General features: G+C 46.9%; 7 protein-coding genes across 14 annotated transcripts; 3 read left to right on the top strand and 4 right to left on the bottom strand.

Moving 5' to 3' along the window:
- Window positions 1-7,587: 7,587 nt before the first annotated feature.
- OR1K1 (olfactory receptor family 1 subfamily K member 1) lies at window positions 7,588-16,004 on the bottom strand (the record flags this gene model as incomplete). The annotated part of the gene is given in 4 exon segments (XM_079926578.1): window positions 7,588-7,851; window positions 7,855-8,459; window positions 15,027-15,341; window positions 15,344-16,004. Coding segments are annotated over 4 exon segments (1,845 nt in total).
- Window positions 16,005-65,635: 49,631 nt separating this feature from the next.
- Window positions 65,636-86,785, bottom strand: PTGS1 (prostaglandin-endoperoxide synthase 1). The gene is made up of 11 exons (XM_079927534.1): window positions 86,748-86,785; window positions 86,566-86,655; window positions 80,007-80,123; window positions 79,436-79,576; window positions 78,964-79,107; window positions 77,438-77,619; window positions 77,243-77,326; window positions 75,248-75,494; window positions 72,880-73,166; window positions 68,129-68,276; window positions 65,636-66,637 (listed from the first exon to the last, which is right to left on the bottom strand). The coding sequence occupies exons 1-11, from the start codon at window positions 86,752-86,754 to the stop codon at window positions 66,282-66,284; spliced, it is 1,803 nt and encodes a 600-aa protein (XP_079783660.1). The 5' UTR covers window positions 86,755-86,785; the 3' UTR covers window positions 65,636-66,281.
- A 36,691-nt stretch (window positions 86,786-123,476) lies between these two features.
- MRRF (mitochondrial ribosome recycling factor) lies at window positions 123,477-179,850 on the bottom strand. 4 transcript variants are annotated; one of them, XM_079927110.1, is made up of 8 exons: window positions 179,683-179,715; window positions 177,228-177,353; window positions 174,711-174,922; window positions 167,753-167,908; window positions 163,440-163,558; window positions 156,213-156,304; window positions 133,981-134,140; window positions 123,482-124,660 (listed from the first exon to the last, which is right to left on the bottom strand). In XM_079927110.1, the coding sequence occupies exons 3-8, from the start codon at window positions 174,892-174,894 to the stop codon at window positions 124,583-124,585; spliced, it is 789 nt and encodes a 262-aa protein (XP_079783236.1). In that variant the 5' UTR covers window positions 174,895-174,922; window positions 177,228-177,353; window positions 179,683-179,715; the 3' UTR covers window positions 123,482-124,582. The 4 variants fall into 4 exon arrangements, with proteins under 4 accessions (XP_079783238.1, XP_079783236.1, XP_079783237.1 ...); XM_079927111.1 differs by lacking the exon at window positions 177,228-177,353 and having other exon boundaries at window positions 179,683-179,850; XM_079927109.1 differs by lacking the exon at window positions 179,683-179,715 and having other exon boundaries at window positions 177,228-178,997.
- On the top strand, window positions 179,784-201,542 carry RBM18 (RNA binding motif protein 18). 2 transcript variants are annotated; one of them, XM_079927114.1, is made up of 6 exons: window positions 179,784-179,905; window positions 182,589-182,717; window positions 189,762-189,888; window positions 193,213-193,299; window positions 194,992-195,077; window positions 199,220-201,542. In XM_079927114.1, exons 2-6 carry the CDS (start codon window positions 182,605-182,607, stop codon window positions 199,377-199,379), a joined length of 573 nt encoding a protein of 190 aa, XP_079783240.1. In that variant the 5' UTR covers window positions 179,784-179,905; window positions 182,589-182,604; the 3' UTR covers window positions 199,380-201,542. The 2 variants fall into 2 exon arrangements, with proteins under 2 accessions (XP_079783240.1, XP_079783241.1); XM_079927115.1 differs by having other exon boundaries at window positions 179,790-179,905; window positions 189,715-189,888.
- Window positions 201,543-211,755: 10,213 nt separating this feature from the next.
- On the top strand, window positions 211,756-234,989 carry LHX6 (LIM homeobox 6; the record flags this gene model as incomplete). Of its 4 annotated transcripts, XM_079926741.1 has the most annotated exons (10): window positions 211,756-211,856; window positions 213,006-213,077; window positions 213,469-213,651; window positions 214,007-214,128; window positions 223,022-223,242; window positions 225,404-225,504; window positions 225,721-225,816; window positions 226,034-226,208; window positions 229,995-230,098; window positions 234,292-234,989. In XM_079926741.1, the coding sequence occupies 10 exons, from the start codon at window positions 211,773-211,775 to the stop codon at window positions 234,310-234,312; spliced, it is 1,179 nt and encodes a 392-aa protein (XP_079782867.1). The 4 variants fall into 4 exon arrangements, with proteins under 4 accessions (XP_079782867.1, XP_079782868.1, XP_079782866.1 ...); XM_079926742.1 differs by lacking the exon at window positions 229,995-230,098; XM_079926740.1 differs by lacking the exon at window positions 234,292-234,989 and having other exon boundaries at window positions 229,995-230,248.
- Window positions 234,990-238,618: 3,629 nt separating this feature from the next.
- On the bottom strand, window positions 238,619-272,115 carry MORN5 (MORN repeat containing 5; the record flags this gene model as incomplete). The annotated part of the gene is made up of 5 exons (XM_079926739.1): window positions 238,619-238,983; window positions 262,436-262,567; window positions 266,520-266,718; window positions 268,255-268,402; window positions 272,069-272,115. 5 exons carry the CDS (start codon window positions 272,113-272,115, stop codon window positions 238,904-238,906), a joined length of 606 nt encoding a protein of 201 aa, XP_079782865.1. The 3' UTR covers window positions 238,619-238,903.
- A 193-nt stretch (window positions 272,116-272,308) lies between these two features.
- NDUFA8 (NADH:ubiquinone oxidoreductase subunit A8) lies at window positions 272,309-286,922 on the top strand. The gene is made up of 4 exons (XM_079927280.1): window positions 272,309-272,460; window positions 278,403-278,566; window positions 282,548-282,713; window positions 286,611-286,922. Exons 1-4 carry the CDS (start codon window positions 272,410-272,412, stop codon window positions 286,746-286,748), a joined length of 519 nt encoding a protein of 172 aa, XP_079783406.1. The 5' UTR covers window positions 272,309-272,409; the 3' UTR covers window positions 286,749-286,922.
- Window positions 286,923-288,358: the final 1,436 nt, after the last annotated feature.

The raw sequence follows: 288,358 nt of genomic DNA, 5'->3' as shown, positions 1-288,358 counted from the left end.
GCTGGTTATAACCGATATGACCACATGGTGGCAGCAGAGGAGAGGGAACGAATTTCTCGTGTGTGTGCTGTTAAATCAGCAGAGCCACAGACTTTGGGACCTGTGGGTGATGCCTAGCACCACATACGAATCATTTTATTTACTTATTTTCTTTCTTTCTTTTTGCGGGCTGCTCCCCGGGCCTGCGGGATCTGAGTTCCCCGACCAGGGACTGAACTTGGCCGTGGCAGTGAAAGCCCAGAATCCTAACCACTAGGCCACCAGGAACTCCCCGAATCATTTTAGAGAATTTGTTTTTAGGAAAGAGACCCAGAAAGTACCACATTCACATGCTTTCTTAATGAGTAATGAAAAAAAAAAATGTAGTTTCATGAATAAACATACATACACTTAACTTTCATATTATGCTCAGTTAAGGCTGAGGGAAAGTCCGGCCAGGAAGAGAAGAGGAAAGCAGTGGACACCCACCAGTCCCGAGTCCCAAGGACCTCAGGTCAGAGCACAGCGTTTGTGTCCAAATCCCAATCCCGATGTCTTCGTGTCTCTGTCTCCTCTGCTTGTGGTGATGTGAGTGACCAACATGTAGTTTGACTTACTTTGTGCCAGGTCATTGTTCTAAGCACTTGGTATGTATTTTCTTAGATAATTCTTGTAACAACCCCTGAGAGATATTATTACCCTCATTTTATAGTTAAGCAATTTGCCCAAGGTCAATCGTCTAGTAAACAGTAAAGTCAGGACTTAAACCCGGAACCTGGAGCTCAGGAGTCAGGATCTTAGTACTGTTTGGCAGCCTCTCCTATGAACAGGCTTTAATAATGTTCACCCAGAAAGACTTCTGGAAAGAGATGAGGGGTGCCTGTCCAATGGTTGGTGTTATGGACTGAATCGTGTCCACCCTAAATCCCTAACCACCCCCCAAATGTGACCGTAGTTGGAGACAGGGCGTTTCAGGAGGTAATTAAGGTAGAATGAGGTCGTAAGGCTGAGGCCCTAATCTGATACGACGGGTGTCCTTATAGGAAGAGGCAAAGGCACCAGAGCAGGAAGAGAGCTCTTCTCACCAGAAGCCAAACCTGATGGCACCTTGATCTTAGATTTCCAGCCTCCGCAACAGTGAGAAATAAATGTCTACTATTTAAGCCACCCACTCTATGGTATATTGTTATAGTAGCCAAAGCTGACTAAGACACTGAATCCCGGTAATTTCTACAAAGTCAATAGAGAAGAGAGAAATACGATACCTCAAACTTATTTTAAAGGAGAGTTGGCAAGTGTATGGCTGTTAGCAGAACAGATACCATCTTGGGCACTTACAGTTTCTCCTGTCCTTCCGCCGACCCTACCCAGGGCTCTACTGTGCAGTGAATCACTTCTCTGTCGTCAAGGGCTTTGGTTGTAATAGATATTGTTTAATACTCATTAGGACCAGGTAGCCTCTACGCTCTGTTAGTCCCCAAACAATGACGAAAAGCTTCCCTGATGTGTTCCCAGCACCCATGTAGCTAGTTACTCATTTATAAATCTTAACTTAGGAATACACATCCTGTTTCCAAGCACCTACTCCCATGCCCTGGGTTAACTATAAATTGTCCTAAAGGCCCTTTGGTGGTGCTGGGTTCAGCCTCCAATGCTTCTGGATCATTTTCTGCCCGATCCCACCCTGTGAGTAAGTTGCCCTACAATAAACTGTGTTGATTATTTGGAACTGCCTTCCTCGTTTTTCGGTCTCAAGATGCCTTCTCAGTTTGGTGGGTACTTTTCGTTCCCTCTGCGTCCTCCAACAGTAAGAATCACAGAAACCTCTTCTCTCCAGTGTTCATCATAACTGTCCATGTTTTCCAGAGTTGTATATTTCCTACAGCCTTCATGTCACCTCTGAACACTTCCCAACCTGTTCAGACTTTTTAAAAGCAGGGATGCCACATCCCTTTTGGCAATCTCAAGTTTTACATGATTTAGGTCAGTGATTCTATTGGTGTGCCCCGCAGACCACCTGCATCAAAATCACCTAGTGTGTTTATTCAAAACTCAGTCCCATCCCTGGTGGCGCAGTCGTTAAGAATCTGCCTGCCAGTGCAGGGGACAGGAGTTTGAGCCCTGGTCGGGGAAGATCCCACATGCCGCGGAACAAGTAAGCCCGCGAGCCACAACTACTGAGCCCGTGTGCCACAACTACTGAAGCCTGAGCACCTAGGGCCCATGCTCCGCAACAAGAGAAGCCACCGCAATGAGAAGCCTGAGCACCGCAACGAAGAGTAGCCCACGCTCACTGCAATGAGAGAAAGCCTGCGCACAGCAAAGAAGACCCAACGCGGCCAAACAAAAACAAAAACAAAAACGCAGTCCCAGCCCTCACCCAGGCCCTACTGATTCAGAAAGTTTGGGGGTGGAGAGTAGAATGTGCATTTTAATAAGCGTGCCATGTGAGTCTGATGCGTGGTCAGCAGATTTGGATAAGAAGCGGGTGAGGGGAGGGCTTTTATCGTTTCAGCCCAGAGACAGATCTGTGCTCAAATAATGATTCTACCACTTTCTAGTTTGGAGCCTTGGGCAAGTTACCTCCCTGAGCTGCAATTTCCTCATCTGTAAAGTGAGCATAATAATGTGTGCTGCACAGATTTTTATGAGTATCAAATGATACGATGAGTGCAAAGCCACCAGCACCAAATCTGGTCTATATTTAGTAAATTTCCTATCTTGTCATTGTGGTTTCTGAGGTCTGTGGTCACTTGATTTCATGATATGTGTGGTGATGGTCTTGGTCGTGGGTTCACCAACTCTCAGTTGTTCTGTGTTTCCTAGAGAGAGGAAGGGGTGGGATGGTGGTGTCTGTCTATGTGTGGGGTCTGGCTACTTGCCAAATAGGCTGACTTGATCAGTTGTGCTCATTTTATCCTTCCAGCCTTTGCTAATTTCCATTTCCCTTCCCAGCAGGGAAGAGCTGAAAATGTTCCAGGGTAGGTTGAATCTGAGCGTGGGAGTGATTACAAAGTCCCCCCAAGAAGGCAACCAAGAGATGACCCTGACTCTCTAAGGAGAAAAAATTGATCTCCTTATGAGATCTGAAAGGGGGAAGAATGGCTCTACTTCCAGGAGCACCTCCTCAAATGGAAAGACATGACTAATTCCCTCAAAGAATCCCCGGTAGATTGGCAGAGCCTTGAGGGCAGAAACATGCTCAAAACAAGAATGTAAATCCCCAAAAGCAAAGAGAGAAAGCACGTGTGCATTGGCAGCTCAGTCCTCAGGGCATTGAAGGGGCCGGGGTGCGCTCCACTGGAGACAGAGGCAGGTATCAGAAACGGTTATGGGAGCTTCATCGCTTGCTGTTACTGTGTAACACGTCACTCCCAAAACTCAGTGGCTTAATATTTTCACTCCAGTGTCAATGGGATAGCCTGGGCTTGTTCTTGTGTTTGCAGGTCAGCTGGGGGCTCTGTTCTGCGCTGGTCTTGCCTGGGTCACCTTGACTGGAGCTGCTCTGCTCTGTGTGTGTTTTATTCTCTGCTAGGGACCAGTGGGCTAGCTGAGCATGTCCTTCTCATGACAAAGAGAGAAACACAAGAGAACAAGCCGAATACCTTAGCTTCTTTTAATGCCTGTGTCATGCCTCCTAATATCTTATTGGCCAAAGCAAGGTGGATGGCTGAGCCCAGAGCCAGAGATGGAAGGCAAGGTTATGTGGCCAAGGATGCGGGGATGGGTGAACTGGAGCTATTCATGTCAGCTCTCAGAATCCTCAACTCTCCCTTCAATGACTCCCCGTCTCCAGTCATTGCTCCCTCTTTGATGCTTCTATAATCTGCATTGCAGTTATGTATGTGAGGGCAAGGACTGTCTATAGCCCTAATGCCCAGTATGTAATCATAACAGAGAGAGAGGGAGAGAGAGAGCAAAAAGGGAAGGAAGTAGGAACACAAGTAACAAAAAAGAGAAAACAGGGAAGGCACATCAGGGTAAAGGGAGCAGAGGAAACAGGACAAAAGAGACATGAAAAGGGTAAGTTAGGGATGCACCCCTGGTTCAGAGTGAGCTAAATTGCTTGCTGATAAACAGCTTCTTGGAATATTGATCCGTTCCTAGCATTGTAAAGCAGTCATTTTCACAATGAGAAAGAGTCTTTGTGTTTTAATTTTCACGTCTGATGGCTGCATTTTCCCTGTGGCAGCCCTTGCATGAAAGAAGACTTGGGTTATAGAAATTTTTTTGGTCCCCTTAGGAGTAATCAATTTACCATTTATTATCAGAGCCTCTTTCACTACTAAGATCTCTCCAATTGCTGTACCTCTGGAACGAAGGCTGAAACTTTATAATGCAGAAAGATTGCATTAGGAACGAGGCTGGAAAGGCAGACTCAGATTCTTTTCTTGAAGTGTAATTGTTTATTTTTTCTGGATGACGTGGTTCCTAGTGCCACATATTATCAGAATAAACCGAAGGGTTGGTGATATCAGTGCTGGGAGGATAGCCTAGGTTGATTCTGAAATGGTGAGAAGTCATTTCAGGACAACGTCAGGGAATGTGGTGGGTGAAGAGAAGCAGATTTCCTTGTGCAGCTCAAAGTCCTTCTGAAGAGGGACTGCAGATTCCCTGGAGCTGAAGCAACCTCCCTGGGATAAGTGTCATCTCTTCCAAGGGAACCGCTTGGAAGTGAGTCCATCATTTGCATACCTTTGCTTAAGGTGTTAAAAATTATTCATGTGAAAAAGATGCAGGCATAATTCTTCAGTGGATTTATGAACTCTTTAGTGGTTTTTCTTGACTGGGGATGGGTGAAGGATTCCTCTTCTTGTCTCCAGGTCAGTATAATTTTTTAGGGCTTCCTGAGGTAAAACAAGAGGCCAGATCCAGGTGGGGGTGGGATGGGAATGGGGCCCAGGGACGCATAGGCCTGGTGACTGAGGCTATCTATGTGCTCACCATTCCCCTCTCTTGCCTGTCTTACTGGGGGTCTGGAACTGATCAGGCATCATCTAGCCCGGCACCTGGCACATAGGAGATGGTCAATAACTATTTATTAACTTGAATTGAGTGACGGTTTGTGGTGTGGTAGAGAGAGCATGATACTGAGAGTCAGGAGAACTGGGACTTAAATTGCCTGGTGGAGCAAACCAGGACAAGCCTCCTTTCTTCTCCGAGCCTCAGTTTCCCTACATTCAAAGTGGGGATTTCTCCCTGGGCCATCGTGAGACCTGAGAGCACTTGTGATACTGGTCACAGTCATCCCATAGAAGGCACTGACCATGCTTGGGTGGAGACCGCGTGCCTTGGTCAGAGGCCAAGGGCAGAGGCCAGGCTGTGCTACAGCGTGGGTGGTGGGGACCACCCCCCTGCAGAGCTGTGGCCTCTTTGGGGGGCTGACATCTGAGTAGGATGACCAAGTCAAGGCTGGCAGCCCAGAAGAAAGAAGCATCGACCGTCCCCTGAGCCCCAGAGGACCCCTTTCCCCTTACACACAAATATCACCTGGAAGGAGAACAGAGGACAGACAAGGTGACAGCGTAGCACATGCATATTCTGTGTCCAGGTTCTAGAGACACAGAGAGAACTCAGGCAAGGTCCCTGATGGCCAGGAGATGACCCACATTACGCCATAGGGCGGGGCTGATGGTACAGGTGTTGAATGGGTGATAAGCGCCACGACCAGTGTGTTTGTGAAGCTTTAGAGAGGCGGAGGGAGGAAGCAGTGGCGGGACTATTGATAGAGCAGTGAGGATCTGGCATCAACCTGGGCCTGCGGGTGCGGGTGGAAGGAAGGTGGACCGGGAAGCAATGGTCTCATGTTATTGCAGGACCAAGCGATAGGGTGCTGGCGGGCCAAGCCATTGACTCTGTGTGACCCGGGCAGGTCCCTTAACCACTCTGGGTCTCATTTTCCCAATTTATCAAGTGAAGGGATTGTCTTAGATCAGGGGCCCCTCAGGGCACTGAGGAAGAGCATCAGGGAGGCTGAGAAGATGGGCTCCAGGCCTCTGACCCTTGTTCCATCTACACTGTACAGCTTTTCCCCCTTCATTTTGGATAGTATGTTTCTGGGTAAGATTTCATTGAAGAAAAGAGTTGTGGTTTTCTGTTTTGTTTTGCTTTCTAAAGCCACTGGTCTAAAGACCTTTAAGTTTCCTTTCAGGCGTAAACAGCATAGGATAGCAGTTCCAGGGCCAGGTGGTGGCAGGCTCGTTAGTGGGAGCTGGGAGGGACAGCTAACCCAGCCCTAGGACCTCTGCAGCCGCCCTCCTCTCTAGAAAGGGGGGTGGGGAGGGGAGGCAGGTGGGGTGCCGGAGTGGGTACAGATTTCTGGGAAAGACGGACAGAAAAGCTCCCTGCTTCGTAAACCTGTTTGGTAAAAATTTGGGCTCACTGTGAGGGCCTTTCAGACCCCAAAACGGGTCCTCACACCAGACAGTACACCTGCCCTGGTCTGGGGTTTCTTCCTGCAAGTTCTTCCACCGAGGCTCCCAAAGCCGGGGCCTGAGTTCTATGGGGCCCTGGGAAAATGCAGCTGAGGGGCGTGAGGAGCAGACGAGCTCGCTCGGGCTCTGCTACTGACTAACTCAGCACCTGCGAGCCTCCGTTTCCTCACTCGTAAAGTGGCAATAAAAGTACCCGCGCTTATCGTGGGTAAAAATAAGTGAAGTGCAGGGACTTCCCTGGCGGTCCAGTGGTTAAGACTCCACGCTTCCAATGCGGGGGGTGTGGGTTCGATCCCTGGTCAGGGAACTAAGATCTCACATGCCACGTGGCCAAAAAATAAAAATTAAAAAAAGAAAGTGAAGTGCAGACATACTATAAAAACGTAAAAAATTACCTCTTCCATCTGCTCCTGATACCTGTGCCCCATCCCTTCTCTACCTTGCTTAATTTAATTCAATTTATTGATTTACGGTTCATGCCTAAAGCATACCGCTAGCACAGAATGCCGGAGGTAGCTGAACAGGCAGCATCATAGCAAACAAGTACAAGGACAAAGGGTTAGACAAATGGACAGCTTCTAAGTACTCATGAACATAAAAAATACAGTCATTATTCATCTCAGATTCCCAGAGTGCCTCCTATGTGCCCAACTGGGTTCACTAGGTGAGGTCAACCCCTGACACATGGGTATGTGAATTTTTGTCTCTGTCTCAGACAGTTGAGAAGAAGTCAGTGTTTTGAGAAAACATGGTGATGTGATGGAAAACAAAGTGCCAATTCCCCAGAGCAAGACCTGGGTGGCGTAGCCTCCCATACAGCTTTAAGCCCTATACAGCAGAAGATGGTAGCCTGCTCGGCAAATGCCTGGGAGTGACTGTTAGAAGAGGGCGTGATGTGGCCGAAAGGGCCCAGGTTTTGCCACCTAAAAATGGTGTAAACTTAGGAAGGTCAAATCTAACTTTGAGCCCCAGTTTCCTTATCTATGAAACCGGGTCATAAAATCTGCTTGCCTGGTCGTTGTAGAATAAAACCAGATCGGGCAAGGACCTGCTTCACGGTAGCCCTCGGAAAGGGGTCTCCATTATTACGGTTTTGGAAAAAGCCCAGAGCGGATGATTGCATTCATGAGTGTCGCTGTGGGAGGTGCAGTCTGTCCTTGGTGGAGTCCAGGCCTCAGGAGTCACCAGCTGAGATCCTTTGCCGAGTGAAAAGGGCTCTGAGCAGCCCCTGCACATCGCGATTCCGGAGGCTGTAGATGACAGGGTTCAGCATAGGCATGACGACAGTGTACGTGACGCTGGCCACTCGGCCCCACTTGGCCTCATACCGGGACATGGGCTGGAAGTAGACTGCAGTGACTGTCCCGTAGAAGAGGCCCACCATGGCCAGATGGGAGCCACAGGTGGACAGCTGGAGCACCGCAGCTGCGATGGCCCCCTAGGAGGCGAAGATGAGTAGGAAGGGAGTGACTACCACCGCGGCACCCTCGGTGAAGATGACGAGCTGGATGTGGCGGGTGTCAGAGCACGAGAGCCTTAAGAGAGGCTGGTGGTCACAGAAGAAGTGGGGCGCTTGGTGGGAGGCACAGAAGGACAGGTGGGCCATAAGCAGGATATGCAGGAGGGAGTGGACATGGGACACGAGCCACGCAGTCCCCACCAACGCTGTGCACACAGCCCGGGACATCCTCGTGGCAGAGCGGAGGGGGTGCCGGATGGCCACGTAGCGGTCATAAGCCATGGCAGCCAGGAGGCAGCTGTCAGTTACACCCAGGGCAAAGAAGAAGTACATTTGGGTCAGGCAGCCAGCCAGGGAGATGGAGCGGTCATGGGCCATCAGGTTGGCCAACATCTTGGGTACAGTGATGGAGGTAAAGCAGAGGTCTTCAAAGGACAGCTGGGCCGGCAGGAAGTACATGGGTGCATGAAGGGCTGGACTGGCTCGGATGACGGCCACAATGAGTCCATTACCCAGGATGCCCGCCACATACAGGACCAAAAATAGGACAAAGAGAGGCCGCTGCTGTCCAGGATTTGTTGTTAGTCCTAGTAGGGTGAATGGGGTTCCTTCTGAAGTCTCATTGGCAGCATCCACGGCTGGGCTGCTTCTTTGTCTGGGACCCCAGGGGTTCCATTCTACTGCTGGGTCATCTCCCCAGTGTCAAAGGAAAAGGGTGAAGGGCCACTAAGTTGCTCAAGGCTTTCTGGCCATGAGGGAAATCATGGGTTTGGAGTCAGACAGCCGTGTTGCTACACACAGGTGTGGACCATGTGCAAATCATTTTTCCCCCCTGAATCTTCTTCCTTTCCAGGCCTTAGGTTCCCCATCAGTAAAGTAAGGGAGCTGAACCAGAGGACCTTGAAGGCTGCTTCCAACTTGGATACTTTGTGATTTGAAGCAAAAACAGAACAAAAACATTGCCCAGGATGTGGACCAGAGAAGGAAGGAAACACAAAAGAAAAGATCAAACAGAGAGAGGATCAAAATCAGGGAGAGATTTGACCAATGGGCATTTATTTCAGAGAAGTCAGAGTGGAAAAGAAAACCCAGATGGAAGCAAGGAACTTATCAAAGAAATAAAAATTCCAAACATTAAGGGCACACATATATTGACATCGATGTAAACCTACAGCACCCAAATGCAAACATGATGTTTTAGAACACTGAGGGACAAAAGAAGAACCCATCACTCCCAGGGATGTGAGGATCTGATGATGTTCAGATACCCAGACTGCCATCCAATATGTCATCAACAGTAGATGATGGGACGCAGTTGGGCAATATCATCAAATTCTGAAGAAAAACACCGATTTTGAACCTAGAATTCTATCCTAAACCAAAATATTAATCAAGTATGAGAAAGGAATAAAGAAATTTTCAGACTTGCAAAAACAAAAACAAAAAAAGAGCCAAAGAACCTGGATGACTCCCTGTATCCCTGGAAAACTCTTCCCATGAAATCAAACACTTACAGCATCAAACAGATGCACACCCTTTATGGGAAACTCATGCAGACAGATGGATACACCTGCCAGATGCAGAGACTTGACTCTTAAGGACAGAGGCAACTTGTTTCAATGCCTCCATTTTTTCCTGTCTGAATCTCACTGCAGAAATCTTGGGTGATTATCCAAGAGGGGGGTCTTAAAAGGAGAGGGATTTTAGGATAGGTTTCCTGAAGGCTATGCTGAAGCCATCTCTGCAGGAGAATGATCTCTTAATTTCTTTTCACATCCTTCTCTCTATTAAAATAAAATAAAGACCCTTCCTACCCTATTGTCTTCCTTTTCCTCCTCCATTGTGTAAGAAGAATTTCTGGCTTTGGATCCCTGGAGAACATTTTTTTCTCAAATTTACAATCATGTCCCACTGTCCAGGAAGGTACGAGGATCAGGGCGAGAGGGTGAGAGGGAGTGGGAAAGCTTGCTTACGAATTGGCTTTTTCAGAAACTGGACCTACTCTGACCCGTGTTTAAATTGGCCTCAATAAACATACAGATACACGGAGCTGTTTGCAGAAATTCAACTGTAATCACAAATACACCGGTGCAGACATGCAGGCATGTGCAGCCTCCAGCTGTGCTCTGCAAATACACAGGCACGATCGATCACACACAGAAATGTGGACACTGACATCTGAGTAAGCAGACAAGTGTAACCACAAGACCCGCAGACCCAGACCATCCTACACATAAACAGAGGGTCCAAAGCAATCACAAAATAGCACTGAGGCCAGAGGGTGACGCTCACTTACAGACTCCTGTTCACGGGGGCACCTGGCACCGTGCACAGCTACTGGGACATGCACGTTCATGCTTCCTCTGAGCAGGTAGTCTGTCAGCTCTCTACCAGTGCCCGTCCACCCCATCCCGGCCCACCCTGTCACACCCCGTCACACAATCACATCTTCCGGCACAGCCCCAGGGGTCCACGGCCTCTCGACTTCACACACATGGCTACACTCACATAGGCTCGTGCTGGGTCACAGCAGAGATGTACCACCCTAGAGGAGCACGTCCACATACACACCACCTCCTCCTCCCCCAGTGATGCTATCGGACAGTGATGGGGACGCACAGTCTCAGCCTCACACAAACAGCACCCGCTCTCACACTCACATGTACAGCTCATGCCCACAGCCACGTTCAAGAGGACAGATTCGTACACTCTCCAGCCTGGCCACTTGCCGCAAGTGTTCCTTCTGGCTTCTCCACATCACAGGAGGGAGCAGCAGCGAGGACCAAGTGTAGCCCGTCACTGAAGGGTCTGGGGAGGGAGCTATTGGCCACACTTATGGGGTTTGGGGCCTTGGGAGTACCTTAGCTTCTCCCAGAGACAGCACCCCTTCCCCTGGCCGTCATTCCTGGGGTGGGAGGCAGCTTGGCTCTGGGGTTTGTTATTCTTTCTCTCTAGAGCCCAGTTTGATGGGGGTAGGGGTGGTTGGTACCACCTTCAACTCGGGGGGCCTCAGGAGCCCCGTGCATCGTGAAACTGCTGCTCCCCGGTCCCTGTCTTGTGGAGGCCAGAGCTGCCTCCTGAACCCCAAGTCCGGGGTTTACAGCAGTGGCTTCTGGAGCCAACTGTCTTGTCCCCTCAACTTTTGCTGAGGCTTCTTGTAGGAGGTGTAAGAGTGTGGGAAGGATTGTGCCTCTGAGGACTGTGCAATAATATGCCTGAGTGACTGTGGGGTGTGTGTGTGTGTGTGTGTGTGTGAGATTGTATGCCTGGGTGTGAAATGATCATGTCTCTGTCAAACAAAATGTGTCTATGAGCTTGAGTGTGTGTCTGAATGTGCAGCTGTGCCTCTGTCTGTGTGGGCGGCAGGGACAACCTGAGAGCGTTTCTTTGTGCATGAAGGTTTCCGATAGGGGACTGGGTCTGTGTTGCAGGGGCTATGTGTTCCCGTGTGTGTTTGTAGCATTCCAGGTGGGAATGGCTTTGCATGACTCAGCGTCAGAACAACATGAAGGGTGATTTTGAACGTATGAACTTTCAATGATTCCCTGCTGCCTACTGAATAAAGTCCCAATTCCCCTACCTGATATCCAGCCCGTAGGGTGTCCTTCCCATCCCCAGATCTTCAATCTTCAAACTTCTCTCCACTTCTTTCCCAACACATCTATCTCTAGCCAGTTAAGTTGGTCTCCTTAGAGCCTTTTGTGCACATCGAGCTCATTGTACCTCTGTACCGTTGTGTGTGCTTGTTTTTCCCCCACCGAAAACCCCTTTCTTTCAATTCCCACCCATGCTGCAGGGTCCAACTGATTTTGAGCAATAAGTACCCCAGTCTTCCCCATCCCAAACCTGCTTTTGTCCTAATTGCTTGTCTTAGTAGATGGTGTTGAAGGAGGTTTAAAAAGGGAAATATTTGATCAGAATTGGGGAGCTTTCCTGGGCCTCTTGCTTTGGGAACGAGGATCTGACTGTTTCTCTTCCTTTATCCTCCAGGTTGGGCTCTGTTATTGTCTTCCAGTGCCTCCCCTTCCCTCTTGTTTATTTTCTTATCTATCAAGTAGGTCCAGCATAGCAGCCTGAAACTTCACGTTTCCTCTGATGAATGTGTAGGATTTATGTGATTATTGTATCTGACTGCTCCATAGATGCTAAACATGTGGAAGGACCCATGTACACCCTGTGGGGCCAAGATGATGGAAGGGGCCGTGTGCCTCTGGAAACTTTCCCTTGATTGTGGTGAGAATTGTATGTCATAAGAGCCCAAGAATTCATAACAAGAAGAAAAGACCACAGAGGAGGTCTCTGAGTATAAACATCATTGAATTGGGGGCAAAACTTCCATTCTCAGTCCCCTAGTTGCCAACTCTTCTGATAACGTCTCCAACCACTGTCATGGCATATGAGTTGTCATGGTGATAGGAGGAAAGAACTGGGAAAGGATTATAAAAACTCGGGATGGGGACTTCCCTGGTGGCGCAGTGGTTGAGAATCTGCCTGCGCATGCAGGGGACACCGATTCGAGTCCTGCTCCGGGAAGATCCCACATGCCGCAGAGCAACAAAGCCTGTGCATCACAACTACTGAGCCTGCGAACCACAACTACTGAAGCCCACGAGCCTAGAGCCCTGTCCGGCAACAAGAAGCCACTGCAATGAGAAGCCCACGCACCGCAACGAAGAGTAGCCCCCACTGGCTGCAACTAGAGAAAGCCCGTGCGCAGCAACGAAGACCCATTGCAGCCGAAAATAAATAAATAAATAAATTTATAAAAACAAAACCAAAAACTTGTGGTGGGAGAAGGGGTTTTAATTCGTTTAAGCCTTTGGCAAAACGTTTCGAGTTTGGGGTATTGTACGCTCTGCTCTCAACGTGCAGGCTCATCAGGTAATAGGGTGACCAACATCCTGGTTTGCCCAGGACGGAGGAGGTTTTCTGGACATGGGAGTTAGAGTTTTAAAAACTAGGACAGTTCTGGGCACACCAGGACAAGTTGGTGACCCTGTCAAGAAACGTAAAAATTCTCTAAGAATTGAGGAGATAGTATAGTCCACATCCCTCTCTCCATTAGTCTGGGACCTCCAAGAAGACTGTAGTTACTAAGGAGGGACCCAGTTCTGGTAACAAGGAGCATCACCTCCCTGGAGAGCCGGGATGAACCTTCAGTTTTCCTGCAGTCTAAATACCCAGCAGCTGATTTCTCCTTGAAAGGAAGTTGGAGTGGTGAGGCCAGCCCCTGGCTGGGGCCCAAGGAACAGACTCCATGGGGAACCTATTAGGGGGTGACAATGAAGCACTGTTTGAGTCCCATACCTTGCCACCCCAGGCCTCATCGCAGCCATAATTAGGAGGAGCTGGAAAGGGGATGAGACAGGAGCTGACATCTACTCTGACCATGCTCCACCTCTCCTTGGAAGCACCTATCATAACTCCTGGGGTCCACTCCTGCCCTGCTCTTGCATGAAGGGGCTTCATGGGCAGAATGCAGTGCCTTGGGCCTTGCCCATGTGCACCTGAGTCAGGGAGACAAGGAAAATCTGTCAAAATTGTAAACTCTGGGTATACAAAAATCCCAAGAGTACTGGATCTGAAGGGTCCAGCATGACCTGGAGCACTGTGGTTGCCTTTGCCCTAGAGGTTTATGGAATTTCCTCTCCAGACCCCAACTCTGCCTCTGGATGTTGTAATCTTAACACAAAGCAGTCCACACTACCTGACCACGTGCTAATCTGAGCAGACTCATAACCCTCAATGAAACTTAAATCCACCAATACTTAGCTCCTACTCTTAAGCTTTAAGAAACATCAACCATTATCCATAACCCTAAATACGTCTTAAAGTGACCCCACACATGTTGATTTGATACTCAAAATACTCTTCTTATGCCTTACTTTCATCTAGTTCTGAACCTAGGCTAACTGTAATAATAACTAGACTGTGACGTAAGCGTATCACAAATGTTGTCCACATACCAACTTAATTTAAATCGAACAGAGCTCTAACATGAGCTAAACTCTAACTCAAATTTAATCTAGCAATAAAAAAAGAAACCTGAATTCTCATCTTAAGTAGTCCTGCCCTTTAACACTAACTATAAAATATTTCTAACATTTCTTTTTTTTATATTGAAGTACAGTTGATTTACAATGTTGTGTTAGTTTCAGGTGTACAGCAAAGTGATTCAGTTACACACACATTCTTTTTCAGATTCTTTCCCCTTATAGCTTATTACAAAATATTGAGTACAGTTCTCTGTGCTATATAGTAGGTCCTTGCTGGCTATCTGTTTTATATATAGTAGTGTGTACATGTTATTTCTAATATTTCTAATAAGAGCTCAAATTTATCCAAACCCTGACTCCTAAATTTATCCCAAATCCACTATTAATTAGAATCAATCCAAATTGTAAAATTTACATAATTTTAATCCAATCCTAAAATTTGTCCATTTGTAACCTAACCCTGGCTTTACCCTAACTCTAACCCTAGTCTTAGCCATAACATGAACGCTAACCATATTCTAACCATAACCATAGTCCTGATCCTTCCCTATTCTCTATCACAGCCCTGAGATAAATTAATCTTGGTCAAATTCTAACCCAACTATAGGATTTTAGGAACGAGCTCATGTATGTGCTGGTGCTGCTTGGCCATTGCCCTGAGAGACGGAATATGCAGGCTAATAGGGAAAGATATTTGCCTCACCAGATTCCATCCCATTCTTTGGCATGAGTGGGTACTGAAGATGTTCTCTTGGGGTCGAGGTGAGCAGAAGCAGACTTACTGGTCATGAAGGACCTCAGAAGAGCAAGAAACACTTGCAGCCAATATGGCTCCTATCTGGTGTTTCTGGGAATCATCCTCTCAGAAGTTCAAGTGGCAAATAAACTTAGTTACTGCACCTGGTGACATGCAGGAACTTCCATGTTTTGAACATCGAGGAACCTAAGGCATCTCTACAGCAGATTAACTTGATCTTGATTCTGGCGCTGGGGCTAGATTACTCCAGGTTCCTGTCTCCTGTCTGTAAGCTTCAGTTTCTCCCCTTTTCTCCCCCTCAAACAATGACAAGAGACACCCAGCCAGAGGAACCTCCACCTTTACCCACAGTGACCGGGCCCGGGAAGAGCTCTCCTCATCTCTTCAGAGTCAGTCCTAACCAGCCTCTCGGACCTCGCACTCGTGCGCCGGCCTCGGACAGCAGCAGTGCTTCCAGTTCCTTCCGAGCACCTCCCTGACCTCTTTGTTGCGGAGGCTGTAGGTGAGCGGGTTGAGAGCTGGGATGACAAGGGTGTAGAACACAGGTGCCATCTTGTCAGTGTCCGGGGTGTAGCTGGAGCTGGGGCACAGGTTCATGAAAATGATCGTCCCGTAAAGCACGGCCACGGCCGTGAGGTGGGAGCCACAGGTAGAGGCTGCTCGCCACCGGCCCTTGGCCGAGTGCATGCCGATCATGGCTCTGGCAATGAACCCGAGGACACGGCGAAAGCCAACACGGTGGCTGTCTGGATGAAGCCACAGACGACGAAGAGGAGAAGTTCACTGAGACTGGTGTCGTTGCAGGAGATGGCCAGCAGTGGAGGGATATCGCAGAGGAAGCTGTTCACCTCCCGAGAGCCGCAGCAGCTCAGGTGGCAGGTGAAGGTCGTGTGGACCACGGCACTCACTGCCCCACCCAGGCCTGATGCTGCCAGAAAGACCAGACACAGACGCCGCGACACGGCAGTGGCGTAGAGAAGAGGGTTTCCGACGGCCACATCGCGGTCATAGGCCATGGATGGCAGCAGGCAACACTTGGCATCCGCCAGCCCTGTAAACAAAAACATCTGGAGGGCACAGGCTGCGTAAGGGATGGAGATGCAGGGCAACAGCTGGCCTACGAGCATCTTGGCTCCGATGGCTGAGGAATAGCAGGCATCCAGCAGGGAGAGGTTGGCCAGGAAGAAGTACATGGGTGTGTGGAGCTGGGCGACCACGTAGACTAGCAGCACCATGCCCACATTTCCCAGCAGGCTCACCAGGTAGACGGGCAGGAAGATCAGGATGAGGGCCAGGTGCAGGTCCCAGCGATCTGTGATGCCCAGGAGGATGAACTCCGTAGGGGCACCCCTGGCCCAAGTGAAGTTCTCTGGCATCATCCTGCAGGACAGAGTCTGGGGAGAGACAAAGCAGGAGGGAGGTGAGGGAAAGGTTAGGACCATCACCTGTGAGAAAGCGCTTTGTACTGGGAGACAGGTAGACTTGGGTGTGAGTCCTAACTGTGTAACAAAATAGCGGTGTGACCTTGGACAAGCCATATCACCTCTCAAAACCTGTGTTTTCAGTGCTGAGAGGTCACTATCATTTAACCTTCATGAGAGGGGGAATCTTGCCTGTCTTATTCAATTTTGAATCCACAGTTCTGAGAATATTGCCTGGCACTTAGTAATTGCTCAGTAAATACGGGCATACCTCATTTTATTGCACTTGGCTTTATCATGCTTCACAGATGGTGTTTTGTTTCTTGCTTATGTTTTTGTTTTTTACAAATTGAAGGTTTTGGCACCATTTTTCTGACAGCATTTGTTCACTTCATGTCTCTGTGTCACATTTCAGCAATAATCACCGTATTTCAAACTTTTTCATCATTATTGTATTTGTTATGGTGATCTGTGGTCAGTGATCTTTGATGTTACTATTATGATTCACTGAAGGCTTAGATGATGATTAGCATTTTTAGCAATAAAGTGTTTTAAAATTAAGGTACGTACACTGCTTTTTTTTAGACATATTGCTATTGCACACTTAATAGACTACAGTATAGTGTAAACATAACTTTTATATGTACTGGGAAACCAAAACATTGGTGTGACTTGCTTTGCAATATTGGCTACATTGCATTTGTCTGGAACTGAGCCCACAATATCTCCAAAGTCTACATGAATTTGTTAAATGCATGAATGATGAATAGGATAATAGTTGGTGTCTGGACAAGGATTGAAAACTCCATGACTCTATATGCATTCGCCTCTCCAGTTTCCCTAGGAGGAAAAGAAGCAATGAAATGGCCAGTCTCCTGATTCAAAGGGTAACTATTCGCTGTGGGTCTTGAGGTTTGCTGGGAGGACATCTTTCCCCTAGAGTAAGACCTGGGAAGGGAGAGTGCAGCAGTGGTTGGCCTCTGGGGGAGACGGCAAGAAGTAGAAAGAACAGAAGATTTGAATATATTCCAGGGTTGGACTCTTCACCTCCCCAAGTCTCAATTTTCTCATCTGTGTAGGGAGAAAGAAAAAGCTTCAAGGATTCAATGAGATAATGCATATAAAACATCTCACACAGAGCCTGGCACACAGCAGGCGTTTAATGAAGGATCAGTTAACTGAGTTGAGCTAGATGCCTTGCCTCGATACTAGAAGGAAGCAACTTTAAGGCAACCAGAAGTAGTGTAATTTCCAGAAAATATAACATTGTTTACACCCCTGTGCCTTTTCACTTGTTCCCTCTGCCTAGAACTCATTTCCTCTTTTTGTGTTTGACAAAAACTATCTTGGATGTAAAGCCTTCCCCCGTGACTCAGAGGAAAATAAACTTCTCACTACTTTGTGCTGGCTGCACTGGAGCTTACATCCATCACAGTGTTTCATTATTCTTTTGCACATTTTTTTTTAAGTCTTCATTGAATTTGTTACAATATTGCTTCTGTTTTAAGTTTTGGTTTTTTGGCCGCAAGGCATGTGAGAGCCTAGCTCCCGACCAGGGATCGAACCCACACCCCCTGCATTGGAAGGTGAAGTCTTAACCACTGGACTGCCAGAGAAGTCTCAACTGCACATATTTTTTTATGTGTCCGTCTCTCCTGTGGGCTTTGAGCTCCTTGATTCAATATTCATTCAACAAATGTTTATTGAGTCCTACTATGTGCTAACTATGGCCCTGTGATTCATTTTTGTACCTCCAGGGTCTGGTATGTAATCAGTGCTCAATAAATATTAGTCGAATGTATAAAACAGTGAAAAGAATATGAACATTAACAGCATGCAGACCTGGTTTTAAGTCTGGGTTCCACCACTTTCTGCTGTGTAACTTCAGGCAAGTCACTTCACCTCTCTCAGACTGTTTTCTCATTCTAAGGTAGATGTAATATCTCTGTTGGAGGGTTCTAAGAGGCAATAAATGTGCAGCACCTAGAACTGAGCAAATGCTCTTTCTCCTTCCTTTAAGAGAAGTTTAGATGTTTGGGACCTTCCTGTGGCTGGTGAGGATGATGAAGGTCTTTGTAAAGTGCAATTTGGATGAAAAAAATTTTGATTATATCATATGTTGGTGAGGTTCTGCTGGTGGAAATGTAAATTGAAAATTTGGAGGACAATTTGGCAGTTAACTACAAATGTATATACCCTAGTGTCTTAGTCTGCTTGGGCTGCTACAACAAAGCACCATAGACTGGGTTGCTTAAACAACAGATATTTATTTCTTGCAGTTCTGGAGGCTGGGAAGTCCAAGATCAGGGTGCCAGCATGGTTGGATTCTGGTGACGGCCTACTTTTAGACTTGCTGATGGATGCCTTCTTGCTTTATCCTTATGTGGTGGAGAGAGATAGAGTGCAAGTGGTCTAGTCTCTTATTATAAGGGCACTAATTCCATCATGAGGACCCCACCCTTAGGACTTTATCTAAACCTAATTACCTCCCAAAGGCCCCACTTCCAAATACCATTACATTCGGGATTAGGGCTTCAACATATAAGTTTTGGAGGGACACAAACATTCAGTCCATAACACCTAGTAATTCTACTTCTTGGTGTTTTGAAAACTCTCACACATGTACACAAGGAGACATGCACAAACGTGCATGCTCTCCTGGACTGTTTGTAATGGCCCAACATTAGCCAATGTCAATAGGCTCGTGGGAGTTAAACAGGAATAGATTTAACTTATATGTATCAATGTGGAGAAATCTTAAAACCACACTGAGATAAAAACATAATTTGTGGAAAAATGTACAGATTGAAGAAAAAGCACAAAACAATAATATATGTCTTAATGTATATGTATACAAAATGCACTGATGGTTGCTCCAACCAGAGATAGGATCCTAGCTAAAGGGTCCCAGGACATCTCAAAGGTTTCATCTTCTTTGCCTCATCTCTATATCCAGAGCTGATCCTCCTTATCTTTTAAGACTCAGCTCAGGGATCATTACTTTTTCCCAGGAAGCTTTATCTGAACATCCAACCACCCAACCTCTCACTTCTGGAACCCCACTTACTGGGATCTCTATGTTATAGCTCTACTCCATCATTTTATAATTACCTAAGTGATGTTCTCCCTCACCTAAATGAGCATTTGAGACCATGCCTAAGTCTTCCCTTTATCCTTAGGGATACAGAATTTTAGGGATCTTCCCCTCTTCCTTGGTGGGATCACACTAGTGGAGGTTAGACAGCCTCCAGGAGTAGAAAACTGTGGGGTCCCAGCCCCACCCAACTGTATGGTCTCCATGAATGAAGTCAGCTTGCCAGCTGAAGTTCTGCATCCAGAACGCAGTTGGTGGCAAACCCCTTGTGTATTTCTGTCTGTCCACGTGGAAAGCAAACACCACTCACCTTCACAAAGTGAGGAGCAGAGCTGCTTCGAGTGCCTTTCCATTTCTTCACCTGTAAAATGGGGGTAATGAAACTTCAAGGCTTTTAAATTGCTTTGTAATTTGGGGGTGCAAGGATCCCAAAATTTCAGTTAAGCTGTTACTACGGAGCGTGTGTGTGTGTGTGTGCGCGCGTGCGCACGTGTGCGTGCGCATGTGCACAAAACATAGAGTGAATTCTCCACTAACTTCTCTCTGTCGCCTTGCTGCCCATGAGGAGTAATCCTGACATTCAGGGAATTAATTTTTTTCTTTGAAGTTAAGAAAATGGAGTTCCAAAGAAGGAAAGAGACAAGATACACAGCTCTTAAGGTACAGAGTTGAGGCTTGAACTCAGATCTGGCTCCAAATCCAATTTTCTTTGTCTCTAGACAGAGGTCCTAAATAGTTCTCTTAACAGATTACCAAGCTGGTTGTCACTGTCTTGCTCAGTCCTCTCATCTTTAGATTAAGCAGATTGGACCAGATCAGGGGTTCCCAGTCTACTCTGCGGACTCTGTCATTAGAATTACTGGTGGAACCTAGGGGCAAGATGGGAATAAAGACACAGACCTACTAGAGAATGGACTTGAGGATATGGGGAGAGGGAAGGGTAAGCTGGGACAAAGTGAGAGAGTGGCATGGACATATATACACTACCAAACGTAAAATAGATAGCCAGTGGGAAGCAGCCGCATAGCACAGGGAGATCAGCTTGGTGCTTTGTGACCACCTAGAGGGGTGGGATAGGGAGGGTGGGAGGGAGACGCAAGAGGGAGGAGATATGGGAACATATGTATATGTATAACTAATTCACTTTGTTATAAAGCAGAAACTAACACACCATTGTAAAGCAATTATACCCCAATAAAGATGTTAAAAAAAAAAAGAATTACTGGTGGAACTTTGTGAAAAAACAGATGGCTATACCCAGTGCCCAGAAATTCTGATTGATTTCATCTAGAGCAGGGCTCAGAAATCTGTACTTGTAGAAAGCATTCCAGGACTTCCCTGGTGGCTCAGTGGTAGAGAGTCTGCCTGCCAATGCAGGGGATACGGGTTCGTGCCCTGGTCTGGGAAGATCCCACATGCCGCGGAGCAGCTGGGCCCGTGAGCCATGGCTGCTGACCCTGCGCGTCCGCAGCCTGTGCTCCGCAACAGGAGAGGCCACAGCAGTGAGAGGCCCGCGAACAGCAAAAAAAAAAAAAAAAAAAGCGTTCCAGGTGATTCTGATATGTGACTTGATTTGGGACCATGAGCATCAGAGCTTCTCCATCTTGAGTGTGCATAGGAATCAGGTAGGGATCTTGTTAAATGCAGGCTCTGCCTCAGAAGGACTGGGGAGGGGCCTGAGATTCTGCATTTTTAACAAGCTCCCAGGTGACGCTGGTGCTGCTGGTTTGGGCACCATGCTTTGAGTAGCAAGAGCCTAGGTCATATTGGACAGCATTCCCAGCTCTGACATCTTAAGATTCTAGCTTTCTAGAGGGCTCTCTCAGCCTCCTCCTGCTTGCTCCTTTCTCTCTGCTCAACTCTTTGCTTTGACTCATCCTCTCTCTCCAGGCCCCACTATACTCATGAACACGTTTAACTTTGGTGAGACTGGACTCTCGACATTTTTCAAGATGTGGCTTCCCCATTTCCTCACAAGCCCCAGCTCTTAGTGTGTTCCTCCTCAGCACACCAACATTTGACACGTCTCGGTCCAGACACCAGCTGCTGCCACCGTGTTGGTGTGTGGTTGTTGGGCTGGTAGGACATACCTAGAAGGTGGGGGTGGGTGGAGAGTTCTTCCGATGGGGCAGCTTCAGTCCAGCCTTTGGGTGACACTGGCAGGTGGAGGGGTCGCAGGGACACGCCCCACCCCAGACGTAGGAACAGGGGGACTTCTGCTCTTCTTTAGCCCTGGGGGAATGGCCTCTTTCTGGTCTCCTGCTGACTCCTCTTTCCCCCTCTGCTGTCCTGGACTCCATGGAGACTCCCTCCCCACGTCCTTTGGGGACTCCATGGCAGCTGGTGGCAGGGGAATGCCAGGGATGACTCACTCTTTGGCGCCCGGGGAAGCTGGAAAAGTTTGGCTGAGTGGGTCCTCAGACTCTGTGTGGGGAAGGCAATCATGCTGCTCGTTTAGAGGAGTCCCTTTGGCTCACTTTCCTCCACCCATTCTTTGGGATTCAAGATTTTTATTATGCTTTCTGATCTTCTACACAAACACAAACTCTTCTTGTGGTTCTCCTAACATTTCACATTATTCCTCTTGCCTGGAATGTCCAGCCCCTTTCTTGTCTCTCTGGAAAACTCTTCCTTTTTTGTTATAGAACCAGTTCAAATATCACCTTCTGCAGGAATCCTTCCTGCCTGTGGGCTGGAGCCATTCTTTCCCTCCGTGCGTCTGGGAGATGCGTATACATGAACACGAATCCAAGACAGACAAGGAAACAAATGCTTGTGTCTGAGGCTGCGCCAGACTGGAAGCAACCTGAGGCCAGGACCGGGCATGAAGTCATCACTCAGGAAATAAGATCAGAACTCTTGGGGGTGGACCCAGGTTCTGGTGATTGAGAACCACTCCTTAAGACATGGGAAGGGGGCTGAGCCTGAAGGTAGGGCCGAGTAGCTCAGCCTGTGGAGAGTAGACGGCTATGGGGTGGGAGCAACCTGGAATCTCCTTGTTTCTAGGGTGTGTCTTAGAGCTAACCTGTCATTCATGTTAGCAGAGTGTTCATTAGTTCACATGACTAATATGTATTGCAGTTTACTATGTTCTCAGCTTAAGTTTAAGGTCTTAATGATGAACCAAATAGCCATAGTCCCTTTTTTCCCTGGAGCTTGCAAGGAGTTAGAACTAACGAAATCAAAACACAGGGGAAAGTGTTTCAGGTGGGAGCGATGGCACGTGAAGAGGCCTGGAGGTGGGAATGCAAATGGCACATTTGAAGAAGTGTAAGAAGGCCAGTGGGCTTGAGCCCAGAGAACGATGGAGAGAGAGTTGGGACTGAGCCTAGAGCTGTAGTAGAGGCCAAATTGTGGAGCTTTTCAGACCATGCTAAATATTTGGTTTTCTGTTTGTTTTTGTTTTTAATCCTAAAAGCAATGACCTTACCACGGATCAACATGCTATGCTGCTGAGAACACCAAGTCCTATCACTCCTGGGAAAGGCATCATCTACTGGAATTTATAATGGGACATCCTACCAGGATGGGCGAGTTACTTTCACCCCTGGGTGAGGGGAAACTACTCAGTTTCCACTGGGATCCCACTGTCCTACTGCAAACTGGCCCTGTGGAAACACTATGCCTGGAATGGAACATGCACCATTTAAAGAAGGGAGAAGGGAGAAGTTGTGGGTCATTACCTGGTATATTCCTCCCCAGTCATCGCCTCATGCCTGACAGTGCTGCCTCCCCCTGCTAACATGTATGGTTAACAACTAGGTCAGATTCCTGAAGCTGCAGCCACATTGACATCTAAGGATCAGGTCACAAGTGTAATCCTTATAGAAAGGGAAAGCCTTCCCATACAAGTCCTACTAAAAATATGTCTTTTGGGCCTTAGACTTGTGCTGCTCTTGCAGTATCTGGTCATGAGATGAGCACCTGATGGAAATACCTTTCTACAGTGGGCCCATTTGTATGCCCAGCAAAGGAGTCAATCCAACTGTTGGGTATGTGGGCAGCTGCCCCTCTCTAGCTCGTCAGGATGGCCATGGTGGGTATCACCACTCTAGGAAGGGGACTGGAAGGCCCTAAAGCACTCCACTGAGAAACAATAAGGTGGAACTAGTATTTTTTTTTTATGTATTTATTTATTTTTGGCTGCGTTGGGTCTTCGTTGCTGTGCGTGGGCTTTCTCTAATTGCAACGAGCGGGGGTTACTCTTTCCTTGCGGTGTGCAGGCTTCTTCTTGCAGTGGCTTCTCTTGTTGCGGAGCACGGGCTCTAGGCGCGTGGGCTTCAGTAGTTGCGGCACGCGGGCTTATTTGCTCCGCGGCATGTGGGATCTTCCCAGACCAGGGCTCGAACCCGTGTCCCCTGCCTTGGCAGGAGGATTCTTAACCACTGCGCCACCAGGGGAGCCCAGGACTAGTATTCTTAATCCATCTGATATTACCAATACTGATCCAGAAACCTGGCCTGTGGCACACACAATCAAAACAGTGGGCATGGATGTTCCTTTTCTGTCAATCAAACTACACAGACAGCCCGTCAACTACAGACTAGAAGGGTCCTAAAAACACCAGCATGGGTGGCTATGCTCAGATTTGGGAGGGGCTCATGTGGCTTATCCCGGGTTATGAACATTCGAGCACCTTGCACTCCTATGTTGGGAACAGAAAAATCCCTCTAAACGGAACCAACCAAACTGCACCAGAACCATGTAGTCATTCTGTCCCATTAAAGGATAGTGATTTCTTAGGCACTGACTGGCTACACCACCCAGGTGCATAGAAGCCCTTACTAAATTCACCCAACAAGCCTTAATTGATAGCTGGCAAAACCTGTCTCTACTGAACCATGAATGTCTCTAATGAGAAAAGCTGTCGTCTAAAATAGGATGGCCTGGACGTTATTACTGCCTTGCAAGGAGACATCTGTGGCATTATTCAAAAATCTTGTGGGTGTTCATACCTGACGAATGTACTAATGTATCATTTTATTAAACCACATGAGGGCACAAGTGACTGCCCTGAGTGATCTGACTCCCCAGCCTCGGGAACTTAATAAATCAGTGAATCAGTGGCTCGGATCATGGGGCTTTTGGTGGAAAAATTTGTTACTTATTTTGGGAATCATTATCCTAAACTGTGTTTTCTCTTGCATGTGCCTATACTATTGCTGTGATATCTGCCTCCAAAGCAGCCAGACAGCCACCAAACGAGCCACCTCCACGCCAGTGAAACCCCTTGCTGAACCCTTGCAAATGGTTCAAGGTATTTAGCTAATGCTCAAAAAACCTGAAAAGCAGGGTGAGGGTGTGTGATCAGCTCGTGGACATTCTTCTGATTGGTTGGTGGTGAGGTCATCGGGAGGCAACATCATCAACCTTCTGGTTCCAACCCGTCTGGGGTCTACGTGCTTGTGGGCAGCATGCAGTTAACTTCTTCCACCTGGCGGGGGTTTCAGTATCTGCAAAACAGCTCAAAGGACGTGGCTCAGAATGTTATCTATAGCCCTTGAGGAGGAAGTAAAGGTCCGTGACTCTGTTTAATGGCTAAATTATTATTATTTTGTCTGGCTTGACTGTTTCATTTCTGCATTTTCTCACTTCTCTTACGAAATTTATTCTTTGGAACTCGAGGAAGGCCTGGGAGGCTAAAGTTTTTCTACAAACAAGAGGTAAGCCGAGGACGTGGCAGGGCGGGGATCTGTCCCAGGAGGTCCTGTTCAGTTACATTGGGGGAGGTCACGGAGAGGACTTGGCTTCTGATTGACCTGTGAGTCGGACCTGGCTGATTGGAGGCATCTCACCCCTCCCTCTGTCCTTGAAATATACACTCTGCCCACGGGATGGAGCGGAGCGGTGCCCACGTGGGAGCCATTTTCAAGAGAACATTGAGAGAACAGTGTGCTGTTGGGACCATCTGAATGGCATGGGTGTCTGAGCCCACTGAAGGCCTCTGTATAAGCTTTTAAGATCCTGACTGGTGCGGGGTGGAGATCTACTTGTGACCACCAGGACGAGCCGTACAAGTAATTCCCCTGCTTATTCAGGGGATTCCTGCCCCTCTCCTCTGTGGCAGCTGAACTATGCTTTCTATAAGCAAGGGGTGAGGGGTGGCGGGGGTAGGGGGGGGCTTGTGTGTGGGTGACCTTCCTATTCCCCTTTATCTTTCACAATCATCTCCCCTAATATATTTTTTCTGCTATCTAATTATGTTTTGGTATTTGTTTATCGTAGACCCTGAACTGATGCTATAGTTAACAGAAAATGTTAAACATGTATTTTCAGATTGTTTCTGTTCTTTGGTTATTATGAATAATGCTACTATGAACGTTCATGTACAGGCTTTTGTGTGGACATATGTTTTCTTAGTTATATACCTAGGAATGGAATTGCTGGGTCATATGGTAACTCTGTGTTTAAGTTTTTGAGAAACTGCCAACATTTTCCAAAGTGGCTGCATTATTTTCCAATCTTACTGCCAGCGCAGCAGGGTTCACCCTTCTCTCATGCCTTTCCAACATTTTGATATTGTCCATTAAAAAAAAGATTTAACCATCCTAGTGGAAGTGAAGTGGTATCTCCTTGTGGTTTTGATTTGCACTTCTCTGACATGTAATGATGCTGAATATTTTTCATGTGCTAATTGGCCGTTTGTATCATTTATTTGGAGAAGTGTCTATTTAAATCCTTTGTGCATTTTAAAATTGGGTTATTAGTCTTCTTATTGTTGAATTGTAAGAGTCCTTTATATATTCTTATACAAATATCTTATCAGTATGTGATTTGCATATATTTTCTACCTTTCAGTGGTCTGTCTATTCATTCTCCTGATGGTATCTTTTGAAGTACAAACCCTGGTGATTTTGATAAAGTTCCATTTATCCTTTTTTTTTTTCTACTGCTTATGTTTTTGGTGTCACACCTAAGAAACCATTGCCTAATCTAAGGTCACAAAGATTCATTCCCGCACTTTCTTCTAAACATTCTGTAGTTTTAGCTCTTACATTGAGTTATTTTTTGTATGTGTGAGGTAAAGGTTCAGCTTCATTCTTTTGCATTTGGGTGTCCAGTTGACCCAGAACTATTTGTTGAAAACACTATTCTTTCCACATTGAATTGTACTGGCAGCCTTACTGAAAATAACTTGCCCATAAATGTGAAGGTTTATTTGTTGACCCTCAATTGTATTCCTTCGATCTATATGTCTAACCTTATGCTAGAATGGCATTGTCCTTTTCTTAATTGAAGTATAGTTGCTGTACAATATTATATGTTACAGGTGTACACTATAGTGATTCACAATTTTTAAAGGTTATACTCCATTTATAGTTATAAAATATTAGCTATATTCCCCATGTTGTACAACATATCCTTGTAGCTTATTTTATACCTAATAATGTGTACCTCTTGATCCCCTACCCTTATCTTGCCCCTCTCCCCTTCCCCCCTTCCCTTTCCCCACTGGTAACCACTAATTTGTTCTTTATATCTGTGAGTCTGCTTCTATCTTTCTTTCTTCCTTTCTTTTATTTATTTATTTAGACTGCATTGGGTCTTCGTTGCTGCGTGCAAGCTTTCTCTAGTTGAGGTGAGCGGGAGCTGTTCTTTGTTGTGGTGCCTGAGCTTCTCACTGCGGTGACTTCTCTTGTTGTGGAGCGCAGGGTCTAGGCAAGCGGGCTTCAGTAGTTGTGGCTCACGGGCTTATTTGCTCCATGGCATGTGGGATCTTCCTGGACCAGGGATCGAACCCGTGTCCCCTGCATTGACAGGCGGATTCTTAACCACTGCGCCACCAGGGAAGTCCCTGCTTCTTTTTGTTATATTCACTAGTTTGTTGTATTTTTTAGATTCCACATATAAGTGATATCATACGATATTTGTCTTTCTCTGTCTGACTTATTTCACTTAGCATAAGGCCCTCCAAGTCCAACCATGTTGCTGCAAATGGAAAAATTTCATTCTTTTTAATGGCTGCGTAGTAGTCCATTGTGTGTGTGTGTGTGTGTGTGTGTGTGTGTGTGTATACCACATCTTTATCCATTCATCTGTTGATGGACACTTAGGTTGCTTCCATATCTTGGCAATTGTAAATAATGCTGCTATGAACATTAGGGTGCATGTATCTTTTCAAATTAGTGGTTTTGGGTTTTTTTGTATATATACCCAGAAGTGGAATTGCTGGGTCATATGGTAGTTCTATTTTCAGTTTTTTGAGGAACCTCCATACTGTTTTCCATAGTGGCTGCACCAATTTACATTCCCACCAACAGTGTAGGAGGTTCCCTTTTCTCCACATCCTCACCAACATTTGTTATTTGTGTTCTTTTTGATGACAGCCATTCTGACAGGTGTGAGGTGAGATCTCATTGTGATTTTGATTTGTATTCCCTGATGATTAGTGATGTTGAGCATCTTTTCATATGAAGTACAGCATTGTCTTAATTACTGCAGTTTTGTTGTGAGTTTTATTTATTTAATTTATTTTTGGCTGCATCACATCTTAGTTGCAGCACGTGGGATCTTCGTTGAGGCATGCAGGATCTTTCATTGCGGTGCGTGGGCTCTTCGTTGTGGTGTGTGGGCTTCTCTGTAGTTGTGGCGTATGGGTTTTTCTCTTCTCTAGTTGTGGGGCGCAGGCTCCAGGGCGTGTGGGCTCTGTAGTTGTGGCGCATGGGTTCCAGAGCTTGTTGTAAGTTTAGAAATCAGGAAGTGTGAGTCTTCTGACTTTGCTCTTCTTTTTCAAGAATATATTGGTTATTCTGGTTCCCTTGCATTTCCATGTGAATTTTAGGATCAGCTTATCATTTTCTGCAAAATAGATAGCTGAAATTTTGATAGGGAGTGCACTGAATTCAGTTTATTATTTCTAATATGGGTTTTTTTGGTTGATTTTTTAGGAGTTCAAAAGTATACAGCATCTGTCATTTGCAAGTAGAGGTAGTTTTATTTCTGTCTTTACAGTCTGGTTGTCTTCTATTTTTCTTTTCTTACTTAATCGTGCTGGCTGGAACCTCTAGTACAATGTTGAATAGAAGTGGCAAGAGTATCCATCTTTGCGTCGTTCTTGATCTTAGAAGGGTAGGAATAGGAAGACTAGATAAAGGGATAGTGACACTCACAAGAAAAACTGATAATGTCCAGGTGATTAGAGTGGACTGGTGTGAGAGGATACTTTTTGCAGATGACATGAGCCTTACCCTGGGTGGGCCTGGAGTAGAGGAACGTGCCACATAGGGGAAAATAATACTAAAAGGAAAGGCCCTGAGGGAAAATATGTATGGTATATATCAGTGAGTGAGGGCTCAGACATAGTCAGCATCCTATTTTTTAATAATTATGGGACAGGAAATGGAGAGGAACCTCTTGGAGAGGGTGAGAGATGTGAGGGAGAGAGCCGCTTCAATATTTAATATCATTCTAAAGTAATAAATTGTTTCAGTAAAAAAATAACACACTGCATACTAAAAGCCACTGAATTATAGACTTTAAAAATGAATTTTATGGTATATGAACTATATCTCAATAATACTGTTATTAAAAAATAACATATACTGAAAAAAAACCAATTTATTATTCACATGAACTCCACATAGAGAAGCATTTTCCAATTATAACAGTGGCTGAAGAGTCACAAGGAGGATTTTTTTCTTTTTTTTTTGTGCCATGCCTCAGGGCTTGCAGGATCTTATTTCCCCGACCAGGGATTGAACCTGAGCCCTCAGCAGTGAAAGTGCCGAGTCCTAACCACTGGGCCGCCAGGGAAGTCCCAGGATTTTTTTTTATTGGTTTCATATATGTAAATTGAAAACCCATTTATGTCCAAAAAAATCAATAAGAAAACTGAAGGACGAATATGTGATTGAGGAAAGTTTGCACTGTGAGTAGGCAAATGTAAAGTTTAAATGTTTAATATGAAAAGGACTTACAGAAAGAGAAAAATAAATACTGTATGCTAACACATATATATGGAATCTAAAAAAAAAAAAAAAGGTTCTGAAGAACCTAGGGGCAGGACAGAAATAAAGATGCAGAGGTAGAGAATGGACTTGAGGACACGGGGAGGGGGAAGGGTAAGCTGGGACGAAGTGAGAGAGTGACATGGACATATATACACTACCAAATGTAAAATAGACAGCTAGTGGGAAGCAGCCGCATAGCACAGGGAGATCAGCTCGGTGCTTTGTGACCACCTAGAGGGGTGGGATGGGGAGGGTGAGAGGGAGGGAGATGCAAGAGGGAAGAGATATGGGGATATATGAATATGTATAGCTGATTCACTTTGTTATAAAGTAGAAACTAACACATCATTGTAAAGCAATTATACTCCAATAAAGATGTTAAAAAACAAAACAGGGCTTCCCTGGTGGAGCAGTGGTTGAGAGTTCGCCTGCCGATGCAGGGGACATGGGTTCGTGCCCTGGTCCGGGAAGATCCCACGTGCCGCGGAGTGGATGGGTCCTTGAGCCATGGCCACTCGGCCTGCGCGTCCGGAGCCTGTGCTCCGCAACGGGAGAGGCCACAACCGGTGAGAGACCCGCGTACCGCAAAACAAAAACAAAAATTATGTATTCATTGATTTCCCAGCTCTTGAAGAGGTCAGAATACTATCATATATTTTGATGTTTTTTGATATAATAATCTAAAATAGCTAGTCACTGCACATATTTTAATTGTCTGAAAGCCATTTAAATTTCCTTTATTGTAGATTGTCTGCTTATATCCTTTGCCCTTGTTTTATTAGATTGTAAATCTTGTACTCAGTACTTTATATATTAAAATATGCCTTTTATTTGCCATATGCATTGCAAATATTTTCCTCAGTTTATTTTTTCTCATTTATTAAAGGTATATGTTTTTTGCCATATGGGAACATTAAATTTTTATGTAATGAACATGAAGTTTATTTTTAAATTTGTTTCTGAATTCTTCTTTTGCTTATAACTTTTTCTCTGTGATTCGGGTGCTTATATACGCACCAAAACTTATTTAAGGTGACTTATGTTTTATTTTAATGCTGTTATGATTTCACATTTTTTAAAATAAATTTATTATTTTTTTATTTATTTATTTTTGGCTGCATTGGGTCTTCGTTGCTGCTCTAGTTGCAGTGAGCGGGGGCTACTCTTTGTTGCGGTGTGCGGGCTTCTCATTGTGGTGGCTTCTCTTGTTGTGGAGCACGGGCTCTAGGCACGTGGGCTTCAGTAGTTGTGGCACGTGGGCTCAGTAGTTGTGGCGTACGGGTTTAGTTGCACGGGCATTCCGCGGCATGTGGGATCTTCCCAGACCAGGGCTTGAACCTGTGTCCCCTGCATTGGGAGGCGGACTCTTAACCACTACGCCACCAAGGAAGCCCCCACATTTTTTTATATGTTAATCTTTTTTTTTTTTTTTTCAGTACGCAGGCCTCTCACTGTTGTGGCCTCTCCCGTTGCGGAGTACAGGCTCCGGACGCGCAGGCTCAGCAGCCATGGCTCACGGGCCCAGCCGCTCCGCGGCATGTGGGATCTTCCCAGACCGGGGCACGAACCCATGTCCCCTGCATCAGCAGGCGGACTCTCAACCACTGCGCCACCAGGGAAGCCCTATATGTTAATCTTTTATCTCTTCAAAATTGATTTTGGTTTCAGGAGTGAGGTTGAGATTTAAATGTATTTATTGAGTTATGAAAACACCATTCCTTGTATAATTCATCTTTTCCTAATTGATTTGAAGTGCACCTTGATTATATGCTGAATTCTCACATTCATTTGTGACTATATTTAGACTTTCTATTTTTTGCCCTCTTATATCTCTCTATTCATTACCCAGTACCAAACTCTTAACTAATAAATGTGGTATTTTTGTTTTTGGCTGTTCACAAACATTTCAGTTCCCTCTCTTTCCGGGCACATGGCAGGATTGTACTTGTCCATTCCTTTGAAATTAGATGTGGCCATGAGACTTACTTTAGCAATGAAGTTAAAGTGGAAATTATGTGTTTCGCTTATAGGTGGGAGTTTAAGATCTAGGATGCAATTTGCCATACTCCTTCTTTCCTGTCCTTGTAACAAGCAACACTCTGCATGGAGGCATTGTCAGCCTGTACTTCCAATCAAGGCTGATGCAAAGCAGAGTCCCTTTATCAAACTTCAGGGAATTTACAGAGTCACTGGAAAACAAACTCTATAGTTTTAATTCATTTCTACTTTGGGTCTGTTTGTTAATGCAGAATGATCTAGTCTATCTCTTTTTTTTTTTTAACATCTTTATTGGAGTATAATTGCTTTACAATGGTTTGTTAGTTGCTGCTGTATAACAAAGTGAATCAGCTATACATATACATATATCCCCATATCTCCTCCTTCTTGACTGTCCCTCCCACCCTCCCTATCCCATCCCTCTAGGTGGTCACAAAGCACCAAGCTGATCTTTATTGATGTAGAATTTGTGTCTAGAATGGGAGTAGTACACATAACCAAAACCTAAAAAGTAAGGTTTAGGGGCAGGGTAGGGGCTGTAGGGAAGTTGTTATTGGAGATTGGAAATATGTCAATACAGATTATAGTGGAATATTTGGCAAAACTTTTGCCATTGACAACTTGAGAAGCAGATCATATTACTAATGAATTTGGAGCTCTAGAAGAAAAACTCAGGCATCTGAAGGTTACTAGCATATGTTGGTGGATATCGGCTGCTTTTGAAAAGGTATTATAAGAAAGAGTTGAAGTCAGAAAAGATTTGGCCAATTTGTAAATAGGTCTGGAAAGGGATAGAAATAATGGATGAATAAAGAGGCTTGATAGGGATGGATGAGGCAAATGCTTTCAACCTCAAACAGTGAAACATATAACTAAGGAAGTGTTGGTGAAACAAAGGCCAATTAACATTCATATATGTGGGAAAGTTAAATTACAGGTGTACCAATTACTGAACCCTCTGAATTGATTAAGGTGTCATCGAGTAAAAATTCTGTGAGGTATCTGATAAATTCCTACAATGGACTAGATGGCTCAAAGGAAATAGAATAAGAATAGATTCTCCCAGGCCCTGAACCAAGATGGCAGAGTAGACGGATGTGCTCTCACTCCCTCCTGTGAGAACACCAGAATCACAACTAGCTACTGGACAATCATCAACAGGAAGACACTGAAACTCACCAAAAAAGATACCACACATCCAAAGACAAAGGAGAAGCCACAATGAGATGGTAGGAGGGGGCGCAATCACAGTAAAATCAAATCCCATAACTGCTGGGTGGGTGACTCACAGACTGGAGAACACTTATACCACAGAAGTCCACCCACTGGAGTGAAGGTTCTGAGCCCCACATCAGGCTTCCCAACCTGGGGGTCCGGCAACGGGAGGAGGAATTCCAAGAGAATCAGACTTTGAAGCCTAGTGGGATTTGATTGCAGGACTTCGACAGGACTGGGGGGAACAGAGACTGCACTCTTGGAGGGTACACACAAAGTAGCGTGCACATCAGGACCCGGGGGAAGGAGCAGTGACCCCAGGGGAGACTGAACCAGACCTACCTGCTAGTATTGGAGGGTCTCCTGCAGAGGTGGGGGGTGGCTGTGACATACCGTGGGGACAAGGACACTGGCAGCAGAAGTTCTGGGAAGTACTCCTTGGCGTGAGCCCTCCCAGAGTCTGCAATTAGCCTCACCAAAGATCTCAGCTAGGCTCTAGTGTTAGGTTGCCTCAGGCCAAACAACCATCAGGGAGGGAACCCAGCCCCACCCATCAGCACTCAACCAGATTAAAGTTTTACTGAGCTCTGCCCACCAGAGCAACAGTCAGCTCTACCCACCACCAGTCCCTCCCATCAGGAAACTTGCACAAGCCTCTTAGATAGCCTCATCCACCAGAGGGCAGACAGCAGAAGCAAGAAGAACTACAATCCTGCAGCCTGTGGAACAAAAACCACATTGACAGAAAGTTAGACAGATGAAGGAACAAGATAAAACCCCAGAAAAACAACTAAATGAAGTGGAGATGGTCAACCTTCCAGAAAAAGAATTCAGAAGAATGATAGTGAAGGTGATGCAGGACCTCGGAAAAAGAATGGAGGCAAAGATAGAGAAGATGCAAGAAATGTTTAACAAAGACCTAGAAGAATTAAAGAACAAACAAACAGAGATGAACAATACAATAACTAAAATGAAAAATACACTAGAAGGAATTGAGAGCAGAATAACTGAGGCAGAAGAACAGGTAAGTGACCTGGAAGACAGAATGGTGGAATTCACTGCTGCGGGACAGAATAAAGGAAAAAAAATGAAAAGAAATGAAGACAGCTTAAGAGACCTCTGGGGCAACATTAAACGCAACAACATTAGCATTATAGGGGTCCCAGAAGGAGAAGAGAGGGAGAGAAAGGACCAGAGAAAATATCTGAAGAGATTATAGTCGAAAACTTCCCTAACATGGGAAAGGAAATAACCACCAAAGTCCAGGAAGCGCAGAGAGTCCCATACAGGATAAACCCAAGGAGAAACACGCCAAGACACATAGTAATCAAATTGGCAAAAATTAAAGACAAAGAAAAATTATTGAAAACAGCAAAGGAAAAACGACAAATAACATACAAGGGAACTCCCATAAGGTTAACAGCTGATTTCTCAGCAGAAACTCTACAGGCCAGAAGGGAGTGGCATGATATACTTAAAGTGATGAAAGGGAAGAACCTACAACCAAGACTACTCTACACAGCAAGAATCTCATTCAGATTCAATGGAGAAACCAAAAGCTTTACAGACAAGCAAAAGCCAAGAGAATTCAGCACCACAAAACCAGCTCTACAACAAATGCTAAAGGAACTTCTCTAAGTGGGAAACACAAGAGAAGAAAAGGACCTACAAAAAAAAAAAAAAACCAAAGCAATTAAGAAAATGGCAATAGGAACATACATATCGATAATTACCTTAAAGGTGAATGGATTAAATGCTCCAACCAAAAGGCATGGGCTTGCTGAATGGATACAAAAACAAGATACATCTATATGCTGTCTACAAGAGACCCACTTCAGACCTAGGGACACATACAGACTGAAAGTGAGGGGATGGAAAAAGATATTCCATGCAAATGGAAATCAAAAGAAAGCTGGAGTAGCAATACTCATATCAGATAAAATAGATTTCTTTAAAATAAAGAATGTTACAAGAGACAAGGAAGGAAACTACATAATAATCAAGGGATCAATCCAAGAAGAAGATATAACAATTATAAATATATATGCACCAAACCTAGGAGCACCCCAATACATAAGGCAACTGCTAACAGCTATAAAAGAAGAAATCAACAGTAACACAATAATAGTGGGAGACTTTAACACCTCACTTACATCAATGGACAGATCATCCAAACAGAAAATTAATAAGGAAATACAAACTTTAAATGACACAATAGACCAGATAGATTTAATTGATATTTATAGGACATTCTATCCAAAAACAGCAGATTACAGTTTCTTCTCAAGTGCACAGGGAACATTCTCCAGGATAGATCACATCTTGGGTCACAAATAAACCCTCAGTAAATTTCAGAAAATTGAAATCATATCAAGCACCTTTTCTGACCACCACGCTATGAGATTAGAAATGAATTACAGGGAAAAAAATGTAAAAAACACAAACACATGGAAGCTAAACAATACGTTATTAAGTAGCCAAGAGATCACTGAAGAAATAAAAGAGGAAATCAAAAAATACCTAGAGACAAATGACAATGAAAACACGATGATCCAAAACCTATGGGATGCAGCAAAAGCCGTTCTAAGAGGGAAGTTTATAGATATACAAGCCTACCTCAGGAAACAAGAAAAATCTCAAATAAACAATCTAACCTTACACCTAAAGGAACTAGAGAAAGAAGAACAAACAAAACCCAAAGTTAGCAGAAGGAAAGAAATAAAGATCAGAGCAGAAATAAATGAAATAGAAGCAAAGAAAACAATAGCAAAGATCAATAAAACTAAAAGCTGGTTCTCTGAGAATATAAACAAAAGTGATAACCGTTAGCCAGACTCATCAAGAAAAAGAGGGAGAGGACTCAAATCAATAAAATTAGAAATGAAAAAGGAAAAGTTACAACAGACACCGCAGAAATACAAAGCATCCTAAGAGACTGCTACAAGCAACTCTATGCCAATAAAATGGACAACCTGGAAGAAATGGACAAATTCTTAGAAAGGTATAACCTTCCAAGACTGAACCAGGAAGAAATAGAAAATATGAACAGACCAATCACAAGTAATGAAATTGAAACTGTGATTAAAAATCTTCCAACAAACAAAAGTCCAGGACCAGATGGATTCACAGGTGAATTCTATCAAACATTTAGGGAAGAGCTAACACCCATCCTTCTCAAACTCTTCCAAAAAATTGCAGAGGAAGGAACACTCCCAAACTCATTCTATGAGACCACCATCACCTTGATACCAAAACCAGACAAAGATACTACAAAAAAAGAAAATTATAGACCCATATGACTGATGAATATAGATGCAAAAATCCTCAACAAAGTACTAGCAAACAGAATCCAACAACGCATTCAAAGGATCATACACCATGATCAAGTGGGAGTTATGCCAGGGATGCAAGGATTCTTAAATATATGGAAATCAATCAATGTGATTCATCATATTAACAAATTGAAGAATAAAAACTATATGATCATCTCAGTAGATGCAGAAAAAGCTTTTAACAAAATTCAACACCCATTTATTATTTAAAAAACTCTCCAGAAAGTGGGCATCGAGGGAACCTACCTCAACATAATAAAGGCCATATACGACAAACCCACAGCAAGCATCATTCTCAATGGTGAAAAACTGAAAACATTTCCTCTAAAATCAGGAACAAGACAAGGATGTCCACTCTCACCACTATTATTCAACATAGTTTTGGAAGTCCTAGCCACGGCAATCAGACAAGAAAAAGAAATAAAAGGAATACAAATTGGAAAAGGAGAAGTAAAATTGTCAATGTTTGCAGATGACATGATACTATACATAGAGAATCCTAAAGATGCCACCAGAAAACTACTAGAGCTAATCAATGAATTTGGTAAAGTTGCAGGATACAAAATTAATGCACAGAAATCTCTTGCATTGCTATACAATAATGATGAAAAATCTGAAAGAGAAATTAAGGAAACACTCCCATTTACCACTGCAACAAAAAGAATAAAATATCTAGGAATAAACCTACCTAAGGAGAGAAAAGGCATGCATGTTTTGCACAGCAAAGGAAACCATAAACAAGACGAAAAGACAACCCTCAGAATGGGAGAAACTATTTGCAAATGAAGCAACAGACAAAGGATTAATCTCCAAAATATATAAACAGCTCATGCAGCTCAATATTAAAAAAACAAACAACCCAATGCAAAAATGTGCAGAAGAAAGACGTAAATAGGCGTTTCTCCAAAGAAGACATACAGATGGCCAAGAAGCACATGAAAAGCTGCTCAACATCACTAATGATTAGAGAAATGCAAATCAAAACTACAATGAGGTACCACCTTACACCAGTTAGAATGGCCATCATCAGAAAATCTACAAACAACAAATGCTGGAGAGGGTGTGGAGAAAAGGGAACCCTCTTGCACTGTTGGTGGGAATGTAAATTGATACAGCCACTATGGAGACCAGTATGGAGGGTCCTTAAAAAACTAAAAATAGAATTACCATATGATCCAGCAATCCCACTACTGGGCATATACCCTGAGAAAACCATAATTCAAAAAGAGTCATGTACCAAAATGTTCATTGCAGCTCTATTTACAATAGCCAGGACATGGAAGCAACCTAAGTGTCCATCAACAGATGAATGGATAAAGAAGATGTGGCACATATATACAATGGAATATTACTCAGCCATAAAAAGAAATGAAATTGAGCTATTTATAATGAGGTGGATAGACCTAGAGTCTGTCATACAGAGTGAAGTAAGTCAGAAAGAGAAAGACAAATACCGTATGCTAACACATATATATGGAATTTAAGAAAAAACAATGTCATGAAGAACCTAGGGGTAAGACAGGAATAAAGACACAGACCTACTAGAGAATGGGTTTGAGGATATGGGGAGGGGGAAGGGTGAGCTGTGACAAAGTGAGAGAGTGGCATGGAAATATATACACTACCAAACGTAAAATAGATAGCTAGTGGGAAGCAGCCGCATAGCACAGGGAGATCTCGGTGCTTTGTGACCGCCTGGAGGAGTGGGATAGGGAGGGTGGGAGGGAGGGAGACGCAAGAGGGAAGAGATATGGGAACATATGTATATGTATAACTGATTCACTTTGTTATAAAGCAGAAACTAACACACCATTGTAAAGCAATTATACCCCAATAAAGATGTTAAAAAATTTTTTTTTGATTGGAGTGTGGTTAATTTACAGTGTTGTGTTAGTTTCAGGTGTACAACAAAGTGAGTCAGTTATACATATACATATATCCACTCTTTTTTTTGTTTTTTTAGATTCTTTTCCCATATAGGCCATTACAGAGTATTGAGTAGAGTTCCCTGTGCTGTACAGCAGGTTCTTATTCATGATCTATTTTACATACAGTAGTGTGTATATGTCAATACTTTGGGATTGGGCATCAAAATGATTTTGAGCTGAATGCATTTAGTTTCTGAAATCCCATATCTGCCTAAAAGCAGAGCCTCCCCAAAGATCTCAAAAGTCACTAAATCTTCTGCAAAGCAACTGTAATCTTCTCATCACACCCAAACAGACTTTGTCAGAAGACTGACATATCCCCCATTTGTTCTTCGAAGGTCCCTTTGATCTTTCCAAGATGTCATTTGTTTTTCTATAAATGCCCTTTCTCCCCTTCCCCTTCCCCTAGTGAATTAGGTCTATAGACCCCAAATTCCAACCATCCCTTTGAGGTATTCATCTCTGAGTTCTCCCTTGTGTATGCTCAATGCACATGTAAATGAATTTGTTTTTCTCTTGTTAAAAAAAAAAACTGGGGCTTCCCTGGTGGCAGTGGTTGGGAGTCCGCCTGCCAATGCAGGGGACGTGGGTTCGTGCCCCAGTCTGGGAGGATCCTGCATGCCGCGGAGCGGCTGGGCCCGTGGGCCATGGCCGCTGAGCCTGCACGTCCGGAGCCTGTGCAGCGGGAGAGGCCACAGCAGTGAGAGGCCCACGTACCGAAGGAAAAAAAAAAAAAAAAATGAACTCATAACAAATCAAAGTTCTTATAATTGTTTCCATTTTTCTTTAAATTGGAATGTACAAACTAGGAAAGACCTTTTCTTGCTAATAAGCTAATACTTTCAGAAGAGTAAAAGTTGTGAATTAATTTCTGTCACACTAAATTGTTTTCTTCATGCTGTATCAAAGTTTCAATGACTTAAAAAAAGTTGACACTAAGGACTTATTTTATAAAATATGTTTCAGTTCGAAGAGTTTAGTCTTTAAACGTAAATTGTTCAATAGACATATTAAAGATGTTGGGCAATTATTTCATGCTTGCTTTGGGACAAGCCATTTTGATGGTATGTAGAACTCCTTAACAACATCAAAATTGGGTGATCTCATTTTTATGTTATTTTGTTGCAATTGCCATGGTAAATAAATATACGAGTACAAGCTCTGGAATTTCATGAATTAGGCTTCTAAAAAGAGGCCTCCAGAGTCCATTACATTACTTGCTGCCAAAGATCAAACATAGGCCTGAGTCCCTGCCTCCCATGATTTAATCAGCTGATCACTGTGTTTGTTCTGTCTCACTTACATGAATAGGATTAAAGCACCATAAAATTTTGTGAAAGCATATTTTATTATTATAAAATATAATAACACGTTGATCCCTATTTTTTTATGGATTATGGGTGTTTAATTATCCTAGTGATAAGATTGGAGAATGGGTTAGCTAATTGATTGTGAAAACAAAGGAAATAATGAGGAAAAAAAAACCCTTAATCCCATCAGTATTTACTCTTGGTAAACACTCGATTGGAGAATGATATGCAAGCTAGGACATTTCATTGGGTAAGGAATTAGGCTGAATGAGAGAAGGATTGTCACTCGTTGGCCATTTATCCAGCCACTCTTTCTTGAGTGCTTGCTTTGTGCCAGACACCATGCTAGGCACTGGATACAGAGGTTAATTAACCACAGCCTCTTCCCTCCAGGAGCACATAGTCAAATAGAGGAATTGAGCTTTTCAAAGTGCATCCTACCAACATCTGAAAAACCTGAATTCACTTTGGTTGTGTAATACCCACAGTGATTGTAGCAGTAATGGTGGCAGCAACAAGAACAATTATTATTTGAGCCTTTTACTACATGGCATCCCTATAAGCATGTAATACTTAGCCAGTGTTGTAGACACATTTCAAATAAGAACACTAATTAAAAGACATATGATGTTGTTTAAATGAAACTAAATCATTTAGTGGTGGCATTAATATTGGGGATTTTAAATTCAAGTCCACCTCTGAATCTTTGTTAAATTAAGACTGTGGAGAACCTCAGTGATCTACTTTTGAAATATTTCAACAGGAATAGCAATTCCTGTGTGCTTTTTCCTACGTATAAGGCCTGTTTTAAGCATGTTACAAATCTCATTTATAGGTATGAACTGTTATTACCCCCATTTACCAATGAGAAAACTGAGGTGCATATAGGTTAAGATTTTTGCCCAAGATCACATAGTTGGTGAGTGGTGGAGGTGGGGTTATAACTTCCCAGTCTATTAGCCTAAACACTAAGCTATTCTGCTTTTCAAAGTACTAACCCCAAAGTGCTATTGTGAGCAGAGAATGAACAAAGCATGTAATACTTAGCATGGTGTCTGTCACACAGTCAACACACAACATATATTAACTAGTATTTTGTCATCACTACCCTCGCATATACCTCAGAGCCATTTCCGTCCTGGAGAAATGTGTCCCCTTTTCATCTTGGTCAATGAGCAACGTCATCAACCAGCTCTTCTCCAGTCACTATAATCAGAACTTTATATATAACATACTAATCCTTAAAGCAATCATTTATTTAAAAATTTGGTGTTATTAGCACTTTATACATAAACAGACTAGAAAAAAATAGACTAGAGCTCAGAGATGTTAAATGCCAAATTCACAGAATTTGTAAGTGGTAGATCTCAGCATTATATTTACTTTTATTTGGCTCCAGAGCTATATGTTGGGCCATGAGATCATGCTTATTATTCCACAGGAAGAAAATAAAGTGATGACCGAGTGAATGATGTGGGTAATGAGACAGAAGTGTCTGCCATTTGTGAGGTCTGGGCATTGATGAAGTAGTCTCCCATCCTGTCAGTATCAGTGACATGAAGTTGTTGCCAGGGACTTGAGGTGCATTTAAACTTCCCTTGAGAGTATGTCCATACTTTCTTGCCCCTGCAATGGCAGGCATTGTACCTGACTTCCCCCATGTGGCTCTAAAGGAAAGATCTCAGGGACCCCACAATCTCTAAATCTCACCTCGACTCCCTAGTCCTGACTTCCAGCCCCATGCACTGATTTGTCCTTCAGCACCATGGCCAGATCCCTGAAATCTGACAGAAGGCTGGAGTCACAAAGTCCAGGGTCAGAGAAGTCCTTTCTTGCCAGGTGAGTGTGTGGGTAGGGAAACTAGACTTCATTCTACATCTTGTTTCCCCCTGACCAATTTTTATCTTTCTTGATCAATAACCTGTCTCTCACTCTGGATCCATCCTGTTTAACATCATCCTTTCTCCTTTAGGTCCTCACAGCCATTCCCCTCTCTTTCCTCACCCTAACCATCTCTCTCACCAGCCCTCCTTTCTGTTCCTACTCTGATGTTCCATTTTTCACACCTGACCAGTTATTTTTCATTTACACCATATCATGACCCCCCATTCTGCTCTCCTTCTTCCCTTTCCCTTTTTTTTTTTTTTTTTTTTTTTTGCAGTACGCGGGCCTCTCACTGTTGTGGCCTCTCCCGTTGCAGAGCACAGGCTCCGGGTGCGCAGGCTCGGCGGCCATGGCTCACGGGCCCAGCCTCTCCGCGGCATGTGGGATCTTCCCGGACCGGGGCACGAACCCGTGTCCCCTGCATCGGCAGGCGGACTCTCAACCACTGGGCCACCAGGGAAGCCCCCCTTCTTCCCTTTCTACATTCCCACCGTTCTCCTAGTCATCATTCACATGCCTTCCTCCTTTCTCCCCCAAATCTTTATTTCTGCTCATTATCTCTGCCCCAGTCATTAAGTTTTCCATCTTCAATTATGCTCCTCTTCTCATTTCAAAAGTTCTTCCTCTTATTTCCTTATTTTCTTTCCATTCATCCATTCACTCTGTACTCTCTTTCCATCCTACATTTCCATTCTCTCATTCCCACCACTTTGCATTCTTTCTTTGTTTTCCCTTCCCATTTATTCTTTTCTCCACTGTGTCTTCATTTCTATGTCTCTGCTCAGTGTTCCATTCAATCATCTCTTCATGGAAACCTCACAATTATTTTTAGAAATATGGAACGTCCAGAATGAAAGTTTAGAAGAAACTCCCATTTGAGAGTAAATTCTGCTTTCCAGTAATTGTTTTCTGAATTTTTGTCACATACATGCAGCTTATAATCAACATACACACATATGCACACACACGCACACACACATGCACACACAGGCACACAGACAGTGTGGCACACAGACACATTCACTTCATTCAGAATGCCAGCTGTTCTCTAAGTAAAACAGAGGGCAGTTTTGGTATCAACTAGAAGAGTTTTTACGTGTTACACCCTGCTGTGGTTTTGTTATCACCTGGAAATCTCTTCATGACCTCAGCCCATCCTTGACCTCACCTAAGGCTGAGATGGGACCTGCGCCAAATAAGTTCCACCAGCCCCTTTGCTTATATTTGTTGCATCACTTATCATGCTGCTTTTCATCCAATGTTGATCTTCCTTTCTTTCCATACTGTGGTTTCTTCATGGTCTGTGTAGTGTGTCTTAATGTCCCATTATAGAAAAGAAATATTTGTAGAACAGATAAATCAATCAATAAGTGGACAATAAATAAACGATCTACTGGATCATGTGATTACCTTCTGCCCTTGATCTAGCCAAAATTATTTCCTGGGAACCATAGGCAGATTCAGGTATTCAGATAAATTTTTTAAAACCTAACCCTTCTCTTCTCTCTCCTCTCATATATTTCCAGAGGCACAGATTACAGTTGCCCATCACTATTCAAAGTAACAGTTGTGCTTTGTGAGAAAAGTAGTCTTTGCAGTTGCTTTTATAAATTATCAAAAATCTCCATTGTGACTGATTTGTAGTAATTAGATCTACATTTTCTTCCCTGCTCCATACTCCACCGCCTTTCCTGCTTTTCTGTTGATGGTCCTTGTGTCTCTTTTTCTCTTCCAATCCTCATTATTCTTTCTGGGTCCTTCGTCTATATTATTAACCCTCCCTATATACTCTGCTTCACTATGTACTTCATTTTTTACCAGAACTATAGCATGGATCCTTCAGCCCTTTATTGTAGCAGTCAGCAAGGTTTGGAGATATGGATTTATGAATAATCAGTATTAAGTTGGTCAGTGAGGCTCTAGAACTAAATAGGTTTTTCAGGTTTGCTCTTGGGGACCTTGCATGGTGAAGGAGAAGGGAGAAGAAGAGAAAAACTGTAGATAGAAAAGAGCTAACCACTGAGAGAAGGAAGAAGAAATTCATAATTTTGCAGCATTAAGGAGATTAGAAAAAAAACAAATGTCAAGAATGTGGGGGATAGTGGTTAATAAAGCCGTCACTAGAGAAGGAAAATTAAGAAGGGTTGAGAGAAAGTCATAACGATGTCCAAGTCTCTGTGTTAGAATTCTAGCTCTGCCATTGACTAGCTGCGCAGTATTAAAGCAAGTTTCTTAATTTCTCTGTGCCTCAGTTTCCTCATCTGTAAAATGAGAATAAAATAGTATTTAATAAAATACAGGTTTAATAAAATCACGCATGCAGAGTGCTTTGTACTGTGTTTGGCATATAGCAAGGGCTCCGAAAATGTTACTTATTACTACTACTATTGTTAAAACTACCAACATTGTTACATACCACTGCAAATGGTGAAGACTGTTCGTTGGTAACCTTGGAAGCAAAACTCTGAATTGATTATTTTATAAGTAAACTATATTTAATTATACCAAGTGTATGAAGTGGAGCAAATAGTTCATAGAGTATAAGATATGAATTATATTTTTTAAAACACTAATTGGCATTTTATTGTATTCTTCTAACAACTCTGCAAAAGTAGTTTCTAAGTCTATTCTGTGGTGGAGGAATCTGAGGCTCAGACAAGTCAAGACACTTGCCCATGTAAAAGAGTTAGTAACTTGGAGCACAGAAATATAAACTTATGTCCATACTCTGTGTAGCAGACATAAGTAGACAACCCAAAGACACATCACAGAGAGTGGATAAATACATTGTGGTGTATCCACACAAAAGGCTATTATATAGCAATGAAAAATAAATGAACAACAGCTATCACCAATAGTATCAGTGAATCTAAGTAATATAATATTGAGGCATAAAATCAGGTCACCACAAATTACTTAAAATTTGTTATCCTTAAAAAAAAAAATTTGTTATCCTTTTATAAATTTCGTGTCATCTTCAACTTAATATTCTTCTTGGAATACCAATAGCAGATACATATCAAATATTAATATATATTAACAAAGGAAAGAGAATGACTACCCCGAGATTCAGAAGGTTGGTTACCTTAGGCAAGGAGTGACGGGGAGAGGTGAAGGAGAATGTTCGTAGAAGTAGATATGAATTATAATCAAAGTTCTAGTTTCTGTGTTGAACAGTAAGTTAATGGTTGTTTATAATCATATTCAAAGCCAAGGGAGCAAGCAAGAAGGTGATGCTCAGACCAACGAAGAAAATGTAGCGTAAACCAAGGATTATGATTAATCCGGTCCCGGGCTCCTGAGGCTGGAGGAATACAGGCAATTATGGATCCTCCACCTTTGTCTTTTACAGTCTTGCTGAAGATTTCTCCCTCCTATTCCAGAGTCCTGTCTAAAATATTTTTCTGGCTCTAGATCTCTAGAATCAGCCCCCAAAGAAAGAGCTTCCATCAGAAACTCACTATAGAACTTACTAGAGTGAGAGAGAAATAGGAACAGTAATTAGAAACATGGGATATACCTGAGATTAGGGAAAAACAATTTAGGGAAACTTCTTGGTTCTTTGGTTTCTTGTAGGTCTGACAGTTATAGTGCACATGTATTGTGACATCTTTCTTTTTTCCATAAGGTTTTGGAAAATTGTTTTGAAGCTAAATCTCTGGTTCTCCCTGTTCTAAGGTAAATGTGACCTAATTTTGGATTCTCCATGATATAATGGCTTGAACGTCCTGATGCTGAGTGTGTGATTGAATTAACTATTTGAGCTAGAAAGGTGTGCTTAGCCTTATGAAAGAATAAAGAAAATATAAGAAAATGCTCTTATATTTCAGTAGTTACCCTTGCCTTTACTGTTTATGTTTTTAATAGGAAATTTTCATAATGTAGATGTAGAGACCAAGACAATGAAACACATATATGTAATAGTCAACTTTAACAAAACTTAACATTTGCCCTTTTTGTTTCAATTCTTATTTTGGAAAAATAAACTGCTACTCATACAATTAAAATCCAAACTACTTCTCTAGCCTATTCTTTATCCTTCCTCCTTCCCCAAAGAAGGTACCCACTGTCCTAAATAAAGTAGTCCTAATATATATTATATCTGCTTTACAAAAATCATACAGTATTTTCATGTCTTAAAATTTCATCTGTCGTACTTTTCTAACATCCTGAACCGGCAGTTTTCAGTTAACATGATGTCTTGAAGACTTAAGCTTATTGATGCATGGGGTTCTGCTTTCAACTACTTTGTAATATGAGTATATCACAAGTTAAAATTTCTGTATATAGTTATGGTACAATATTTAAGTGAATAATACATCCTCATTCGCCAAGAATGCCATCTCAATTCTAAAAATTGTCAGTTTGCTTTGGGGCTGTCACTTTCTGTATTCCACAGGTCCATTTAGCCACATGTTAGGCCACAAAGTGAGTCTCAGAAAGCTTCAGAGAACTGATCTCATAGAGGTGTAATTATCTGGCCACAATGTTATTACCTTAGAAATCAATAATGAAAAAATAGTTTAAGAAACAAGTTTGGAAACTAAAATGCAACTAAAAACATTATTTAAGGCCTTAATGAACATTTGAGGAGGGTCCAGGTGCAGTTCTCGCCAGTGCATGGAGAACAGTTTGAGAAGGCTGTATTTCCAGAATTTGTTGGAATAAGATGCATGGGTTTTTCCTTGGGCTAACTGGATCCAAGGAGGATGCATGAGCTGTGTCATCTTGAAAGGCACCCCACCCGAGAAGTCTTCTTGTTAGGGTGAGGCAATCTTAGAAGACGAAGTCTAGAGGGGTACAGTCAGATGCCTGTCCTGAAGGAGGGATCTAAGTGATCAGCCAGTGTTTGAATTAGTCTTGTCTGGGAATCTGGGAAGAATGCGGCGATCATCACCTGTGGGCTCATGTGATGCTCCGAGGGAAAGATGCTGTATTTGCAATCTGTACCAATGGTACCACTCAATGAGACCTTACCTTTCCTTTCCTTTTTGCTTTGACACTGCAGTAGCCAGAGACAACTTAGAGGTAGGATGGATAAGATGCTGCAGTAATGAAGTCAGCCACATCCCTCCTTCCCTAATACAGGTTTATAAATAAGAGTATTCGTCTTGGGAAAGGAAGAAAAGTTTAAATTACTTGAGATGTAAAGTTTTGATATTCAATTGAATTGGGGTTTTTAGGACTTAATACAGATTTTTCAAAGCAGTGACATGAAAAAAGTTGCTTCCTGCTTTGCTTCCACAAGGTTCAGTTTCTTCCAAAATCACTGTTTTGGCAGGAGATTTTTCTCCTTAAATCTTCACTACCTTTTGAGGTAGATACCATTTTATTACTATTTGACAGATGAGAAAACATAACGTGTCTAATATCACATAGCTAATAAGTGGCAGAAATGGAGTTACATTCCATGTAAGTCTGACCCCAAAAGCTTTGCTATTAACTTAAAGGCCTATTGCCCTTTAATAGAAAATCTGTTTCATTTATTTAACAAATAGTATCTACTCACTAATTGCCAGGCTCTATGCTAGGTATAAAGAAGCCAATGATTAGTATATGTATATATGTGTATATATGTACATACGTGTGTATGGATGTATACATCTGTGTGTGTATACACGTAAACATACAGATTCAAGTGTCCTAACAGTCTACTTTGGGAGACAGGTAAAAACAGCAGTTACAAAGTGAATTGAAGAGTGAAAAGTTGTCTCGTGATAAACTGTGCAGGGATTCAATGAAAACTTGAAACGGAAATGAAACTTGACTGAGCCCTCAAGATGAGTAGCCTTTCACCAGTTAGCTTGTGGGGTTGAATTTGGGCCCTGAGGTGATGAGATGACATTCCATGGAAGAGAGAATTGCCTATGTCAAAACGTTTTTATTTTTGGGTAGTTTAAAGGGCTATAAAATTTGGGTTCAGTATTTTCTCTCAGCACTTAGAAGATATTTTCTTCTTTTCTAGAGTCTTTTGTTGCTGAGAAATCTTCTGTCAGAGAGCCTAATTATCTTTCCTTTGTTCGTAATCTTTCCTTTCTCTCTGGTTGATTTTTTTTTTTTTTTTTTTTTACGGTACGCGGGCCTCTCACCGCTGCGGCCTCTCCCGCTGCGGAGCACAGGCTCCTGACGCGCAGGCTCAGCGGCTATGGCTCACAGGCCCAGCCGCTCCGCGGCACGTGGGATCCTCCCGGATCGGGGCACGAACCCGCGTCCCTTGCATCGGCAGGCGGACCCTCAACCACTGCACCACCAGGGAAGCCCTGAGTGGTGACTTTTGATTCCCTTAATATCCTTCTGATTTCAATGAAATTTCTGTGATGAACTGGCTTTTTGAAAGTCACTGCAATGATTTAGAAAAAGAGAGAAGCAGAGAGACAGAGACAGTGACAAGATGAGACTCTTATAAAACTGAAACTTCCACCAAACGAGGAATATGTCTGGTCCAACAGTTATGCGGGGATCATGCCTCTTCCTTCTTCCATATCTTTGACAGCAGAATGTTCCGGGCTCTGTAGTGAATAAAAGCCCAAGGCTTAGCCCTGCTTAGCCAAGTGACCTAGTAGCTCAGCACACAACTGCCCCGATGATCAGGCCAGTGTGCACGGGGCTGAGTTTTCTCTGGGTCTCTACCCTGGTCATCTGGTATGTGTGCCTCACAGGCACTGGCTCCTCTTGTCCCCTCGCTTAGCTTCAATTCCCCTTAGGGATTCCCCGGTTGTCACCATTCAGATCTGTCTGCTTCCCAGGGAAAGATTTATTGTATGTACTTAGAACTATTCTCGGTAGCTTTTGAGGAGAGAGTTAAAACTCATATGTGAACATTGAAGGCAGATATAACTAGGAGCTTCCAGAACCAGACAGAGACATATTGGGCTGCTCTGGGAAGTAAAGTGTCATCCTGTGCTCCAGACAAGGACTTTATTCCGTTACTTTTGTTTCATCCTTTATTCTCTATTATTCACTCCCTGATTTTAGACTTTATTTTATATATTAATATTTTATCATTTACTATTCTCCTACATTATTTCTGGAGGTGTTACTCAGTAGGTCTTATGTGAGGCCGGTGAATCTGCATTTTAATAAGCACCCCCTAGAGAAAACCAACCTGGTCTTTATGTAAGAAGCTGCATGATTGAAAATTTCTGATCACTCCTTATGTCCCATTGTTTGTATTTCTTGGATTCATGCCTATAGTAATACTATATGAGCTGTATAAAGCTATCTGTATACAGACACTCACTGATTGCAGCATTGTTTGTAATAGTAAAAAATTAGAAAAATTAGAAACAATCTAAATGTCCATCAATAGGGAATTAGATAAATAATGGTGCAATTTTTCCATAGAAAGAAATAACATGTAATAGTTACAAATAATGAGGTATATCTCTATATCTCTATCACTGACCTGAAAAGCCATTATGAATAAAGGGCAAAATGTTTAGGAGTAAGCCTGTTAAGGTAAACATATATATATATATGAATGTGTATATAGACAAGTATATATGTTTGTGAATCTGGTGAGATTACATACCCAGAAAGAAAACCTCCCATTTAAAATAGTTAATTCTAGGAAAGAACAATGGACTGGAGAAGAAGGAAATAATGTGTGCTTTTCAGTTTGTGCATATTTGTAATATCTGAATTTTTAAAAAGGGGACATACATTTTTGTATTATTAAAACACTAATCACTAAGAAAAGTGTAATAAAATCTATTGCTCTGGTGGTCATCAAAACTCACCATCACTGAGTTTTGTTTAAACGGCAATAATATCATGTCATGATAAGAAAGAGGTGATATAAAGGAGGTCAGATCAGCAAAGGGACCCTCCATTGAACTTCCTCATTCTCGTTTTGGAGAGAAACTAGATAAAGAGGAAACACTTCCTGCATGAAGCAATCTCACCTCTACATAACGTAGAGTTGTCCTTTATCACTATCAACACTTTGGCTTGTTAGCCCACCCTATGGGTGGAGAAACTGTGTCCCCAGAGAGGTTAAGTAACTTGGCCTCAACCACTTCCCTGGTGAAGACAGGACCCCGTACCTAGAAAGTGGGCCAGAGACCATGTTCTCAGCCTCTGCAACAGGCAAGGCATAACCTCGCTTCAGTGAGAGGCCAAGATGCCTGGGTTCCAGTCTTGGCTCAAACAATAAAAATGCCATGATAATAAGGTCCTTCCACCCACCAGGCCTCAATTTCCCCCTCCTTTAAGATGAGGGAATTCGACTACATGATCTCTAAGGGTTTCTTCAGCTCAGAGCCCCTCTGTGTCTGTTTTAAAGTTGAAGCAATGAGAAATCAAAAAGCGCCTTCCAGGAGAGAAGGCTCGTGCTCTTCCTGCGTGGACTCTGCCCCACGCACACGTGGTGAATGACATGGGATGCTGCTCTTAAGACAGCGCCTTGATGTCCACTGCAATTCTTCCTTACATCTGTTCAAAATCATCCAGGCATTCTTCCCTTTTTCAAATATTTATCAGGGGACTTTTCTGTTCCAGGCATCGCGCCAGGTTGGGTGGTGTAGGAAAGATCCAGACGCAGTCCACATCCTTGCACAGCTCAAGTGGGGAAGACAGCCTTGCAAGTACTGAGATTCAGTTCTGTGTTATGTGTGCCAAAGGGGTGCCTGATCCGGAACTGGTGGAGAAAGGACAGGCCAGGCTTCTGAAAGGATGGCGTGTCTATTCTGAGTGACCGCCAACCACCAGAGCTAACAAACGGGGGAATGAGCATTTCAAACAGATGAAACAGTAAGTCCCCAAGGCAAGAAGAAGGAAGAAATGCTGGCATGAAAGAGAACAGGGAGGGAAGCAGGAGATGAGATGCACAGCCCAGCAGGAGCCAAGCCATAGGATGCTCAGTAAGCTTAGGAAGGAGTTGCCCTTTAGTTGGTGGGTAATGGGGAGGCTTATGCAGCAGAAAGTGACTGTTAATGGGTTGAACTGTGTCCCCCCAAAAAAAGATATATTGGAGCCCTTGTCCCCAGGCCTCAGAATGTGACCTTATTCGGAGATAGGGTCTTTACAGAGGTAATCAAGTTAAAATGAGGTCGTCAGGGTGGGTTCTAATCCAACATGACTGGCATCCTCATTAAAAGGGGAAATTTGGACACAAACACACGTGCAAAATGGAAGAGGATGGGAAGGGACACAGGGAAAAGACCACCATCTACAAGCCAAGTAGAGAGGCATGGAGCAGACCCTTCCCTCACAGCCCTCAGAAGGAACTAACCCTGCCGACACTTGGATCGCTGACTTCTAGCCTCCAGAACCGGGAGAAAATAAACTTCCATTGTTTATGCCACTCAAGGCGTGGTACTTTGTTACAGTAGCCCCAGCAAACTAATATAGCGACTTATCTAAATTTGCATTTTAGAATAATTGATCTGCTTACAGTGTTGAGAAGAAATTGAAAGGGGACAAGAATGGCTGCAAAGGAGGCTATCTTGGAGGCAGGAGATGATAAAGGTCTCCGTCTGGGCAGTGACGGCAGAGACCCAGAGACGCTGACAGGCAGCATCCCCAGGATGTGATCATAGGTTGCGTGTGGGAAACGAGAGAAAATGAGGAATCAAGGGCAGTGTCTGGTCCAGGTTTGTAGCTCAGGTAAACACGTGGCCAGAGCCAAGTCTAGTCAACCACCCCATCAAGAATCACAGGCACAAGTTCTACACAGACAGGCAACTTGGGGATACATATCATTGTCACCTCCATCATCTTAACACCCAGTTCTGACTTTTATCTTGAGGTACCCCCAGCCTCATCAATGCCAGGAATGACTTCATTTCCTCCACAAACATTTCTCTTTTTTTTTGGCTGCGTTGGGGTCTTCGTTGCTGCACGTGCGCTTTCTCTAGCTGCGGCGAGCGGGGGCTACTCTTTATCGTGGTGCGCGGGCTTCTCACTGCGGTGGCTTCTCTTGTTGCGGAGCACGGCCTCTAGGCGCGCGGGCCGCAGTAGGTGTGGCACGTGGGCTCAGTAGTTGTGGCTCGAGAGCTCTGGAGCTCAGGCTCAGTAGCTGTGGCGCACGGTCTTAGTTGCTCCGCGGCATGTGGGATCTTCCCGGACCAGGGCTCGAACCCGTGTTCCCTGTAGGGGCAGGCGGATTCTTAACCACTGCGCCACCACAGAAGTCCCCACAAACATTTCTTGACCACTCACGATGTGCCAGACACCGCACTAAGCTCTGGGGATAGAATGGTGAGGGAAAGGAAACAGCTTCCTGTGTATTAGGTCAAGAAGAAGGCAAACATCAATCACATTAATAGATGAATAATTACAGACTGTGGTAAGTGCCATAGAGGAAGGGAAAGGAATGCCATGGGAGCATAAAACAGGGTGTATTGGCTGAGCTGCTATCCAAAGGAAGATAGAGAGGAAAAGCGTGCTGGGCAAGGACCATAAAAGGCCAATGTAGGAAGGATCTTAACACATTTGAGGAATAGGATGAAGCCCTTGGGGAAAAGAGGCGTGAGATGAGGCTGGAGGGGAATAGGAACGCAATACATGTTAAATGAAGGGAGGCTTTGTGCTGGATTGAGTAGCCTCTCCCCCAAATTTATATTCACCCAAAACTTCAGAATATGACCTAATTTGACAGTAGGGTCTTTGTAATCGAGTTAAGATGAGGTTATACTGGAGTCAGGCACCCCAAGGCTGGTACCTTTCTAAAAAGAGAGAAATTTGGACACAGACACAGAGAGGAGAAGGCTGTGTGAAGACACGGAGGAAAGATGGCCCTATGAAGACAGAGACAGAGACTGACATGATGCATCTTCAAGCCAAGGAGCACCAAGGATTGCCCGCAACCGCCAGAAGCGAGGCAAGAGATCTGGAGCAAAAGCTCCCTCAGAGTCTCCAGAAGGAACCAACCCTGCCAACAACTCGATTTTGAATTTCTATCCTCCAGAACTGTGAGAAAATGCATTTTTATTGTTTTAAGCCACCGGTTTGTGGCACTTTGTTACATCAGCCCTAGGAGACAAACACAGACTTTAACCTAAAAAGTTAGGTGATCAAATTTTTATTGTTAAAAGATCATTGTGGCTGCAGGGCAGAGAATGATGGTGGAGGGGAGTGTGTCAAGAGGGGACATAGGAACCATGTATATCATTTTGATGACACGGCAATAATCTAGGTGGGAAATGATGGCTTTCAACAGAGTGCTGGCGGGGGAGAGGAAAAGAATTTCAAGATTCAAGAGATATTTAGGAGGAAAACCCATGGAGATCCTTGAAGACACAAAGCCCACATGATGGGTACTATATAGAATGGAAAATCTATATAAAATGGGAAAATCATTGATTCCAGCAACACCTACCCACCATGCTTCTAGCTTTAGCCACCTCTGTTTTCATAGCCAAAGTCCTTTCCCTTCTCTGCATTGAGTCTAGCTCCGCCTCTCCCTCCCCTGCTGCTAGTTTCTTCTTTATCAAACATTTCCCAGTCATCCTGCTGACGTATTGTGTTTGTGGTTTACAAACTGGTTTCACACCCATGTTCCTTGCTTTTCTCTTGAGAGCAGGTTTTGTTTTGTCTTACGGATGTGGAAAGTGAAACTCAGAGCTGTGAAGGGATTTTGCCAAAGACACGTTGTGAACAGTTAGTGGAGCCAAGATTTGAACCCACATCTTCTGTCTCTATATCCTGAATATTTCCCTCTGCCCTGCCACAGATACACAGCTCCACAGATACACATCTTCCAGTCCACGCAAGGCTTGAGAGAGGTCCTATGTCTAGCGCTTCTGGTAAGAGACTACATGTAACATTGATTTTGCAAGCCTGTCATCACTGGAATAAAGATGTTACGGTGGAAAATTCCACAGTGAAAAACAACACCCCTGCACATTTCTTTCTGGCATAAACTTTTGAAGCTTTACGAAAGCATTTTGTGTTTCAAACCATCCTGATTGGGATCCAGGCTCTGGCCCTTCTGGGCTGCGTGATCTTGACGAAAGCACTTAACACATCTAACTTCAATTTCCTTTTTTTTTTTTAAACTGGGAATACTGTTTTATTAAGTTAGTTAGTGAAGGCCTATCCAATAACAGCATTTAATCAAATTATAAACAAAAGAAAGCTAACGTTGCAATAGTCATTTCACTCAAGATATTATATATGGCAACATAATAGGAGTAAAGAATAATTTCACAAAAAGGTAAAAGGAGCAATCTAAAAATAAGATACAACCATGAACTATCAGCAGAGATCCTGCTATGGAAGTTGCATGATTAAGAATGTGACATTCCTGGGCTTCCCTGGTGGCGCAATGGTTGAGAGTCCGCCTGCTGATGCAGGGGACGCAGGTTCGTGCCCCAGTCCGGGAGGATCCCACATGCCGCGGAGCGGCTGGGCCCGTGAGCCATGGCCGCTGAGCCTGCGCGTCCGGAGCCTGTGCTCCGCAACGGGAGAGGCCGCAACAGTGAGAGGCCCACGTACCGCAAAAAAAAAAAAAAAAAAAGGTAAAAGACTAAATGCCATCACTCTAAGATGGGAACAAGGGAAGGATGCCATCATTTGCCAACTCTACTAAATATTGTACTAGAAGTTCTAGTAAATATTGTACTAGAACTTCTAGTTCTAGTAAACTTCTAGAACTAGAAATTCTAGGAGTAAAAGGCAAATATATTGAAAAGGAAGAAGTAAAATTGTTTCTCTGTGAGGATAACACTATTAGCTACATGGAAAGGCCTAAGGAATCTGCAAAAATATCTCCTAAAACCAATATGTGAATTTAGCAAGATTATAGGATCCAAAAATCAATTGTATTGCTATATACTAGGAAAAAAAAATCAAGCCATACCTTTTCATTCTCTTAATGGTGTCGTCTGACAGACAGAAATTCTGAATTTTAATGCAGTCCAATTCATCAATCCTTGTTTTGTGGTTAATGTTTTTTTAAATCTTTATTTATTTATTTATTTATTTTTTATACAGCAGGTTCTTATTACTTATCTATTTTATACATATTAGTGTATACATGTCAATCCCAATCTCCCAATTCATCCCACCACCATCACCCCCACTGCCCGGCTTTCCCCCTTTGGTGTCCATACGTCTGTTCTCTACATCTGTGTCTCTATTTCTGCCATGCAAACCGGTTCATCTGTACCATTTTTCTAGATTCCCCATATATGCGTTAACATACAATATTTGTTTTTCTCTTTCTGACTTACTTCACTCTGTATGACAGTCTCTAGGTCCATCCACGTCTCTACAAATGACCCAATTTCATTCCTTTATATGGCTGAGTAATATTCCATTGTATATGTGTATTGTGGTTAATGTTTTTGATATACAAATATTTGATATTTGTATTTATATTTAAGATAGCTTTTCTAATTCAAAGCTGTATTGATTTACCTGTCCTGGTTAGATCTACAATCTACCTGGGTTTATTGTTTGTATGTGGTGTAAGGTAGGGGAAAAGTTTCATTTTTTCCATATGAATATACAATTGTATATTTGCCCCAGTATCACTTATAAAAAATACTGTCTTCTTACCACTACTCTGTAGTATCACCTTTATGAATAAAACATATATGCATAGGAAAAAAATCCAAGCCAAATTAAAAAAACAATTCTATTTACTAGAACATCCAAAACCTTGAAATACTTCTGAATGAATTTAACAAAATCATGCAAGACCTGCACACTGAAAACTACAAAACAGTGAGAGAGAAATTAAAGAAGATCAAAATAAATGAAGAGTTCCAGCAAGATCCTGAATTGCAAGGCTCAACACTAAGATGTCAGTTCTTCCCAACTTGATCTGTAGATTCAACACCGTCCCTGTCAAACGCCTAGCAGGTGTTTTTATAGACGTGGACAAGGTGATTCTAAGATTCGGATGGAAATGGAAGGGACCTAGAAAAAGCAAAAAATAATCTTAAAAAGAAAAACAAAGTTGGAGAATTTGCACTAAACAATTTCAAGACTTATTAAAAGCTACAAGCCAGTGTGGTCTTGTCATAAGGTTAAATAAATCAGTGAAACATAGCAGAGTCCAGAAATAGACCCACACACATGCAGTGGCTTAACTAGTGCAATTCAGTAGGGGAAAGAACAGTTTATTCAACAAATGTTGCTGGAGCAACCATATGTCTAAATGCAAAAAATAAACCTTGACCCTCACATGATACACAAAAATTAGTTAAAATGGAATTTCGACAAAATCTATAAGGCTTCTAGAAAAAAAATTGGAGAATATCTTTGTGACTTTGCAGTAAGCAAAATTTCTTGGCTAGGAAAAAAATAAACACTAACCATAAGGGGAAAAAATGGTAAGTTGGATTTTATCCAAATGTTTTAAAATATGTGCTTCAAAATTATATTAAGAAAATGAAAAGGCAAACCACAGATGAGGGGAAAATATTTGCAACACCTATAGCTTGTCATTAGAAGACAAACAACCTAATAAAAAGTGGGTAAAAGATTTGGCCAGATGCATCGTAAAAGAAGATATGCAAATGACCAACCATCCTCAACATCATTAGTCATCAGGAAAATGAAAATTAAAACCACAGTTTTAATTAATACCCACCAGGAGATTGGCTAGAATTTATTTTATTTATTTATTCATTTTTACTTTTGGCTGCACTGGGTGTTCATTGTTGCGCACGGGTGTTCTCTAGTTGTGGTGAGTGGGAGCTACTCTTCGTTGAGGTTTGCAGGCTTTTCATTGCGGTGGCTTCTCTTATGGTGCAGCACAGGCTCTAGAGTGCACAGGCTTCATCAGCTGTGGCTAGTGGGCTCAGTAGTCGTGGCACATGGGCTTAATTGCTCCGTGGCATGTGGGATCTTCTCGAACCCGTGTCCCCTGCACTGGCAGGTGAATTCCTAACAACTGCACCACCAGTGAAGTCCCCAGAATGGCTGGAATTAAGATGACTTATAATAACCAAGTGTTGCCAGAAATGTACAGCCACGAGAGCTCTCATACTTTGCTGATGGGAGTGCAACAAAGTACAACCACTTTGGAAAACTATTTAGCCGTTTCTTATAAAGGTGAACATGTATTTATCATATGATTCAGAAATTCTATTCCAAATATTTATCTAAAAGGAATGAAGCCATATATCCACAAATGACTTGTATCAAATGTTCATAATAGTTGTGTTCATAATAGCCCAAACTAAAAACAATCTGAATGTTCATCAACAAATAAAAGGATAAACAAACTGCTGTGTATTTACATAGTGGAATGCTACCCAGGATTTTAAAAGAACAAGCTACTGATAAACACAACAACATGGGGACTCTTACAAGACATTACACTGAGCAAAGAAAACAAGAAACAAAAGAGTACATATAATATGATGCCATTCATATGAAGTTCAGAAAAATGGGCAAAGGACATGAATAGACATTTTTCCAAAGAAGGCATACAGATGGCCAACAGGCATATGAAAAGATCGCTCAACATCACTAATCAGCAGGGAAGTGCAAATCAAAACCACAAAGAGATATCACCTCATGCCTGTCAGAATACCTATGATCAAAAAGATAAACAAGTATCATCAAGGATGTGGAGAAAAGGGACCCCTCTGCCTGGCTGAATGATAAGGATGGTCAGATTCAGACCAGTGGGAAGAATGTTACCCGACAATGTTGATGCAGGATTATCCAGAGAGGCCCACAAACCAGGGTAGTCAGTAAACCCGTGGGCAAGTGCCTGACTTGAAGGGCTTATGGAATTTTAGTTGCGACTTAGAAAAAATAATGTATTGTCCAAAATGCTAAAATAAAATGATAAAATTGAAATTATAAATGCTTAAATGTCTATAAAATGTAATATGTTAACCAGTCAATTAAAACCCATATATGAAAACTATACTTATGTAAATTATATTAGATGTGGTATATGAATGCATTTTAATATGTTTGGTAGGATATAGGTGTGAGTATCCAAAAAGTATCTGCCTTAACAGCACAGAGGCCAGGAAAATGTTGATTACATGTCAATTATAACTTTTTTTTAAATCTAATAAAGACCCCCCATTCTTTCTGTGCACGAGGAGACTGCAATTTCTTCTTCCATTTCCGGAACCACAGGAGAAGTCAATCTACGTTGTCCTGGGAACCAGGAGCCCAAGCTCTTGAAGAGAGATTCCTAAGTGACCAACAGACAAGAACTAGGGATCAGGCACTTGTTAGAGCCTTTCCCTTCATGGAACCCCTCAGCCTGGGGCACATTTGGAGTCCCTCCATTTCTTCTTATTCTGCTGCCTTGTGCGCTGTCCCAAGATTTGCAAAGGCAGCCAATAATGTCTTGGGTCACATTATCTGGGATCTTGCCACCTTATCTGCTTCCCTTGCCACCGAGCAACCCAGATCCTGGAAAATTCCTAAAGCATAAGTCATTTATTTGAACATGTGCTTACTGCATTTTTTGTGACCGCTGACCTTCAGAATGCAAAGAATATGGGTTTAGGCGTCACTCAACCCTATGCCACGTTCGTCAGAGGAAAGGCCTCAGACCTTGGTCATCAGTTAGCAGGGGTTGGACACAGCACTTGGCTGTGGGTTCTGGTCCTGGTTCTGCCATTCACAGGCTTTATGACCTCACAGAAATCTCTTCTTTCTGAGCCTCCATCATTTCATCTGGAAACGCAAGGAAGAACCCCAATTTCACAGAGCTGCTTTCATGATAATTAATAAGATATTGTGTATGATGGGATTAGCACAATGCCAGGCATGTAGTGAGTGCACAAAACACTGTCAAACAGGGAGCAGATTTGCAAGGCAGAAATAGAGACACAGATGTAGAGAACAAACGTACGGACACCAAGGAGGGAAAGCGGAGGGGGTGGGGGTGGGATGAATTGGGAGATTGGGATTGACATGTATACACTAATATGTATGAAATAGATAACTAATAAAAACCTGCTGTATTAAAAAAAACAAAACAAAACAGGAAGCTGATTAACATTTGTCAGGGCGGGGTGGGGCTGAAGAGTAGGGAATGGAGAGTGACTACTTAATGGGTACAGGGTTTCCTTTGGAAAGATGAAAATGTTCTGGAGGTAAATATTGCACAACATTGTGAACGTGCTAAATGCCACTCAGTAGTACAATTTGAAACGGTTAAAGTGCTCAGCTTAATGTTTAAAAAAAAAACCACTGCCCGACACCCCCCCCACCCCGACACCCTTCTCCACCTCATAGAGTGAGTGGGGAGGAAGTAGAAACCAGGATCTGTCCTGAGTCCCTCCTACAGAGGCAAGAACTGAGCACCAAGGCAAGAGCAGGCACTTGGGTATCCCTGTAGTGGGGGGAGGGAGGAGGGAGGGGTTGGAGCTTCACCCAATGTGGCCAGAGGTGGGGAGGAGGGAAGTCAGCAGCAGATGGGAGATACGTGGGCACAGCTTTTCAGACTTCAGGGAACCAGTTTTCAGTGAATATTATCATGGTGTGCAGAGGGCAAGTTACAGATCAGAAAGGAGATAGCAATCCTGGGAAATGTGAGTCACGGGGAGAAGAAAGAAAACGTCACTCATCTAAAGAGGAAATGAATGACCAAGAGGCAGCCGATAGGGTGCACAGGTCTCCATCCAAGGCTTATTAACAGAATCATCTGGAAGTATATTACCATCACCAACGCCCACCACATCACAGCACCCTCCACCCTCCATCCCCCCCACCTTCCCTGCTGGGATCCTGGTTATGGAGGTCTTGAGCCTTGGGGCATGTGATGGAAATTGACCACACGTTGGAATTTCACTGTTGCCTCCCATGACTTTCTAGCTGTACCACTCTGGACAAGTAACCTGATTTTTCTGCATCTTAGTTTCCTTGTTGATGAAACAGGAAAATCTACGCATAGGCTGTTGGTAAGAGTTCATGAAATAGGTAAAGTACATGCCACAGAGTCGGCTCTTAATCAATACTTATTTATTCCCTTTCCCCTTCTCTAATGGTGCAAGTCACACTCATGAATCCATTCTCTCTTTCCATCAGGCCATAAAGCAAAAGAAGGAACAGCAGGGGATTTTAAATAGAGAACAGGAACCATTTCCTGTAATGTATGTGTTTAAAAAATGACATTTTTTAAAGAGAGCCCTTGTGTAAGGGTTAAAATCAGCCCTAGAGGCAGCTTTATTCACAGTAGTCAAAAAAAAAAGAAGAAAAAAGAAAAGAAACAACCCAAATGTCCACGGACAATTGACTACATAAGTCAAGTGGGGTATACATTAAGTATTTACACAGAAATAAAGAATGTAAAACAGCTGATACACACAGCAACATGGATGTCAGCAGACATGGTGAACAAAAAAGCCAGACACAAAAAAGTACATTCTGTATCACAGCAGTATTCTGTATACTGTGTGCCATATCTCTGCTCTTCTGTACTTCCATAATTTCACTTGTTAAGTTCTTTGCTTGCAGTTATATTGAGATGCTGCCAGGTCAACAGTTGTGCCATTGTGATGCTCTTTGCAGAGTTCTAGGGCTAGGGCCCTCAGGGGCAAAACAGAACTAAAAACTCAGCTCCACCGAGGTGGACTGTCCCTGCTTCCCAGCCCTTTTGAACACCCTTCCCATGCGTGTATAGAGAATATCCCACACATTATGGGTCCCTCCTCCCCAAGGTACAAGCCAGAAAGCTTACTTACCCACCCTCTCTTGGAGCTGGAGTGCAGGTGTGTGAGCTAGGCTCTATGCATCAGACATGGAATAAAAGTGACTTCAGGACTTCCCTGGTGGCGCAGTGGTTCAGAGTCCACCTGCCAATGCAGGGGACACGGGTTCGAGCCCTGGTCTGGGAAGATCCCACATGCCGCGGAGCAACTAAGCCCGTGTACCACAACTACTGAGCCTGCGCTCTAGAGCCTGCGAGCCACAACTACTGAAGTCCGCGCGCCTAGAGCCCGTGCTCTGCAACAAGAGAAGCCACCGCAATGAGCAGCCCGAGCACCACAGAGAAGAGTAGCCTCTGTTCGCCGCAACTAGAGAAAGCCCGCATGCAGCAATGAAGACCCAATGCAGCCAAAAATAAATTAAAAAAAAAAAAGTGACTTCAATTTCTAAGTAGAGAAAACTGGGCAAGCAGGCACTATGCAGAATGAATCCATTTTCTGGCAAGCGTGGCTGTAGAAGCTGCCGGCTTTCAGGGGCAGCAGTGATGGGGTTTTGTTAGCCGAGGTGCAATCTGAGACGCCTGTGTCTGATGGCTGCAGCAGAGACACCTCAGTGGAGCAATAGCTGCTGTTCCTGGGCGTGAAGCCTCTGAGCCTGATTCTCTGGTCCAGCCAGTGTTTCCATGAGCTACACAATGTCCTTTAATAAATTCCTTCTTGCTGAAATGGGCTAGAGGAACCTATTCTGTTTCTCTGGAGAACCCTGACTGATACAGTGGGTGATCCACTCAGGGCTCTTAGCACAACAGGACATGTGTTTATGGACACACATATGTATAGGGGGAGCTAGATATAGATAAAGATATAAATAGCCTTAGTTTTAGGTGTTCGCTCCCACGATTGTCAGGGTTGGAGAGTGTGAAATTAATAGGGCTGGCCGGCAGGCTGGAAACTCAGGTAGGCGTTGATACTGTAGTCTTGAAGTAGAACTTAGGAGTTTGGGATTAACTGATACACACTACTATATATAAAACAGATAAACAACTAGGGCCTACTGTATAGCACAGGGAGCTATATTCAATATCTTGTAATAACCTATAATGGAAAAGAATCTGAAAAAGAATATATATATGTATGTATATATATAACTGAATCACTTTGCTGTACACCTGAAACTAACATAACATTGCAAGTCAACTATACTACAATGTTTAAGATTAAAAAAAAAAATTTCTTCTTCTCTCGGAAACCTCAGTCTTTGTTCTTAAGGGCTTTCAACTGATTAGATGAGGCACAGCCACATTATCAAGGGTTATCTCCTTTTCTAAAAGTCAACTGACTGCAGTGTTAACCATGTTTGCAAAATACCTTCACAGCCACACCCAGATTAGTGTTTGATTAAATAACTGTAGCCCAGCCAAGCTGACCCAGAAAATGAACCGTCACACCCACCAAATTCCAGAAATGAGCATTAAGATGCTTCACTCTGAAGAAGCCTTCATGGCACATGTGACATAGTTTCTACGTACGAAAGTTTCACACACAGTTGTCCATACAAAACAAAGTCCACCTAATCTAGGAACCTGCATTCAAGAGGAGACTATCTCTAGAATCCATCCCATCCCCCCATCCCCACAGCCCTTCACCTGGCACCCAGCTGCTATCCTCTCTCTCCTGGACCACAGCCACAGCCTCATCACTGTTCTGCCACCCTCCAGATCTTCCTGCTCTACTCTGTCATCCACCCTACCCGAGGGTACTCTTTCTAAATCTCTAAACTGATTGTGTCTCTGCTGATTCAAATTCCTTCCAGAGCCATCCTACTGCGTCTGTCACCCCAGGTCAGCTGCTGTTAAGGTTTGGTGGCAAGCAGCAGACCCCCAAATCTGATCAATTTAAGTGACAGGGGAATTCATGGAGCATCCCTCCAGGATGGAAGTAAGGGTTAAAGTCTTGATTAAGAAGGTCAGGAATCCAGGTTTCCCTGGTGATCTTGGAAGCTAGAACTAATGGACAGTGTTTTCAGAGCCCAGCAGTGGGGATAAATCAGAGTCAGTCATCTCAACCTCCATGCAACTCTACTCGGGGAGCAGTGTATAAGAAGAGGGTGTTTAACCATATTAACAAATTGAAGGAGAAAAACCATATGATCATCTCAATAGATGCAGAGAAAGCTTTTGACAAAATTCAACATCCATTTATGATAAAAACCCTCCAGAAAGTAGGCATAGAGGTAACTTTCCTCAACATAATAAAGGCCATATATGACAAACCCACAGCCAACATCGTCCTCAACGGTGAAAAACTGAAACCATTTCCACTAAGATCAGGAACAAGACAAGGTTGCCCACTCTCACCACTACTACTCAACATAGTTTTGGAAGTTTTAGCCACAGCAATCAGAGAAGAAAAAGAAATAAAAGGAATCCAAATCAGAAAAGAAGAAGTAAAACTGTCACTGTTCGCAGATGACATGATACCATACATAGAGAATCCTAAAGATGCCACCAGAAAACTACTAGAGCTAATCAATGAATGTGGTAAAGTAGCAGGATGCAAAATTAATGCACAGAAATCTCTGGCATTCCTATACACTAATGATGAAAAATCTGAAAGTGAAATTAAGAAAACACTCCCATTTACCATTGCAACAAAAAGAATAAAATACCTAAGAATAAACCTACCTAGGGAGACAAAAGACCTGTATGCAGAAAACTATAAGACACTGATGGAAGAAATTAAAGATCATACCAACAGATGGAGAGATATACCATTGGATTGGAAGAATCAACATTGTTAAAGTGACTCTACTACCCAAAGCAATCTACAGATTCAGTGCAATCCCTATCAAACTACCACTGGCATTTTTCACAGAATTAGAACAAAAAATTTCACAATTTGTATAGAAAGGCAGAAGACCCCGAATAGCCAAAGCAATCTTGAGAAAGAAAAACGGAGCTAGAGGAATCAGACTCCCTGACTTCTGACTATACTACAAAGCTATAGTAATCAAGACAGTATGGTACTGGCACAAAAACAGAACTATAGATCAATGGAACAGGATAGAAAGCCCAGAGATAAACCCATGCACATATGGTCACCTTATCTTTGATAAAGGAGGCAAGAATATACAATGGAGGAAAGACAGCCTCTTCAATAAGTCGTTCTGGGAAAACTGGACAGCTACATGTAAAAGAATGAAATTAGAACACTCCCTAACACCATACACAAAAATAAACTCAAAATGGATTAAAGACCTAAATGTAAGGTCAGACACTATAAAACTCCTAGAGGAAAACATAGGCAGAACACTCTATGACATAAATCACAGCAAGATCCTTTTTGACCCACCTCCTAGAGAAATGGAAATAAAAACAAAAATAAACAAATGGGACCTAATGAAACTTAAAAGCTTTTGCACAGCAAAGGAAACGATAAACAAGACGAAAAGACAACCCTCAGAATGGGAGAAAATATTAGCAAGTGAAGCAATTGACAAAGGGTTAATCTCCAAAATTTGCAAGCAGCTCATGCAGCTCAATATCAAGAAAACAAACAACCCAATCCAAAAATGGGCAGAAGACCTAAACAGACATTTCTCCAAAGAACATATACAGATTGCCAACACACACATGAAAAGCTGCTCAACATCACTAATTATTAGAGAAATGCAAATCAAAACTACAGTGAGGTATCACCTCACACCAGTTAGAATGGGCATCATCAGAAAATCTACAAACAACAAATGCTGGAGAGGGTGTGGAGTAAAGGGAACCCTCTTGCACTGTTGGTGGGAATGTAAATTGATACAGCCACTATGGAGAACAGTATGGAGGTTTCTTAGAAAACCAAAAATAGAATTAGCATAAGATCCAGCAATCCCACTACTGGGCATATACCCAGAGAAAACCATAATTCAAAACGAGTCATGTACCACAATGTTCATTGCAGCTCTGTTTACAATAGCTAGGACATGGAAGCAACCTAAGTGTCCATCAACAGATGAATGGATAAAGAAGATGTGGCACATATATACAATGGAATATTACTCAGCCATAAAAAGAAACCTAGAGTCTGTCATACAGAGTGAAGTAAGTCAGAAAGAGAAAAACAAATACTGTATGCTAACACATATATATGGAATCTAAAAAAAAAAAAAAGTGGTCATGAAGAACCTAGGGGCAAGACGAGAATAAAGATGCAGACCACTAGAGAATGGACTTGAGGACACAGGGAGGGGGAAGGGTGAGCTGGGACAAAGTGAGAGAGTGGCATGGACATATATACGCTACCAAACATAAAACAGATAGGTAGTGGGAAGCATTCGCATAGTACAGGGATCAGCTCGGTGCTTGGTGACCACCTAGAGGGGTGGGATAGGGAGGGTCGGAGGGAGGGAGATGCAAGAGGGAAGAGATATGGGGATATATGTATATGTATAACTGATTCACTTTGTTAGACAGCAGAAACTAACACACCATTATAAAGCAATTATACTCCAATAAAGTTGTCCAAAAAAAAAAAAAAAAAAGAAGAGGGTGTTTAATTGGCCAGGATTGATTCACAGGCCCACCTTTTGGCCAGGAAAGGGCCGCTGATGGAACCACTAAGACTAAAATTAACAAGAGAGGGAAGGATTCTCAGCAAAGTCGGCATATTAGCAGAAGAGAGGAAATAGAGACTGGTCCAGCAAGGACAAGACACAGCCACGCCATACCCACTTCTGTCACTGGAAGGATCCCTCCACATCAGCACAGTTAGGGGAGCAAGAAGGGATTGCATTCTCTGAATTCAACAGGGCCAGGAAGGAATGATGGAAGTAGTCCCCAGCCAACTAAGGAGAAACAAGGGCTTTCTGGACCATAAGACAGTAGACACAGCCAGGGACCCTCAGCCTGGACCCCAAGTTCCCCCGCTGTTTCTGTGCCATGGTTCTTCACAAGGAACTCTAAGCCTAGAGTCACTTAAGGAACTCTTTATGGGAGCATAAAGAACCTTTCCCAATCTCTTACCTTATCCCTCTGTCCTCTCCTCTCTCGTAACTGGCTATTGGGATCTGTGTGGCTGAGCAAAGTGTTTCAGGGCTCTGCAGTCAAGCAGGGGAGGACAGAGCAGCATGAATTAGAAGGGAGATCACACTTACCTGAGTTTCTCTCCTTTCATTGTTTTCTTCTTTATTGTCTGCTCTACCCCTACTGGAATGTGAGCTCCATGTGAGCAGAAGCCCATCTGTCTTTTTTGAGTTCGAACTCTATTGAAGATTTTTTTTTTATTGAGGTATAGTTGATTTACAATATTCGTTTCGGGTGTACAACATACTGATTCATAATTTTATAGATTATACTATATTTGAAGTTATTATAAAATATTGGCTACATTCCCCATGCTGTACAGTGTATGAAATAAACTACAACGATCTGTTGTGCAGCCTTATCGGTCTTGATCGCTCCCTGCTGTAGCCCCAAGCATATGACAGTAACTGGCATGTAGTAGGCAGCTAGGAATATAAATATTTGTGACTGAACAAATAGCCTGCAAGGAAGGCGGAGGCTACAGCCCACCTCCGCCTTTGACCCTGAGCCGGACAAGCAAGATTAGGCCTGGAAGTGAGTGAAACCAGGAAGCAAGAGGATGCTGGATGGAGGAAAGAGCACAGCTCTAGATTCAGCCAGACCTGGGTCCTAACCTGGCTCTGGCACGTGTGGAGCACGTCACTTAACCGCCCCAAGTCTCGGTATCCTTGGTTTTGAAACGTGGATTTACCACCTATTTCACACTGTTGGGTTGAAAATAAATGAGAATGAAATGTGTAAAATTGGCACAGAGTAAATGCTCTCCGCCCCAGATGCCTTTCATCTCTGTTGTATGCTCAGTAAGGGAGGAAGTTGTTTTAATCAGATGGTGGGAACTGAACACTACATTTCCTGGGGCTGGGGAGTTGTGCATTTTAGGAGAGCAGCCTGGAAAAAGCAATTCCTAACCCACAGGATCGGCGGTGGGGAGGGGGGAATGAAACATCAGCGGTGAAAGATCTAGACCATGACAGGCCCAGGGATCCCAGTGGAAAGTCTCCTGCTGCAAACCTCCAGCACATCTAGCCTGTGGCTAGGAGAAAGGTCACTTCCGTGTTACCTCTGCTTCTGGGGATGGTATCAAAAGCATAGCAGGCAATTTGGAAAAAGAACTTTATTCACTTCATGAAAAACAGCTGCCGTGAGTCAAGATCTGGACAAAGACAGAGCTCTGGTGGCTTCCAGTCAATGGCCTGGAAAAAGCCACCTGTTCTCTCTATAGCCTCGGACCAGGGTCTCAGTTGGGGTCCCAAGCAGAACACCCCACCTCCTTGCCTCCTCTGTGCAGACACAGATTCAGGCAATGCATTCTCATTAGACATTAGATTCCCCTGCTCTGTGGATGTCTCACTGAACAGGAAAATGAATCATCAATGCTCCAGACATTCAGGACAGGACAGATCTATAGCACACCAGCTACTGTTCTGGATCAGCAACCAGGAACACCACATTCTGAATAACCAATCAGAAAGTCAACACTCCGGAGGACCACCCAGAATTCTAGAATGCAAAATAAGAACCCCTTAACTTTCTAGATGATTCCATCAGAAGTCCCATATTTTAGAATGCCTGTATTCTGGATCAGCCAGAAATCTGACATTCTAGGTGATCAACCGGAAACCAGTGTTCTGGCATTCCGAAGGAGAACCACTCCTCACTTTCTAGATGGCTCACCAGGAATTCAGCATTCTAGATCGACAAACAAAACCACAGTGTTCCAGATCGTGGTGAGAGACCCAGAGTTCTAAACGTCCACCCTGATGCTCTCAACACCAAATCAGAAACCCAACATTGAAGATCATCAACCCTGGCCTCAGCATTCTGGAATGATGAGCAGTAAGCTCTACCCTCCAGAATGCTGCTGCCTTGGCCCCTCAGAGCTCTGTGGATGGCCGCCCCACTCCAGGCCCATCCTCCTGGCGGGGGTCCGGCACGTGGAAGGAGACGTAGGGACAAGTCTTGGTGTTGAGGCAAACCAGCTTCCTCAGCGTGGCCGTCTTGACAAGGTTGAAACCCATCTCACCGCCAAATGTGCTCGATTTCCAGTACTCTGGAGAACAGATAGGATTCCCTAAGAGGCCCTTAAGGGAAAAAGGAGCCCCAATTTCTATCATACTCTCCCCAAAGATGGAGTTTGGAGAGCACTTCTCAAGAAGCAGCCCTGGGTAGAGCTCCAAGGCATCGATGTCCCCATACAGCTCCTCCAAGTCAGCTGCCATCTCCTTCTCTCCTACAAGGGGGAGAAGCCAAAGTCAGAATCATGATGCCACCCATTACGGTTCATCTGGGCAGGGAACCTTCTAGGTCCACCTTTTTCTGGGGAGGAGAATGGACTTCAGAAGAGCACCTTGAGCAGATGAGCACATGCCCTAAGATCTGGCCCGGCTCACCGACCCTGCTCCAGGGCTGCATCTAGGGAAGGAATTTGCTACTGCAGATGGAGTCAAGGGCCTGGATCTGCCACCAAACAGCGTGTGACCTTGGGCAACTCACCCCACTTCTCTGTGCCCTAATTACCTGATCATTACACCAGGCAGAAGCTACCTATCTTGTTTCCTTCACAGGCAGGTTTCAAGGGGCCTTATCCTGGCCCAAGACCCTGCGCTCTACTGGAGCTCAGAGATGCAATGTCACTTGTCCAAGATCACAGAGAGACTTAGCGACAATGTTCTTCCTGTCTCTCTGGACTGTCATGGGAGACAGACATGGAGTGTCCCTACCTGTCTCCTCAAGTCCACCCTCCACAGGGTACCAGTACACAGTCAGATGTCATGTCACACTCTGGTCAAAACCTTTCAGTGGCACCCCCATTGTCTGGGACAGGGGTCCCCAAACTTGGCTGCCCAACAACTGGGGATCTTGAACAACAAATATATATATATATGACATATAGACATATATGTTACATATATTTATTATATATATATTATACAATTTGTGTTTTTTATATATATATACCCTTACATATACATACATATGTATACACATACATATATGTATATATATATATACATATATATATATATGTATATATATATATATATATACATACATACAGATTCTTGGGTACCTCCTACGTCTACTGAATCAGAATCTCTGGAAGAGCCATCTCAGATTTGGTATTTTTAATTAGTTTTCTAAGTGATTCTCAGGTAGCTGCCCATAAATGGGACTTAGGAACCACTAGACAGAATAAAACCCAAAATCTTAGCGTAGAATCCAAGATTCCACACAATCTGAGCCAGCCTCCTATCACTAACCTCCACCCAGCCACACCTAGGACTGTTCTCCTGAATAGGCTCACTTCTTTTTTTTTTAGGCTCGTTCTTTTTAACCCCTGTGCCTTTGCACTTTCTGTTCCTCCACCTAGAATGTTCTTCCCTCTATCCCTCACCTGGAAAATCCCTTTTTTTTTCTTTTTTGGCTGTGCCACGTCTGTGCCCCCTGCAGTGGAAGTGCAGAGTCTTAACCACTGGACCGCCAGGGAAGTCACGGAAAATCCCTTTTTATCCTTCAAACCCAGCTGAGAAGCCACCTTCCCTCCCCAAGCAGAGTCATCTGCCATCCCTCGCCACCCCTGGCACCGTGCTCCCACACCCCTCAAATCCCACAGTCACAGTGCTGGCCATACGGATCACCCCGTTCTGTTTCCTCAACGTCTCCTTCACTTCAGCTCAAGCCCCTCGAGGGCAGGAGCCGTGGCCGGGAAACAGCTGCTCACCTGTGAGCTCCTGGAAAGAGGTGTAGGGCTTCATGCCAAACCTCTTGCGGTACTCATTGAAGGGCTGCAGCCGCAACTCTCTCGATTCCTTGATGACTTCCACAGCCACGTATAGGACATGGTGGTCTGTGTTCCTACCCCCGCCGATCTGCCAAGAGATAAACGCAGCTGTGGTCTGAGAGCCAGGCCACATTGTCCTGGAGAAGGAATTCAGGTCAGGAGTCCTTTCTGAGCAGAAAGGATGGCTCAGCCTAGCGGCCACCAGACTGGCAACCCAGTCCCTGAGCCTCAGGGACCCCTCTGAGGCTCAGCTTCCTCATCTTTAGAGTGTGGAGTGGGCCAGGAGGACTTCTCTAGTCGCTCACCAGACACACTGTTCCCCAGCCCTTTGAATTTAGGTGAGAACCCACAACATTCTGTTAAGGAAGGTTCTGGAACTATTAGGTTCAGCAACTAGGACTCTGCAGAGGAGATGGCCAGCACAGCCACAGTCCAGAACTCAAGCAGAGGGGACTGGCATTTCAGATCTGGAAATAAAAGGCAGAAAGGTTTCTGAGCTTTCAAGTGATGGAGACAGACGGATGGACAAATGTTAGTTTGAGGGGCCAAAACTTTATGGCTTTCCTAGGATATTTTTTAAACTCTACCTGGCAGAACTGACATGTGTCTGTCACTCTCCAAATCAGTTTTTATCATAGAACAAAGACGTTTAATCTTTTAATGGATTCTGCTAAGGAACCTATTTCTATTGCTTTCCATTCTCTATATCACAGAATTGAGATTAAATAAAATTTACTGAGCATCTAGTATGAAAAAGTGAATCCCAGGGACTTCCCTGGTGGCACAGTGGTTAAGAATCCGCCTGCCAATGCAGGGCACGTGGGTTCGAGCCCTGGTCCGGGAAGATCCCACATGCCGCGGAGCAGCTAAACCCTTGCGCCACAACTACTGAGCCTGCGCTTTAGAGCCCGCAAGCCACAACTGCTGAGCCCACGTGCCACAGCTACTGAAGCCTATGTGCCTAGAGCCCGTGCTGCACAACAAGAGAAGCCACCGCAAAAAGAAGCCTGCGCACCACAACGAAGAGTAGCCCCCACTCGTCTCAACTAGATAAAGCCCGCGTGCAGCAACAAAGACCCAACACAGCCAAAAGTAAGTAAATAAACAAATTAAAAAAAAAAATTGAACCCCTAGTAACCGGCCACCACTAGAAAAGAGAAACTGAGCTAGAAGGTAGGAACACAGAGTATCAAGTCACTCCATTCAGACCAGATAAAGCTACACACAGAGACAGGTGATTATATCTGTTTCTCTTTCTTTCTGCCAAGCCTCCTGGGAGAGGAATTGTTGTGAGCTAGCAGGGAGGGAACTAAAATCTTGCTATGAAAAGTGTAATATATAAACACATTTAGTTTAACTAAACTTGTAGTTTTACTTTAAGACCAAGGCGGTGGCGTAATATATCCTGTGAAGGGAGGGAAATAGGGTTCAAAGCCCAAGTAACCTGGTGAGATGAAGGCTCCAGAGGGAATTCCCTGGTAGCCCAGTGGTTAGGACTCTGAGCCTTCACTGCCAAGGGCACGGGTTCAATCCCTGGTCGGGGAACTAAGATCTCACAAGCCACACAGCACAGCCAAAAAAAAAAATAAGGCTCCAGAAAAAAAAAATCGGATTCATAACTGTTAAGGAGCATAGGTCTACTACTATACAGCACAGGGAACTCTGCTCAATAGTATGTAACAACCTGAATGGGAAAAACATTTGAAAAAGAATAGATACATGTATATGTATAACTGAATCACTGTGCTGTACCCCTGAAACTATCACAACATTGTCAATCGTCTCTACTCCAATATAAAATAAAAAGTTTAAAAAGATATTCTTAATGCAAAAGAATTGTCAAAAAAAAAAAAAAGGAGCATACATCTAAAGAAAGATCTATTGCTCAGGGTGAACTGCTAATGCTAATGCTAAAGAAAGAGTTCTGTTTGGGCAGAACAAGGACAATTGGGTGAGAAAGAGGAAAAGCATAGTTGGGTGAAGTTGTACACCCCGGGGCAAAGCCAGAGGGGGCTGGTGCCAATCTCAGCTGAACCATTTACAAGCTGTGGGGCCATTGTGGATTGACTTGCCTGTATCCGTGTTGGAGTCCTAACCCCCAGCACCTGTGAATGTGACCTTATTTGCAAATACATGTAATCAAGGTCATACTCCACTAGGGTGGCCCCAGATCCAATGACTGGCGTCCTGATAAGGAGGAAAGAGAGACACAGGGAGAGCACCATGCTGGAGTGATGCTTCTGCAAGCCAAGGTACCCCAGGGACTGTCAGCCATCACCAGAGATGAGAGAAAGGGAGGGAACAGATTCTCCCCTGGAGCCTTCAGCAAGAGGACGGCCCTGCCGACACCTTGCTTTTGGACTTCTAGCCTCCAGAACTGTGCAACAATAAATTTCTGATTGGTATTAATACCATCTGGGGGAGTTAACTACAAGGGCTTTCTAGAGAAATGTTTGAGGATCGATCTTTTTCACGGCCTAGATGTTAGTAATGTGTAGTAAACGTTTAATGGGTGCTTGGACAGATCAATGAATAAATGAATAAAAGGTGATACTTCTCAGGTGTAAGGTGGGAATATTTCTTTCCTTTTCTGGATGTTTCTTTGTCTATGGAGGAAACCCCAGTAGCCTAACACTCTTAGCATCTTTTGCCAACCTCTCCCCCTCCCTCCTTATTAGAAGACGAGGAGTAACTTAGTATTATCGGTGAGTTTGAGCACAGTAACTAGGCATGCGTTGTTCAAGCTGTCCTCTCTACCGCTCTTGAATTCAGTTGACACCAGGGAGTATGTTTTCTCTCATACTCCTTGTTCTGGGGGGACGGGAGGATGTTGGGAGAGACCTTCCTTGTTTCCATGCTTCCACATCTTGGTAGCCGAGTTTGTCTATTTGGGGGTTTATTATTAAAAAGCCTGCTTTAGGTTTTCTAGAATCAGCTTTATCAGTAATAGAGGTGATATTTTGAACTTCCAAAAAAAGAAAAAAGAAAAAGAATAAATGTCTGCTGCTGAAAACCCCCTGGTTTGTGTTCCTTTTGCAGCCCTAGGAAACAAATACAGGGACTGTAGGCAAACGACTTATGCTAATCCTCTGTTTCTTCATACGCAGCAATGAGGAAGGTAGAAGCATCAGTCTGATATGCTTGTGAAATAAGCACGTGGTGAAATAACCGAGATAAAGATACAAAGCAGTTATCACTGGTCACACGGTAACCCCGAGATGGAACCAGGGTGGGGATTATCAGGGGAGGCCCTGTCTTATCACTTCTCACACGCTCTTTGATATCCTGAGAATCCACACACTTCTGTGACCCTTCTGCCTGGTACCGGGAAATACCAGGGCTTTTCACACACGTCACCAGGGACATTGCTTGAAAATTCTTTGGAAACCATGAAGCCCCGCACACGAGTTATTGTCTCTGTTCATGTCTGTGTCCCCACGAAGAACAGAGGCCGTAAACCAGCCAGCAGCTGCCCGTTGGCGGCAGCATATGCTAAGTGCAATCAAATTACCAGGGGGAAACCTAAATCCATATGGTGCCACAACTTCATGGTAGGGCTGAGGGGAGCTAGGGAAGGAGATGGGAGCCTCCAAACATGGGGAAGGGAAGATTTCGGAGGAAATTAGTTAGAAATTCCAGAGGGAAAGGCTGTATTATTTTGCTAGGGCTGCCATACCAAAGTGCCTAGGTGGCTTAAACAGCAGAAATTTATTTCCTCACAGTTTTGAAGGCTGGAAGTCCAAGATCAAGGAGTGGGCAGGGTTGGTTTCATTCTGAGGCCTCTCTCCCTGGCTTAGAGATGGCCAACTTTCCCCTATGTTTTTCCTCTATGCACATCTGTATCCTAATCTCTTCTTCTTATAAGGACGCCAGTCATAGTAGGGCTCACCCAATGACCCCATTTACCTTAATGAACTCTTTAAAGACCCTAGCTCCAAATACAGTCACATTCTGAGGTATTGGAGGTTAGGACTTCAACATGGGAATTTGGGGCAGGGGGCAATTCAGCCCATAACAGAGGCCTCTAATGTAATAAAGACCTACTATGTGCAGGCACTTTTGCATATATTGCCATACCCTGAATGTCTTCCTGGTCCTCAGATTGCCATGCCCTCTGACCTCTGGGCCCTTGCCATGCCCTCTGACCTCTGGGCCCTTGCCATGCTGTCCCCTCCATCTGGAACACAGAGACCCCGGGCCACGGACGCTACCTCTTGCCCTGGGAGACCCCTATCCATTGTTGGGATCTCTGCTCAAACATCACTTCCTTATCCACAATCCGCAACTCTGGGCCAGAAGCCCTTCTCTGAGTTCCCAGAGCATGGTGGGCTTTCTATATTGTGGTTCTTAACATGCTCTTATAATTCTGAAAACATCAGAAAAGCCCTTGGTACAGTGCCTAACATGTAGTAAGTGCTCAAACGATGTTAGCTGTCACACGACTGTCGTTCCTTTCTCGGGTGTACGCACCAAAAATACAAGGACCCAAGAATCACATTGACCCGGTTCACCTCTGTATCCCCAGCATCTGCAGTAACGCCTGGTATCATTGAATGAACGAAAGAACAACAGAATGAATGAAGGAATGATCACCAACTCTCGGTAGGGGTGACACTCTCCCCCTTTCACAGAAAACTGGGGTTTGGATCCCAGAGCCCAGCGGCCCTCCCCAGCGCTCCTCTGAGGCTCACCTGGCCCGCGGGCTGGCGAGAGAAGGCGTCCACCAGGGCCTCGACCCCGTAGTCCACCAGCATGGAGGTGTTGAACAGGAACTGCTCATAGCTGTAGTTCTGGGGGCCCACCCGGAAGGAGTCGGGCATGAGCGGGTGCCAGTGGTAGAGGTGATTGAACTCCATGGCAATTCGGTTACGGTACTGGAACTGGGTGCCTAACAGCAGCTCTGGGTCAAACTTGAGCTGCAGGAAGTAGCCACTCAGCTGCTGCACGTACTCCTCGATCACAATCTTGATGGTCTCGCCTGGGACGAAGGATGGGGAATGAGGTCAACAGAGCACAGGGACTTAGCCACCAGGCTTGGGAAGTGGGCCAGTTCATGCAAAGGGCTTGCTTTGGCCTCTTTATCATTGTAATGGTTGTTTGATTTTATTTGGCCACTTTCACTTTGCCTGTTTGTCACGGGGCGTGAAAATGGAACTTTCTGTCTCAGGCCGCATTGATGTCCCAAGACAGGAGCCACCTGCTAGTCCCATGTTCCCTGGGGAGGTCACAGGCCGGGCTGAGCAGGACACGCAAAGGAAGTATCTGAGGATGGGTTTTCTGACCCTCTGGTGGCCACCTTCCCACAGCCCATTAAAAGAGGCTGGAGACACCACAAAAGGTGGGCACGTAGAGATGAACTTAGTGAGGGAATCTCAGCCTGCCTAAGATGATGGGGGTGAGGGGAGCTCCCAAGAGACCATTCTAAGAGCTGCAGCAGCAAACAAGGGACACTGGAGACATCAGTGAATCTTGTCCCACATATAACCCTCCTGTCTTCCTATGTGTCAAATTCCTCTGCCCCCTCAGGAACAAGCTGCAGAGCAAAGAGCCAGGGAAGACACGAAAGGAACATCCATAACACAGTGAAAGCTGGCCAGCGAGATAGCAGAAGAAACCGGTATTTTGGCCAACTAACCACTAGACAAATTGACTTGTAGCAAATTGACCTGGAGCCACTGGAACTGCAATCAGCAGACCTGGGTTTAAATCTTGGCTTCACCCTTTCTAGCCACCCAAGCTGGGGCTGTGCTACTTACTCTCTCTGAAGCTCACTCTCCTTATCTGTAAAATGTGTACTAGAATCATACCAGTATAACAGTATTCACAGGGTTCCTGAGAGGAGCAGACAATGAATGCATCTGAACCGCTTGGTACAGGGCCTGGCATAACATGGAGGGTCAATACGTGTAGAAGTGGGAACACTACGTGGAGGTGTGAGGGGAGAATCCCCTCCCCATACGCACACGTCACAAGAGAGTAGATTAAGGCTCACACCCCGTCCCCACTCAGGAAAGCACTCCCCTCAAGATGTGGTGGAAGCAGCATAAACTCTGGTGGCAGCCAGACCTGGTTCAAGTCTCTCTGCACTGAATGGCCTTGGAGAATTCACTTACCCTCTCTGCCTCTTAATCTTCACAACAAAGGGTAATCCTATCTGGGTCATAAGGCTGTCGGGGAGGGTTGAATGAAGCACTGGAGGTGCAGGGCCCTAGGAGTCCCGCCTCTGGCCACAGCTTCATCACCAGTCAGTATGCTGGGCAGCCTGCAGACACAGACTTGCCCTCTCTGATCAAATTCTCTATAATACTGGGACTTCTCCATTGTAAAGCAATTATACTCCAATAAAGATGTTAAGAAAAAAAAAAAAAATACTGGGACTTCTGAACCAGCCCCTTCTTGTTCTTTAGGCCGTTCCTAACCCCAGTGCATGGCTCTTCCGGGCACCAATGAATCAGGCAATATAATTGGGAACAGTCACGCCCAGTGACGCTGAGGCGGGGGCAGAGGCTCACTGGTGACACAGAGTGAATATGGTCTGGACAGGGGTGTCGGGGGCCAAGCTCCCAGGCCAAAAACCATCTGACATTTTAGGCTGCAGGCTCACCCCTGTAGGGGACACAAAAATATCTTGTCCCTGAGGCACCCAGAAGCTACCAACCTCCAGGAAGGCAGATGCATGCAGGGCAGGAAACGTAAGGATTCCCGAAGCCCAGGCAAGCTGGGGTATTTGCTGAGGATGCCTCTGAGTGCTCCTGGGATGATGGGGAAACTGAGATTTGGGGTGGCTAATCAGATTTGCTGCTAGTCACCCAGCTACTAATCAGCTACCGCAGCCCTCCGTTTTCTGAAGGCCTACTATGTGCTAAGTACTTTCCCATTCATCATCTCAACAAATCCTTACCACTGTCATTATTCCCAATGTATAGATTTGGAAAGTGAGGCTCACACAGGGGAAGGACCCTGTTCAGAATTCGAATCTCTCTGTCCCCAAACCCTCCACTCCGCTTCTCAGGACAGAGGGCGTGACCTTCCAGGACAAGGCTGGCTTGGAGTCCTCACCGATGAGGATGAGGCGGGCCGTCTGGAAGAGCTGCTCATCGCCCCAGGTGGGGTGCTCAGCCTTCAGCAGGTCACACACTCGGTTGTGCTCACGCAACCAGAGCGTGGCGTAGAGCATGAGCCCCGGAAGCAGCCCAAACACCTCCTGGCCCACTGCCATCTGGCTCTGGGGCGGGATGCCCCGGGGGTAGTGCATCAGCACGGGCGCCTCTTCCACCGATGGCGGGTACATCTCTCCGTCCAGCACCTGCAGGATGGGGCCACCTGGTAACCTGGGGAGGGGCCGGGTGCCTGCAGCTGCGCAGCTGACAGCCTTCCACTCCTACTGACAGCTGCCCGTAACGCGCAGGGTGGCCGCCCGGCCTCCCTGACCAAGGCCTGTGGATTCTACCTCCTAAAGTGAGTCCCTTTCTCTCTCCCCTCTGCCGCCACCCTCTTCCAACCCACCCTCATCTTCCACCCTGACTCCCCTCGTAAGTAACTCCATCCCCCCAGACAGTCCGTTCTCGGCTCTGCAGCCAGAGCAATCCTTTAAAACACCCAAATCGAGCATCACACCCTGGCTTAAAACCCTTCCAAGTCCTCTCTCTGCTCTTGGCAGAAATCAGAAATCCTTAACGCGACCCTCGCTCATCGGGAATCACTCAGGTGTCCAGCAGCATCTCCCTCATTTTCCTTCCTTGAATTCACTCAAGCTGACTTGCCCTCTCCAGCCTTGATGCCTGATACCCTGGCCTGTCCTGTGCCCTTCTTGGCCTCCCTAACTTCTCATCATCATTCATGCAACTCTTGGTTTATTCGTACTTCCTAAGGAAGCCTTCCCCATCCTCTGCACACTCTCGTGGCTTCTCCCTGGTGGCAGCTATCACAAGTGTAATTAATTATATGGCAGTGTTGTCATTCACTCAATAAATGTCCACCGAGGACCTACCATATGCTAGATACTGTTCTTAGCCCAAAAGATTCAGCAATGAACTTTCTGTCTTGGTTTTTGTTTGTTTAGATTTGCATGGTCCAGTATGGTAGCCACTAGCTACGTGCAGCTACTAAGCTCTAGAAACGTGGTCGGTGTGAATGAGGAACTGGATTTTTAATTTGATTTTCTTTAGATTTAAATTTTAAAACAGATACCTCAGCTATTGGGAAGTCGTTATGCTTAGAACAACTTGGGCATGTGAATCTACTTTCTCAACTGTAAATTTTATGAAATCTACACGCAGATCAGAATCTCCAACGAAAATCTGGCATCCAAATTGAGATGTGCTGTAAGTGTAAGATACAGGTCAGATTCTGAAGATTTAGCACAAACAGTGAGATAGTTTATGGACAATTTTTGTGTTGATTACATGTTGAAATGATAAGATTCTGGATATATTGGGTTAAGTTAAAAATATATTATTAAAATCAATGTTGCCTGTTGCTTTTTACCTTTTTTAATGTGGCCACTAGAAAAATCCAGATAACTTAGATGTGGCTCACAGCAATGAAATAGGGCAAATGATACCTATTTCATGCAGCGGATATGAGAAGTGCATGAGATAATTACCTATGTGGCTCTAGCAACACTGAACAGTGCGAGTTCAGACGAAAAGTCCTCATGGAACTAGCACCCTACTGTTTGTGTCTGTGGTCCCTGAGGAGCTCGAGGGTAGGGCCCATAACTATCACGGCCACTGCTCCCCTGTGCCAGGCACATCATAGTGCCCAATGAATATTGTAGAATAATTAAATGAATAAATGCAGGCTGGAAATGGTCATCTCCTGTGGAGCCCCAGAACCCACCTCCCAGGAGAACATGAGAGGCTACGTCTGCTCCTTGTCTGCATCTCTCGCCTGGCACCCTTTCCCAGGGTTTGCTGTCTCTCCTCCGACCACACACCTCCAACTTCTGCAGCTGGCCATCTCAGGACACCCTGGAGGCCCCCACCAACAGCTTCTGCCAGGGAAGACTGTGGAAGGTTCTTCCCAACGCCCCATCCCAAGACCCAGTGCTACCTGGTACTTGAGTTTCCCATCCTTAAAGAGCCGCAGGTGATACTGACGTTCCAGATTGTCTCCATAAATGTGGCCAAGGTCGACCTGAAGACAGAGAGAGGGTCCACTCAGACCTCTGGGTCCTGCCCCACCTGTAACAGCCTCCATGTGCCAAGTGCAGCCCAGAGAAGTCCCGAGCCCCTCCCAGGTACTCACCCCATGGCCCAAAGCCTTGGTGAAGCCAGGACCCATCTTGCCAGAAGTTTTGAAGAACTGATGTGTGAAGTGTTGCGCAAAGAAGGCAAACATGAGGTTGCTGCCTTGGGGGTCAGGGATGAACTTCCTCCTAAGCAGGAAGTGACGGCTCAGGAGCTCGGCATCGGGCAACTGCTTCTTCCCTGGTTGGGGAGGTGGGAAAGAGCAGTAGCTGCTTCCGGTCTCGATCTTCCTGCCTCAGGGCCTTCCAGGCTCGCCAGACCGAACTGGTCCACGCAGGAAGCCCAGAGTGGCCTCCGCAGGACCACCTCCCTCCCACTTGATGGCCCCTTGCACCTTCTCTACCAAAAGACTCTAGAAGCATTTATGGGTGAAATGGCATGATATCTGGAATCTGTTTTTAAAAACTCCATAAAAAGTAAGGTGAGAGGGGATAGATGAAATAACATTGGCAAATTGCGGACAAATCTTGAAACCCAGAGATGGATACAGAGGACTTTCTTATACTTTTCTCTCAACTTTTGTGTGTGTTTGCTACTTTGTACAAGTTAACCCTCCTCCCCCTAAAAAAGAAAGAGAAAACACACAAACAGAAGACCTTGGACTCCCCAGCCGTGGAGCAAGGTAGCCTGTGTCTGAAATGGGTTACACCATTTACTAACTGTGTGAACATGGAGAAGTCATCCCATCTTTCTGACCCTCAATTTCTTCTTCTATAATAGAGGGCAAATGACATCTATTTTATGCAGTGGATTTGAGGAGTGCCGATGTAACCGGCAGAAAACTGGTGAGATGGAATCTTTTAAACCAAGGGTCAGCGAACTTTTTCTGTACAAGTCCAGATAGTCAATATCTTAGGCTCTGCCAACATGTGGTCTCTGTCGCATCGGCTCAGCTTGGCTGATACGGCAGGAAAGCAGCCACAGGTGATACCTAAGGAATGTGACTGTATTGTCCTTTGTGTACTTGAAACTGAATTGATGGCTCTAAACTGAGTAAACCCCCCTGTCTGAAGACAATCACAGGAGCGGATAAGGAAGAAGGTCTTGGGAAGAAGACCCCTGCCAACGAGACCAAGTGGGGGTCTTGAACAACTAAAGAAAAAATTTGACTTTATGTGTAAACTGCGCCGATGAAGCGCATAAGACTGTTTACATTAGTAAAGACCCGAACTCAGAGTTAGCAGCCAGTAAAGAGCTCACTATTCTTTCCTTCCTCCATTTCAACTTTAAAGTCACCCCCATCCCAGCAGGATCCCACCCGTCTAGTAGACAAGGTTCAGGCAAAGAGGCACCCTGGAAATATGGAAGCACTAGTCTGACTCTGCCGCTGACCTCAGGCAAGAACCCTCCACAACCTCTTCCTGTCCTCATCCCTGGTTCTGGATATGCATATGTCTTGCCTTGGTCCACCCATCTGTGAAATGGGTCAGTAACTGCTCTTCTGCTTGTTTTTTCCCAAACAGAAGAACTAAGCATTTCCTGTGACACAGCCCAGGCCCAGCCCCCTCACCCCATCGCCATTACCTTTGGTCCCCATGGGCGTGGGACAGTCTTGGGGCACAGAGGGCAGAACACGCGTGTAGTAGCTCACGTTGGAGAAGGATTCCCAGCTGATGTAGTCATGTGCTGCATTGTAGGTGGGGGGGCTGGGGATGAGGTTGGAACGCGCTGCAGAGGGCGAAAATAATAGTGACAAGGGGTTCCTGCCCCCAGTTACACACCCCCTTCCCCGCCTCTTCTTGGGTTGCTCTATTTTTGGTCCCCCCATGCGGCCAAAATCTTACTTCCCCGACCAGGGATTGAACCCGCACCTCAGCGGTGAAAGCACGGAGTTCTACCCACTGGACGGCCAGGGAATTCCTTGGGTTGTTCTTTTTTTATTTGGCACCCTAGAAGCCCCCCGCCCCCAACCCCTGCCCTTATCATATGCCAAGAATTCCAGGAAGTGGCAGGATTTCTTGCTCCCCTAGATTAGGAGGGCCCCGCCCCCACCCACCTATGAGTATCAGACGCATGAGCATGTCCCGGATGTAGGTGGCATTGACAAACTCCCAGAACCAGCGGCCATGCGTCAGCAGGAAGTGGAGGAAAGAGGGGCTGGGCCGCAAAGTAGTCCGGAGCCAGGTCCATAGCTCAGCTGTGAGGGCAGTGGGAGCCGTTCAGTCAGGCCCTCCTGGCAGGACCAGAAGCAGCCAGAGGAAGATGGGAACGGGGGACGAGGGCCAGGATGGAACAGGGTAGAACCTCTGGGGCAGGGGTAAGGATGGAACCTTGGGAGTGATGGCACGTGACAGAACCAGAACCAGACCTGAGGACAGGAGACAGGACCAGGGACTGAGGTCAGTAAGGCCGGAGCTGGGCAGTGAAAACTCACTACAGAGCCCGGAAGCGGGGAGTGGGTTGTGCCAGGAGTGAGGGCTTGGGCTGGAGCCAGGTCAGGGGCAGTGTCAGAGGTCAAAGGCAGGCAAGAAAAGAGAACAGGGCCACGGCCGGAGGCGAGGGTAGGAAATGGGGGTCTTGGAGGACGAGCCCAGGGGAGAAGGATTGGGGCTGGAGGCCCAGCTCACGGATGGTGCAGTTGGGGCCGGAATAGCCCGTGCGGGTGCAGTCGCACTGGTAGCGGTCAAAGCCGAAGCGGACACAGATACCCTGGTGCTGGCACGGATAGTAACAACAGGGGTTCACTGCGGGGAGAGACAGAGATCAGAGACCACTCCAGGGCGACCGCTCGTTGGGACCAGAGGCATGGAGTCCAGTCACAGCTCTCTCCTAACTTACTGGACTCCTGTGTTCCCCAAGGGTCCTCTCTGTCCCCACAGCTATGAACAGAAAGCCCCTGGCCCTTCCGTTTCCAGACCTTGCTCTGGGTTTCCAGTCTTCCCCACATCAGGCCACCAGGGGGAGTCCCCCCCTCCCTCCCTGCTGTCACCAAAGTGGGGCAGGAGAAGAGTCCAGGCCCCAGGCTGTGACATCAAAGGCTAGGAAACAGCTGATAAGACACTGCAGCCACCGGCTTTTCTAGAGCATTCACTTTCTGCCAAGTCAGAGCTCAGCACCAAGGGCAGAGTTTGTGGGGTTCAGTAAAGGGAAAAGGATAGGGGTTCTCAGACCAACCCCCAACCTCTGGGCATCAGGACCTTCCATTCCTTTATTTTTGCAGAAGGGAAGGAAGAGCAGGTATCACAACGTCCAGTTATAGGCAGATGGGGTGGGGTGACTGAGGCCCAATAAGGGGAAACCCAGATGGGTCACCCAGCAAGTGGCACCAGACCAACTGCCCATCCCTTCACTTCCACCCCACCCCCAGACACTCAGCCGTCAAGTCCAAGGAAAGACGTTTCCCAGAACCCAGAAGACAGAGAATGGGTTTGAGGGGAGTCTCAGCTCCCATCCTGACAGACCCAGCCCCAGCTCACATCAGGGTAGAGTATGGGCTCTAGGATCTTGAGGGAGGTCAGGCACCACGAGAACAGGAGAGATGTGGCCGGAAAACTCCCTGCAGAGGGTGAGTGGAGCTCTAGCATCACCCCCACCAACCCCCTGGAGAACCCCCCCCTGCAGGAAGTCCCTCCTTGTGTCTAACCCAGATCTCCCCAACCACAGCTTCAATGATTCTCCAACAGCAAGGTCAGAGTCTCCTTGGAGCTCCCTCTGCTCGTTCACAGCTCAGCGAGGGACACCGAGGCTTGGGAAGAGGTGGCGACTTGGCCAAGACCAAGGAACAGAGCCAGGCCTCCTGCAGACCCAGGGCGCCTGGCTCCCGGCAGCAGCTCCTTCCCTGGCCTTCCACAGAAACACCAGGTCCCTCCTGCAAACACACTTCCTTAACTGGGCTCAGAGCCAACGTTACAGGGAACTCTGATTCTTTGTGCATCTGATTATAGGAGGTCGAGAGGATAGCAACGGGAGGTGGGAGGCTGAGACGCCGCCGCAGGCTGACCACCTGCCATGGTTACAGGGCAGGACCCTCTGGTTTAGGGCCCCTCACATCGCAGAATCATGCAAACAGTCTTGCTTAGGCCCTGGCAACTCCCCACAGCCCCACAATAGCACCTCTGGGACCCTTGCAGGGTATAAAAAGAAGGAACCCACAGGAAGAAGTCTGAACAATAAGGCCTTATCAGACCAACGCAGGTGGACCGGCAGGTGGGGCCCAGGGCAGGGGCCTGGCAGGGGCCACAGGCCCAGAAACGCCAGGGAGCTCAGGCTCAGCCGTGCAGCGGGTTCAGGGACCTGGGATCTCATCGATCCCTCCTGCTCAGGACACTCTGCTGTTCTGCCCAGGAGCTCCCGCGGTGCCACACTGCCCAGCTCCCGACCCTGGCGCACCAGGCCCTCTGTCACAAACGGGTCGCCCTACCACTCAGCGGGCACAGGGGCTGAGGCGCGGCCCTTCTCTGGGCTGTCTCCCCATCCCTCCCCCAGCAGGGATCCCAAAAGGAACTCAGTTTGTGCTGTGGCAGCAGATCCCGCGACCCCAAAGCCGAAAGCTCTGCTCTGCTCCTTCCTTGACCCAGGCTGCGGCTCTGCCCTAGTAAATTTCCTCCGGATCTACCTGACCCTGCCCACTGCGCATGCACCAGAAAGCTGCCCCCTAAGTGTCCACACTCCGCCGCGCTCTCTCGCCCCTGCTCCACATTCCAGCTCGACCTGCTCTGCTCCACCACGAGCCTCCAAGGAAAAGGGCTTTCCCTGACTTTCTCCTCCCTCACAGAGGCCGTGCACACAGCTGGGGCTCAACCCATGTCCTGGAGAGATCCAGCCACCCAGGGAATCCAGATGCGGTGGCCAGAGCTTCAATGTTTGCGGAATTTAAACTGCAGCGAGGAGACCAGCCAGCCCAGGCTTGGCCAGAGGGACTCCCTGATCTCCCCAGCACCCCCACAGCTGGCTCTGAAGTCTGGCTTGAGGGCTTCAGCAGGCAGCAGAACTGTGTCCCCAGACGCAGAAGTTCCTGCCCGCATCCCTCTCCGTCTCCTGTCAGGAGAGTCTGTGTGCCGGGCGCGGGCAGAGGTCCCTCCCTCCCAGACCTGCTGCCCAACTTTCCCTCCCTCCTCTTCCGCGATCTTTCCATAAACACCGGCGGCCCCACGGCAGGGAAAGTTCTTCCCAGCAAGGATAGCAGCTGCCGCTGGCGGCCCCATGATGTCAGGATGGGCAGAGAGGAGACTAGGCGCTGCTTCCCCCGCTTCCCCGGGGAGGGGAGCCTAACCACAGCTGGACGGTCACGATGTGCCGGGAAGCCAGGGCTCTGGCTGACCCTCCAACCTTGCATATCTACCTCGTTTATCTGCTCAGCACTCCCTGGTGGGTGGGTGAGACTCCCCCTACCCCTGCCACCCCCACCCCCGCCCCAACCCTGCCACAGATGAGGAGGCGCGCCCAGGCCCCACTGCTTCAAAGCTGCAGAGCCAAGATGAACTCCCTTCTCTTCTCTGCCCTTCCTCCTCCTGGAGGTGCCCAGGCCTGGATTTGGGGAAGGGATGCAGAGGGAGAGTCACTTTGTCCCACAGGCTGGGGATGACCCCAGGTGAGATAGGTTTGTCACCTTTCCTTCAAGGTGGACCTGAAACCAGGACCCCAGAGGGAGCGCCATCCCCTACCTCGACCAGAGCTCTGGGAACTATTCACAAAGGAAGGCCTTCCTTCAGTCTAACTTAAATCCCACATGCTTTCATGTGCCCAGCGGAGGACACCCGGTATAATAAAACATCAAGAAAGAGAACTAGGGAGATGCAGACACAGAGTCTAAAGTGCCTGGAGTTCCCACACCCAGCACAGGGCGAGGCACCAAGTCGGTGCTGGGTGAAGCTTTATGGGAGAGTGACTACTCTTTATTGGCTGTGTGTCCTTGGGCAAGTACCCTGTACCCTTTGGGCCTTATTTTTCAGCGTTTTCCAGGAAGGGGAGGGAACAGACAGGCTCTAAGGAAAAACCTCCCTCTCTGCCTCCCCTTCTCTTCTCAACTCTGGGCGAAGCCAATCTATCTCCAAATATCTGGGTTATTTGCATCAATAGGATTCCCTAGCCCCATCAGCAGAGAACCCTGCAGCTTGCTCTCACTGCGTCTTCAAGCCAGCCCAGAGGTGGGGTTGACCAGCAAGCCCACACTGCACACATTCCCACCGATGAGGAACTGTTTAGGACTTCCCGGCTCCAGAACTTTCTGAGGACCTGGCAAGGAAATGTCCCCCAGCCCAGGAGTCAGGGCTCCAGGCACAGTGAGGGAACACCAAGTCGTCAGGACTTGGAAGCACCAGGCAGCAAGAGGGCCCATTAAAGAAGGAGGCTGGACTGAAATTCCCTAAGAATAATATTTAGAGAAGCTCCAGGAGCTTGGCAGCCAAAGAGAAAAAAAAAAAAAAGGGGGCCCTCACCAGCCAGACCTGGGCCCCAGGCCCTACACCCTACCAGGTCAGCGGCCAGCCGCCAGGCACCACCGCAGCGGGCCCCGATGGCTGGAAGAGGAAGTCCTCTCCCAGCCCACAGACTCCTCTGGTGCTGCAGATAGAAGGCTGCAGTCAGCAGGAAGGTTTGGCACAGGCGGGGTTCCTGCCCCACGTTCCAGGGTTAGCTGGCCTCAGGCCCCTCTGCCTGGCATGGAGCTCCGGTTGCCAGGTCATGCCCTATCCCTAGCCAAAGAGAGAGCACTAAGCCCAGTCCAGGAACTGGAGGGGATGAACTTGAGCATTAAGGAAGCCCTGGCACATCCCTGTCCTCCAAGCCGGACTCCACCTCGTCCGTCACAACAGAGGCAGAAGCAACATTCCCTCCCGCCACCTGCCCCCACGTAAGCTTGCAGCCCTTGTCTCCTGGGGGAATCAGCCTTTGCTGCTGCTCTGGGGACAAAACACAGGCTTTGGCTTTCCAGGGCAGACGTCTCCCCTGAATATCCAGGCATCTTGGACCTCAGTTCACCCAGAGGCGTGGAAATGGGAAGGCAGCCCAAACCTTCTGCCCCAAAACCCAACTGCTCCTCCGCTCTTTCCCTGACCCTTGCAGCGGCCTCCTTAACGGTTCCCCAGCCTCCAGCCTCACCTCCAAGTCATCCGCCCAATCTCACTCTTCTGTTCCCAGTTACCCTGAGGCCCCAGTCCCTCTCCTCATTCTGCATCTAAAGGCCCGTGTCCACCAGCAGCTGCCTCTGTCCTACTGCTCCCTGTGCGCCCTTCCACTCCCACAGTTCAGACCTTTAGGCTTCAGCTCATGCCCTTGCTTCTGCCAGGAAGACCCCTTCCAGAGTTTCATAGTAAAACCTCACAGGATTTCCACCAACTCACCACCTCCTTCGGGGTCCCGGTCAAACGTCACCACCTCCAAGAAGCCTCCCGAAATTCTTCACATGTAAGGGACGAGAGATAACTGCCCCCCACCCCCGAGCCCCACACACCCCTGTGCTTCCCTCAGTCATGGCCCTGACCCCCTTGGATGACAGTCTGTGGGCATTTCTATCTCCTCCACCAGACTGCGAGCTCCTCCCAGCTCTGTCTCCAGGCTGCAGCCAAAGACTGGCATAAAGCAACCCCCTGGGGATGTTTGTGGAGTGAAGAAAACAATTCTGTTTAAACACAATATAAAGATAAGTAGAAAAGGCTAAAAGCAAAATGGCACAGACCATGGCTCACTAAGTACTGGTAAACAGACACAGGAGGACAGGCAGGGTGAGCCCTGGGTACCCTGGGGGCCTGGATGGGGCTTCAGAGGAAGTGCTGGGCTGATCCAGGGGCTAACAAAAGGGGCCACTGGGTCAGCCTAGTCAGCCTCGGCTCTGCTACTGGGGTGTCAGACAAATGGGCTCACCCCTCTGGGCCTCAGAGTTCCTTTCTGTAGAATGGGACTAACATCTCCCTGGCAGGGCTGTTGTGAGCACCAACAACAGAGGTGCCCACAGCCTGGTTTTGTAAACTGTAAAGTGCTGGCCACGTGGGTCTTCCTCCTCTTCTTCCCACAAACTAGACCTTTGCTCGTGCCCAGCATCCTCCATCCTTTCCTTGACTCCCCAAATGCCATCCTCTCAAACCCTCTCCTCCAGGAAACCTGGTCTGATTACCAGTTCACACAGGTACCCTTTCTCTCTCCTCTGAGCATCACAACAGAAGGCTCAGATCCCCTCCCCACCATCCTCTGTTGACCCCATTTTGCAGATGGGAAATGGAGACACAGAGCTCACACAGCTATGTGATGAAGGAAGCTCTGTCCAGACCCTGCACAGACACACACACACACACGCGCACACACACACAAGCAGTAAGCTGGGGGAGGGAGGCCGTCTGAAGGAGGAACTGCAGTCCTTCACCTGGAACCTGGTACATGCATGGTGGAGGGGGAGGAAGGTGTGAATTTTACAGGACCTGACTTTCCCCATCTTCTTTGGGGTGATGAAACCAGGGTCCATTGGCAGGGGGTGAGAAGGGCAGGGAGGACTCTGAGGAAAGACCCTGAAAAATGCCTGGAGTCAGGTAGATCCAGCTTCCAGCCCTGAGCCCACCACGCACTGTGTGAGCTTGAGAGGGTTATAGCCCCCACCTGAGCCTCAGTTAACTCATCCGCCCAGTGGGGACCTCACAGGTGAGGATTTAAACCTCAGGGGAAGCAACCCAGCCCCGTAAGTGTATTTCCACCTCCACTCTCTCCGGAATGGCTGGTGTACCCCGGGTTCTCACCGAGGGAGATCTTCTCCACCGGGGCTGGGAATCCGGAAGGGTACCAGAAAGTTAGAGGCTGGAGAAAGAGAACCCGCCAGCCCGCCTTCCCCTGGAGCCTGCCGCTTCCTCCGAAAGTGGCCCGCAGGGGAAACAGCGGGATTGTTGGGGATGAGCTTGGACCGCTGGGGGCCCAGAACAGGTGAGGGCCTGGAGAGAGGCTGTCCCTTTTCCCAAAGCCGGCCCGAGATCCCAGTCTGCCCTTTCCCCCCGAAAAGAACCCAGTGGCGTCCTAGCCAAAGCCACACCCCCCGGGGGTCTGCAGAGAGCCCCCATCCCACCGACAGACTCAGCCCCCTCCCCACTCCCAGGCACCGCGAGTCGAAAAGGGGAAGCTGGGCCGGCCGGAGGGAAGAGGCGGGTGGGGGCCAGGCCAGGGACGCAGGACCTGGGGCTCTTCGGGGGCAGGAAAGGGGCCACCTACCCGGCGCGGGTGCCCCGGGGGTCGCAGGCAGGACGGGGGATGGCGGCAGCAGCAGCAGAAGCAGCGGGAACCGAAGCGAGACACTCCGCCCTGCAGAGGGAGAGAGATGAAGGGCTGAGCCTGGCATTCAAGGCTCCACCAGGAGGCAAAGGGGATTCTGGGGCCACCAGGGCCGGACTTACGGCTCATGGTGACGGCGGTTGATGGATGCGGGATGCGGACTGCCTGCTCCTTGGGTGCGTCTCTAACTGTGCCCTGGAGCTCTGGCCCGCCTGGCCCGCCCCTCCCCACCCATTCCCTGGCTCCACCTCTCTAGCCAGCTGTCACCTCGGCCTCCGCCCACTTACTTCCTCTGCTCCCGCTCCAGCCAAGCTATTTTATTAATTATTCTATGACGGACACTAAGGTGGTTTTTCACCCGAGATCCGTGAGACACTGGAGCCTTTAAAACCCAGTAGCACCAGAAGTGTGTCCATTTGGTTGATAAGAAACTGAGGCCCGGATATGGTGTGCCATGCTGAGGGCCCCCAGGGCTTCAGGGCAGAACGGCTGGTATCTCAGCCTAGAAACGTCCGCTCAGAACCACATAGCCTCCCCCCACCCCCACCGCTACCCCCAAGCGGAAGGAGGATGGAAAAGGAGCAGTCCAGGCGGGCCTGCACACAGTCTCCGGGGTGGGAAACCCACTACCCTCAGATCCAACAGGGAGGATGGGCTTCCGCCAAGGGCTGGGCTCTGCCCTCTAAGGTCCCGCGTCTCTGCCAGAGTCTCTACTGCCAGAATGAAGAGCACAGACTCCAAGTCCAGGAGACCTAATTCAAATCCAGCCTCTACAGCTTACTAGCTGTGTCTCCTTGGACCTGGTACTTAACCTCTCTGGTTCTCAGTATTCTCTTCTATAAGGCGTGGATGCTAATAAGACCCATCCCAGAGAACTGTTGTAAGATTCCGTAAGGTAATGCCCACAAACTCCCTGAGGCGGTGCCTAGCACAGAGTAGGTGATCTGTCATCAGGAGGCATTCTTTTCAAAGATCTCCTGACTCAGGTTCCAGGGTGGCCAGGGTGGAAGCTCCAGCTGGACTCACATCTATCTGCCTACTTTCTAGAATCCCAGCACTCAGCTCCTCTTTTTTTGTAGCTGGGGAAACTGATCTTCGAAGGGGGATGCGCCCTGGGTCACACAGGGTCTCCTGGTCCCCACATCCACAGATTTTCTCCCTCAGTTTCCCCCCCACACCCAGCCATCCTGTGGGCCCCAGAGAGTGGAAGGGCAGGCAGGAGGACTCAGAGGTCCGTATGTGGGCTCCCAGACATTCCTGGGTACAGAATGGGAACCGTGTGAGTTGGGAGAAGTGAGGCCTACTGGGGATCCCCTCCTACGGACCCACCCTAGCTGTTCACATGCTCCACTGGGACAAAAGCCAGCTGCCCCAAGGAGACAGAGCAAGCCAGGGCAGATGCGGGCGGGAGTGTAGCAAGTGGAGGGCCTGGGGCCCTGGGGTGCTGGGGAAGTCTGACCCACCACCCAGATCCAGAGCCCCTGGTGACTACCCAGGCAGGGCGAGGAGACATAAGGCATGGATATCAGCCAGAGGGATGGGGGCAGGGTGAGATTCGGGGGTCCAGTTACCCAGACTAAAGGGGGATTTCTGGTGATGAAAAAAGAAGAGTTTGGATGAGGCCCCATCTTCACTCCCAGGTCCTCCCTCCCTTCAGACCCTGAGCCCAGGCATTTCCCAGACCTGTACCTCCTGCTGACTGCTCACTCCCAAGCCACTCTCCTGAACTCAACAGCACCTGTGTGGCCCTGGCACTGAGAAAAAGAGCCTGCAAGTCAGAAGGACCAAGTTCAAGTCTCTCCCGCGGTTTGACCTCAGACAAGTGTCTGCACCTCTCTGAACTTCTGCTTTCCCATTTGAACAATGTAAAGATCAAATCAGATGGTTTCTGAGAACAGGCATGGAGGGATTGAGCCCTCACTGTGGCCAGGCTCTGTGACCAGTGCTGGAGATCTCGCAAAGGATGCAGTGAAGGAGAGGCCAGAGGCAAGATGGTAGACAGGGTGCCTGTGCAGCCCCCCAGGGACAGGACCGCACCAAGAGGGGGCATGGGGGAGGGGAAGACAAGAGAAATGGTGGCAAGAGCCTGGTGACCGATTGGCACTAGAGCTTCAGGGAAAAAGAGGTGTTCAGGAGGGCACCTAGGTTCCTGGCTTGATGCTGGTAATAATATGCAGGGAGGGAACGAGGGATGGGGCGCAGGCTGGGGTAGGCGGCATTCGAATTTGGACTCACGGGCTTCCCTCGTGGCGCAGTGGTTGAGAGTCCGCCTGCCGATGCAGGGGACACGGGTTCGTGCCCCGGTTCGGGAAGATCCCACATGCCGCGGAGCAGCTGGGCCCGCGAGCCATGGCCGCTGAGCCTGCGCGTCCGGAGCCTGTGCTTCGCAACAGGAGAGGCCACAACAGTGACAGGCCTGTGTACCGCAAAAAAAAAAAAAAAATTTGGACTCACTGTGTTTGGTCTCTCTCAGTGGCAGGGTCTGTATGCAGCTAGATACACAGAGAGGGGTCCAGGCCAGCCCTTGCCCCAGCCCTGGGAAAGGCCATAGCATAGGGTCACTTTCCCTGTCCGTTTACTCCAAAGCCTGTAGCTTCCATATCCAGGGAGTTTTCCTAACCCTCAGAATGGTGAACGTCGTCCATTCATTGCTCAAGGCCCGGCTCTGTGTCCCCAGGGAAGCATCCTCTGGCACACCTCTTCCTCTTTCTGTCCTCTGAGGAAACTCCTATGTCACCCCTGGTCACAGCGGGCAGCATGCTGGATTGTGTGGTCCCTCTCTCCCTAATTAGGCTGCAAGCATCTTGGTTAGTCACATATCCCCAGGGCAGAGTGCAAGGTCTGGCATATAGAAGGCACCCAGCAAATGCTGGTTCATTGAATAAAGAAGTGAACGAGTACCTGTATGAGTGACTGAATTCGTGAAAAAATATAGACCTTCTATGAGTGAGTAAGGGTCCAGGGCCAGCCTCATCAAGGTGACTGCCACCCCCATCCATCTGCTGTGACAACTACAAAAAGTGTCAGTACTCTGCCTCAGTTTCCCTGACCTTCCCAGCTGGGCCCTTGGCCAGCACCCTCAACACCCTCACAGGCCCAGCTCCACCCCAGGCCCTGAGCCCCTCCCAGCTAAGGTGGCCAGGACCCCCTTCCCTACACCCTGCTCCCCCCACCCAATCCCCCTGACATGGGGTGGGGTTTCCCTCTGCACACCCCCCCACCCTGGGCTCCACCCCAATCACATGCTCTCCTGGCAACTCTACTCAGGGAGTTGGATTTTAAAGCTCCTGGAACGCTCTCACCCCTGCTGTGTCCCACCCACTATTTGGAAATCTGGAGATGACTCTTACCTGAATCACTCGGGGGCCCAGCCCCACCCAGCCCCACCTCCGGAGGCAGCTTCACAGCCAGACAGGAAAGCTCTGGAATCAGCCCAACATCTCTTCAAATTCCCCTCCCCATTTCTGACCAGTTTTCAGTGTGACCTTAGGTAGCCAACTGCCCTTCTTGGGTCAGTTTCCCCATCTGTAAAATGGAGTTCATAATTCCATTCTCGTAAGAGTTACTGTGAGGACAAAATAAGATTACGTGCATGACTCTGAGCAAGATTATAGGCATGACCAACCTCCAGTAGGAACTCAATGTTAATTCTTTATCTGCTCTCCCTAACATTCCCTATCTGAGCAGGAGGGTTTCATGCAAAGTTCACGTCCTCTTCTTTACCTCCTCAGTGCCAGGCTGAGGTTGGGCATTGGTGGTAATAATAATGATGGTTAATATTTCGAGTACCTACTGCGGGCCAGGCAGCGTGCTGTGTATTTCACGTGCACTATCACATGTAATTTTCTCAACAGCCCTACACAGTATTATCACCTCCATTTTACAGAGAAAGAAACTGAGGCCCAGAGAGCTGACATGACTTATCCAAGGTTGCACAACTAGTAAGGGATAGGTTTCAAGGCCCAGTCCCTTTATTCTGAAATACCAGGTACCACATAACCTAAGCCCCAGCAGAGCTAGCCAGTGTTTGGAGTTAGTTAAGAAGAAATGGGACTTCCCTGGTGGCGCGGTGGTTAAGAATCCGCCTGCTAATGCAGGGGACACGGGTTTCAGCCCTGGTCCGGGAAGATCCCACATGCCGCGGAGCAACTAAGCCCGTGCACCACAACTACTGAGCCTGCACTCTAGAGCCCGCGAGCCACAACTACCGAGCCCGCACGCCTAGAGCCGGTGTTCAGCCACAAGAGAAGCCACCGCAGTGAGAAGCCTGCGCACCCCAACGAAGAGTAGCCCCCACTCGCCGCAACTAGAGGAAGCCCGTGCGCAGCAATGAAGACCCAATGCAGCCAAAATAAATAATTTTTTTTTAAAAAAGGAGGAAACAGAAATGCACTGTTGGGGGTGGCGGTGTGGGGCGTTGGATGGGACAGAGATGGGGGAGGCTAGGGGGTCCAATTTAAGCAGCATAATTCAGCTGAGAAGCTAAGCACCTAGAATCACAAAATGTTTTCACATCTCACATTGAAATCCTCACAACAGCTCCAAAAGGAAAGTATTAAGCATTATCCCCATTACGCAAAAGAGGAAACTGAGACACAAAGATTTCCCTAGACTGTGCGGTGAAGAGCACATGCTAAGGGGTTTTGGTGCAACGTCTCCTTTATAACTTATAACAGCTCCATGAGATAGATTCTCTTCTTGTCTCCGTTTTTGTAAACAGGAAAACTGACCGCTAAAGGCCACGGGCTAGCAGATGGCAGAGCTGGAATCAGAGCTCTGGTCTGTTTGATGTCAAGTCTACAGCGTAACTCCCTGCTGCACTCCATCCCTGGCTCTCTTGGATCCCAAGCCATCTGAGTAATCTTTGAGGATCAGACATCAGCTCCTGGGATCTGGGGGCCCAGACGCCTGTGACTGAAGAGCTGGAGGAGCTGGGGAAGAACCACTGTCTTGTGAAGGGACGATAAATGCCCCGGGGGTTGCTGGGGCGAGAAAATATCAGTCCCTGCGTCCCCCTCCTCCTCCACCACAGTTGAAGGGGAGCTGTTTCCATGGTCCTCCTTTGGTAGTGGCATACTCTCCTAGCTCTGCTGAGAACCATCAATAGCTCCCACGGTCCCCAGCCCTTAGCCTGGCCTTCACGTCTCCTCTTTCCCTGAGCAGCAGGACGTCATAGAAAGAGCCCTGGAATGGAGGCCCCGAAGGTGTGGTCCTTGGGCAAGTCACTCTTCTCCCTCCTGGACCTCAGTTTCCCAACTTACTAAATAAGCCTGTTGAATTAGGGGTGCTGAAGGAGGGGAACAGGGGTCTCGGAGTCAGGAGGCACTGGATTTGGAGCCCAGCTTCCATATTCAATATTGCGGCCAGTCATAGTCATCTCTGAGGTTCAGTTTCCTCATCTGGAAATGAGGACCATAATAATATCTATTCCCTGGGACCATTGTGAAGATAAAACCACTCAACTCACTCTCTGGCACTTGGGAGATACTTGGTAAACGATGCTTACTGGTGGAATTATTATTAGTAGTAGTATTAAATAATTAATATTAATTAATAATTAATTTGATTCAGTCAGTGTGGTCCTAGATGTGAAAAAAACTTGTTCTGGACACCAAAAAGAAGTTAAGAGAGAATGGTTGCAGGCAGGTGCTAGCTTAGCGTACTAGGAATGCATTTGCCTACCCATAGCAAAGTCCCAAATATGGCAGCTTAAACAAAAAAAAAAAAAAAGGAAGAGGATTCCTGTTCTGGAATGACAGGCCAGAGGTAAACCGCCCAGGCCCTTTGGCTGCTGGAGAATGCCGTCAGGAGGCCAGGCTCTTTCCATCTTTCTGTTCACTCTCAGAATGCGTTGTGTCCGCCAGCCTGTGTTCCAGGCAGGAATGGATAGAAAGGGCAGAGGCAGCCCCAGCTGAGTTCCAACCGCATCTCTTTCACCAGAACTGTGTCATGTGACCTCGCCTGCCCGCAAAGGAGATTGGGAAATTGAGTTTTGGAGATTAAGCAGGGAGGGATAGGGAGTTGTGAATGGAGATGGGGCCAGCTGTGTCTGCCGGACTCAGAAGAGTCTCTTTCTGGTGTGGGCTGTGGTTTCTGATGTGTGGCTTCTCCAGAGAACCCAAGAACAGGTATGTGCCGCTGACTCCAGAGGTGAGCAGACCTTGCTTGGCCCAGAAGAGGGTCTGAGAATTGCAGAACCACAGCAGGTCAGAGACAGGCACTCCCTGAGACAAGGTCCAACCCAGCACCACTCAGTGTCAGACTCGGAGGGTCAGAGCAAGGCAGGGGCTTGCCCAAACCGGCCAGGCTCTTTCCTCTGTGTCCTGTGGCCTCTCATGACCAACCTTGGAACAATTCACCCATGAAACAGTGGTGCCCCAACGCAAGGACATCTCATCCTCTGAAGCTCTGCGCCCAATGAACTGAAAACGCAGGGGGCAAGAATTCCCACTTCCAACCAACTCTTCAGTTCTCAGGCAAGAGCCTTAGAAGTCCATTTTCTGGAGCCTTTCGGATAGAACTGGACTGGCTCATCACTCACGTGGAACGTGTGCTCCTGCTTTAGCACCTCAGGAATAACTTACCATCATTCAGCCATACACAGCTTAGAAAAACATTTTCACTTACATCATCTTCTCTTTTGAGCCACACAGAAACCTTCTGATGTAGGTGTTTTAGCCCCTGAATAAGCCAGGGTTGGCTCTATGACAACCTGACAACAAAATCGATTCCAACTGCTTTTGGCAAAAGAAGGAGAAGAGTCGGCTCCCAAGCTGAAAAAGTGGGGACAGGTATGGCTGCATCCAGGTGTCAGGCTCCCCCCCTCTCTGTCTCGGTCTGTCTCTGTCTGTGTGACTCTCTGTCTCTCTCTCCTTGATCTTTTTTTCCCTTCTTATTGGCTTCACTCTCAGGCAGGTGCTCCCCACGCACTTGGGCAGCTCCAAACTTACACGGTCCTAACACTCTGATCCCATATGAAGAGGATCTCTTTCCTGGACACTTCTGATTGCTTCGGCTTAGCTCACGTGCCCATCCCTGAACCAAAGGCTGTGAGCAGGAGGACGGAATATCCTGATTCTAACTGGCCAGTCCTAGACCATGCGCCCACATGAACTGAGAATGAGAGAGGGATGTTCCCCCAACAGCAAACTGGATACAAAAGAAGAGGGAAGGGATGCAGGCCAGGCAGAGGCAACTGACGTCCACCAGCATTCCGCTTCCCCATGTGACAAACGAGGAAGCCAAGGCTCAGAGAGGTAAATGACTTTTGCCTGAAACCTCAGGGCTGGTAGGAAGGGAGGCTCTCTTGCCTTTGGCCGTGAGCCTGGATGGAGAGAAGAGGGAAGGGCTATGGGGGTGAGAGGTCCCCTGCCTTTCCGGAGCCTGGCAGGCTTCAGAGCCGCCCGGAGAGGGAGGGAGAAGGGTTTGGAGGGATGCTGGAATCCAAAGCTGCTTCTCCCCCTACTTCCTGGTGTTTGCTTGAGCAGGAAAGGATGTTCATGTTTGTTGAACAACCAAGGCTTGCCAGATACCTCCGGGCACTTCGCAGACCACGTTTTTCAGAGTTGAGGCTCGCAGAGGTGAAGCGCCTTGTCCAAGTCACAAAGTCTTGGAATGTCAGGGCTGGGACTCAGTCCAGGTCTGGAATGACTCCAAAGCCAGTACTGCTTTCTTGAGTGTTTCTCAACAGGGCACTATTGACATTTTGTGTAAGATTTCCCCACACAGGGCAGGAAGTTTAGCCGGCTAATGGTAAGCTCAGTCACGGCATCAACCAAAAATTGCTCCATGCATTTCTAACCTCTTGCGCTCCCTCTAGGAGGCTGCATCTGCCTCTGGATGAGAACCAGAACACCACGCTGACCGAGCCTGGCGCTCTTCTGTGGACTCAGGGCCTGACACAGAGAAAGCACTTAATAAGTGTTTGATGAATGAACAAATGAAACATTCTGGAGTCAAAGAGGACTAGGTACGAATCCCAGCTCTACCACTTACTAGCTGTATGGTGTCGAGCAAGTCACTTAACCCTTCTGTGCCTCAGTTTCCACATCTGTAAGATGGGGAGAACACCAGCACCATCTTCATAGGGTTGTTATAAGGATTCAACAAGTGAATTCTTATAAAATGCTTAGGACATTGCCCGAGGCTTAATGAGCTCTATATCACTGTTTCTTAAATAAATGAGCTAATAAATGAATGAATGAATGAATGACTATCTCTTATACACACACACACCCAATCAGGAGTATACAGTCTGCAAATACTTTCATATTTGTTATCTCATTTGACTGTCTCCCTTACTCTATAAAGGAAGGTTATGCACATTCTACAGATGCGGAAACTCACTTAAGAGGTGAGGCAACTTGGCTAGGGTCTTCCAGTTGTTCAGCTGTCGCTCCAGAATTTCAAACTCTGGCTTCTCTGTATTTTCCACCCCCTGCAAATACACACTTTTAAGCCATGAGTGAACGCGTGAAGGCTCTCAGAGGGCCTGGACAGGCAGGGGCCGACCTGCCCCGGAAGCTGTGAAGAACCACTTTCTCGTCTATCCAACCTGGGGCTCTCTCATGGGGCTGCCCATGCTCTGTGTGTGTGTGGGGGGGGGGGTGTGTGTGACTCACCAAGGGGTTGGGGAGCGAGGAGACCCAGCCATGCAGCCAGGACTGCAGGACCACAAGAAAGAATTGGGTGGTGAGTGAGGACTGGCCAACTGCCTGCCCACAGCCTCCCACTCTCTGAGGAGAGGAACACTGGCTCTGAGGACACCCCAGAAGCCCCAAATCTAAACCCTCAGGACAGGAACTGGGTGTCTCCCAGGGTATCTAGCACCCAGCACACAGGAGTGACCTCACTGCTCTGTGATTCCTTTCAAATTCACTCCATCCATCCTACAGACACTCATGAGATGGCATCTTGGCCAACCTCCAGATGGGCTGCTGGAGACTTCTGCTCTCAAGGAGGTCTCAGATAATGGGGTGAGCCTCAGAGGAACAGAAGACAGAGAATGGGGTACTGCTGGGGATACACACACACACACACTTGGGCACATACATATATGCAATGAGATTCCGTTCTTTCCATGCCAAGATTCAAGTCACAACTTCAGTGAGCTTCCATAGCAGTGGAAGCATAGAGCGGTAGAAAGCTGGAGAAACACTGGGATGGACCACATCTCAGCTACTTCCCTTCACCAGGCCTCTCCTTGTTGGTATCTCACTTCACCTTTCTTCCCTGGCAGCAAAACTTACATTATGCTGGATCTGGAATCCTCCTTACTCCTGTCCACTTGGAACCTTTAACTTTCTTATCCAGACCAACCCAACCTAATTCAGCTCGACCCACCTCAACTCTCCTAAATTCAACTCAACACAGCTCAACTTATTTCCACCCAATCCACCCAAATCCAACCCAACCCAATTCAACCAAACTCCACTCCACTCCACTCAGCCCAAACCAACCCATCTCAACACAACCCAACTCGGTTTAACTCTACTAAATTCAATTCAAGGAACATCAGCTCAGCTCAGGTCCACTCAGCCAAACCCAAATCCAGCTCTATTCAATCCAACCAAACTAAATTTTATTCAACCCAACCCACCCCAGCGTGACATAACACAACTCTACTCCACCCAAACCCAACTCAACACACTCAACCCAACTCAACACACTCAACCCAACTCAACACACTCAACCCAACTCAACACACTCAACCCAACTCAACACAACTCAACTCAACTTCCCTACCCAGCTCGATTCTTCTCCTTTTGCATCTCCTCTTTCTGTCTGACACTAAATACTTGTTTCCCAATCCTCCCCCATTGGCAGATTCCCTATCCTTCCCTAAATAGTGAGACACTGAATTAATACCTGATCTAAAAGAAGATGGGAAAAGTTTCCTTTGGACTATCTACCTCCTTGCTTTTCTCCCTGTGCTAACCACATCCCCCTACAGATAATAACCTTCATTTCTGACTCCCCACCACTTACCCCTCCCCTTTCATGAAACCCTGAGGCCATGAATCCTCAGAGACCTCAAGCCTGTGTGGGCTCTCAGCCCTGCACACCCTGCCCCCAGGGAGGTGAGGACATTTAGATTGGGCAGCAGGGAGGGTCCCGGCCCCAGAAGAAATTTGATGGGCAGAAGAGGGACCACCAGACCTGGGCACCTTGCAGGCAAAAGTAGGATCTGGCTTGACCCCCAGGGAGCAGAGGCTCTGTCATTGGCTTTCTGCCCCATCCACCGAGCGCTCTTTCCACTCCTTTATGGCCCTGCCTTCCTTTTCCTGCCTTATCGCTCAGTCTTCGTCTCTGTATCTCTGTCTCTCTCTGTCATTATCTCTCTGTGTGGGTGGCCCTGTCTCATCATCTCTATCTTGGACACTCTCTTCCTCTTTTACCATCTTGTGTTGCTAGCCTTCCTCTTGCTGACTCTCCTGTCTCTGTTTGTATTTCTGGTACAATCTGCTTTATGTACTAAGCTGTAGCTGGGGCGTTGTTTCTCCCTCCATCCCCTCTGCCTCTTCCCGAACCATAGTCACCCCAGGCTGCCTGGGAACCACTCAGGCTGCTGAGTCGGGCCTGAAGCTTCTCATGCATGAGCTAAAACTTCTTTCCTCAGAAGGAAAGAAATCAGAACCACACACCCCAGAGTTGGAAGGGAATTTAGGCCAATCTTCCCATTTTATGGATGGGGAAACTGAGCCCCGGAGGCTGCAGGGGGCTTGCTCAAGATCATTCAGAGTTAGCGGAGTGAGAGTGAGGCCCTCCTGAGCTGGAGACCCCAGACTCTGAACCTAGAGGAGGAAGGTGGGGGACCAGACTGGCTGGGAGGTGGGTGGGAGGACAGTACCACCTACCCCAGAAGCCATCTCCAAGACCAAGAGAATTATGTACCTTCCCACAGCATCTCAGAACAGTGTCTCCCTGTCTGTCAGTCTGTCTGTCTCTCTCTTAGTAAAGTGTATTCCCTGGGGGGGGGGGGGTAGGGAGGGCTAGAAAGGAGACAAGAGGCAACCGGGTTGCCCCTCTAGTGAGGGTCATTCACCACTGACCCCGACCTTTCCCACCTCTTGAGGTCGGGATCCAACATGGCACAAAAGCACAATTCTGAGAGCACAACGGGGAAGGCTTCATGGGCCCAGGGGAGAGGAGGAAGCCAGGCTTTGGCCTCCTGCAAGACAGCCACAGCCTGTGAGGGTCAGGGCTGGGGTTTTAGCCAGACTGAATCCAGAATCCAGCCATTAGGCCCTTGGCCACAGGCTCCCAGCCCAGCCAGGCACAGCCCCCCAAGACCGTCCTGGTCTCCGTCAGGGTGAGCCTACAGGCCCAGCGCCAGGACTGCATTCCTCTCTGGCCGCGCCCCCCATCAGCCTCCTGGTCAGTCCAGGCTCCAGCAGGAAGCAAGCGAGGCCCAGCCAGGCAGACGGCCCTGCTCCAGCCCAGAAGCGAGGCCCCAGTTCTCTCCTCCTCAGCCATGGCTGGCTGTACCTCTAACTGCTCTGAGATGCTCCCTTAGCAGCTCAGAGTTCCTGGGCAGGCACTGGCCAGTCTTCCTCAGAATTCTAGGTTGTCTGAAAATAGAAAGGAGAAGAGAAGTCTGTGGTCTGTGTGGGCAGAGAGAAGCTGAGAAGGGGAGGCGTGGGGGAGGAATGAGTTTCTAGGCACATGGACAGACACCACCAGGACTGGCTCTGACCTGACCTCCAGTACCCTCCACCCTCCTCCCTGAAGCCTCCACTTCCTGCCTCTCTGTAGAAAGGGCCCAACCCTCCACTGAACAGATCAGGAGACTGCGGCCCAGAGGGGGAAGCAGTTTGCCCGAAGACACGTGGCAGAGAAGCGGCCAGAACCCGGGGCTCCTGGTCCTTAGACCCAGCTCCTTCCCCAGCAGGCTCTCGGGGTGGAGTTCGTTATGGGTTCCTAGCTCACCCCATCCGCACAAGAGGCCAAATTCAGGCAGGTCAGTCCCCACGTGAATTGCCCCAACCCCAGGAGTGCCCTGGTGCTCAGAACCCCGAGCTCGGGCACCTCCTGAACTTGCGTTGGTGTCAGAAGTGAGGCAGTTTGTGTGCAGACTGTGACCTCTGACCTTGTAGTTGGCCCCAACTTACTGCAGCTTCATTCACTGACTCCTCACGATAACCCTCTGAGGTAGGGACCGTCACCATCAAGGCTGTTTTACAGATTGGGAAACTGAGTTAAGTCATCTGACAAAGGTTGCACCATTGGAAAATGAGAGGTAGGTGAGATTTGAGAGCGGGCAGCCAGGCCCAACTGGGAGAGCCAGAGGGGCACCAGAGGGGGGCTGACAGGAGACAGTTCCCTGAGAGGGTTCCCCGGTAAAGAGGCTGAACTTTGTCCTGGGGTCAACGGGGAACCATTGCTGGCTTTAAGCAGGGAGCGACGTGTGTAGCTGTGGGTTTTGGCAGGGTCCCTCTGGACGCAGCGTGGAGAGTGGATGCAGACAGGTCCGACTGAGAGAAGAAAACATACGTGAGGCCACTGCAACAGACCAGGTGAGGAAGATGGTGGCTGGACCTGAGCCGTGGGCCTGGGAATGGAGAGCAATGGACATGTTCCGGATCTACCTAGAAGGTAGACTTGACAGGATTTGGGGACAGACTGAATTTAGGGCGTAATAGAGCAGGGAGAGCTGAGGGTAACTCCCAGGCTTCTGGATTAGACAATTAGGGTGCTAAGTCCCCGAGACAGGGGAGAACAGAGGAAGAACAGATCTGGGGTGGGCCATACCACTACTAATGGTCCTAGAGTCCTGAAGGGGTTGATGACCCAGAACAGGGCCGTCCCTTCCCCATAACACGGGGTCCCTTGTCTGGACCAGGACTGCGGCTAGCTCCAGAGCCAAAGGGACACCCGCCCCTACCCCAGAGTTGCCACCAGGTGGTAGCAGAGGCCGCCTTTTTCTGGGAAGGCTGTGTAGCAGAGGAAAAAGGGAACTTCTCTGCTGGGGATGCAGACCCACTGGCAAGACCTGGCAAAATGGGCCAGGGGCCTCATCCAGGGGGTTCTGAACCCAAGTTCCTGCAGGTACAGCATCAATAGAGCCCTGATCTAGGAGGCAGGAATCCTGGGTTCTAATATTGCCTGTGACCCACACCTGCCCCTCTCTAAGGCTCAGGTTTCTTGCCTGTAAAGAGCGCAAGCCCTTCAAGGGATCCAGAAGCTGGCAGAGGGACTTCTAACTCCTCCTCTGGCTTCTAACCCTAATAGCTATGGCTTCCAAACATATCTGTAGAGGCAACATCTTCTCTTTACAAACAAAATCCTAAGCGTTCCTCATCCACCCCATGTACAAAACAGAGAACAGATTTATACAGACCTACTATAGTTGGAGTAGAGGTTGGGGACCCTCCCAAGCCACACAGAGGATAGTCCAGGCCCCCCAACCTGGCATTCGAGGCCCTTCACTCCCTCTCTCTCCAGTGCCTTCTTTCACTCCCCTCCCCTCCCCCATTCTGTGTGATCCTACTGTGTGGAGGATCAAGGTTAGCTATGTAATTTGCAGGGCCCAGTGCAAAATGAAATAGTGGGCCCTTTGTTCAAAAATTTTCTAAAATTTCACAACACTTAGAGTAGAGCATTAAACCAAGCACAGGTCACACATCCATGGAGCCACTTGTGAAGTTTGTGTGTGATGCGAGGGGTCTGAACTCCAGCCAGCCTGTGCCCAAATGCGGGGCTCTGTCTGCCAAGAAGACAGTCACCTTTTCCTTCACTCAAGGGCACTTTCTGTTGTCCAGCTGGGGTCCAGCAAGGCTGCGTGCGCCCAGGAGGGCGTGTCTTTTCCAAGGTCACATGAAGGTATCGTATTGGTCGGCAGACACCCTGCCCAAATCCTCTAAGGTGTCACGGCCCTGGCACGTGAAATGGGCTCCCAGACTGCTTGTTGAATGAGGGAAGGGGACCAGAAGTTGGACACAAGACACTGGAGAGCAGAGGTGAGTACAAATCCGGGCACCAACTGTGGCCCATTCATGTCTGATGAATGGATAAATAAATGACTAAGTGAACGCTGAAGACTGGACAGACATCTAAGTAACAGCATTGTGGAATTATGAAGCTAAAAGAGACTGAGAAATCATTGGATCTGGGGTTTTCAAACTACAGGGTTCTTCAAAGCTGTAGGGAACTGCAAAGTTGTGTTGGGGACAACAGGAGGGCACATGACAAAAGCCAGGAACACAGGGATCAGGTCCCCTTCCTGCCTTTCACCCTTTTATGTCTCACATTCTGGGCTCCTATGTAAGCTTTTGTTTGAAGAAGAATCCTGCTGGCTCAGGAAAGGCAAGAGACTTGCCCCATGTCACACAGCAGAGGCTGGGGAGGGGAGAGCAAAGAAGAGGGATCAGAGATGTGAGGTCAGAGGTCAGCTGGGAGCTCCCAGATGGGAGGTAGAGGCAGTCAGTGCAGGCAGGAGAGTGAGCATCAGAAGCTGGAGTTTTGTACCAGAGAAGTGAGATTAAGACACAGACAAACCAGCTCAGAGCAGAGATTCAAGGTCAAGTTCCAAGCTCAGAGGCCAACGGCAGGGGTTCAATTCATTGCTTTTATTTACTAAGCGCCTGCTATGTCCCAGGCAGAGTTCTCGGCCCCAGGATGCCACAGTGAACCAGAGAAAGTCCCTGCCTTCACCGGGCTCACATTCTGGTGGGGGGGAGGCGGGGGAGGAAACAAACATTATTATAAGAAAACCTATGACCCCACCAGCTAGAGATAAGTGATATGAAGAAAATTCAACGGAGTGACAGGGGGAGACTTCCAGTAAGTGGGCTAGTTCATATAGGGTGGTCAGGGAGGGCCTCCTTGAGGAGGTGACATTTGAGCTGAGCTCTGAATGAGATGGGGCCTGTCGGTGCTCCTGCTTGGGGTGAGGGGGTGGAGTTGTGGAGTTGCTGGCCTGGAGAGCCTGCAGATCCACACTTGCAAGTTGGGCCGGCTGGGCAGGAAGTCTGGCCCCCTGTAACCGTATCCCCAGGAAGGAGGAAGCCAGGAAGGCGCTTTCAGCAGTCGTATTCATCAAGGCCGGCTGCACTAACCCCCAGGCAGCACCAGAGGCTCCTCGGGGCCTCTATCCACCTTCAGCCGCCTGGGGAGGAGGCAGTGAGGGAGGGAGGGCGGCCTAGAGTGGGTCCTGGACTCTCTTCCAGACAATAAATGCTTCCAGGTTCCTGGGGAGCATTCCGTGGGTCACAGCCGCATCTGATCTCAATTACCCCCGGTGTAGGATTCCCGGGCTGGGCGGGGGCAGGGGTGGAGGGAAGGCCGTTTCTTCATAATCAGAATCTCCTGGCCCAGAGGGTGAAGGCACCCCAGGACAGGTTTCCAAAATTTCAGGACTCAGGGAGAGGGTTCTCCTCAGAAAGAGAGGTCTGGCTGTGAGTGAAAGGCCTCTGCATCATAGCCATTTTGCTGTGTGACCCGGTGCAAGTCACTTAACCTCTCTGGGCCCTTGTTGAAATGAAGATTTCACCTTTTCCTTCAAAGAGGCAAGAGGACTATCCAGGCCTGGAGGGTAAAACTCGGTGCTGTGGGCTGCGGTGGGCTGGGCTGGAACGGGGTGGGGTTGCTAATCCCTTACTTTTTCTGCCCTGATTAGATCTTAGCCCCTCCGCAAATACATCCCCACCCAAGAGTATGGTGCCAGAGTTGTAGGGATTAACATCTCCTAAAACAGACCAGGGACAAGCCCCTCTCCCCCTCCCCCAACCTGCTTGTGCAAGACACTTCACCTCTCTGCGCTGAGGTTTACTTCTGCCCACCTCCAGAGGGGATGGGAGGATCAAATGAGTAGCAAGGGGAGAGCCGCTTTGAAAAGACACACACCAGTAACTCTGTTCATTTCATCAATCTTACAATCAACGACAATCACAAAAACGGCCGTACTGGTAAGCACTAGGAGAAAGACCCTTTATTTGTAAAAAGGCTGCTGGATACTGTCTCTGTAATGATCCTGAGCGAGTCTTTCCCCTCCAGGCCTCAGTTTCCCCATCAGTAACAGAGCCTGCAACCCAAGTTCCATCCTGAAGAGGGTCTTTTCGGGCCTTTGTCATGGGCAGCGCCTTTTGCACAAATGGGTGTTGCTCAAGCTACACTGGTGGGTGTTCTTTAGCAGGTAAAACATTCCCCGTGCAGCCCGGATTTCACCGCGTACCTTTTCTTCTCGAGGGACTGCGGCACAGGGCTCGGTTTTTAGTGGGACAAGCAAACTGGAGGGGTAGCGGGCGGGATGCAGGGAGCGCCTGGGGTGTTCACGGAGGTGGGCTTCCAGGGGCTTGTTTTCATTCGCACGGGAGGAAACGCAGGCTCGGGAGGCGGCGGCGAGCCGGGATTCGAACCCGGGGTTGGCGGGCCGCAGGGGTGGGGCGCGTTCCCCGGAGCGGATGCCGGGGTCAGCGGAGCTCGGGGCCGCGCTTCCTCCGGCCGCCCGGACCGCTGGCCGGCCGGCTGCTCGGCGGGCGCTGCTTTCTCCTTTTATGTCCGCGCAGGGCCGGGAACTCCCTGCCCAGGGCCGCGGCCCGCGAACAATGCGCCGCTTCCTGCCGCCCGGCCCGCCGCGGCCCCGCGCCCGCTCCCCGCCCCGCGACCGCCGGGAAGTGGGCCGGAGCCCCGCCGGCCGCGCCGGTACGGCGGGTCGCGCCCCGGGATACGGCGGGGGCCGGGGAGGGGCCGTGGGCAGGGGCGGAGGCGGCCCGGCGCTGGCCCAGCGGCAGCTGGTGGGTGTCTGCCCCTTCCAAGCGCGCAGAGCACGAGGCTCCCGTGGGTCCGCAAAGGTACCCGGCCGTGCTGTGCACTCCATCCTGCACAGGCCCCCACGGAGCTGCGCCGCGGGTCTCCAACGCCCGCGGGTCTCCAGCCCGCCTGGCCCTGTGCTAGGCGCCGGGATTCAGCAGTGAGCAAAACCCAGAGAAGCCCTCGGCCTCCTGCAGCTAAGGCTTCAGCGAGGGAAAAAGCAGTGAACATCACACATCACTGAACCATATTGTGTATTTAAAAGTGAGACTTTTTTGGAGAAAATAAAGAAGGGACTGGCATGGGAAATAGGGTCTGTTTTAAATAGGATGGTTATAGAGACGACATTTGAGCAAAGATGCACAGAACATGAATCACAAACAAATGTATACCTCTCACAAGGATATGCAGTATACCCCCAAGTCTGTGCGTTACACACACACGCACTGTTTACATCGATGAGCCTATATATAGCCCATGTGTAAGCACTTCACATACATGTGCACGTACAAGATCACATTGTGTCTATACAGTATGAATGTCTCCTACATGTGTATCTGTATGGATCACCTCCCTGCACACACAAATGTGCTGTGCTGTGTGCACATGTCCACACCTACCACCATGCCTGGCCCCAAATAACCATCATTACACCATTCTACATATATTCTTCAACCCCCAAATAGAGGGTCCGGTGTTCATGTACAGGCTCATATACATCACACACCTCAAGTATGTAATTTTTCTAATTTCATAAGCCACTTGTCAATATCATAAGTCATAACACATTTATTTATGTCGTGTTCATTATGTAAAATATATCACATAAGCATATACCCGAGTACATGTATCATAAACCTTGCGTAAACGGATGCCTATACTATCCCCTGTCACAAACACACCTATACAAGTCTCTCCCACACAAATATACTGTACGCACATTTCCCATATATTGCCTTGTACCTGTTTATACATCCAATACACATGTACCATGTGCAAATAATAGTAATAATATTTACAGGATACTTACTGTGTGCCAGATACAGTGCTAGGTGCTTTACTCGGATTATCTTAGGACAACCGTACGAAATAGGTACTATCTGTTTAACCCAGCAGTTAAAAGCTCACACTGCAGTCAGATTGCCTGGGTTTGAATCCTGGCTTCACCATTATTTAACCTCTGAGAGCTTCAGTTTCCCCATCTGTAAAATGGGGGCACTAGTAGTACTTACGTTTAGGGTTATTGTGAAACGTCAGTAAGGTAATAATGCATGAAAATAACAGTACCGTACCAGGCACATAGTAAGTGCTCAGTGAAAGTTTGCTGTGTTTATTGTTATTATCCATTTTACAGATGAGAAAAGTCAGGCTCAGAGAGGTTCAGCGAATTGACTGAGATCACACAACCTGTAAGTGGAGGAGGCAGGCCTGGAGCACAGGTCTGTGTGGCCACACAGTTCAAGTTCAGGCCCTCGAAGCATTCCACCACTCCTGCCCCCATATCACACAATGGGGACAAGTAACGCACACAGCAGGCACACACACCATTCAGACTCCATCTGCTCCTACTTTTAACACATGCATCACACATCGCCCATGTACCTATCACACAGATGTGAATCCATTCAGCATTTATATCATCAACACCTATCTACCCAGCCAGGCGCCCAGCTAGGTGCTAAGCGTCCAGCAATCAGCAAGGCAAATTTGATCCCTGCTCTTGTGGCACTTATAGACCAGCACATACAACTGTGAACGCACACCACATATAACCTGTGTAGCCACAGCCCTGCTATGTGCACATGTCCACACGGGTACCCTGTACATACAGCCCACGTTCCTGAGTCACCCACACACGTCGGTGCTGGATCAGCTGCACGTAATCCACACAGACACAGGCATCATTTACACAGAACCAGGATATCCACACGACCTGTTCCCTATGCACTTCCTGCGCATGTGTCATTCACACATGGCCAGTGTACACACCCTCCTTAACCTGTGTCCAGGTATTACACACACCCAGCACGTGCCACTCAGGTACCTGTTCCTCTTTCTGCCCCGCACAGGCAGCTTGGGAGACCCAGGCCAGCCTAAGGTCTCTAAGTGGGTCTGGAGGGGTGGAGGCCAGAGATGCAGGGCCTGGACCCCCATCGCAGAGGAGAAAAGGTGGCCCCTGGCTTCACGGCTGGTGGCCAGGAAATTATAGTCGACACCAAACCAAAGCGGCCCCTTCTCGGGCCAGGTAATCAGGCCTTTCCCGGATTCGGCCTGACAGCTTAAATGTTCTAATTCCGCTGCCAGGGGCCCAGCTCCCCACTCCGTCCACGGCTCGGGCCTCGGCCCTCCACCATAATTGGACCCATGTTTTCATTACCCTGAGATTAGACAGGTCCCCTCCGGGGCCTGGGGGGACGCCTGCAGCTGCACGGGAACCATCCCCTGCACGAACGCATTTACCTGATTATGGAGTTTATTTTACAGCAATTGTCCAGAGTGCTGGAGGCCCCTTCCCCCCCGCCCCCTGCTCCCTGGGCTCCAGAGGCCTCTACCAACCCCGGACAAGTGGTTTCTGCCTAATGTACTGAAGCCGCCTCCCCGCCAGCCCTTCGATCCTGGGGGCCCTGCTGGCCCCCAGCATGGATTGGGTCCCTTTTAAAAAAATCATTTAAGAAACCTGGATGGGTGGGGGAAGGGAAGAACAGTCCAAGAATCTTCTCCTGGGGTACGTATGGGGGTGGGATCCTCCCTCCAGAGCTGTGTCTCATTCATTCATTCAGCAAGCACGTATTCAGTCCCCGAGTTAGTGGCAATGCCATTGATGGGTGAGGCGGTTCATTCATTCACACAAACTGGATGCCAGAGAAGAATGTGCACAGGGCCACTGCTTTCCCAGAGATCACAGCCAGCGGAGGGGACCGGCAGTTCTCCTGTCATGTGCCTTCTGCTTAGGTGAGGCTGCAAGACTTATAGGATGAAACAATTAAGAAAGGGTGTTCGGAAGGGGGGCATTTCAGGCAGAAGGTACAGCAAGTGCAACAGCCTGCAGAGAGGGAGAGCCCGGTGTGTACGAGGAACTGTAAAAAGCTGATGAAGCTACAGTTCAGGGTATGCGGGGTCTGCCCTGAGGCTGGAGTTAGGGCTCCAGTCACAGAGGGCCTCCCTCGAAATTGCTTGCCCTTTACCCTGAGGACATGGGAGCCATGGGAGGGTTTGGAGCAGGGGAGGGACCCACTGTACAGCACGTGTGAGTGCTCATGTGTGCCAGGCGTGGTTCTGAACACCTTGTGTGTAGTAACTGATCTTATCCACACGTCAGCCCCGTGACGCAAATACTCCAGGCCCACAATCCCTTCTCCACAAGGTTGACATCCTACAACCTTCAGTGATCAAAAGATTTTACATAGGTTTGGTGACCTGAACTAAGGAGAAACTATTTTGGTCTTAATTTCACTACCTGGTATGAATATTCACACATTTTGTTGAAAAAAAAAATGTGAATAAACTTCATTATAAGAAATGCCCCAGACCCCATGGGGAGGTTGTACGGTATATGGGGTATGTTCTGTAATAGACTTTACAATCAGAAAAGCTTTGAAACCCTCCAACTTCACAGGTTTTAGATAAGGGCTTCTGGGCTTCTGGTATAATCTTTATTTTACAGATGAGGAAACTACAGAACTAGGTTAGAGCACCTAGCAAGAGCACCTAGCAAGAAAGAGGCGGGCAGTCTGGCTTCAGAGTCTGACCACAGCAGCACACACCCTGTCTTTTGGCTTTTGATGCTCTGAATTGGGGGTCTGGGGCTGCTCTAGGGGTTGGGGGCCCTGGGGAGGGCGTCAGGAGCTCACATGGCTCAGCACTTCCTCTAAACCTGGCCCTGGGCTAGCTATGCCCGTGTCTATGACCTGCAGCTGCACCCAGCTTGCGGGCACAGTTAGTCCCATTTCACAGGTGGAGAAAGTAAGGATCAGAAAGGGGAGGCAGCTCGGCCGAGGCCCTGCAACAAGAGGGTAGCAGAGCCGGGAGTGGGGCTCGGGTCTGGAGTAGTCAGAAACCTGCCCTTCCCACTCTCTTGGGACTAGCAAGAGGAGGCTCCGGCCGGGCCAGGGGGGACCAAGGACACGGACTCCAGTAGAAAGCAGATCCGGGTCAAGAGCCCCCCGCTGTCCGGTAGCAGAGCCCCTGTGCTCTAGTGTCACCCCTGTGTCAGCACGCCCACACCCCCAGCAGGGCCGCCTCAGCCTCACTTCTGGCCCATGACTCTTGCCTCCGTGCTCAGCTCCCTCCAGGAAGTCTTCCCTGATTCACTGGCACCAAGCATCTATTTTCTGGATATCTGGGCCCTCCGATTATGCCTTCTTTACTCTCCTTCACTAACCAAACATGTTTTTAAGCCTTTTTATTCACCTGGCCTCACCAGGCGAGAGATTGTGGGGGGCAGTCCTTCCTTTGGAAGGGGCCTAGGGACCAGCTTCGGAGGCAGACTAAGCCACATTTCAAATCCTGGCGGGGACTTGATAACAGCCACTATGGAGAACCGTATGGAGGTTCCTTAAAAAACTAAAAATAGAACTACCATACGACCCAGCAATCCCACTACGGGGCATATACCCTGAGAAAACCATAATTCAAGAAGAGTCATGTACCACAATGTTCATTGCAGCTCTATTTACAATAGCCAGGACATGGAAGCAACCTAAGTGCCCATCATCAGATGAATGGATAAAGAAGACATGGCATATATACACAATGGAATATTACTCAGCCATAAAAAGAAACGAAATTGAGTTATTTGTAGAGAGGTGGATGGACCTAGAGACTGTCATACAGAGTGAAGTAAGTCAGAAAGAGAAAAACAAATATCGTATATTAACGCATATATGTGGAAACTTAAAATGGTACAGATGAACCGGTTTGCAGGGCAGAAATTGGGACACAGAAGTAGAGAAAAAACGTATGGACACCAAGGGGGGAAAGCGGCGGCGGGGGCGGGGGTGATGAATTGGGAGGTTGCGATTGACATGTATATACTGATGTGTATAAAATGGATGACTAATAAGAAAATAAATAAACATTAAAAAAAAAAAAAGAAAGTTAGGCCTTCAACATATGAATTTTCAGGGCACCCAGTTCAGTTCATAGCAAGGAGGATTGAAAAAAAAAAATCCTGGCAGGGACAATTATTAGCTGTGTGACCCAGGAAAGTCACTTCTCCAGGTCTCAATTTCCTCATCTGTAAAGTGGGAATAATAATGGCATCTCCTTCACAGGGGTGTTGTGAAGATTAAATGCGCTAATGCTTGTAAATGCTTCAGCGCAGGGCCTCTACTCCTGACGGCTGCTGCTACGGTTACTCTTAGCTGCCTGGTGCATCACTGACTCTCAGCAAGTTCCTTATCCTCTGACCATTCCCATCCCTGCTGCCTGACACTTCCCTTGGGGATTTTGGACTTTGCATCCGTACTGAGCACTCATGGCTCCCTGGTCCCTCTCCAAGACCTCTTACCTCCATGCCCTTGCCTGTGCCATTCCTGACACCTGGCATTCCCTCCGCACACCCCACTTATACAGGTCTCAGTTCTACTATTCACTTGTTATTTACACATTCGTTTTTCCACAACAAATGCTTAACACTTGTCTACTTTGTGCCCAGCTCTGGACCAGGTACTTTCACATAAATTATCAGTCCTCATGACAGCCTTGCAAGGGAAGGAGTGTTATCTGCATTTTACGGAGGAAGACACTGGACTCAGAGAGGTTAAGTCGCTTGCCTGAGACAACCCATCTGGCAAGCGGCAGAGCTGGGATTCGGCACCGACCTGCCAGCCTCTGGAGCCCAGCCTTTTACTCTCTGCCCTGCATGTACCGAGGCACAGAGTCAGAAAGCAGGTCCATCAGAGGAAAGCGCTCCTCTGTGCCTGGGTGAGACAGAGGTGAGCAGGAAAAGGTAGCGAGGTGGGTGCACACCGGATTTCCACTGGGTTGGTGGACCAGGTGCATTCTGCCAGGAGGACCTGGAGGGAAGATGGGTAGTCATGGAGCTTCCACCAGAGACGGCAGCTGAAAGCTGGGGGCCTGGATGGGACGACCCCCACCTGACTGCGCAATCAATGGGAGCCCTCTTCAACACTGCCACGCCCACCTCCCAGCCCCCTCTCCCAGGCTGGCATGAGAACAGCTCTGTGATGAAAGAGAGATGGCTGCTTTCCTGCTGTCCTTGCCTGGGAGAGAAAATGAATGGCCCAGTGCTGGCCACTGCAGGAAGGCCCCAAAGAGTTCAGAAACCCACCCCCTCCCCCAGGCTCCTCCTTCCAGGGACCACAGATCTAAGGGGGACAGCCCAGGGGGTCTCAGATCTTCCAACCCCAGACAGAGGCCAGCTCTGGTCACACAGCAGCTGAGAGCAAGGAGCAGATGTGGCCTGGCGAAGGGACCTGGCAGTCAGATGTAGAGAGATGGGAAGAGGGATGGGGGCAGAGAGAGAAAGGGGAGGAAGGGACATAGAGACAGACTCAAGGATGAAGACAGAGAGAGACAGGGAAAAAAATGCACACAGAGATGCAAACAGAAAGAAGAGCCTGGGGAGACTGAAAAGCAGCAGACGGCGGACACACAGGCAGTGAGGGGTGGATGCATTCAGCTGGGGAAGAGGGGCCCTTCGTGACTGTGCACAGAAGGACAGAATGGCAAGGGAACGGTCCTCAGGGGCAGCCAGGGGGAGCCGGGAAGCAGCCTCAGACCGTGTCAGGAGGCTCTGGCTTCATGCTGTGTGGCTCTTTGCCTGACCTTCCCCTCTCTGGACCTCAGTGGACTCACCAGCAATATGGGAGCACTACAGGGCTCCCCTGCTTCTGTTCAGACTCCTGGATCTCTCTAACCCCACTCTGGGGAGCGGAGGGCAGTGATAGGCAAGGGCCTGAGCCTGGGGCTGTGGTAGCACAGATGTGTCCCATCCATGCCCACGGGTGTGGCTCTGGCTCTATCTACTTCAAGGTTCCATCATGTCCATGATGAAGACTGAAGCTTGGGTCACATCCCTGATGGGATGGGAACCCGACCACTTGTGTATCCACATGCCTCTCTCTGGGTCCCTGATCCTACACTGTCTGTGCCATGTCTGTGTACATGGGAGCTTTGAAAAAAGAACCTACCTGAAGGAAGTGAGGTTTGAGATGCACAGACCCTTGTCCTGGCCGACCCTCAGGCCCGAACATCCTTTTCCCTTCCTGGTTCTCCCCTACCCCCAGCCCGCTCCCTGAGAGGTGCACAGCTGTTGGCCCTGGGTCCCCTGACCACACACAGAGCTTAATCCCCATGTTACCCTCCAGCCTCATGCCTGGTGTTGAGTCGAGGCCTGGACTGTGAACCCTGACAGCCACCAGGAGCATCTGGAGGACAGACCTGGTAGGAGGCTGGAGGCTACCTCCTGGGAGGAGACGCTGCAGGAGTTGAGAAGCCCAGCCCTAGAAAAGGTGACTCAGCAGAGCACAGTCCGCACTGTAGACCTCAGGGGGTGTCACGGATCAGAGGGAGGAGGGAGCAGAGGTGGGCTGTGGGCCCAGGGTACGGGGTCAGGTTCACCTGGTCAGCAAGGAGCTGAGAAAGCTGGACCAGGCTCGCTGCAGGCAGGGAGCTCCTCAGCCCCAGGGGAGAGCAAGCACAGGCTGCCAGACGCGTCCACAGGATTCCATCACCAGACAAGGGAGACTGGGAGCCTGCCCAAGCCCAATTCTGAGACTATCCTGCCCCTTCACCCAAAAGAGAAGGAGAGAAATCACGGAAGTGAGGCAAGGGCAGCTGCCCCAGGCTCCCAAGTTTCCTGTGTGCCTTTTTTAGACTTTTGCTGATCGCCCACAGGGCAATAGCTCGAGCCCTCCAGGAGAAGTGATGATGATGATGATGATACGACTACTACTACTACTACTACTACTACCAGCAAAAGCAGCAGCCTTCCTCGGGTCAGAGCTAACATTCAGCTGGAATGCACTGTTAAGGTCCTGCCAGTTGTAAAAATATTGAAACATGTCCTCACCAGTTGTCAAGTAGACACCGCCCCAAGCATCCTGAGGGCACGCCTCCCCGTCCAGACGCCGGGCCTGAAGCTCCACATTCCATTCTTTGCCCGGCTGTGAGCATCCCCGTGCCTCAGTTTACCTGCAGGAACATCATCCGAAGGGGGTGCCCCGCCTTGGCCGCGGCGGCATCCCCTCCCCCCAGGCCCCTTTCCCGAACCTGAGCCATCCCGGCTCCCTCCCGGGCTGGTGTGAGTGCCCGCCTCCTGCAGGCCCCTCTCCACGGCTGCAAACCCAGCTCATTTGCATGTGGATCGTGCCTGCCACCATGGGTGCTGGGGTCAATTGAAACTCAAGAAAAGAGAAGAAATTTATGCAAAACTGTTGATTGCATTTGTATGTAATGAAATCATCCAATATTCATCTGACTATAGAATCTAATCTGAGAAGAGAACTGAAGGACATGAGTGTCACTGCAAAACCGTAATGAGCCACTGTAGTGATTAAAAAAGCTCTTGAGCCTTCTGAAAATCCAGGCAGAAATAGCGTCTAATCAACTCTGAATATAGGAGGCGAGATTGGGCTGCCGCGTTGCGCACGGCCCGCCGCGGGGCTGGCGTGCGCGGTAAACCCTGGCGGCCGCGGTCTGTGGGTGTCAATCGCCCGGCCACAATCAGCCGAGTCCTTGGTGCACAAAGCAATCGCCACCTCTCGCCACGCAGAAGGAGCCCAATCATGGCTGTTGTGAAGAGCAGCTCTGGGCTTCCACACCTGCCTCAAAACCTTGGCCAAAGTCCTCTTCTGGGTTCCTTTTGCTTCTGCCCTTGGGAGGCAGGGAGGGTTTGGGGATCTGGGACTGTCATGCCTGGACACACCTAGGGCCCAGCCTGCCCAAGGGAGGCAGAGGCTCTGTGTTTCTCAGGAGCCCTGGCTCATCACTGAAATGTCACCTCCTCCATGCAGCATTCCCTGACTACCCCATCGAAACTGGCAACCTCCCACCAAACCTACACGCTGAGTGCTTTTCCCTTACCCCTGCTTTATTCCCCTTCATAGCACTTATGCCTGGCCTTGTGTTACTTCTTTATCTCTCTAATGTCTGCCTTTTCCAAGTAGACTGTAAGCTCCATGAGGGCAGGGACTTTGTGGTGGTTTATTCACCACTGTGGGGTGTGGAGAACCATGCTTGACACGTAGTAGATGCTCAATAAATATTTGTTGAATGAATAAATCAGTTTCAACAAAGAGCCAAACCTACTTTTTCAATCATTCATCAAATACTTATTGAGGACACAGCGTGTGCCAGGCTTTGTTCTGGCACTAAGCCCATGCAGGTGAATAAGACAGACCCTGCCCACTTGGAGCTCACAGTCTGGGCAGAATACAGGCATTGAAGATGTTATATATAATCAAATGGGATGGTGCAGTGCTGGGGACAGATGACTGGCTGTGGGGAACCGCCAACGGAGGGTATGAATCCCATCTGGGGAGGTCAGGGAAGGCTGTCTGGAAGCGGTGACTTTAGGTTGAGAGCTAAAGGATGTATAGGAGTGAGCCAGGTGGGGCAGGGTCTGGAGTGCCCCAGGCAGGGGGAATGGCGTGTCCCTGAAGCGACAGGCACGTGTGGGCACCTGAGAGAAGTCACAGCCAGAGCCAGCTGGAGCCAGAGGAAGGGAGAGCCTGCTGTGAGGTGGGATTGGAAAGACGGTCCAAGTCAAACCTTGCAGTTAAGACCTGGGGGTGAGAATCTGGGGCTTTTGTCTGGAGGGTATAGGGAGCTGTGAAGGGGAGCAGCACGATTTGCATTTTGAACAGTTCACCATATGGACAACAGGTCGGAGGGGCCTCCACCGTAATGAAGGAACGAAGGAGGTGATTCAGTTATCCAGGCGATGGGGAGCTATCCAGCTCTTGAGCAGGGCATGGCAAAGGCTGGTTTAAGATGATTAATCTGACAGAGGAAGGAAAACCAGGTGGGAGGCAGAAATCAGCCTGGCAGCCGTTCATTCATTCATTCATTCAGCATTTAACAGATATCTCGGTGTGGACGATGCTCTCCTCCACATTCTAGTTTATACTTTCCAATCTGCTCCGGGTTTGGCTACCAAGGTGCCGATTATTAAAATGGGCTTTAAAGTTGGGGTCAATATGTTCGAGAACCCAAGGGACTCCGTGGGTCAGGAGGCTGGTTTCTTTGGCCTGGACTTCCTGACATCAAAGAGGCCCTGTGGTCACTTGCCTTCCTTCGGCCTTAAATTCCTTATCACGACAAAGAGGGAATCAAACAAGATGATCTCCAAGGTCCCTCCCTCCTCCCCAAACCCTACAGTTTTATGTCCCATGAAGGCATAATGACACTGCCAAGCCCAGTGGATTAAAAATCCTGCCATAGGGCTTCCCTGGTGGCGCAGTGATTGAGAATCTGCCTGCCAATGCAGGGGACACGGGTTCGAGCCCTGGTCTGGGAAGATCCCACGTGCCGCGGAGCAACTAGGCCTGTGAGCCACAACTACTGAGCCTGCGCATCTGGAGCCTGTGCTCTGCAACAAGAGAGGCCACGACAGTGAGAAGCCCGCGCACCGCGATGAAGAGTGGCCCCTGCTCGCTGCAACTAGAGAAAGACCTCGCACAGAAACGAAGACCCAACACATCCAAAAATCAATCAATCAATAAATAAATTAAAAAGAAATCCTGCTATATGGTAGACTCCACTGGGCAGCCTGGGGCAGGTGGGCAGGTAAGCGGTCGGGAAATCTGGGATCAAGTCCCAGCTCTGGCACTCACTTATGCTGTTAATGCACGAGTTCTTCCCTCTCTGGGCCTCAGTATCCCCTTTTGTACAATGAGGGAGCTGCCTAGAAGTAAGGAGCCCCGCCACCCAGACCTGAGACTGGAGTCCCAGCTCTAACCCTTACTGCCATCCTGTGACCTTGAGCAAGTCAGCCTTTCTAAGGTCTCTCCTGTAAAACAGGGGTTACTGTGAGAATTAAATTAGATAATGTAGCTCGGAATAGAGGAATCGCTCAGTAAACGGCGCTGCTGTGATGGATGGGCCCATGTCTGCCCGGGTGGGTGGGCCAGGACTGGGCCTTCCTGCCGCCTCCACAATGGCTCCATTTTACCAGCAACTGGGATTCACTGGGTTGAATTCGGGGGCTTAGTGGGTAGATTTGGGTAGAAGGAGCCAAATGCCTTTATGTCCCACTGGGGATGCAGGGGGGACTCTGCTGGGACTCTAGCTTGAGGCTCTGTTAGCAATGGCGCCACAGTCAGCTGACCAGGGTGGGAAGATTTTCTGGTCACAGTAAACGAGACCTCCTCCTTCCTCCGGGAACATTTTTGAACGGCAGCTGCTCTCCTCCCTAGATCCCCACTCTGGAAGCCATGTTTTGACTTTCAGGACCCCCCCCCCCACCAACACCAATTGTGCGTTGGGTCTAAGATGTGAGCAGAGCTTGGTGGGCTGCCTCCTATAGCGGTGGGAGGGAGAATGAGGTTCAGTCTCACAGGCATCCCTGGGCACTACCTCTGCGCCAGCCTTGTGCTGACGGGAGCCCGGTGCAGAAGACAGTCCATGGGAAACACAGTCACAAAGGGAAACACAAGAGGGAAAGTGCTGTGAGCCTTGAGAGTTTGGCACCGGGGCAAAGGGAGACCACATCTGATTGGGAGGTGAGTTCCTGGAAGGCTTCCTGTAGGAGGTGTCTGTAGGATGGCCAGGATGTCTCTGTCTCTATCAAAAAAATTTTTTTAAGTATAGAAAAAAAAAAAAGACAGAAAAGAAGGTAACAACCACTTCTATTTTCACAACCCCAAGTTACCACACTGTCAAGTTTTCAGCTATATTTATATATGTGAGATGACATTAGGTATCCTTTAAGTCATCCCCCCACCGCCCAGTAGCAATCTACCATTATGAATTTGGAAAGTATCCCTTCACAACCCTCCCTTTAAAAAGACAATTTTATACTGCAAAATAAAGACAGGCATAGTTTAAAAAAGAACTGCTTTGTGTTCCAGTCATTCTAATTTACATAAGTGGTGTCACACTTTTTATATGACTCCGTTTGCTTTCTCCGCTGCCCCTTAGAATATGTTTCGGGAGCCCTGTTCTTATTGAAACATACGGCCCTGACTCATCATTGCATTGGAGGATGCACCGCATTTACTTATCCCTGGAATGGGTAGGGTTTCCACGGATGCAGATAATCAAGGGATAACACTCGAGGTAGACGGAGCAACAGCAGCAAAAGCATGGGATAGGGAGGCTGGGGCCCATCTGGGGGCTGGCAGGGGTCCAGGGTGCGGGAGCACAGGGCCCTTGAGGGGGGAGCTGGGGGAGGTCCCATGCCTCAGGCCAGGAATCTGCAGTTGGCATGCTGGACATCTGGGATTGTGGGGACAGGCCCCCCCTTAGAACCACCCGCACGGCCTTCACAATAATTCCACTTATCCACTCTCCAAGTCCTCCCTGGGGAGGCCTCTGTTACTCTTTCCATTAATTGTCTCATTAATGACCCACTGAAGTCAAGTACCCATTGTTCTCCCGGGCCTGGGGCAGCCTCCCTGGCTTTCTCCCCCGGGGGATTCGTAAACGTCTTTCCTTCCCCTGCTTTCTTTTGGCAGGCGCCCTTATCTGGTCCCTGCAGCCCCGGCCCGGCTGGTGCTGCCTCTTCCTCCACCCACACCCTGCGCTGCAAACCCGGGAGCCCCGCACGGCAAAGCCGCCCGCCTGGCTCACTCTCTCCCGCTCTCTGTCTCTGCCTGCCTTGCTTAGCCCGCGTCTAGGTGTGTGTCTCTTTCCATTTTTCTTTTCTTTCTTTCCTTTTTATTTTTTTAAACCATCTCTCTGTGTTTCTCTCCCTGGCTTTCTGTCGCCTTCTCTCTTTGTGTGTACTCCTCTAGCTCCCTCTGTGTCTCTGTCTCTGCTTATCCAGTGTCTCTCTTTAGGAATACTTGTTAATGGTCTCATTGTTACCATCTGTTGCTGTTTCTGTCAGTCTCTACCTGCTGATCCCTGTGCTTGTACACGTGCAGGGGTGCATGCGGGCGGGCGTGTGTCTTTGTCTCTCTCTGATTCTGCCCCTCTCCCTCCCTCCCTCTAGCCCTGCGTGCATCTCTCTGTCTCTCCCTGTCTGTCTCTGTCTCCCTCTCTCCTCTCTCTGACTCACCTCTCCCTGCTCATCCGTCCTCCCTGGAGGGTCTCTGAACCCTGCTGATTGACTATTGTCCTGTTCCAACCCCTGCCTCACCGCCACTGCTTGCTCACCCACTGGGTCCCTGACACCCACAAAGGCCAAACCGCCTCCCTCCCTCGCTTCTCTCCGAGGTTACAGCTCTGGCTTCCCTGGGATGACAGCCTCGGGGGTGTCAGCTCTAGGAGTAGGCGGGAGGTCCCACAGCTCCCAGATTTTGGGATTCATGCATCTGTACAGTTAAAAAAAAAAAAATGGAGGGGACCAACAGAAGGTGACCAACTGTTGAGTTTTCTAAGTGAGGATTTTTTTTTTCTTAGTATTACCAACTTCTTACCATTCCATTACAGAAAGAATATTTTAACACCAAAAACAAAAGTAGGAAGAGCAAGATGTAAAAATACAGAATAGGGGCTTCCCTGGTGGCGCAGTGGTTGGGAGTCCGCCTGCCGATGCGGGGGACGCGGGTTCATGCCCCGGTCCGGGAGGATCCCACATGCCGCGGAGCGGCTGGGCCCGTGAGCCATGGCCGCTGGGCCTGCGCGTCCGGGGCCTGTGCTCCGCAGCGGAAGAGGCCGCAGCGGTGAGAGGCCCGCATACGGCCCGCGTACCACAAAAAAATAAAATAAAGAATACAGAATAGTCCTTTAAGTTTAATAAATTTAACTTTATGGAAACATTTGCTACATTGCCTTTGTCTTACTTATTTTGCCTCAAATGGGTGTAAATGTTGTCAGGGAGCAGCAGCGGTTCTCTGGCTGAGGTGGAAACCACTGATCTTGTCCAAGCCCTTCCTTGCTACCCATAGGGAAGTGGCAGGACCTTTACTGATGGTGGAAAGGGCAAAACTGGGACAGCCCACGAGCTCTCACTGGCCACTTCAGCACCTCACAAGGTCCTTTCTAGCTCCTCTGGTCTCTTACTTAAAATAATGTATGGAGGTGGGCAGACACCAGACTCCCTGTGTTCTAAGTCTTCCTCTGGTCTGTGTGTCTTTGAACAAGTAACTTAACCTCTCTGTGCTTCATGTTTCCTCATTTCTAAAATGAGCAAACTAATAATCTCTAGAGTTGCCTAATACATAGCAAAAGCCCAGGACTTGTTATTCTTAAGAGCAAAGAGGGGGTGATTTCAGCTGATCCCGAGGGCAGCCTGGGATTAGGGAAGGAAACGTCTCCCCCTTTCTTCAGAGATCCCATCTAACATGCTCATGCATCGCAAGCCCAGAAGCCAACACTCTTGTCACCGAAGCTGACACTCCCAGTAGGAGCACAGGCGAGCCCGCTCAGGTGGCGTTCGTGGCCACAGGCGCCAGCAAGGGTAGCCTGGGTGGGAGAGGAGTATGGTGGGTGCCGGGGATCCTGGACGCTTGGGAGGAAGCTGTTAGGAGATGCCCAGAAACTCCCGAGGCGAGGCTGGAGGTCTCAGCAAGCAGGTGAGAGTAATTATAGAGAAACTTTGGGTTACTGATACAAACTGACTTCATTTGTATTCAAGGCCTGGCAGGCGCATTACAATCGGACAAACATTTCCTTAACACCTGCTCTGCGCCCAGCACTGTGCTAGTCAAGGGGACCGAAGGTTAAAAATCAGGGGGCTTCCTTTCAGGGGACTTACACAAGGCTCACCTAGTGCCAGTGGTGCTCTGCCTCAGAGGCAGGGCCAGAGACCCCAGCAACACCCGCTTGGGACACGTGCCACATCTGTTCCCGGGGTCGCACCACTCAAGGGTGGTTCACACCACTCAAGGGTGCACCCAGAAAGGAAAGCAGAGCACTTTGCAGCCAGAACTGACAGGACCTGGTGACTTACTGGATGAGGGGGTGAGGGAGGGGGAGCACAGGTGGCTCCTGATGTCCCGGCTCGGCACCTGGGTGGAGGTGATGCCATTCCGAGGAAACGCAGGACAGGGAGCAAGCCTGGGGGGCACGTGCAATCCAAGCAGGGCCGGCGGAGTTCGGGTGCATGAGGCCCATCCAAGTGGAGATGCTCAATATGCATACGCAGGTGGCAGGATGAGGAGGAATCGTTACAGAAATGGATAGGTTGGTGCAAGGAAGGATGCGGGACCAAGGCCTTTAAAGGTTAGAGAGAAATTTTGCCTACTGGGTTGCGCAGGGATTTAAAGGAGCACACACCAGGCAAAGAAAAGAGCCCAAGAAAAGACATGGAGGTGAAAGAAAGCAGCACAAAATGTTAGAAAAGCTAATAATTCCATTCAGCGTAGGCACTAGCTGTATTAATAGAGTAGTCGTGGGAGGTGTATCACAGCTAAAGAGAGAGACTGCAGAAGTTACTGAATGCCAGGGAGAAGAGTTTGGACATAATTCAGCAGGCAATGGGGAGCCATGGAAGGTTCTGGGGTAAAAGAGTGACATCATAAAGGCTATGTTTCAGGTTGATCTAACCTAACAGCACAGGATGGATTAAAACAGAGACTAGGGACTTCCCTGGTGGCACAGTGGTTAAAGAATCCGCCTGCCAATGCAGGGGACACCCGCTGGAGCCCTTGTTCGGGAAGATCCCACATGCCGCGGAGCAACTAAGCCCGTGTGCCACAACTACTGAGCCTGCGCTCTAGAGCCCGCAAGCCACCAACTACTGTGCCCGCGTGCCACAACTACTGAAGCCCACGCACCTAGAGGCCGTGCTTCACAACAAGAGAGGCCACCGCAATGAGAAGCCTGCACACCGCAATGAAGAGCAGCTCCCATTCGCCACAATTAGAGAAAGACTGCGAGCAGAAACAAAGACCCAACGCAGCCAAAAATAAATTAAAAATAAAAACCAAAAAACAGAGATCAGAAGAAAGGAATATAAGAGACAAGGATCATCACTCATTTATTCATTCAACAAAAAGTAACTTCCTCTCTGCAGAACAACCCTTCTCAACCTAATGCTAATATGTATAAAATAGATAACTAATATAGGAACCTGCTGTATATATATTAAAAAAACTAAATTAAATTTTAAAAAAAAGCAAAAACCCCCCACCAAGTCACCTAGTGTTAATATTGCACAGAAAGAAAGAGTAAATGGGTTCTACTAAACATATCAGTATTATCAATAAATATAAACGGGTTGAAGTCACCTATTGAAAGGAGTCTCATATATACAGACAATAGAACATTTTTCAGCATTAAAAAGTAAGGATAGGGGTTTCCCTGGTGGCGCAGTGGTTGAGAGTCCGCCTGCCGATGCAGGGGACACGGGTTCGTGCCCCGGTCCGGGAAGATCCCACATGCCACGGAGCAGCTGGGCCCGTGAGCCATGGCCGCTGAGCCTGCGCGTCCGGAGCCTGTGCTCCGCAATGGGAGAGGCTGCAATAGTGAGAGGCCCGCGTACCACCAAAAAAAAAAAAAAAAAAAAAGTAAAAAAAAAAAAGGAAGTATATTCTGACACACGCTACAACATTATGCTAAGTGAAATATGCCAGTCACAACAAGACAAATACTGTGTGATTCCATTTATCTGAGGTACTTAGAGCAGTTAAATGCATAGAGCCAGAAGGTAGAATGGTGGTTGCCAGGGGCTGGGGGAGGAATGCGAGTTGTTTAATGGGTTCAGAGCTTCAGTTCTACAAGGTGAAAAGAGTTCTGGAAATTGGCTGCACAACAATGTGAATGTACTTAACACTCTTAACTGTATACTTTAAAACGGTTAACATTGGCAAATTTTATGTAATGTGTATTTTACAACAATTAAAAATAAAGATAAAAATAAGAAAGGAGTTTTAGAATGGTTCATAGAACAAAACCCAACTCTACAAAAGAAATACACCTGAAATACTGATTCAAAAAGGCTAAAAAGAAAGGAATGGGAAAGATACACCAAGCAAACTTAAACAAAAGGAAAGCAAGGGCTGTGATCTTGATATATGACAAAACAGAACTCAGACTCCTGGCACTGAATGGGGCGAAGAAGATAAGAGTCAGACTATCTCTGCAGCACCACAACACACCAGCGCTTTCACAGAGCAGAAATTACAGGAAATGCAAGAAGAAATAGAGATGCTCGTTAGCAGAAGGCTAAAACATACCACTTTCAGCCCAAGTCTCATCCGGGGTCAAAAAATCAGTAAAAATACAGAAAATCCGAACAACATAATCTATAAAATACATTTCCTGTAGATGTAACAAAACTTGTACTCCCCCACCAAAATAGAGAATACACCTTTTCATACACATCATGAAAACTGACGATTATTAGAGCAAAAGAAATTGCAAAGCTTCGTCCAATGGTTTCTATGGGATAAAGGATGTAGAAGAACTTTGAAAATGAAAAAGCACCTAGCCAACATTAGTTACTGAGGCTGTCAATACTATTATTGTTGTTATTATCATTATTCACTGCTGGGTGATCTTTCCGCTCTCTCCCTGGTTCTATGACACGTTCTAGAGGAGTCTGTCAAACAGGGGAGGTATAAATATGTAATCTTTACTGGCTCCATAAGCGCTACCATTTCTTCATTGTTTACTATGTGCCAGCCACTGTACTGTTTTACATGCAGTCCTTTACTAGAAAGAGCTGTCTGTTTTATCAAAGCGAGCTTTCTGCTTCTCTTATATCACCTTCAGGGCCCACAAGTGTGCTGGGTGCGTTCTGAGTAGGCGCTCAGTGAAGAGTTACAAACGGAAGCACCCTGATCAAGGAGCCCACTTTGAAGTCAGATCTGAGTCTCAAACTTCACTTTGGCACTTACTACCTGTGTGACTTGGGCAAGTTAAATACCCTTTCTGAACCTCAGTTTTCCAATACGTAAACACAGATAGGAGTAATACCTACACCAACTAGGATTGTTCGGAAGTTTAAATGTAGTAATTGCATGTAAAGTGTTCAGCATGGTACCTGGTCCACAGAGACACTTAATATACATTAGTCTGCGGCTGACGAGAATCTACCAAAGAGATAAAGAGCAGAACTTACCAAAGAGATAAACTTAGACTAGGGGTTCTTTTTTCTCAAAAAAAAAAAAAATTTTTTTTTTTTTAAGTAGAAACATCTTCCAGTGCATGTGAAATGATTTTTTAAAATATCATATGAGTGATAGTAAAATAAGTTACAGTACATTCTTATTGTGGAATACCGTAGGAATACTGTATTACAATGAAATAGGATGAATTTTATCTACTTGTTCACACATGGCTATGAGATGGCCATGATATGCTGGGAAAAAAACCAGCAAGCTTCAAAACAGGAACAGAATAGTTCCCATCCTTGTTTTTTAAAAATTATACATGCATAGAGAAAGGTCTGGAAGCATATACATCTAATTGTTAAAGGGAGTACGATTCAGGACTTGTGATAAGTGTCTCTTTTAACTTCTCACATACCTTTCTTTTGTAATTTTAACACACACACACGTAGAAGAAAGAAGAAAAAAATAAACAGAAAAAAAAAGTTCTCAAATTCCCTTTGGCCTGTATTTTTCGTGGGACTTTGAAAGCCGTTGAACTGAATAGAGGAGGTGGTTAATTCTTCTGGCAAGTGTGAGAATTTCCATACCCAGCTTTTCTTTTTGAAAGAGAGAGACTGAAGGAGGGAGAATGAATTGCTCCAGCATTACTCATTCCTCAGCACATCCAAACAGGTAGTCTCACTCTTGTCCCTGCCACCACTGCAGGCCTGACACACAGAGTAGCAGAGAAACTCTCTGATAAATGTCAACTGAAATAGAGCAATCAGCTGAAAGCCATTTGCTGAGCTGTCTGACTGCCCTGGGCTCCAGGTTTTCCTTTATTCATTTATCATGATATACGGCTTTGGCCAACATACACACAGGAGAGAAATTGTTGACATGTGGAACCCAAGTACAGAAAATCTTTCATTCCCGCCTCCTCCCACACCCCTACCCCCCCTCCCCGGTCTGTTCACCAAATAAGTTTTTGTTTATTTAAAGACTACAGAGGATTTGGCTGTTAAGAACCAAATGCCTTTGGAGTGGAGTTACAACATAATTTATCATTTCCTCTGTTTATTAAAAAATCCTGCATCTTTGAGAAGCACATTTGCAGTGATTGGGGGATTTCGGCCACTCACAAAAGACTGCTGCAAAGCCCCTGCCATGTGGCTTACTCCAAAAAAGGCTCCTTGATTGCTATTTCTATCCCTGTCCCTCCCCCAGCTGACTTCCGATCGTGTGATGGCTGCTCAGGGCTGGTGAATGGGGTTGGACTGAGGACAGGTAAGCGGGGCAGGAGATTATGGTTCGCTTCTTTCATCTTTGACTTAATTCTGACCTTGAATCCCGCTGGCTGTCCTGCAGCTGCTCTGCCAGTACAAGCAGAGGGAGAAGTGCAACCCTATTACCTCTCGCACAGGACAGAGTCTGAGAGGAGTCAAACAGCAATTGGATGCTGCTTCGAAGGGAGGCAGCCAGGCCCTGCTGCTGCAGCCAGAGTGGGTTCCTTTCTAAAGGCAGACATCTGGCAGAACTGGAATAAACTTCCCACCTTCCACCCAAGACATCATAGACAGCAGCTCAGGCCCGTGACCATGCACCTCTCAAAGACAGGGGTCACATCTCACCCATCTTTGTATTCCCAGCACAGAGCACAGTACCCGGCACAAAGTTGGTGCTCACCGTTTGGGACAGCAGCAGGACGAAGTGGGAGGAGCACAATTGAGATCAGGCCTCAGTGTGACTCCCAGGTCTGCCAGTTGCTAGCTGTGTGACCCCAAGCAAAAAATCTTAACCTCTCTGAGCTCTCCCCTCTCTGTAGAATGAGACTGACAATGAATAATGAAACCCTCTAACACTTGGGGCAAGTTATCTAATATTGTCAAGTCTTAGTTTTCCTATTTGTAAAATGGAGATAATACGCATCTTGTGAGTTTACTGTGAAGATTAAAAATATTACCTAGAACTGTATCTAGCTCATGATGGCTATATTATGAATGCATGAATGAACAAAAGAACAAAGGGAAAAAAATTACTGGGGGGAAAACCTAACTTAACCTAGTACCCAAAGATGAGCCACAATAAACCACTTGTCCATCAATAACAGGTAGGCTCTGGGGACAGGGATCTCATTACCAAGTAAATGTTGAGGACAAAGGAAAGAGTAGAAAATGACAGAATAACTCTGTTAAGACCAGAAAGAAAGGAAAAAGCCAGCATTTGTTGAGTAGCTACTACGTGCAATTCATTCACAGTACATTTGAATGCCTACTATGTTCCAGGCATTATGCTAACTTCTAAGGAAACTAAAAATATACAGACTAATTACCAAAAAGAACAACTAAGGTTCAGATAAAAGCAGTGGACAGTGCTAGAAGAGCCAATAACAGGCGTCCTAGGTTGGGGGAATAAACGAAGACTTCCTCAAGGAAGTGCTATCCAAGCTGAGAGCCAGGGATGAACAGGACCAGCCACGTGAGGAGTGGGAGAATGGTCCAGGCAGAGAAAAGAGCACGTGTGATGACTCGGAGGCAAAAGCGCTGCTCTGGATGCTTACACATAGGTACTCAGAGATCATTAATTCAGACTGAGTCCATCCTTTCCTTTGCGGTTGTTATTCTTTCCAATCAATTTATTTAGATTTTATTGTTTGGTTAGAAAATGGGCCTCTAGCAAAGGTATCCAGGCACAGGTGAAGGCCCACATTGGCCCAAGCAGAGTTCAAAGGTGGGGACAGGGCCTGACTAATTGTTTGAAAAGGAGGCTACCAAGGTGAGGCGCAGGCAGTGCCAAGCCTGCCAATGGTCCTGACAGCTCGGTGATGACACAGTCAAGGCAAATGGCCCGAGGAAAGGCCCTCTGTCAGCAACAGAGACTCTCTGAGGGCCACCCAGGCCAGAAGGTCCAGAGCAGATGGGGTGGACAGGGGACAGGAGGAAGGGAATCAACAGTGTCCCACTGGAAGGCTGGGCCTTCCAAGGACTGACAAGTGCGTGGGGACAGCCTTCCGTGTGGATGGGGTAGAGAGGTGCCAATTTGCCACCCATGGGACCTACTAGAAACTGGGCTTGGGAGCACTGCTGGCCCCTGGGGGATTTTCATCCAAGGAGTTCTCTGGTTTTCACTGCCAGATGTCTGTCCAGCTCTGCAACTGTGTCGTCGGCCATTTGGCTGATCTGCAGAAACACAAAATGAGACAACCTGATAACTGGGGCTGAGAAGGGGAGGGGAAGAAATATTCCAGAACTATGAAAGGTTATCTGGGAAATAATAATGGTGACAAAAGCTCACATGAATTGCATCCCAGCCAGGCACTCTACTAGAGGACTTTGTATACGTACTCTTAGTGACTCCTAACGGCAAGAAATGGATACCATGAGATGGTATTATCATTCCCATTTCACAGAGGAGGAAACTGAGGCAGTTAAAATCACTTGTTCAGGATACACAGCTAGAACGCAGCAATGACAGACTTTAATCCCAGGTAGTCTGACTGCACAGCCCCAAATAGTTAACTACTATTACAGAGTACAGAGAAGCCAGTCTTATCTGTCCCTTAATGAACATCTAGAATTTCCTACACCTCAGACACTCTGCTATATAAAGCCCTCATACCAATTAATAAGGAGAATATTAAGATCCCAAGAGACAAGCAGAAAAAAAGTACTGAAAAAAGCTGAAGTACCTCTGGTTAACAAACATGGAAAATTCAATAGACACTGAAGAAGTGCAAATTAAAACAAGACATAATTTAGTTACCATAGTTAACAAAATTTGATGTTGTGGTTTTTAATTATAATATTCAATGCCAGAGCTATGGTGAAATGGATAAACTCACATATCACTGATAGGAATTCAAATTGATGCAAATGTTCTTATTACCATTTTTTAACCCCAAACTCTCTCAACTGGGAAATTACCACACAAATGGAATCTGAGAAAATGTTCTTAAGTTCTATATGCAAAGATATATACCAAAGCTTATAATCATAAATCAGAAAATTTAAAATGACAGCACATGTAATTGAATACATACAGCTGTTAAAAAGGGTTAAGACTGTCTATTTCTCATGGAGAGGGTATAAATATAAATAACATTCCAGTATATAGCTCTGAAATGTCTGTTTTATAACAAGCCTGGATTGCTTTTGTAATCAGAGAAAAAGAAATAATGTTTCAAGATATTATTTATAATATCATGGAAACATGCTCATGTTACCCTTGAATTAAAGAAAAAGCAGAATACAAAATGGGTATATACGTAGTAGAAATGATCTCAAATATGTTAAAAATACACGTATTTTTTAAACTAAAAGAAAATGTGTCAAAATGTTAATAGTGATTATCTTCTAGTGATGGGAAGACAGGAAATGGATTATTCATGTCGGTATCTGTCACATTTAGCATAAAACTTAGTACATAGCAAGTGCTCAGGAAGTATTTGCTAAATGAATCATTATTCGTTTTCTGTGCTTTTCTATATTCTCCACATTTTCTGCAATAAACATATACTCCCTCAAAGAATGAAAAACAAAACACAGTACAGAATTTAGTGAGTGTTGCAGCCTCCCTCTCATGTCTAAAGGGACCTCAGGCAGGAAGCCTCAGGCAGGAAGCTTTGAAGGGGGCTGCGTGGTGCCCAGGATCTGTGTGCTCAGCCGCACAGCGGCTGTGTGACATCTTTATTTGCAGACCACAGGCCCTGGCCAGGAACTGGGAAATAAATGCACTGGAAAGGATTTAGAGCAATTGGTTCCAGGCAGGGAGACAGCCAGGTTCTCGCCATAGCAGCAGCTGCACATTTTGGAGTGGGGAGAACAAGGCTTTCCACTGGGGCTGTCGGGCACTCCGGAACAGGACCAGCTTGAAACAGCCGCTTGGGCCTCCTCACTCAGCCGACACAAACCCTTGGCAGGCTTCTTGTGCCCCCACCCTGAGCAGCCACCTTGCATGGGGTGTGGCGTGGTGCCCAGCAGCACTTCAGCACCTGCAGGGTGGCAGCCTGGGATGGCCAGGAACGAGGGCTGCAAGCCTCCTCTGGAAAAATGGTGTTTGGGGCCAGAGACTGGGACTGGGGGGAGGAAGAGTACCTACAGGAACAATCTGATAACATGCGTCATGGGTTAAATTCTCAGTGGGGTGACAATGTGCAAGTTCCCACTTTGAGTCTCAGTTTCCTCATCTCTCAAATGGGGATGCTACTCCCTTCCTCAGAAAGTAACTGTGAGGGTTAAACAAAATCATGAATATACAAGTACGTTTATCTGGTTATTTGCTATGCAAATGTTGCTTGTGTTACTCTGATTTTTACTATCACTTTCTGACTTCTTTTCAAATTAATCAATTGATGAAAATATTTACTAACTCTCTGCCATATTATAGGCACAAAGTGCCCTTGGGACAGTCCACCTGCAAGTTCATTTTTCCATCTTAAAATAACGATGATTAACAACAACAAGGATACCAACAACAGCATCTATTTACTAGGAGCCCAACACTGGGCTAAAAACTTTACATGCATTATTTCACATAATCCTCAAAATGTATGAAATACTATTATTATCTCCCTTTAATATACTGTGAATATTAATGATTTCACCTGACAGTTGCACAGTAGTTCACACTATGCAGAAATGTTTTGTCCTCTGTTACTTCATTCAAATCCAACAATGTTACATACCTATACTATAAGGCAGGTGGGGCAGGTATTATCCCCATTTTACAGAGGAGTAGACGAAGGCATAAGATGTTAACTAACCTGCCCAAGATCACATAAAAAGTCAGTGGTATGACTGAGCCAAGAACTCACCTACCCCTGATTGCCAGTTTAATGCTGCTACTCCCTTTGGGGAGCCCACAGAACCTGGCCTAGTCCTTCCTCATTCAAGGGCGGCTGTGCTAGACTCATTAAAGCAGTTAATCCCGTTCCCATATTCAAAGCCATAAGGTTGAGAGAGAGAGGAGCAGGATGGCAAAGCGGGCAATTACTGAAGACCGGCAACCATACTGGCTACTTTAAAGTGTGTTGCGTCATTTGGTCCTCTTACCAATCCTGTGAGATAGGCATTACTTCTCCCACTTTACAGATGAGGAAACGGGCCCAGAAAGGTGAAGCCGTTTGCTGACCTTAACAGCTGAGAAGTGAAAGAGCTAGAATTCGAATCCAGCCTAGTCTGACTTCAGAGCAAGAGCCCTTTCCATTACAACATGCTGCCTCATAAAGATGATAATGTCATCATCAACATCATCGTCACTGTCATGGTCATGATCATCATCATCATCACGTTGGCTCCTTATATGTTCAGGAAAATGAAAGGCAGAGACAGAAAAGGGAGACGGGTGAGAGCACACAGTACACCCCTGGGGCAGGCCTGGGTAGCAAAGCTCAGAACGCCCACAGTGCCGGTGGGTGCTGCTCCCACCCACTGCCTCACTCAGTCCAGCCTTCCTGCCTGCCTGCCGGCATAGTCTGCTAGGAGCCCTTCAGCCCCACTAGCACCCAGCTTCACTTCAGAGCGGCTCTGTTTCTCAGAAAAAAGCGGCAGTGAAAGGATCTTGGCCAGATTTACTGGTGGTTTCTGCCAAGTGCTTTAATGTTCAGCAGACCCATTTAGAGCAAACTAAAGTGAAGGTGAAACAGCAGGCTGACAGATGTCAGAGTCCCAAGTGGGAAGACCCTGGTCCTTCTTCAGCAGAGCTGGCCTGGGCTGGGGGTTGGGAAGGTTGTAGAGGAGAGGTGGGGATCAGACGTGACTGCAGGAATAGGACCTACAACTGAATCCTTTTATTCTTATATACCAAAAGATGAAACACTTTTATAATACAGTTTTAAAAAATCTGACTCAAAAGAATTTTGGAAATTAAAAAAAAAAGAAAATTTCACAAAGAATAAAATTATAATTGTTCATAATCCAAATGACCACCATTAACATTTTAAAGTAAATAAGCTGCCAACTTTTTCACATACATGATACTTTTTCATTATAAAAATGGATGATAGTGTAACCTACCTTAAAAAAAATACATTCCAAAAGCATTTACTGCACCTGTAAAGTATAACTGTCTATATAGAGAGATTCCAGTGAATGGATGTAAAACAAGCTATTTTCCTACTATCAGAAATTTAGACAGTTTCCAGTTTTCTATTATACATAATACATCAATGGACACTGCTGTAGATAAGATTCTTGATAACTTATTTTATTTTATTTTTTATTTTTTTGCGGCACGCGGGCCTCTCACTGTTGTGGCCTCTCCCGTTGCGGAGCACAGGCTCCGGACGCGCAGGCTCAGCAGCCATGGCTCACGGGCCCAGCCGCTCCGCAGCATGTGGGATCTTCCCAGACTGGGGCACAAACCCGTGTCCCCTGCATCGGCAGGCAGACTCTCAACCACTGCGCCACCAGGGAAGCCCTTGATAACTTATTTTAAATACATCCCTAAGTCAATGAATCAGAAATTGTATGGGTTTTGGTATACACTACATTATCCTCTAGAAAGGTTTATGGATTTATAGAAAGAATAAATATTTTCTGCGGAGTGTGGAAGTAAAAACAATACTTCTAAGATGAGCAACATTTTAAGTTCACATTAAAAATTCTAGGTTCAAATGTTAGGGATTAGAAAGGCAAAAAATTTTTAAAATGTACGTATTCTAAACACCCTGCAAGTGATTTAGACAGCACGTATCAAGAACCTTAAAAATACGCATCCCCTTTATGCCGTAATTCCACACACGAGACTCTACCCTAGGGAAGTCATTTCAGCAAAGATTTATCTATAAAAATATTCACTGCAACCTTATTTATAACAAAAAATGTTTAAGCAAACTAAATGTTCAACAAGAGGGCTTATGAAAGTGAATTATGGTATAACCACAAGAGGGACTATTTTGCAACCATCAGAATGAGGCTGTTTACAAAGACTTCTATTGCTAATAGTCAATGCTCAACAGAAAACAAAAAGCTGGATACAAAACTGTACGCAAACTATAAGTTTTCAATCACGTTAAAAACTATGTAGTTAAAAAAGGGGAAGGGGGAAGGAGAAACATCCCCAAATGTGGGACTATGGGGTGAATTTTTCTCCATTTTTAAGAACGGTCTTCTGAATTCTCTACATTTTCTACAATGAGCCTACACGGCTCAGAAACAAAGTAAACAAATACATTTTAAAAAACTTTTTGATAAAGCAACAATCAGCAACAATCAGCCCCTGCCTTGCTTATTTAAAAAAAATAAATTAAAAAAACAAAAAAAATCACACCCAAAACTCCAGATCGGTGCCTTCTGTTGGGGAAAAAGAACAAAATGAAGTGTGCAAAAAGACAATTAATATTTACTTTACTCAAGCTTTTCTGTAAGAAGTTAAACAAAATGATCCTCATTTGAAGGCATTACAGAAATGTTAACATTGTTTCACATATCCCTTCAGTGTGGGATGAAGAAAACACTTATCTGAATGAAAGAATAAGAATGACCATCATTACAGTGGCTTTACTCAGATATGTGGAGGAAAAAATCCATAAAGGTTAGGCACAAAACAGTAATAGTATATCCTCCCTCCCTCCCTCCCTCCTTCCTTCCTTCCTTCCTTCCTTCCTTCCTTCCTTCCTTCCTTCCTTCCTCCCTCCCTCCCTCCCTCCCTGCCTCCCTCCCTCCCTCCCTCCCTCTTCCCTTCCTTTCATAGCCACACTACATGGCTTGCAGGATCTTAGTTCCTCGCCCAGGGATCGAACCCGGAACCTATAAGTGAAAGTGTTGAGTCCTAACCACGGACCCCCAGGAAGTCCCAACTGAGTATTTTCTCGTGCAAACTTTTAACCATATGACAGTAAATAAAGTTATTAAGAACAATGGTAAGAACTAACAGTTAAGTGATAATATCTTAAATAATAAAGATTATTGCACTGGATATATCATGTCATATATATAGTATGATCCTTTTTCTTGTAATATTACATATGTGTTTACAGAGATAACTTGAAGGCCTGTAAGAAAATGTTAACAAGGGTAATCTCTGGGTGATGAGATTCCAATTACTTTCTTCTTAATTTTTTTTTTTTTTTTGTGGCCTCTCCCATTGTGGAGAACAGGCTCCGGACGCGCAGGCCCAGCGGCCATGGCTCACGGACCTAGCTGCTCCGCGGCATGTGGGATCTTCCCGGACCAGGGCACGAACCTGCGTCCCCTGCATCGACAGGCGGACTCTCAACCACTGCGCCTCCAGGGAAGCCCTTAATTTTTTAATATACACTAAACATCTATTAGTTTAGTATAAGAAAAAAACTAATAAAGTTGTTTTCATTTTGGAAAATAATAATAATCAACAGTAATAAGCACGGAATAAAAAATCTAATCTGAAGAGGAAGGTGAAAAGGCAGGTGCTAATGAGTGAAGGCTTTGGGCGAGATCTTTGTCAAGTAGGTTTTATCAAGAGTGCTGGTATAGGGGCTTCCCTAGTGGCGCAGTGGTTAGAAATCCGCCTGTCAATGCAGGGGACACGGGTTTGAGCCCTGGTCCGGGAGGATCCCACAGGCCGCAGAACAACTGAGCCCGTGCGCCACAACTACTGCGCCTGTGCTCTGGGACCCACGAGCCACAACTACTGAAGCCCGCGTGCCTAGAGCCCGTTCTCCACAACTGGAGAGGCCACCCAATGAGAGGCCTGCGCATCGCAATGAACAGGAGCCCCCGCTCGCCGCAGGAAAAGAAAAGCCCGCGCGCAGCAGCGAAGACCCAACGCAGCCAAAAATAAAAATAAATAAATTTAAAGAGAAAAAAAAGAGTGCTGGTGTAAAAAAATAATAAAACTAAAAACCCAAAAAACAAAATCAGTGAACAAATCAAACAAAACAACAACAAGCACACAAATAAAGAGAATGGATTTAGTAGTAACCAGAGGGAAGCGGGGTGGGAGGAGGACAAAATGGGTAAAGAAGGTCAACTGTATGGTGATGGGTGGAAACTAAACTTTTGGTGGTGACCACACTGTAGTGTGTACAGAAGTCGAAATATAATGTTGTATACATGAAACATATAGTATTATAAATCAATGTTACCTCAATAATTTTTTTAAAAGTACAAGAAGACAGATTACAAAAAAAAGAAAAAGGAGGTTGCTGGATATCTGATCATTCTTTCTTTTTTCAAGGAGCGTGGGCTCTGGTCCCTGAGGCAGATGCCCAGACTTGCTGAGTGAGGAGTGCCTGACAGGCCCCAGAGGTCCACAGGCTCACCACCAGGAAGCAACACAAAGGCCAAGTGTCAACTGCAGCGACGGAATCCCCTGGGAGACAGACAAGGAGCTGCCCCAGCTAGACTCTTCCAAGGCCTGGGCAGTGCTCAGAAAAGGCCGGGCTAGTCTCTGAACCTCTGTGAGCTAATGCAGGCAAAGAGGAGGGAACAAAGAGGTCAGGAAGGGTGCTCCGAGGGGCTGGTGTCACCTACTCTAATGGTGCATCTAGCATCCCAGGGCAACCCTTCAAGGGAGGAATTACGAATCCCTTTGTACAGAGGAAGCAGACTCCAAGGAGTCAAGTAACTTCTCCAAGGTTATAAGACATCAAGTGCGGAACCACCTCTTTCTAACACTGGTGCCGTTACAGGGGTATGCTGCAATGCTTCCAGGTCGCTACCTTTCCTGTCTGCTTTCGCATATCTGGGAGTTCTTTAAAAATGCACATTCCTAGGCAGACCTACTGAATCAGAAAATGCAGGAGCGGGCCGGGCATCCACCTAAAATTCTCCCCTGGGTGACTGCTGGGCCTGGTCGACGACTAGCATTCTAAGTGCGAGTCTAAGAGAAGGGAGTAGTTAGCCAGTTTATGGCCTCTTCCTGATGAGCCCCTAACGGCTCTCCTAGCCTCCCGCATCTTCCCTTTTTACTCCCCATCCTGCCCACATTCCTGTTCAATCTTCCTAAGATAATGCTTTTATTGTGGACGAGGAGGCTTTGGGAAAGCCCTTTATATTATGCTAAACATTAAAAATTCTATCTCCTCAAGACTGGTAAATTCATCTTCCCATCTTAATTCCACTGGTACCACTCAAGTTCAGGCCACCATCATTTCCTGGTTGGATTTCTGCAACAGCCTCCGGGCCTCCGTTCTTGCCCTTTACCATCCGTTTTCCACCCAGCCACCGACCGCAGTCATCTTTTGAACACAAGTGTGAGGCCCCACTGTCTGAAAAAATAATCGTTCAAGGGAGCTCCTGTTTCAGAATTACCTGGGGAGCATTTTAAAATGCATACCCCTAGGCCCCACCCCAGACTCACTGACTCAGTCTCTGGGAGTGGAGGGGGAGGGGAGGGGAGGATATACATATTTTTATTAGCTCCTCAAGTGACTGGAATGCTGTGATGATAGATTAGATTAGATTATTGTTCAACAAGTATTCACTCCTTCCCCTAGACCTCCATGAACATATATACTTCCCTGCCCCAGTGGTGCTGGGCTTGGCCCGTAAGATCTGCTTGGCCTGTGGGTTGTGACAAGAGCAGGTGCTTAAAATGTACTTGAGGAGCTGGGCTCTTGGCATCTGCCGTTGCCATGAAAAGTTGCCCTGGGAAGCTTGCTGACTCCAGAAGATTGGAGAGGTGGACAGCAGACTTGAGCCCCACCCAAGATCTGAAGGCAAGTACACTGAGCCCAGCCTAGAACAGCTACATCCCAGCTGACCCACGTAAACAAGAATAAGAAATAATGCTTGATATATAAGTCACTGAGTTTTGAGGTACTTTGCTACATGGCATTCTTGTGGCCACGGATGACTGATAAAGACGCAGAGCCAATGTGGGAACCTCTGGACGTGTTAAAGTTCAGACTCCTCACTCTGGTATACAAGACCTGCTATGAATTGGCCACTGTGTCTTCTCTGTCCATTCCCAGTGTCATCCCAGGTCCAAGCCTCGGTTATCTAACTGAATGGTGTTCTTTTCCAACACCATACCTTTACATATGCTGCTCGACATTTCCTCCTCGCCTCTCACTATTTCACTCCAGTAGCTCCTTTAAGCCCTGTTGAAGTGCCACTGCTCAGCACACTAAGAACAGTGCCAAGTCCCCAGTTCTCCACACCCACACAGCCAAGCATAGACAGGAGAGCATCGGAGTAGAGCCTCTGAGATCAGTCTGCTGGCTTTGGATCCCACTGCTGCCAGTTACCAGCAGTGTGACCTTGGGCAAGTTATCTACCTTCTGTGGACCTCAGTTTCCTCACCACCCACCTCACAGCTTTGTAGTGATGAGGATAAATGAAGTGCTGTAAAGCATTCAGCTCAGAGCCTGGAACACAGTGGAAGGTCAGCAGCTACCTCTCCTCCTCCTTATTCCCAGGGTCCAGTGAAGGGCCAGGTCCAGAACAGAGACTCAGCCAACACCGATCACATCAGTGAAAGAACTAGGAGTATTCCATTTTCATTCTCCTCACTTCAGGCATGAACACGCGATCTTCTGGGTCAGATACATAAGCACTACATCTGTTGGCAACAGTACCTGTTTCTCTATGAGCCTAATGGTGTCCTCCGAGGCCTTATCCTTCGATTTCTTCAGCTTATTCATTGCGTTGGTACGAACCTTCCGTAAAGAGTCTTTGGCCTTGTTGGTGTTCTGTTTAGCCAGTTTCACCAGCATTTCCCTGTGCTCCCTGGTTACTCTGATAAAAGACGAAAGAACATTCAACAAGATCATCCCACACGTTAACAGCCAGCCAAGAATTCAACATCATTTTGCCCACTAGCTCAGCAGTTTGTAACTTTACTCTCTGCCGGTGGAGGGTCTTTCACGTTCCTGACACACGCCCATGGGGATGCTCAAGGTCAAGGAGAGTTCCTGGTGAGATAGCTGAGAACAGCCAGTAAGAAGAGTGTTGCTTAAACGCATGAGCCAGGGAGTCTAGGCAGGCCTGAAGTCAAATCTTGGCCATGCCCCTTACCAGATGCATAGCTGACTTCCCCTCCTCAGAGTTCCCGTCTGTACAATGGGGATAGTCAGTACCTGACTTAAATGGGTGGTGTGAAGATTGATTATGCGATGATGCGTGTATATTGCTTAGCGCTGACCTTGGCACATTTTAAGTGCTCAATAAAAGGAAGCAACTATTAGCTATAATCCCACCCCTTTGTCTCCAGCTAAAGAAAGCAGTGCTAATGGATGATGAAGCTACAGAAATAGCACCATCTCTATACCTCTAAATCACCCAAAACAAATAAGCAGCAACCTTCAGAATCTTAACTATTATTATAGCAAATTACTTGTGAATCACCTCAACACTGACCCAGACACAACATGTGAGAACCACTGCACCAGTTAACTTCCTTAAAGTACCCATGAGAGTGTCTGGCACATTAAAAATGCTTAATGTCAGTTATTTTTACTGTTAATATCCTCATCATAATAACAATAAGTACACTGAAGGGCTATTATAAACACCTGCGACAGGCACTTTATAAGTTTTTGTAAGTTGACCCTTACAACAACTGTATGAAGCAGTTATTATTCCTATTTCACATTTAATCATCACAACAAGCCAGCAAAGTAGTCTAGCATGTTCGTCCTGCCTTCATTTCTTGGTCGTGTACGCACTGAGTGCCTACTACCTGTCAGAGTTCTGGTTGCACAGAGTGTGCTACGATGAAGGTGACAGACCTCTGTCCTGTTCTGAGGGAGCTTAGCTAGGGAGAGAGCTAAGTAAACAGACCTTTACAATAGAGCGTGTCTGAGTTTGGGGAGGGGTCAGTTTGGGGAGGGAAGACTTTCCTGAGGAAATAATATCTAAGCATGGTAGTCATTAGGTTTGTTCACTAATATTCTGGTTTTTATTCCTTCCAGTGGGAATGCACTTCCCCATCCCCTCTGAAGTTCGGTGTGGCTGTGCAACTTGCTCTGGCCAGTGAGATGTGAGCAGAATGGGTGTCGCCTCAGGGCAGAAGGTTTATAAGCCAGCGTGCACTGCACCACATTTGTTTCTGTTGGCCGCAGTGCAAGTTGGGAGGGAGCTTCCATCAGCTTAGGCCCCAGAGAGGCTATGATGAACAGTGCCCCATGCATCATGAGCAAGAAATAAATTTCTGTTGTTTTAGCCATGGAGATTTGGGGGTTGCTTGTTACTAGAGCACTGCCCATCCTATCCTGACTAATATACCACAAGGATCTAAAGAATGAGGGCAAAGTTGCCAATACAGGTAGGGATCTCCAGGAGGAAGAAAGAGCATCGTACAAAGGCTTTAAGTTACAACGAGATCATGTTCATGTGAGGAACTGACTGGAGCACAGATAACAGAGAAGGGAGTAACAAGAAAAGAGGCTGGAGAGCTGTATCACAGAGGGTCCTGTAAGATCATGAACTCCATTTCATGGATGAAGAAAATAAGGTCCAAAGAAGTTTGGTTATCTTACACAAAGTCAAACCTAGGCTGGCCTGTCTCAAAAGCCAATGCTCTTAGTATGAAAAAATTCCTCTGCCTCCTGGGTCCTGAATTGCAGATCACTGGCATGTGGTTCTTGATCCTCAAATCTACGTGGTTTCGGTTTAGTAAGGATCATCCCAAGTTCTGGGCATATGTTCCGTGCGAAACAGCGGCAAACAGGTGTTAAAGATTTAGTGGCATTTACCTGGTATTTTTTTCCTGATAGGATGAGAAAAAAAATTAAAGAATTTTGGGAAAGAATAAGCTCTGAGGACAAAGTGGACGACTATGTGATAAATAAATCCTTCTGGATCCAGCTATTTGAATTCTCAGAATTCTCAAATTCTTAGAAACATTCTCAAAATAAAAATAATCCTGATGACTACCATTACGGAGCCCCTCAATGCCAGATGAGTACTTTACCTCGCTGAACCTCACAACTTATCAAACTAGATTCTAAAACCCCCATTTTCCAATGAGGAAATTGAGGTACACAGATGGGCTTGAGTGACAGAACTGGGATTCAAATCCAGAATTTTGTAGCCTGTATTCTTCCCACTACTCCATGCTGCCTACCCCTTGCAATCTATTTCAAATAAATTATGTGCTGCTGCCGCCGTAACTTCTGCTTCCAGGCACAAAGCTTTTTTCAAAGTCAGTAATATGAATCTTGGGACTGAAAAGGACAAAACCACCATGTCAGGAGTTTAGGGATTTGGATCAGATCTTGTTACTTTTATGGTTTTTAATTCATTGAACAAAAATCATGCTGACATGTTTAGGTCTCTTTTTTGTTCTGCCAAAGCATATGTCAGTATAAGGAAGGAACAGGAAAATTAAAACTTGATCCACTGATTCAAAAAACTTAATCCTGCTGAAATACTAGGAGGGGCAGAAAATAAATGCATCTAAGTCTGTAAGAAACCTTTTAACTTCTCTACAGAGAAGTATTTCAATCTTATATTTCATATGTAACTTGAAATAGGTAGCCTGCTTTTTAGGCAATCTTTAATAAAATAAAAAAATTATCTAACCAACTTCTTTTTCACTACATTGTTATATTTAACATGGAGGAAAAAAAAATCACACATTTAAAAATACATAAACTGGGACTCAAAAAACCCTTAAGAATAAATGGCTATATAAAGAAAACAAATTCATAATATATGTAATTTGGCCTTAATAAAGTGTATTTTTTATATCTATTAATGTAAATGTGACCTTACTACACTATTAACACCAGTTTCCATATATAATAGTATTCAGTTATTGACACTGACAAAAATATTTCAGTTTCAGGATGCAAATACAGAGGTAATATTCTAAGGAAATGGAGAGGGGAGTGCAGTGGCGGGGGGCGGGGGCGGGGTGGGGGGAGGAGGGGGAGGGGACACCAGGCACAGGAAGGGCTGAGAAGAAGAGAGGCGTCTCTGCATGGTGGTTCCGGGTGTTGAGCTGAACGTATCCAAATTACAAGATCAGAAGCAGTCAGGATGATGGAAAGGCACTGGTTCTGAAGTCAAGACAGACATTTTATTCCTGTATCTATCACTCAGAAGCTGACTATCCTTGGGCAAGCTAATTAATCTCTCTCAGCCCCAGTTTCTTCATCTCTAAAATGAAGATAATAGAAACACCTTACAGGGTGATTGGGAGATGCACACACAACATTATATAAAGTACCAACAATAAAGATAGCAGCATATAGTAGCCTTGAATAAATCTGATCGTGTTTATGAATGTTTTAATCAAACACACTTAATTACTTCCTCATGAAACAACGAAGGCACATCTGTTTTAGAAAAGAAACATACTATATTATGGAAATATTTTAATTCCTTTCCAAACCAGTGATTAATACATCTGATCGTCTCCATCTCGCATTCACAGGGTTCTGTGAGTACAGGCTAGCTGTATTCCAGGCTCTGGTCTCAGCCGGTTGGTTCTGAGCACCGGCTCTGCACTTGGCATGCATTCACTCATCAAGCACTGGCTGAGGCCCCGGGGTTCCCTGCCAGATCCCGGGCTGGGCTGAGGAGCACCAGAGACGAGGCGGGCCTGGTCCAACTTCTCCAGAGGCTCAGTCCAGCAGGGTAGACAAACTTGTCAACCTCTACTTTGGAAGAGCACGACTGCTGCTAGGACGGATGGACAGGCCTTCTGCAGGAGGAGCATGCAGAGAGTACAGCTCATTCTGTCTCAAGGTTTGGCAAATGCCCCAGAGACGCACAGTAACTCATCAGCTGCAGAAGAAAGGAAAGGGCACTCCAGGCAGAAGCACAGTGGGAGATGTAACAGCAGGAAGGCATGAGCCTGAAAGAGGTGCATCAGGGTCAAATTTGTTCTGTGGACCTGGAGTTTTCAAATTCTTCTTTAGCCACAAAACCCTGGCTTCAAAGAAAAGCAAGGCAGAGGCCCCATTTATAAAATGGATAAAAAGCTCTTTCCGTTAATGAGGGGAAGGGCACTAGGGGAGGGGATGGTACTCCATCCTACCCTGATGCCCCTCCACTTCTGCACCTGCCACTTACTGGCTCAGTGACCTTAAGCAAGCAATTTAAACTCTCTGCACCTTGGTCCTTTCATCTGGAAATAGAAACTGAAAATAAACAAACAAAACCCCCAGCATCCACCTTTCAGAGACCTTGTGAGGATTAGGTGAGATGATATATGGAAAGTACACAGTACAAAGCCTGATAGAAACAATCAGAAAACGTAAGCTGCCTTTGCTGCTATTGTTGTTTATGTTTTGGCAACTATGAGGCATCTTCAAATAATGAACAGTTTATTCATGGAAGTTTTTATCAACAGAGAGATGACAGGGCAAACAATCTGTGCTCCAGCAAGATGACTTTCTGAGATCTGACTAGTAATTTAACATCTTGTGCACATTTAAAAATCCAAATGTTCCCAGCATATAGCCATGAATTTTTCTCTTTCTGGTATTCATTCATTCGCTTAGTTTGTCGTTTCCTTCAGCAGCTATTTACTGGGCACCTACTGCATTCCAGCCACTATGTCAGAGTGAGTTTACAGTCTGGCATGGAAGGCAGTCATAAAACACATGCACAATTAATCAATAAGTTACAGTGGTAAGAAGCATAATAAAGACATGTTGAGCTCTATGAAAATAAGCAGGGGAAAGGAAGCTGAGCAAGCTCTCCTGTGGGACTCCAGAAGAAAGTGTGAATATATTTAAGTTAAGGGATATTCAGGTTAAGATGAAGAGGAGTGGAGAAGCTAGGGAAGATCATTCCCACTAGAAGGAATGGCCCGTGTAAAACAAAGGCCTTTTTCCAGGTAAAGTTCTGGGGGAACTGAAGAAAGGCAGTGTGGCTGCAGCACAGAAAGCTGAGAAAGACTGTGCCCAGTGAGGAGGCCGGCAGGGCTGGCAAGGGCGAGACTAGTACGCAGGCCCTTCAATGCCGTATTCAGGCTTAGCAGATCCACTGATGGATGAATGGACACATAAATGGGGTAGGTACACACAGTGGACTACGATTCCGCCTAAAAAGGCAGGAAGTTCCGGTACACGCTACATCACGGATAGACCTTGAAAAGATTATGCTAAGTGAAATAAGCTAGAATCAAAAGGACAAATATTATAGGATTCTGCTTATATGACGTACCTGGTATAGTCAAATTCATGGAGACAGAAAGTAAAACAGCGATTATCCCGGACCTGGGGGATCAGGGAATGGAAAGTTGTTGTTTAATGGCTACAGAGTTACTGTTTTGCAAGACGAAAAGAGTTCTGGAGATTGGCTGCACAACAATGTGAATGTACTTAATACCACTGAACCGTACATTTAAAAATAACTGAGGGTGCAGTTATTCCCTGGTGGCGCAGTGGTTGAGAGTCCACCTGCCGATGCAGGGGACGCGGGTTTGTGCCCCGGTCCGGGAGGATCCCACATGCCACGGAGCGGCTGGGCCCGAGAGCCACGGCCGCTGAGCCTGCGTGTCCGGAGCCTGTGCTCCGCAACGGGAGAGGCCACAACAGTGAGAGGCCCGCGTACTGAAAACAAAAACAAAAACAAAATAACTGAAATGGTAGATTTTTAATGTATATCTCACCACAATAAAAAGAAAAGAAGGAGAGAAAAAGACTTAGTAGATTGTTTCTAAGAACAACATGGAATATCACAGACGTCTGAGTGAGGCAGAGGAAACATGATCAGACTTGTATTTTGTGCAGAAACCAATGTACAAACCAGATCTAAGGATATGGCGAAAGTCTGCCCAGAAGCCTCTAGGCCCGCGGATGGGGAGCTCAGGGCCTAGCCTGTAGTGGCTTCTCGGCTGGATGATGAAGACAGTAGCCTTTTCCGCCAGGGTCAGAGAGCCTCCCCGCATAAGGCAGGGGTTTTGGCTGAGCTGGGAGGGTCATACTTTGTTTGTACAAACTCCATCAGGCGAGTCTTCCAGTAACATCCTGGATGGGGGCTTCCTGAAAAATTCCTTGAGCATGTTCCCATGAACAATAAGCCGAGGGGCATGCCCCTCTGGTAACTCACGAAGCAGAGAGTCCCCCCAACTGAAATGATACTTCCTATGGTTTCAACGAGAACGGGACATGTGCAAAGCCATTCATCAGGTGTCCATCAGAGGAAGCTACGCTCAGCGTGGCAACTGCAGTAAAAACCAGTTACTGGGCTGGCCAAAAAGTTTGGTTGGGTTTTCGTTAACATCTTACAGAAAAACCCAAACGAACTTTTTGGCCTGCCCAGTATAATATGTCAGACTTCAAAAGGATCTTTGGTCACTTAAAGGGGACTTAAAAAGGTAGAAAGGACACATGTTAGAGCCAGGAAGACCTAAGCTGGCATCTCTGCTCTGCCACTTGTTAGCTTCAGACCCGTGAACGCGCTGTTCAACTTCTTCTGACTCAGTCTCCTCGTGTGTAAAATAGAAGAATATTACCAAGAGGGCGGAAGCAAGGATTCAATGAAATGACGGTGGCAAGGGCTCGGCACATGGCCAGTGTGTATGCACTGCAGCAGCCCAATACGGGGTGGCCGCTTTCCTTACTACAGAATCTCCAAGGCTGGGGGACGACAGGATGCGAGCGTTCGGGGAGAAGGCAGTCAAAACGGATTCAGTCACTAGGAACTTAGGCTACTGAGTGGCTGGTGGGCAGCGAGGGGCAGAACGGGAAGAGCGAGGGCGGGCATGGGGGCCACGGGAGGCAGGAGGCTGAGGGAGAAGGGTGCCCCACTTCCAGGGAACAAACAGCCTGTGGAAGCGCATCTCTGACAGCTCCACCAAGAGAAAGCCTGCTGCCCGCCTCCGCCATGGGCTGCTGGGAGACTCCCCGCCAACAGCGCATCGCCTGCAATCAGCAGCAGGCACATGCCCTGCTTTATTGTTTGCTGGTGGGCGCTGCCCAATGCCTTGGGGCCGCTGGCCCCGAAGGAAATGTTTTTGTTTGTGTAGCCCAGCCAGACTTCCTATGCTCCTAGGGACACAATTCTCCCTCCCCTCTTTCCTCACCAGCCCCCGTCCCCACCCTACCCCACCCCCCCAGCTCACCAGCCTGTCTTACATGTCTCATAAAGACACGAGATGTCCTTCTAGCCCAAAGGAAATCACACACACACTTTGGAAGGACTTCTACCATCAGCAGTACCTTCGGTTTTCTCTGGGGACACAAGTGGGCACCTGCTTTCAAAGGCCTGTCCTGTGAATGAGGCCTGGCTAAACCAGACATGCCATCCTGAAATACAGCCCAGCGTGATGGAAAGAGAGACGAGGTTGAGGTCAGGGGTCACAGCTCCACATTCCCAGCTGGGTGACCTTGATGAAGTCACTCACGTTCTCCTTCCCTGTCACCACAGAAGGCTGGAAACCCAAGTCCAGGGATATGTGGAGGTAACTCTTACCTCAGCTCTCGTGTACAGGACAAAGAGCACAGGTTTGGCGGTCAAGGTAGACTTGACTTCCACTCCCAGCTCTGCACTTACAGGCTGGGTAACTGTGGACAATTACTTTTTCCTCCCTAGATCACAAAGAAGGGTGTTTACTGAAGTGTTTAGGAGAACAGTCTCTGAAGCTAGACTGCCAGGGTTTGAGGCCCAGATCTATCATTGCTTAGACGTATGGCCCTGGGCAAGTACTTTTGCCTCTATGCCTCAGTGTTCCCATCTGTCAAATGTGTATAATACCACTAAGTTAATGGGATTGTTGTAAGGATTAAAAGAGTTACTAAATGTGCCAGTCATGGTGACCTGCTCAAGAAACACTATCTGTTATTGTGTGCTCACCTGTAAATGGGGGCGGGGGGAGTAATAAAAATGTTACCTTTCTTCTTCCACAGTTAGTGTTAACAGCAAATGACAGATGATGGTTAAAGAATTCTGCATGTGTAGGTACTGACTATTTTAAAAGCTGTCAATCAGATCAGTAATAAAAATAATAGTGAAGTCTCCCACTAGAGAAAGAGAGCAGAGCAGAGTGGCTACAGGCCCAGGCTCTGAGAAAGACGCCTGTCCTTCCCCTTACTAACTGTGTAACACTGGGCACAAAGAACTCCCCTCCCCTGTGACTCAGCGTCTTCATCTGTAAATAGGGGTAATGACATACCTACCTCAAAAGATTGTTATGAATATAGCAGTTAGTATACAAATAGCACCTGGAGCAGCAGCGGGCACACTGACTGCATTACTGTCCTCACTACGCGCTAGCTCCTGTTTCAGGGTCTAGGGATACGGCAATGAACCAAACTGACGACGCTCCACCTACTCACATTCTTTTTTGTTGTTTCACAAACACACACTGTATTTTATTTTAACAAGAGATAAATAAACTGGCCTAGTCACGTTCTAGTGAAGGAGAGAAAGAGTACACGTAAGTCTATAAACCGACACATAAGTGCTATGAAGAAAATAAAGCAAGATAGGGAGAGAAGGAGGAAACATTATGATCGCAGCAAGGACCCACGGATAACTGCCTAGTCCTCTAGCCCCAGTGCCATCTGCTCCCCTTCAATCAGAATAACAATGACTAACATTTGCAGAGCTGTTCCCACATGCCAAGCTCTGAGATGACGCACACTTTGTGCATTAGCTGAGTGAACCTTCACATCATTCCTATGACATTAGTGGTCTTATTACCTGGTGTTTGCAGATTAGGAAAGGGAGGCTCAGACAGATCAAGTGATCTGCCCAAGGCCACACAAGTTCCTGGTAGACCTGGGATCTGAGCCCAGTGCAGCCTGATTCGTGAATTCCAGGTCTCCCTGCTGATGCTAGACAAATCTACGCAGCTAATCTTACTAGCTGCAGTGGCGTGGAGAGCACTGCTCGTTCTCTAAGGCCTGCTTACACACACAGTTCACTGCTACTCCGCCGGCTCCCCTACAAGTCTAAGCACAGCGGGGAGAAAGGAGAGAGCGAGTCCCTACAGGTGGGCAGTAGAACAGTGAGCTGATCTCCAGCGGCCAACTGCCAGGTTCTGTAAGTAGGTGCAGGACACAAAGGGTGACAACAGAAGAGGGGTGGGGGGAGGAGGAGTCTGTCCTCTTGGGCGCAGCTTCTGCACAGGTGTTGATGGCAACTTTCTCCGCAGCCCACGCTCCGCTCTTGCTTCCTGATTGCACTTTCTTGTGTGTTTCAAACAGAACATCTGTGCAGGGAGGGGGCCCCCATTCCACACACTTGGGACCTGAATAGTAGGAAGCTCTCCTAAAAAGCCACAGGCTGGGTGAAGAGAAAGCAGCCATCCTAAAACTGCAGGGAGGCTTGCCAGGCTTGGAAGTCGAGAGAAACAACGTACCGTGCTGGAAGTCCTCCAGCAGAATGAATGAATGAACGGCCCTGGAAAGCAGCGATGGCGAACAGGCAGCGGGCATGAAAAGGGCTGGAAAAGCAGCTACAGTTGCTCAAATGCAGCTGGTGGCTGCCCCAGCCCAAATGAGGTCATTAGGCGGTCTCCTCTGATTTTTTTTTCTTTCACCATCACTAAAGGTTTATATGTATGCGACTTATGGAAGAAAAGGGTACTATCGATATTTCCTAGAATGTGCACCTTATACACACCATCCCTGGTACGAGATCCACAAAGCAATACAGCAGCTAGACAAAGAGGCCACCGAGCTAGAAGGAGGGAGGCTCCAGGTCAGCAGCCTGTAAAGCAGTGTGATAGTGTGGCAGGAACATGGCTTTGGAAACAGATTCAATTTGAATAATGACTCCTCTGCTTACTAATCTGTGACTCTGAACAAAGTACTTAACTTTCTGAACCCCAGTTTCCTCATCTGTATTATACCCATCTCAAAACGGTACTTCTCTGCAGGCACAAAAACAATGAGATCGCCATGAAAAGATGTACAGAAGGTTCTGTTAAGGCAAAAAAGGCAAGTTGTGGCACTGCAGATACATAATCCCGTTTATGTAAACTAAATATGTAGGGGTGTGTGTGTGTGTGTGTGTGTGTGTGTGTGTGTGGTGTGTGTGTATGTGTGTGTATGCATCTTTTCAAATCTGGAAGGATATATATTAAACTTACCAACAGTTACTTCTGGGAAGAATATTTGGGGAACAATAAAATAACTTTTTATTTTTCTGTAGGATTTGAATTTTTGCAATAAATGTGTATTATTTTTATAATTAAAGAGATGAAAATCATATATCTGATAAGAGTCTAGTATCCAGAACATATAAAGATCTCCTACACCTCGACAACAAAAGTACAAACAACCCAATTTAAAAACTGCGTGAAGGACTTGAATAGATATTTTTCTAAAGATGTACAAGTGGCAAAACAAGCACATGAAAAGATACTCAACATCATTAACATTAGGGAAATGCAAGTCAAAACTACAATGAGATACCACTTCATACCCACTAGCATGGTAATAATAATAACAATAACAGTAACAACAATAAGTACTGGCAAGGAGATGGGGAAATTAGAATCCTTAAATATTACTGGTAGGAATGTAAAATGTGTGGTCCCTGCGAAAGAGTTTGGCAGATCCTCAGAAAGTCAGACTTATCACATGACCCAGCAATTCCACTTGTATGTCTATACCCAAGAGAACCGAAAGCATGTTCACAGCAGCATTATACGTAATAGCCAAAAAGTGGAAACAACTCAAATATTCGTCAGCTTATGAAAGGATAAAGAAAATGTGGCATATCCACACAATGCAATATTATGTGGCAATAAAAAAGAGTGAAGCACTGACACATGCTACAACATGGATGATCCTTGAAAATACTAGGCTCAGTGAAAAAAGCCAGTCACAAAAGACCACATACTGTGTGATCCCATTCATGTGAAGTGTTAATAGGGAAATCTATAGAGGCAGAAAGCAGACTAGTAGCTGCCTCGAGCAATCCCTAGGAGGGTGATTTGGGGTGAAGTGCGGAGTGACTGCTAGTAGGTTCAGGATGTCTTTGTGGGGTGATGAAAAATGTCCTAAAACTGAACGTGGTGATGGTTGCACAACTCTGAATATACTAAAAACCTTTGTACTATACACTTTAAATGGGTGAATTATATCTCAATAAAGCTACTGAAAGATGCCATATGCCCATCTGGTTCTCGTCATTGAACAGTACTTGTCTCCTAGGTGGAAAGCTTGATGGCAGGCAGCATGCCTCGATCTTCTCACCTGTGGGATGGCGTGACTGCTTCCCCATAACAGTTAACAATCACCATGCAGAAGAGGTCATGCGAACACTCAGCAACAACAGTTAACTTGATAAGGAAGACTTTAAAAATAACACTATTTCTCATTCAGTGAATTTCTTTCCTTTCTTCACTGGTATCAGACCTGCATCACGGTCTAAAGGCTCTCCTTGTCTACTGCCGCTCCCTCTCTCCCTTATCCTCCACAAGAGTTTCTCCCAATAACTTTTCAGAAAAGCAAATATTGCTACTACCGCATTTTACAGATGAGGAAACCGAGACTCAGAGCGTTGAAGTAACTAGCCTAAGGTCACACAACTCATTTCTCTGGTTCTCTTATTCAAGTTGTTCTGACTGTAAGCCTAGCTCCTCCAGGTGTCAATTCCAGCTCTCCCTGGCTGCACAGCAGCTACCCCTCCCTGTTTAAGTCAGCCTGGGGACCCTACACCCTGCCGTATCAGCTGCTCGCCCTAGAAAAACCTGGTCGTCATCCATGAGAGACCATACATCAGCCTGTGCTATGAAAATACACCTGTGAAAGAGAATCCAGCCTAGGAGACCCACAACCCAGGGCTTTTAACTGTAATCTGGTGAAACTGCCTGGTCCGATCCCAAGGAGAATTCTCCTCCATGCTGTCACCTTGGAACAAAGTCTGAGGGCAGGAGCCTGGCCTAGGCATAAGGTCTATGATCACTAACAACGCCTGAAGGAAAAGTGGGAGCCAATGATGGCAATTATCCCACAATTGTGAGGCCTTGGGGAGCAGTTCAGTGTCAAGCTGAACTGCTGACACTGGGCTGAGGGTGAGAAGAGCCACGGTCCCTTGGCCTTTCCAGAAATACTACGCAAATCTCACACCACAGGCAGGACTAGTCAGCGGATTTGCTTCTTTGGGATATACCTTCCAGGAGGTCTTGGTCACCACAATTCATATTCAAAGAACAAACCAAGTACTCATTAACAAACAAACTACAGCGTTCCTGAGCAACTTAAATTCCAAGATAATTACAACATAATGACTCAAGTCCTCCCACCCCTAAAAATGGAGGAAAAGACAGGAAAAAAAAAATGAACATGGGGCTGGGGGAGGGGGCTAGTGAGGAAAAGAGGGAAAGAGAGTGTTAAGGACTGAAAGAGCAGTCAGCAAACAGAAAGAAAATATCGTTGGTTTTACTCCCAAATAATCAGAAAAAGAATGTTTCCAAGAACTCCTTAACCAGGAGAATTAGATAATAACAAATACTGTAAGAAAAAGGAATTAAAGTTTATGACACACCAGGCCTCACACTAGGAGTATCACATATAATATCCCATTATTCTTCAAAAAAATCATAGAAATAACGCCCATTTTACAGATAAGGAGGCTGAAGCTTCCAGAAGTTAATGACTTGCCCAAGGTCACTACAGTGAGCACATTCCCCAGGCCACTGTCAGCCAATGGCCACCCGTGGCACAGGGACTCCTTTGACGGGCAATCTTCGCTCAGGAACGCACCATCAGCCCGGCTGACCTTCTCAGAAATGCACTGCAGTGTGAGGTGTCTTCTACCCAGTCCTCCTCTTTTCCTTTCTTCACCAGTGGCAGACCTGCACCCTGTCTCTTTCACAGGCCTTTCTGCCCATAAATCTCTTGCACATCTAATTCTGTCCTGGCATCTGTTTTCAGAGGACCCAAGCTGATATACCCAGAGAATGAGATAACAGGGATTTGAACCTAGGTCTGTCTAACCCCAAAGCCTTTGTGCTTTCCTTTATACCCAGAGATTAACTGATAAATAAATCATGTTGCTAAATCCAATGATCAATTCTTAGACCTTCTCCTCCTTGACCGATCAGCGATATCTGGTGTAGCTGATGAGTCCTTCCCCTTTAAAACAATTCCTTTGTTTCCAGGACGCCACACTCTCCTAGTTCTCTGGCCACTTACGCTCAGTCTCTCTTGCTGGTTCCTCCTTATCACCCTAACCCATAAACCTTGATGTGGACTGTCCAAGGCTCAGTTCCCAAACCCTTCTCTTCATTATCGGTATTTACTCTCTAAAATAATCTCATCTAATTTCATGGCTTCTTCTACATGTTCATGCTTCCCAGATTTCTCTCTTGAGCCCACACCTGTCACCAGAACTCTAAACTTACATACCTAGCAGCCTACTTGACCTCTCCACTTGGATATCTAGTAGAATCTCAGAATAAATATGGACAAAACCTGCTCTTCCCTCACACCCAGCCTGTCCTCCCACATCTGCCCTAGCTCAGTAAATGGCAACGCCATCCTTCCAGTTGCTCAGGCCAAAAAACCTTGAAGTCATCTTTGAGTTCCTTCTTCCTAAATTTACAACCAATCTGTCAGCAAATCCTGGCAGCTTTTCCTTTAAAATGTATCCAGAATCTTGACCACTTCTAACCAACACCATTACCACACTAGTCCAGGCACCATACCTAGATTACTACAATAGCTCCTAACCAGTCCCTGCTTTCACCCTCGCCTTCCTACAGTATAATTCTCAAAATAGAAGGCAGAATGACTCTTTCAAAACCTAAATCAGATCATATCCCTCCCTAGCTCAAAATCCTCCAGTGACTTCACATTTCACTCCAAGTAGAAGCCAAAATCCTTATGAGGGTCTATTAGGACTATGATGGTTAATTTTATATGTCACAAGTGTGCCCAGATATTTGATAAAACATTATTCTGGGTGCTTCTATGAGGGTGTTTTTGGATGAGTTGAACATTTAAATCAATAGACTGAGTAAAGCAGACTGCCCTCCCTGATATAGGTGGGCCTCATTCAATCGGTTGAAGGCCTGCATTAAAACAAAAATTATAGGGAATTCCCCTGAATAAGAAGGAATTCCTCCTGCCTGACTGCCTTCAAGCTGGAACAATGGTTTTTCCCTGCTTTCGACTCAAACTGAAACATCGGCACTTCCTGGGTCTCAAGCCTCCTGGCCTTTGGACTGGAACTACACCATCGGTTCTCCTGGTTCTCAGGCACTTCAGGCTCAGATCAGACCCACACCATCAGCTCTCCTGAGTCCCCAGTTTGTCTCCCAAGACGGCAGATCTTGGGACTTGTCAGCCTCCATATTCACATGAGCCAATTCTTTGTAATAAGTCTCTTTACACACACACACACACACACACACACACACACACACACACCCCTACATACATCTATCTACATATATGTATGTATACACGTGTGTGGGTGTATGGAGAGATATATACCCTGTTGGTTCTTTTTCTCTGGAGAACACTGACTAATAGAAAGACTTTACATGGTATTGGCCTCTCCATTTCACTCTGGCCTCATCTCCTATTTCTCTCCCCTCCCTTGTTCTGCTACAGACACATGAGTGCTCTCACTATTCCCTGAACACCCTAGGTGGACTCTCACCTCAGGGCTTCTGCACTTGCTGCTTCCTCTGCCTTAGTGCTGAATACAAGCCTAGTCTGCTCTCTCATGTCCTCAGTTCTCTGCTCAGTTATCACCTTCCCCCGAAGCCTGCCATGAACACACTACTTAAAACTACACCAACTCACTAGCCCCATCTATGACATCCTTTATTTTTTTTCACTGCCTTATTTTTCTCCACATAGAGAAAAATATGGCCAGCTGACACACACACTGCCTGTGTGTGTTACTGTCCATTTCCCCAGTAGAAGTTCCACAAAGGCAGAGGCTTTGTCTAGCTTATTCACTGCTGTGTCCTCCATGTCTAGAACTATGCCTGACACATAGTAGGTGCTAATAAATATCTGCTGAATAAATTTACAAATACCCTAGAAGTTTCACATTTCAGCATAAAAACTTTATATTCTCATAAACGCAGTTAGGTGGTCACCTGGGGCCAGAGGACTTGCAAAGGGTCATGGGGAACTTTCAGGACGACCGAACTGGTCTATAACGTGACTGAGATGGTGGTTACAGTCAAGATATATATTTGACCTATATTTGTCAAAATTCATCATCATGTACACTTGAAATGGGTTCATTTTTTGTATGTAAGTTACACCTCAATAAAGTTAAAAAAAAATACTTTATATTCCAGAGTGCTTCTCACACCAGAAAGTGGCCCATAAACTTACTTCAGGTTATGCATCCTGATTTGAGCTTTGGCCATTTATGCTCCACACGCTTTGGGTTGGTATATAATTAAATTTTAAAATACCAATTACTGCCCCTTATTACAAAAAGAAAAAGTGCTCTCAGAGGTCCATAGACGTTAAGAATAGACTTTGATGTCAAGCAGACCCATATTTAAATCCTGCACAACTCTATCGTTATTAGCTTAATGAACCTGAACAAGTTATTTAACCTCTCTCAGGCTTACTTAGCTCATGTATAAAAAATAGGGAATAACAGAATGACTTAAATAATATAGCATAAGGCCTAGAATATAGTTTGCACTCAGTAAGTAGTCACTTTGCTTAATATTATTATTGCCATGCAGTGAGCCAGGAAGGCCCTTCAAATATCAATGGGGTTTCGTAAGAGAGTGACGTCAAGTTTGGCTCTGAGGACCACTGGAGGGGTCACTCGGGTGTGTTGCGGATGGTTGTCTGGCCCTGAAGTGTCCATGTCTCCAAGAAGCTCAGCAATATGCAGCACACTGGTGCAAACAAGCACTGAGACAATCAAGGAACAAAAGCTACACCAAGGCCCCCCACATTCCATTCACTTCTTCCCCAGTTACAGTCCCGCCTCTACCACTTCCCACTCCCAGCAGAAGAACAGGAAGATCCTTAGGAGATCATTATGACACTGTTAGTAAAAGAGAAAAAATTTTAAATGACCAAGATATTCAACAATTGAGAACGATTTAATGTTATATGTAACACGCAAGCACTACGTATCCCTTAAAAAGAGTAAGGAAGAACTCTCCTCAGAGAGAGCAATGACACATTAAGTTAAAAAAAAGGAACTGCAGGGACTTCCCTGGTGGCACTGTGGTTAAGAATCTGCCTGCCAATGCAGGGGACACGGGTTCGAGCCCTGGTCCGGGAAGACCCCACATGCCGTGGAGCAACTAAGCCCGTGCGCCACAACTACTGAGCCTGCGCTCTAGAGCCCGCGAGCCACAACTACTGAGCCCACGTGCCGCAACTACTGAAGCCCAGGCGCTTAGAGCCCATGCTCTGCAACAAGAGAAGCCACTGCAATGAGAAGCCCATGCACCACAACGAAGAGTAACCCCCGTTCACTGTAACTAGAAGAAAGCCTGCGTGCAGCAACGAAGACCCAACACAGCCAAAAATAAATAAATAAATAAGTTTTTAAAAAAAGGAAAGAAAAGCAACTGCATAAGAGTGCGTGTAATATAATCCCATACCATTATAAGAAAGATGGAGAAGGAGATTTACACGTCTGAAGTTGAACAGAAAAAAAATCTGGAAAATCACGGTGCTAAAAGTAGTGCCCTATGGAGAACAGGATGGAGGTACTTGTTTATTTAATCCTACTTAAAGCAAAACCAACGCAGACACTGACAAGAAATAATGAAAGAGGAGGACAATCCAGGAAGGATGTAGCTTCGTGGGGGGAATGAGTCAATCTTAAGCACTTTCATTTCTTCGGTGAAATCATGATTCCTCACAGCTTTCTTTAAAGCCAGACATGAACTCAGTGTTCTCAAACCAAAGCACCCTCATTCTACTTCGTGTGGTTTTCTCATCAATATTTGGTAAAACAGTTAAGTAAGGGAGTATTTGTTTGTTTGTTTGGGGCACAATGAAGATGTGAATGGGGTGGGGCCTCTGATCAAAATAAACTGCTCAAAACGTTTCAGGGTCCCTGATTAAGAAGTGGAAGACTGATACACCAGAAAAAGCTGCTATCCGGAGAAAAGAACAGGGAAAAAGGCAGTAAATAAGACCTGAGTTCCGTCGTGCTTCTGCCCCTTGGTAGCCCTATGACAGCGGGCACTGACTCCTGGGAGCTTCAGGTCTTCCGTTAGGCAAGTGGGCACAAGAGCAGTCTCCCAACTTCAGAGCGGTGGTGTGAGAATTCAGGGAGAAACCCTCAAGCATTCAGCACAGTACCTCCAGGCATTACACCTGTAGTGCAGGTGGTTTATAAATAGGACCCAGAACTTGATTACATAAATAAGAAAGAAAAATAGAAGAAACTATTTCAGTGAATCTTGATTAACAGGAATGTTCAAAGAATCCGTCCAGTTGACGGACGGCTCTAAACGGAAGAACACTGGCCAGAGAAGAAAACAAAAGCTATACACAGTGTCACTGCGGACGAATGTAACCCAGAGCCTGTAAGGTCCAATGTCATTTTACTGAGGACAGCCAGGAGAAAAACGTGCACACAGCCACACACACAGCTGGATTCGCAGAGGCTCTGAAAAGAAGGCTTGGTGATAGGCACCACCCAGGCTCCGAGTTTGACCTGTTATGGCTTTAGGATTTATTCTCCGCCTACCTCCCAAAATGATCAGAGGCAGATTATAGGAAGAGTCACGTACTCAGTAGACTCATTTAAATAAGAATATAAGAATCAGAGGAGTGTGATGAGGGTGAGGTACCAGGTGAGATCTGTTGCAACTGAAAATACAACTTAGCTCTGGGCAGCATCCAGAGTGAAGGCAAAAAAGCAAACTTGCAGACTATCCTCAGGCAGAGGAAGAATCACAATCAACCAGGGAAGGTAAATTTTTTTTTTTTTAAGATGTTGGGGGTAGGAGTTTATTAATTAATTTATTTATTTTTGCTGTGTTGGGTCTTCGTTTCTGTGCGAGGGCTTTCTCTAGTTGTAGCAAGCGGGGGCCACTCTTCATCGCGGTGCGCGGGCCTCTCACTATCTCGGCCTCTCTTGTTGCGGAGCACAGGCTCCAGACGCGCAGGCTCAGTAGTTGTGGCTCACGGGCCCAGTTGCTCCGCGGCATGTGGGATCCTCCCAGACCAGGGCTCGAACCCATGTCCCCTGCATTAGCAGGCAGATTCTCAACCACTGCGCCACCAGGGAAGCCCAGGAAAGGTAAATTTTTATAGAACTAAACTTGAAATTTTAGCATCAGAAACTGATCATGGGAATTTATGCTTCTGATTCCCTCCCACCTCCCAAACTCCCACCATAAGCTTTAGTGTGTTATTTTCCTCCTTGCAGCTTTGCCAATTACCAGCTGTGTGACCTGGAGCCAATGCCTCACCTCTTGGAATCTCAGTTTCCCCATCCTTTGAAGGGAGGGATGCGCCTATCTATTTATGAAAAGGAACGAAGGAACATTCGCTAGCATTAACTGGGTGCTTGCTAAACATCAAAAGCTTTGTGCACATTATCTCACTGAAATCTCCCAATAACTATATAAGGCCAGTCCCATAAATATTTTACAGAAGAGCTCTCTGAGATTCAGAGAGGTAGAGACAGTTGCCATTGTCACACAGCTAAAAAGCAGAAGAGTCAGAGCTCAGTTTCATGCTTTTGTGATACAAGGCACAAATTTAACCGTTAGACTTTTCCACTTTTCCTGTATATGTCAAGCACCTAACAGTTCCTGGCACGTAGTAGGTACTCAACATATCAGTCCCCGTTCTCACTCCTTCCTTTTCTCCTAAAGTAAAATTATGTATATATGGAAAAATTTATGTCTACTGAAATAATATTAGTATCTTACATTTATATAGCTTCTTTCCTCTAAGGAGATCACGCTACTTAATCTATTTTCTCTGCTAATCTCACCAAAGCTCTAGCTATCATTATGTGTTATTTCATTTATTTTACAAATAAGGAGCTAGAAGGCAGCAAGCTGTTGGGGTGACGTGCCCAGAGTCAGATGGAAGTTACTGCCAAAACCAAATAAAAACCTTGGTCCCCTTTACATCTAAATCAGCCTTTATCCTCTCACATGACACAGCCTCCATAATAAAGAACAGATCATTCATTTTTTATCTGGAAAACTACCAAACGTATAATTCAGTGAGGGGCCTCATGACCTTACCACCTTGTCAAAGGAAAGAAAGTATATAAAAAATGAGGTTTGCAGGAGCAGACGGTTTTGGTCCGTCAACTTTCTCTTGGATTACGCCCATTAACCAACATAAAATAATGCAAAATATAATGTAACAGATCCCCGTGTCTTTGGAAATTCAAGTTAAACGCACTGATCTTTCAAACTTATATACAATGCACAAGGGCAATCATTAACTCGTGTGGGGCTGCAGAGGTGCACATTATATCAACGAGCTCTTTGAAAGAAACACATGATCTACAATGGGCCACTCTAAGAAGAATCCAAGTCAGCAACGAGCATTTAGTGGCATAAATTCACAGCATCACGGCATTCTGGAGCTCCAGAAGGGACCTGGCAGACCACTGAGAACAACCCCTCCATCCTGTGCATCAGGAACCCAAGGCTCAGGGAGGTTAAGTGGCTTTTCCAAGATTTCACAGACAGGAGAGCAAGAAGGAAAAGATAAAGCTGCTGACTACTAGCCATTCCACTTGCAAGTCTTGCTTCTGATGTCCATGAGTACACTTGGCACTTTCCAGAATTACCCATCTATATAGAGAGTGCAGGAGAAAGAGCCTGGACTTGGTAACAGAAAAACTCAGGATTCAAATCCTGACTGCTACTAACTGGCCACGTGATCTTCAGCAAGTCTCTTAACTTCTCTGAATTTCAATATTTTCATCTATAAACTGTGGGTAAGAGTAAACTCCACAAGTAAGCTGCCAGTAATATAAACAAGGGGCCCGGCACAGCCTTGAATTCCACAAAGGCAAACATCAGGTCCACGTACGTCCCCAGCGCCCAGCACAGAGGCTGGAACATTACACATCTGTAGAAAATTTGCCAAGCAAATCAATGAACTAACCAAGCAAACAGGTACTGGACTTGAACTCAGGTTTATTTGCTTCTTAAACACTAGGTTATATTGCTCCCAATTAACATGATTTCAAAGCAGAGTGTTGATTCTGACTTACAGAGTACCGAGTACACAATGGAATAAGGAGGCCATTTTCTGGCCATAAAGCAAGAAACAAGTTCAGTGGGAAAGTTCCTGGACTCTCAGTGTTGGTACTAATTCTTGTTGCTAGCATGGGTACATCATGAGGCGTTAGAATCAACTAAACCGGGGTTTAGGTCTCAGCTTCAGCATAAGCTGTGTGACCTCAGAGATATTACTTTACCTCTCTGAGCCTAAATTTCCACACCTGGGGAAAAACCTACTTCACAGAGATTGCGTGACAAATGAGGCAATCTATATAAAGGAATACAGGATGAAGTGTGGCACACAATGACTCAACAAGTGTCACACTCCACTTCTCTTCTAGTTATTTGGAAGCTTCATTCATTCATTTCACTTAGGTCTCTGCTCCAACGTCACTTCCTTCCTGAACCTTCCTGCCTACAATAAAACCCCCAACTCTCTCTATCCCCTTAGCCTGCTGATTTTTCTTCATAGTCCTTATCATCACCTGACATTACATTACATATTTATTTGTTTTTCTTTTTGCTGTGCCTACTCGACAATAAAGAAAGCCCTGGGAGGATGGGGACTTCTTGTTGTTTGTTTACTGCACTATCTCAACAACTAGGAAAGGGCCTGGCATGTAGTTAGTGCTTAATAAATATTTGTTGAGTGACTGAATGAATGAATTCAACACTTATTTGGGACTTGCTAGATGTGAGGCACTGTGTAGGAACAGGGGTTTGGAAACAACTAAGAAATGAAATTACAGAAGGAGAAACTGATTCTGCCTGCTATGGAATCTGAGAAGATTTATATCTCACCTGGACTACTGCAGTGGCCTCCCGACTGTGCGCCCTGCGTCTGCCCTGTCTCCCTACATTCCACTTGTTAATTGGCAGCCAGAGAGACCTCCGAAAAGTCAACATCAGATCATATCACTCCTCTGCTTAAGTGCTTCCAATGGCTTCCCACTACAATGAGAGCACAGCCCACACCCCTCACCACGGCCTGTAACGCCTGAAGCACCTCCTCTCACCAGCCCATCACCCCCAGCCCCACTCTTTCCCTCCCTCACTGAGTTTCAGACACAAGGGCTTTCTCTTCATCAAATATACTAAGGTCTTATCATTTCTTTTTAAATTCAAAAATAAACATACATTTTATGCATTTGAAACTCTAAGTTCTATATATTTACGTAATTAACAATATTCTGTTCTTACGCCTAAAATTCTTCAACAAGTGAGGATTAATGGGAAAACGACTCTTCAAGGAACTTGGGTTAGAGATTACAAGTGTCGGGAATCTTTCGGACTCAGGGCCTTTGGGCTATCTGTTCACTCTGCCTGGAAAGCTCTTCCCCTAGGCTGGCTCTTCCTCATTATTCAACTGTCAGTAAAAATGTGACTTCCCTTAGAGTCCTCCCCAGCTAAAGCTGTCCCTGCCACCATCACTCTCATCAGGGCACCCTCTACTGGATCACATTGCCTTTTCTTTCCTCACAGCATTTCATTATTTGGAATGAGTTTCTCTATGTGTCCTATCTTCCCAATCAGAATGTAAAATACATGAGGACAAGAACTTTGTCAGATTCACTGCCGCATCTGAATAAGTAAACCGGATCTCAAAAGATGCTGGAGTCTGCCAAGATGAGACGTACAGGTGAAGTACCCTATCGGTCTAACAGGATCATGGCGTGTTGGTTTCCTTCCAAAGACAACTGCCCCATTACGTCAAAATATGTGAATTTCAGCCAGACGTACTTGGGAATGGGTACCCGAATTAGCGTCTCTTCCACTTCTGGGTTCAGATTCATTCCACTTTCTCTTATAGCCTTGATAGCTGCAGCTGTACACTGAAAACCAGATCAAAAGGTAAACAGAATTAGTAAATAATTATTACCAGATGCAAGCCCTCCATCGATAACTGGCAACCCATCTTGGCAGAACATGGAAACATTTAGTTCTGTTACCAGTAAGATCAGGAAGTTACATTGGTGTAGAGTGCTTTGATCAAGCTGAATAGCAAACTATGTCCACTCCTGGTACTAGTGTACTGCGGGAGGGAAAAAGCAAAGAGAAAGAAAAAAGAAAAAGAAAACAGCTCTGCTTCTTTGAAAAGATTTCAATGGTTTGAGGCAACACAAATCAAAACCACAATAAATCCTCAAGGGAGGAGGGCTGATCTGTGCAAAGACTGGTGTAAAGGCAGCTGAAAGATTTTATACATTAAAAATTCCAGTTGACATTTTACACTCAAAATATACCAGTGCCGATTTGAAATGAGTAAATAAATTTAACTCATTCGCATCTATGCTCACACCAACCTCACTCATGTTTTGGCATGAGCAATGAATCTCTGCTGGTGTGTGCACCAAGAAAGGTAGCGTGAAAGATCTCAGCTCAAATCCCAGCTCTGCTAACCATGTGACCCTGGGCAACAAGCCTGACTCCTCTGAGCCTCCATGCTGTAATCTGAGACCCTGCGGTACTGTACCTCAAAGAGGATTAAATGAGGTAACATGAGCCACGCATCTTGTTCTGTGCCTGGGTGCCTGTAACACCCAGGTAAGGGGCGCTATTATATAAACGTATTCAATAAATGAAGAACGCACAAAACCCCCAAATAACGACGAGCTGATATCATCACTTAGCTGATGCACTGCTGTCTTTTTTTTTTTTTTTTTTTTTGTGACTGCACCACGAGGCATGCGGGATGCAGGATCTCACTTCTCCGAACAGGGATCAAACCCATGCCCCCTGCAGTGGAAGCGCAGAGTCTTAACCATCGCACCGCCAGGGAAGTCCCTCTTTTCTTTTTCTTTTTTTTTTTAAATTTATTTTATTGAAGTATAGTTGTTTTACAATGTTGTGTTAACTTCTGCTGTACAGCGAAGTGATTCAGTCATACATTTTCATATTCTTTTCCATTATGGCTTATTTCAGAATACTGAATATTATTCCCTGATGCACTGCTGTCCTGACATCCTCCAGGGTCTCTTCTGACACAGCCTTGCTCTCTAACGTGCCAGGTGGCACACTGGTACGCTGATTTCCCCAAGTGCCTCATCTCACCTCAAGCAACATTATAACCACACCTGGCTTGCAATCCTAAAGCATAAAAGAAAGCAGTGTGGAAGACAGATAATTTCACTGGCATGACAATGTGGAATTCATGAAAACAAGGCCTCTGACATTTTCAAAAGAATTTTAGGTTTGACCAGAGCCAATCCACATTGCTTGGATTCACAGAGCCAATTCCCGGCCTTGAGCTCCTCCCTAGACTTTCTGGTTTAAATAAATGGGGTGTGTTGCACACCTATTTTACTTTCCCAGGTTTTGTTTTGTTTTTTAAGGGAGTGCCTAAAAACCTCATCCCTTTCATTTTTGAATGACCTGAATTCTACAGGGACATGACACGTTATCATAAGGTCAAAAAGACAAACCCGCATTCCACATGCAGACAGATCATCCCCTCGGGCTACAGAATTTAACAGTGTGTCCACTGCTTAAAACTGTAAATTCTTAAAATGTACCTCTGACCATAGACTACTGGAGCTGGAAGGGACCTTGGACATAACCGGGTACAGTCCCTTCCTTACGAATGCAGAGACCTGCTGGTAAAGGTCACATCCCTCATACAGAGATACAGTCCCTGAAAACCAAGAGCAAGGGAGTGAAGACCTCGCTCATCATGCTGCCAGTGACCACTCCATCCAGTGATGTTACTTTGTCTCCGTTACCTTCCAGATCCCCTAGCTCAACGTATTCAGTAATTGTGGCACAGGGAATTTGATTTTTTTCTAATAGCCAAAAAGAATTTGGAACTAGGTCTGGTGTATAAAGGGGATGGCCAAGGTAAATAAAAGAGCTGGATGAAGAAATGAAATTTTCCTCTGCAAGAAAACTGCCATCGTCCATATAAAATGAAACACAGATTTCTAAAGTTCCCAATAAAAGGAGAATGACCACTTGGAAGGAGCGGCCTGATTTCCAGTCTCCTAACCTTCCTTTTCTGAAGCTTCTCACTGACTGACTGATAACTCAGCTGGATCATCCCACCACCACCACCCTCCTCTCACACTCTGACCCAAGTGTTGCCACACAGCCTTCCCAGGCAAGCAAGGGAGTACCCACTGCTGCTTCCAAGCTGGGCAGGAACTATGTCTCAGTATTTACATAGTCCCAGTCCAAGGCTCAGGGCCTAGTGCGTGCTAAGTGCTCAGTAAAAGCTTGTTGAGTAAGTATGTTATGCACTGACTCAGACCTGCTAGAAAAACTCATCTCCTTACTTTTACTTCATGTTTATAACCCCCCCACACACAAAAAAACCCTTATTTTATACTATTTTATACATGTTCTGTGTCCTTTCACATGCAGAAAAAATGTGAACCAAGAGGGGTTTCATTTGCAAAGGTATCTACTAAAAGAGGTAGTTCTAAAATACTCTAAACATGTATATTTTAGTTTGATATGGAAGGATACAGAAACTTAGGGAATTATAGTCATTTTCCCAACATGACTTCTGAACTACTCGTGGTTCAGACAAAAAGGCACCTATTTCTATCGCATTTCCCTCTCCTAGCTTTTACCCCCTCTTTGAAGGGATGCCCACCAGTAGGCTGCTCTCCAGTGATAACACTGACTCACTGGTTGCAGCTGCTTGGAGTACTGGGTCGAGAAAGATCACAGACCCCACCTGGGGTCAGGCAGGCAAGCGTGCTGCAATCAATTAGCAATGTCTGCTATTACTGTTCTTAAACTAATAAATCTAACTCATTCGCGTCTATGTGCGTGTCTACGCTACAGGACAAAAGATGATGAAACTTTTGTAGACAGGTGAACAAATCCTTGACAATCTGGGTTCCAGTCAACAGCTGACTTGCAGGGACTAAAAAATATTTGTGGAATTAACGAATGGATGGTGAAAGGAGCACAGCCTTTAGAGTCCAACAGACCCATGCTCAAATCTTGGCTTTACCACAGCAGCGTGAACCTGCAGAAGAGATTCTACTTCTCTGAGCCTCAGTTCCCTCATTTATAAAATGCAATAAACTTTAATTTTAAAAAGTATCCGTAAAAGCTTTTGCACAGCAAAGGAAACCATAAACAAGATGGAAAGACAACCCTCAGAATGGGAGAAAATATTTGCAAATGAAGCAACTGACAAAGGATTAATCTCCAAAATTTACAAGCAGCTCATGCAGCTCAATATCAAAAAAACAAACAACCCAATCCAAAAATGGCAGAAGACCTAAATAGACATTTCTCCAAAGAAAATATACAGATTGCCAACAAACACATGAAAGAATGCTCAACATCATTAATCATTAGAGAAATGCAAATCAAAACTACAATGAGATATCATCTCACACCAGTCAGCATGGCCATCCTCAAAAAATCTACAAACAATAAATGCTGGAGAGGGTGTGGAGAAAAGGGAACCCTCTTGCACTGTTGGTGGGAATGTAAATTGATACAGACGCTATGGAGAACAGTAAGGAGGTTCCTTAAAAAACTAAAAATAGAATTACCATATGATCCAGCAATCCCACTACTGGGCATATACCCTGAGAAAACCATAATTCAAAAAGAGTCATGTACCACAATGTTAACTGCAGTTCTATTTACAACAGCCAGGACATGGAAGCAACTTAAGTGTCCATCAACAGATGAATGGATAAAGAAGATGTGGCACATATATACAATGGAATATTACTCAGCCATAAAAGGAAACGAAATTGAGTTATTTGTAGTGAGGTGGATGGACCTAGAGGCTGTCATACAGAGTGAAGTAAGTCAGAAAGAGAAAAACAAATACCGTATGCTAACACATATATACGGAATCTAAAAAAAAAAAAAAAAAAATGGTCATGAAGAACCTAGGGGCAGGACAGGAATAAAGACGCAGACCTACTAGAGAATGGACCTGAGGACACAGGAAAGGGGAAGGGGAAGCTGGGACAAAGTGAGAGAGTGGCATGGACATATATACACTACCAAATGTAAAATAGACAGCTAGTGGGAAGCAGCTGCATAGCACAGGGAGATCAGCTCGGTGCTTGGTGACCACCTAGAGGGGTGGGATAGGGAGGGTGGGAGGGAGGGAGACGCAAGAGGGAAGAGATATGGGGATATATGTATAAGTATAGCTGATTCACTTTGTTATAAAGCAGAAACTAACACACCATTGTAAAGCAATTATACTCCAGTAAAGATGTAAAAAAATTAATTAATTAAATAAATAAAAACACTTTTTAATGATAAAGATAATAATAAAATAAAGAGTATCCGTGTTGATCACATGAAGCAAAACATGAGAAAGCAGTGCCTGGTCACACCGTAGACGCTCACCACACACTTGCTTTCTTACTGCCACAAGAGCAATAATGGAGCCTGCAGAATTTTTTTTTCATTTGCCTTGTTCAAATCATGCTGTGGTTTTTTTACTCCCTTCTTTTTTTCCAATCATTAACTCTAGCTGCAGGCAAGTTTATGGAAGGCAGCAACTGCATCATTTATCAAGCAGGACACATGCTTAACAAATGCAACGCAGTTTTCTGTCCTTGATGTATCTGAAAAGATTCTGCATGTAAATCTGCATCATGTCTCTAGGGCATGACACAGAAATGCTCAGGTTTGAAAAGAAAGCCAACCGCATATAAAACAGAAAGGAATTATATAAACACAGTGAGGATTAGCTCAGCATTTTGAAGCTATAAACCTGGGTACTGCATGGACAGCTTCTAAACTGGAGGAAGGAAATGTTTAGTTAGAGCTATTTGTTTAATATATACACCAGATGAGATAAAGGAATTCAAAAGACAATGTAACTCACACTTCCTCACTCTGTCCTTGTAAAGAACCTCTCTAGTGAGATGACTGTAAATGTTTTTTTTTCAAAACCCACAGAATTTCAACTTGGAGAAATGGCAAAGATGCTTTGCTTGAAAAATGAAGATATACTCCAACTTCCTAAGAAAAAATTAAGCTGTTAATACCTCCTCCTGCCTCATAAGATGCTCTGGTGGCCAATCAGGTGCTTCTTCTGTGAATGCCATTTGCTATTTAATAACAGAAGTGGCTGGCTCTGAAAAGCAATCTGCCTGATGAGGTCTTCAAACTGTGTAATTAGGAGGCTATTCCCTAAATTGGCCCGCAGTGCCTGTGGGATTAGATGAACAAGGCAGAGAGGCCTCAGTGGTTCAGAGGGGCCAGAAAGGCAAAGAGCTGACAGTTCCCTTTTTGTCCATTACTCTGTTCCTCGGTAACACCAGGAATGAGTGTCTCCCTTCCATCAACCTAATGACAAGTATTCAACCGTTTGAGGAAAATTTACTGAGTGCATCCATGTGTCAGGCACAGTGTTAGGCGTAAGTCAGAGCAAGTTAGATATGATTCCTACATTCCAAGCTTACAATCTAGTGAAAGTGAGCTGGAAAATTAAGATGTAAAAAACTGTATAACTATTGATAATGACAAGTACAATGAAGAAAAAGAACTGGGCTGTATAAAAGTGGTAAATGTGGAGGAATAATTGGGATTGGGTAGATTAGGGAAGACTTCCCTGAGAAAGTAATATGTAAGCTCTGATCCAAAACATGAGTAGCAATTAGCCAGACAAGAGTGTCCCGAGCAAAGGAAAGAGCATATGCAAAGGCCCTGAGGACGCAAAGGGTTTGAGGAGTTGAAAGGCTAGTGCGGCTAGAGCCGTGTGCAAGGGTGACAGCGGCACAAGACTGGAGAATCTGCAGAGACAGGCAGGGGCCATTTCATGCAAAGCCTTCTAGGCCACAGTCATCTTTTATTTAAAGATTACTTGAAGCCACTGATAAACTCGGTGCCTGGGAATGACATAATCCAACAGACATCTTTACAAGTTCGCTCAGGCTGCAGTATAGAGAATAGATTGGTGGAGGAGTGAGTAATACCCCTCACAAATGTGCCTAGCACATCAGCTACAAGAGCCCTCCGATTTGAAACAGCCTGCTCATAGCAAGGGCTTTCTCTTACTCATATCTCTAGCCCAGTTTGTCAAATCCAGCAGCTTCAACTTTGGTCTCTGTCTTTGGGCTAGAACTACTGAAACAGACCATCGGAATAGGGAGAGACTTCAGATTCCTTTACCTCATATTAACCGGTGAGGAAATGGGAGACCCAGAAAGTGACACAACCTACACAAGGTCAAACAGCCAGCTGGCGGGACAGGTGGGACCAGATTCCAGGTCCTCAAGGATTCCCAACCCAGGTCAATTCTTACTGGACCAATAAGGAAAAACCCATTTACCTTCCTCAACCAGACTTAAAATCATAGCCTCCAGGTTGCAATGATCTAATGCAACCCACCTTCCAGCCTTGGAAGCACTGTGCTCTGTGCAATATTCTGCAATGGTCAGTCCAGTTTGAAAGGAATGTGAATTCCTGGAAGGTCTGCTCCAAATACTAATGCAAAAGTCACAGACTGGTGGCCCACAGAGCAAACGTGGCCCATTAGGTTTTGTCATAGTCTTAAAACAAAACACACAAAAAAGGGCATTAGTTATCAACATTTAACAAAGATCTTACATAAAAATTGGGGTTACTGGCTTCTTCTGTAAACAAACACCTTAACGCCTGGTAATATCTAATGACCAGGCCTGCATTTCTGCCCGGGAAGGATCAGCAATAGCTGGGCAAAGGCTGCTCCCTTCAGACAGGGCACGGGAGCTAGTTTACCCCGGCCCTTCCATCACTGCACTGCCACTACCGTTTGTCTTAGATGAGGCCCGTGTCAGTATTCAAATTACTTGCCTGGACTCTATAGTGTTTGAGTTAAACAGAAAAGGAATTTACAAACAGGAAGAGAGCTTTTCTTATCCTGAAATTCCCATTATTATGCCTTCTCTCTTGGTTCATCCCAAACTAGAGGGAACACGTTCTCCTGACTCGACTCAGCCTCCTGCATTCCAAAAGAGACCATGGAGAGGGACCCCTTTAGCAAGGCCACCTTACCTCTGGGAAGCTGGCCATATTCACCAAAATCAGCTGTGGCGACTTCATGGAGATCTGGCCAATCTGGTTTAGAGCAAGTTTCCCATCAGCAGTTACCACAGTGATATGATCAAGGGATCCTAAAAGAAAAATGAAATAAAGGGTCTTCGAATTCAGAAGGACTTTAGTAGCCCCACATCTAAGTCTCTATCAATTCAGATTCAACTAATGTTTAGGGATCCCTTACTAATGTGGCAAAGATGGTTCAAGGGGCTTCCACAGGAGCCGTGGTGCCACGTGATGGAAAGAGCTTTGAAATGTTGACAAAACTAGGTTGCAACTGCTTACCAGCACCAGGGTAGCCAACAGTCCTGGTCTGCCTGGCCCTGAGCGGTTTCCTGTGACACATGACTTTGAGAGCTGAGACTGGAAAGAGCTGGTCACCCCTCCAGCAACACTGCCATTTACTAACATGAAACCTCAGGCAAGTTAGTCATGTTCTCGGTACCTCGGTTTCCAACTCAATTAAAAAATACAGGATTAAAGTGAGGATTATAACTAAATATAAACAAGCAAGTACACCACAGGCACCAAAAAATAAACATAAAAATAGTTAACCACTTATTAGGCCTTTTAGTTTTCACAACTAGTCTGTAACACTATCACTGTCTCCACTTGACACCAGAGAAAGAGACTTGGGGAGGTTAAATGGGCCAAATCACAGAGCTAACGAAAGGAAAAGGAGGAAGAGCCAAGCTCCAACCCAGGTGTGCTTACTTCCAATTCTAATCAAGGCTCTTTCCCTTATCAGTGGAATTCAAATTTGGTTGTGCGTCAGGAGCTTTTTCACGTAGATTCCTCGGCCCCACCCCCAGACAGCCTGATTCTGCAGGGGCTTGGGAGCCTGTGATTTTGGGGGAGCTTGTAGTTTTTCTAAGATCACCACATGATTCTGACATGCAGCCAGGTTTGGAACTGCTCCCTGATACCACCTTGATTTTGGCACTTAGATTCCCTTTAGGAAGAAAAACAAACAAAAAACATAAAACAAACAAAAAAACCCCACCAACTATTACCACTTCACTGTTATCCTGGATCTGATCTTTGTCTCTATCTGAATTATGGAAAACCCTGGGCAAAATTTTCTTGTCAAGAAGGCAAGTATATAGTTACAGATGGAAAAGGGGTGTTATTCAAACTCCCTGATTTCCTATGCAAATGAAAACTAAAAGGAAACATTACCATTCACTTTAAGAACCACTCACAGATGGCTCATTCTGATACACAAAGAGTAAAGGGTCGGGGGCTGGAGGTCAGTATTTTAAACAAATTGGGAGTTGTCCCAGCAAATTGTTGTTAGAATAATGCAGTACCATACCATGGCCCAAAGATCTGATTTGAAGCACAGTATTCAATTCACCATCACAAGATAGAAGGCTGTTGACACCACTGGCTTCAATCTGGAAAAGTCCATGATTCTGAAAACCAGTGACCTGGGTTCAAATACCAACCCTGCCACTTCCTGACTGTGTGACCTTAGGAAGGTCCCTTCAACCTTTTGGGCGTCTGTTTCCTGATTTCTAAATGGGGCATTAAAATCATACTTCTCTCACAGAGTTGTTATGAGGGTTAAATGAAAGAGTTTATGGAAAGCACTTATAATTGTGTCCTGGCATATGTAAGTGCCCAATAAATGCTATTATTATTACTTTTCAACTTTCTCCTATATTTTAACCAAACTAACCTACTTACAATTTCTCTAATACAGCCTGTTCTCTCTTGCCTCAGGATCCTTCTACTGAGGATGCCCTTCTCTGCTCAGCTAACTCCTGCTCACTCCTTAACACTCAGCTATGATTGTATCTAATCTCAGAAATCCTGTCTGACCTCCTAGGCTGGATTACAAAGCCTTTATGGGCTCCCGAGGATCCTATGCACACTTCTACAATAATGGCAACCAATATTTACTGAACACTTCCCATGGCAAGACATAGTGCTAAATGCTTTCTGTAATTTATTTGCTTTCATTATCACAATAACCCTATGAGACAGTGCCACCATTTTACAGATGTGGAAACTGAGGCACAGAGTATAACTTGTCCAAGGTCACAAGAGCTCTTAACAATGGAGCTGAATTCAAACCCAGGTCTGATCAACTCCAAAGCCATGGTCTTCACCACTCTGCTTTGCTATATGGTTTTACACATGTTGGTTTACTTGTCTATCCCTTCAGATTAGGATCTAGGCTCTTGGAAGGTGGGGACAATGTCTTTTCTCTCTGTATCTACAGCACCTATTAATCAGCACAGAATAAGTGCTCAATAATGCTTTGATGAATAAATGAATGTACGGATGGATGGATGAATGAATGAGAGGACAAGAATGAACAAAGAAATAAATCTGTATTCTAGACAACTTTTTTTTTTTTTTTTTTTTGGCGGTACGTGGGCCTCTCACTGTTGTGGCCTCTCCCGTTGCGGAGCACAGGCTCCAGACACGCAGGCTCAGCAGCCATGGCTCACGGGCCCAGCCGCTCCGCGGCATGTGGGATCTTCCCGGACCGGGGCACAAACCCGTGTCCCCTGCATCGGCAGGCGGACTCTCAACCACTGCACCACCAGGGAGGGCCTAGACAACTATTAAAAGCAATCAACTATCTTGGAGACAGAAACTGCTGGTAGATGGACGTGTAAGAGGAAAAGTGCCTGCTGGTTCAGATAGTAATGAAAGATGGTATGGAAGAATCTGGCAAAAAAATAAAATAAAATAAAAGACTGGCTAAGTCTTTAGCCAGTCTATTTAGCCTGTTTCACCCAAGTCTCTTCATGGCCCAAATTTCTACACAGAACATTGCACAGACATAACCCTGAAGAGAAAGAAGCAAAGAGGAAATACCAATGGGAGGCCTTCTGAAAACGGATCTTAATTCAGCCTTCCTGATTTGCCATAAGATCCTTTGCCACAGAAGTCCCAACATGGGCTTTTCAGTACGCAGTTGTGGTGGTTCCCATTCCCTAAATCCGTATCGACATAATGCATCAAATCCTTTTCCCTCAATCTGTCCCCAGCGAGAATCTCCCTCAGCCTCATTCCTGCCCCTCATTTTCGCAGAGGTTAACATTTAACAAATTACACTCCCAACCTCTTTCCAGGCCCATCATCTTTTTAAGTTCAACAAGAGTGGAGCTTGCTGGCTAATTTTAAGTATCACATTTCTCCCTGAGCTCCTCTCAAACTGCTCTCTGGTTTCGGCTGCAGAATGTTAACAGGCCAGAAAGCACAGGGGAGACAAAGCACTTTATCAGCTTCATACCTAAAATAATAAGCAAGTTTAAAATAAACAGTTGGGAGAGATTGAATGGCACGCTCTACTGTCAGCAAAGGCAGAAATGCCCCAGTCCAGGGCTGACAAATGACGGAATGGTCTTCTGGTTTCACACTGGATCTCGTCTCTGAACTCTGTATGTTTCTGCTGGTGTTTATAAATGAAGCCGTATACTTTTCACTTGGTTTTCTTAAGAACAAGTTCATGAAATACTTTCTAGTTTCCTTGTGAACTACCCCAAGCAAGATGTGAGTGGGAGCAGTGCAAGCTCCCACAGATACTTTCCGAGGGGGTCCCGGGCTTGACTCTAGGATGATGACAATTTCCAAAAGGCCAATTTAACAGCAATTGGATTTTTCCTGCCTGCCTGCACCATTAGCTGACAACTCACTTCTTCCATCACATCTGCAAACAGTTCTCCTAGACAGTTCTGACATTTCCCACTTAGGAAAGCCACTTTCAGGAAGTTATTAACCCAAACGGAATCTTCCTGGTCAAGCTCAGGGGTACAGAAATGCCTCAGGTGGGCAGGTCTGCAGCCAGTTGGTTCCCAGTAAGCGATAAGAACGGCCAAATAGAACAAATTGGAAAAATCAGACCAAAGATGTCAGTTACTATGAAACTAAATACCTACAAGTGTAGAGAGTACAGCAATAATAAAATTTCCATTTTTTGAGAGTATTATTCCATGAGAGCAAAGACCATACCTATTTTGTTCACTTTATACCAGCACAACGCCTAGTTCATAGCAGGCAAGTATTTGCTAAATGGATAAATGTAGTGTTAACATGTGCTGGGCACTGTGCTAGAACGATTGCACATGTTACCTCATTTATTTACCCATCCCAAAGCTAGAAGGTAGGAATTAGACAAGGAAACTGAAAACCAGAGAAGTAACTGCCCATGGTCACCCATTAGTAAGTGATAAAGCTAGGACTAAAACCCAGCTCTGCCAAAGCGATGTTTTTGCCACTACGCCCCTCTCCAAAACACAGGTTCAGTCACTAACCTGGTGAGGTCCTTATATTGACAGTCTTATTGAAATTATCCTTGAGCGCTTCTATCACCGACTTCATTTCTTCATCCACCTCTTCCAAGCTGATTATATCCTCAACCAAGGCAGTGTTAAGATTCATTCTGGTTTGGGACTGTCCTTTCCCTTTGGCTAGAAAGTCAACATTCAATGAATAAAAAAAAACAGCAGCATAAACAGAGACAATAAACAATGAGTTAAGAAGTACCTACTATGTGCAGGGAAAAAAGCCAAGTGCTAGAAAATTACAGAACATTGTCACTAAGTGTAGGCCCTAAAAAAGAGCCTACACTTACTGTCAACCTGGGACCCAGCATCACACAAAGCACTTTCTCAGATATTAGTGAAGGCACAGGTTTTATAATGAGACACCCAGGTGAAAATATGCGCTATAATGCATACGACCTTTATGACCTTGAGCAAGTTACTCTACTTCTCTGATATCAGGTTCCTTTCCTATGAAACAGGAATAATATCTATACTGCCAGGTTGCTGCAAGGACACAAATTAAGTAATTCAAATACCTAAAAGAGCACTATCCACATGGCAGACACTCCATAAGTGAATGAATTCCTTATTTTTCAGAAAAATAACCAGAAGGTGAGAAAGGTAGAGTGACTTTGCCTAATGTCACAAGGTCATGAAATAGTAAAGACAAGGTTTGGTCCCAGATGTGCCTAATTTTAAACCCATGAAATTTCCATTAAATTGTCTTCATAAAATGTAATTGGAGATACATAAAATATATTAATTCATTTAAAAATGAATCCTAAGACAAGGATATGCAAAGTATCTGATGGCTGGTACAGACAAAAAAAACAACAGTAGCTTAGCAACATTAAACACCGCCGGTAGTAGTGACAATGGCTTATATTTTAGAAAGCAACAATACTGAGAACTGAATAAAATTCTAATTTATATCTAAACCATCATAGCGATTTTTCATATGCACCTATAATGTGTATATGCATACATAGATCACTCCCGTGAGTATCACAAATAGTCTTGCATTTCTTTAAGGAGGGTGTGGGAAGGAGAAAAAGAATAAAAATATTTAAATAATATTATCCTACACTAGTTTATTTATTAAGAATTCAACAAATACTGATTGAGATCATTCACAACAAATTTTATTGAACATCTACAGTGAGCTAGATCCTGAGCTATTTATATACCATATTACAATTTGCAATGCAATTTCAAGTACATTCTTCTTTTAGATATTCAAAGCAGCTCTCTGATTTAGGAAGAACAGAGATTATTATTGTCCCCGTTTTACAGATGAGAAATTTGAGGCACAAGCCATTTAAATGTTTTGCCCAAAGTAACCAACCAGTTAGCAGCAGAGTGATTTTTTTTTTTGAACATTTACTTGCTTGTATCACCATCTTGCTTGAAATCTCACTGGTCTTAAGTTAACGGGCTAATGGCTTAGAATTGTCAGAACTGATGAAAGAGGTGAATCTTCAGATTTAGAAACACAAGTTCCAAACAGGATAATAAAATTCTAGGTAAATTCACACCTAGACATTTTGTGAATGCAGAAAACCAAGGACAAAGAGATTGTGAAAACAGCCAGAGAAAAGACAAATTATCCATAAAGGATCAAAATTTAGAATAATAGCGACAATAGAAGCTAGAAATAATTTCCAAGAGCAACAACAGAAGCTAGAAACAATGGAAATAATATCTTCAACTTTAGTGTTAAACCAAGTATGCATGTTAAAAATTTTAAGTTATGCCCATCAATATTAGAATGGATAAATATTCTTTATGAATGAAATACTATACAACCATAAGAAGAAAAGATCTACAACTACAAAGAAGAATTTAAATGAATCTCACAAACATGATGTTAAGCAAAGTGGCTAGACACAAGAATCCAGACTGTACAGTGCAAAATCCAGGTACAATAACATATACTAAACAGTATAACAGATAAAACTATATCATTAGTAGTTAGAATAATAGTTACCTGCAAAGGGTAGAGGGTGGTAAGTTACTAAAAGGGAGCAAAAGGGCACTTTTGACATGCTGGGAATGCTCTGGTTTTTGGTTTGGGTGCTGATTACATAAGTAAAAATTATATAAGTGAAAATTATCAAGCTTATTATTATTTTCTTATGATAGCTGCACTTTTCCATAGGTGCTTTATTTTTTATTTATTTATTTTTTTGCGGTACGCGGGCCTCTCACTGTTGTGGCCTCTCCCGTTGCGGAGCACAGGCTCCGGACGCGCAGGCTCAGCGGCCATGGCTCACGGGCCCAGCCACTCCACGGCATGTGGGATCTTCCCGGACCGGGGCACGAACCCGTGTCCCCTGCATCGGCAGGCGGACTCTCAACCACTGCGCCACCAGGGAAGCCCTAGGTGCTTTATTTTTATAAAAACATAGAAAAGAAATTAAAAGTAACCACCAAAACAATAAGAAATAGAATGTATACCTTCCAAATCAGCAGAGATGAAAAAAGAATAAAGAAACCTGATTAATTCAATAGAAAGGAGAAAAGAAGAAACAAAGAAAACCTCAATAAAGAGGTAGTACAAAATAATAGAAATACAAGTACCCAGACCAAAGAACCAGTTAAAAGTTAGAGACTCTCAGTAAGATTTTTTTTAACCTAGTCGTATATAATATATACAAGAGATTTTACAAAAATATAAGCTCACAGAAAGTTTAATGTATGGGCATGAGAAAATTATAACCCTAGCAAATATTAATCAAAAGAAGGCTGGTGTAGTTATATTAAGACAAAATTGATTTTACAACAAAATGCATTATTAGAAACAATGAGGAGCACTTCATAAAAACAGAAAAAATTCACCAGAAAGATATAACAATTCTGAGCTTCAAAACTACTTATGGACTGAAGAAAAATGCACAGTGGAATTTTAAAATATTTAAAATGACAATAATAAAAATACTACACAACAAAAACTTGTAGGAAGTACCTAAAGTTGTATTTATAAATTTACAGTCTTAAATGCTTACAAGAAAAGAAGTCGAAAATTAATGAACTAACTGTCCAGCTCAAAGGATATAAAAAGAACAAGATCATGGGAGGAAGTAAACGATATAGAACAGAAGTCAATAAAGTTTTAAAAAAGAGAGATCAAAAAAATCAAAAGCTCTTTTTCTAAAAAGGTGTGTAAAATTGACAAACTTCTGTCAAAAATAATTGATTAAAAAAGGGAAGTAGGGACTTCCCTGGTGGCGCAGTGGTTAAGAATCTGCCTGCCAATGCAGGGGACATGGGTTCGATCCCTGGTCTGGGAAGATCCCACATGCTGCAGAGCAACTAAGCCTATGCGCCACAACTACTGAGCCTGTGCTCTAGAGCCCGCAAGCCACAACTACTGAGCCCACGGGCCACAACTACTGAAGCCCGCACACCTAGAGCTCATGCTGCGCAACAAGTGAAGCCACAGCAATGAGAAGCCCGCGCACCGCAAGGAAGAGTAGCCCCCACTTGATGCAACTAGAGAAAGCCCGTGTGCAGCAACGAAGACGCAAGTCAGCCAAAAATAAATAAATAAATTAATTATTTTTAAAAAGGGAAGTAGACACAAATAAATAATACTAAGAAAGAAAAAGGGGACACAGTCACCAAAACAGTAGAGATTTTAATAATCTTAAGAGACTATTATGAACAACTTTATGCCAAGAACTTCCTATAAACATATAATTTACTAAAACTAACTCAAGAACAAAGAGAAAATCGGGGAGTTTCCTGGTGGCCTAGTGGTTAGGATTCTGGGCTTTCACTGCCGTGGCCTGGGTTCAATCCCTGGCCAGGGAACTGAGACCCTGAAAGCTGCATGGTGCGGCCAAAAAAGAAAAAAAAAAAGTATTCCTATTCACCAGCAACCAAATAGAAAACACAATTTTTAAAAAGATATAAACTTAAAACAATGAATCTTGTATAAAATAACACAGAATATATTTATGACCTTAAGGTAGGGGAAAATTTCTTAAAAAGGAAAAAAAGAGCACTACTCGATAAAGATTGATAAATTGGTCTACATTAAAATTAAGAACTTCTGTTCATTAAAAAAACACTGTGAAAAGGCAATTATTATCAGCAATACATATATATATGCAGAAGTCTTATCTTTAGAATACATTACAATTCTTACAAGTCAATTTTTTTAAATGGGCAAAAGACTGGAAAGAGGATATCCAAATAACCAATAAGCAAATAAAAGGTGCTCACCATCATTATTCATCAATGAAATATAAATTAAAACCATAATGAGATATAAATGCACACCCATCAGAATGGCTAAAATTAAAAAGGCTGACCATACCAAGTGTTCACAAGCATACAGTGGGTACTTAGCAAATAGAAAGCTAAAACACTCTGGGAAGGAGTGTAACCTGACATGACTACTTTGGAGAATTGTATGTTCTGAAACTGAACTGAAACTTAATATATGCATAACCGAAGGCTCAGCAATCCTCCTCTTGGTATACACCCAACAGAAAGGCATACACATGGGCATCAAAATGCATGTTCATAGCAGCACTATTTATTTTAGCTCAAAACTGGAAGCAATTCAAATATCCATCAACTATAGAAAACACAGATAAATCGTGGTATACGCATTCACTGGGGTACTATAAAGAAATAAAAATGTACCAACAACTACTACAGGCAACAACATGGACAAATCTCACATGTAGATTGCTATCAAAGGAAGCCAGGCATGAAAGAATACATCTTGAGTTCAAAAAGGGCAAAACAAATCTGTGGTGGTAAAGTCAAGAGAGGGGCCTGTCTTTTGAAGGGTGACAACTTAAAAGGACATGAGGGAAGCTTCCAGAGTACAAGTGACGTTCTATATCTTAATCTGGGTGATGGTTACATGGTTGTGTTCACTTTGTGAAAATTCACTGAGCCATACACTTACAATGTATGTATGCACTTTTCTGTGTACATCACTCAAAAATTTACTTTAAAAAACATCATATACAAAAGTGACAAAAATGATGATAGCCTAGAAATAAACCTGATTAAAGAACTGTGCAAGATCTTTATGGAGAAAACCTGACAATACAAGTTTCATAGAGAAGAGCAAAAGGCCAAGAAGAAGGAAAAGAAAAAGCTAGCGTGTTCTGAGGGGAAAGATTTGTACCACTAGATTCAAGACTTGTGATTCAGGCATTAAGGAATTTAGTGCAGGGAGAGATGAGTAGTTCAACACATCAAGAACTCAGATATAAATCATACCTATAAAGAAACCTGACATATGACAGAGGAAGCATTACAAATCTGGGAGTAAAGAAGGGCTACTCAATAAGTGAGGTTGACACACTTATTATCCATTTTAAAAAGAAATAAAATAGATTCCCTACCTCACATCATATTCAGAAATAAATTCCATATGGATTAAAAACCCAAATGTGGAAAGTAAAAACCTTTAAAAGATTTAGAAGAAAATACAGAAGAATAGCTTTATGACTTTCAGATAGCTGAGGGTTTGTTAAGACAGAAAAAGCACAAATGAAAAAAGAAAGAACTGAAAAATATGACTACATTGAAACTTATGTTCAATGAAAGACATCATAAAGTAAAAAGGCAAAGTAGATACTTGCAACATATACAATCAACAAAGGATTAGCATTCCTAATATAGAAAGAATCCAATAAATCTAAAGGAAAAAGTCAACCAACTTTTTAGGAGGCAATCAAAGAAGACAAAAACTGAATAGCCAATGAAATATGAAAAGATGCTGCTTACACGCTGCAGCTAACGTCTAGTGCACTTGAATACTGCAATGCTGTGGACATCAGGAGACCTGGATTCCAGTCCTGCCACTAACTCGGTATGATCATGGGCAAATGTCTTACATATGGACCTCAGTTTCCTCATTTGCAAAATGGTGAGCTCTGTGCTTCACTAGGTAATTAGAAGAATTTCTTCACTGGATAATTACAATTCCTTCAATGGATAATTATAAGGATCAAATTAAATTATTAAATGTATGTGAATTTAAAAAATATAATGCAACCTATAGATCAAAGTTATTAACTGAATATAAGGCTTCTATGCATTAAAGTTCTTTTGGCAACTTGTTAATTTTCCTATTAACAGAAAAGGAAAAGGTCTGCATGAAACCATAAAAGAAAAGCAGTGGGAAAAATATTCAGTAGGGTATTTCAAGCACCATCCTTAGGAGTGGAATCCCTGACCCACCACTGCAAATAGCAGGTCTGCTTGACAATTTTCTGTCACTCATTCATTCCTTCAACAAAATTTTTTGATACATACTATGTGTCAGGCCCTGTTAGTTGCTAAACAAGAAAGACATAGACCTCACAGGGTCCAGTATGGAAGACATAACAAACAATAATTAACTAATTAATGAGTGCTGTGCTTAAGTACATCAAAGGTAAAGTAACAGTGTGCACAAATGCATGTAACAAGGGACCTGACCCAGCCTAAGAGGTCAGGGAAGGCTTCCCTGAGGAAGCGACATTTAAGCTGAGACCTGAGTTGTATCAAGGTCTCATTCTTGGATGACACAAGCCATTAAGATCATCCATCTAAATCCACGGCTCTAATATCTCCTCACCCAACAACCTTCTGCTTTTAATATTATTTCCAACGCAGATCTTCCTATAAGAAGAAGGCAGGTTGATCCCTGCCACAAGTATTCTGATTTGCTTGGCACTTATACCTCTAATTCTAAATCTAAAAGAAATTAGGCATTTTCTGAGCCATAATAACAAAAGAGGCGGCGTGGCAATGACAAAACAGGTTCTAATACCAACTCTGTCACTGTGACCTTTTAAGCTAATCAACTGAACCACCTGAGATACCGTTTCCTCATGAGGCATGGGGAGAAATTCAGAACATCTCTGAGATCCCTTCCAGCTATGATAATTCAAGGGCTAAATATAAGACAGGGGTGAGGAGGTCATGCCTCTACCTTTGGCTTTCTTGGTAGCGAAATGACGGATTGGTACAGCTGGATAGGCCAGGTATTGCCTGTGGTCATTCTGTCTTCCACTCACTGTCTTCAGCGTAACTTCTGAAACAGGTCTGGTCAAGGCTGCAAGGAAGTTGCAAAAGGCAGGGTGGACCAAGCGGGAGCACCTTAAACCCAAGGCCATGACTGAAGACAATTCTTGTGAACACCCACTAAAAAGAACAAGACAAAAAGGAGATCAAAGTAAAACAGACCCTATTACAACTTCAGAAAATAATCTGTACCAGTTAGCAAGCAAATCCTCTCAGCAGAGTCTGTCAATCAGTTTTGAGTATGTGCTAGGGAACTTAAATACGTTATCTCTAATCCTCCTCCCAACATCTGTACAACTTAATATGATTAGCCCCATTTTATACTACGAAGAAACTGAGGCTCATGGAGATTTAAGTAACTTGCTCACAGTCTGTAGGACTCCAAATCGCCATGCTCTTTCCACCACAGCAAATGCCCCTTAGCACACAGGGAACAGAGTTAAGTAAATGTAGAGCAGACTAAATCCTTAATGATGGTAATTAAACCCTTTTAGGAGAAAAGGCACAAAATCTTGATAAACTTATACTATAAAGAGGAAGGGCAGAGCACTGGAAGAAGACTTTAAACTAAATAAAATCATTTCAACAGGCATAAAATGACTGGAAAATTCACACAACAGCATTTAATTAAAATTTTCTTTGGTTCCTTATGCACCGATTACCAATTAGAATGCACTTTACTGTGAGTCTGAAGCATGGCTGAGGTTTGAGGTCTTCCATGTTATAGAACTAAAGCTCTGGGAAATGCCACCCTCCTTGGTGTTAACACAAGTTACACATTATACTTCTGAGGGCTTTGACCGTGGAAGAGATGCTAGAGCCTACAGCTACCTCTGGGATAGAACACAGCTCTAGCTTACTGGCAAATGTAGCATTAATAGCTTCTGCCAGGAATCTGGCTATTATTACTCAGCTAAAAATTAAGCACGATTAGCAGCAAATACCTGGAAGCTACCGTCTTTGAAAAACAGCCCCATACCTCATTAAAAAAATTAAAACTCTCATCCTAAAATTTTGATGCAGTATAACAGACTGAATAAGAGCATGGGTTTTGCAGCCATAAGACTTGGAATCCAATCCCATCTCCACCACTGACTAAATGCCCCTGAACCTCTCCGCACCTTGATTTCCTCAACTGTAAAATGGAGATAATTATAGTTATTTCCTAGATTTGGGAAGAATAAATAGGTTAATGTAAGTAAAACACTTGGCACAGTCTCTAGCAGACAGGAGTTTCCCAAAAGGGTACCTATTGACAGCTGTCACCTTTCCTTTCAAAGACTTCCATGCCAGGGTCAGACACAACAAAGAAATCATACATGTCATTACTAAAGTACAAGGAAGCCTAGAGTCAGTCACATCTAGATATAAATTTCAACTTTGGGCAATTCATTCCACTTACTGGGCATCACATTCCCCATTTGCAAAATGAAAAAAATAATCCTGTTCTTAAAGTAAAATGAGATAGTGAATACATATTAAAAACCTAGTAGCATGCTGGGAATATAGTACCTGTTTAATAAAAGCTGGCTATCACTATCACTATTTTTTTAAAGAAAAGCAAATGAGTTGCACAAAGGCAAATAACTTCTCCCGATGGAATTTTTAATAGCAAGAGATGCTAGATGTCAGTGAACAGTGTGTGGACGTCAGTAAAGACAGAGCTAGATAAAAAAATAAAAAGTTTTTCCCCTTTCACATTATTAATACCTACTATTAATGGAGGTCAGGCCTGGGCTTCCTGCTTTACCCATATTATTCATTTAATCCTCTCAAAAATGCCACAAAGAGAGTATAATAATCTCCTTTTTATAGAAGCTGAGGCTCAAAGAGACTGTCACTGACCAAGGGCATGGAGCTAATAGTTCCGCCCTGTAGCAGCAAAACTGTTCACAGAAATGTGCCTCTAAGTGAGGTTTCTATACGTAAGTTTTTGCCTAATACAGCTAATGCCTAACCCACACTTATATCCAAATATGGCTGTATAATATAGTTGTTTTTTTTAATCTACAGGGTCTCAATCTGGCTGTTTCATTAAGACAGGTTTCCTGGTGTTCCTGTTGCAGGTCATAATACCAATCCACAAAGCAACAGGAAATCAAAATGGGTTAGAAATAAACAACCTTTGACAGAAAACTCACCCAAAAGCAGACCCAGTACACGTGAACCGGAAGACGACTCTATAAATAAACCACACTGCTGAAATGCTTAAGGCGTAGATTTTAATTGCACAGAAGTCAGGAAACTTCAAAGTGGAAGGTCAATAAAGGCAATCCCTTGGACCCTTTACCTTAAGAACATGCATATTAACACTCAGTTCAGCAGAGAAGTAAGGTCTAGGAAAGGAACCATTATGGGAGCCCAAGTATTATACAATAAAATGAACCTACACTCAGAAAAAAAAATGCAGCAGGAAATATCTGACCTTTGGATGCGGTCTTGAACTGGAATCTCAGTTTGCCCATTTACTAGCTGTGTGACCTTAGGGAGATCATCAGCCTCTCTGAGCTACAGTTTCCACTGCATCTTTCTCATGGTGATATTAATGAGCCTTTAAAAAGGTAATTATAACAATAATGAAACAATAGCTTATAATCATATAGTTATAACTATGTGCCAGAAACAATTCTAAATGATATATTTCATATATTAACTCATTTGAGCTTCATGATAACCTAGGAGATACCTACTTATCATTATACTCATCTTACGGATAAAGAAACAGAGGCACAAGATAAATAATTTGCCCAAGATTTTATTTCAGGCACTTTTGTTCCAGAGTCTGTGCTCTTAAACACTATCCTAGATTGTGTACATAAGGCAGTATAATTACTGGCATTATTTTTCCAACTGTTGAAACATTTTTTAAAACTACTTGAAGCACATATTCTTTATCCAAAGTCAAGGTTCTCAAAACTTGAATTTTCCTGTTTTTCCATAGAAGGTGCACTTTAATTTTGTAAAGAAATAGATGAGGAACACAAAGTCCTGGTTTATCCACTGTCCCAGCAACCCCTACCAATCCAGCTGTATATTAGCTTATGATATGTAGACTTTTATAAATGTGGGTGTGCACACACGCAGGTCCTTGTTGTATATAAAATACTTTCATGTGTTACCTGGTTTTCACAGTAACCAGGGTTGTGATAATCACCCACATTTTACAAATATGCAAATTGATCTTTCATTTCCTTGAATATTCTTCCTGCTCCAAGGTCTTCAAAACTACTGTTGAATCTACTTGGAATGATCTTCCCTCACCTCTTTAATGAACTACCTCACACTTTTCTTTCAGATTTCAGCTTAAGCATCACTTCCTCAGAGGATGCCTTCCTTGGCTATCTCCTCTAGCCCAATAGGTCAAACGTCCTATAGCCCACTTTCATAGCACCCTGTACTTTTTCATAGTACCTACTTTAACAATACCAGTTAATATTTGTGTAGTTATTTGATTATTGTCTAATTCCCTCCATAAGACTATAAGCAGTACAAGGACTAATCTATGGTTGTCTTGTTCACGGCTGCATCCCCAGTCCCTACCACAGTTCTGAACATAGGAGACACTGAATAAATGTGAAGAATCCATGAGCGAAAGTCTATAAAGATTAAGTCCTTCCTCAAGGTCACAATGCCGGCACCAGAACTGAAATCTAAGCCTCAGACAGTAGGTCCTAGGCTCTACTTCCCACTGCTTCCATTATCTCTTGGTTTGCCAGATTTTTCACGTAGAGATAATAGGGCATGTTCTCTAAATTCAGTGCCATGTGAAGGCATTTACAGTATCTGACTCTATGCAGGATCATGTCCGTGACACAGGCAAAGGAAAGATGAGACACTTTAACACGTGGAGAAAGAGCTTTTGCCTAAGAGCTAGGAGGGCTGGATTCCAATATTCCTGTCTCATCACTCCCTGCCAGCCATCCTTTTTAGATTCATAACTACCCTGTATTCAAAAAGCACTTGTGTAAGCTCTGCTGATGACCTGAGACTTGTATCAAGTCATTTCTTCTACCTAGGTTTTCTTTCCTCAACTATAAAACGAAGGGTCAGACTAGGTTTTCATTCTTTCTAACTATAAAGCTCTCCAAGATTCTGAGAATGCGAGAGAGTGGGGTGACAGGAAAAAGGCATCAAACTTAGAGAAGACCTGGGAAAGAGTGCTGGTTCCAGCACTTCCTAGGTATGTGACCTTCGACAGGTCAAAATCTCTGGGCCTCAATTTCATCTGTAGATGACAATAATATTTATCAGGGTTATCAGGACGATCGAATAAGATAAGAGCTGCAGAAGCACTTTGTAAATATAGAAGGGCTATTCAAATGACAACTGTTTTGCCACTGGGCCGCACAGAGTAATGGTTAAAAGTTGAGGCTTTGGAATTTGGGCGCCCTCACTCACTAGCCACGTGACCCGATGAAGTTATTTCTCTGAGCTTCCCTTTCTCCAGCATGGGGGATTAAAAATACCTACTCCCCTGGGAGTAAGGGGCGTGGGTTCGATACTTGGTTGGGGAACTATGATCCCACATGCCACGCGGCCAAAATAAATAAATAAATAAAGGGTCTGGACTTAATTCTATAAAAAAAAAACCCTACCCCCAAAAAACTGTTATGAAAATTAAATGCTCCAGCCAGGTGGCAAGTTACTAAGTAGCTGTCCCTATTTAGTAAGCCCCGCCTCCCACCCCGGAAGTTCCTAGCTGATGAGATGAGCCCCGCCCCCAGACTCGCTCAGATCAGCAGGTCCCGCCTTCAGCCGTAAAGGTCAAGCCGGATTCGAATGGAACGCGTCCGGGTGTTCAGTCCCCCAGAGGTCCTTGAGTAGAGATCTCTGGCACCCGGGCCCCGCGCGCGCCTCGAGGCCGTGCCGAGGCCACTCACCAGCTACCGCCCGGTCTACTAGGAAGACTCGCACGACCGCAGCGACGGCGGCGGCGCGGGCGTCGTGACGTCACGGGGCGGGGCGGCGGCGCAGGCGTAGTGCGTCACGGGTGGCCTGGCAGCTGGCGGCGCTGAGGTGGACGCGTCTAGAGGGTTGTCTGACCGTGGAGTCGGGGCTTTGCTTTGGGGGCATGAGCCGAGGGGACTACGCCGAGGTGACGAGGTGAGTCCGGCCGCGACGCGCCTCTGCATCTTAGCGCCGGCCCCGCGAGGGGCTCCCAGAGGAGGCTGCCCTAGAGAGACGGCTTCTCAGGCCCCGCCCCGGATTGTCCCGCTGCTGGCCCGGAAATAACAATCCGAGTAATGACCCATCGCATCTGGGAATTCGCGGCCAGGGATCGGGAAGCCCGGATTCGAGGCTTGACCCCACCGTTACCGTTAGCTTTTAGGAACAAGTGCCTGCTTCTCTGCTCCTCAGTTTCCCCAAATGACTGTTCGTGGCTTCCAGGGTCGTTGTAGCTCAGCGGGGGGGTGGGGGGTGGGCGGGAGCGTTTTGTGAATTCTGTGAATATAAGAGGTTGTCGCCATTGCGAACCCAAAGGATTTTGATTGTCATATGGCATCTTGATCACTTACCACACCTTACCGTTCCTCAAAAAGTGCTGTGCCGAGCTGTCACGTGTATTGTCATATTTAAGCATCATAACAACCCTTGAGATAGGGATAATTATGCCCTTTGTAGGAAGGAGGAAGAAACTGAGGCTCCGAATGGGGAAGTGGCTTGTTTCATTCATTCATTCAGTAAATACTGAGTACCAGCCAGGAGCTAGGCAGTGTACTAAGTGCCGGGAATAGAATCATCAAAATAGGTAAGGCCCTGTCCTCCAGTAACTTACATTCTAGTGAGGGAAACAGAAGATAAAATAGCATGTGATACATTGAGCTGGTATTATGTGGAAAGAAAAAGGTGGCTGTCATAGAGACTAACAAGATGCTCTGCTCTATTAGGGAAAGCTTTTCTGAGGAGGGGACGCCTAAGGGGCAGTCATGACTTTCTAAAGTCACAAAATAACTGGGTGCAAAAGCCAGGATTTGAGTGCCTCTCTTCTGGCCCCATATCCTGCACTCTTCCCACTAAAAATGGTTCCCTCGTGTGATACTATTTCCTGTTGGTATTAGTATCAGAAGGTTTTATCATTCAAGTCTCATCTCAAATGTCATCTCCTATAGGTCTTCCCTTTCCACTAATTCTAAAGTAGCCCATCCCTAGACTTTGTCAAATCCCCTTGCTTAACTGTGTTTGCAGCACTTATCACAAATTACATCTTGATTATTTATTTTCCTTTTGTCTTGTCCTGCCCCTCTTCCAAATATAAGCATGCATAGGGCAGAGACCTTGCTTGTTCACTGCTCTGCCCCCAGTACCTAGACACTGCCTGGAAAATAGAGGCTCTATAAAAATTTTTTGAATGAATGATCTGTAAGTAGAAGGAAAGGACAGGAAAGGACAAAATATTTCGCCTCTCCAGTTTCCACACCTGGGATTCTACTTATGCCTGTTTTACCTTTCTCCCAGGAAGTAGGAGCAAGAGCTATGGCTCGTTCATCTCTCTATTTTCAGCACATAGTCCAGGGCTTAGCAGTTATTAGTTGCTTGTCTCACATTATGGAACAGATTGAACATGTGAATGAGAGAGGAAGAAAAATACCCTCATGTGTGGAGGTAGATAAACACATTTAACAAACAATTACCTGAGGGGCTGCTATGTGCTAGCCTGTATAAGCTGTGCTGAGTTGAATAAGAGGTAATGGCAGTGTTCAGTATATCAGCTGTTGTTATTAAGACGCAGTTCCTGCAACACTGATCTCGGAGGCACTTCTGGTTTTACAGGACATGTTTTCTCTAGCAGGGAGTTATGAAGTCTGTCACAGCCTGCCATCTTCCCAGCCCCTTTATTTTCCTTCCTCTACCACATCATACATTAAAGCTTTATTTTACATCTGTTGTGTCATTTTTGGTCTTATCAGCAACTCTAAGTTATAAGCAGGGCAAGGTTTATTATGTAGAGGTGAGGAGACTGAAGCTAAGAATGAAGTGACTTCCAATGGAAATGCCAAAATTTGAAACCAGGCCTTCTGACCGCAAGGTTTTTGGTCTTTACATTACTGTCTCCATCGTAACCCTCATCCTCCTTTTGTGGCTGTGATATGAGACGTTTCAGGAACTAAGTCGGTAATAGTTTAAGCTAAAATTAATTGAATGCTTCTTAGGTGCCATGCATTTATTGTTCTTAATGTTTTTGGTGTATTAACTCAGTGAATCTGCATAGCTCTTTATTACCCCTATTTTACAAATGAGGAAACTGAGACACAGAGTGGTTAAGTAACTTGCCCACCGTTACAGAACTAGTAAATAATGGAACTGGAATAACTACAGAGCAAGTTAGTCTCTTCTTCCCAGTGTCTCCCAAAATATTAGACATGATAATAGCTAATTGATTACTTACTATTGTTCTTCCCCACCCATACCCTTAAGTGTCATTAAGACTCACTTTCTGATGGTTTCCAAGGCTTATTTTGGGTGACGGTTGTTGAACTGGAGTATCATGTAGTAGTAGAGACTTTGGCCTCCTGCCCAGTCAGCCTCTGGCTTCAGAAGAGAAAAACTAGTTTCTACACACAGAACCACACCCCTTTCACCTTAAATGGAAGCTTTTGCTCTCTGGCTGCCGGAGGAGCTGTCCCAAGGGAACTGGTGCTGGGGCCCTGTTTGTGGAATAACTGAAGCCTTTGAAGGACTGCCCAGGGCATGCCCTCCTTGAATAAATGTTTGTTGAATTGAATTTGAAGTCTCATGTTCACAACATGTTGCTCCTTTCCTGTCTGAATATTCACATTTCCTTTAGTATTTCGTAGAGATTGATGGAAGCAGAAACCAAAACTCTTCCCCTGGAGAATGCATCCATCCTTTCAGAGGGTTCCCTACAGGAAGGGCACCGGTTATGGATTGGCAACCTGGACCCCAAAATCACAGAGTGAGTCTAATATATTTTAATTCATTACCTACAAAATTGGGATGCTTGTGGTGAGGATGTTCAGAAGAATTTTCAAGGGATATAGGCTATATTTTGGCCCTTTTATTTATGTTTTAATTATCTTTGAAGGGAATATGTTGTTTTAGCATGTCATCTTGTCATTTTTCTTACATTTGGACTCTTCTACTGCATAGACACAGACTTAGATACCCTTTAAACCATATATTACTTGTTTTTCCTGCTTGCCTAAGATGTTCTCCTAATTTTCAACTATTTCGAATCCTTGTACCCAGTGACTAGGAAATTATTTCCTAAAACCAGCCATGGGCATACTTTCATTCCCCAAAATGAAGGAACAAACAGAAGAAGTATCAGTATTTTCACAAAAAGGCAGAGAGGTACCACTTGACTCTAATTCATGTTAAGCAGCCATGGAACCAAGGAAAGTCAGAAGGAATCTTAGAGATACCCCAGTCACTTTGGTTTTCATTCATTCATTAAATGATTTGAGTGCCTACTCTGTGCCAAGTGCCATGCTAGGCAATTTTCAAAGTTTCTAAATCTGAGGAGCCTTGTCTTATTAAAGTACAGAACCTAGATATAAAATAAAAGCTCAGAGTTGCTCTGATTAAAGGGAGGACGAGGTGTACCCAGTGCCTTTGGGCCGCAGTCACCCTTTCTTTGGCAATCACTTATAGGACTCGTGGAGCACCCTTGAAAGACTCTGATATATTCCAGCTGTTTTATCCTACAGCAGAGGAAACTGAAGCCCAAGAGATAGAAGTGCCTTGTCCATGGTGACAAAGCTAATTGAATTGTCTTGACTCCCCACTCTTTCCTTTGTGGATATTATAGTGGAGTGAAATTTCTTAGCAGAGAGAATTGAGAGGTTTTTCCTTCCCCCAGTCGTTCGGTAGGGGCAGGTGGTGGTTGGTGGCAGGATAGCCAAGCGCGGGTGGATTGAGCCATTTGGGGTCAACGCTTGAAGCAAGCATGGGTTACAGCCTCAGTCCTAGAAGTTACTCCCTGTGGAATAGTGTTAAAAGCAAGGAGAGAGGAAACAAGGGAATCTGCTTAGAGGAGGTGTATAACAGGGTTGGGATTATGAGAGAGGAAAGAGATGTAAACTAACATATCAGGATCATGACAGAATGTTCAGTTCCTTAAACCTGCTCAAGCTCAAACTGGCTAAGTGTAGACACCGTTGGGTCGCTCTAGAAATTATGATGGTATTTAAGGTGTGTTGCCCCCTGATTATGTTACCTTGATCACGGGGGCCCTTAAATATAGACTGTGCATTTATTTTGGCTCTCTTTATGACTTATGGCGTTGAGGATGAATGTGTGAACCTGCCCAAGCTCTCAGTTAATGAGGGAATTAAACAGAGAAGCTGTTTCCATCATCTATAACCCAGGCTGTGAGAGGATGCTTCCAAGAGTGGTTTCCATTCCCACCTCTTCTTGTCTGAATGGAAATCTGGAGTGTGGAAACAATGTTCATTGTTTTAGCTGGGGTTCCCTGTAATGATATTCTTGTTATAATTGTATCCTGCTGCTTGACAGGAAGGTTCAAATGGGCATCTGCCACCTCAGTTTATGTCATAAGTGGGAGTATGTAGATGTTTTGTTTAGTTACAGCATTAACAGGAACATTGAATCAAAAACTCTCCCACTGGTATCTCTGCTCTTCTCATATCAGGACAAAGGTGGACATCCAGTACTAGACTACAGATCAGGGCCTTGCTGGCTCCACCTGTGACTTCCCACCTCTGTATTACCAGAGATCATTTCTACTGTATTTCATATATGGATTCCTTATCTTAAAATATTTTCTCGATAAACAAACTGATTTATTAAATTTCTTCTTAATGACATAACTACCAGTTGTAGCTTATGGTTAGCATGAAATGCATAGTGTTACTTCATTTAATTTACTTAATTACAGCAAAGAAACCTGACATTATAGTAAGATAGGTCTCATCTTGTAGAAATATGTGATTTTCTTCCAAGTTTTTGAAGTACGTAAACTTCTAGATCCTGTTCCTTTCAAGATGTAGGTAACGATGGACCTAGACTAATTATTGAAATGCAGTCATTCCCAAACATTGAAGGGCTGCATGATGAAACTTGTGTGAACATGTGGTGCCCAGCTTGTAGTCTAATCTCAGAAAATATTATTTGAATCCAAATCTCTAAAGTTCTAATGACTCTTGACAGAAGTTTTTTAAAGAAAAAAACCTTTTCCACTCAGTTTTTCAAAGTTTATTTTATAATAATTCTATTCACCTTATGTGCGTGTGTGCCTGTTACTAATCTGAGTTGTGTTCAAGTTATAGTAGGATGTCCATCAGCCTCTTCTCAACAGAATACGCATTGCTGACCGACTGTCTAGCACCCTGATACTCTGTTCAGTTTGTAGTTGCAATACTGACCATTTTAGGACCATGTTACATGCCAGGAATATCTGTATAACTAAATAGATCTTAGAGATCTGGATTTAAGGGAATGATGATATACTCTTATTTATGGAGGTAGCAGATTCCAAGCCTATGTTCTTTCGACTATATTTGGATTCCTCTCAACTATATTGTACCTCATAATTCTTACCTATAAAGTGAGACTGTTCAACTAAATGCTCTGGAAATGTCTTCTAGCTCTAATATTTCTTTAGTTCCTCTTATTTAAGCTTGCAACAGTCTTGTGAGGCAGGTAGAACAGACAACACTTCCCTACTTTATAAGTAAAGAAAGGTAAAGGGAGTTGACTCAGTTCACTTAAGTAGTTAATGATAGGACTAAGTTCCTGGCACCTAACATAGGGCTCTTTGCACAAATATTCTAACAGTCCATGTAACTGGACAGTCATAACCTAAAGTATTCTATTCTAAATTTTTCATTGTAAGGACTTCCTTTAAATGTTATGGGACCCAGTCTAACTGTAAGAGTAAAAACAACAACTTTAAATATTATTACTAGTGCCTTCAATAGAGAAGCTGAAAAAATTAATGTCTTTAGACATCTATTTTCTATACCATGGTTTCTTCTGAGAGGGTTAACACTGCTTTCTTTTTTAAATATTAAATGTGCTGTATAGAAAGCCAAATTAATAGCCACTGCGTTATGTATAAGGAGAAGTATGAGAGAGAACAAAGCCAGTAGAAATTCTAAAAGAAAGAACATTCTGGATGGAGGGTGAATCATAAATAAAGGAACATAAGTAGGAATAAGAAGTATTGTTGGGCTTCCCTGGTGGCACAGTGGTTGAGAGTCCACCTGCTGATGCAGGGGACATGGGTTCGTGCCCCAGTCTGGGAAGATCCCACATGCCGCGGAGCGGCTGGGCCTGTAAGCCATGGCCGCTGAGCCTGCGCGTCCGGAGCCTGTGCTCCGCAATGGGAGAGGCCGCAACAGTGAGAGGCCTGCGTACCGCAAAAAAAAAAAAAAAAGAAGTATTGTTATGGATGAGTCGAATATCGGGAAGACCTTTTTGACTAAAAGGGAGGTTGAATACTAAACGATAATGAAAATAGTAGTTGGAGAGAGAGAATGCTATCAAATTAAGACAGGATCTATAAAATTTATTCAGACAAGTTTGAATTTCACGTAGAAGAGATTCGTGAGTGTTTGGTGGGAGACCAACATCATGAAAGTGATGTTTTAGTAGGAAAATCAGACATCAGTATTAAGGATGAATAGGAGGGGCAAAGACTGAAGATGAAGATTAGCTGCGGACCTGCCATTAATATCACCTAGATAGAGACAGTGAACTTGGAGACCACTGGGTGGAGTCTGTGAGATGAAGAAGGTGACTGAAGAGGAGCGGAGAGCTAAAGATGATCCTGATGTTTCTTGCCTGAGAAATGGAAAAGAATCATGTCCACACCAGCCAGCGGAATAGCTGGAAAGAGGCATAGTTTGTGGAGAGGAGGAGGTCAGGCCTGGCGTTATTAAGTAAACTTAAAAGCAATGGAGAGCCACCTGGGTGGAAGTGTCCTTCGGATGTAGACTTTCAGAGCTAAGCTCAAGGGATTATAAACGCATGAGCATGTAAGAACAGAGTGTTTCCACCCGAAGACACGCCCGCTTCTCTCTCAGCCCATTCCTTGTTTTTCCTCCATGACCTGTGCTGCTTCTCATGCTTTGGTTTGCATAAAACAGCCTTTACTATTTACTTATTTAAATTTGAAACAAAGTAAGACCATTTAAAAACATATAAGGCATAGAACATAAAGACCCACCACATAATAATTTCTGTAAATTTATGAAAAAAATTTTCTCTAAAACAAATTGTGCATTAAAAAGAATCTTAAATGTCATTTCGTTGGCTTCCCAGTACCTACAGCATCACATTAAAATTCCCTCCTGCACACATCTTTCCCAACCTGTCCCCTGCCTGCCTTTTAGCCTCTTCACTTACTGTCTAAGAGCCCCCACTGTCTGCCGTTGGCTCAGTCTTTTTCACCTTTATGTCTTTACACAGGGTATTCACTAACCGCCTTCCCTGCACAGCTGGTCCTCTTCATCTGTGTGCTCACGTACATACCTCTGTGTGCAAGCTTCACACTTTTAAAATTGTTTGATTACATCTCTCTGTCCTCGAACCAGAATGTCAGGTCTTTGAAGACAGAGACTTAGTTGTATTCATTTGGATAGTCAAGTGCCTAATACTACAATTCTTGACACATTTGTAGGTGTCTATCTTAACCTAATCTAATTCATATAGACTAATTCCCTCTGTGCCATTAGGCAGGAAGGCCATTTTAAAGACCCATTACAGAAAACACTAATTATGTTGCAGAAATATGTATGGGACTGGTGTACTAATTCTCCGGCTCCCGAAGGCTGCAGGGCCCACATTTCATTAAGTGAAGCAAGGCTCTGATGAGTAGCGAGCTCTCCCATACTTCAGCAGCAGATGAAAGTGCTTGCAGATGTGAAAGCAAGATTCTCCAGGCTTTTTTCACTATCAGAGCTTGCAGTCTCCATCTCCAGGAAGCAAAATAGTAAACATTTCATTCCTTTTGTTTCGGTGTTCCGATAATTTCAAGAAATTATCAAACAAGGAAAGAAATCCTGGAGAAGTTGAAAGACACTGACCTAAGCAGATGTTCCTGGAATCTTAAGGTCGCACTTCTCGGGCAGAACGCATTTGTTAGCTTTTCAAAGAATAATCTGTTGGAGTTTTTTTTTTTTTTTCCCTGAGTAAATTAAAATTCATTTCCTAGGAAATGCCGATCGCCTTACCTTCCTGCTATTAAGCAGAATGGAGTTAATGAAAAGATGACCGGCCCACAGTAGCCCTTAGGTTGTTTTTTTAAAAAAAGATTTGACCCACCATTTATGGCAACTGGTGCAGTGTTGAGGTTTGAATGTGTATAGTAAGTGGAAGATGCAGCTGTGAATTAAAGACGCTGAGAGAGATTCTTCTAGCCCATCTGCGCACTTGAGAGACCCACCCTTGCTGTAAGCATATTCAGAAAACCAAGTAAAACCAGAAATTTGCACTTTAGGTGTCTTCCTTTCCCCTGAAGAATCACCTCATTCATTCTCACCAGCAGTTGAGGTATCGTGATAGGAATTGAGAGTTTGGAAACTAGAGGGTTATGGTTGTTTTCTCCTTCAAAACAGATCTAAAGACCAGATTAATATCCACTGTATGCCTTGGGATCCTTGCCCCCTGCCCCAGTAAAAGACCTGTGTTATGTCTTCCTTGCTCCACTGTGTCAGGACCTGATCCAGGATAATGGGCTTGCTTGTTGATGTGCATTGTCTCAAATTTAGTGTAGCTTATGATCCATTTCATATCTTCCTGCCTCCCAAAGGAGATTCTTACTCAAGAATAAAATCTTGATGAGTTTTCTCCTAGAAAACAATGTGAATATGAATGTGGCTGTAAAGACAGCTTTACTGACTCCCTGTGGGGTAGAATTCCCAGTAATAACAGATTTAGCATGTGGGCTGATACCTTTTTAGTATCACAGGGACAGCATTGTTTAGAGAAAGCCTTGACTCCATTTGAATAGCGTGGAGGATGCCAGGAGGAAGGCCAAAGGAAAAGGAAACGGGAGAGCTGTTGGTTTGTCTCACCCTTACATCAGATGACAGGAAGTCGGAATTGAGATTGGCCACAGCAACCTGTTAAGGCCACATCTGTTTGAATAACTTAAAAGCTCTATAGAAACGAAGTAAGTTTTAGAGAAAGGAATCCAAGAAGAGGGTGAGGGGCAGAGTGGCAAGAAAGAGCTTGGGGTAAACCTCCTGCCAGTAGTACATGCCCTCCTTGGCCAGCTAGATTCTTTATTCAGCCACACCAGAGCATAAATCGTATTGAAGCAACTGAGGTTGGGTAGTTACCTGCAGTGGGATGATTTATAGGACCGGCCAGGTTCCCCTGCCTGTGTGAGACCAGCCTCCATCACGTTGCGGTTCCACATTGTCCTGTCATTCGGTCACGTCAGGGATGGAAACTCTCAAGCACTTATGGAAGTGCCACTAGCTGTGGTTTGGCTTTTGGCAGAATTTGTCTCAAGTGCAGTTTGGGGCTAATGATTAACTATGAAAGCTAACGGGGAAGTCTTCCAGGATTGTTTTGTTGTTTGTGTGAATGTATATGTGTTACTTTGTTTATTTTTGAGGTAGGGTTGGCCTTTGCATTTGGAGTGTGAGTGTGTGTTTCTGATGGTGTTGTAGTTATTCACAAATACTATTTCATTGCCAAGAAATTGAAAATAAATAAATCGACACAATTTTTGAGCTATTCTCCAAAAGAAAAACAAATGGTGCTTGTGGGCCAGACAGCTGTTTGTTAGGTGTGGTTTTTTTGTTTGGTATTTTTGTGTTGGACAGACGCATAGCCATGACAATTCTAGTCCCCACTCCAAATAGAGGCAAACAACTCTGTTTGCCAAATAAACTAACACGGCAGTTTGGAGGAAGGCAGGGGGCAGTGATGTGAGATTTTATCCCTGGGGTAAATTATCTCCTGCTTTTATCTCGCAGGCTGACCAAATTCCCAGAGTGTCTCAGGGGCTGTTCTTTCTCCATAGATACCACCTCCTCAAGCTCCTGCAGAAGTTTGGCACGGTGAAGCAGTTCGACTTCCTCTTCCACAAGTCAGGTGCTTTGGAGGGACAGCCTCGAGGGTACTGTTTCGTTAACTTTGAAACTAAGCAGGTAATTGAACTTCTCCCCCTTTCCCATTACTTACGCTCTCATAATTATCTGTGCATCCCTCTTGACTACTAGAGTAGCAGTTCCTTGTGGGCAGGAGCCATGTCTGATTCATCTCTGTGTGCTGTGCTCTGAGTCCTAAAGGAGATCCTCGGTAAACAACTGAATTAGTGAACAGCTTTCAAGGTCTACCCTCCCCAGGCTGGCAGTCTCAGGCAGCTGACCTACTTTTCTGACCAGATGCTTTGGGATGCCCACATTAAGCACATGGACATGCCCCTCCCTGTTCTCTTTTGTTTGTTCCTTTAGTGGCTGGCCAACAAAGCCTCCTTTTCTTTCAGTAGTTTTGCCCCGTGGTGCAGAAGCCCTCCCTCTCTGTGGTGAGCCGCCCACAAACTCTCTTTTATTTTTATTTCTTAAAAATGTATCCTTCTTCTCAATGTCTCAGAATAAATGTGGACAAATTTGAATATATACAGAGAAAGAGAACCTCCAGCTTCAACCATGATGTATCCATGTATCCGTATTAAAATTTAGTCCTTGGAGGGGACATGCATTGATAAAGGAATTGAATTTGAATGTTATTAAATATGGAGACACTGCTTATAGCTCTATAACTTTATTAGTCATGTGTGAGAACATTGCCTAGTTATTGTTTTATTAATAATAATTGTATTTGTATGTTTTTCTTACTGTAAAAGTGATACCTGTTTCTTACAGATGAAAATATAGATAAGTAATTTCATTTATTAGCCTAAAACCCAGAAATAATCAGTTTTTTAATATTTAGTTGTATATCTTTGTAGTCCCTTCTTCTTTCTTCACATTCATACACACATACACACGCACACAAACACATGTACACAATTTTTTAAAAAAACGTGCAGCTTATAACACACAAACAGAATTATATATCCTATTTACCACTGAAAGAAAATTAAAATTTTTTCTGTCATCTAATACACATCAAGATAACATTCTGGGGCTTCCCTGGTGGCGCAGTGGTTGAGAGTCCGCCTGCCGATGCAGGGGACACGGGCTCGTGCCATGAGCCATGGCCGCTGAGCCTGCGCGTCCGGAGCCTGTGCTCCACAACGGGAGAGGCCACAACAGTGAGAGGCCCACGTACCGCAAAAAAAGAAAAAAAAAAATAACATTCTGTATCATATTGTGGTTTCACTGGTGTAGCTGTAGATATATGTAAAAATTCACTGATCTATAATTTTATTATTTAGACCTCAGTTTAAAAACTAACCAGTGTCACCTTTGATGACTGCATAATATTCTGTGAACGTATGGTAATTTACTTAACTAATCTCCACACGTGTCAGCAGTGCAGTGAACGTCTCTTTAGCTCTATGTACATATTTACTATATTCATGGAAATGGAGTGGTGTCAACAAAGGCCACAATTTTTTTTCGTAATATGACTGCCAAATTGCCTTCAAGAAGTGATGTGTCAGTATGTTCTGAAACTGTCTGAGAGTGTCATTTGTCCTTACCAGTGCTGGGAATTTTTTTTGTTAATTTCCCCTAATTTTTGCAAATGTGATAGGCAGTACGTGATTCATTATTGTTCTAATTGTTCAAGGTTTGTTTTGAGGGAACTGAAAATGTACTCTATATAGTTAGCAGTTTAAAGTACTTTGTTCTTTCCTAATGATAGAGCATGTTGAGGATTTTTATAGACAACTAAAATCAATGGTCATGTTGAGGACAGGTGCTGGGTTTTTTTTTTTTGCGGTACGCGGGCCTCTCACTGCTGTGGCCTCTCCTGTTGCGGAGCACAGGCTCCGGACGCACAGGCTCAGTGGCCATGGCTCACGGGCCTAGCCGCTCCGCGGCTTGTGGGATCTTCCCGGACCGGGGCACGAACCCGTGTCCCCTGCATTGGCAGGCGGACTCTCAACCACTGCACCACCAGGGAAGCCCCAGATGCTGGTTTAAAAACACTAAACTTGAAGTCACAAAGCCTGTTATTTCTGACTCTTCCATTTATTAACTTTAGGCGAGTCTCTTTAACTTATTTTGACCTCAGTTTTCATCTAAAAATGGGGATTAAAAACACACACCCTCCTTACCTTTTAGGAAGTTGGGAGAATAGGTGAGGGTTTATATGAAAACACATTTGGCATTTAATAATGTTGGATACATGAATCTTGAAACAAGTTACAGAGACGGGAAATTCTTTTTTCAAACATTTATCACCTGCTGGCACCTTATGACTGTTGATACTACAGAATTAATGGAGAGTGTCATGTAAATTCTAATTCACTAAGTGAAACTTAAGAATAAAATGTCTCATCTGTCCTTCTAACTTTGCGTGCCATAGTGAGGCAAGGATGCCAGTGATGAATACTTGACACGTAGTAGGTACTCAGATATTTGTTGAATGTCATACCGGCAGGATCCAGAGGAATAAGAGAGTCACTGGGAAAACCAGACTGGAATGTCCTACACTGAGCCTCGGACTCTCCTTGTTCCTCTTCCTGTTCCTTAAGGGCTTCTTCACTCCCAGTAAACGTGGGTTACGCTTGGCCGAATGCCTCATGGATACAAATGGAGCAGAGAAGGCTTGGCAGGATGGAAAAGTACAGCCAGGCTTCCTGGGAATGTCCTAGAGTGCCTATTACCCAGCCTCAGGAATTCCTTTCAACCTCGTTGCTCCTATATCTGATGGGGACAGGGTCAGGGAAGTTCTGGCTCTGAAAACCAGGTGCAGAGATTGGCCCACAGAGATACCTTGCTCGTAGTCTCTTTGACTCACTCCTGCTTTTTCCGGCCTGGTTTCCTTCACTCCCATATCCTTTGAAGCCATTACTGTTTCTCACTTTGGATTCAGGGAGTATAAGCCCTAGTCCAGGATATAGTTTCAGAGTCCCTGGTGGAGTACAATTTCTTGACACAGTAGGTGCTACTCTAACCAACAGAAGTATGTAGAAAGATATCACCCAATAGGCCACACAACGGTCAGCTAATAATCTGACGTTGGTTGAGTGCTTACCATATGCTCCATGCTCTACATGCGCTCTTTGACTCCTCACGACCACTGAGGAACAAGCAATGTCCATATTTTACAGGTGAAAAAGATAATATCCAGAGAGATTAACTGACCTGCTAAATATTACGCTGCCAGTAAGTGGCAGAGCCAAGATTTGAATTTTTGTTTGACTGAGATTACAAAAACTCATACCCTTTTTACTATTCTGCCTTTTTTTTTTTCTTGTAAACCCTTGCCACTTGTTTAACAAAACAGTTAGAAATTCAGCCATCAAAGCTAGTGAGGCATTTGAATCTTTGACTAACATTAATCCCTTTCCTGAACAGGAAGCAGAACAAGCCATCCAGTGTCTCAATGGCAAGCTGGCTCTGTCTAAGAAGCTGGTGGTGCGATGGGCACACGCACAAGTGAAGGTGAGTCTAACAGACTAGAAAGACAGCATCAGCTCATCCTAAATGAATCTTCCGAAAGACAGTTGTCCACTTGCCCGTTTGCATCCAAGCCTCTGCACATCTGGAACAGCCATACTCTGGTCTCCTACTTGTATTTACCATGTGTGTTGCCAGATTTTTCTTTTGAGAAACATCTCAAGAGGGATTAAGTTCCTTCGTCGTTTCTCTCCGCATACCCACAGATTCTGTTTTTGATTGATTCTTCCATGTGACTGATATGTATACTCAGACCTCTATCATTTTTTTGGTGGGGGTTGTTCTTTGGAGGAAAAAATGTATTTATTTTTAAAATTAGTTGCTTTAGGCGTTGTTAGACTCTTCCCAGCCTCTCAGTTCTTTGGAGAGTTTGAATTGTTTATTCTAAATGCTTGCGAAATGGGTAGTTTGTAAGAGTGCTTAAAGCACTGACATTTCCTTACTCCAGAGATTTTAAGAGTTATTTGTGGGACTTTGCAGTGTCTGTATTGACTCCAAGGCCCAAGCAGTGGTGAACTGCCATGTTCATCTCCTACTTGTTCTCTTGGGAAAATCTACAACCACTTTAAAAAAAAAAAAAAAAAAAAAGAACAGTCTTCTGTTACAGCCAGCACAGGTGAAGTATGTGCACTGGAGCAATCCCCAAAGTTGATTCTATTCCTCCTGCAGTGTGGTCTTTACAGACCTGTCTGCAAAAAGATTTGTGACAGCTAGATTTGGAGCCTCAGTCTTTAGCTAAATGAGCATGAGATTTAATCAGAGACTGTACCCAACAAGCTTCCCAGTAAAGAGTCACAGAAATAGAACATTTGAGTTCAGTGTCCAAGCTGAAGAACGGAGCTCAGACACTTTGGATCTTTATGAGTATTCCAGGTAACCACAGAGCCTTCTCAATTTCTAGGACCCATTGCCTTAAAAATAGAAGCAGCAAAGAGAATTACCAAATGCTTTTTTACTCAAAAGAAAATCAAGTCTCATTTGCCAGACTGGCTGTCATTTTCTCATTCTGCATCTCATTGAAAAGACATGCAAGAGAAATAAATCATCCTTCGTTCTGTCTTTCATTTGAGAATCTCTGTGCCCTGCAGTTCTCTTCTCCTACACATCTTTTTGACCAGAGGCTCCTGATCGCTCTTTAATATTGTATTTACCTTTTAAAAGAAGTATATAATTATCTGGCATCAAATAAACTACTCTTCCTGGAGAATGTTTTCTATATCAGTGGCTGAAAGCTGTTACTACTTTTCTTCTCCACTTAGATCTGTTAAGAGTTGAATGTTATGGTTGGTACTTTGCAAAAATCTAGCAAAATTTTAAAGTGCTTGGAATAAAGCAAAATAAATATTGTAAGAGGTGACGTATGACAGAATAAGAATGTGAGAGGGCAATCCTGCTGTGTGTCTGTACCATCTGCGAATTTAAAGGCTGAAATTCTTTCCCTACCAAATAAGGAGGACTGATGGCTAGATGGGAAGCCTCTTCTAAATTTCTCAGTTTATAACTTTTAGGCCAAAACTGTCTGGACGTCTACATTAATTCTAAACATAAAGCAGTCCTAAGATTGTCGAAAAATAATCTAACGATACACTGATGGTATTAGGATTTCTGAACACATGCACTGCAGTAGAGGGCTGGTTTCTGCCCAGGTGAGGTAATTTGCCTTTTTCTTACTTGCAGAGATACGATCATAACAAGAATGATAAGGTCCTTCCGATTAGTCTTGAGCCATCCTCAAGCACTGAGCCCACTCAGTCTAACCTAAGGTAAGAAGGTGTACTACAGGAAGACGCAAGCAGGTACGCAAGAGCTTGAGCCATCTCTTCATTCTAACCTTCATTCCGGTTCTAGTAAACCTTCGGACTCTTAATTTAGAGTAGAATCTACTAACTTGACACGCTGAGAAGTGTGTTCAGTTAGTCTCCAGAATGTATACATTTCACCTCCTCCCATACGCCTAAGAGTGTGTACCAGCCAGTTACAGAATTCATACACTCAAAAGAGGCTGGGTGTACTTACCATGTACCTGCCATTATACTTGGCACTGGGAATGCAAAGGTAAAGCAGATTCAGTCCTTGCCATAAAAACAGGCATTTTAATAAGACCTTGATTATCTTCAGCATTTGTCATCATACACGAATTCCTCCCCAGCTATGAGTTCCTTTATACAGAATTCGGGTTTGTAGCACTTTAATTTTATCTACGATTTCAGCAAATATAACAGTTTTGGTTCTAGTAAGTACAAATTATCATTTCCTTCCTTGGAGTTAATTCAAAACAGAAGGAATTGAGGGTTGAGTAGAGAAAGCGGAAGTTAAGTAGATGGGTGAGCAGAAGTAGAGGGGTTTACTTTGCATCGTAGCCTAGGGAGAAATGTTAACAATAACAAAAGCCAGGATTTATTGAGCTCACTGTGAAGCAGGCTCTGTGCTAAACACTTTACATGCAGTATGTCACTGAATTATAAAAATTCTGGTAAAAGTACAGTTGTACTCATTTTACAAATGAGGAAACTGAAGTTTAGAGAGGTAAAATATCTTGGCCAAGATCACGCAGGTAGCAAATAGCAGAGTCCAGATTCAAAGACAGGTTTACTGGACTTAAACATTCAGTCTTTTAATTACTGCTTTAAAGAAACTCCAGGCTGTAAATGCAGGACTACTGTTCTAAAGCCTGTTCCAGGGGCGGGGAAGAAGATAGGTGAAAGATCATCAGTGTTCCATAAGGATCAGAAATCAACATGTCTATATGGGGAAAGAATCGAAAAAAGAGTGGATATATATATATATTTGTATAACAGATTCACTTTGCTGTACACCTGAAAGTAACACAATATTGTAAATCAATTATACTCCAATAAAAATGAAAAAAAGGGCTTCCCTGGTGGCGCAGTGGTTGAGAGTCCGCCTGCCGATGCAGGGGACACGGGCTCATGCCCCGGTCCGGGAAGATCCCACATGCCACAGAGCGGCTGCGCCCGTGAGCCATGGCCGCTGAGCCTGCGCATCCGGAGCCTGTGCTCCGCAACGGGAGAGGCCACAACAGTGAGAGGCCCGCGCACTGCGAAAAAAAGAAAAGAAAAAAAAAAAAGGAAATCAACAGTGTCATGAAGTCAGGAAAGTGATGCCTATTTGGACAGAGGGCCAGACAGGGAAAAAAAAACCTTTCCTATATATTTGCACCAAACAAAACAGATGTACAGGCATCTCATTAAACTGCAGGGGAAGGTGATCCTGAAATGTTTTCAGGAGCGATAAAATTGGTAAATTAAAATTAATTTTATAGTTACTAATTTGTCTAATATCATTGATATTTCTTAATTTTGTGCTGCTTTATTTTATACTCCCAATTTTTTTTTTTTTTCCCCCTAACCAATGACTTCTGTAGATTCACTGGGAACTTATTTCGGCTATCCTATTTTCCCCACGAGAGTAAACCTCCTTGATCACAGATTGGTTTCATGGAGGTTTTCATAAATCTAACTCCTGTTAGGAAGGGACGACTGCATTTATGCTTGGTGATCTCCATGGTACAGTGAACATGTCTTTAGTTTCTTATTTTCACTGTTTGCTCTCTTTACTAGATAATCTAGCCTGGTGTTTTCCATTTATTTTTTAATCCAGAGAACCTCAGTTTACATCTTTCGATTAACATCTATGCCTAATTAGAGAAGGTTGTTTTCCCTGTGACTCATACAGAATGAATGGCTGGCTGTTAATTTTCCATTAATGGAAAAAGGTGCTGGAATGCATCTCAGTGAGACCTCAGAGTTCTTTTTTTTTTTTTTTTTTTTTTTGCGGTACGCGGGCCTCTCACTGTTGTGGCCTCTCCCGTTGCAGAGCACAGGCTACGGACGCGCAGGCTCAGCGGCCATGGCTCATGGGCCTAGCTGCTCCGAGGCATGTGGGATCTTCCCGGACCGGGGCATGAACCCGTGTCCCCTGCATCGGCAGGCGGACTCTGAACCACTGCGCCACCAGGGAAGCCCAGGGTTCTTTTTTTTTTTTTTAATTTATTTATTTATTTAGACTAGGGTCTTCGTTTGGGGTCTTCGTTTCTGTGCGAGGGCTTTCTCTAGTTGCGGCAAGTGGGGGCCACTCTTCATCACGGTGCGCGGGCCTCTCACTATTGCGGCCTCTCTTGTTGCGGAGCACAGGCTCCAGACGCGCAGGCTCAGTAGTTGTGGCTCACGGGACTAGTTGCTCCGCGGCATGCGGGATCTTCCCAGACCAGGCCTCGAACCCGTGTCCCTTGCATTGGCAGGCAGATTCTCAACCACTGCGCCACCAGGGAAGCCCCCAGGGTTCTTTTTTATTGCAACTTAGTTTTTTAATTTTACGTTGCCGGTGTAAAGTCATGAGTATGTGCAGATGTATGCCTTTTGAGGATCTCTAAAAGGCCATGTGCACATTCCCTCCCAAGTTTCTGTCCTGGACTGTAGACCATTGACAGCATCAGAATGGAAAATAAAGGGAGTCGTGGGCCAAAAAATACTCTGCCTAAGTGCTTTGCATTCTGGTCCAGGGATAGCAGTGACCTTGATCAGAAGGGAATTCCTCACAACTTCTGCAGTGTCTCCTCACCCCTTCTCTCTAATACATGGCTACTCAGCTCCCAACCTAATGGAGAGGAAAAAACAAGGACTTTGATGATAAACTGGGCTTGAATCCTGGCTCCACAATTTCTTAGCTGTGTGAACCTTGGGTGAATCCCTACCTCTGTGCATTTGTTTATCTGTAAAATGTGGATCAAAACCCTTGCAATATTGTTGCAAGGATTAGAAACAATATAAGTAAAATGCTGGACCACTGCCTGGCTCATTGTAAGCACTCTAAATGATAGCCTAAACACACATTTGTCAGTAAACAGGGACTTTGTAGGAGTTCCAGGATTTTTTTCCCATTATTATTTAGTGATTCAGAAGGTGGTACAGTATAATATAGCTCATAGTATAGCTCTGGAGTCCAATTGTATTCAGATCTCAACTCTGCCACTCACTAGCGGTATAACACTAGCTAAGTTAACCTTTCTATGCCTTGTTTTCTTTATCTGTAAAGTGAAGAATATAACGTACGTGAATCATTTCTTCCATTTTTTCTAATTGTGGTAAAATACGCATAATATAGCATTTACCATCTTAACCATTTTTAAGTGTATAGTTCAACGGTATTAAATACATTCATAATTTACAACCAGCACCACCATCTGTCTCCATAATTCTTTTCCTCTTGTAAAACTGAAGCTCTACACCCATTAAACATTAACTCCCCATTCCCACCTCCCCCAAGCGCCTGGCAACCACCATTCCACTTTGTGTCTCTGTGATTTTGGCTACTCATTTAAGTACCTCATGTAAATGGAATCAAACAGTATTTAACTTTTTAACGTTTGTTTAACTTAGCGTAATGTCCTCCAGGTTCATCCACATTGTAGCATATGTATATACCATATTTTGCTTATCCATCCATACTTCGATGGACACTTGGGTTGCTTCCACAGTTTATTGTGAATAATGCTACCATGAAAAAAACAATGCTACCATGAACATGAGTGTACACATCTCTTCCAGACTCTGCTTTGAATTCCTACACAAATTATTTTTGAGTGCCTACTATCTGCAGACACTAAGGTGCTGATCAGTGTTGGTGTCTGAGGTTTAAATGTAGCAATATGCAAAGTACTTCTAACAGTGTCTTACAGAGAAAACTTAATAGATGGACCAGACTTGATCTCTTTCCTAAAATGAAAACATTAATTGTTTTTATATGTGTTTTCTGTGAAATGCTTGCATGTTTGTGTTTGAGTATCTTGTTGCTACTCTGATATGCTTAAGAGGCACAAAGAAGATGAAAGACACAGGTATTCTCTGAACGTACCCACTCTGATCCTCTGCTGTCCTTTTTCCAGTGTCACTGCAAAGATAAAAGCCATTGAAGCAAAGCTGAAAATGATGGCAGAAAACCCTGACGCAGAGTATCCAGCAGCACCTGTTTATTCCTACTTCAAGCCACCAGATAAAAAAAGGACTACTCCTTATTCTAGAACAGCTTGGAAATCTCGAAGATGATGGTTATGAATTACCATAACAGCAAAAGCAAATTGGTGTCCACACCTGAAATCCTCTGCCTTTGTGCTTGTAGCTGTGAATGGTACTATCCGACAGAGCACAGTCACATGTTAGAGTTTGGTAACATAACGTCTTTGGATGTTCTTATGGATGTTTTTTCCCTGAAGTATGTGTGGAATTGAGCATCATCCAGAATAAATAGGATTGTATCCAAAACTGTGATTTGAACACTGGGATGCTCTAGTTGGCTGGTTTGTTTGGATTTGTAACTCCAGAAACAGTATATAGTGTGCCAGAGAGAAAGGCAAACGTAAAAAATGTTACTATTTAAATCAGGAAACTTAAGTTATTAATATCCGTCTTAAAAAAAACAAACAAAACATTTTCCTGTACTCAAGTGTCTTTACAACATAAAGAAGAAGTAAAAGACAGGGAGGGAAGTGAGAGATTTTTGAATCGTGTTCAGAACTGCTGTTCCAGAATTCTCTATGGAAATCCCTCCAACTGGACTAAAAGAAAAGGTTCTTGGCAAAAAGAGCTGTTTCTTTGAGCAAATGTTGTGGTAATATGTTTAAGAATTATGCTTATTGTTTCAAAATCCCAACTAGGAAAACATGGTGTATATCTTAAAAAATTGTTTGCATTGACAAAACTGTAGAATGAAATTTAGCATTTTACACCACAATGGAAGTTCTGTTTGGAAATCCAGTTTTTCTACTGGGATCATTTTTTAAGAATCTGAATAATCCTGCCTCTATAATACCAAATGTCATTATTAATATGGGACTTTTAAAATTGCATTTATTGCATGAGATTGTTTTTAATAGCATGAGGATGTTCTATTTGGAATTGTATCATGGTCAATCTAAATAGAAAAGCAAAATTTCTTTGAAAACTTAAACATTGCTATATTGATCTCTAACAAACATGTTATTTATTAATAATTGTGTAGAGGTCTGAGTAGAAGAAATCAAATTCTCTTATGTGGGGTGAGGTGGGGACATGCAGTGGACACAGAAAGTCAATGGAGCAGGCACTGCTCTGGCACCGAGATTGTAATGACCTCATGTTTTATGTGGTTTTTAAAGGCTTGAAAGACTGCATGACTTTAAAACGATTCTTCATTTTTAGAACCTACTTCTCCCTAGATATTTTTTGCCTCTGTGAACATTTTAAATATAACAGTAGAGAAAGAAAAAGAAATCAACAGATTTGGGAGTGTGTTTCTGTCAGCAGTGTTGGTTGGTCATTTTGGTGCAAAGTTGACAGACTGTTTCATTGGGCAGCACCATTGCTTCTTTACCAGGTAAATCATTTTGTTACCCAACGTGCCACTCTTAGTGAGTACAGACTGTTTACCGTCATTTTTCCTAGCAAGAGGAAGCTTTCATTATAGGAACTTAAGTCTTCCTATGAGCATAAATGAATTTAAGACACTTGAACCAAAACTTCAGCATAGTGAGGTTTCAGAATTCACAGAACCGGTTCAGAGAAATTCTTATCACCTTTCCCAAGGTAAAGCTTTTCAGATATCTTTAAATGTTAAATACTTCCTGCGTTTATGAGCTCAGTCTAAGATGCGAGTAACTCTCTTTCCACTTGGGGGATAGGTCAGGGAGGAAGGAGCATTATCTCCCATTTTTCTGGTGACTTCTGAGAGCATAGAATTCACCATTTTATCCTTAAGTCCTCAGAGAGTTATGGTGGAGTAGGACTTAATTAATGCAAAATAGTCTTCTATTTTTAATAGGAACTTAGAAAATACTTAACTTTGAATTATCTAGAGTTGTTTCCTTTAGAAACCAGAGCTATTTATTTGTATTTAAAGCAATGTTTGTATTTGTACCGATTCTTATTCCTCTGTGTGAATAAATGCAAGACGGTGTCTGCGGTTGTGTCTTCTCTTGTCCGTCTCCTGCAGTGAAGACCACGGCTCTCGGAGAGGCTGGTTTCCCCTCAGGACGTGGGCCGGCGTGTCCAGGCGGGGTGCTGTTTCTAAGTGCCTTCTCAGACCTCAGAGGCAGTTCTGTCCACCTTTTCTGCCTGCCTACTTCTGTTAGAGATGAGTAAAGAGACTAGCTGTTCTCACTATAAATCTATTTGAAAAGAAGTTGTTAATGGAAGTCCCCTGAAGTATGATAATGTGCTTAGGCCCTCTTTCAAAGTAGGGGTTTCAAAAGAATAAATGTGTGTGTCATAAATATGCTGAAAGCGGTTTGGTAAAACGCTTCTAAAATATAAGTGTTAATTGGTCAACTGCTATGAAGTTACCTGTACTTTAAAATTATTTATCGGTTTACTGTTTTGCTAAAGTTAAGTCACAATTTTGATTTATACAAGAGTGAAGAACTGAGGGAACTACCTTCTTAATCTCAGCTCCTATTTTATCAAATGCAAACTGTAACCCTACCCAGTTGATTTTCTATAATTGGCATCTCAGTATTAGGGAAAAGAATCACATGAGGAAAGATTTTTCAAAGCATATCAAAAATCAACAGCCAAAGTTTTTAAAACCATATATTCTAGAGCTGTCCCTTGTCTATTAAGGTATGTACAGTTAATTTCTAAATCACCGAGTACATCTGTGTTTTTTTAGTACTACCATATAAAATAATAGGATTAATCCTTACCTTACAAGTTAATGTTAAATATTTCCTTTATGTAATCATTATGTTCCTAAAATATGATTTGACTCCATCATATTTATCCCTGATTTCTCTTTTTCTCTTCTGCTCCTCCTACCCAGTCCTCCAACCAATCCTGCCAAGTCTGCTTTCAAAATACATCTTGAAAAAACAAAAAATCTTGAATCCAAGCACTTTCACCACGTTTCAGCACTACCATTTTTGTTCAAACCATTGTCATCTCTTGCCTGGGCTGTTGCAGTACCTTCCTAATTATCTCCCTGCCTCCACAGTAGCCAAAGCTATCCTTTCTAAATCTGAGTGTGCCATTCCCTTCTCAAGGGCTTTCCATCATACCTAGAATAAAATCCAAAGACCTAAATCCATAGGCCCTAAATGACCTGTCGCTGACAACCTGCCTGACCCTACAGCCTATTTATCCCTTTTGTGCACTGTGCTCCAGCCACACTGGCCTTGCTATTCTTTGGATACAGGGAGCTCCTACCACGAGGCCTTGGCATTGGCTGCTCACAGAGCCCACACTCCCTCATTTGTTCAAGTCTCCATTCAAAGGTCAATGTCCAACGCAAGAGGGAAGACATATGGGAACATATGTATATGTATAACTGATTCACTTTGTTATAAAGCAGAAACTAACACACCATTGTAAAGCAATTATACCTCAATAAAGATGTTAAAAAAAATAAAAAAAAGAAATTAAAAAAAAAGGTCAATGTCCAAGAGGCTACTTGACCTCCCTTTCTAAAATCACAGCCCTGTCACTTCCTAATCCTTTTCTCCTTCTTTATTTTCTAAATAGGCCTTATCATTACCCAACGTCATATATAAACTCATTTTCTCTCTTTTTCTTTTTTCCGTTAGAATGTAAGTTCTATGGAAGCAGGATTCTCTTCACTGCTGTGTCCCCAACATTGGAAACAATGCTAGGTATGCATAGAGGCTTAATAAATATTTGTTGATGAAAAATCAGAATCGTGGTACTTGAGAACTGAAGGACCTTGAAAGGCCATCCCAGGTAGCCCCCTCACCGTCCAGATGGAAAAAACACAAACCCAGAGAGACAAAGTGACTTGGCCAGGATCGTGTAGTTAACGGAAGAACGTTAGGTCGAATCCTAGTCCGGTGTTCGTTGCATCAGCAAACTGGCCTGTGTCCTCTTCATACAGCCCACAGAGCTAAGAATGGGTTTTACGTTTTTAAATGGTTGAGGAAAAAGTCAAGCATACTATTCTGTAACATAGGAAAATTAGATGAATTTTGAATTTCAGTATCCGCAAGTTGTATTGGAACATAGCCATGTCCATTCATTTACATATTGTCCGTGGCTATTTTCCCACTACAGTTACAGAGTTTAGTGCAACAAAGACTGTATGGCTCGCAGAGCCTGAAATATTTACCATCTGGCCCTTCATGGAAAATATTTGCCAACCGCTGCTCTAAAGTATATTCCATTTGTGGAAATGTCTTTCTAAACCTTTGCAGTGTCAACAGTTCCGGTGTTAAAAGCAGAGAATAAAAGCAGCACAGAGGCGGGAGAATGGTGTCAGTTCCTTATCACATCTCTGGCCCCCTAACTGGCTGTCCAAGTCTAGTAGCATCACTACTGAAAAAAACTATACAAGTGCAGGCTAAATTCCCTCGCTGTGCAGGAGGAAACAAGACGCAAAGAGCTTTGGTGTTCTAGCCCCAGCTGTGCAAGCAGGTTAGTCAGGACTCAGTTCAAGTGACAAAAACCCTACCCCAGCTACCTTCTGGTAGGAAATTTATTGGCTCAGGGAACTAAAAAGACCAGGTGTTCGAATGATAGGGTCAGGAATCTGTCTATCTCTTGATTGTGTTTTCCTCCGGGTTAGTTTCGTTCTCAGGCAGGCTCTCCTTAATGGTCTCTGGAGAGAGACTTGAATCCCAAGTTAAAAAAAAACAGACCTCTCAGAATTTCTCCCAGGACATGGGGCTGCATCTTCCTTCCTCTGCTTTCGGTCTTACTTGGCGAGGATTTCTGACTATACAGAATGGCATTTTATTTTTGATATGCCCTGTGACCTTTCTAAGGTAGAAATAGAATCTAAAATTTAACCTTAAAAAACAAAATTAAGTTTACCTTCGCTGAAAACAGGCCTCTCCCCATTCAAAAATTCTGGCCAGCGACCTCAGCAAAAGGAAAGTGGTTCATTCCTCAAACATCTACACATGGCAGGCGTGGAAGGTGTAAAGATGCGGAGGCATGGTCCCTGTGCACTATCGTGTGCCTTGATAAAGGGAAGATTTGGGAGCTGCAGGAGCGCAGAAGGTGGGCCCTTAACCAAGCCGGAAAGGGAGGTGAGGGCAGAGATGACTTCCCAGGGGAAGCAGCAGGTGAGCTGAGCGCTGAAGGGTGTTTAAACACTAGCCAGGCAAAAAGGTTTAAGAAGAGTGTCAGAGGGAGAACAAAGCCCAATGAAGTGATCACGAGAGCTAATCATAGGAGGAGTTAAGAGACTTCTGAATACCTCTACCCACAGGATAAGCCAGGAGTATGAGGCCTTCTGCAGTGTGCCCCAATGTACATTCTCCCCCTAACCAGAGAATTGTACACCCCAACACCATGCGACTTCCCAGTTCCCCGTGTCCTTGTACAAGATGTTCCTTCTACCTGCAAAGTCTCTTCCGTGCACCTCGACCCCATTTGTCTATCAGACACCTCCCTACCCATCCTCACACCCCCTCCAAGGAAGTTCACTGCCTTTCTGCTTCTTAAGTGCCTGGTTCTGCTTTAGGACTCATCACTCTATCTATATAGAGATTTATTTATTTATAATTTAAAAAATGATTCTCACTGAAAATAGACGAGCTTGAGGACAAGCTGCTTCCCCGTGAACTCGGAAAGTACACCAGTCAACTCTCTTCTGTATGTGGAGTTAATCCTGGATGCTGGAAATTTTCAACTCCTTTGACTTCAACTGCCATCCCTGCACTGATGTCTCTGAAGTTCCTTTCTCTCTTCTGAGCTAGTCCCAGCCTCTCTTCTGAGCTACAGACCTATCTGTCCAGTTCACTCCTGGGCACCTCCACCTGAATATTCCCCTGGTACCCGAACCAAAACCGAGCTCGTTACTCCCCCTTGCCGCTCCCCAATTACTCCTGTGTTCCTTGTGTTTGGGAACAACATAATGTTTATTAAAAATAAATTAAAAATTAGAAACCTGTGAGTTTTCTTTGACATTTTCCTTTCCCTCACTCCCCAAATCCAGTCTCCTAAATAGTCAACTTTATATATTAAAATTATATATGATGTTATATAGAATCATATATTACATCAATATTTTATATATGATCCTATGGAATATCATATACAGCTTAAATATATAAAGATTAGGAAACTGGATGTGTTATTGTTATATGTATAGTTATAAATGTATATAATATATGATCATGTATAACATAATAAAGTGACACATAATAATTAACTTTGCATTATATGCCCTTTTTCCATCCTTGTCCCTGAAGCTGCCTCATCACCTCTCCCTTAGATTATTGCAGTATCTTCAGGACTCAGGGAAGGACTCATCCCCTTCAAATCTATCCTCAAGCCACTGCCTAAGTCATCTTTCCAAGGCCACAGTTTGACCGTGGCCCTTCACAGTTGATATTTTGAAGTTGAAATGCCTTAGCAGGCTATACAAGACTTATCCCAGGCTAGCCTACACTTAAGCCTCATCTACCCTCTGCTGGAAAAAGATTAATAAGAGAGATTCATTTCAAACAGTGTGGCCAGGGCAGAATTCTCTGAGGAGGGGACATCTAGCCCCTTGAGGACACCCCAGTTAGCTAGAGCCTCCTGTGCCCCATTACACCCTCTTCTTACAATGACTATGGTACTCGGTGACTGAGTGCTTACTGGATGCCAGGCCAGTGCCAACCTCTCAACTCAGAGATTCGTCTTGCTCTCTTGGAATCATCACAGCACTTGTAGATCAGTTCTCTGTTAAGGCCTATTTTGTGGTTGAGGAAACTCAGGCTCATGGAGTTTGTCACCCACCTTAGGTCCTGCAGCCAGTGTGTAATAGACTCAGGTGTTAGGCGACCCGGCTCCAAACCCAGATTCCCTAACCACTGCACCATGCTGCGTCTGCAGGGACAGGATGCTGCTTCCTGTACAACTGTTGACTCGTAGACCCATAGCTTTCAAGAGGAATCCCAGCTCCTCCACTCAGCGCTCAGCCCTCCCCGATCTGGCTCCTAGCCACCTCCCCAAGCTCATCTCCCAACATTGCCGCAGCAAACCACTGACTGGGCACCCACCCTCCATCCTGATCCAACCCCTCCCAGTCCTAGCCTGCCTCAGACTTACTCATCCCTTAGGACTGCACTGAAAGGTCACCCCCTCTAGGACGACTTTTCTAATCCCTACCCCATGAGCCAGTTTCAATGCCCCTCCTCCTTGCTTCTCTAGCACCTGTGCTCCCCACTGTGTAGCACCTGTCCTGCTACACTGCAAATGCTGGCTCTCTTCTCGCCCTGTGGACGGGGCTCCTCATGGTTTACTGTTCCCTGTGCTTCATCTGGAGCCTGGCGCAGAGTCAGGGCTTCATAAATGTCTGCTGACTTGAATTTACACAGTGGACGTCAGAACTGAAAGAGGACTGAACGACTTTGTGATCACAGCTGCTCACATTTGCAATATACTTTGAAGTCTAAAAGCCCTCGCACACTGATTATCTCATGTAACCTCTGAGGTTATTATCCCCATAGTTTAGGAAGCTGATAAGTGACTAGTCCAAGTTCACCCAGCCAGGAAGTGACTGGGCTGGGATTTGACCTCAGGTCTATCTGACTCCAAGGCTAGTGGTCTCTCCATCACTTCCACCATCATCTGATTCAAATAACACACACACATTTTACCGATGAGGACGCCGAGGCCAGGAGAGGTCAATTGCTTGCCTAGGGTCATGTGGTCCGTACTGCATCCTGTGCTCTTTCCTCTACTCAAACAGGAAGTGCTCAGGAAGGTGACAGGTGAGGACTGGGTCCTGAGCCAGGGAGGGGAGCGCTGCCCGTGTCTTCTCCTGTCACCTCCTCCCATTTGTCACAACCTGTATGTTTAAATATTGTATTTAGTATTTACTCTGAAATGCCTTTCATCTGATGTCCCCCCGTGCTCACCAATTTAGCTGTCACAGTAAATAAATGTGAAGTTGGGTCTCCAGCCTCCCCCAGCTCACATTACCTTCCTAGAATTACTCCCCGGTGGGGCAGAACCGCTGCTGGGGGCGCTCCCACAGAATTCACCAGTTACTAATGAAGCCTCTTTTTAAACCCAAATCTTGGACTGTGACTCAGGTGGAGGAGGATTGCAAAACTCACCCCAGGGGATGGGATGACCGCATCCTATTAAATGACCAGGAGAAAGACTGAGGTGAGAACTAGAAGACATTATACATGCAGGGCGCTTAGGACGTCGTACATGTAGGATGCTGATGACATTATATATGTGGACTACTGATGGCGTTATACACGGAAGGTGCTTATACTGTGCCAGAAGTAGAGGCAACACTTTTAAAATATTAGTTTTTAATATACGGCTAATTGTTACCACAATCCTGAGAGGGAAGTACTGTTATTCCCTTTTTGCAAGTAAGGAAACTGAGGCTCAGAGAAGCTAAGTGACCTGCCCACAGGAAGAACCCCAGGATTCTGATAGAATGTACTGAATTTGCTAATCCTGATTTCGCCAAGGTCACTCCTATCCGGACTCTCTTTCCTGCTGGAGTCAGGAGTTGCTGGAAGAGATTTCTCTTTCAGATCAATTTCACTTCTGTCCTCTTTGAAGTCAGGCAAGCCCTGGGTTGGAATAATGGTCCTGCAGTTATTCAGGAGAATATTTGATTCTTTGGTTGACTTATGCCCTGCCTTCCTCCATAAAAATTTTCTTTGATGTGGCACCTACTAGAAAAACAACTGGAAAAGGCAGCCAGTCCATAGTAACAATGGCTAATATTTATTGGTTGCTTTCTGTGTGCTACGCACGGTTCTGAGCCCTTCTACATGAATCATTTGCTTAATTTTCACAAGCATAACAAGTGCACTCTGCTATCATTCCCACTTTACGGATGAGAAGACTGAGGCTGAAGAGTGGCTGAATAACTTGTCCAGGGTCCTCCAGGTAGTAAGGGGCAATGTCAAGACTGGCACCATGGCAGTCCGACTCCAGGGTATTTGTGCTTCCCTACTGAGTTTAATGCCTGTTATTCTAGTTTTGACTTTCTGAGTGCCATATCAGAATTCAGGAGCAGAATTGCATAGTAGGTAAGAGTTTGGGTTCTGGAGTCTGAGTGCTAGAGCTTGAAATGAGGCTTCTGTAAGCTTGTTTCCTCAACTATGAAATAAGTATAATAATATAACCTCCATGCAGAGTTATTGCAAGAGGTCAAGAGGATAATGCATGTAAAACAGTGCTTGGCACATAAGTGCTCAATAAACAGTAGTTTTATTATTATTATTATTATCATTACCACCACCACCACTTAGGGAGCGAATCCTTCACGTTCTTTCTCATAGGACAACAACAGCTTGTTTGTCCAGCCTCTGAATCTTGGCCGTCATCTCTCTACCTGGAATACTTTCTTCTCTCCCATGAATGCACCCATATTTCATCTGCCCTTTCGTTTTAGCTCAAGCCTCCTCTGCACCTCTTGCCTGCAAAGCCAGTACCATCCTCATGGCCTCTTCTTTCCTGGAGTCTTTCTGCACTCACACATCTGACATATGTGCAGCTTCATATAATGTTCAATGACCTCCCGCTTCCCCCAGCTACCCAGAGGGGAGGAGAACAAGGAGATAAAGTCGCCCGACCATTATTTCCATTTTGAAGATGACAAAGCAAGCTTAGTCCTTAAATGATGAGACTAGGAGTCATATCCAGGTCTTTTGACGGATAATATGGAAAATGTGTCTGTGGGGGGGGCACACGTGTGTCTGTGTGTATGCATAGAGTGGACATGGTCACATATGTAGCCTAGAAATCAAGAGCGTAAACTCTGATGTCAGATGAATCTGGATTTGAGCTCTTGGACCTGACAATTATTAGCCACGTGGCACCATCTTGGATGTATCACATGATCTCTCTGAACCTCAGTTTCTTCATCAGTGAAATGGGTACAAGAAGAGACACTACCTCATTGGGTTATTGTGAAAAAGACAATAAAGTCATGATTGTAAAATGTGAAGCCTGTCCTGGAGTAAAGTTCCAAGGAGTGGCTGCTGGGTTTATTATGTTCAAAAAAGATATTTGAGGAAGAGGATGTTGTTCGTCTGTGGTCACGTGGATGTATGAGGGTGCGTGTGTATGTGTGTGTATGTGTTTGCATATGCACCAGCTTTCACATTGCAATTGTGCTCTTAGGAGAAAAGATTAGGGTCCAGGGACTTCCCTGGCGGCACAGTGGTTAAGAATTCACCTGCCAGGGGCTTCCCTGGTGGCGCAGTGGTTGAGAGTCTGCCTGCCGATGCAGGGGACGCGGGTTCGTGCCCCGGTCCGGGAAGATCCCACATGCCGCAGAGCGGCTGGGCCCGTGAGCCGTGGCCGCTGAGTCTGCGCATCCGGAGCCGGTGCTCCGCAACGGGAGAGGCCACAGCAGTGAGAGGCCCGCGTACCACAAAAAAAAAAAAAAAAAAAAAAAAAAGAATTCACCTGCCAATGCAGGGGACACAGGTTCGATCCCTGGCCTGGGAAGATCCCACATGCCCCGGAGCAGCTAAGCCTGTGCGCCACAACTACTGAGCCTGCGCTCTAGAGCCCGCAAGACACAGCTATTGAGCCCTCATGCCACAACTACCATGCCTCAGGCGTGCCTAGAGCCCATGCTCCATAACAAGAGAAGCCACCACCATGAGTAGCCCCCGCTCGCCGCAACTAGAGAAAGCTGGTGTGCAGCAATGAAGACCCAATGCAGTCAAAAATAAATAAATAAAATAAATAAATTTATATATTAAAAAAAGATTAGAGTCCGAAGAGAAACTTTTCACTCTGAATGTCTGTATCTGAGAGCGATAAATGGCTGGAAATGCAGCGGGTGGGAAATGCCATTGGCTGAGGTTGGGGCCATTTTCGTGTACCTTGGTGTCTGTAAAAAAACAGATATTTGTCTCTTTCGAGGATACAGGTGTGAGTCTTTAGTATTACACTGGAGGGAAGATACCCTTGTCTGCCTGTGTCTGTTAGGATGTGCCTATGTGTTTGCATGACTGAAGCCGTGACTACGGGGAATCCTCTGTTTGCAGAGGTGTGTAGGCTGTTTCTGACTATAAATGGTTACCTTGCCATCTGTAGGGATATGTGTGTGTATCTGAGGGTGTCTGAGTCGAGGACACGGGGTTTTCCATGGGTTTGGAGCTCCATGGGAGTCCGTGCTCTCTTAACTATGGATGTGTGTACACACGTAAGAATAGTTGTGTGGGGTGTTTACATTTGTAAATGAGGGCAGTTAGGGAGGAGATGGTATGTGCGACTTGGTGGAGGTGGGGTGTGCAGTGTCTGTAGGGCCAGATCTAAGTGTGCGTGTTTGTTTTCAGAAGATGACGTATATTTACATGTCTCCCTAAGCTCAGTTCGTGTGGGAAGGGCATTGAGGCTGTGAGTGTCCACTTGTGCGTGTATGTAGTATGTTAGTGTGTGTAAGGCCTGGTCTTTGAGTTTGAGGCTTTTGTGCCTGAGTTTTTGGAGGCTGTGTCTCTCCTATCTAAGTGCCTGGGCCTCCTTGCTTTCCCCACCTCTCTCACTATCAGTAGAACCCTAGAGAAGGTGAGATGGCATTAGACTGGATAGCTCAGCAAATTCTGCAAAGAAGGGGGTGTCCCAGGCAATCCCTCCCTGGAGAATTCAGGGGAGCACCCCCCAAGCCAGCCCAATCCCATTTAGGATGGGATGTAGCCCCGGCCCTGAGGAACTGGTGTGCTCTTTAGCTGTTATGGAGCAGAGGCAGCTGCGCAGGTGTGTGAGTGTGTGTAGATGGCTTGTGCTCCTGTAAATGCTGCGAACAGGTCATCATTTGCATCAGATGTACACAAACGTAGGAGGCATGGATTGCATCAACGGAGTATAATGTGTGACTTTATATGAAACCCAGCTCGGCCCGAGGTGTGACCATGCATCCCTCTTGTACCAGTAAGTGGGGCTGTGCCTGAGGTCTGTGGGTGCCCCTTGAGGGAGGGGCGGTGGTGAGAGCTGGGTGCGTGTGTGCCTGAGGGTGCCTTTGTATGTCAGCGTGTCTCTGAGTCTCTCCGTCAGCAACTCTGAGTTTCCGTGTGTCTATATGTCTGTGTGTGTCTCTGGGTCGCTGCCTCGCTGTGTCTCGCTCTCCCTTGGCGGGGAGGGGATTGGTCACGCATGACTCATCTTGAACCGAGCGGGGCTCCAGCGGCAGGGCAGCCGCCGCCGCAGCTGGAGGGGGAGGAGGACGAGGAGGAGGGAGAGGAGGAGGGAGAGGAGGAGGGAGAGGAGGAGAAGAAGGAGGGGGCGGGGGCCTCTCCAAGTTTGTCGGGACCTTCTTCCGAGACCGCGGCGGAGGCAGCCAGGGAGGCCAGGGCTGCGTACCGGCCGGGGCTCGGGGCGGGGGCGGGGGCTGCGGCTGGGACCGGGCCCGGGGCGGCGGGGCCGGCGCCTCCGCTCTCCTCCAGCTCCTGCTTCAGCCTTTGCTCCCGCTGCGGCCGTGGCCCCCCTTGGCGCGGCTCTCCGCGCTGCGCGTCCGCTGAGCCCGCCGCTCCCCTGCCCATGTACTGGAAGCATGAGAACGCCGCCCCGGCGCTGCCCGAGGGCTGCCGGCTGCCGGCCGAGGGCGGCCCCGCCACCGACCAGGTGAGCGAGCGAGAGAGCGAGTGGGTGAGTTGTCCGGGCCGGAGTCGGACAGGGGCCGAGACCCAGCCGGGCCGGGCCGGGTGGCGGGCGGCCGCAGAGCGGAGGGGTGCCGGGGTGCGCTCGGGAGTGTGTGTATGTGAGTGTGTGAGCATGCAGGAGCGCGAGGGGGGGTCGCGGAAAGCGGGAACACATTATGCAAATTTTGAAGGAATTTCTCAAAAAGCGATTTAGCAGAGACACAGGCGAATCAAGAGGAGGCGAGGCGGGTATTGTCCGTCTGAATAGGCGCTGATAGCGCCAATGCGCCGGGGGTTGTTCGGGCGCAAGGCTGAGAATCTCGGCGCGGGGCCGGTCCCGGGCGCTCCGAGGGGCTGGAGGGTGCTTTTTCCCCTTCTTGGACGTCTCCGTCTTCTCTTTTTGGTCCCGTTTCGGCCCCGATCTAGCCCCTATTTTGCTCTGGGTTTCCCTCCGACTGGCCCGCGAAACGCGCCTGAATCCGAGTCGGTATCGCCGCACCGATTTCGCCGCGCGCGCGGGGTGGACGGGCTGGTGCTCCCAACGCTCCCGGTTTTATTTTCCTCAAGCGCCCACCCCCCATCTCTTTCTTTTCTTTCTTTCTCTCTTTTCTCCTTTTTGCATTTTGTGTCGAGAGGAGGAGAAGGGAGCGAGGAAGGGGGTGGGTGGAGGGAGAAAAAATTCGATTTTTAATTACTACCATTAAAAAATCAAATTTGCAATTCTTTGGGCGGCCTGATGGATCTCACTGATTGACAGTTGGAATTGACACTCTGGCTACCTCTTATCTTGGGCATTCACGACAATTTCTAATTGCAGGTAGTTTGTATGTGTGCGCGTGTTTTTTTTCCCCCTCAGAGGCTTGTATTGCAAGGGAACTAAGCGATTACTTCAAGAGCCACGGGTTAAGTGCAGGGAGAGGGGGAGAGAGAGGGAAAAAATCCAATCCAAATTCAAATTGCTTCATTAGAGAGACACCGCTTTTGTGGGGAAGGGCTTTAAATGCCCACTACAAAGTTAGGACTCATTGTTCCGCGCCGGTTTATATAACAGGCGCGGGGAGGCGCTGGGCTCAGGCTGCGCGGAGCCAGTTCTGCAGCCGCCGCCGCCTGCGTTCCCTCCCCCCTCCCCCAGGTGATGGCCCAGCCAGGGTCCGGCTGCAAAGCGACCACCCGCTGCCTTGAAGGGACCGCGCCGCCCGCCATGGTGAGTTCGTTCGGCCCTGCTTTCGGTCCCCGGTCTCCCGGCGGCCGGGCCCTGGGGAGCTGACCCGGCTTTCCGGCCCCGAACAGCTGCCCGTGCGCTGGGGGACTGCCGGAGGGCGCCGCCCCTCTCTGAGCCTCGGTTTTCTGGCCGGGAATGTGAGCTTTGACCGCTCCTGGCACCTAGGAAGCGCGTGCTAAAAGTTGGAGCCGTCCTGTCCTCTCCAGTAGGCCCTTCCATTCCTGTCCTGTAGCCCGCGGCTTGTCGTTTCGGGGGCATTTCGTTGTTAGTTGGTTCGCTGAGGCCCCAGATTTGTCTCCGAGGCAGCAGCAACGCTGGGCACCTGGCTTAGCCCTCAGCTCAGAGCGCGGCTCTCCCTCTTTCCCCACTGCAGGCTCAGTCGGACGCTGAGGCCCTGGCAGGCCCTCTGGACAAGGACGAGGGTCGGGCCTCTCCCTGTACGCCCAGCACGCCATCTGTCTGCTCACCGCCCTCTGCCGCCTCCTCCGTGCCGTCTGCCGGCAAGAACATCTGCTCCAGCTGCGGCCTCGAGATCCTGGACCGATATCTGCTCAAGGTGAGACAGGGGCGGAGTGTTGCGTGTGTTGGCGGGGTGTGGGTTGCAACCCAGAGGACTGTAGGGAAACGATGCCGGCGCCAGGTCCACTAAATTCGAAACCTGGCTCATCCCTGCCTGACTGCGTGGCTTCGGGCAAATCGTAGCGTCTCTCTGCGTTCCCGGGTTCCTGTCTGAAAAATGGGCAGAGTTGATTTCTACCTCCCTGAGTCTGTGTTACAGAAGAAAACTGGTGGAAGTCCCATGAACCTTCAGAGCTCTGGCGTATCTGTCTGCAAATGGGGCCGGGGAGGCTGGGGCCGGGCGTGAAAAGAGGCCCGCGCTGAGCCGCCCCCCATCTCCACCCCCTCCCCAGGTCAACAACCTCATCTGGCACGTGCGGTGCCTCGAGTGCTCCGTGTGTCGCACGTCGCTGAGGCAGCAGAACAGCTGCTACATCAAGAACAAGGAAATCTTCTGCAAGATGGACTACTTCAGGTAGGCTGCGGCCGCTGGGCCAGCAATGTCGCCGCAGGCAGGCCACCGGCGCGCGGAGGCCGCCTTTGCGACGCGCTGTCTCTGGCTCCGGAGCCCCCGTGTCCCGAATGCTCTGGCGCGCCGCGAGGGCCCAGCCCACCGGCTCTCAGCGCCACGAACCAGGAGCTCCAGGCCGAGCGCGGGTGCCAGCACAGGTTCGGGCCGCTGATCCGCCTCCGGTTGCTGTGGCCCACTCGGGTTTGGTCGCGTCTCTGGCTCGGTCTCGGATCCTGCCCGAGTCTCAGGCTCAAGTTCCGACTTCCAGCGCGTTGGTCGAGCTCTGATGTCCCCGTCTTGCCCCGATCCGCTCGTATCCCAGCCGACCTGGCTGCATCTCCGGTGCGCTCCGGCTCTGGGTTCCAACCCTACTCCTACTCCAGCCAAGCCGGCGTCTCTCCCGGGCAGGACCCTGAGCTGGGCTCCAGACTCTTGCCCTGGCTCTGGTCTCGGCTTTTACCCCGGCCGGGTTCGAGGCTGGATTCGAGTCTGGTCCGTCCCCAAGCACTAGCCTCGCATCGGTCTCGGATCCGAACCCATATTCAAGCTCATCGATCTAACTCCCGACCTCGGTCTCCGGCTCCGCCTCAACTCAGACCCCGGCATCGCTCGAGTATAGTGTTTCGAGTCTGGGTTCTGCCTGCATCCCAGGTGCCTGTTCCAGTCCCAGCTCCGTCGTCGTTTCGGGCCCCGGCTTCAGCCTCTCTGGGGTCTAGGCTCTGACTTTGGGCCGCCGGCACAGGAAGGGGGAGTCGGGCGCCGTAGCCAGGGCCCCGAGTAGGATCACCCTGGGCTGCGCTCTCTGTGCCGCGGTGCCGCGTCCCCGCCGCTCAGCTCTCAACAGCAGCCCGGCTAGTCCTCCCGCCGCTTCTCCGTCGCTTGCGCCTGGCTTCTCACCGCGCAGCTCGGGCCTGACCCGGTCACGGGGTCGAGGTCACTGCGAGGTCAGAGGAGCAGCGGCTGCCGGCTCGATCCCGGCGGGAAGCGTGAAGCAGGCCTGAAGCCCGTCCAGCGGGCCTACGGAGTCCAAAGAGAGCAGAGTGAGATTGGTTCCTGGGCCGCACGCCTGTTCCCAAGGGCTTTCTCAGGAAGTGGAGAAAGCTACTCCCCTATAACCACCACCACCCCCTTCCCCAGTCCGCCGACATCCTTCCCATCCTTGCCTCGGGAGACGTCATGGCTTCAGTCTCCCTGGGAAGACCCCAGCCCCAGAAAGATCCCCTGAGTCAGGGGATGCAGTAGAAGGCAGTGCCGCCCCCTTCCCCGGCATTGAGTCTCTGGGAACTTGGAAAGAGAGGACCTTGAATCTAGGAAGAAGCTAGCAGCATTGGGGGCTGGGGTACTCTAAGGAAACCTTAGGAAGCCTGGTTCGAAAAAACGGACTCTTCCTGGTGCATGGCTGTGAGTGGCAGTGCAGCTGGGGTATGCATGGGGAGGGGCGGCTCTGCCAGGTGGCCTGGGACTCATGGGACTCAAGGATGCTTGTGTGTCTGTCTTGTCCGGATCTGTGCAGTGGCGCTGGGGGAATGTGTCACTGAGCAGGGTGAGGGGTGTGTGGACAGCGTAGGTGTTCCTTTACAACAAGCATTTGTCTTTTAGTTTATGTGTGAGTGTAGAGAGTGCGTGGCTGTGTGAATGTCGGGACCGTGTGTGTGTGCGCGTGCGCACGTGTGTGTGTGTGTATGTGTTGTGCAAGGTGGTCAGGACAAGTTCACATCTGGACTGGGATCTGGAGGTGAGCAGGTGAGGGTTCTGAAATCCCTTCATTCCCCATACCGCCACACAGCCCTCCTCTGAGGGGGCATTTCTGCTTACAGCCTTAACCCAGGCATTGGGGGCTCAACGGTGTGAGGTGAATGTGGATTTGTGGATGTGGATGTGGGCTGTGGTGTGTGTGTGTATGTGAGAGCGGGCTTATCATTGTGTGGTGTGTAACCAGAGTGTGATGTCTCCCCTCCACTGTCCCATCTGACACTTAGCTGGCCAGGGCAGGAGAGGGAGGTTAGGGTCCCTGTGTAGCCAGTGCCCTACTCTAGGCCTGACTCCAGTTGGTAAAAAAAAAAAGAAAAGAAAAAGAAAAACAAGCCAGCTACTCTTTCAGGGCTCCTTGGGTTCATCAGTTATCCAGGGACATGGCTGAGGCCTGGGAAACCCAGCAGGCCTCTTCTCGTAGAGTAACGCAGGCCTGGCCCCCTCTCCTTGCTCTCCTGGTGGGGACAGACCTGCCACCCTGTGAGCCACATGTCCTTGCTGCAGCTCCAGCCCCAGCTCATGCCCAGGCTGGACCAAGCCCCCGTGGTTGACGTGCTTTCCTAGACCTTCAAGGCTTAGTCAAAACTCAGATCCTGATCTCACTGTTCAGCACCTCACCGGCTGTGGAGTCCCCCTTCCCACTGCGGTGGGGTGGGGAATGGGATGTCCAGCTGTTGTGGAGACACAGAGACCAGGCTCCACCAGGCCAGCCCTGATCACTGTGTGACCTTGGGCAAATCCCTGCATCTTTCTGTCCTCAGTGTCCTCCTACCAGGGTTATCTCTCTGGGCTGCCAAGGAGGCCAGTGAAGGGAGGAAGGCTCAGCAGAGGCTCCCTAAAGTGTAGGTGCTACGGATGTCACCACTGTCACCATTGGTGACAGGATTCCAGACATAATCCCCTAATGGCATTTCCTCAGGCAGTCTGGGGAGCCAGGATGGGGATGGGCCATTTCTGGGCTGCAGGTTCTGAACGCTAATCCTTTTCCAGCAGTGACAAGAGCCCCCAAAGCAAAACTAAAACAGATTTTTGGTTAAGAAAATGGAGAGAATAAAAGCTCACATTCCTTGGGATGAGAGAAGAATTGTGGCTCTTCTGATCATTTCTCCCCCAGCCAGGTCTCCCTGCAGGCATAACCCATCCCTGGCAGCCCACCTGTAACAAAAATAACAAAACCCACAGAAAGGGAGAGAAAAAAGCAGGCGGAGCGCCAGGCGGGGACTACTGAGTGCCCCGCGTGGCAGCCCAGGCTCCGGGCGGCTGCTGTGAAGGAACCCCTCCTGGAGAGAGCAGGAATGGGAGCACGGGAGACAGAGCCCCTCTCTAGAGCTGGGGCTCAGGAAAGGGCTGAGCGCTCAGATCCTCTAGCCCTCTGTTTCCTGAAGCCCAAGGTCGAGAGTCTGATGGGAAGTGGACTGGAGCGCTCACCCCAAAGAGAGGCCAAGATCTCTGGACAGGATGCAGGGAGGGAGGAAGTGGCCAAGACCCCCTGGAGGGGGCACTGGTAGCTTCCGAGGTCCTCTGGCTCTGGACTTATTCCCCAGGGAAACGTTTCCTCTCAGTTCTATCCCCTATCTTGCTCCTCCTTGACACTGGCCTGTAGACCCCTCTTCCATCTCCTTTGGCAGAGCTGGCAGCGTTGGGGACTCAGGACGCTAGAAGTTAGGAAGGCACTCCAAGCTCATCGGGGCAGGAGGCTGCAGAGCCTGGGTGGGGAGGTGGTCCAGGGGTCCAATGCTGCTCCTGGCTTTGCATTGTTGGAAGGGATTGGTTTTCCACTGGCTGTGTGTCCTCAGTGTGAGGTCGCTGGACCTCTCTGCCTCAGTTTCTCCATTTGCCATCCAAAGAGGGACCTCACCAGCCTTTGTGGCTTCAACCAGATTCCCACCTCCCCTAACCCCCTGAGTCCTAGCAGAAAAAAAAAAAAAAAACTACCACCAAGAAAATGTGTATTGCTTTTAATTTCTTCACTTTTTTGGGTTTAAGACTGTTTTTTATTTTCTTCCAAGAAGTGAAAAAAAAAAAAAGTCCTGGGGGTAAAATAGCGTTCCTTTCTGGGGCATTCATGTCTCCACTGCCCTCAGCAATCAAAACCCCAGACAGCTTCCTCCTGCCCACCAACCTGTGGCTGCCGCCCCCCAAAGGCAGGCACGGACTGGTCTGCAGTGCCCTTCAAGCTCCTGGCCTCCTGAAGCGTCTTGCCTATTGTAGAGTGGGGGAGGTGATGTCCTGAGAGAGTGGAAAGTGCTGTGCCCCGGGTCCCACCAGCGAGAGAGTGGAAGAAGGGACCAGACAGGGACGAGGACACTGTCAGGAGACCTTACGGAGCTCTTCTCTAAGCCAGGAGCTGTGTTAACCCTTTACATCTCATTGTTTTATGTCATTGACTCCTCAGATTCCCCCTGTGAGTAGGCTACTGTCATAATCCCTACATTATAGGAGGGGAAACTGAGGCCCTGAGTGGTGAGGTCACACAGCTAATAAGCGGCAGAACTGCGATAAGCCCCGGGGCTGCCTGACTCACCATTCCTGGGTCTAGATACTCAATACTTTTCTTTTATAGCTGAGACATGTCAGCAGGTGCAAGGGCCCCACCCTGTGCAAGGTGGGGCCCATGCAATGGCAAAGGCCACCTCCCCCCACCCACCCCCCACCCCGTGGCCCTAGGGCTCCCACAGGGAGCACCTGCTGTGCTGTGTGACTCTCCATGGTGGGCCCTGGGAGTACTAGGGCTGGAGTGAAGTGACCTCAGAGTCCCAGTGACTGGAGCAACTTTGCCAGGATCGGGTCACCAGGGTCTCTAGCCCTCTTGCCTCCTGACCATGGGAGTGGGGAGTAACGGGTTAACTGCTTCTCCTTGTGTTTATGCGGGTGGGGTTCAGAGAGTGCCCCGGGCTGGGCCTGGGAGGGGCCCTACCTACTGCTGTCCCCAGCTTGGCACGAGACACTTAGGACAAGCCCGCAGCCTTCTTTCCCTCCTTCTGCCCCGAACCCACGCTCAGACCTCGGACTCCAGCGGGAGAACCCCACCCCCTCCCCCGGAGCTAGGGTACCCCGGGAGGTTCAGAGCTGGGAAGCCGCCCCCCACCGCGGCAGAGAGCAGCTCAGCGTCCGCCAGCTGTTGGGGGACAGATGTTGGGGGAGCTGAGAGAGGCGTTCGGGGAGGGGCCTTGCGCTGGGACCTCCGAGGAGTGGGACGTTTTAACCTCTTAGTTGCTGGTTCTGTTGTTTCTGGCTGCTTCTCCGAATGGTTTGCCGGGAAGGGGAGGAGCAGAAGGAATAGGAAGGACTCCACCTCTGATCCCCCCAGTTTGCTTCATAGACTCGCTCTAAGGCCCTCAAGCGAGCGTCCCGAACGCAAAACAAGGGAAGCCTGGTTTGAGTGGCACCGCCTTGGCTCCCTAGCTTCTTAATTAACATTGCCCTTCCCACTCTGAGCTTCGGTTTCCTCATGCAGAAAAGGGGTAGCTTAGTAATGGGCAGGGGTCGCAGTGAAATTCCGATGGGCTCTTTCGTTGAGGCTCATTCGCCCAACCAATGACTTCCGAGCTCTTACTCGGTATCCAGGATAGGTAGGCCGGGGGAGCGAGCCTGACTTGGTCAGTGGCGCACAGCTCCCTCTGCGGAGCCACTAGCACCCAGATGTCTCCGTTCCCTGCTCCGGGGAGATTGGGCAAGGCGGTGCGCGTGGCCCACTCCGCTCCTTCCAGCAGTTGCCAGGATGCGCAGCCTCCGTCCTACATCTCTCCATCCTCAAAGCGCCTCTGTGCTTTGAGCCTTTGCCCCGTGGCGCGCGCGGGGACCCAGGGAGGGGCGCGCACAAGACTGGGGGTGGCGGGCGATGGCCGCGCCCCCTAATCGCTTTGGCGCTCCCTTCGCAGCTCCCGAACACCCCTTTCTTGAAGTTTCGTTGTCTCCGCCGCCGATTTCGCTGCTTCCGGAATCCGGCGGCTCGGGCCTCGCAGCCCGCCTGGGAAGGAGTCTGTCGGTTTGTCAGAGCCTGGATCTGTAAGCCTCCTCGTGCCCCTTGTTTGTGCCACTGACCCCTTCCCCGGGTGGGGGACACGCTTCAGGAGCGGCCCGAAAACTGCAAAACGACCCCCCAACTCCATCCAAGGATCCAGCGGGAGGATGATTTCGTTGACTGGGCGGAGACACGGCGAGCGCAGGGAGCTCCTAGAGCTGGGGACAGCTCCTGGCATTTAGGGTGACACGCGGAGGGTGAGAAAGTTGCTGACAGGTCGCTAGCGGCTCCCGCCTCAGAGCAAGGGGATGAGGGCACTGTGAGCCGCCAGCGTAGGCGCAGAACGCGCCCGGGCGTCGGGGCTCGTGGAGCGGGAAGATCAGGGATGCGCGGGAAGTCTTGGATGCGTCTTGGCCGAGAACGAGGCATCCCGCAGAGCCAAGCGCCGGGATCCGAGATGTTACACTCTGGCTCAGCGCACTGATCCCGGAACACGACAGGCTGGAGACGCAACGGCTCCTGCCGGCCTCTGAGGGCCCGGACCTTCGCCTCCCGGCCCTTTCAACTCCCTGGGAACGCACTCCCAGCTTACCGGACCCTGAGGGTTCCAATGCCTTGCGCGCGGGAGTTTCCAGGTCCCAAGGCCCGGAGTGGGGATTGCGACTTGGTCAGACCAGGCCCCTTTCCTTTTCATAAACCGGGATTCAACTCTACGCATCTCCCGTCCGGCTGCTTTCGCAGGTTCTAGGGGTTCTTTTTGCACTTCAGAGGGGACCTCAACCCCTGCCCCACACTCCGTGTGGTCTTGGCGAAGTCACTTGTCCACCCTGAACCTCCGATTCCACGTGTGCAAATTGGGTGCCAGAGTCCCCATTTCACGTGGTTGCGGCGAGGGGGATGCAAAGAAAGAGTTGCGCCCCAGGACGCTGGAGCGCAGCGAGGGTTCTGCACCCGGCTGGCCCTTCTTCCTCCCTTCAGAGACCCGAAAGTTCTCCCAATCCTGAGCCGGACCTCGGAATTTGGGGTCGGCCCCTCGGCGGGAGGAGGCTCCGGTGGGCAAAGCGGTTTCCTCTCCTTTTTACTGAGAGATTGGGAACGGAGACGGCGGGCTGTGCCGGGGAAGCCGAATTTCCGGGGTCGGGAACCACTTCTGTTTGGGAGGCAATTGACCGAACCCGCAAAGGTGCGCAGCGCTGCCTGAGCGAACCGCGCCGCCCGCCGACAGGGTCCCCTAGGGCTCCTTGTCTGACAGAGCGGCATGGCACTGGGGGTACTTCTAGAGCCGGGGCTGGCAGAGGCCTCCGCTCTGCTGCACTCAGTTCAACCCGAGACCGTTTATTCAACCGGCAGTTGCTTGCATTTGCCAAGGCAGGCGAGGCTGTAACCAGGGCGCATTTGCTGGGCTGGTTCCTCCACGCACTCAAAGGCATTTCCGAGTGCTCTTTTGGGTGGAAATGTGCCTCTGGGGACACAGAGGCAAATCTTCTAGCTCCTCTCCCAGGAATACCAGGGGTGGAAGGGAGAGCCAAGAAACCTGACATTAACAAACCGGTGTGATCATTGCTGAGAAGGTGGTGCTGGGAGCCGTGGGACTGGGGGTGTGGGGGGAGGGTGGGAAGAGGGAACAGCCTGTGCGAAGGCCTGGGGTGGGAAAGTGCTTCAGAGGGGGCCATAAGACCTGGAACCAACCTTCCACTGTAGCTGACTGGGGCTCATGCTTGAGTGTAGGGTGAGGGATCTTGGGGAAGGTTAGGGAGGAGAGGAGCCAGAGAGGATGTGGTCTGTTGAGCTTTGTAAACTCCCAAGGATCTTGGACCAGATCCTAAGGGTAGAGTGGAGCCACCAGAGGATTTTAAGCAGGGCAGCGGACAGGGTAAAGTGTGCCTGCTGGAAACTTCCCTGTAGCCACTACGTGGAGGATGGGTGTGGAGACTGGCAGCGAGGGGCGCATGGTGGGAGCCTGGTTTAGGAGGGTGGTGGTGGCGGTGGCGAGGAGGAGATGGGTCCCAGAGATACTTAGGAAAGGGAACCAGCAGCGCCTGATGATTGGTTGGATGGGGGATGGAGGAGAGGGAGGAGTGTATGATTTAGGTGTCTAAGCTTGAGAGGCTGGATGGGTGAAAGCACCATTCCCTGAAACAGTGGAAACTGAGGCTCAGAGGGTCCGGACAGGGTCACAGAGTGAGTCATTCACTTCAAGAACAAATTCTCCCTGGTGCTCTGGGGACAGGCCTTGGGCTGACTTCTGGGACAGGGCAAATCAGACTGCTGCTTCCTGGAGGGGCTCCCAGTCTGGTGGTGGAGGCAGCCACACCCAAATAGCCACACCACAAAGGGGGAGGGAGAAGGGGAAGAAGCAGAATCAAGGAAGGCTTAAGGGAGAGTGGGGCATTTGATCTGGGCTTTTTTGTCTTGTTAGAATGACACAGGACTCCAGAGTCTGGGACTAGCTGGTTACTTAATAGACTACAAAGCACTAAACAAATAGCCGTAGCTGCTGTTGTCACCTAGTTCAGCTCAGGGCAAGGAAAATGAGAACTCAGAGAGGTTAAACAACGTGCCCAGGGTCACAAAGCTAGTAAGGGCATATCTGTCTATGCTTCCAAGAAACTCTGAGCTTCTCTACAGCTGAGTTACAGTTTATTCACCTCTGGAGTCATACTGGCTAGGAGTTCTCTCCTTGCAAGCTGTGTGACCTTGTGCAAGTTACTTTACCTCTCTGGTCCCCGTTTTCCTCATCTGCAAAATGAAGATTACTTGGGACGATCAGCATAAAACACTTAGAATCTTGCTGGGCAAGTGGTTAAGTGCTCATAAATCTGCCTATATTATTACTACTATTAAATTTTCCCTAACACTTATATTTTAATGAGCAGGTTAATACTATATACAAATGTTAAGTGATCATTGAAGAAAATTTGGAAAACTCAGAAAAGCACCAGGAAGAAAATAAAAACCACCTACCAGCTTGCCTTCTAGGTGGGACTTGGCTGCAGGGGGTGGTGAATCCAGGCAAAGGGAAATGCACGCGTGAAGGCCCTCAGGAACCTGGGCACGGCTGGGCCACTAGGATTTGGATGGCCTGTCTGAGCCTCGCCACCCCCTCCCCTTCGCCCCCCACCCCCACCCCGTGTCCTTCAGCCGATTTGGGACCAAGTGCGCAAGGTGCGGCCGACAGATCTACGCCAGCGACTGGGTCCGGCGGGCACGCGGCAATGCCTACCACCTGGCCTGCTTCGCTTGCTTCTCGTGCAAGCGCCAGCTGTCCACGGGCGAGGAGTTTGGCCTGGTCGAGGAGAAGGTGCTCTGCCGCATCCACTACGACACCATGATTGAGAATCTCAAGAGGGCCGCCGAGAACGGTACCCAACCCGCCCCGCCCCGCCCTGAAACTGGCCGCCCCTCGGCTCCCCAGCCTTCTCTGACCAGTCCCCCCAGCACCCCAGGGACTGCCCACACTTCGCTAGAGCCAGTTGCCCCCTTTATCACCTGCAGGCAGCATGGGGGTGGGGCTGCACACAGATCTGGCCGCTTCTGGCTCCACCATTTGTTTGAGAGTTGGAAGTCACAGCCGGTCCTTGCAAATTATGTTTCCTAACCTGTAAAATGGGGCTGATGGTAGGACACCTCAAAGCTAGATGAGCCGATGTGCTGTGAAGCCGAGAGGCGCTCAGTGAACCCTAGAGATGATTCTCATAATGGGGCAGCCTAGTCCACCTTTGGACAGCTCTGGTTGGCCTGGAGGCTCATCCCCTCCAGTTTCCTGGAACCAGGCTTGGGCCCGTCTGCAAGAGATGAAGTGACCCTCTTCTCCCAACTCCCACCGCAGCAGCTACAGGCCAGAGATTTGGGGGTGGGGTTTTCATCCTGGACTGTAAGGACAGAGGCCTTTGAGTCTGGAGACCCAAGCTTCAGGTTTGCTTCTGGCGTGTTGTGCTGACATACAGTTTCCTTTTCTCTCTGGGCCTCAGTCTCCCTAGTTTCAAGATGGATATTGGACTAGAAAGATCCCTAAATCTCTTCTGGCTCTGATACTGTGATTTCCCAAGACACTTAGGCTCAGGGACAGGGTCCAGGTCTTCCTGGGATCATGGGGGCTGAGTCATAAAGTGTCTGCCCCATCCCCAGTGCCTCTGAGGAGGAACTAGTCTAGACGTCCCCAGAGTGTTCTTGGCCATGGCCACAGCAGAGCCATCACTTTCTCCAGCCAGGATCAGGGCTGAGTGGGTCTAGGTGGGGAGCAAGTGAAGCTGGGGTGCTCTGAAGTTACCTGCAAGTAACTGGGCAAGTCAGTTGTGGAGCTGGGATGGAAGCCCAGGCGTTAGAGGTTCCCCCACACCATGGCTCAGGAGTGACTCCAGGCTCCTTCCATACCTGGACCAACCAGGACTACCCCTAGTCACAACCTTGCCGATTACACTCCAGCTCTCACAGTCAGGCCTGACTCCAGACTCCTACCACGCAGGGAACCTGAAGGCTTATGGTCTCAGGACTCCTTTACTGAGCAGCCCTCAGTTTTGGCTACTGGTTTACTTTTTAATCTTAAACACACACATGCCCATTATAGAAAATTAAGAAAAGATGGTTAAGCAAAAAGAAGAAAATAAAGACCACTTCGAATGCCACCACCCCTCATATTTTAGTGTCTATCTTCCCAGATTTCGTTCTATGTCTGTATGTTGGAGTGTTTGTTTAGTGTTTTTCCTAATTAAAAAAATTATGAACAGTGGTGGAATTCCTGGAGATTTTTATTTTCTTCTTTGTGCTTACCTGAATTTTCTGAGGTTTTGGCAAGGAGCATCTTATTACCTTTGCATTGCAAAAAATGAGGTACTAAAAACTAAAATGGGAATACATTTAGTGTGATTATAAAAGTAATGTAAATGGAAAGAGAATAACTAACGTATACTCCAGTTAACAAAGTTAAACCTTAGAGAAATAAGGTGATGAGACACGTGATTGTTGAAAAAACTTCAAAAGTTGCAGAAACATTGAAAGTAGAGTCCTCATAATTGCACTCCCTCCTGCGAACACTTTGGTGTATATCCTTCCAACCTTCTTTGCTCCCATCTGTTTTTACAAAATTAGGATCACAGTTCTGTAACCTGCCTGCTTCCCATCTCCGCCAGCCCTTGGTTTCCCCAGTTTATCAAGGAGGGAGCCCGATTTGGGGCGCTAGAGTCAGCCAGCTGTCAGAATACCAGTCGAAAGGTCCAGAGCTGGGATTTTCTTCTCTCTGAACCTCAGTTTCCTCCGCTGTAACACGAGGATAATGTCGCCCGTGCTCAGGGCTGTGAGACATAAAGGGCACACCGAAAGAGAAGCGTCTGGTACTGAGCAGACGCTCAGAAGTGGAAGCCCCTTCCCCAAAGACTGAGCTCAGGGACTAGGACCCTGGGATCCCCCCTCCCAGCCCACTCCGCTCCCGACACTTCCAGGGACCAGCTCCCCCCACCCCCGTCCTTTCCAGGCTGCCACTAGAAGAGATGGGGACGCGTGGTCAGCCACTTCTGTCGCCCTCAGGGAACGGCCTCACGCTGGAGGGGGCAGTGCCCTCGGAACAGGACAGTCAGCCCAAACCGGCCAAGCGCGCGCGGACGTCCTTCACCGCCGAGCAGTTGCAGGTACCTTGGCGGGCCGCGAGTGGCCGGGTGTGGGCCGGGCCTCGGAGTGGGCGGGGCTGAACGGGCCTCCTGACTCCGCCCCTCTGCCCGACCCGCGGGTGGCGGGGAGGGGCTGTAGCTGTCTGGGGCGTGGCCTCCGGGCCGGAGCCTCTGATTGGGCCGGGGCCTTGGCGACCTCGGCGGGCTCGTGCCTCACCGCCCCGCGGCGCCTGGCAGGTTATGCAGGCGCAGTTCGCGCAGGACAACAACCCCGACGCGCAGACGCTGCAGAAGCTTGCGGACATGACGGGCCTCAGCCGAAGGGTCATCCAGGTGGGGCCGGGGGTGGGCGGGGCCTTCGGGTCTGGGGCGGGGCCTAGGGACCTTGGGGGTGGGCCCTCGAGCGCGTAGCTGGGCTGCGGAGCTGCGGGTTCGGGGCGCACGTGGCCGCCCTTCCTGAGTTGGCGACGAGGCAGTCCCTCCTGGGGTCCCCCGGCGGTGCGTCCGACTCTCTTCCGCGAGGCTGAGGCTGCTGAGGCTGTCGTTCCAGGTGTGGTTTCAAAACTGCCGGGCGCGTCATAAAAAGCACACACCACAGCATCCCGTGCCGCCCTCCGGGGCGCCGCCGTCCCGCCTCCCCTCCGCCCTGTCCGACGACATCCACTACTCCCCGTTCAGCAGCCCCGAGCGGGCTCGCATGGTCACCCTGCACGGCTACATTGAGAGTAAGTGACCGCCACAGCCTGGTCGCCCGGCCTGTGGGAGAGGGGGGTGTAGATGAGCGCTCGTGGGCGGCGGAGGCATGGGGAGCCTCGTGCGTGCAGACGAGGGTTCCGCAGTCCCTCGGACCTAGTGGTTGTGGAGAGGAGTTAAGTGCCCCGGCTCTGCCTTAGAGGGGCTCGACCCTTAGTAGAGGCAAGCCATTAAGCCGTTCAAAAAATATTGGTACTTTCCAAACATCCACTCGGTGCCAGGCCCCGGGGACTAGGGAGAGAACAAGATGGCTAAAGTCCTGTCCTGGGGAGCCTGGGTTCTGGTGGGAGAGACATGGAACAATACGAGATAGATGAGCGTGTGGTGTTAATTGTGGTGATTCCTGTAGTCAAGATGCTGGCTGGGAGTGTCTGGAGATGTTGCCTATCAGTGGGCTGAGACCAGAAGGATAGGTTGGAATTAGTGAGACACAAGGAGTGGGGAAATAGGGCTGCAGGCAGCAGAGGAACCGAATGCAGGCAGAAAGCGTGGCATGGGTGCGTTTGGGGTTGCAGAAGAAAGCCAGGGTGGCAGGAGTACCCAAGGTTGTGAGGCCGTGGGCAATTCACCTGACCTCTTTGAACCTCAGTTTCCTCATCTGTAAACTGGGACATTAATAATGCCTACTTCACAGGGTTATGAGGATCCACTCATGTGTTCAGTTAATATTTTTTGAGTGCCTTCTGTGCCTTCTGGGATACAACTGAAAACACAACAGACCAAAGCCTGTGTGCTCCCAAGGCTCACGCTGCAGGACGGGAGAGGGGGGAGAGAGAATAAACGAATAAAGGATGGAGGGCAGGCATGTCAGTGGGGACTGAGCACAGTGGTGGAGAAGGGGTGGCAGGTTGTGGTGGAGTGACCTTCGAGCAGGAACCTGGGGGAAAGAGAGAGAGTAGGCTTGTGCATTTCTGGGGGATGGACATTCAGTGAATCTGCTGTTGAGCAGGTGCTTATCACAGATTTTCTTTCCCTTTGAGGTTGTTTCTATTGATTGTTTCCTCAAAGCTGGGCATGACCAGAAATGTAGCAGTGATGACAACATACCCACAAACTCAAACCCTCCCTCTCTGGCTCCAAGGGAAAGAGAAGGGAGGTCAGGGAGAGCACAGCTGTGTCCTGAGTCCCTGCCATGTGCCAGGCACTGTCCTACCACATGTTTCTAAACATCACCATCCCATTGTACAGATGAGGAAACCAAGGGCCAACAGTAAGTTAGTGGGAGCCAGGTTCTTTAATGATTGAATGTGGGCTTTAGCATCAGACTGTGGGGCTTCGGATCCCGTCCCTGTCACTTACTAGCTGTGTGACATTGGGTAAGCTTCTTAGCATCCCTGAATTCCAGTTTCCTCATCTGTAAAAAATGAGGACAGTAAGAATCCAAGCCCTTTAAAAAAACGGAAAGAATACGTATCTCAAAGCAGTGTTGCGAGCATCAAATGAGATCATTGACTTACCGTCCTCAGCATTTAGTAAGTGCTGGATGAGCACTAGCTGCCCTTGTGGTGGTGGCAGTGGCTCTGGTTGGTGGAGCTGAGAGTGTAGAGCCCTGCTCACCACGCCAGGCTGTCAGTTGCAAACAGTGTCTCTTTGTTCTGTTCCATTTCTGAACCATCTGCTTAGTAGGAGGGACTTTTTTCCCCCTTTCTTTTTGAAACAATGACATGTTGAGGCTGCAGAGAGCCCATTGTTGATCTAGTTCATCTGTTAAAGGAGCCAAGGACCAGGGGCTCTCTAGGTACCAGGAGTCTGGGCCACCAGCCGGCACTTGCTGTGGAGTTGGTAATGGATCTAGGTGGCCCCGTGGAGAGTGGGGCCATGGCCTCCGGAGCTGTGCCAGGACTCTGCCCACACAGTTTGTCGGCCAAGTCTAGAACTGTCTTGGACGTCTAGAGAAGGGGCTGAGGTAACCTTTCCTTTTCCCCTTAAGGCGAACCCAGCTCAGGGCAGGAGGCATCAAGGGTGTTTGGACCTGCTGCCTCTTGCTGCATGACTGAAGGTCACCCTAGCACTCTTCTTCGCCGTTTACTAAATTCACAGGTTCCTGAGTTTCCCGGAGACTTCAAACTTGGAATATGATAAAAAAGCTTTGGAATCAGATTCCAGAAATGTGCACACACACACAGTTTCCCATGTAATCTCAGGCTGTTTGTGGACCCCTAAAACCCCCCAGGTTAAGAATCCCCCATCTTATACAACCACCGTATTCTACAAACGAGGGAACTGGGGCTCAGAAAGGAACAGTGACTTGTCCTAAGTTACATATCAATTGTAAGTCTCTGTACAGAGCTCTTTCGCCTCTGACCAAAGAGGATGAAGTGCAGAGAAGAGCAAGGCCATAGACTTCTCCACTGTAGTGGTAAAGAGGCTGAAGCATGAGAGATTTGGGTCAGACATAAGGATGGACTCCCCCCACCCCCGCCACCGCCATTTTAGGTGTTGTACAGAGACCCATTCAACAGATTAGATGCCATGCCTCATTCTAGATCCTGGAAATCCACAAAGATCTAGAATCTAGAAAACAGACAAAAATTCCTGCCCTCATTGGCGCTTGCATTATAGCTGGCAAAGACAGATAATATCAAATAAAAAATAAAAATACACAGTAAGTCAGATGATGGTAAGTGCTAAAGAGGAAAAATAAAGCTGAGAAGGATGACAGGGAGGGTAGGGTTGGCGTTGGGTTGCAGTTGTAAATGGATGGTCAGGGAGAGCATCATAAAGAAGGTGACATATGAGTGCAAAGTCCTCTAGGGTGTGGGCGTAAAGCCTTGGTGATTCTTGGGAGAATAAGAAGGTACAGTGCAGCAAGGGAGGATTCTAACGGATGGGGTACAGCCTTGCGTGTAGGAGGTGTTCTGTACATATTCGTTTCTTTTTCTTTTTTTACTTTTTTAATTTCAATATTGATTCACAATGTTGTGTTAATTTCTGCTGTACAGCAAAGTGATTCAGTTATATATATATGTGTATATATGTACATATATATGTGTGTGTGTATATATATATATATATATATACATACACACATTCTTTTTTTTATATTGTTTTCCATTATGATTTGTCAGAGAATGTTGAATACAATTCCCTGTGCTATACAGTAGGACCTTGCTGTTTATCCATTCTATATATAACAGTTAGCATCTGCTAACCCCAAATTCCCACTCCACCTCTCTCCCACCCAGCCCCCCTTGGCAACCACAAGTCCGTTCTCAATGTCTATGAATGTGTTTCTGTTGCACAAAAGTTCATTTGTGTGATATTTTAGATTCCACATATAAGTGATATCATATGGTATTTGTCTTTCTCTTTCTGACTTACTTTACTTAGTATGATAATCTCTAGGCCCATCCATGTTGCTGCAAATGGCGTTATTTCGTTCTTTTTTATGGCTGAGTGGTGTTCCATTGTTTATATGTACCACATCTTCTTTACCCATTCATCGGTCGATGGACATTTAGGTAGTTTCCATGTCTTGGCTAATGTGAATAGCGCTGCTATGAACATAGGGGTGCCTGTCCATACTCATTTTTGAGTTTATTTATCAGTGAGCTAGACAGTTATCGTGTAACACTTTATAGCTCATAAAGAATTTCACGTAGAAAAATGGTACCCTATTGAAATTTTGCCCAGGACCACCCAGCTGGTAAGTGGCAGAGGTGAAACTGGCCCCAGGGCTCCCGCCTACCGAGCCTGGGGCTGGTGGGATCCTGCATGGAGGCTGGGGGATGGGCTCCAAGGCATCCTCTCGTCCACAGGTCAGGTACAGTGTGGGCAGGTGCACTGCCGGCTGCCTTACACCGCGCCCCCCGTCCACCTCAAAGCCGATATGGATGGGCCACTCTCCAACCGGGGTGAGAAGGTAAACGGAGCTGGGTTGGGTTGGGTGGGTCAGAGCCACCTTGCCAGGAATGGCTTCCTGGCAGGATTCTCATCGCTGAGCAGGCACCATGCCACTTTGTGGCAGACCCTCTGCCCAGACACTCAGGCCCCCACTGTGCCCCCGAGGTAGTAGTCCCCCAAGCAGGCGCCAGTGTGTTCAGTGCGCATGGCCAGCCTCCTCGCAGCGCGCCCGCCCATGGCTGGCCTTCTCTTTTTCAGATTTGTGGATTTAGTTACTTTGCTCAAACTTGGCGGTCCCGAGGAGGGCTTATATCACACACCACCCCGCCTCCCACCACCTCACGGGTTTCTCCTACTTCCTCCTTTGTATTCCTGTCTGTTGGGAGTGAATATCCCGAGCTGGTGGGGCCCGGGGACAGCAGGCCAGCCAGTGATCGTGGTCAACTGGTAAGGCCTCCTTTGTGGAACCCGATCTCTAGTTGTCTCAAGCATTAGGACTGGACATCCAGAAAGGTGCTTGGACATCGCTCAGTCCAGTGGCTTGAAAGCTTTGTTTTAAGCCCGGGAACCCGTTTGTTTACTCTTTTCCATAACACAAGATGCAGATGAAAGGGGGTGGAGCTGCTCTGGGTGAAACTGCAGAGTGAGTAGGGCCCTCACCTCCGGCTCAGCTCCCAGACACTTCCCAGCGAGCCTTGAAAGCCACTGCTCTCAGACACCCTCTCATTTTAGAGACGGGGAAATTGAGGCCCAGGTGGCTCAAGGTCACAGAGCCTGAATGAGAACTTGTGCCTTGGTTCGTTCACTCATTCAGCCGACATTCACTATGTACTGACTGTGCCCGCGAGCCCCGAGTCAGTTGCCAGGAGCACAGAGATGAGGAAGGCATAGTCCCTGCCCTCGAGGAGGCCAACAGTTACACCAAAGGGTGATCAAACTGTGACGCAGAGGCCAAGGGAGCTGGGGGGTGGGGCGCAGCTCGGGAGAGACACAGGAAGGCTTCCTGGACGCAGGCACGTCTGAACCTCAGAGTTCAGCCGGGAAGGCATGAGCCGCCACGGCTCTCAGGCAACCCAGAGCAATTCAGTGCTGCTGGCACACAGGCTTGGGAGGAAACAGAGTGAGAGGCGGGGGCCTTGGGCTGCCAGGTGAAGGCGTGGGGACCGTGGTGGGCCCTGGAGGCCTCTTTTAGAAGCATCACTATAGTGGTCCTCGGAGAGGCAGGGAGCCCCAGGAATCATTGGGTGTGCTGGGCCACGGAGGCAGGGCCAGGCCTTCGGGCTGAGTGCAGTCTTCATGTGCCGCAGCATCATTTGGGCAGCGTGTAGAGATGCAGATTCCCCAGCCTCGCCCCTAGAGAGCTGGTGGGGAGTTCTGGGACGGGACCCCGCGATCTGCGGGTGTAATACCCAGCCCCAGTGATTTTGGCAGGCAGACAGGCGTGGGACTACTCCTCCAGGACAGCCCCTCTTACTCTGCCTCCTAATTAAACACCTGCTGTGTGCTGGGCTCTGTGCTGGGCTCTGTGCTGGGCTCTGTGCTGGGTACCGTGGGGAAAGTAGATGGTGCGGAGGTACGGACAGCCCAGTGGGAGCAGTAGGTTTATAAGTAAATGGTAGTACATCTTCAGCCCCACATCCCGCAGACCCCAGTGGCGGGTGAGCACGCCCCAGGAACGTCCCCTCCGAGATAGTCATACAGGAAGAGCTGCTTTTGGTTGAAGCACTTTACACGTGTTGTCTGATGCCACCCAGTCACCCTGTGGATATGAGGATGGCATCGTCACGGTAAAGATGAGGAAACAGAGGCTCAGAGAGGTGACACAATTTGTCCGGGGATGCAGCACGTCTGTCAGACTCTGAAGTCCGCCTGGTTCAGTAGTGACCTCCTTCTGTGCCGCACTTTACAGTTTACACAGCGCTCTCTCTGACCTCGCCCTTCACTGTCTCCCTAGGAGGATGAGTATGGTTGATGCCATTTCATAACTGCAGAAACTGGGTCTCAGTCAGAGCAGCAGCTTGCCCAGGGTCACACAGTGAGCGTGGGTACAGCTGGCCTCCATCCTAGGACTGCCTGCCTCGGAGCTGCCCCCGTCCTGTGGGAGAGAGTTTGTCCTGTCAGACCTGGCACCGGGACTGCAGAGGCGCGCTGGCGTGGTCCCTGTCCTCAGGGAGGGGGCGGGTGGCTTAGAGCAGGAGGCAGGCAGCCACATCCCAGCTTGACAGGGCAGTTGCGGTGAGGGATGCACGTGGCCTTCGAGGATTCAGAAGAGGGAGTGGCCAGCTCTCGGGAAGAAGCAGGGGACACGAGGAGCCCGTGCGAGGCAAGGAGGCTTGGAGGGACCTGGATTTGAGGGATGGTGGGGGGTTTAGTGCGGCTGAGGCCTTGGGTGGGGTGGGAGCTGACAGGCGGTCACATAATGAAGGCCTTGCACCTTCAAGCAAGGGGCCTGGGAGCGGCTATTATCTGGAGGGGAGAGGGGAGCCTTGCAACAGATTAGGGCTGGGCTCAGCTCTTGGAGTCGAGCCCTCGTCTCCTGGTTTCTCAGCTAAGCCTGTGGTTATGTCTGGTTCAGCCTGAAGGATGAGCCGGTCTGGGGTCTGGCAGCTTTGGTCGTGGAAGTTTTCTGGCCCCTGGGTTTGGCTGCTGAGCCAGAGTTTTTCTCTTGCTGGGCCATATCCCCAACTTCGTGTCCAGCGGCTCTGCAGAAAAATGTCTCCGCCTCCTCCATGACCTTCCGCCCTCTCACTGCCAGACCTTCCTGCCAGCGGCCAGGGACCTTTTCTGTCCACGTCTTGCCAGCCTGGCGGGCTGTGTGTATGGCCAGTCAGTGCAGAACGGCATGGGCTTTTTCTCCCAAGTCCCTCCGGGCCTGAGCCAGCCTAGTGAGGAGGAGACTCAGGGCCCCCTAGAGCAGCCCCCTGAACCCACTCATCAAGACCAGCACTGGCCTGGCCGGGAGAACAGCGCTGTGGGCATCTGGGGTAGCACCCTCCGCCTCCACCACATCATCATTTGGCCACACCTGCCTGTGAGCTTCCAGGACCACTTTTTTTTTTTTTTTTTTTTTTGGTACGCGGGCCTTTCACCGTTGTGGCTTCTCCCATTGCGGAGCACAGGCTCGGGACGCGCAGGCTCAGCGGCCATGGCTCACGCGCCCAGCCACTCCGTGGCACGTGGGATCCTCCCAGACCGGGGCACGAACCCAAGTCCCCTGCATTGGCAGGCAGACTCTCAACCACTGCGCCACCAGGGAAGCCCCAGGACCACATTTATTCCCGGTCATGGGCCCAGATCCCACAGTTCAGAGCTTGGAAGGCTCTTAGAAATCAGGGCCCGGCCGTCATCGATCAGATGGAGAGACTGAGGCTTATGGAGGGGAAGCGTCTTTCAGAGTCACCCCTCTTGAGAGGGCTTCTGTTCGGAAGAGTCCAAAGTCAGGCAGACATCCCAGAGACCAGAGGGGAGCACGGCCCAAGGTGGGGTGAGTGGGCGAGGCCGTGTGATGTGGGCTCTGGAGTCAGGCAGACCGGACCCCAGCTCAGCCACCTTTTCTCTTTGAGACCTGGGAACACACCCACTGTGTGTCGGGCACCTGGCGTGTCTGAGCCACCTGCCCGTCGAGGTGTTTGGCTGCATGAAGGGCTTGGCCTGTTGCCTGGTGCTTGATAGGCACCGCGGGTAAATGTCAGGGTGGCCTGGAGAGGAAGAGGCAGTGGGCCTAATGAAGAGGGCTTGTTCTAGAGCCTAGGCCTGGGTTGCAGTGCTGGGTCCACCTCTTCCTGGCTGTGTGATTGCGGGCTCACTGATTTTCACCTCCCCAGCCTCAGCGGCCTCCCCTGTAAAGAGGAGATGGTGGTGGGACACCCTCGTGGGGCTGAGATGAGGCTTCTGTGAAATCGTGCAAGTGTGCACTGTACCCAGTGCCGGGTACAGTGCCCAGGAGACACTTGCTGCTGCTCTTGGATTTCACCAGATCCTCCCCATTCTGAGAGAGAGGTGTTGTCATCCCCATTTTACAGATGAGGAAACAGGCTCAGAGAGGGGGAGTGAGTTGCCCAGGGCCCCGCAGCAAGTAAGTGTCTGCGCCAGGATTTGAACCTAGATGTGGGCCCTGGGCCCGCCTCCTTCTCCATGCCTTCGAGGACTTCTGGGGCGCTACCAGGCGGGGCAGGCCCTGGCTCAGCCCCCTCCCACGCCCTCCTCTTGCAGGTCATCCTTTTTCAGTACTAACGCTGCCGGCACTTCCGCATCTGAGCATGGGCGCCCGGCAGCTGCCCCTCAGCCGCTGAAATCCGGAGTCCGAGCCGCTGCCAGGGATCCACCCGCTCTGCCTCCACCCCTCATCCGCCATCCTGCCCACCACCAGCTGGGCCCCTGGGCCTGGCCTTCCCCTCTCCTGCCGAGAACCAGAACCCGCCAGGAGCACCGCGGAGCCCTCCTCCCTGAAGGCAGAGCTCCCTGAAATTTGGAGCCAGGGTGAAAACAACAGCCTGTGTTTCCCATTTAGACAGGAGTCGTCTTCAACTTAAGCTGATTACAATAGCAAAAGGCCGAATTGAATCGCACGACGCCAACAGCCTTCCAATTTACAGGTTTTCTTTCCTCCCATATTGGCCTTTATTTACTACTTCCTTGGAACCATCTCTGAATTCTGAATAGCGGACAACCCCCAATGTTATCCACTCTGTTGCTTTTGTTTGGAAAACTCTACAGTGTTTGTGGGATGTCCCCAAAGGAAAGCTATGTTCTAATTTTATCATTTCCATCTGTCTGGTTATGTCAAGTTAATTCAGAGAGAGAAGAGACACTGACCAACCCTGAGAGGCCCAATAGGGCACAGATGGAGGCCTGCCCAGACCAAGAGGCAGGGGGAAAAGCGGGGGCCGGGGGGAGGGGGCGGGGCAAGGACCCCCATGGGTTTGGAGGCCCAGGAGAAGGATGCGGCACACTGGGCTGGGAGAAGTACTAGCCATTTTAAGGAGAGGACAGAGGAAACTCGGGATGTGTGTCGGGGACCCTGCTTTCACCTAGTTATCCAGCATATGTGCAGGAGACATAGCAGAGGTGGTGTTTGATCTGTGTGGTGACATTTCTGAACGCTTGGACAAGTTAGAGTTGGGGACCCTTGTTGGCTACTTGACTCCTGATGGGGGTGCTTGGGCCACGTCTTCTTTGGGGGGACCTCTCATGGGGGAGCTGGGGAACAGAGCCCAGGGAAAGGGCAGAGCTTTCATTCTAGACCCACCTCTGAGTAGAAAGAGGGTGCCTGCTGCCTAGGTGAGTGTACTTCTGGGGTGCTACCAGGCGGGGCAGGCCCTGGCTCAGCCCCTGGCTCAGTAGAGAGAGGGTGCCTGCTGCCTAGGTGGTAGCACCCCAGGATTCTAGCTAGCACTTCTGGGCTTCCCCACCAACCCTGCCCAGAGCCAGTCCCACTCACTCCTGAGAACGCAGGCCAGACACAGCTGTGCTCACATCCACCCTGTCCCGCTGCAGCTCTTCCACCCCAAACAAAAGGGCTTGGGCTACACAAGACCATGATTTATGTTTTCAGGGGACCCCGTTTGTCCCAGGCTAATCCTGTAATTTTAGAATGACTTGGGTGTCCTGATGCATTTCCCACTAGAGGCTGCTAGTAAGCATGTTTCAGCCCAAGTCCTCCTTCCTGCTTTGATTAACCTGATATGTTGCTTTCGGAAGGAGACTCTAGGACAGGGAAAGCAAGTTCATGGTACCTAGGTGTCTGCTGCCCCGGTTTCACCCATGGCAGACATCGCTAATCGATCGCAGCACTCTCTATCTCGCCGAGTCTGGATAAGGGTTCGGAATCCACATGCTTGAAGTTGGCACTTAACGTGAAAAACGATATGCTCTTCTTACTCTGGGACCTGGAGGAGGGCTGGGCCCGGGTGCAGCCCAAGAAGGGAACTTGCTTCTTTTCCCTTTCAAAGACAGTTCCAGCTGACTCAGGGCAAAGGAAAGACACCCCTCAGAATGTGATCAGTGCAGCTTGGTTCAGAACTCAGCCGGTGAATAGAGTGTGCCTGGCCCTACCCTTGGAGCTGACGTTAACCGGAGCAGCTTGGGCCCAGTTCCTGGTGACTGGGGAGCTCTAATCTTTCCTTTGACGTGGTCAGTGGCCAGCCGAGCCATGCCCAGGGTCACCCAGTACCCACTCTGCCTTGAGCCTCCCCCCAGGGTCTGTTCCTTGCGTGGATCACATGGTCGTAGCATGCTGCGGTTCAGACACGTCTCCACTAGCCTGTTAGAACAGCCTGGGAACGTACAGGCCATCAAGACTATTTATTTAAATACAAAACAAAAGGAGGAAAACACACACACACGGAAAAAAATTGTAAGCACTTTTTTGTAAAACCAATGTCTGTTTTGTTACATACCTTTCATGTTGTGCTTTGTAAATGTCTTATTTGTGTAATAAATAAAGTTAATGCAAGTAGAAGTGCTGGCACTGACATCCGGAGCACGATGGAATTCCATTTCTTTCCTGCTCTCTGGTTAAGGGCTCAGGCTCAGGCCTGGCCCCCAGAATATCTGGGCTGCTAGACAGTGAAACCCCTTCCCGGAAGACTGGTTCTGTTTCCCAGCTAGGAAACGGAGCGTTGTAAAGGCATGGCGGTGGGTTTCTTCTCTAATCTGAGCTGTGTAGGAAATCAGGCTGGCTGCTGTCCTCCGTCCCACTCCTGACCGCGCTCTGCTGGGCCCCGTGCCAGCCCTGCAGCCTCAGAAGGGTCCAAGGGGGGCTCTCAGCCCAGCAAATGCTGGAGACAGACAGATCCCTCCGACGTGCTGTCGAGACGGAGGGGGGCGTTTGAGCTGTACCCTTAGATGAGAAGTTCACGGAAATAAGTTCAATGGAGGAGATGCTGGGGGACCAGGGAGGGAGGCACAGAGGAGCCTGAGTGGGAGATGGGGGAGAATCTGATACTGCGAAGTGAAAGGGAATATGCGATGGGAGACAGGGCCACAGGGCTCCAGCTTCCACACGAGTCTGGGTCTCATACTGGCCTCATCGGGTTCCAGAGCCACCCTGTGATCTGGGGAGTGGGAGAGCGCATCCTTCTGCCGGCCGCCAGATGTTCTTGTAGCAGCAGAACCTTTTGTGCAAACCAGAGCCCACCAGGAAGGGAGTGGAATGGCTCTGCCTGGCGCAGAGGCTTCCCCGGCGCCCCAACCCCACCCCGTGGCCCCGCACAGAGTCACTCCGAAGCCTCAGCTCAGGGTGTACGTGGCCATCGCCCCTGCAGGGCCCCCCGGTTAGTTGTTGCATTCTCCATCCTTGACCCCATCCTTGTCTTCCAATCCATTTATCATTTAGATATTTAGATATGTGTGTATCTTTGAAAAGGAAGTTTGTGTGTGTGTTCCTTTACATGAATATACTTTATTTTCAAAACACAGTTTGGAAACCCCCAGTGGACATCAGTCCTGTCATGCTACTGAGGTGAGTGACTGTTGCCTTGGCGGGGAAAGGTGATCCCCCATCCCTGTGTCGCAGCTGAGCGGGCCCAGGTCTCCCTTGACTCCTGGCTCAGCAGGCCGCTCATGGGGCCCTAGATCAAAGGCTAGCTTCCTGCCCTTGCGACCTTGGCAAAGCCCTCCCAGGCCCGACTGCCTCTCCTGAGCAGCCCTTGGTGAGCCAGGGGACAAGGCGCAGGGGGCTGCAGGGTTCGCAGCCTCTAAGGAGGGAAAGCTACGCAAAGATCCAGGTGATCCAGGCTGCTTGTGGCCCAGGTACAGCCCTGGAACGTGTTACCCCTTCCTCTGCTGGTTTTCAGCTGACACGTGAGATCCCTGGGGGTGATTCTGAGGAATAATTACTCTGTATGCACAGCTAACGGATTAGTTTTTAAAGCAAGCGGTATTGAATACCTGCTAAGAGCCAGCTCCTTTATTGTATTGTTTCATTCAATCCACATAGCTACCCTATGGGTTTAAGCATCATCATACATTTTACAAATGAGGAGACTGAAGCTCAGAGAAGTGAGGTGACTTGCCCGAGGTTGTGTGTTACCCTGTGATGGAGCTGGGATTCACACCCAGGTGTGTATGATGCCGAAGCTGCGTTCTGTCTGTGGCACCCCACCGATTCCGTGCTTAGGGTAGGAAGCTCAGATAGGGACGCTTCCGAGAGGAAGAGGCAGTCCTGGGTAATCGTTTCTGGGCTTACAGGAAGATAGCAGCTGTGAGCCTGGGCACAGTCATCCTGTCCTACTGCCCTGTGAAATCAAGACTGGTAAGGCAGGCAGCTTGTAGTAAACAAACAAACAAAAAACAGCTGGGCTTTACCTTCAGGAAGACTCGGATTCAAATGCCGTGTGACCTAGGGCAGGTCACTTAGTTTCTCTGAACCTCAGATTTCCCATCTCTAAAAGGTAATGCTAAGCCCTTTCTTACAAGGCTGTTGTGTGGAGCTGAGATAACATAACCACACTGCCCGCACACATGAGTTGCTCATTCAATTACATTTGTCTGTCATTATAAGTTGATGGCGCTCAAACTTCCGTATGCGTAAGAAATACCTGAGAATGCAAACTGCTAGACCCCAGTCTCAGCGATTCTGATTCGCAGGTACTAGGGTGGGGCCCAGGAAGAGCTAGTTCACAATTTTGCCCAGGTGATTGTGATGCAGGTGGAGTGAGGGTCCCGCTCCAAGAAATAGTCTAAGGAAAGTACACTTAGGGCCACTGATGGCAGAAAGCTTTTATTCCTGAGTCAAAAGCCAGGTTCTAAAACTACAGCCTGCTCCCCGGGCCAGCCAATGCCGGGGCACAGAAGGAAGCTTGTGACCGAGGGGGCTTAGCGCTCACGGCTTGGGCTTAGGACCCATGGTCTCGTCCCAGCCCTTCCGACACGTCCGGATGATCCACTCGTGCTCGTCATCATCTGCAAGAGAGGAAGAGGGAGAGGCGGTCATGCCCTGCGCCGGGAGCCCCCAGGCGGGGTCTTGGGGCTGGGGTGCATGTTGGAGGTGGACCTTGCTGACGGAGCCAGGCACAACATGGATGGGCCGCTCTGAGCTGGGCCCGTGCCCACTGTGACATCCACCAACGTCACCCCCGGGACAGCTGGTCGAGGCCTTCGTTTCTTTTCTGGGCTTTCCATTCTGGACGCTTCAGAGAACCTGTGGTTTCCCAGGGGGCTGACACCCTCCGTTTGCCCAGGTCCTTTCGGTGGGGAGAGGAGAGGAGGATCTGGGGGTCCTGTAGGCCCACATGCATTTATCTCCCTTAACTTAATCCTCATGACCACCCGATGGCGGCAAGCCCACCTTTCTGTGGACGGACTAACAGGCTCAGAGGATGAGTCGCTAGTCCACAGCCACAGTGTTGGTACGTGGGAGAGCCCAGAACTTGAGCCCCGGGGCTGTCTGAGTACAAGGCCTGTGCTGTTTTTAAACCTCAGAGAGAGAGAGTTGAGTGGGACACATCCCTTAGTCCACAGCACACTCTCTGTGCCAGGCCCCTCTGAGGGCTGACTCTATTTTCATTTTTCCCCTTTATCCTCCAAAGCCACACCCAGCCTCTCCCCCCACCACGACAGAGACCCATTCCAATGGCGGGATATATACCCCTAAAAATGCACGTAGCTCTGTAAAATGTGTACTGTTGTTTTGTGTGCGAATGTGGTTTCAATTTACATAGATGGCATTGTGCTGTGAATTTCATTGTGCCTCACTTTTTTCACTCAACACTACATTTTCAAGATCTATTCTTGTTGCGACGCGGACATCTAGTTCTTTGCTCCTGACTGCTGCCTAATATTCCATGGTGGGCTTCCGTCATGTTGTACTACCCATCCTCCCAGGGGTGGGCACGCAGGTTGCCTCCACCTCCGGTGACCGGGAATGACGCTGGGACAAACGTTCTTGGGTCCATCCCTTCGTGGATACGTGGGAGAATTTCTCTGGGATTATATTCCAGGAGGAGGGTTACGGAGCCGTGCACAGACTTCATTCCCCAAGACTCCCAGCGAAGCCCATGTTTTTTTCCCCAGCGCCGCAATGCCTGCCTGCGGTCCTTCCCTCGTTCCTGCCTTCCCTCTTCCTGGGGATAAAGAGCCCCGGCCCAAACCCCTGCCCTCGAGCAGCTGTCCTCAGGGCGCAGCACCAGAGTCTCTTGATTCCAACCCTCACCCCCTGCCTAGCTCAGCGTCTCCCTCCCGAGAGGTGGGAGTATGGAATTACTCATCCTCCTTGGGTGCCAAATGGCAGAAGCTAGACATAAAAGACACTCCTTGAGAGCTGAAACGCAGAGGGCCTGAGATATCCTACCCTCCGAACCAGAGGCGCCTGCCAGGAGCCCTTTCCTCTTCTGTGACAGCACCACTCCCCGGCCCAGGGAGACAAGGCTATTGTCAGCCTACTGTGTGCTCTGTAATTTACAAACGTCGATCTGAGTTTTTTGTGAGAGCCCAGTAGGGTACGAAAGATTACCTCCACTTTACAGAGGACGAGCCTTACCTCGTGTCCACGGCCAGCGGAATTTAAGCCAAGGCTCATCAGACCCCAAAGCCTGACTTTTCACCCCAGGGCAGGCCCGACGGTGCCAGAAGGCGAGGCTGCCCCACAGAGCCGGCCTCCTCCGTAACCGCCCCCATTAGTTCTTTGTCTGTGACCTCAGGAGAAAGGCTCTCTGCCTGCACGCTCTGGCCTTTGAGGACTGCCCTCAGCAGCCGGTGGGCCTCAGTTTCCCCGAGGAGGCTGCGGGGGAATCCGCACCTGGCTGTCAACCCCGGGGGGTGGGGGGGGATGGTGGGCGGGGAGAGCGGCGGCACACAAGGAGTTAAGTGCTGGTGAAGCCCACTTTTGCCACACCGAGAGCAGCCTGGTTGATAATTACAGTTCTGAAGTCTCCGGGCTATTCGAATCAGTGCAGCTGCAACCTCTTCAGTGGTAACCCTGAAACCAGACCAACTGGGTTTATTGTGCTGAACCAGTCCTCAGGCCCCTCCCTGATGGTTACAAATTGACAGCAATGGACTTAACAGCCCTCTTCACTACCCCTTTCACTCTCTACCTGGCCGCTCAGTCACCAATTTGAATGACAGATGCCTCCCCTCCCAGCAGCTGCTCCCCAACCCTCCCCTCCACCTCCCCTGTGCCGCGAGGCGGCTCCCCTGTCCCTGCCACGCCAGGGTGAGACTGCCCAAGCACATTTCATCAATATTTAAAATGGAATTAAACCTGCAGCTTTGATTAATGCCTCCCAGATCCCGGCAGTTGTGATTACTATTTTGCAAATTGCGATTGTTGGAATATGTTAATATGATTGTCTGAGAACATCTTCACCTTCTAGGATAATTTTCCCCCTTTTTCGGCAGGACGAGAGGGGGAGAGGAGGGGAAAAAAAGATGGGGAAAAAAACACCCCGCAAACTCTTTAATCAATTGTAAATTATTACCCTCGGCACAATTGCCGGTGGTTCAGAGGAAGGGGAGGGAGATTTCTGGTTTGGTGCATTTATCTTGAAAACTTTTGGCCCCCACTGGCCCAGTAATTCCACCCTGGGATGTTATGGGAATAATCTGTTTGTCTCGGTACTGTTTAGAATCAAGAAAACTGAAATAACCTATGCTTCTAAAAACAAGAGGATGATTACTTTGTTGTATATTCATTCATTTAACAAATAATTTCTAAACACTGACTATGTGCCAGGTATACTGCTAAGTTTGGGGGGCGGGTGGGAGACACCATGTGCCACATGAGAATTTAGCAGCCACTGAAAAAATATGGTTAGGAAGTCTGTATAGCAACATAGGAGGAATGTTTCTGATATTATAATAAAAAAAAAAAGATGGAAGGAGGTAAGAAACAAAATTCCATAGACAGTATAATCTGTGTAAAAATTGTGCACAGAAGAAAAATTAAAAATAATAAATTGAACGTGAATCATGGTCAGCTCTGAGCAGTGGGGCTACAGAGGTTCTTCTGTTTTTGTTATTTCCCAAATCTTTCATTAATGTGTATCTGCAATAGAAAATAAAAATAATCATTGGCTTTTTTCCTACCCTCTAATTTATTGCCTTGGTAATTTCATGCATTTTAGTAAATGAAGCAAAATGTTTCTAGGTTCCTAGAAACACCAATAGGGTTCTTGAATTTCTAAAAAGTAAAAAAATATTGGTAAAAATGCATAAAAGTTGGAGAATAGACAGATCTCCTGCGCAGAAGAATTCCAAACAATTTATGTGGGTAGTCTGCCGTCAAGGAGATGGGGCATAACTCCCTATTCCTTAGATGTGGGCTGCATAGGGATTTCCTTGTAAAAAAGACAGTATAGGAAGGGGGTAAAGAACCAAAAAAAGAGTAACTTTTCAATGGAGAAACCTGACAAACACACCTCATCCAAGTGATCAAGGTCAACATCAGCAGTGATAAGCCCTGTGGATAGTGTATAGCCTTGATATGATGAAAATGGCCCTTACCTCTGTGGTCTTCCTCCCCCAAACCCACAACCCCAGTCAAATCATGTGAAAACCATCAGACAAATTCCAATCAAAGGACATTTTACAAAACACTTGCCCAGTACTCCTCAAAAGTGTCATCGAAAACAAGGAAAGTCTGAGAAACTCTCACAGCCAAGAGGATCCTAAGGTGAAGTGACAACTAAATGTAATGTGGTGTCATGGGTGGGATCCTGGAACAGAAAAGAGACATTAAGGAAAGATGGAGGAAATCTGAATGAAGTATGGGCTTTAGTTATTTTTATTTAGTTAATAAAAATGTATTGATATTAGTTCATTAATTGTGACAGATGCATGGTACAATATAAGATGTTAATAATAGGGACACTGGATGTGGGGTATAGTGGGAACTCTCTGTACTATCTTTTCAATAATTCTGTATATCTGAAATTGTACTAAAATAAAATGTTTATTTTTAAAAATGCCTGAAAATCCAGTGTGCTCTGTAAAAGGTGAGATTATCATGTTCTCCAAGAGGAGTGGAAACCTTTTCACATACCCAACCATCCAAAATAAAGTCCTTCACGCCCTTTCCTCTGTCCTGGGCCCTGCACTTGACAATTTATGATTCTACACAAATATGGAGAACAAACTAGTGGTTACCAGTGGGGAGAGGGAAGGGAGGAGGGGGCCATACAGGGGTGGGGGGGGGAAAGGGGTTATTATGGGATTATATGAAATCATATGTATGAAACTTGAAAATTGTAAAGCACTATAGAACTTAAAGAATCTTTCATTCAATAAAAAAATTTATGAGCCTACACTTACTTGCAGATTTCCTTACATAGTTTTCTCTCCCACTGGGCTGTAAACTTAATGCAGAGACTATGTCTGCCTGTTGACCACTGGACCCAGCGTGCCGTAGGCAACCAACAACTGCTTTGCCAGTTGAAGTCTGGAATAAGTCTGTTGCCTTCTGATTTGTCTTTGATTGCTATCAACAAACATTCCTGACACCTATTTCTTGGCATTCATGTCTCATCTCAAATGTCACTTCTCAGTGATCCCTGATATCCGGTGTTCATTTTATCTCCTTCAGGGCGTATGCCTCTTGCTGCAATTTTCTTGTTTATTTACATGTTGTCTGTCTCCCCATCCACACTACAAGCTCCAATGAAACCAGGGCCTTGTCTGCTTCTTCACTGTGGCATCATCAGACCAGTGTCTGGCACACAGGAGTGCTTAGCCCACATCTGTTGAATGAATGAATGAACAATTAAGTCAACAAGCTCAATCCTGTGGCCAGCCCTGTGCCTGGTCCTGGGGGACAGAGGGGACTGAGACCCAGAGGGTTGACCCAGGCACTCTGTGGCTTAATCTATCTGCTCTTGGGGCACAGAGATTTCTTTATTCTGGTTCTCAAGCTTTGGAAGTGACCTCGCTGCTCCCTGCATCCCCTCCCCTGCTGCCCCCAATGAATCTCACCAGTCACTAGGAGAGCTGGGCTTCTTACAGAGAAGAAAAGGAACTTGCAGCAAGAGAGACCCCGAGTCTGACCACAGGCCACCCAACTGAGAAGCTTTCCCTGTGAAGGCTCCCCACTCCTTCGCCTGGACCTTAAGAACTTTCCAGCCTGCCTCCCTCCCCCGCTGTGAAATGCAGCTACCCTGACGTAACACAGTCGCCCACAGGCATGTGTTCAGTGTCCCTGTGCCTTTGTACAAGCTGCTCCAGGGAGCGGGGGACACCCTTCCTTTCAGGACCTGGTTCAGGTGCAGGGCCTCTCAGAGCTCAAGGGAGGCCCAGGGCACTTCCCATTTCTGGACCTTAGTGAATATAAAAGTGAAGAAAGACCTAAACATGAGTATAACAACTGCAATATATTTTAAACATGTACGTTTGACACATTAATTCTTTCAACACAAACAACCCAATGTAACATGGATGAGTTTTTCTAGGATTTCTGTCAAAGAAGTAGAAATACACAGCACATTAAAGATGGTGTGGTCAGGAAGCAGGGCTGCCTGCATGATCATGGTTTCCTTTCAGGCCTATCACAGCCCCAGCTTCAGGCACCTGATGAATGTGTGTCCCCCTGGCCGTCCTCTGCCACCATGGGCCCTGCCTGGATGTCACCTTCCCTGACCCAGGCTGCGGTCATGGTCATGGTCACCATGATCAATTCACTCTTCAGAGCCCGGCGCAGATCCAGCACTTGAAAAGTATTTAATAAGTATATTAAATATACTTATTTAATATGGATGAATGAATAAAGAAATGTAACTTTGGGGACATAAAAGTAATAAGTTTGCTCTGTGGGATTTAGAAAAAGGGGGAAGAATTTCTTCCCCACCCTCAGCCAACGGAGCTGAGAGGGCAAAGCAGACATGCCAAGGGCGGCGCCAAGGCCAAGGGCGGCGCCAAGGCCACCGGCCGCTGTTTCCTTTCCTGTCTCGAGGCCAAGGACCGAGCAGCCCCACCACATGGGGAGGATGGGTTGTCTGGGCTCACACCTGGGCGCGAGCCACGCTCCGGAAGCTCAAAGCCCTGGCTGGCCTGGGGCCCCACGGTGAGGGTGGGAGGGGCAGGCCCGCACAGGCCACCAAGCAGGGCCCAGGTCACGGAGAGTGTCATTCGTGCAGCCTGCAGGTCGGTGCAGTGCTGGCGGAAGAAGAGTCCTGAAAGTCGGACGGCACATGCAACACTGTTGGCTCCCCTGATGGCTGGCAGGGAGGCGGTGTGGCGCAGTTGTTAAGGGTGCGAGCTTTGGAGCTCGGCCGCCACTAGCTCAGAGACCTTGGGCAGATGGCCTCGCACCTCTCTGGGTGTCATTTCCTCATCTGCGGAGGTGCCTGCCTGGAAGGTTTCCTGGGAGGATCAACTGAGGTCATTCCCGAAAAGTGCTTAGCACAGTGCCTGGGGCGCAGGAAATGCCCAAAACCAAAGAAAGCCAGAAGCTGTCTTTGCAAGATGGGACTTAAGGGCCCCTGCGACTGCACAGCATAGGCTGGAGGGAGTTCAGGGTCCTTTGTGAGCCCTGCCGCCATCTTGCTGGGTGATCTTGGACAAGTCACTGCCCCTCTCTGAGCCGGCTCCTTGTCTGTCTAGTGGGTTTAACCAGACCTCCGGCAGAGGGCAGACTGGGGACTGGCGGGGCTGAACGGCCCTAGGTGGGTACCCAGGAAGTGTGAGCTCAGATCATCATTTCGATGGGCCTTTAATTCCCAAACTGGGTACCTTCAAGGGGGTGTTCTTAAGGAACTCAGCAGCCCTGGAACTTCTGGTTCCCTGTGGGGGCGGAGGGAGGCGCTGGGGAGGTGGAGGTCTTTACACAAGGATCAAGAGCCGCAGCTCAACTAGTGCTTTTATTCAGAGCGAGGGGCAGCTTGGGGCAGGCGAGCACAGAGAGGGCAAACGGGCTGATTCAGGTCATCAGGCACCCGCAGGCCAGATGTCGCTAGCTCATGGCACGCCTTTGGGCCAAGCACACCTGCAGCGCCCACCTGGTGTGCGGGAGCCTTGGGTGGGGACAGGGAAAGGGAGGAGACCAGGTGAGTCAAGGTGTCCAGCCTCGGGAGAGGGGATGAGGGTCACACTGGCCGAGCACCCGGGAAGCACAGGGCTCTGTGGAAAGGGGGCACGTCCGTCCTCTTCTCAGTGAGTAAAAGGCATTGGCCCCAGTCAGGACGAGGAAACCAAGGCTTGGGGTGCGAACCGTCTCCCCACCTCATTCCACCAGCGGGGAGGGGAGGGGCACAGAGTGCTGGTGTGAAGGTCACACTTGATGAGGCTGTGTGTGCATGGGCACAAGTGGGCGTGTTTCCGTCGAAGTGTGGGAATCTACCCAAGTGTGAGCGTGAATGTGTGCAAGCGTGCATCGGTGTGCCGTGAGTGTGTAAGTGGTGAAGAGAGAGTGCGCCCGTATGGGGACCCTCAGCCTGCGTGTGACACGCGGTGTGTGAGCGTCTGAGTCTGTGCGTGTGTGACCAGATGTCAAGGGAGGAGGCGTGCAGCTTGCAGTGACAGCCCGGCGCGCACCCAGAACGCCAGGCCACGCCAGGCTCCAGGGCAGGAGCTCTGCCGTGAGGGCTGCCCTCTCTTCCTGGGGTCGAGGCCAGCGCGCTCTCAGACGGCTCCTGTGTGAACCGTGGCTGGGGCGAGAGGTGCATGGCAAACCTGGCACCCCAGGCTGTGGGCAGGTGCAGTCCCCAGAGCCCGGCCACACCCTCTGTGCAAATGCAGGGGTGAGAGCGGCACCCAATGCCGGGCCATCCCTGTCCCAACTCCTGCAAAGAGGCTTTGAACTTTGCTGGCAGAGGTGTGGCCAGAGGCCAAGGCCACAGCGTCGCCAATATTGACTGACAGGTGGCTGCCCAGGCAGAGCCCACCATCGGGCAGGAAGGGAGGCCCGGGGCTGCTCTTGCTTTCCCTGTAAAGGAGCATCTTCTGGGCTGGGTGGGTGGAGGTCTCCAGGGGGTAGGGGTGGGTGTGGTGAGGCCAGGCTGCTTCACCCACGGGGAACTAGAGGGGCAGGGCCCAGCACCCACAAGCTCGTCAAGGCCTATTCAACTGTAAGAGACATGGGAAAAAATGACTGACTCTGAAACACAGAAAGAGAAACTGCAACACTGAAATTAATAAATGTTATAATTAATGCATAAAGCCTGAATTAATTATTAAATTTAGAAATCAAAACAATGTTATTACACTTGAAATCAATTCGTAGGCTTGGTTTCCTCATTTGTCAAGAATTCTCCAGTGTGTACATGGCTCTCAAGAAATCACAGCCAATTGTTAAAGTCTTGCAGTCACACCATCTACCAAGCAAAGTCTGAAAAATCCTTTCGAAGTTTTAACAGCAAAAAATTACATTTAATATGGGAGCGTGGCTACATTCTGTTTTAATATGTTGAAACCATTGGGTTGAGACCTTCGAGGTCAGACCTAGGGCTGGATCGGGCTGTGACCGGGGGAGGGTGAGTCTGGGCAACGAACATGGTGAGCTGGGATCAGGTCCATGTGCCGGGCACATGCATGTACTTTCCATGCCTGATCTCATGCAATTCTCATACCACCTTTGTTACGTGCACAGTTGGTGTCTCAGGTGGCATTGCAGATGCTCCAGTTGGTGGGTAAAGGGAAAAGTGCCCACGGTCATAATGACCTTTGGGAATCTCTTAGGAAAGCCCCAGACTGGAGAAGGATGTCTCACTAAGTGTCGTACTATTGGGATTCTGACACTATTGGGACAGAGAGTTATTCCTGCTGTTGAGGTCCAGATGCATAGCTGGCCTGTGTTTATGGGCCCTACTGGTAAAAAAAAAAAAATACACATCCTTAAATACTAGCATCAGCCTGTGTGTGGCAAGGTGCTCACACAACAGGAGGTGCACAGGGACGCAGACCAACTGATTCACATCTCCCACACTCACTCCAGAGCAGGTGTGTGCTAAGTAGGGGAGGGTGCAAAGTCACCAACACCATCTATATTGCTATTCTTCTTGTTTCCCTGATTCCCACTTTTATTTTTCAAGCAGTCATAATTGCATTTGTGTTCACTAAAGATGTCTGTGATGCCTGGCCGCTGTACACAGGCAGCGCTGGGAAGCCAAGTGCTGAGGCCAAGGTCACTCGGTTGGCCCTTGCTCTGACCCTCTGCTCCCTTCTGCCTCTGCTCTCCAGCTGCGTGTGGACAATGGACTGACAGGGACGGGCCTGGCACTTGGGCCTGTCCTCCAGGTGGCAGATGCTGGGGGCAGAATTAAGGCTGGGACAGTGGGGATGGCCAGGAGGGATGTTAGGATGTTAAGGACCTACGGAACTCAGACTAGAACTCACTTAATCCTCACAGCAATCTTGCAAAGTCAGTGTTATTATTTTTTAAAGATTTTTTTAAAAAATTAATTAATTAATTAATTTTTGGCTGGGTTGGGCCTCCGCTGCTACACTTGGGCCTTCCTTAGTTGTGTCGAGTGGGGGCCTCCTGTTGCGGTGGCCTCTCTTGTTGAGGAGCACGGGCTCTAGGCGCGCGGGCTTCAGCAGTCACGGCACACGGACTCTAGAGCGCAGGCTCAGCAGTTGTGGCGCTTGGGCTCAGTTGCTCCGCGGCATGTGGGGTCCTCCCAGACCAGGGCTCAGACCCATGTCCCCTGCACTGGCAGACGGACTCCCAACCACTGCACCACCAGGGAAGCCTCAGAGTCAGTGTTATTATCCCGTTTCACAGGGGAGGGCTCTGAGGCTCAGAGAGATGGAGTTATATGTCCCAGCTCACTCAGCTAATAAGGGGGTACAGGCTCATACCCAAGTCTATCTCCAGAGCTGCAGCCCTCAGCCATTACAGACTTCCCTGAAAAATCTTTCTGCAACTACCACGTCTTTACTGTCTGAAGGATTGAAGCTAAGCTCCCTAACCTGGCATTCAAGCCTCTCTCCAGCCCACACTGTGTCCCTCTGCTTTGAATGCCCAGCTCAGACACACTCCTACACACCCATCAAAGCCTACTCTGTCCATCACTGCCTAAGGGAGGCCTTCCTTGACTACTCCTCTGTCTCCCAACACAGTAGTGGGTCTCAGGTGCTCCATCTTGAGTACCCAGGCCCCTGCATCTCTGTGCCTCTGCTCATGTTTTCCTTCCTTTCCAGGCAGCAAAATCCACCTCTCAAACTTTAAAGCCTAGCCAAACACCACCTTTTCCAGAACATCAACTTGACTTGGGACACACTTACCGTTTTCTCTGTGCTCCCCCAGCACACTGTGCTTCTGACTCCTGGCACCAGCAAAGCAGGGCACTCCCGGTTTTTTGGAGAAAGAATCTCATATCTGGGACTTCCCTGGTGGAGCAGTGGTTAAGAATCCGCCTGCCAATGCAGGGGACACGGGTTCGATCCCTGGTCCGGGAAGATCCCACGTGCCGCAGAACAACTAAGCCTATGCGCCACAACTACTGAGCCTGTACTCTGGAGCTTGTGACCCACGACTACTGAACCCACGTGCCCAGAGCCCATGCTCCGTAACAAGAGAAGCCACCACAATGAGAAGCCCGCACACTGCAATGAAGAGTAGCCCCTGCTCACTGGAACTAGAGAAAGCCCGTGCGCAGCAACGAAGACCCAACCCAGTCATAAATAAATAAATAAAATAAATTTATTTTTAAAAAAAGAATCTCAAATCTGATATTCCACATTAAACATTAATATAAACATCATGGAGAATATAGACTTATGTTGGACTTCCTTCCATGTACTTTTTTTATGGTTTCTGTTATGTTACTTTCTGACCTATATTTTGAGGGGCAGGTTCTCTGCAGGTTCTCTGCAGCCTTTTGAACACTTGGGCTCTAGGCTTCCGTCCAGAGAGTGCCCATCCCGGGTCCTGTGACTGTTTATGCATCTCTCCCCACCCCCGACCCTGCACTGGTTTGGGGAGGTGGCAGGCACTGAGGTGGCCCCCAGGTGAGACCCTGGTATCCGCAGGGGATCAGTGAGGGCCCGTGTCTGGAGGGATCCTAGAGGGTCTGAGGCTCCAGATGAATAAGAAATGCTGAGGATGATGGGAACACATCCAGAACAGTGCCAAAGGCGGGCTAGAGAGATCAGGGGACTGCAGGCCTCCAGCCCAGTTTTGAAATTGGCATTAAAAGCAGGTGGGAGGAGGCCAGAGGGCAGCTTGCCAAGGTCACTCTGGCTCCTCCCTTTGGGGCACGGAGTTAAGGAGGCCCCTGCATCTCGACCAGCACTAGTCCCTGGGATATAAAATAATCCCAACTGTTATCTGTGACAGGCCTTAAGCTCCTCATGGGCTGGGCACTGCTCTCACTGCATCCCCTGCATCATCTCAATAACACTCACCACAATCCTGGAAGGAAGGTCATAGTTCCACCCCCACTTGTCAGATGAGGAAACCGAAGCTCAGAGAAGTTAAGAGACTAGCTTGAGATCACACAGCCGGCCAATGGCAGAGCCAGGGTCTGAGGGCAGATCTGGCAGAGTCCCTGGGGCCGGCCTGTAACCCTGCCTGCCTCTCCTGGACCTGAGGTTGAGCAGGGCTCTCAGCCAGCTGCCCTGGGTTCCAGCGTGTGGGCTGAGGAAGCGAGATGAGGCTCCTGCCCCCTGGGCTCTGGCCTCGTATCCACTTCTATTAAAGGAGACGAAACAAACCACGGGGTGCTGGCTCGGGTGGACTCCAGCCACGGAAGGGGAAGCTGTATCCTTTGGATGCTTCCAGGAGGCTGCTGTGGAGGGTGGGGGATGTATTGCTGTCAGAGTCCTGTGGGCACAATGGCTGGAAAGGGAATTTCCAGGGCCTTTGGAATTGGAACTGGGAAAAGAGTCAGGCAGGGGGCGGTTCCCGCAGGTCAGGGAGGGGCGCAAGGCAGGGCAGGCTGTCATTCCTAGAGCAAAAGGGCCTTGACGGGCCGATCCCACCCTCTGTAGGGGAGGGGGGTGGCTTCTGGTGTATGTCTCTGGGGAGAAGAAGGTCCACAGCTTTGCCAGACCCTCAGAGAAGTTCCTATCAGTTCACAGTGTGGCCTCTGGTGTCAGAGACGCCTGGGTTCAAGTCCCGATTCCTCCCTTTAGTAACTGCTCCTGTCAGTAAGTTCTCTGAGGCTCAGTTTCCCCATCTGCCAAATAGGGATAATGATGCATTCCTCAGGGGGCTGGGATGTGGCGAGTCCCTGGCACAGTAAAGGCATTTGATACTATAATTCCCTTCATACCCCTTTTGCTTAAAGCAGATGCCGGGATCTGTGATCCGTGTGGGCATTTTCTTTGGCAGTTACAAGTGTGATATTATCCCTCCACAAAGCCTTCATTATGGTGCTGCTAACAGTACCGCAGATATGGCAGGCATGGCCCTGCGTGCCAGCCTCCAGGTGATTATAACATTTGGGTAAATTGCCTTTTGTCTTGAGGAGAGATGACAGCGGGAGGGGGCGGGGCAGGAGACTTGCTCGGCCATTTTGCAGAAACCACGGGGGAAGCAGGGTGGGGGGCAGCCTGGGTTTGCCGAAGGAGCCCTGGCTGGCGGTGGGAAGGTGGGTCCTGCCCCGGCCCTAACACAGACAGGCTGTGTGGGGTCCGGCACGTCATCCTCCCTCTCTGGGTCTCAGCTTTCTCACCTGTCAGGTGGAGGCAGAGGCTTCAGGATGAGAAGAGTCTTGGTTTGTTGGTGGCATTGAAAGACTCGCGTTCCTTGGCCAGTTTTTGAGCAATAAAGTGGGCAGAGAACTATCTAGGGAAAAAGAACCACTACTGCCATCTTACACTCCTTGGATATTTTTATGTCTCTGGGCCACAAGGAAGGCCCTTGGTTCTTTCTTTCTTTCACTAATAAACTCCAGCTTCTCATTCAGAACCAGCTCAAATGTCATCTTTACCTCTGAGTCAGCTAGACCTGGATTCAAATTCCAGCCCTGCCACCTATTACCCGGGTAACTTTGGGCAAAGCATTTCACCTCACCTCAGTTTCATCATCTATAAAATGGAAATAATAAAGACAACTATTTCCTAGATAAAAGAAAATAAATTATGTAAAGTGCTCAAACCAGCGCCTGGAACATAGAAAGCACTCAGTAAATGGTGGTTATTATTATTACCCTGCTTTTTCACCTGAAATAAACTATGGCTACCTTTGTATATCAATAGGTCCATTCCTTCACTGCCATTTTAATGGCTGCATTGTATTTTATTGTAAGCCTATATCATATATTATCTTTTACTTGGCCGCACCACGCAGCTCGCAGGACCTTAGTTCCCCGACCAGGGATCGAACCCGGGCCCACGGCAGTGAAAGCACTGAGTCCTAACCACTGGACCGCCAGAGAATTCCCGAGGCTATATCATATATTATTGAATGAGTTCCCTCCTGCTGGACATTTGGGATGTTTTTAGTTTTCAACTGTTTAAATAATACCAGAAAAACTTTAGAAGGCCAAGTGGTCTTTCACTTCTAGCTGCTCACTCTGCAGCTTTGTAAAGTTGGGTGGGGAGCAGATAAACACCAATGTCTGGGAGCTCCATGCCCAGGCCTCTGTGGACAGACAGTCTTGGAGTTGGCTGGGCAAAGTGGAAAGAGGCAAATCTCTGGAGGCAGATGAGCCCAAGTGTGGATCCCAGTTCCTGCCAAATTTTCTGGGGAAATTCTTTAACTTCACCGAACCTCAGTTTCCTCATTTGTCAAACAGGGATCATGCGAATACACCCCTCCCCTGTAGTTGAGTGCCCGGTGCAGGGTCAAGGCTCAGTCAGTGCCACCTGTCACCCCACCCCCCTATCATCTTCATCCTCTCCTGGTGGAGCCAGCTGTCACCTCCAAAAGACTCCGGATCACCCAGGCCAGGTCACTCTTTGGACCCCGATTCACACCCCTGCTTCTTCCCATCGTCCTTTTACCCGAGCATACATTCAAACGAGGGTCGTGATCTTGATTTTAAATTCTGTCTGAAACCTACAGGTTCAAACGCAAAGGGGCCCTCTCTGCAAATAATCACTGGTATGCGATATTTTTAAGAAGCCCAAGCCATTGTTTCTGATTGAAGGAAAGTTGGTGCTATTTTGAAGAGGAGCACGATTAAGCGGTGGCGTTCTCTCTAACCGTTGGGAATTATACGCTGTTTGAAAGATTTGTGAGCTCTAGGACATTTGCCAGATGTGCTTGATTCGACATTTCAGACAACAAAGGGGATAATGTTGGCGGGAATCTTGACAGCATTTCTGATGATCAGGATATTCTTTGAGGATGGTACTGAGACCTTTCGGGGAGGAATTTCAGCTTTTACATAAACTAATTTGGGATGCTCACTCTCTGTCTTCCACAAAGCAAATTTAGTTCATTGTTAGTTGTATATGTTAAAATGGTTACGAGCGTTTTTTCCTTTGAATATTAATAATGTGCCTTTCATCTGAGACACGCGCATGGGGTGTCATTAATTGCAGGGAGGGAGGAAGGCTTAGTGGTGCAGTTATTTTGCAAATGATTCCTGATAGTAACGTTGAGGCAAGCAACAGCTACTCGAAGAGATGTACACACTGCCAGCACGGCTCAGGCGCATCCCTCCTGAGAGGAACGAAAGGGGAGAGTAGGAGGGCTAAGGGTTAGAGTTAATCTCCCAATTTCCCAGTATGTTAAAGGTAACTATCCCAAATGTCTTCCAATGCTTCCCTACTGGCCCACAGTCTGTAAAGGACCCTTTATAAAAAAGGTAGCATCTCATTTGGGGGCTGTGGTGTTCCTGTCTCAAGACTCTCAGATGGACATTTTCATTCATTTAGAGCATCACTGAGCTCCCCCGCTGGTACCAGGAACTGCGCTTGGTGCAGGAGCACCTGTGAATGAGACACAGCCCTGTCTGGGAGCGGAGATGCCGAGTAAAGAATAAGCTAGGACAGGGACTTCCCTGGTGGTGCAGTGGTTAAGAATCCGCCTGCTGATGCAGGGGACACGGGTTCGGGCCCTGGTCCGGGAAGATCCCACATGCTGCGGAGCAACTAAGCCAGTGCGCCACAGCTACTGAGCCTGAGCTCTAGAGCCCGCGAGCCACAAGTACTGAGCCCGTGTGCCACAACTACTGAGCCTGCACTCTAGAGCCCACGAGCCATGACTACTGAGCCCATGTGCCACAGCTACTGAAGCCCGCGCGCCTAGAGCCCGTGCTCTGCAACAACAGGAGCCACCGCGATGAGAAGCCCGCGCACCGCGACGCAGAGTCGTAGCCAAAAATAAATAAATGAATTAAAATATATATACAAAAAGAAAGAATAAGCTAGGACACAAAGTTGGCAAGAAGAAGGAAAAGAAGAGGGTTTGGGCAGAGTTGGGTTCCACTCGACTCTGATGCCAGCTGTGTGACTGGGAGCAAGTTATTAACCTATTTGAGTCCAGATCTTCTCATTGCAAACTCTGGCTCCTGAAAATTCCCCACTTGGGATGCTGGGAAGAGCAGAGATCAGCAGGTAAGGCACTTAGCGAAGGTCTGGTAAGGAGCCTCCCCAGCTTCGTGACCCTGAGCTGTGGATGGGCAGGTGAAGCTGCATACCATTCTTCCGGGCTTGCAGGTGAACCATGGCCTTCTGTTGTGTGCTGAGCATGGAGAGATGAGGACTGTGATGGGGGGGAGAGAGGGGGAGGGGCATTCTCAGCAGCGGGGGAACATACGATGTGAGGATAGAGCCATGTCGATCGATGGAGGGCAGCTAGTCTGCTTGGGCTGGACCATGGGGTGGGAAGAGACAGGGGGGGTGAAAGGTAGACTGGCACTCTGAACCCCGTAATCAAGTCTCCAGACCCCGGAGTTTCAGCAGGATTTCATTTCCCCAGCAAAACCCTGAGGAGGCAGAGAGACCTAGCACGTCCAATCACATGTCCCCTCAGAGCCTTCCCCTCTCTCAAACACCTAGAGAAATCTTAACAAACCCCAGGGCTTACTCTCCTCTCTCTCCCCCAGCCTGAGTCAGTAATCAGTACAGTGATAACAGCCTCAACTACCGATCACCGGACACGTGCCTTGAGCTGGGTGCTGTGCTATGTACTTTGCTTACTTAACTCCATCTTTTCTAACCACAATTCCTCCAGATTAAGTACTACTATAACGCTCATTCTACAGATGAGGAAACAGCTCCAAGAGGAGACAAGAAGTAAGCTACCCATGGCCACCTAGCTGGCCAGTGGTGGATCCGGGACCAGAGGACAGCCGGATGTGTGTATTCTAGGTCCTGGGCATTTCTCCGCCACACCACGCTGTCTCTCTGACCTCTTCCCGCTCTCAAGCCTCCTGCGGGAGGGCGCTCCTAACTCAGTCTCTGTTTTCTTTTGTGTCTGCTGTCTTAATTGCAATATTGCCTACACGGAGTTGCTGTCTTTTGTGGTTTTATGGTCCCAACAGAGGCAGCATCAGAGTGGAGTGGAAAGACCACAGGACTTGTAGGAAGATGGGAGTGGGTTAGAATTCCAGCTTCACCATCACCAGTCTGTCATTCCTCACTCCCTGACCTGGATTCCTCATCTCAGGACACACCCATTCCCAGCTCACAGGATGCATGTAGAGTCCCAGGAGATGCAGGGGTCATAAGCTCAAAGGCTTTAAGGGGGGTACCTTAAAGAAATGACAGATGCTGGGAATTCCCTGGCGGTCCAGTGGTTAGGACTCGGTGCTTTCACTGTGTGGGCCGGGGTTCAATCTCTGGTTGGGGAACTAAGATCCTGCAAGGTGCGGCATGGTGTGATCCACCCCCGCCCCGGGACAAACAATGACAGGTGCTAATGAGGGTCAGACAGCAGGGAGTGGTGGAAACCTGGGCAGTGCTTGCCCCCTGTTGGTGCCCAAACCCATGCCGTTTCAAACAAGGGGCCAGCCAAACAAAAATTCTGGCTCGAGAGCCACTGGTTTGAGATCTCTAATGCTTAAGCTTTACAGACTTGGAGGTGCAGAGAAATATAATGCTTATATTTATTATTGAAAATAAGTTGTCTATTATGTGCCGGGGACTGAATTTTGTATAATTTGTTGAAGAATCTGAGGGACTTGTAGGCAGGTCCTCTGCCCGCCTGCCTGCTTTTCTTTCACAAACGTTGAATCATCTCCAACTTGTGGGACCCGTGTGAGGTGCAGAACACCCAGGGCTGAATCAGACACAGACACACGGTCCCCGCCCTCAAGAAGCTCTTAGTCTAGTGGGGAAGACAGGCAAATAGAGAGTCTTCTACTGTCATGGGCTAAGTGCTGTGAGGCTTGTGGGAGCACAGCGGAGGGACATCTCACACAGACAGGATGGAGGGAGGCCGGGGGGCGGGGAGGGAGGGGTTGGTCAGGGAAGGCTGCCTAGAACAATGGTCCTGACCCTTAAGAAGGTTGTGAAATCAATTTAGTGCATAGCAACCATCATTTTAAAAAACGGAATAGAAAATATGGACTTCTCTGGGTGTCCAGTTGTTGCGACTCCGCGGTTCCAATGCAGGGGGTGCCGGTTCGATCCCTGGTTAGGGAACTAAGATCCCACATGCTGCATGTAATACAAAAAAAAACAACAACAAAAAACTGAATAGAAACTATCATAGCACATCTCATGTAAGAATACATACGTGAGTGTGAGTCTGTGTGTGTTCTGGGTCATGATGTAAATCATTCCTGATACGAGCCAAGGTCCAATGGTTTGAGAGCCACAGTTTGAGAGGATTCTTGCCCGCCCTGCTCCCCAAAGCCTAGCGCACTGCAGGCACTCAAAGGCTTCTGGATGAGCGGACGGATGGATTTCAACTCTCGCAATGATCCGGCAGTACGTACTGTCCTTTCCAGTTAAGAAAGGCACACTTGGAAACCCAAGTCTAGCAAACCTGGATCTGTCAAGCGTGCTCACAGCCTAGCAATTTGTAGCTTAGCCGTCCAGGGCTTTCTCTCTGCCCAGGGGGAAAGGAAGCCAGCCCAAGGTGGGTGAGGGGCCGAGGCAGTTCCGAGCGAAAGGCGACCCTTCTGCTGGTGCCCCAGCCTGTGACCTCCTATAAAGCAGCATCCCCGGCTCTGACCCACCTAGGTGGCACGTGCCTCATAATAGCAGTGGCTTAGGCCACTGTGTTTACTCTGGGATGGCCTCAGTCACCCGCCTCAGGCCCACGCGGCCAGCAGTCCTCAGCCTCCAGGATGCCGACAGGAAGCACCGTTTACGGGGCAGATTGGGATGCAGGGGAGAAAGGGTCCCGGGGGAAAACAGAAGATGGACAGAAGGCCACATCAGTCCCTGGAGGGTGAGATGAGTCAAGGGTAATGACGAGGTGGCTACTAACAGAGACCCCTTTTTAGTGGTTTTCAGGACACTCCGAACTTGATCTGCCCTATAGTATCAGGACCAAAATACCCTTCCTCCTCCATCATAGGCTCTCAAGGTTAGAAGTGGCCTAGAAATCATCCAGTTCAACCGTCTCATTTTGCAGATGGAGAGAAAGGGGCCCAGAGAGGGAAGGCACTGGCCCAGCGTCAGCCAGCAGGCAGCCTGGAACCTGGGGACCGTGGCCCTTCAGATGCCCCTCTCTTGCCATCTTGCTGGAAGGATCTCCCATTTCCTATCCTTTGGCCTCTTTTCTAACGTAACAAGAGAAATCTTTCTAATGGACAAATCAGTTACTATTCCACTCGCCTAAAACCCTCCCTTACTCCCCCACAGCCCTCAGGTGAAAAGGCACCTGTGATCTTTCCTCCGGCCCTCTTGGGCCTCCTCTCCTGCTTTTTCCCCTGACGTATTGGTGTCTCACGCTCCTGAGCGACCTGTAGCCTCTTAGATGTGCAGCGCTCTCCCCCATCTCTAATCCTTTGCACATCCTGTTCCCTCTGCCTTTAACACTCTTCCCAACGCTGATGCACTTGCCTGCCCTGATTTAGGTTTCACATTAGATCTTGCTTTTCCCAGAAAACCTCCCTGGCCTGCTGGCCTCCAGGCTTTGGGATCCGCACGAGGTTCTTTTGCAGCAACTCTGAACTGTCACGATCCATTTCACTGTCACTTCCTCTTGCTGCCTGAGAGCCTCTAGGATGCCACTGTCACCTTCATGCCTAACACAGAGCCCGACCCATAGCAACTGGTCAATAAATATTTGTCGCCCAAACAATAATCAGTGTCTGCCCTTCTAAGAATGGCCTTCCCTTCCCTGATGCAGTTTTTTAAAAGACTTAATTTTTTAGAGCAGTTTTAGGTTCACAATAAAATTGAGAGGCAGGTACAGAGATTGCCCATATATTCCCTGCCCCACACATGCACGGTCTCCCCCATTATGAACATCGCCCACCAGATGGTACATTTGTTACCATTAATGAACCTACATGGACACGTCATAATCACCCAAAGTCCTTAGTCGACATTAGGGTTCACTCTTCGTGTTGTATATTCTATGGGTTTGGACAGATGTATAATAACACGTATCCATCATCATAGTAACATCTATAGTATTTTCACTGCCCTAAAATCCTCTGTGCATCCCCAAGATGCATTTTAAAGTTTATCATCAAGCATGGCTTTTGCCCACAGGATTCTGGGAACCACAATTTCTGATTCCCCAGTCACACCATGCATATTCATGCCTCTGTGTCTTTGCCCATGCTGTTCCCTGTGCCTGGAATGCCCTTACCCAACGATCCTGTTTATGAAACCCCTACTCATCCTTTAAGACCCATCACTTAGGGGATTCCCTGGTGGTCCAGTGGTTAGGACTCTGCACTTCCACTGCAGGGGGCACGGGTTTGATCCCTAGTCGGGGAACTAAGATCCCACATGCCATGTGGCGCGGCCAAAAAAAAGACCTATCATTTCTGGGACCTTTTTCCTGACTGACACCCTCCACCCCAGACAGGTGATCAATTCCCCCCCCCATCCCCCCCCCATTCTCCAGGGCTTCCCCCCACCAGGGCCCACATCACATGATATTGTGATTTTATTTTTCTGTATCTGTCTTCTCCACTAGTCTGTGAACCCGCACAGGACCAGCATGTCCTCTCAGTGAGGCAAGACTGGAATACAATTCAAATGTAGAAAACTGAAAATGCATCAGTTGTATTGTACAACAACTGAAGAAAGATTATGCTAACACAGAATTCCCCAAAACACTAGTGCCATAAAAATTCTCCCTGCTGCCCCATCTCCCAACTAATTTTATGGTCAAATAATTTTAGGAAACGCTGTAACTATATCTCTCTGGTAGAGATTCACAGTCCACACTCATTCCTTAATTTATTTTTTTCATATACAGCTAATGAGCGCCTAATACGTGCCTGGGTCTGTGCTTGCTGCTGGAGCTGCAGCAGTGTGCCTGCTTTGAAGAAAAAGTTTTGCTTCCTTTCTCCTGTAACTTTGAACTTTACTGGTTCAGAGGCCTTAGTTCTCAAGGAGAAATGGTCCCACCAAGTGATACAACAATGGTTCGATTGAACTGGAAGTGGAAACAGCCACCTAGCCATTTTCGCACCTTATGCCACTGAAACAACAGGCAAAGGAGGGGAATACATTTCTGGCTGGAGTGAGGGATCTCGACTGCCAGGTGGAAATTGGGCTGCTGTTACTGGGGAAGGGAGACGCTGTATGGAACCCAAGGGGGTTCTCTAGGGCACTTCTTAGTACTTCCACTGCCAATAGTAAAAATGAATGCAAAACTAAACCAACCAACGAAACAACCAAAAAAGGCAGGACCAGTAAGGATTCAGACCCCTCAAGAATGAAGGTTTGGGTCGCCCTACCTGTTAAAAAACCAGACCAACTGAAATGTGAGCAGAAAGCAAATGGAACATGGAATTTATAATAGAAAAAGGAATTCATAAGTATTAACTACAGCCTCACGACCAGTTATAGAAAGAGGACTGTATCAATGATACAGTGTTTCTTCCTTGCTTGTATGTTTATGTATAACGGTATCTATATCATTTATCTATCTACATATTTGCTTTTATTAACTAATTTTTTTTCTCTTCTTTCCTCTTTTCCCCTTAATATTTTATAGGAAGATTCTTGGCAGTGGCGTGTAGGTTGTAGATTAGGCAAGACTGTCAAGGGATAACATCACTCAAAGATGGAGGCGACGTCTACTGGGTTTAAGGTCTCCCCTCTCCGAGGAGGTGGTGAGAGCATCTTTGTATTAGTAGGAAGGACAGTTGCGACTTGTAATACAAAAGAGCACAAATGCGTTATCTCTGCAGCAGAGAAGACTGTGTTTGGATGCCGAGCAGCAAAAAGCAGTTGATGGGGCCAGTTATGAAGGTACTGACGCTCAACTCCAAACCCACCTTTCTGCACTCTGCTTGGCGATGCTGGGACTGGGACCACGTGGAGGACACTTCTCCTTTGCCAGCTGGCCTCCAGTCAGGTGCTTCAAGGCAGACAGAGGGGGAGGGGACACGCTCCTTCCTGTTTTGCTTGCTGTCCTGGTCGGTGTCTCAGCAGTGGCCTTTCACTTCCAGTTTCCAGCCTTCCCCACACTCCTAGAATCGGCGTCATTGTGCTCTCTCTCCAGAGGCCCTCCTGGGCAGTGCCCCCTCCTCACAAGTCTGGGATGCAGCTCCTGGTTGGGGGGGCCTCTATCAATCTACATTCTAATAACCCAATCTCTTGCTTCCCCCCCGCCCCAGTTTTGAGGGGGTAGTTGCTTCCCGCAGTTACTTTCTCTGTCACCTCAATGTCTTCCTTTTGATTTTTCAGCTCTCCAATACTTACTTAACCAATTTCCTGATATTAAATCCTTTGTTTTTCTGACTGGACACTGGACAGGTACAGGTGGAGACAAGACAGACAGAGTCCCTGCTCTCAGGGACCTTACCATTTAGTGGGAGAGGCAGACAGTAAGCAATTCATTACACAAGTGAGTATTTAATTACAGTTGAAATAAGTGCTAGGAAGGAAAACTACAAAGTATACCAGCACCTAAAAGGTCCTGAGAAGCCCTTCAGTAAGTAAAACTGTTTAGTATTACTAACTCAGTATCTCCTTAGTTGATTTGATCAAGAAACTTCATGGGAGCCTATTTATATCCAGCAGAACTAGTGTTCTATATAGTACATTCTGTTAATGGAAGATGAGAAGTCAGAGAAAAGTGCCAAGGACTTGGAATACAAGCATTTGCCATGTCCCCCCAGCAGCACCCAGTGGGCGAGGGGTATCTCAGCTCCAGGATTCAGCCACGACATCAGCTGATGATTCCCTTTGCGCTTATTCCAGCACCACGACGCAACTTTCTGATCATCATTGAATTACTGAGTAAATTTCCCTACAGGGAGTGGAAACTCTCAGCAGCCAACCCAGGCCTTCTGGTCTACCTGGCAGTTTCTTTCTCATTACACAGTAGGGTTTCTTGACCTGGGTCTTTAGGGGAACCATCAACCCCTTAAGACTATATGCAAAATGCATATGTGTGTGTGTGTGTGTGTGTGTGTGTACACATATATATTTGTGTGTGTGCATATGTGGGCATTTTCCTACGAAGAGGGTCCATAGTTTTGGTTATTCCTAGTGGGACTATGGCTGTAGAAGAGAGAAGGGTTAGGAATCACGGTGTTAAAGGAAAATGTTCTTGTTCTTATTTGTACATTGACCTCTTGCAAGTTTGGTCACTGTAAGTCAGTCCTTCTCAGTCTGATCAGCTTGTGTTCACTCACCAAACTGAGGTTCTGGATCTTCCAAGGTACTCCCCAGGCTGAGGGGCCAGCAGTCATCTTGGACCACATGGCATCACTCACTTTCCAGGCCTTTACCTGTGCTGGTTCCTCTGGCTGAAAAACCTGTCCCCACCCCCTAGGGTCAACTCCGCATCATGTTTTGGGTCTCGGGTTAGCTATTTCCTTCTTGAATCCTTCTCGGAATTTCCAGTTCTGGATTAGATAGTACTTCTTTGTGCTCCCACAGCACCACTCCCACCTCTCTGGGACCCCATTCCCATCTCCACTACCCCCCACCACCATTTAGGGCCATGTTTTTCCCTTTCATTATGCTTATTCCATGATGCAATTAACCGTTCATAGTACTTGTCTGCTATTTGCCAAACGTAAGCTCCACGAGGAAGGGGTTTGTGGCTAGCTTTGGTGCCCAGACCAAGCAGAGCGTCTAGCATACAGCAGGCACTTACTAGCTGCAGGGAAGCATGCAAAGATAAGTACTTGAATCCTTTCCATGCTACACTTATGTGCTGTCACAGTTAGACCATTAATGTCCTCTGCCCTACTCTGTGACCATGTATAGACTTGTCAGCCATGAGAATTCCGAAGAGTGAAACATTCAGACAATCAATTTTTGTCAATTTTTGGACAATCAATGATTGGCAAAAGCTCCTTTCTCGCTAAATGCATGCATGTGTGCACACGTGTGCACAGACCTACATGTGATCAGACGAGACTGGACACGTTCAGGGTGGTATGGCCATAGACCAAACCTACGTGTGATGAGAGAAGAGAAAACATGTGCCACATACCTGCATTTCTCAGAAAGCGATTCTTATAGTCCTTGACAATCCTCGTGGTTGGGTTATAGAAGCCATCTCCGCAGTCATAACAGCCTGGAGGGATTTTTCTGGGCGGGTCCATATTGGTGAGTTGAGAGATACCTTGAAAGGATATCATGGATCATTAACTCACCACCAAGGCCAAACCCAGTCCCAACCTAAAGTCCACTTTTGGCTGGTTGCTTATGTGACAATCCGGCCCCATTTCTAGACCACACACTCCCTATCAGGGTACACAGCAAAAGTACCACAAACAGGGCCCCAGAGGAACTTCCTGAAAATGGCTCCATGAGTAGGTTCTGGGAAACTAAGTTGCTTGCATTCCTTGGCTCGTGGCCATGCATCCCTCTGACCTTCACTTCCATCATCACATCTCCTCTCCCTCTGCTTTTATCATCACCTCGTCTTCTCTCACTCTGACCCTCTTGCCTCCCTCTTATAACGACCCCTGTGATTACACTGGGCCCACCTAGATAATCCAGGATAATTTCCCCACTTCAAGGTCCTTGACTTAATCACATCTGCAAAGTCCCTTTTGCCATGTAAAGTAAACACATTCATAGGTTCAATGATTAGACATGGACAGCCCCCTATCTTCTTCCCTTGACCCCATCCTCTATTTCTAGGGACACCATGAAAAGGGCACAGGTTCTGGAATCAGAGAGACCCTGAGGATGTGTCAGAGTCGGCCACATAGCTAGAAAGGCATGTCTGGGAGAGGAATGGCATTCAAGGTGTGAGCAAAGGCCACAAGATATGAGCCTTCATGCCTCGCTCAGGAAGCCTTGTGGAACAGGGTGTGTGTAAGGAAAACAGCAGGAAAGAAACGGGTCACGGGGGCAAGGATCAGGTGATGAAGAACCCTGACCCAAGCTACAAAAACAGCTGCCAGGCATTGTGCTAAGTACTTGACTCCTACTATTTCGCTTACTCCTCAGAGCAACCCTGTGGTCCCATTTTACAGATAAGAAAACTGAGGCTCAGAGAGGTCAAATAACTTGCCCAAGGTTAGATACTGAGCTCTGTAGCCTATACGTTAAGCTGCTGATATCAGGGGAGGCGAGGGTCTGGGCACCGCCTCCCAGAACGTTGGAACCACCAGGAGTCGGTGTACCTTTAAGGTCATAACCCCTGTGTGTTGTCTCTCTTGGACGCTGAGGCCTGAGGAAAGGAGATAAGGTTGGAATAAGTAACTTCTCAGTTTCCTTCTACGAGTGGGTCTGTAATTCCCTGCCCTCCGGACTGAGGGCTGGATGCCTGCCGAGCGCAGCACACACTCACAGCTCAGGGTCCCGCACACAGCGGGGCTCTGAGGTTGGCTGGCGATGATAAGCAGGTACGCTATTGGCTGGTGGTTACTGAGCGCACACTCCGCGCCAAGCACTTTACAGCCAGTTCTCTCCCCGAAGCCTCCTGCCAAAGCCCATCTCATGGATGCCTTGCCCCGGCCCTAACAATGCCTGCTGCCGAGGCGGAGAGGGGGCTTTTGGAGAGGTGAGCAGAGTGCCGAGGGACCTGGGAAGGAAGTGCGTACTTGGGATAAGGCTGCTGAGCCAGGAGCCGCTGGAGGAGAAGGCGTGGCCGCGGGAAGGCTGTGCGCTGCCTCACACAGCTTTGGCAAAACCTAAGCCTTGTGAGAGCTGAGGGCCTGAGGCCGGGAGCTCTTTGCCTGCAGGCCTCAGCTGGGGTGAAGAGCTCATGACAAAGTCATCGCTAAGCCAGGGGGAGCCGTTTACAAGGTTCTCCCGTGGCATCCAGACTGGCAGCTATGTGAAGGCAGAGACTGTGTCCTCGAAGCTCTCGGTCCCCCAGGGCCCAGCCAATGTCTGCCACAGAGCAGGTGCTCAGGGAACGTCTGTGAACAGCATTGCTGTAACTACCCAGAGTGCACCCATCACCTCCTACTGTGACGTCAATATCATTGTCCCTGTTTGATAATAACTCTTTACCGAGCACCTCCTACGTGCCAGGCAATGTGCTAAGCACTGGGGACACACAGAGCCTTTGCTCTCGAGGAGCTCACAGTCAGCTCCTCGTGAGAGACACTCATGACAGAGCTGGGGGAGTGGATCGTGGCTGCTGTGATTTCTCACGGGGAGCGCTTGCCTAGTCTGGGAATTCAGGGAAGGGTCCCAGGAAAGGGGCATTAAGCTAAGACCTGAAGGGTGGGAAGGAGTTATTTGGGTGAAGTGAGAGGGTTAGAGCATTCCAGGCAGAGGGAAAGGCAAGAGCATGGTCTCTTGGAGGAGCAGAGAGAACATCCGAGAAGGGTAGGGAGCGAGGGATGAGGCTGGGGACCTCGCAAGAGCCAGAGCACGCTGGTCATTCTAAGAGTGTGGAACCTCATCTTCAGGGTAGCGGGGCGGCACTGGAGGGCTGGTGGCAATCAGATTCACGGTTTTCAAAGATGAAAGTGACCACAGAGTGGAGAATGGCCCAGAGGGGGTCAAGCGTGGATCTTAGGAGATCAGGTAAAGAAGGGCAGAGGATGGAGGTCTGGAATAGGGCAGCGGCAGAGAGGATGAAGAAACTCAACTTGGCACATAGCGGTACTTGGTAAATATTTGTTTAATGAGCAAATGGATATACTTCAGAGGCAGAATCCGTAGGACTAGGTGATGGATTGCACATGGAGGTATGAGGAGGCGGGATTAGGCTTATCTCGGCTGGGGGTGGGGGGGAGTGACAGTCTCTGGGGGAGCAATCCTTGGGGGAGAGGGGGCTGGTAAGGAAGGTAATGAACTCAGTGCAGATTGAGGGACAACCAAACGTAGGTGTTGGGGAAGCTGGATGCAGGAATCTGAGACTCAGGGATTTTGATTTCAATTTGATTTCAATTAAATGAAGGCTTAAAAGTGAAATCACCTTGTAGGGAGAAGGCACAGAATGATGACAGAAGAGGGTCTAAGCCAGAGAGCCGTGGGGAACCCCAAAATTAATAATCAAGGGGAGGGGAAGCTGCAAAGGAGACGGGATAGAAAGAAAGTGGGAGAGTGAGGTGTCAGGAAAGCAAAGGGAGAGAAGGAGTCTCACCTGGTCAGCTCTCTGATCCAGGTCACAAAGCCAGGCTTTGCACTGACTGACTCCGACCCTGAGCGCCTTCTGGAGGTTTCTGTCCTCAGGGAGGTTGAGCTGCCCAGGCTCATCCAGCTACTGAGTGGGAATGCTAGGACTCCAACCCTGACCTTCCAGCTCTCTGCTCTGTCAACTACACCACATTATCTCATGGTAGGATTTTTTTTTTTTTTTACAGTTTGCAACATCATTTTCCCACATTTGGATATGTCATCTGGGCTGTGCCGAAATCTAGCCTTTTGAGGTTCAGCTGACCTCACCCGAGTCTCAGAAACACAGGATGAGCCCCTTAAGCTGCTAGAATCCAGACTCTAGCCCCGCTGTCGCCCTCTGTGACGGAACTCGATTTTTGCAGGGATATAGCATGAGGCAGGGGACCTCAGAGAGGAAGACATGGGCTCCCATGGGAGCTCTGCCACTGGAAACATGTTTGGACTACGTGGACTCAGCTTCCTCCTCTGTGACGTGGAAGGACTAGGAAGGCAGACATGGCAGGGCCATCTGGAGATTCTACGAGACAGGGATTATAGAGGGCCTCACCCGGCACCCGATACACAGAGCACACGCTCCACTGGTGCTGGCCCACGTTGGTGCTACAGCTGATCTGATGAATGACAGCAGCTGAGATGTACTGTGCACCTACTGCGCGTGCAAGACACTGCTGTAAACACTTTACACGAGTGATCTTATTTATGAGACACGTGGGGTAAATGATGCTATTGTCCCATTTTGCAGGGGAAAAACTGAGGCACAGAAAGGTGGAGGCACGGCCCTTGGTCCCCGGCTGGTACAGGCGAGCTGAGATTTGAGGACTGGCCTCTCTGATTCTAGAACCTGGCGCTTCTGCATTCTGTGACCCTGCTCCGTACTCCTCCCCTTTGGGTGGGTTACTTCAGTGGCGCCACAGCCCAGTTATTTAGAACCATTTTTCACCTTCCTCTCTGTTTGGGTGTGAAGGGAAAGAAGGGTGCCTGGGTACCTGCAGGCTTCAAGCCGTAGCAGATCTCAGTGTAAAACCTCCGATCGTAGGTGTCGCAGTAATGCCAGTGCTCAGCGTCATACTGCAGCCCGTCGGAGAAGGTGTATGTGCCCTGGAAGGTAAGGAGCGCACGCACAGGTCTGAGGAGCCCACAGCCCACTTGCCAAGAAGGACGAAAGTCAAGGGAAGGGGTGGCTTTTCCATTGCCGTGGAAAAGAAGTGATAAGTATCACAGCTATCACAGCCGCGGTGATTAGGAGGCGTGGTTAGGAAGTCCTGGCACCCAAAATATGCAACTCAAAATATGCAATGCTGTATATTTAATAGGGTTGATTCAATGAAAGTCGGTGAGATAGTACATGAAAAGCATTTGACATAGGGCTGGCATATGGTAAACAGTCAATAAACGTTACTATTATTCTTTTATTCTTATCACGGCTTGAAAGTTCAGAGCCCTCAGTCATGGCTCTTTGTCCAAACATGTACATTCAGCTTTTGCTGCCTTAGTGCTAAAGGAAGCCTCAGGATGTAGACATCGCATTGGCCTGGGCATCAGGAAACATGGGTGGAAATTCCAATACTATTAATTCACTGGGTGACCTTGGGTAAGTCACATCCCCTTCCTGGGGCTTAGATTCTCCAAGCTGTAAAGCGAGGAGTGTTTCTTAACCTTTTTTTAGGTCATGAGCCAGCCCCTGTACACACCCATAATCCCACGAAAGTTACAGATCCTTTCTCTGGAGAAATTATAGTCACATGTACACAGAAGCTTTTGTATATAAATTGGGAGATTTCATTGACTCCCTGAATTCTACTTGTAGCCCACAAATCCCAGGCTAAGAACTGACTTAGATGATTTATCATGATAGTAATGGTGGAGTTAACATTTATTGAGTGCCTACTGTGTGCCAGGTACTGAGCAGAGTGCTCACATATATTGCCTCATTTATTCTCATAACCACCCTAGGAGATGCCTAGTACTCTCATGGCCGGTGGAATCATGGTCCCCCAAAGATGTCCACGTCTAATCATTGAACCTATGAATGTGTTAACTTTACATGGCAAAAGGGACTTTGAAGATGTGATTAAGTCAAGGATCTTGAAGTGGGGAGATTATCCTGGATTATCCAGGTGGGCCCAGTGTAATCACAGGGGTCCTTATAAGAGGGAGGCAAGAGGGTCAGAGTGAGAGAAGACGAGGTGATGATAAAAGCAGAGGGAGAGGAGATGTGATGATGGAAGTGAAGGTCAGAGGGATGCATGGCCACGAGCCAAGGAATGCAGGCAACTTCTAGAAGCTGGAAAAGGCAAGGAAGTGGATCCTCCCACAGAGCCTCCAGAAAGAATGCAGCACTGCTGACCTACTGTAGACTTCTGCTGTCCAGAACCATAAGATAATAAGTTTCTGTTGTTTGAAGGCACTGAGTTTATAGTAATTTGTTACAGCAGCAATATGATACTAATACAACCATTGTTCCAGTTTATAGACAAGAAACATGAGTCTCAGAAAGGGGAGGTCGTGGGCCCAAGGTCACACAGTTGGTGGCATAATAGGATTCAAATTCATCATGGCCTGTCCAGGAGCCCTTCTGGATCCAGAGGGAGAGGATTCCAGAGCCCTGAAGATCAAGAGGAGGGAGAAAAGGGCAGCAGAGGGGGAGGGCAGGGTGCGTGTCAGGGGGGCTCTTCCTGTCCGAGGCTTTCCCCTCTGCAGACTCCCTCCCCAGCTGATTACCTTTACAACCAATCCTTTCTCCCAAATGGCATCATATCGGCTCCCACCGGGGAAGTACAAGGTTCCTTGGCCATGAAACATGCCGTCCTTCATTTCCCCAACATACTTTGTTTCGGTAGGGAGGATGTATTCGGCTTCACCCTCCATCCTGTAAGGACAAAGGGAAGTCACTGAGCCCTCATGGCAGCTGGAGGATCAGAGCTGGCGGGTGCAGGAGAGCCAGCAGGAACCTCAGGGTCCTTGGACGTTACTGTCCCAGCAATATTCTGTTCAGAAACAAAATGTTTGTTTCCCTCAAAGCTCAAAAGTAAGAGGGGCTGTGTGTCGAAGGGGATGCAGGGTTTGGTCTATTTGTTCTCCCTCTCTCTCAGGTAGGGACTGTCCTGGAGTTTACACTGCCCCTGGAAGCCCCCCTTGGGAGGCCCAGGGAGGGGAACAATGCGTCCAAAGCCACACAGTAAGCACTGTGAAGCAGAGATGGGGGCCAGGTTTCCTGGTAGCTGATGCTGGGTCTTCCCCCTCCCCCACAACCAGCCTACCCCTGCCCATTGCGCCGTAAGTAGGAAACTGGGAAAAGTGTGAAATTTAGATAGGAAACAGGAATTTGAATCCTACTTCACCATGCTCTAGATGTATCATCTTGGAGACTTTCCTAAATCTCTCTGTTTTCCCTCCTTCCTTTGTTCCTTCCTTTTTTCCAAGAAATATTTACAGAACACCTGCTATATTCCAGGTGCCTTGCTGAGTCTAGTCTGTTGGATACAATACTACAGACACAACAGTGACCAAGGTAGATGCAGTCCTTGTCCTCGGGGAGCTCACAGTTCAGTGGGGGACACAGTTTAGCAGTTATATAATGCGTGGTCAGTGCCATGTAGAAGACAGGCCCCCACCTGAGCACGGGGCAGGGAACCAGCTGGACCACTTACTTCACGTGTGAAATGGCTGAGATTAATGCCCAAGATTAACCCAGATACTGGTAACAGTTTTCCTAGTAAAGGGCCTGACATATAGTGAGTGCTTAAGAAATATGCTTTCATTCATTCCTTCATTCCTTCTCCATTCTTCCCCACTAGCTGGAATTTACCTCTCCTAACTCTGAACTTCTTTGTGGTTTTGTTTGTACCTCCATTGGACGCCTTGCACTTTCTGCATTGCATCGTAATTGTATACCTCATCTCCCCTATTTAATCAAAGCTTCTTGAGAGGAAGACCTTGGTATCCTCAGCTCCTAGAATTATGTTTTTTTAAATAGGTGCTCGTGAACATCTACTAAGTAAGGAACGAAGGAAACAGAAGGGCCAGCGGACTTCCTGAGTGGATGACAGAAGTTGCTGCTGTGACAGAGGCCCCAAGCAGGAGAGCGCTGTGGTTAAGTCACAGCTTCTGAGCCGGGCAGGCCTGGAGTCCAGACCTGGCTCTACCTCTCCATGCCCGTGTGACCTTGTGTGACCTCCACCTTTCTAAGCCTGAGTTCCTCATCTGTAAAATAGGGATAATGATGACACCCCTGCCAAGTTGTTGCGTTAATGGCTATGAAGCTATAATAGAATTCCTGACGTATAGAAGACCTTAAAAACCATTTTGCTTTTACTTTGCTGCAAGACACAGAAGGAAAGAGAACTCCTCTTCTTCTTTTTTATTTCTTAAAATTTTTTTTTTGGCTGCATTGGGTCTTAGTTGTGGCACGTGGGATCTTCGTTGAGGCATGCGAGATCTTTCGTTACTAGCGTGCGGGCTTCTCTCTAGTTGCGGTGTGTGGGCTCCAGGGCGCGTGGGCTCTGTAGTTGTGGCACCCGGTTCCAGAGTGCGTGGGCTCTGTAGTTTGTACCGCACAGGCTCTCTAGTTGAGGCGTGCAGCTCAGTAGTTGTGGCACGCGGGCTTAGTTGCCCCGCGGCACGTGGGATCTTAGTTCCCTGACCAGGAATTGAACCCACGTCCCCTGCGTTGTAAGGCGATTCTTTACCACTGGGCCACCAGGGAAGTCCCTCCTCTTCTTCTTTCCTCTACCTCTTTGCTTGAGATCACATCTGTCATTTCTAAACATAGTCTCCATCTAAGCCCTTCTCTGAGATTTGGCATCTCCCCTCTTATTATTTTTTTTTACTGCAACTTGGACACTATTATTCAGACCACCTACAGACATCTCCAGCCCACCCCAAATAGAACTCATCCTCTCCTCCCCCAAAGCAGCCGAATCTTCCAAGTTCAAAGCCTGGAGGTGGGCTCTGGGCTGGGATTGGAAGCAGTCTCTGAGTGGGACCAGGAGCCAACCAGCTGCCGACTCCTGGCAATGAAATCGCCCAACTTCTAAATTTTTCTCTTTCCTGCAGCCCCACTGCCTCTGCCTTGGCCCGGAGACCTGGTGCCTCTTACCGAGACAGTGGCAATGGGCTCTGACCTGATCTCCCCACCTCCACTCTGCTTCCTTCCGTCCCTCTTTCCATCCTTCTCTTCCTCCTCTCCCTCTCCTTCCCTTCCGTTTTTTCTTTTATTCATTCAAGGTGAAAAGCCTTCATTTTTTGTATGTATTTTTTTGGCCATACCATGCAGCAAGTGGGATCTTAGTTGCCCCACCAGGGATCGAACCCACGCCCCCTGCATGGGAGTGCGGAGTCTTAACCACTGGACCACCAGGGAAGTCCTGAAATGCCTTCATTTTAAATTCAAAGTAAATTAGAAAGAACAAAGAGAGCTACTTTATAATGAAGACATCAATCCTTAACAAGGATATGATGACCATATCTCAAATATTATTCATTCATTCATTCTCTTATTCATTCATGTGGCTAACATTAACTGAGTGTGTGCTAGACAGATGTACTATGAGGAGGGATACAGAGATGAAATAAATTAGATTTCCTAATGCCCAGCACTACCAAGGGTCTAACAGTGGCTCTTCCCACCCACAGAATTGTGCATGGTGTTCAAATCTCTCTAAGTAAGAGCACAGCCCCCCTGTCTAGCTTGGGCTCCCACTCTCCTCCAGGCACATTCTACACTCCACCCAAACTGAACTGCCTGCTCTTTCCCTTATAAGCCCTCTGAGCTATTGCTCATGCTGTTCCCTTTGCCTGGAAGCATTCTTCACCTTGCATCTCCACCCACCTAGATCCTACTCAACCTTCAGGGCCCATTTCAAATATTGTCTCCTCCATGAAGTCTTCCAGGACTGCTCCAACTAGATGCATCCTCTACAGGGGCTCAGCAGCAGGGGTCTATAGTAGAAAGCACATGGGCTCTGAAGTCAGATCTGGTTTTCATCTCTGCTCTGTCAAATGCCAACTAGGTGACTTTGAGCACATTATATAATTACCTTGTGCCTCACTTTTCCCATCCGTATAATGGGGATGATTATATCTATCTCATAGGGTTGCTACGAGGAGGGAAATATTCAAGCAAAGCCACTATCTGAAATTATCTTCTCATTTATCTGTTTGTTGGCAGTATACCAACTAGACGATACGCTTCACAAGAGCAAGAATCTTGACATTTTTAATATTCTTATCTCTATATCTAAGACTGGCATTTAACAAACACACATATATACGGGTATACATGGAATGGATGTATCTCAGCTCTGCTGTTTATTAGATATGCGTCCTTGAGCAAGTTACTTCACTTCTCTGGATCTCATTTTCCTGAATTGTAAAATGGGAATAAACGTTCCTATCTGAAAGGGTTGTCCTGAAGTTTAAAAGGCATAAAGTTTGTGAACGTGTCTGGTACAAAGTCCTTTGCAGAGGCAAAAAGACCGCCGGCTTTTCCCAGTCACGGATGTTCAAGACATAGTGAATCAAACGAGGTCCTTACCTCCCATCTACAAATTCCCCAATATATTGGCTCCCCGTGTACTCCATGGCGCCTGCCTCTAGCTTCCGGCCGTTGGGAGCCCAGAGTCTCGGTGTTTCCCGCCTCACTATGACAACCAGAAGGGATAGGCGGAACCGAGGCGAAGCCCCACCCCCAGGGTCCGCGGAACTTCCTGGCTCTGCGCATGCTCTGTGGCTCGCTGTTGGGCAGAGCAGTGCGCCTGCGTGCCGCCGCTGCGCATGCGCAGACGCTACGTGGCCCACGGCAGTCGGAAGGGGAGTTCAAGGAGACGTGGCCGACGCGGCAGCGGGCACCTCCTCGGGGTCGGGGCTACCGCCGTCATGCCCGGGATAGTGGAGCTGCCCACTCTGGAGGACCTGAAAGTGCAGGAGGTGAGGCTCGTCCGGAGGATAGGCAAGCGGGGCACAGGGCTACAGCTTCCCGGGCCTGGGCCCAGCCCTGCTTGCACTCCGCGGACCCTGGGCCCCGGATCCCCCATCCCCACCCCATGCCCCCAACACTTACACAGGTTGACCCTTGGAGGCCTCCTGGTCAGCTCGGGGAGACCCATCCCTAAGTAGCTCGAGAACTCTCCTCCCCTTCCCCGCAGCAACCTGCGTCTCCTTTACGTGAATAATAGTACTTTTTATTAAGCACCAACCAGGGTCACTTTACTTACTTCATGTCACTTAATACTCAAACCTCCTTGCGAAGTGAGTGTACAACCCCGGGTGCTCCAGTCGAGAGAGAGAGAGAGAGAGAGAGAGAGAGAGAGAGAGAGAGAGAGAGAGAGAGAGAGAGAGAGAGAGAGAGAGAGAGAGAGAGAGAGTCACCTTAAAGTAGCATCGTCGGTGCAGAGTGCATTGGAGTGGAGCTAGGAAGCCGCAGAAAAAGGAGATGATATTGGAGAGTGAATTTGCTAACAGCCTGGGAAAGTGTTTGGTAATAGGACATTTAAAGCATTCATTTATTCAAAAACTCTCATTTGAATAATTACCCATACACTGGAAAATAAGAGAGATAGTCCCTGTCTTCATAGAGTTTATAATCTAATAGGGAGACAGAAACATAAAGAGGCAATTACAGTACAGTGTAGTTAGTGCTATGAGAAGTGAAGACCGATAATACTAATTACAGCAGACATGATCAGGCCTTTTCTAGATGTCAGGCAGGTTGCTAATTACAGACATTAATTCATAGGGTCCTTCCAGCAACACTGTAAGGAAGGGTATAATCGATCTCTCCATGTTACAGATAAGGAAACAGGTCCTGAGAGAAGTGATTTGCCCAAGGTCACGTGGTAAAGCTGGCATGTGAACCCAGGTCTGATTTTAAAACCCATGCTTTTAAACTACCATATTATGGGCAAAAGCTCAAAAGAGCGAGAAGGCTTAGCAGAACCTTTTGTATTTTGTGTTTTGCTTTTTGACATGACTCTTTTGTTGGTGGAGAGCAACAGTTGCTGAGCCGGGAGAGGTACCTTGGGCTGAGGCAGGGCTGGAAGCGACTTTCACAAGGCCAGACTGAGCAGTTTGGACTTCATCCTGTAAGTGAGGTGGTGGGGAGAGGTGGAAGATTTTAAGGCAAAAAAAGTGCCAGGACAGGACTGGATAATGAGGCTACACTGGAGGAGAGGGAGGGGACGATGAAAAATTACATGCCAAAAATTATATCCCAGGCCCTGTGTTAAGTGTTTTACCTGCATTATTTCACTTCATCTTATATGCCTGTGAGAATGGCAACTATTATTATATTATTTTAATTATTATAATAAAGTGACATGTACCAAAAGTTGGGGGTGGGGACGTGTGGGTACTGCCAACAGACAGTTTGTTTCTTGCCCGACTGTGAAGCTGGGTTAAGACTTTGAGCTGCTGTGTTTTTCACTGGCGCTTTAATTTGGTTCAGCAGTCATCTGAGGTTCTGCTTCTTGCACGTGTTCTATTTCTGGAATAAATTTGCCTTTAGAGTTCACACAGTTGAATTGAGGAACAGATAATTACATAAATAGCTAAAATACAAAACCAAGTATGATTAAATGCTACAGAAGAGGGGCAGACATGGTTTAAGAAGAGAGGGTAGGATTTGAAGTTGTATCTAAATTCTAGGCCTAACTCTTCGGTTACCTCGATGAGTCACTTTTCCCATCTGCAGACACAGTTATTTTATTTGTAAGTTCTCTGAGGCTATGAAGGGAACAGAGAAAGCACTTCTTGGGTATAATGTAAGACTTGGCTAAATGTCATTTGAAGAATGGCATTTACAGGCAGAGATGGAGAGAAGAACTTTCTAAACAAAGCAGGATCTGAGCAAAGGTAAGCAGGTGAGGCCAAAAATGGGTTCCAGGGAAGTGAGTTCAGTGTCCTAGAGGACAGCCAGCACCTTTTTAAAGTCTGGTGGGTGAGAAGGCCGGAAGGATAGTTGGGATCCGAAGGGTTTGAATACTTAAGTAGAAACTTAGGCCTTATTCTGCTGTTAAGCCTGAATCCTTCAAGGGTTTTGTTGCTAATTTGTTTTAATAACAGAGTAAAATAAGAATTGTCTTTTAGGACAGCAGCTCTGTGAAGATGGTTGGAAGAGAGGAATAAGAAAAGCAGGAAACCAATAACTGAGGAAGATATTATTGACCCCCAGCATGATTGGTGACTGTGCTTACAGAGAGGAAAGAATGCATTTATCTAGAATTGATCCGACTTAGCAATGACTTAGATATCAGAGGCAGCAAAGGTTGAGGAATCGGTGTCAGATTTGCAACTTGACAGAACTGGGGAAGCCAGAAGGAGTGGGTTTGAGAAGCAAGTTAAACCCATTTTGGACCTCATTGACCTTCGAGTTATATGACACATGCCTATGGAAAAATAGTCAGAAGCTTTGGGCAGGAAAATCCCTGTACACATTAACGATTTTGAGTAAAAATAATGGCCAATATTTATGATGTGCTTCTATGTGCTAGGCACTGTTCTTCGTATCTTTAATGTGTGTTAACCCTGACAACAGTTCTATCAACTAAGTACTATCATCCCCCATTTTACATAAATTAAGCAAAATACAAAACCTAGTATAAATTAAGTACTACAAAAAAAAAAGGTGCAGATCTGGTTTAAGGAAGAGAGAACAGGACTAGAAGACTGCTCGTAGATTGTGGGACTTTTTCTGCCTCTGTTTCCGCACCTGCAGACCATCTAAACCTGCTGTGCAGTGAGGCTGTTATGGGGACAGATGAGGAAGGGCATTGAAATTCTGTGTTCTTTGAGACAAAGGGAGCTGAATGAATCTGAGAGGGTATTCACAGTAAGCAGCTGTGAAAGGCTGTGGCTTCTGTTGGAACTTGTCAGTATTAGTGAAGAAGCAGGTGAGGGGTGGTGGTGACATCTGAAGTTCTTTGCCTCCTCAGTGATGCAATGGGGAGAGGCCTGATTGGAGGTCACACTTTCTGGTGCTAGTTCTGCACTTGCCACTGACTTGCTGCGCCATCTCGAGCACATTGCTCCTTTTCCTTAGGAAATAAATTCAGTGAGTGGTTCTCAGCCTTGATTTCCCTGTGACAGGGCGTGTTTTATGTGCTCAACAACATGGGCATAACCTAGACTGGGATAAGACCTCTACACTTGTGGGGAAGTAAAGCAAAGAAAGCCATAGGCTTTTGGGGGCGTGATAGCTGTGAAGGCATCGGAGTAATTAAATCAGCCATTTAAAGATGTTTTAAGACATTTGACAAGGAAATAAATGCAGCTAACTTAATTTTTTAAATATATTAAGCTTTAAAAAAAGTTTGCGTCTTGATTTTTCAGTCTCCCAGCTCTTTACAGGTAATATAGCAAGCAAACGTGTACCACTCAATTAACGTAAGTAAACTATTATCAAAAACTGGAATACAAAATTTTACAGATTTTTAAATGAGCATATTAGAATTGTCATGGCAAATTTCACTTACATCCTAAATTTACCTTTGCTTTGATAATTGGAACAGTTGTAATATTAGTAGTCATAGTCATAACTTTATTCTTCTCTTCCTATAGTGTGTAGATGAATTATCTCTTCATCTTTCCTTGCCTTTTATCTTATTACAAATATTAATAATTTAACCTAAGCTGTGTGAAATTCCTGAAAAATGAAATTATAAAATTTTTATTGTTATAAAAATAATAATTATAAAATTATTCTCATGTAAAAGTTCTTAATACATATTTGCAGATCAAATCCAGGGGTATCTTAAGGCATAATGCACTAGGACAAACTAGATTTTATTCTAGGTACAATGGGTCAGTTTTAGAAAATCTGTTAATACTCTACATTTATAGATTAATGAAAAAGAAACCTGAAAATTTCAGTCTTTCCTGGTGGAGGAAACAACAGTGCAACAAAGCCATTTATGGTTAGAAAGAAACTTCCCTAATGAGGAACGTCCAACAAGTATATCCCAGACACCAACAGCCAATATCATACCAAACTACTTTAAAGTTTAGAACAAGGCAAGGACGCCTACTGCCATTGCTGTTTGTCTGTATCATCCTGGGAAGTTTTGGTCAGAGCATTAACATAGGGAAAGAGAAGAAGAAGGAAAAAAAGATATAAGTGTCAGAGAGGAAGGGAGGCAGTTTTTATTTGTAAATGGAAGCTTCTCTCTTAATCCTCTTGAGTTTCCTATTAGAACTGACAAGAGTTCAGTAGACTATGGCTACAGAGAAGATACAGTGTAAAAACAAGCAGTAACCAACTTGAAAATCTAAGGGGAAAATGTCCCATTTAGATAGTACCCAAAATGTGAGAATGCTGAGGAATAAACAAGAAATATGCAAGTTTCCTGTATGAAGGAAACTGTAATTTTGACCAAAGAAAGTGAGAATGAGCTAAATAAATGGAGAGACGTACTGTGTTCTGGATGAGAAGGCATCATTCATGTATTCTTAACTCTCTTGTAACTGTTACCTCCCCTGCTGCTGGCACAGAGTGAGTGCTTGACAGCTCCTTGTGCTGGGGCGCCGTTTTGGGTGCTTGGTGGACCATGGTAAACACCACCTTAATTAGTTTAACTTAGGGAGAACGGACATCTTTACAGTAGTCGACCTCTGTTAAAAACAAAATGCCAGGGCTTCCCTGGTGGCGCAGTGGTTGAGAGTCCGCCTGCCGATGCAGGGGACACGGGTTCGTGCCGCAGTCCGGGAAGATCCCACATGCCGCGGAGCGGCTGGGCCCGTGAGCCATGGCCGCTGAGCCTGTGCATCCGGAGCCTGTGCTCCGCAACGGGAGAGGCCACAACAGTGAGAGGCCTGCGTACCGCAAAAAACAAACAAACAAAAAAACCCCAAATGCCTACCCTCTTGGAGCTTACGTTCCAGTGGTCACAGATAGAGTGACCACTGGTGCTAGCTTATCTAAGATGATTAGGGAAAGACTGAGATAAAATGTGAGCAGAGACCCAACAGTGTAACAGTGCCCTTTCCTTCCTAATTTGTTGTGTAACTAGACTTAGTACAATTCCAATGGGAGTTATTGGAGCAAGGGTGTTCATCTGTAAGAACAGCCAGAACGGTTTTGAAAGGGATGAATAGTGAGGAGGATGGTCTTCCCAGACAACGAACAGTAATTCAAACATGTGCTATCAGCACAGGAAGAGGTGGTGCAGAAAGGAGGCTACAGGACCCCTGCTGCAGCAGCTGCTAGACAGGCTCTGGGCTGTACCGTGAGCTGGCTGTGGCTACACTGTGCTTCTCAAGAAAATGTGCTGGGGTGCAAGTGAGTGAGACTGACACTGTCGTAGGGATGGCTGCCTTGGATACACTCTATAATTTTCAAAAGTTCACAGATTTGCTTCTTTATTATCAATAATAACTTGCTAAGCTAGATGCTCTTACTCATCCCTTCCAGTCTCTAATCTTCTGTGAGTCTGTCATCTTCTGGGAATCTTATATATCCTCCACTGTTACTTTTATTCCTGGAGAGGAGACTTGTCAGTGCTCCTCAGGGTTGGTTCCTCCCCGTACATCCCAGAAGCCTCCATCTTCTTCAGAGCTCCACTTTCTCTCTCATAAAGATCTAAGGATTCCATTCAGGCTGCCATTTCCTTATGTCTAAAATGGGGATGGGGATGGTAATATCAGCCTGATGAGATTATTACGAAGGTGTGGAAAATCATACATGTGAAAGAGCTCTGTGATCTCTGAAGCACCGTAGATCATAAGGGATTATTACAGAGTCCCCTGTCTTTAGTGTTCTTGACAAAGTCAGAACGGGGCTACCTTCATGTTCCCTCTATCTTGACCAGCATGAGGTGAGGGTAAAGAAGTGGTGTCCTGGTACAAATCTGGTCCTTCTCCTCTGTTCCTCTCCCCAGGTGAAAGTCAGTTCTTCTGTGCTGAAAGCTGCGGCCCATCACTACGGAGCTCAGTGCGATAAGCCCAACAAGGAGTTCATGCTCTGCCGGTGGGAAGAGAAGGACCCGAGGCGGTGTTTAGAGGAAAGCAAGCTTGTCAACCAGTGTGCCCTGGACTTCTTTAGGTAAGATCTTTTCACGTCAGTGCCCGCTGGTTGCAACATCAAGGTATGTGTATCTCGGTGAACATCCAGCTAATTAAATGGAAGGATAAGTTTACTAATTTTAGTAGGGAATGGAAGGCTTTGCAGTCACGTAGACCAACGTAGAGCACACAATGAAGGAGAGTTCTTTCTGTTCTTTATTACTTGGCACTTTTTTTTTTTTTAAAGTATAGTTGACATACAGTGTTGTGTTGGGACTTCCCTGGCGGTCCAGGGGTTAAGACTCCATGCTTCCAATGCAGGGGGCATGAGTTCCATCCCTGGTCGGGAAGCTAAGATCCCACATGCCATGTGGCCTAAATAAATAAATGAAATTACAATGTGTTAATTTCTGCTGTACAGCAAAGTGATTCAGTTATACACATATATATTCTTTTTCATATTCTTTTCCATTATGGTTTATCACATGATATTAAATATAGTTCCCTGTGCTATACAGTAGGACCTTGTTGTTTGTACATTCTATATATAATAGTTTGCATCTGCTAATCCCAAACTCCCAATCTTTCCCTCCCCCATCCCGCTTGGCAACTATAAGTTGGTTCTCCATATCTGTGAGTCTGTTTCTATTTTGTAGATAAGCACATTTGTGTCATATTTTAGATTCTACATATAAGTGATATCATATGATATTTGTCTTTCTCTTCCTGACTTACTCAGTATGATAATCTCTAGGTCCATCCATGTAGCTGCAAATGGCATTAGTTTATTCTTTTTTATGGCTGAGTACTATTCCAGCGTGCGTGCGTGCGTGTGTGTGTGTGTGTGTGTGTGTGTGTGTGTGTGTGTGTGTAGACCACATCTTCTTTATTGATTCCTCTGTCAATGGACATTTAGGTCACTTCCATGTCTTGGCTATTGTAAATAGTGGCAAGTTCTTTAATCTCCATGAACCCCAACTTCCAAATTGTAGAGTAATACCTATCATAAGATTGTTGTGAGAAATTTGAAAAGGCACATAAAAACAGCTTAGCACAGGGCTTGCTTATAGGCATTTACTAGATTGTTATCATTATCATTACTACAGAACACACAGTTATGATGGAAAGGAAAGGTGTTCAGAGTCAAGTGTTGAGGTAGGCCACTGTACTTGATATATAAGTAAAAAAAATCCAAATTGTGGAAAAATGTTTTAACCATATTAGTCAGAACTCTATTAAAAAGGACAGAAACTCAACTCAGAGGGAATTGGCTCATGTCACTGTAAAGTCCAGAAATAGGATTGGCAGGACTGGATTAAAGGGCTTAAATAATTTCACACCTACTTGGTATCTTTTGGCTTCACCTCTTATCCCCCACCCCCAGTTTCTTAGTCCTGCTTTCTCTGTCAAATTCATTTTCAAAGAGACCCTCTCCTTGCTTTAGCAGCAATGGCCACCAGCCAGTCCAAGCTGCTGTGCTCCTTGCTTAGCAGACCCAGACAAAGAGTGCCACCCAGTAGCATGAGCAGTGGTCCCTGGACTGAGTCTCATTGGCCTGGCTGGTCAACTTCATGTGCATATCTTTGAATCAGTTGTGTTTCAGGAGATAAAATGCTGTGAGTGGTCAGGTCTAAAGTGGGGAGTAGACTTAGATTCATCTAAATCACATTGCCGAGCGATAGGGAGGGGTTGTTCCCCAAAGGAAAATTCGAAGGATGTTCCAGAAGAATAGAGAATGACTGCTGGCTAGGCAAAACCTTACAATGACGCTAGAGGAAACAAAAATTGCTTCACACAATAGCTACTTTCCTTCTTTCTCGCTTCTGCTGTCTTTGTCCACGTGCAGAGATATTTTTGTGCTTAAAGTCATGGTGTGTGCACATTTGAAAATTCATTTTTTCACTTGAAACTATTGGAAACATTCTTTCAAGTTGATCTGTCTTCATGATCATCATTTTTCATGGCTGTGTAATATTCCATCAGTAGATAAACCAGCCATAATTTTGTTATTAAACATCGTTATTGATTGTTTTGGATAAATCTGCAGTGATTACGTTTGTGTAGAGATCATTTTCATTTTATAATTAATTCCTTGGCATAAATTTCCCAGCAGTGAGATTATTCTTTAAAAGGTTTTGAACATGATTTATGGCTCTTGAATTACAGTTGGAAGTTGGGCCAGTTTATGCTGTCCTCAGCCTGTATCCTGGTATCCGTCTCCAGCATTGCATATTATTTAAATATTTGATAGGTACAAAGTGGTGTTTTACTCTTGCTTGAATTTGCATTGATTTGATTGCTAATAAGGTGGAATGTGTGTTCCCTTAAAATTTTTTTATTTTCTAAGAGAACTTTGGCAAAGTATTTTTCCTTTGACTCAGAGGGAGCATGTTTAAGTGGGAAATGTTTGGATTTCACAAGCTTCTGAGGTGCTGAACTAGCTTGCTGTAAGCACTAGTAGGTAATTGTCTATTAGTGTGGGTGCCAGGGTAACAGAGCCCAGGACATAGACCTAAGTACCAGAGTGATGGTTTGCAGCCTTTCTTCCGCTGCAGCATATTGGAGGAGTCCAAAACTCCAACTGGACACGGTTGCTCACCACCATCGCGATTCTTAAGTCGAAGCTAGGGGGGTGCAGTTTTGTGTACCGTAGAAATGCAGGTCGTTGAGGCTAGAGGTAACCCAGAAAAGCTCCCGAGGCTTTGACATTCCTTCTTCCTTCCTCTTAACACATCCCATCACCCCCAAGGCTATACTCAAAATAGCTGCAAAGGGGGCTTCCCTGGTGGCGCGGTGGTTGAGAGTCCGCCTGCCGATGCAGGGGACGCGGGTTCGTGCCCCGGTCCGGGAAGATCCCACATGCTGTGGAGCGGCTGGGCCCGTGAGCCACGGCCGCTGAGCCTGCGCGTCCGTCCGGAGCCTGTGCTCCGCAACGGGAGAGGTCACAACAGTGAGAGGCCCGCGTACCGCAAAAAAAAATACCTGCAAAGGTATAAGAAACTGGTGCCCCATGGTTGCCTCCCAGGAGGGGAACCGAGCAGGAATGGAAAGCCAAGTTTTCTTTATGTATTTCCTTCGGCCACCTCCGAGGTTCTTCCCGAGATGTGTTAAATACGATTCCTGTGTTGAGTGTAGCTAGATTCTTGGAGTGTGACAAGCAAATACTTCATTATTATTCCACCGGGGGAAGGAGGTGCTCCACGCTTCTTCCACTGCTTCAAATATGGCTTTTACATAAAATAACAGTATTTTATTCTCGTTTGACTTTGCATTTATTTGATTACTAGCAAAGCTGAATGGTGAGAGAAGGGGAATTTCGCGAAATAATGGAGGCTTATCCCTTTTATACACAAAAGTTAGTTTTTCTTCAGCCATTTCTGGTTACCACAAAATGAATTATATGCTATGTTGCTTCTTAACAGAGAGCAAATATAATTTAACTTTCTTCTTAATGACAAGGATTAATCTCTGTTTTTGTTCAGTGCCTGAGTAGAATGAAGTCTTCTGAGCTTTGGAGGCGTGCGGGGCAGGTTGCCTCTACACTGATCGACCCAGGATCAGAAGATCCTTGTTAGTTTGTGAATTTGCTTTTTATAGTCTGTCTCCTCCTTTGTCAATGTCTGTCACCTCTGACTTCTGTCAGCATGCCCATCTCTGAGTGCGCCTCCTTCTCTTCTAAATTTGCGAAGTGGGTAATCTTTAGATTGGATCTAAGAAGAATAAATAGGTCCCAAGTGAGGAGTTCTAAGTGAAATATATACGCTTAGACCACAGTCTTTTGACATTTCTATTCATTTGTTTTTGCTACACAAAGAAATTAGGTCTTATTCCTCAGAAATCTTTTTTTACGTATTGTCTCTCAACCTGAGGCTCTGCAAGTGGTCTTGTAAGTGAGGTAAGCGTACTCCGTGCCTTTCAAAAAGCAAGGCTGTGTGTATGAGGTCTGCACCAAATTTTTCCCCACTTTTTTGTTTTTCATCGTTTTGCAAAGAGCTGCCCCTGATCAAGCCCTCTTTTCCAGGCAGATAAAGCAGCACTGTTCGGAGCCTTTTACAGAATACTGGACCTGCATCGATTACTCCGGCTTGCAGTTATTTCGTCGGTGTCGCAAACAGCAGGCGAAGTTTGACGAGTGTGTGTTGGACAAACTGGGCTGGGTGCGACCCGACCTGGGGGAGCTGTCAAAGGTAACACAGTTTCCTGCTGCTCTCTCCCTCTCTCTCTCTCTCTCTCTCTCTCTTACTCGCTAAGGGTGGGGAAAGGCAGGGGATGGAATGGGTCTTCTGTGAGTACAGATCTGATGTGAGAAATCCAGACTGACCAGTCAGCTTCATTAGGGAGTGGTTATACACAGTCCAGAGGGAGTTTATTTAATAGAAGTGTTCCTTTAAATAACTCGCCCAGCATGTGCAGATTGGTTTTTGATTAATTAGCTAACTGAAGAACAGAAGGGAGTAGATGAGGATAAACAAAATGTTAGGGGCACCGTCAGTTGAAAACATTGAGTTTATTGTGGGGAAATAGGTTTGAGGTGATGCCACATTTTTCAGGAACATACCTGAGATTAAAAAAAAAAAAAAAAAGTAATGCCTATAGTTTAAAAAGCTTGTTTTTCTGTTCTTTCTCCCATATTTCCTGTCTCAGTTGTGACACCACCATCTGTTGAACCCTCAGAGGGAGAAACCTGAATGTCTTTTTTCTTCACTTTGCACTCTTTCTTCCTTTATCCAGTCCTCAGTTCCTGTAGCATCTCCTGGAATATTGGTTTGAATCCTCTCACTGTCCCCCACTTCCTGGACAGGAGTTCTTAACGGGGCTACATGAATTCCTGGGAGGGGAGGATGGATCACTATAGGCGTGATCTGTGTGGAAAATAAGTCAAAAAGCACTTTCCTTTAAAAAAAAAAAAAAACAACTTTTCAAGGGGACTCCTATTTGCTTGCAAAACAAAGCATCCCCTCCGTATCCTGACATGCCACAGCCCTTTGTGATCTGACCCATCCCTGGCTTCTTAAGCGTTGTCACCCTCCATGCCCTCTGGGAAGCATAGGTAGCAAGGCATGGAGGGAAGAACTCTGGTTTGAATGGAGGCTGAGAGTGGATTTGAATGGTAGTTTCCTGACTTAATTGCTATGGGTCCTTGAGCAAATTTCTTAACATTTCCTATCCTACCCCATTTATAAGATGGGACCAGTCTTAATCCCTGTTTTTCTGTGAGGATTAAGCTACGGAGCCTGTGTGAATCCCCAGCATAGCACCTGGCACATAGGTCCGCAGTTAATGTTCGTTCCCTCCCTTTGTGTGTGGCATCTGTGGATAGTTGGTTCTTAAGCTTTCTGCCATAAGTAGAGGAATGGTTAAGCAATTTTTTTGTGTGTGTATCTGGCATATCTTTACTTCCGATATCTTCTTTGCTGCACCAAACAAATTATTTTATTTATTTTTATTTAAAATAAATTTTTATTGGGCTTCCCTGGTGGCGCAGTGGTTGAGAGTCTGCCTGCCGACGCAGGGGACACGGGTTCGTGCCCCGGTCCGGGAAGATCCCACATGCCGCGGAGCGGCTGGGCCCGTGAGCCATGGCCGCTGAGCCTGTGCTCTGCAACGGGAGAGGCCACAACAGTGAGAGGCCCATGTACCGCAAAAAAAAAAAAAAAAATTATTGAAATATAGTTGATTTACAATGTTGTGTTACTTTCAGGTGTACAGTAAAGTGATTCAGAGATATATATATGTGTATATATATACACATATATATATTTTTTACATTCACTTCATTATAGGTTATTACAAGATACTGAGTATAGTTCCTTGTGCTATACAGTAGGTCCTTGTTGGTTATTTATTTTATGTATATAGTAGTGTGTATATTTTAATTCCAAATGAACAGATTATTTTCAATAGTTGATAATTCGGAGTTGGAAAGTGGTGGAACTTTTACATAGAATCGAGAAAACTACCGTTTCTCATTTCTGTCTCACGAAAGGAGAATTTACAAATCATGTTGTTAAGAAAGCATTTTTATTCCTGAATCTTTGTAATAACATTTTTAAAAACCTGTAAAAGGAAAACGTACTGTTATCTGAACTCTCTTCAAAAGTGTATTTCTTTAAGAGGATTCTCAGCTTTAGTTATACTTAAGTTCAGTATTCGGTCTCTTTCTAAGAACGGTCATAATTGGCTGGACAAAGCCTCCATTTTAGCGTCATTCACTTGTGCATTCTGGTTCCACTGGCTTGCCCTTCCCTCCTGTTTGCCCCCAGTGAATTCATACTCACTCGTCCAGTCTCAGCTCAGGTGTCAGGTCTGTCTTTGAAGTTTCTGGCTCTCCTAGGCAGGATTGCTCTCTCTCACCCATAATTCCATTGTGCTAATAATATTAATATTGAAAATAACTAACGGAGCACCTGTTCCATACATCAGGTGCTTCATGTATATTACTCTAATAACCCTAGGAGCTACTACTAGCTCCGTTTTACAGATAGGAAATTGAAGGTTAAGTCAGGTGCCCAAGGTCATTTACTTAGTAATTAGTTTGACCACATGCTTCTGCTCCTTTTCTATTTTGAGTGTGGTGCAGAAGAGGAAGTTGCTTTATTGTCCTTTCCCAGTAATTTGTCCTTTAAAGGGGTCCTTTTATTTTTTCTAGATTTATTGCATAGACATCTTGAATTCCTTAAAGGAGCTTCAGATGCCAGCTGGAGGCATTTGGAATACTCTGTCAAGCAGTAAGGAACCATTAGTGATCTCTAATTATAGCAGAGAGATGAGAAAACTGTTTTAAAAGCAAATAAAAAACTATTCTGGACTTGTAGTCAGAAGACTGGGGTTCCAGCTCCAACTCTTGACATTTGCTGTGTCTTGATCTTAGACAAGCCAGCCATCTCTGCTCCTCTTCCATGAACTCGAGATAATTATGCCTCAGAGGGTGGTTATAATAAGAATTATGTGACTGTGTCCATGAAAGCTCTGTTCACAATAGATGGTGTTTGAATTTGTACATCTGGGAAGATTGATCTGGTCACAGTATGTGGAGTGGCTTAGGAGGCCACCAGATAACAAGACTACTGATAACCACGGCCTTCTGTCTTTCTGCCTCTCTGGGCCTGTTTCCTCATCTTTAAAATGAGAACAATTTCTGCCGGGTTTCTGATGGAGACTTCTGTGGGTTTCAGTGGGTGTCAAACGCCGTCCTCCTCTCTCCCCGGGACCCCAGTTGGCTCCCTCTCTCGCCTGGCCCATTGGCTCAGCGCCCCCGTCTAGCTTCTGCTCCTTCCGGCCTGGCCTGCAGACGTGAGTAAGTTACTTCCCTGCTCCAGTGGCACCTGTTGCCCTTGGGTTAAAATTCAAGCATCTTTGTGTGTCGTTCATCACCTGGCTTCCATATCTCAGTGTCGAGCATTCTGTGAGAGCACGGGCTTCGGAGCAGGCAGATCTCACTTCAGGTCCATCCACCGTTAGCTGGGGGGTCCCAGTGAACCTGCAGGTTGACCTCCGAGGAGTGTGAGAGTGAACTGGAGTAACGCGCTTGGCGTCACCTCTAACAACAGGACGTGCTTGGTGAGGGGCCGCCTCTCCCTGCGCTCTGCGCGCGGCCCGTGCTTCGGCTGCCCCAAGGCCGCGCCCCTGTCTCGGTGTGCACTGTGGGCTTCCTGGAAGGGCTTTTCCTCTCCAATCTTCCTGGTTGGCTCCTGCTCACCCTTCAAGAGGAAAGTAAACGTTGCCCCCTCAGAGCCAGGCCGAGGACGCGTGGCCGTGCGGAGGAGGCCTTGCTGTCCTAGCGCTCATTCGTCTCTCGGTCACCGTGACCGCTTAGGAAGGCCTGGGTGCTTTTCCGGGCTGACTCCTTCACTGAGGACAGTGTGAATCGTGCTCTCTTCCGTACCCCTAACTTCTTCCATGTGGAATGACACAAAGTAGGCCTTCTTCGATGTTTATTCAGGGTAAGTGTGATTTGCTAGGGCTCTATGGATGGGGAGTGACTGAGGCAGCCAGGGCGGAGAGGAGACCGCGGGAGGTGGGTTCATGCTCACAGCTTCTCCACCTGCCCCTCAGCTCTGCTTCTCCTCTTTTACCCGCTGCAGGTCACCAAAGTGAAAACAGATCGGCCTTTACCAGAGAATCCCTATGACTCAAGAGCAAGGCCAGAGCCCAGCCCTGAGACGGAAGGAGATCTGAAGCCCGCCAGACATGGCAGCCGCCTCTTTTTCTGGACCATGTGAAGATGGGTCCGTGGCCCACACCCAGTCATGCACCCAGGCAGCGGTGATGAAAACTCTCCTGTAGTTTCGTCAGCCGATAGAGGGCTCTTTCCAGAATCACAGACATTAACAAAAACATTAATTTATGTGACTTGGCAGTTATTCTATACCGTTTCCTGCCCATTAAAAATTTTAAAGGAAACAGTTGTATTTTATTATGTTTTATATAACCTTTTGGCCTTTAAAGATGACTTCCCCTTGCTTTTTGTGCTTGTGGTCCTGCCTGTTCCTTTCTCTTTGCTTCAAGTAGGCATTTGCCAGTGTGGCAGGGGCGCCGTGCGGGGTCACAGGCAAGTGGCTGTGAAGGGAAGGCTTTGTCGCCTGCGGCGGCGCCTCGGGGCCCGCGTGGGCTCACACATTTTGAAGCCTCAACTTTCTTTCTTCCCATCCAACCTCTCCGACAAACAGAGTTCCCTGAAGGTCACACAGGGAAGCATCCAGGGTAGGAGAAGTACAGAAACACGAGCCTCGTGACTCAGGCCGTGGGCGGGGCTCCTGGCGTGGTCTTCTGCAGTCTCGCTCAAAGTTCCTTAAAGAACCAAACTTCCACCACTTCCCCTTGATAGCCCATCCTCAAGCATTATAACCCAGATGTTTTTCCTGATAGACAAGGGAGTTGGAGGCTGAGCTCCCAGCTCCAAAGCCAGGAAGTCGGGAGGTCTGAGTGTCAGTTCCAGCCTTGGGTGTGTTTCTTAACCTCTTGTGAGAGGTTGAATTTGAGGACAAACTAAAGGGAACGTGCTTATCTACCTCCTGGGCAGGTTAAAGCCACAAGTATTTATAAAGCTCTTTGGTTCAAAGCACTGTTATGTCTTTCTTTTCCCTTTCATTCAATTCCTTTTTCACTACTAGGCTATTTCCTCTCCATCTGACTGGGGGTCACTTTACACCTTCTGGTCGTGGCCTTATATTGCATATGACCCTGCGTAAGTCTCAGCTCCCTGGGCCTTGCTTTCCCATTTGCAGAGCCCTGGAAAGCAGAGTTGTGTGGAGTCTTTATAAAGGCCTTTCCAACTCCTAGATACTTGAAGTGGGGAGATTGCAGTGAGGCATTAGTCTGTTGCCCAAAGTGTTAGGACAGAACACAAAGCATTGGAAGATGCGCCTTGCCCCCCACCCAGTTCTGACCCCTCATTTGGGAGCATTTTGGCTAAACCTTACTCGTCTGCAAAAGCTTGCCAGCCACCGTTGCCTTATTCTCCAATTTCAGAAGAAAAAGAATAGATTCTTAAATTTTTAAAACAGCTAAGGCAACACCCGTTAACCCCTTGCGGGCCCAGTCATTGGAAGTCATCCCTGGTGGGGAAAGTACAAGCAGGCCTGCAGATTTGTTCTTATGATAACCTCAGACTATGTGTTGCTTCCTAGGTTCTTCCTGCAAAGGAAGCTGGGACTTGCATCAGTAATAACAAATATTCATTGAGCCCTGTGCCTTGTGCCCAGTGCTTGACATGTGTCAACTCCTTCAATGCTCAGAGCCCTTTGAAAGAGTTTCTGATAAGTCGTTTCACAGGTGGAGGAGCTAACGCCTAGGGAGAGGTTAAGAAGCCCCATTCCTCCTTCCTATATGA

This window comes from Stenella coeruleoalba, assembly GCF_951394435.1.
Source record: "Stenella coeruleoalba genome assembly, chromosome: 7".
Taxonomy (NCBI): Eukaryota; Metazoa; Chordata; class Mammalia; order Artiodactyla; family Delphinidae; genus Stenella; species Stenella coeruleoalba.
The sequence above is the reverse complement of the archived record's forward strand: the minus strand, read 5'-3'. Positions and strand labels throughout refer to the sequence as shown.

Bases quoted from the DNA above. Each gene is read 5' to 3' on its own strand.
- PTGS1 (XM_079927534.1), bottom strand. The intron at 79,577-80,006 runs GTGAGCTGGGCC...CTGCCCTCACAG, and splicing joins CGGCCCCAACTGCACCATCC to CTGAGCTATGGACCTGGCTC. The intron at 73,167-75,247 runs GTGAGGACTCCA...CCTTCGTCCCAG, and splicing joins GGCCCGCCTCATCCTCATCG to GCGAGACCATCAAGATTGTG.
- MRRF (XM_079927111.1), bottom strand. From the start codon at position 174,894: ATGGCCTTGGGTTTAAGGTGCTCCCGCTTGGTCCACCCTGCCTTTTGC. The intron at 134,141-156,212 runs GTACGTCTGGCT...GTCTTTTATCAG, and splicing joins ATTCGGGTACCCATTCCCAA to AGTAACCAGGGAGCACAGGG. The intron at 124,661-133,980 runs GTACTGTTGCCA...GTGTTTCTGCAG, and splicing joins TTAGGCTCATAGAGAAACAG to ATCAGCCAAATGGCCGACGA.
- RBM18 (XM_079927114.1), top strand. From the start codon at position 182,605: ATGGAAGCAGAAACCAAAACTCTTCCCCTGGAGAATGCATCCATCCTT. The intron at 182,718-189,761 runs GTGAGTCTAATA...CTTTCTCCATAG, and splicing joins CTGGACCCCAAAATCACAGA to ATACCACCTCCTCAAGCTCC. The intron at 189,889-193,212 runs GTAATTGAACTT...TTTCCTGAACAG, and splicing joins TTAACTTTGAAACTAAGCAG to GAAGCAGAACAAGCCATCCA.
- NDUFA8 (XM_079927280.1), top strand. From the start codon at position 272,410: ATGCCCGGGATAGTGGAGCTGCCCACTCTGGAGGACCTGAAAGTGCAG. The intron at 272,461-278,402 runs GTGAGGCTCGTC...TCCTCTCCCCAG, and splicing joins AGGACCTGAAAGTGCAGGAG to GTGAAAGTCAGTTCTTCTGT. The intron at 278,567-282,547 runs GTAAGATCTTTT...CCTCTTTTCCAG, and splicing joins TGTGCCCTGGACTTCTTTAG to GCAGATAAAGCAGCACTGTT.